The following is a 288358-nucleotide window of genomic DNA, read 5'->3' on the forward strand; positions in this document are numbered from 1 at the left end:
ATGTCAGCTTAAGTATAATGCCGGGATCCATTGTGGATTTAAAAGCTCTATAATGCAGTTCTACCTCCGACAACATCAAAACATCAGCTATGCGGATCTGATTGAACCGGGCCCTAAATTGCCTCCATTCATCATGGACCAGGCAAAGCTACTTCAGGGAGGGAGGGAGGGAGGGAGGGAGGGAGGGAAGGAGAGAGAGAGAGAGGGGGAGAGGGAGAGAGGGAGAGAGATAATGATAAGGCCAGCAGTTCTCTGTGCTGAGGCAGAGGTGGGTCATAAAATGCTAATGCCTGCCTGCCTGTCTGGATGTCTGGCTGGCTGCCTATCTGTCTGTTTGCATGTCTGCTGACTGAGCACACACATCCCTAGACCCAGACAAAGGCAGGACTAGGGTTGTTAAGGAGGAGGAAGGAAGACTGTGGTTATTGTGGACAGGTGTAAGCAGCGCTGATGATGGCACTGATGCCTGTCTGTTCCGGGGGATCATTGGGTAATGGGATGTGAGTATATCTCACCACTGTAGAGAAACAGGAGAAGCAGAGACAGGTGTGTTGATGATAGGCTAACCCACCACTGGGAAAGGGGCCATATCCAGAGATATCTTGATTTAACTCAAAAATATATACTGTAGATATCATATGGTAATTTAATTTGTCCCGATATCGACTCATTCAATATCCGACTCATTCAACATAGGTTATTGAGATATTTGACATTATTTGTGTTAAAGAGAAACCCCTGCTATTTGTTGAGTATCTGATCATTTCTGCTGTCATTTGGGAGACGAGGTACACTATGATCTTAACCAACGATGGTGTAAAGGTCCCTTTCTCCCTGATTGTCACGTGAGTGTGTGATGAGTGAGCCGCTTCATGTCTGACAGGAAACATTAGCATCAATGTTTGTAGCGTGTGATCCAAGGGAACTGGTACCAACTGCAGGCCCCTGTACCTGCACCCCCAGCTGTGTGGAGCATTGGAGGCTGCTAAGGGGAAGACGGCTCATAATAATGGCTGGAACGGAGAAAATGGAATGGCATCATGGGAAACAATTTGTTCGATGTATTTAATACCAATATCATTTATTACGCTCCAGCCATTACCACGAGCCCATCCTCCCCGATGAAGGTGCCACCAACCTCCTGTGGTGTGGAGGGAGGGTAGGAGGGTTGTGGATGAGAAGAGGGACAGGGGACAGGATGTTTTGGGGGGAGAGGGGCCTAGTTAGAAGGGGCCCGGGGAGGTTTGGTTGGGTAAGTGTGTAGGTGTGCAATCAGTGTCCTGGGGGCATGATGGGGAATGTTTACAGTAATCAGGAGGAGATGTGACTGGCTGCACTGGGCTCCTGCTCAGCACCAGCTGTAAGTCAGAGCTTGTCCTCTCCCTCTTTGTTTTATCTCTCTTTATGTCTTATCTCTCTTTGTCTTATCTCTCTCTCTCTCTACTTCGCCATCTCTCTCTGAATCTTAATTTGTTTATTTATTTAACCAGGCAAGTCAGTTAAGAACAAATTCTTATTTACAATGACGGCCTAGGAACAGTGGGTTAACTGCCTTGTTCAGGGGCAGAACGACAGATTTTTACCTTGTCAGCTAGGGGATTCGATCTAGCAACCTTTACGGTTACTGGCCCAACGCTCTAACCACTAGGCTACCTGCCGTCCCTCTCTCTGTCTCTCACTCCTTTCTCCTCTGTCTTTTATCCTCTCACATCAGGTTTTATGTTTATCTGTCTAGACTGTTATTGATTGAGGTTTTAATGTCTCCTCGTTGAATTTATATTGGGTTTGCATGTCGGGCAATGAGATGAGTGTGTCTGTGTATAGGTACTAACACTGGCGCGTCGCTTCGCTTGGGTCCGTCTCTGGTTTAGTGATCCTCTGAAGTAAGCCAAGCTCCGCTAGGCTCATATCGCAGTTAAGAGTGATGCTTGGACACACACACACACACACACACACACACACACACACACACACACACACACACACACACACACACACACACACACACACACACACACACACACACACACACACACACACACACACACACACACAGGCACATACAAGTGTGCATGCACAAACACATATTTGCACATGCACATGCACATGCACATGCACACACACACAATCTCCACACACACATGTCCCGCCCCCATTCCCCCCACATATACACACTCCCTAGCAGATGCTTAGTAGTTTTGATCTGATAAAAAAAGTCCATATCTCTATTGAAGCAGACAGTTTGTGTTGAGCGGCCTGCACAGACAGCAGGATGCCTGGGCAGCCCAGGCTCTGGACATCTGCTCCTGGCGCACAGCACACTGACTCGGACTCAGACTCACACACTGATCCTCAGTAGCAGGTAGAGCACATGTTTAACACTGTTACACTGGAGCCCAGGGGCAGCAGCCGACAAGTAAGTATTTTCACTGAAGGACATCCTTTCACCTCTTCTCTCTCCTCTCTCCTCTCTCCTCTCTCTCTTTCTCTCTCTCTCTCTCTCTCTCTCTCTCTCTCTCTCTCTCTCTCTCTCTCTCTCTCTCTCTCTCTCTCTCTCTCTCTGTGTGTGTCTCTGTCTCTCTCGCTCTCTCACTCTTTCTGTATGTCTCTGTCAATTCAAGTTCAATTTAAGGGCTTTACTGGCATGGGAAACATATGTTTACATTGCCAAAGCAAGTGAAATAGATAATAAACAAAAGTGGAATAAATTATAAAAAATGAACAGTAAGCATTACACTCACAAAAGTTCCAAAAGAATAAAGACATTTCAAATGTAATATTATGTCTATATACAGTGTTGTATCTGTCTCTCTCTCCCTTCTCTCTCAAGTTACAGAGATAAACACTCAGTCCCAAGAACATTATTAGAATTTGAATTCATAATAAATGTGTGCCTCTGAGAGTTTGCATTTAGCCAACTTACTCCCTTGCTGAGAAAAGAGAATTCGCTATGTATTTACAGTAAGGCACTGAGACGTGGACAATACACATTACTAGACCCATAGAAGATGTCAACACAAACACACAATAGGAAGTGAACGTAAACAAAGCAAACAAAAGGAGGGTGGATGGAAAACGTAACTCTTTAGAGGACAGAACAGGGCCACGTCGGACAGATGTTCCCTTCAGATTAATATTCTCACTCCCTGTGTGTGTGTGTGTGTGTGTGTGTGTGTGTGTGTGTGTGTGTGTGTGTGTGTGTGTGTGTGTGTGTGTGTGTGTGTGTGTGTGTGTGTGTGTGTGTGTGTGTGTGTGTGTGTGTGTGTGTGTGTGTTATCCAACCACAGACTCGCTGTGCTGTCTGATTTCATGCCTCCTGAGCAACGAGAATGGAAAGACCCCTTTCCTGTAGTCATGGCGCTGTCACAAGATTTTAATAAATGATACTAACAAACGGGAATATCAGTCTCTCACCGTACGACGCGATGCATGCGGCGGTAACTGGGGCTAAATTTAGCTCCACTCCCTCCCTCTCTCCTGCACGGTGAACAACGTCGATTACACTGTTTATGACCAGCGCCATTTTATGACTTTTCCATTTCTTTATGAATTTTTAATCTATGGAAGTCTTTAGTTCTATAATGTCTCTGTTGGGCTTTAATTCACCCCTTCTAGCTGTGCTGTTGTTTTGTACCATAATCAGCACGTGTCCAATGGAAAACAGCATTGAGACAGAATTTTTTTCCAGACATTCACCACCCGCACATTCACTGTGGCCTTAATTCATCACAATTTTGATAACAGGCAATTAATAATTGAGCAGTGTTTGCTAATTAAGTCTTGGAGAGGGCTAGTGGAATACTCTATCCTGTTTCCTAAGACACACCTGAGAAAAAAGGGATGGGCCTGCTTGTTTTCGATCTGCCTCAGATAGGCTAGAGTCATTTCCTCTCCTGAAAAATGCTTGATCAGATTTCAGGCTGGCGTGTGTGTGTGTGTGTGTGTGTGTGTGTGTGTGTGTGTGTGTGTGTGTGTGTGTGTGTGTGTGTGTGTGTGTGTGTGTGTGTGTGTGTGTGTGTGTGTGTGTGTGTGTGTGTGTGTTTGTGCGTGCACACAAATACAAACACACAAATAGACTGTGACCTCCAGCGACCTCCAGCACCATTCTTTAGCTCAGACTAATCTCTCACTATTGTCTTGTGAATGACTCTTCAGGCCTTTCAGAGCACTACAGCCTACTGGATGAGTTCTACTATCTGTAAAAGGAAACTAATTAATGTAACACATCTCAGGACTCTAAAATAAACCCTTATAATATCCAGACCCATTTTCAAAGCCTAATCCCACATTCTGGATAGTTTTCATGCTAGTGGTCCATGGTAGTGTATAGTGTCCGCGTCCAAAATGGCACCTATTCAATATACAGCAGTGCACTACTTGTGACCAGAGACGTAATAGGGAATATGACCATTTGGGACAGAGCCAAATCGCTCTCTGTCGATTGCTTAATTCTGTTTTGCCTTGTTGCCTGTAAAAAACTCAAAGTGGCCCTCCCATCCGACGGCACTTGACACCTCTAAGCTTTTTCTTTCTGGGCAGCATTCATATGGAACGCTCACTTTAGTCAGGGCAGAGCAACTACCACACACATGCACACAGAGACACATGCTCTCGCACGCACGCAGACACACACACACACACACACACACACACACACACACACACACACACACACACACACACACACACACACACCGGCTTTGTATACACCACCCTATTTCTCTCGGGGAGATTTTCGACAAAAACAAACCCTGTCTGTCCCACTAATCAGAGTAGAGGTGGGATCGATGGACAGTGAGCAGAGTGCCTCTGGTAGTGCTTTGGGCCTGCAGTTAGGCTGGCTGCTCAGCTCTCTGCCTCCCTTGGCTCCATGCCAGCCCCCCTGGCACTGCTTGTATGCTGCAGGTTGCAGAGAGACTGACCATTGGGAGACACACAGGGGAAGGGGGCGGGCGGGGGATCACGCAAGGGAGCGTTTAAGTAGTTGGAAGGTAGGAATGTGAGAATTTACCTACTGGAGGAGAAGGGGGATAGGGGATAGCTGCATTGGAGCAGTTGTAGGTGGGTTGTTGTGTGTGTGGGGGGGGGGGGGGGGGGGGGGTGCTCATGTCTGATGGCCATGTATACAAAGACATTTGGAAGAGGATGTGGATGACTTACAACAGTTTTCAAACAGAGGGAGACCGAGGTAGAAATCATCATGTCGTGCCATGTGGAATAAACAGGCAGGACACCCGTGATATAAGTCAGTATTCGAGGTCCATCCATGTCTGAGGACGACGGGAGATGACGTCGAAACCGGCCACTAGGGGCAACAGTGAGCGCTGTTACCTTCAAGTAGACTGGTTTTGCTAGGGCGTCGTGGATGGGCGTAAGCATGTGCTTCTGGTTCCAAAGGTTGCTTGTTCATGCCTAAACGTGACCTTGAAACGATACAGTGAAGTAACGAAACACTTCGAAATTTGACGTTTTGAGTGACTCAATTTTACATTTGAGAAACATTGAAGAACGTCTAATTCTGATGTGAGATTGTGAGAGCTTGTTGGGAATAAAACACCTGCTTGTAAACATGACTATTCCATTACTTTGTCATGTTTTAAATCTACTCTACCAGTGAGACTCGTCCTGTTGACTTTAAAGCAACCTGCTAATAAATATATAACTCCCTCAGAAACCTCTGTAAATGGGGCAACATTAAAGGTTTCTAAGGCGAGCACAGTGACTCACTCTATACTGTATTAACAACAGATACCAGGTCATGTCAGTCAGGTCACACACATATGTGTACACACGCGTACACACACACGCGCACACACACACACAAACTACACACGCGCACACATACACACACAAATCACATACATACACACGCACAGTTACACACACACACCGCCCGTGTATACTGGATATTACATCCATCTCCAAGGATGGGGTTTGGAGGCAGCAGCAGCACAAACATGTACTGATGAAGAAATAGTTCCTGATTAGATGAATGATAATAACGGGTGATCGGCTGGATGATAATAACGGGAGATCGGCTGTACCTCATCCCAGCTGCACTTCCTCTCTGGAACCGAAAGCTATTTTCTTCTTTCCAGAATGTGAACGGTCTGATATGCCATTGCAATTATGCACGTTAGTGTCACATTTCAGACATGTTTATTACCATGTGTTTTCGCTGTGCATTCAAAGACTACAGCCTAATTTGCTGTGTCCGTGCTACGTCTCAAATGCCTCCCTATTCCCTATGTGGTGCACTACTTTGAACAGAGCCCTATGCACCCTGGTCAAAAGTAGGGCACTATTACTATATAGGGAATAGGGTGCCATTTGGGACACTATATATTTTAGTGAGCTTGGTTAAAGGGAGCATTCCGTTTTCTCTTCATCATCCTTATTACTACACAGTCGGCAGCATAATGAAACCACGGGCTGCTCTTGGATAAGAGGAGGCAGCCTGTTAGAAAGACAATCATTTAATTGCGGAGTCAAAGCAACCTGCTATTCCATTTGGTTTCCGTGTTAATTCTAAACCTTAATTAAGTTCTGCGTGGCCGCCTAGCGTGTTTCCTCCTCAGCTTAGAAACTGATCGCTGAATGATTAGTTGATGAGGTTCTGAACTGCAGACTGAGCCCTGTTACGGCTTTATAGCCTCAAAGAACTTCTCACATATAACATGTTCAATGACAAAGAAGTGAGAAATTGACCGAAAGCCTGAATTTAAAATTGATTAAATAGATGTTTTTCTCTCACCCATCGACACACAATACCCCCTAATGATAAAGTGAAAATGTGTTTTTAGACATTTTAGCAAACGTATTGAAAATGAAATACATACATATCTCATTTACATAAGTATGAGTGCAGTGATGTGACTTATAAGGAGCATTGGTGGCAAATCTGATGGCCGAATGGTAAAGAACATCTAGCTGCTCGAGAGCACCCTTACCTGCCAATCTATAAATTACGTCTCCGTAATCTAGCATGGGTAGGATGGTCATCTGAATCAGGTTAGTTTGGCAGATGGGGTGAAAGAGGAGCAATTACAATAGAGGAAACCACGTCGAGATTTAACCTTAGCCTGCAACTTGAATATGTGCTGAGATAAGGACAGTGTACTGTTAGCCAAACTCCCAAGTACTTGTATGAGGTGGCTACTTCAAGCTCTAAACCCTCAGAGGTAGTAATCACACCTGTGGGGGGACCACATGAGCAAAGGTACCAGTCAAACGTTTGGACACACCTACTCATTCAAGGGTTTTTCTTTATTTTTACTATTTTATACATTGTAGAATAATAGTGAAGACATCAAAACTATGAAATAACACATATGGAATCATGTAGTAACCAAAGCTTAACCAAAACCAAAGCTGTCATCAAGGCAAAGGCTGGCTACTTTGAAGAATCTCAAATATAAAAAATATTTGTTTAACACTTTTTTGGTTACTACATGATTCCATATGTGTTATTTCATAGTTTTGATGTCTTCACTATTATTCTACAATAGTAAAAAATAAAGAAAAACCCTGGAATGAGTAGGTGTGTCCAAACCTTTGACTGGTACTGTATGTTTTGGAGGTGTTCATAATAAAACGGGCAGAGAAAGCTTGCTGGACTCTGAGAAAGCCTTGTTGTAGAGCATTTAACACAAAATCCATGGAAGGCCCAGCTGAGTATAAGACTGTACCATCTGCATTTAAATAGATGAGAGAGCTTCCTACTGCGTGAGATATGTTGCTGATGTAAATTCAGAAGACAGGTGACAGACAGTGGTTGAGACAGCAGATGTTCTGACTTTACACACCACTATTTGAGAGATGTAGTACGCAAACCAGATCAAAGACCCCTCAGAGACACCAATTCTCCACAATAATGGAATGGTCTACCGTATCAAAAGCTTTGGCCAAGTCAATAAAAATAGCATCACAACATCGCTTAGAGTCAAGGGCAGTGGTGACATCATTTCAGAGCTTTCAGGTTGAAGTGACACATCCACCTCCAATGAGATATTTCTCATTTCATTTTCAATAAATTTGCTAAGATTTCTAAAAACATGTTTTCACTTTGTCATTATGTGGTATTGTGTGTAAATGGGTGAGAAGAAAATAGCTTTTTAATCAATTTTGATATCAGGTTGTAACACAACAAAATGTGGAATAAGTCAAGGGGTGTGAATACTGTCTGAAGGCACTTCATAGTTTTGATGTCTTCACTATAATAATAATAATGTGCATACAGTGGTGTCTAGGATTAAGTAGACTAAAAGCTTCCTCCTTCGTTTCTCTGGCATCCTGGGAGGATTAAAGGGGACAGGCGATAATCAGTGCCCGAACAGAGAGAGAAAGAGAGAGAATGAGATATAGAGAGACAGAGTCAGAGTCAGAGAGACAGATAGAGAGAGAGGGATAGAGTGGGAGAGAGAGCTCTATGTCTTCTCCTCAGCTAACTCCTCCACTCTTCAAGAAAATCAATCAAACAAACTGCTGAGTCTCAAATTAGCAACGTAGCCTAGTGTTCTGTCGTACTAGTCCTGACTTGGCTTGACTCTGGGCTCTGACTGAGCTTGGCCACCGCCTAGGCTGTCACCAGCCACTACCGTAAGGCAACCTGCTTCCTTAACCATCCCCTATACCCACTGCCAAGACTCCAACCACCCACCCCTCTGACTGCCACTGTACTGCACACACTGTACATCTCATTCACTGTACTACTATTTACCCACCAACACTCCACAGCTCCTAATGTAACTCCACCATTTACAGTATCACCCCTTGCCACCTATACCCACCGCCAACACTCCCCACCTTCCAACCTCCTGTCCCACTGCCTCCCCAGACAGGCCATTGGATGAATGTCAAATATTGACCTGAGCTTGTGAAATCAAGTTGACCCTCCCACTGTGTTAACCTCTATGTACAATAGTGGCAACAATGTCAGCAGAGACCCCTCACCCAGACCCTCATTAACCTCTCCATATGATTCTAATAATAATAATTATCATCTCTGTTAATCACATCCTCTGCTCATTAGTCTACGTAAACAGGTGACAAGATGCAGAGGACCAATCATGTGAATGAGCAGGTATAACTGCAGAGAGGTAGCGTGATTAGACTGGTTAATGATGTCATCAGCCATAATTGCGGCTACGTCAATGAGCCCCTATGTGCCATTTATGTCATGCTGAAATGCACTGTTCCCTGCCACCGTGCGCACGTGCGTGTGTGTTTGATAGGTGTGAAATCGATAGAATGGCAATAATATGCTAAAGTCCATCTTTCGGGGAAGCTCCGATTTCATGCATCATTGAACTCTGCGTAGAATGGTTTTTCTCTCCTCCATGTACATCGTTCTCAGAGAAATCTGAGACCGAAGTGTGGCAGTCATTGGAATGTCAGTAATATCCATAACGGTCTTGCCTATCAGTGTAATCTTCCATCCAGGGTGCGTACACACACACACACACACACACGACACTCCATTGTAAAACTCTTATTAATAAAGTCTTCTTCTTGTCCTTTGATGAGGGGATACAAGCCAGATCACATCAACTGGAGAGATGTGATGGAAATAAAAGTCAGTTTAATACACTCCTGTTAGTCCAAGCAGTCACAAATCCTTTTCTAACAAGCAAGGCCACACACATACACACAGGTACGCGCACAGGCACTAATGCGGACACACACACATACATGTGTAAACATACACACAAATATGCAGGAAGATGCACGCGCGCACACACACACGCACTTGTGCAATTCTTTATTTATTGTTGTTTCCCATCCTTAAATTACATTATTTTTCACAAACAACCATTATCTGCCTACAAAACAATAACCAAATCAAACCATGTGTAGCCATCTACATATTCTGGTATTCCATCTTTCCTAACTGATGAAAGCTAAATATCATATAAAGGCCCGATGCAGTCAAAAACGTGATAACCCTGTGTCTTTTTGACCATTTTAATTGAAAACAATCACAGTAACATTTTTTTTTTTTTTTTATAAACAAAAATAGCTTCTTAGCAAAGAGCAATTTGTCAAACAAGAATTTAGCTAGGACTGTTTGGGTGTGGTCTGAGTGGGGAGGGGGAAACTAAAAACTAGCTATTGTTGGCAGAGGGGTTTAGAACTCTCTTTCTTATTGGTCTATTAACTAATTGACCGTCTGGTGATGACACCAGGCAGGCCAAAACTCCGTCCCACCAAAACAGGCTGAAATTTCATGTGGTCTATTCAAACAGCTGTTACTCTAAAAGGGCATTATCATAATTTTCACAACTTCACAATTGTTATCCAGAAATGATTTAATATTGAGATAAAAATCACTGCATTGGATCTTTAAATGTACAGCATTACTGTAAATTCCAATGCCATGAGAAGTCACTCACCACCCAGTAAAATATTTTTCTTAGCTGTGGGTGACGTAACCTCTCCTTTACTGTAGCATGTGTTGTGTGTCCTCTCGTCCCAGGGGTGAAGGGTCAAACCCTCACTATTCCTAATGTTCCATAAATATTTCTGTCTGTGTCACAACCACTCAGACTCATTCTGAAAGCACTGCAGTCTCTCTTTCTCTGTTTTTCTCTCTCTGCCTTTATCTCTCTCTCTGTTTCACTCTCTCTCTATGCCTTTATCTCTCTCTCTGTTTCATTCTCTCTCTATGCCTTTATCTCTCTCTGTTTCACTCTCTCTCTATGCCTTTATCTCTCTCTGTTTCACTCTCTCTCTATGCCTTTATCTCTCTCTGTTTCACTCTCTCTCTGCCTTTATCTCTCTCTGTTTCACTCTCTCCATATGCCTTTATCTCTCTCTGTTTCACTCTCTCTCTATGCCTTTATCTCTCTCTGTTTCACTCTCTCTCTATGCCTTTATCTCTCTTTGTTTCACACTCTCTCTATGCCTTTATCTCTCTCTGTTTCACTCTCTCTCTGCCTTTATCTCTCTGTGTTTCACTCTCTCTCTATGCCTTTATCTCTCTGTGTTTCATTCTCTCTCTATGCCTTTATCTCTCTGTGTTTCACTCTCTCTCTATGCCTTTATCTCTCTCTGTTTCACTCTCTCTCTATGCCTGTATCTCTCTCTGTTTCACTCTCTCTCTATGCCTTTATCTCTCTCTGTTTCATTCTCTCTCTATGCCTTTATCTCTCTCTGTTTCACTCTCTCTCTATGCCTTTATCTCTCTCTGTTTCACTCTCTCTATGCCTTTATCTCTCTCTGTTTCACTCTCTCTATGCCTTTATCTCTCTCTGTTTCACTCTCTCTCTATGCCTTTATCTCTCTCTGTTTCACTCTCTCTCTATGCCTTTATCTCTCTCTGTTTCACTCTCTCTCTATGCCTTTATCTCTCTCTGTTTCACTCTCTCTCTATGCCTTTATCTCTCTCTGTTTCACCCTCTCTCTATGCCTTTATCTCTCTCTGTTTCACTCTCTCTCTGCCTTTATCTCTCTCTGTTTCACTCTCTCTATGCCTTTATCTCTCTCTGTTTCACTCTCTCCATATGCCTTTATCTCTCTCTGTTTCACTCTCTCTCTATGCCTTTATCTCTCTCTGTTTCACTCTCTCTCTATGCCATTATCTCTCTTTGTTTCACTCTCTCTCTATGCCTTTATCTCTCTCTGTTTCACTCTCTCTCTGCCTTTATCTCTCTGTGTTTCACTCTCTCTCTATGCCTTTATCTCTCTGTGTTTCATTCTCTCTCTATGCCTTTATCTCTCTGTGTTTCATTCTCTCTCTATGCCTTTATCTCTCTCTGTTTCACTCTCTCTCTATGCCTTTATCTCTCTCTGTTTCACTCTCTCTCTATGCCTGTATCTCTCTCTGTTTCACTCTCTCTCTATGCCTTTATCTCTCTCTGTTTCATTCTCTCTCTATGCCTTTATCTCTCTCTGTTTCACTCTCTCTCTGCCTTTATCTCTCTCTGTTTCACTCTCTCTCTATGCCTTTATCTCTCTCTGTTTCTCTCTCTCTATGCCTTTATCTCTCTCTGTTTCACTCTCTCTATGCCTTTATCTCTCTCTGTTTCACTCTCTCTATGCCTTTATCTCTCTCTGTTTCACTCTCTCTCTATGCCTTTATCTCTCTCTGTTTCACTCTCTCTCTATGCCTTTATCTCTCTCTGTTTCACTCTCTCTCTATGCCTTTATCTCTCTCTGTTTCACTCTCTCTATGCCTTTATCTCTCTCTGTTTCACTCTCTCTCTATGCCTTTATCTCCCTCTCTGTTTCACTCTCTCTCTATGCCTTTATCTCTCTCTGTTTCACTCTCTCTCTACCTTTATCTCTCTCTGTTTCACTCTCTCTCTGCCTTTATCTCTCTGTTTCACTCTCTCTCTACCTTTATCTCTCTCTGTTTCACTCTCTCTCTGCCTTTATCTCTCTCTGTTTCACTCTCTCTCTGCCTTTAGCATCTTTCTCTCTCAACCTCTCTCTCGATATATATTTGTCTGTCTGCCTCTTCCCTCTCTGCGTCTTCCCTCCCTCTTTCTCTCGCTCTGCCTCTCTCTCTCTCCTTTTTGCATGTACACATATCTTTTCCAACCGCTACTCCAATCGTGCGTTCCTGTTTTGTAACCAGGCAAGCTTTAAAATAGCTCATCTGTGACAGGGCTTTGACAGTGAGAGCACTCTCTGGCTGGTTTCTTCTGATTTCCATGTTTTGCTCCTACTGGCTCACTCTGATGTGGTTCTGTGTTGATGATGGGGATGAGATGATTTGAGTGGTTGCTTTAATCTTTGCTGTTCCTTCTATCTTTTTTTAAAAGAAAAGACCTGATGGAATTGTTCCCTCTAAATGGCTGTGGGATTAGGAGACACAGAGAAACAAACAGAGGGAGGAAGGGATGGGGATGGAGAGAGAAAGAGAGAAAGGGAGAAAGAGGGAGAAGGATAGCGGTAAACAGAGGGGAAATATGGAGAGAAAGAGAGAGGGGGAAACATGGAGCGAGAGAAAGAGAAGAGAGAGAGAGAAAATACATGGTGTCCTGTCTACTCTGAGCCAGACCATCAGTACACCCTTAGAAAAAGGGTTATTCAGCAGTCCCCATATGTAATTTTAAGTTCCATGTAGAACCCTTTCCACAGAGGGTTCTACATGAAACCCAAAATAGTTCTACCTCGAACCAAAAAGGGTTCTCATATAAGGACAGCAGAAGGACCCTTTTGGAACCCTTTTTACTAAGAGGGTAGAAGTGTCAGTTGTGTTGGGTATGTACTGTATGAGTGGCTAGTGGGCATACTTGTGGCCTGGGTAATTCTAAAAGGCCTAGGTGAACACCCCAGTGTTCACACACACTCTGTCTGTCTGTCTGTCTGTCTGTCTGTCTGTCTGTCTGTCTGTCTGTCTGTCTGTCTGTCTGTCTGTCTGTCTGTCTGTCTGTCTGTCTGTCTGTCTGTCTGTCTGTCTGTCTGTCTGTCTGTCTGTCTGTATGACTGTCTGTCTGTCTGTATGACTGTCTGTCTGTCTGTATGACTGTCTGTCTGTCTGTATGACTGTCAGCCTGCAGGTGACCGCTGTCACTCATGGTCTAACACACACATAAACACACACACACAGAGCTGTCACTCACAACACTCACTGACTGATTTGAATGCGAGCGACAGCGCTAACTGCTAGCAAATGCAGTCTAATGATCTGACCACTCTGCCACTCTGTCTGTCTGTGAAGAGGACAACATGTCTGGTCTGACTGACAGACATCCCCGGCTAATGGCAGAGAGGACACAAAGCCTGTGAACAACAAGAAGTAGCAGTGTTTGAATACAAACGGCTATACTTACCAACAGGAAATGCCTGTGTCATGAATACTAACACCTGTCTGACTGAGAGAAAGGTGTTTGAGAGAGGTGTTTGTTTGGAGGGAAACATGACTGGAGAAAGCAGTAGGGATTGTGATAGACGTATGTGGCAGGGTCTACAGGCAATTACGGACTACAAAAAGAAAACCAGCCACGTCACGGACACCGATGTCTTGCTCCCAGACAAACTAAACACCTTATTTGCCCGCTTTGAGGATAATACAGTGCCACCGACATGGCCCGCTACCAAGGACTGTGGACCCCCCTCTCCTTCTCCGTGGCCGACGGGAGTAAGACATTTAAACGTGTTAACCCTCTCAAGAGCATGTCCAGACCAGCTGGCTGGTGTGTTTACGGACATATTCAATCGCTCCCTATCCCAGTCTGCTGTCCCCAAATGCTTCAAGATGGCCACCATTGTTCCTGTACCCAAGAAGCCAAAGATAACTGAACTAAATGACTATCGCCCCATAGCACTCACTTCTGTCATCATGAAGTGCTTTGAGAGGCTAGTTAAGGATCATATCACCTCCATCTTACCTGCAACCCTAGACCCACTTCAATTTGCATACCGCCCCAACAGGTCCACAGACGATGCAATCACCATCACACTGCACACTGCCCTATCCCATCTAGACAAGAGAAATACCTATGTAAGAATGCTGTTCATCAATTACAGCTCAGCATTCGGGTCCTGGACTTTCTGACAGGCCACCCTTAGGTGGTGAAGGTAGGAAACAACATCTCCACTTTGCTGATCCTCAACACTGGGGCCCCACAAGGGTGTGTGCTCAGCCCCCTCCTGTACTCCCTGTTCACCCATGACTGCGTGGCCATGCACGCCTCCAACTCAATCATCAAGTTTGCAGACGACACAACAGTAGTGGGCTTGATTACCAACAACGATGAGACAGCCTACAGGGAGGAGGTGAGGGCACTCGGAGCGTGGTGTCAGGAAAACAACCTCTCACTCAACGTCAACAAAACAAAGGAGATGATCGTGGACTTCAGGAAACAGCAGAGGGAGCACCCCCTATCCACATCGACTGGACAGTAGTGGAGAAGGTGGAAAGTTTTAAGTTCCTCAGCGTACACATCACGGACAAACTGAAATGGTCCACCCACACAGAGTGTGGTGAAGAAGACGCAACAGCGCCTCTTCAACCTCAGGAGGCTGAAGACGCCTACAGCAGCCGATGTCACAGGAAGGCCAAAAAGATCATCAAGGGCAACAACCACCCGAGCCACTGCCTGTTCACCCCGCTACCATCCAGAAGGCGAGGTCAGTACAGGTGCATCAAAGCTGGGACCGAGAGACTGAAAAACAGCTTCTATCTCAAGGCCATCAGACTGTTAAACAGCCATCACTAACACAGAGAGGCTGCTGCCTACATACAGACTCAAATCATTAGCCACTTTAATAAATGGATCACTAGTCACTTTAAATAATGCCACTTTAATAATGTTTACATATCTTACATTACTCATTCATATGTATATACTGTATTTTAAACCATCTATTGCATTTTGCCTATGCCGCTCGGTCATCGCTCATCAATATATTTATATGTACATATTCATATTCCATCCCTTTAGATTTGTGTGTATTAGCTAGTTGTTGTGGAATTGTTAAATTACTTGTAAGATATTACTGCACTGTCGGAACCAGAAGCACAAGCATTTCGCTACACTCGCATTAACATCTACTAACCATGTCTATGTGACCAATAAAATGTGATTTGATAGAGAGGTAGTAGTCATAGGGAATGATGGAGAATGTATTGCCTTGAATCACAAGGAATTATTCGGCATGGTGGAAGCGGTGTCGCAGTGCACTGTGAGTGTGTGTGTGTTTGCGTGCCTGTGTATGTTTGGTCACAATGGTGCTTGTGTAGCAGAGTGTGTAGCACTAGTCCAGTCCTCTGCAGGTGAAAGAGAAGGGAGACTGAGGGCTACATGAACTTGTAGTTTACAATAACTTCTCTGTCTACTGCAGTTGGACCACTTGTCTTTGGTAATAAGGGGAGGGAGGGAGGGAGGGAGGGAGGGAGAGAGAGAGAGAGAGAGAGAGAGAGAGAGAGAGAGAGAGAGAGAGAGAGAGAGAGAGAGAGAGAGAGAGAGAGAGAGAGAGAGAGAGAGAGAGAGAGAGAGAGAGAGAGAGAGAGAGAGAGAGAGAGAGAGAGAGAGAGAGAGAGAGAGAGAGAGAGTTTTTATAAAACCTTTATTTTATACTCAAGTGTTAACATAAATAATGACACACTGCCTTTTCAGAAATGAAACAACAAATGTAATTCCTAAACAAAATAAATAAAATAAAAATACAAAAGAACATATACATTCAACTTATTTCATCAACAAAAAATAATTTCCCCTCCTCTACAAAACAAAGCGCTCCTTCGTAGGCCCACTTCTCCTCAAACAATGGGAGATCTTTTACAGCTGAGAAGAACTCAAAATCCACTTTTATTCTTGCTTTCACTAATCCTTTAAAAACACATCTTACATCCTGCCCATATCCCGTTTCTATCTTATGTTTCCTACTCAGAAAAATTGACATCTTAGCTTGTCCCAAAATAAAATTTAACAGTTGACATTTTCTTTTCTGTTGCTTACTATATTGAAACCCCAAAATAAAAACAGTGTTATTGAAAATCTCCCCTACAGCTTTAAACAAAGATTCCAGCATTTCCAATAGAGGTTTTATCCTCTCACACTCCATAAAACAGTGAAAAATGGTTTCTCTTATATTACAAAAAGGACATCCATCTCTAACATCTGAGTTAATAACAGATACAAAAGCATTAACTGCAATGATGCCATGTAAAACCCTCCATTGCATATCACCAGTACCCTTTTGTAACGGTGGCTTGTACAGTGCTCTCCATGCTGGCTTTACCTTGTCATCAATGCCCAATTTTACCCTCCATGGAGTGTCTTTTCTATTTTTCAATTTATCTTTATTCAACACCTTGACACACCCCCTATACAAGTCCTTCCCATTCACCTCATCCAAACCCACCTCCTCCAACCCTCTCAAATCCAGCAATAACGCCTTTCTTTCTGACTCTGGGATATTTGGTGTAATCCCTAGTCTTGGAAATTAGACGTCTTCATCTTGTACCTTCTTCTTGTGGCTATTAAGCATACCCCACTCTTCCGCTGACAGAGCCTTCCTGCAGCTTCCCAGCAGTTGTCCGACAATCCTTTCCGACCTCACCCCCAAATGTTCAGCCACCCGTCTTCCATCCATTAAGGCGGGCCCAGCCATGGCCATTAACTGTTTTAAGGTGATGATTTTGCCCTTCACCAGAATCTTGGAGAAATGTGGAACAGCTGCAGTTGTACAATCCAGTCTTGCCCCATACACCAGAGGTTCCTCCAACAGCCAATGCACTGACTCCGCTGAAGTTCGTCTGGACACCTTCATTATGCTCCACACTCTGAGAAGGCCTCTGTAAAACGGAGGTACTCCCTCCCTAGAAATCTGGCTACTATCAACCAGAAATAAAGCCTTCTTTAAACCTAATCCTCCAACCCGCTGTAATACAAGACCTGCCACCCCTCTCCACAACACATTTTCCGGTCCATAAAGCAACCTTTGAATAAACTGAAACCGGAAAGCAGCAGCCCTACTAGCAAGATGTACAAGACCTTGTCCCCCCTCCTCTTTTGACAAATACAAAACACTTTGTGGAACCCAGTGATATTTATCCCAAAAGAAATCCACAATAATTGCCTGTATCTTAGCCAGAAGGCCAGATGGTGGTTCTAGAACTGACAACCGATGCCACAGTGCAGAGGCAATCACATTGTTAACTATAATAGTGCGCCCCCTATATGACATACGAGATAGCAACCAACGCCATCTCCTCATCCTCCCTTCCACCATTTCAACCACCCCAATCCAATTTTTTTCCATAGTCCCCTCATCTCCTAGGTACACTCCAAGATACTTAAAACCTCCCTTACACCATTCCAGCCCCCCTGGCAAAGCCATGATCCCTCCAGACCATTCTCCAATCTGTAAAGCACAACTCTTTTCCCAATTTACCTTTGCAGAGGATATTCCCCTAAAACGATCAACCATTAGACTCAAACTATCCACCTCCGCTTGATTTTTCACTAAAACAACTACATCATCAGCATAGGCTGAGAGACGAATAGGAGGAATATCCTCTGAAAGGTACACCCCTTCAATGCGACTTCTAATGCTATTTAGTAGTGGCTCTATAGCAATGGCATATAACATTCCTGACAAAGAACATCCCTGCCTAATACCTCTACACACTTTCAAAGGAGCACTCAAACCACCGTTGACTTTCAATACACTTTCAATGTCACCATATATCACCTTTATCATGGCAATAAAACCAGAGCTGAACCCAAACGCCTCAAACGTGTGCCATAAATATTGATGTTCAACTCGGTCAAATGCCTTTTCCTGATCAATTGAAATTAGACCAGCATCCAACCCAATAGCCCTAGAGACGTCCAAAAAATCACGAATCAGAGAAATGTTATCCCCTATCTGCCTGCCAGGAACACAGTAGGACTGGTCCGTATGTATGATTTGCCCCATCACCTCCCTCAGCCTGTTGGACAAAGCCTTTGACAGGATCTTATAATCAGTGCACAATAAAGCCACCGGCCTCCAGTTCTTCACCTCCCTAGGGTCACCCTTTTTGGGCAGTAGGGTGAGGACAGCCCTTCTGCAGCTCATTGGTAGTAACCCTCCGGTTAAACTATCATTAACTACTGCTAGCCAATCCTCTCCCAACATAGCCCAAAAAGACTTAAAAAAGTCAACGGGAAGCCCATCAATGCCTGGTGCCCTTCCATTTTCCATGCCTTTTAATGCAGTGTATAACTCCTGCAAAGACAATGGTTGCTCAAGCTCAACCTGAGCTTCTGCAGCCACCTGTGGGAGCCCATCAAGGAACTGCTGTGTCACTGTTTTATCCTCTTTGTACTCACACTTGTAGAGCTCAGCATAGAACTCTACTGCCCTCTTTCTAATTTCACTAGGGCTAGTGAGCTCTTGTCCAACAGCTGATTTGAGACAATGAATAATTTTTCTTTGTCCATTCTTTTTCTCTAAACCAAAGAAAAATTTGGATGAGGCATCCATTTCAGAGATTCCCTGAAACTTACTTCTCACCAATGCCCCCTGTGCTCTGATACCCAGCAGGTCTGCCAATGCAGCTTTTTTCCTCTTGAGGGCCTGCGTATGGCCTCGATCTCCTGTGGTCTCAACCAACGTCATGAGTTCCACTATTTCAAACTCTAGTGCTTTCATTGATCTGGTGATATCCTTGGTGACATTCCTCGTGTATTGATTACAGAATTGTTGAATCTGGATTTCCCTATATCCCACCACTGTTGAAGGGATACAAAACTGGCCTTTTGAGACCTCCACCTCTCCCAGAAAAAACTAAAACATTTCCTGAAGTGAGCATCACTCAATAAAGTTATATTAAAATGCCAGTATGCGCTTTTGGGTTTTACATTGTTAATTAACACCACCTCTGTTATTAAACAATGATCAGAAAATCCCACTGGGGTTATCACACTTGATTTACAGACCTGAGATTGATGCTCAAAACAATAAAACCTATCTAACCTGGCCATAGAGATGGTGTTCTCTCTCACATGCGCCCAGGTGTACTGCCTTGTGCCTCCATGTTGACTCCGCCAAATATCACACAGTTCATGTGTTACAATGAGGCGTTTTAAAAAAGTCCTTGAGGCTATATGAGGTTCTTGGTGATTTCTATCTAAATCGCTGACTGTGCAGTTAAAATCCCCAGCAATAAATAAATAATCTTCATTGTTACATTTCTCAATGGTATTTGATAATGTCTCTAAAAAACATACCCTCTCAACTGCCACCACTTGGGCATATACATTTATCAGACACATAGTGATGTTTTCATACCTTGCTCTAACTTTTAATAACCTCCCCTCAACTACCTCTTCAACCTCATATGACAAAGGCAAACACCCTTTTGAGAACAAGATAGCCACACCCCCACTTTTTGAGTTTTTATGACTACACACCACTGTCCCCCCCCACTCCTGTTGCCACATAACTTCATTTTCTAAATTACTATGCGTTTCTTGTAGAAAATTTATGTCACTTCCCTTTCCCCTAATTAACTCATACACTATGGCTCTTTTTTTACCATCTCTTGCCCCATTTACGTTTAAAGAAGAAATCTTAAAACTGCTCATGGATGAAAAAAATATACAGAGGAAGATACAGACACCACATCTCTTTACAGAGTTAAAGCTGCAACTGAACTCTTTCATTTTCTTTAGAATTTACATCACTTATCACTCTCGTGACCACTTTCTTGAGTCTAGCAATTTCAGGGCTTGTCAAACCTCCCCCTGTAATTTTTGACATCATAAACTTTGCTGATTCAATAAACAATTCACTTTCAGGGAAAAAATCAGTTACATTGTAATCCTGCATATATTTCTTCCCTTTTGTCAACTTCAGAAATTGACGTACCTTCTCAATCCCATACCTCCCTTCCACCCCATTTATCTCGCTATTTTGTTGTGACGCGTCATCACTTTCAGGGAAAAAATCAGTTACATTGTAATCCTGCATATATTTCTTCCCTTTTGTCAACTTCAGAAATTGACGTACCTTCTTAATCCCATACCTCCCTTCCACCCCATTTATCTCGCTATTTTGTTGTGACGCGTCAGATGACTCACTCTCGCTATCCTCTCCAGAAGAAAACTCCACCATCTCTACAACCTGTTCATCCTCAACTGATTTATCAATCTCTACCTTCCTCTTAGAATTAGACCCTTCACCACCCCTTAAATTCTTCCTCTTACTCCTCGGTACTTTGAAAACAGCTGCTTCCTTTTCCGTTATTTCAATCTCCTCTTGACCTCCAATTTCATTTTCCAGCACCACCTCAGCGACGGCAGTCGCAATCTCACCGACTGTTTCCCCTCCCTCTTTGTTCTGATCTACCACAATTGCCCCCGTATCCACAATGCCTTCCTCTCCTACTTTTCCAACCACATCTGCCCACCTTCTCCCTTCCCCTGCACCCTTAGCATGTTCATCCCTTCGCGGTGGTGCGTTAGCTGCACCAGCACTAGAGCTACTACCGGGCTCTGCGCGCTCATTCTCGGGACAACTACGCACCAAATGCCCCTCTCTTCCACAGCCAAAGCATTTCATTGATTCAGTAGAAGCGTAGAAGACATAATCAAATCCATCAATCTTAAAACTGAACGCTAAATTCAGTTCATCAACGTCCTTTTTTAAGATCATATGCACTTGTCTCCTATGAGACACGACATGTTTCAGCAACGGAGATTTGCATCCAAAAAGAACCTTCTTTATTGTAGATACGATTTGACCATGTCATGTTTTGTCTTTCATCATGTCTTGTCCCTGTGCTTCCCTCTGCTGGTCTTATTAGGTTCTTTCCCTCTTTCTCTCTCTCTATCGTTCCGTTCCTGCTCCCAGCTGTTTCTCATTCTCCTAACGACCTCATTTACTCTTTCACACCTGTCCCCTATTTTGCCCTCTGATTAGAGTCCCTATTTCTCCCTCTGTTTTCCGCTTCTGTCCTTGTCGGATTCTTGTTTGATGTTTGCTGTTCCTGTGTCCTTGTTCCGCCCTGTCGTGTTCTTTGCCTTCTTCAGATGCTGCGTGTGAGCAGGTGTCTATGTCAGCTACGGCCAGTGCCTTCCTGAAGCGACCTGCAGTCTGTGGTCGCGTCTCCAGTCGTTCCTCTCTATTGACGAGAGGATTTCAGTTCCTGTTTTGGATTGACCATTGATAATATCCAGGAGAATCATTATTTGTTTATTACTGGAATAAAGACTCTGTTACTATTACGTCGCTTTTGGGTCCTCATTCACCAGCATAACAGAAGAATCCGACCAAGATGGACCCAGCGACTATGGTTTCTCTCAACGCCGGTACCGTGGTGCCTTCTTCCTCTCCCGCCGGAGCGGGATTTTTCTTTGTTAAGAAGAAGGACGGTACTCTGCGCCCCTGCGTGGATTATCGAGGGCTGAATGACATAACGGTTAAGAATCGTTATCCGCTTCCCCTTATGTCGTCGGCCTTCGAGATTTTGCAGGGAGCCAGGTTCTTTACTAAGTTGGACCTTCGTAACGCTTACCATCTCGTACGCATCAGAGAGGGGGACGAGTGGAAAACGGCGTTTAATACTCCGTTAGGGCATTTTGAATACCGGGTTCTGCCGTTCGGTCTCGCTAATGCTCCAGCTGTCTTTCAGGCATTAGTTAATGATGTACTGAGAGACATGCTGAACATTTTTGTTTTCGTTTACCTTGACGATATCCTGATTTTTTCACCGTCACTCGAGATTCATGTTCAGCACGTTCGACGTGTACTCCAGCGCCTTTTAGAGAATTGTCTCTACGTGAAGGCTGAGAAGTGCGCCTTTCATGTCTCCTCTGTCACATTTCTCGGTTCTGTTATTTCCGCTGAAGGCATTCAGATGGATCCCGCTAAGGTCCAGGCTGTCAGCGATTGGCCCGTTCCTAAGTCACGTGTCGAGTTGCAGCGCTTTCTCGGTTTCGCTAATTTCTATCGGCGTTTCATTCGTAATTTCGGTCAAGTGGCTGCCCCTCTCACAGCTCTGACTTCTGTCAAGACTTGCTTTAAGTGGTCCGGTTCCGCCCAGGGAGCTTTTGATCTCCTCAAGAAGCGTTTTACATCCGCCCCTATCCTTGTTACTCCTGACGTCACTAAACAATTCATTGTCGAGGTTGACGCTTCAGAGGTGGGCGTGGGAGCCATTCTGTCTCAGCGCTTCCAGTCTGACGATAAGGTCCATCCTTGCGCTTACTTTTCTCATCGCCTGTCGCCATCGGAACGCAACTATGATGTGGGTAACCGCGAACTGCTCGCCATCCGCTTAGCCATAGGCGAATGGCGACAGTGGTTGGAGGGGGCGACCGTTCCTTTTGTCGTTTGGACTGACCATAAGAACCTTGAGTACATCCGTTCTGCCAAACGACTTAATGCACGTCAGGCTCGTTGGGCGTTGTTTTTCGCTCGTTTCGAGTTCGTGATTTCCTATCGTCCGGGAAATAAGAACACCAAGCCTGATGCCTTATCCCGTCTCTTTAGTTCTTCTGTGGCTTCTACCGACCCCGAGGGGATTCTCCCTGAAGGGCGTGTTGTCGGGTTGACTGTCTGGGGAATTGAGAGACAGGTAAAGCAAGCACTCACTCACACTGCGTCGCCGCGCGCTTGTCCTAGTAACCTTCTGTTCGTTCCTGTCTCTACTCGTCTGGCTGTTCTTCAGTGGGCTCACTCTGCCAAGTTAGCTGGCCATCCCGGCGTTCGGGGTACGCTTGCTTCTATTCGCCAGCGGTTTTGGTGGCCTACTCAGGAGCGGGACACGCGCCGTTTCGTGGCTGCTTGTTCGGACTGCGCGCAGACTAAGTCAGGTAACTCTCCTCCTGCCGGTCGTCTCAGACCGCTTCCCATTCCTTCTCGACCATGGTCTCACATCGCCTTAGACTTTATTACCGGTCTGCCTTCGTCTGCGGGGAAGACTGTGATTCTTACGGTTATCGATAGGTTCTCTAAGGCGGCACATTTCATTCCCCTCGCTAAGCTTCCTTCCGCTAAGGAGACGGCACAAATCATCATTGAGAATGTGTTCAGAATTCATGGCCTCCCGTTAGACGCCGTTTCAGACAGAGGTCCGCAATTCACGTCACAGTTTTGGAGGGAGTTCTGTCGTTTGATTGGTGCTTCTGTCAGTCTCTCTTCCGGGTTTCATCCCCAGTCTAACGGTCAAGCAGAAAGGGCCAATCAGTCGATTGGTCGCATATTACGCAGCCTTTCGTTTCGAAACCCTGCGTCTTGGGCAGAACAGCTCCCCTGGGCTGAGTACGCTCACAACTCGCTTCCTTCGTCTGCTACCGGGCTATCTCCGTTTCAGAGTAGTCTTGGGTACCAGCCTCCTCTGTTCTCGTCCCAGCTCGCCGAGTCCAGCGTTCCCTCCGCTCAGGCTTTTGTCCAACGTTGTGAGCGCACCTGGAGGAGGGTCAGGTCTGCACTTTGCCGTTACAGGGCGCAGACTGTGAGAGCCGCCAATAGACGTAGGATTAGGAGTCCTAGGTATTGTCGCGGTCAGAGAGTGTGGCTTTCCACTCGTAACCTTCCCCTTACGACAGCTTCTCGCAAGTTGACTCCGCGGTTCATTGGTCCGTTCCGTGTCTCTCAGGTCGTCAATCCTGTCGCTGTGCGACTGCTTCTTCCGCGACATCTTCGTCGCGTCCACCCTGTCTTCCATGTCTCTTGTGTCAAGCCTTTTCTTCGCGCCCCCGTTCGTCTTCCCCCCCCCCCCCCCGTCCTTGTCGAGGGCGCTCCTATTTACAAGGTACGAAAGATCATGGACATGCGTTCTCGGGGACGTGGTCACCAGTACTTAGTGGATTGGGAGGGTTACGGTCCTGAGGAGAGGAGTTGGGTTCCATCTCGGGACGTGCTGGACCGTTCGTTGATTGATGATTTCCTTCGTTGCCGCCAGGGTTCCTCCTCGAGTGCGCCAGGAGGCGCTCGGTGAGTGGGGGGGTACTGTCATGTTTTGTCTTTCATCATGTCTTGTCCCTGTGCTTCCCTCTGCTGGTCTTATTAGGTTCTTTCCCTCTTTCTCTCTCTCTATCGTTCCGTTCCTGCTCCCAGCTGTTTCTCATTCTCCTAACGACCTCATTTACTCTTTCACACCTGTCCCCTATTTTGCCCTCTGATTAGAGTCCCTATTTCTCCCTCTGTTTTCCGCTTCTGTCCTTGTCGGATTCTTGTTTGATGTTTGCTGTTCCTGTGTCCTTGTTCCGCCCTGTCGTGTTCTTTGCCTTCTTCAGATGCTGCGTGTGAGCAGGTGTCTATGTCAGCTACGGCCAGTGCCTTCCTGAAGCGACCTGCAGTCTGTGGTCGCGTCTCCAGTCGTTCCTCTCTATTGACGAGAGGATTTCAGTTCCTGTTTTGGATTGACCATTGATAATATCCAGGAGAATCATTATTTGTTTATTACTGGAATAAAGACTCTGTTACTATTACGTCGCTTTTGGGTCCTCATTCACCAGCATAACAGACCATGACGAGATAACTCTCGCTCCAACACTTCATCTCTAACAAATGGTGGCACGTTAGAAAGTATAACTTTCTTCGCCAGATTCATAAGCGGAAATACCGGCGTCTGTGTCTCCCGCAACACAACACCCCTCTCAACTATCTTATTCACCTTTTCAATGGAATCTAAGAATATCACTACAGCGCTATTCATCCTTGAGGCTGATTTGATGCTATCATACCCAATGATAGCACCCACAGCCAAACTACATTCTTCCACTGAACACCCGGCCGCAGCAGGAATCTTTACTCCATGCCGCCGACTAAGTTTTTCAAACTCCAAACTTCCGCGAGTGGCCATTGCAACCAGCCCCACCCGCTGGTTGTGCCCTCGCGAAAACCAACCTCAACGATCCCACCACCCCTATACGTGCTTAGTGATAGTTAGAAAAGATACCCTTAAAACAACTAAACTAATCAATATATATATATATACACACCAAAACCCAAATGAGTGAAAAGAATTCCAGTCGCTCTCACAATCACTCCTGCTTGACGACTCACTCCCAGCATGCACTCCGACGAGAGAGAGAGAGAGAAAGAGAGAGAGAGAGAGAGAGAGAGAGAGAGAGAGAGAGAGAGAGAGAGAGAGTCCAGTATGACTTACCCAGAGGGGAACAGCAAGGTGAGCCACTTCACACTGCTTGTCCTCTATGCAGCCTGAGGACTATGGAAGTTCAACATACAGCTGGGACAGTGATGAATTTAGGGACTCACAATTAATCTTTCTGGATTTACCTGTGGCACTGTGGCAGCCTACATTGAACATCCATTCACAGTACAATATTTGGCAATATAACTTATATGTCACAACTTACAATTCTACTTTTTATGTGCAGTATGTGACACATTTACAGTACCCCCACTACTCTAACACATACACAGTAAAACAAGCTGCAGCCTGTCAGGATCCTAGGCCCTGCTCTCTACATCATAATCAACACACACACACACACACACACACACACACACACACACACACACACACACACACACACACACACACACACACACACACACACACACACACACACACACACACACACACACACACACACACACACACACACACACACACACACACACACATATATATACATGCACACACATACACCCCTCCCTCTGCAGACTAATGGTCCTATTACCCTGAAAGTTCGGTTAGATCTCCTAATGCAGGGAGGAGAGGGGGGCCATATTGCAGTGGCCATCGGGTAAAGAGAGCAATATTTCATATCACTATGGCTGCCCTGCCTGCGCTGTTGGGGTGACTGAAGTACCAATTGGTATTCATGAAGAATCCTGAAGATGTCGTTTTCTCAGAATTCCTCTACTGATCATTATATCAAGGTAATGGGTCTGTGTGATGGGAAAAAATAGGGGGAGGATTTTTTTAGACATCTAAACAGGGGTAAAATTGCAGTCACCCTGACAAATAGACACCCTAGCTCCGCAGGCGCCATTATCGTCTTTATAAAGTGAATGATATGAGAACATCAGGGAAAGACAGGAGGGAAGGTTCGCTTGTTATTAGGATTCATCTATGTATGAAAATCAAGTTGCCACGTGTCCACGTACAATCCTTAGGCCGTGTTACACAGCTAAGGCGAGGTGACGCAACAACCAATGGTTGCGTGTCACGTCATCGACTGACAAATGGCTATAACATATGATGCAGTTAGCTGATACTTAAAATACCTATCCAGGCGTTGTAAGATCTGTCAGGTATCAGCAAGGTCTCAGCTCTGGAAGGCAGCCTTAATTCATCTTCTATCTACATTGAGTGACATCAAGCAATGAGATATTGTCTAACATGGATAGGCTATTCTGATATTCTAGGCCTTCTGAAGCTGCTTTTCCATCAGAGCTATTGGCGTCAGGTCTAGGTCAGGACTTGTTGTGGTATAGGGCATATCCTGGTCGACAAAACTGATCAATACCCTGTGTGACCCATTGGTCTGTCTGACCTTGTTGTGCCTGTTGTGGTTCAGGAGCCGACAACTATACTGACACCAGTGGGTTAATGAAACTGTCCTTTGTTCAACTTTTTTTTAAAGAAAAATACCCTTGAGGTTAGACACCTCTTTTGAGTGTGACCTTGTCTTAACACTGTTTCATGTGAAATAATATTAGAACTGTAAAGCAATCTAATATTGTTAGGGGATGGTGAAAAATGTTTTTAAAATTGGATAAACTGCCTTAATTTCGCTGGACCCCAGGAATATTGGCAGCAGCTAATGTGGATCCATAATAAATACAAATACGAATAATGAGCAAAACATAGTTCAGCCTCCAACCAATAGCTTAATAAGATAAAGTGGATATATTTTGTGCCAATTATGAAAATGTAGAGAATGCTTATTTTATCTACAGCAGCTCGTTTCCTTTAAAGGGGAATATGTAGAGTGTGTGTCTGAGTGTCTTTGCGCGCGTGTGTGTTTTGATATATATGCTGGGAAATGCTCCCGCTCCTCTTCAAGCGGACTGTCATTTTGCGCCTGGCTGCACGCTGTTAACGACCGTAGTACAGACACTCGCCCGAAGTCACGGTAACGTCACGGTAGCACTGGAATTTATCCTCTCCTCCGTCGGGGATGTGCATTTGGACAGGAGAGTGTCCTCCGGGCAGCGACGCGCCGCATTGCTACGCTCCTCTCCTACCTAGGACATACAAACTCCGGCTCCGGTAGCTTATCTTGGACGGGATGGCCGGTGCTAAGTGCCTTCTGAAGACGCCGAGGTATGTTAACGGAGCGTGTTAATTAATAGGTTACGGCGACTGTTGTGAGAGTTTTATCAAATTGCAGATTACCCTTCAATTGAATGGTCCCGTATTGACTGCAAATAAATGTTAGCCTATCTTACATGTTTTATTTTCTTTCGTTGCAATGCAATTGGTTGCTTATGTGTAAATTGCAATACTGCAATAATGTAACCAAAATACGCCAACAATGTTTTGTGCAAATCCAGTATTTTTAGTACAGTAGCCTGTATCAGCACAGCTTGCACAGAGCAGTAGCCTAAACAAGTGCTGTGCTCAAGCTCTTGAGCGGTAGACTCAGAGGACCTTAGGAAAAATGAATAACTGAAACAGGAAAACATAAGATTGACAGTAATCTAACCAAATACATGGAATTACATTTTGCCAAAGATTATGCATTTCATCTGCCTACGTAGTTTGCGTAACAGTTGATTTTAATAGCCTATACTACTCTTGAAATGTGTTATGGTTATTTGAATGATGAAAAAATTGTGTAAACATTGTGTCGTGCAGCTAACCAAAAATGCCCACTTTGCGTGTGCGGTGCCATGCATTTGGAGACACAGCCTAACCATCTCGGTTCACTTCAGTGCGCAATACAGAGTAGCCTAAAGACAAATGTCAATCAATGCATTAGCCTAATACTTCATGCATTCATTTTATCGGTTTGCGAGGGGCAGACTGTGTCAAGAAATGCCTTGGCATTTTATCCACACCAGCCCACATCACTGAGCATGCAGCCAACTCAACCCCCTTCTCTGTGTTCTTCTTGTTCTCTGTCTGTCGGTCTGTCTGTCGGCTTAAGCCATAATACATACGGGCACTAATTTATAATATAGCCTAAGTCATTAGCTTGGCTTTTATATTGTAGGCCTACATTATAAAAGCCAAGCTAAAAATGTGTTCCCCAGAATCTAACCTAAATGTTAATTACTTTTACAGGAGCCCTGTAAGACGTCATTCATTGTCAGGGTTCTTATTTTTTTTTTATAACTAGTAGCACTGGTGCTCCCAACTTTAAAAAGTTAGGAGCACAACATAAAATGTAGGAGCACCAGAAAATACGAGTTTTAACAGCGATTCAGATATAGCCTATATGAAATCGAACATTTGGTACATCACATCGGGCATTTGCAGTTTGCCACGAGCTGAACCTGCTTATCTGCTTATCTCTTCATGATTAAGTGTCGATATTACTGTATCGCCCACCTTTGCCTCCGCCGCCGTGACCGGGCTCATCTACAAACCGGAGGCAATGAGCCTATCATAATGATGAGACATTATAGAGTACCGCTTGTATCAGAAGATGAAATGTGTGTCGGCTTCAACATGGATCGGATGAGACCCGAGCGCTCAGCAGCGCGCAAAATGTGCATACTGATTTTCCAACCGTCAAGCTAACCATCTTCATATGGAAAGGTCATTCTCAGGAATCAGTTAGCCTACGGAGCCGCGGATGTGAGTGAAACTAAAGATTTAGCATATTCTGACTTCAATTGTCTCTATTTTGTGGGGATTCATTTCTGTTTTCTTTGTGTGTGGCATATAATAGCCATACAATTTATGGGTCACATATGTGAATTGAGTTACAGCAGGGTGTTGTTTGTGATTGTGGCACAAGGCTAAGCTGCATGTCCAGAAGAGCACGTTACCTTTGGGATCAGTTCCAGATTTGCACCTGGTGAATGACAGAGTATCTTGGGATTGTGTGCTGAGCTCTTGCATTGACCATTGTAAATACATTACTGTGATGTAGAGGACAAATGCACTTGGTCCTGGGAGTGATTTCATATAGTACCAGTCAAAAGTTTGGACACACCTACTCATTCAAAGGTTTTTCTTTATTTTTATTATTTTCTACATTGTAGAATAATAGTGAAGGTATCAAAACTATGAAATAACACATATGGAATCATGTAGTAACCAAAAAAGTGTTAAGAAAATCCAAATATATTTTAGATTTTAGATTCTTCAAAGTAGCCACCCTTTGCCTTGATGACAGCTTTGCACACTCTTGGCATTCTCTCAACCAGCTTCATGAGGATGCATTTCAATTAACAGGTGTGCCTTGTTAAAAGTTCATTTGTGGAATTTCTTTCCTTAATGCGTTTGAGCCAATTAGTTGTGTTGTGACAAGGTAGGAGTGGTATACAGAATATAGCCCTATTTGGTAAAAGACCAAGTTCATATTATATCAAGAACAGCTTAAATAAGCAAAGAGAAACAACAGTCCATCATTACTTTAAGACATGATGGTCAGTCAATTTGGAAAATGTCAAGAACTTGCAAAAACCATTAAGCGCTATAATGAAACTGGCCCTCATGAGGACCGCCATAGGAAAGGAAGACCCAGAGTTACCTCTGCTGCAGAGGATAAGTTCATTAGAGTTAACTGCACCTCAGATTGCAGCCCAAATAAATGCTTCACAGTGTTCAAGTAACAGACACATCTCAACATAAAAATGTTCAGAGGAGACTGTAAATCAGGCCTTCGTGGTCAAATTGCTGCAAAGAAACCATTACTAAAGGACACCAATAATAAGAAGAGACTTGCTTGGGCCAAGAAACATGAGCAATGAACATTAGACCAGTGGAAATCGGTCCAAATTTGAGATTTTTTCTTCCAACCGTCGCGTCTTTGTGAGATGCAGAGTAGGTGAACGGATGATCTCTGCATTTGTGGTTCCCACCGTGAAGCATGGAGCAGGTGGTGTGATGGTGTGGGGGTGCTTTGCTGGTGACACTGTCAGTGATTTATTTAGAATTCAAGGCCCACTTAACCAGCATGGGTACCAAAGCATTCTGTAGCGATACACCATCCCATCTGGTTTGCGCTTAGTGGGACTATCATTTGTTTATCAACAGGACAATGACCAAAAACACACCTCCAGGCTGTGTAAGGGCTATTCGACCAAGGAGAGTGATGGAGTACTGCATCAGTTGACCTGGCCTCCACAATCACTTGACCTCAACTCAGTTGAGATGGTTTGGAATGAGTTGGACCACATAATGAAGGAAAAGCAGCCAACAAGTGCTCAGCATATGTGGGAGCTCCTTCAAGACTGTCAGAAAAGCATTCCTCATGAAGCTGGTTGAGAGAATGTCAAGAGTGTGCAAAGCTGTCATCAAGGCAAAGGGTGGCTACTTTGAAGAATCTAAAATATATTTGGAATTGTTTAACACTTTTTTGGTTACTACATGATTCCATGTGTTATTTCATAGTTTTGATGTCTTCACTATTACTCTACAATGTAGAAAAAAGTCAAAATAAAGAAAACCCTTGAATGAGTAGGTTGTCAAAACTTTTGACTGGTACTGTACATGATGCCATGTGTGAAAATGGCCATCCAGTGTTTTTGTTGGTCACCACTGAACTAACTGTGCTGGCACTCAACAGTGTATGTGACCTTGGTATAGCTGTGTTATAACAATATTACAATTTGGTATAATAAAAATTTGACACTATTTCATAGAGGTTCAGTTATACAGATTGAGTATAACACTTTTGGTCCGTGGGTTGCACAGCAAACTTCCCCTCAAAGGAAGGGTCTTACTTACCTTGGGGAAGATACAATGTAGACACACATAAGTAGGTTAATCCCTAATTTAAACAAGTGCCAAAATTAAATACTTTTAATTTACCATGAAAGTAATGATCACAGAGCCAGCTGGCTCTCTGGTCTTCATGTCCCTCCCTTCTTTTTTATGTGCCAGTTTTATCCTAATTAATACAAACTTCTGATGATAAATCTGGCGCTTTTTTTCTCCAAGTTAACTTTAAGATTACAGATAATTATTCACAGATAAACTATTTATCACAGATAAACTATGTATTTAATCCATTCAATTTATTTAATCCATTCTATATTGGTTGATAACATACCCACGATCACCATAGATTGTGTGAAGCACCTCAAGTCAAATGTTATGGCTGAGTTTGCCTTTGTTTTTGGTAGAAGTTCAGAGTTGCTGTGTTACTCTCCTGCAACTCTATAATGGCTGGTGCTTTACGGCAGTGGGCATGTCAGGGAGCATGTCGCCAGGCCAGGGTGTTCACCCATAGGCTAATAGGTTCTCTAAAGCCCATACAGAGCCCTGGAGCATTGGGCTGTGTTCAGTTGGTCCTGACACAGACACACTTTGTTCTCCTCCTGCAGTAACTTCCAGTCGTCAGCCATGTTCGAGAGCTCTGAGTCGGGAGACGCCGAAGGAGTCAGCACAGACAGCACCCTGGGATCCTCCGTCACCGCCTGCAAGAAGGTAAATACAGGGGGACGGTGTGTGTAGGTGTGTATGTCCGGTAAATATTTGTGTGTGTGTGTGTGTGTGTGTGTGTGTGTGTGTGTGTGTGTGTGTGTGTGTGTGTGTGTGTGTGTGTGTGTGTGTGTGTGTGTGTGTGTGTGTGTGTGTGTGTGTGTGTCTCCCCCTCTCCCTGGTGAGGGAGAGTTTGTTCCATTGCAACAGGCAGTAATGATGGAAGGCCTGGACCTGGAGTTTTAGGTATTCTAGTTTGATTTATCATTTCACTGTGTCAGGGAGACAATGAGTGAAATGGCAGATAACACTGGTCTCAGGGGAGATGACAACCTCTTCAGTTCTGCTCCCCCTCCTTTCTCTAGAATAAGCAGCATTGTCAGTCAATATTGCTTTTTGTTCAGTTACTTCATTAGTAGACGGGTCGTCAAGTTAAATGACTTCCATTGAGACTCGCCGCTCTGTCCCTAACATACAAAAATAATACTATGTGTAGTATTTGTAATGGAAGTCTCTGCACAATGACACAAAACTGTATGGCTCCCAAGTGTATATTTATAAAGACAACATTTTAACCCTAACTGTAGGTCAGGTCGCCTGTCTTGACAAAGACATAAAAATAAAAATATTGTCTTAATAAGATACATGTGGTAGAATAATATTATTACACAGTCTTAATTTTTTTGCTGGTGAATATTTACGATGATATCAAGCACCTGCTCAAGCACCTGTATAGAGCTGTGTTATGTTCATTGGTGCACATCGTAGAAAAACTAAAGCATTTATTATTGGACAAGTTGAAATAGCACCTCCCCGTTTTGGGCCTAATGAAGACTACCCTGCCCTCACTCCAAGCTCTGCCAAATTGTGTGATGTCATGACCATGAGGCCACCTGAGTGCGAGTCACCTCTACCTGGCCATGGCCCAGAGCAGATGGACAACACCGGGGCGAGACTGGACAGGGGGCATGATGGCGTCAGCCTACAAATACACAATGGAAATGATTATATTCGCTATTGTTTTGTAGCCCCTACCCATCCACATCTCTCTGGCCAAACGCTAAGCTCACTAGCGTTTCTTTTCCCGGATTTGTTTTCCTCCCTGCTTTCAGGGGGATTGGGCTAAATGCGGAAGACACATTTCAGTTGAATGCATTCAGTTGTGCAACTGACTAGGTATCCCCTTCCCTTCTTATAGAATGGGAACACAATCAGACCGTTCTGATATGTCCCAGAAACCGATGGGTTGGGTCAGAGCCTAAAGTCATTGGCTTTGATACTCTGATTGGTTAGAGATGATTCAATCGCTGACGAATTAGGATGGCAGTTTCAGACTAAATGTATGTGAAATGTTACATATCAAAGTTATCTTACAGATTATGATTAGAATATCCTGTTGTATCTCCTGAGGGATTCCAGCACCATTTACCCAATACAAAAAGAATCAATAACTCTTAAGGAACTCTTGACTTTTTAGTGTCATTGAAAGTCACAGGTCAACAGGACGTGGCACTTAACCTATAGGGTCCATTGAAACAGCCCGCGGGGGAAGAGTAAAAACACAGTAAATATGTGGCGAGTAAATAGGCTAACTGACAGGCTATTGATCCCTCTTACAGAGCAAGGTCCCACAGAGCACCTCCTGAACAAAGGGCCTGTAGAGATCTTTATAGCCAGAGGGTAAACACTAAGATTGTCAGCTGAAGGTGAATGGGGGACTCGCGCGTGAGCGTGTATATGTGTATTTGTATGTACTTTCCTATATTATACATTCTGAGAAAGAGTTCAGTCGTGTCTGTGTGTAAGACTGTGTGTTATCTGGGTCTTCCAGGTGCTGTGCAGTAGCAGTGTGCTGGACTCGTCAGAGTACTGGCTGAGGAATGAGAAGGCTCTGTGCAGGCTGGGCCTCCTGGAGGATGACGCTGAGGGGAGAAGCAATACGGTGAGTAGTATGTGTGTGTTCATGTGTGCTTTTGTGCGTGTGTGTGCCATGTGTGTACAGTTTTTTATGCAAAACAGGCTACCCGGCACATCAGGATGATTTTAAAATCCTATTGAATTCTTTCATTTGTAACTATCTGACTGCCATCAAATCTATGGCAATTTATAGCACTTTGTAGCACAGGACTTCTCCCTTGGGGCTGGTGTTCTTACTAGAAAACAAAGGTATCACTCCGTCTGTCTGTCCTTTCCATCAGTCTCATTCCGAGCTCTGGATCGATTAAAAAGCTTTTTAATTTTCCCGTTGTGTGTGGAAATGAGCCAGTGACATTTTTACACAATGTGTCCAGATCCCATAAATCCCTGGTGTGTTTTATGCGAGCAACCATCTTCCTGTAGCATCGCCTCTCTGTGTGTGTGTGTGTGTGTGTGTGTGTGTGTGTGTGTGTGTGTGTGTGTGTGTGTGTGTGTGTGTGTGTGTGTGTGTGTGTGTGTGTGTGTGCGCGAGAGTGTGTGTGTCACCTCTCACCTCGGTGACAAATTGTTCAGCCTCTCAATTCGCAATTCAGCTCTTCCCGGGTTACACAACTAATCATTCAAATTTAAAAGAAGTGTGAGTGAGAGAGAGAGTTTGTGTGTGTGTGTGCGCTTGGGGGTGTGCTTGTGTGTTTGTTGATTCCCCTCACACCCTTCTGTTAACCAGGATTATCACAGTCATAGGCCTTTGGCCATATCAGCTTAGTTAATTACAGACCCTGGGCCAGGAGTAAACAGGGTCTGTGTTAGTGAGTGTTTGGAATGCAGATTTAATACGCGTGATGGGATATGGTTTTTGTTTACTCCGGGTTTCAGTTGGGGAGCGGGGGAAGGGTTGGTTTATTAGTGTATTCATTTGGTTCATTTATGGAATCATTGACGCAATGTGATTGTCATTGATTACACACTCAGCAGCAGCAGATGTATTTAAGTTAAGGTCAGAGGTCGTGTTGAGGATAGGATCAAGTTTATTGTCCCTGAAGGGAAATTGTCTTGGACACACAGTGCTAAGTTGATGACATTGATATGTCATCCTGGGTTTTTCAGTTTCACAAAGTGTGATATCTTTATTGTCCATTCATTTCATTCGATGGAGACAATATGGCCAAACCACCTGGTTGAGGATGTGACAATTACAGTGCTGTATATTCCTGAATAGGGACAGGAATGTGTGTGTGGAAGGCTCCGGAAGGAAAAGGGACTATGCACTCAGGAGCTCAAAGTGATAAGATAAAAGCTTGTAAGTTCTCTCTTGTCACTCTTCACCAAATCTAGGTCTTGTCACCTTTGATCACTCTCTCATGTTTTAATGCATGGAGTGAACAGAAATGTTACCTAGCTGAGATAGTCACAGTGAATTCTATCAAATCCCTGAACACATTGACGGAGGGTAAGCACTTTGGAACCAAAGTCTTCTGCACCTTTAGTTCTGCTCTGCTAGTTACAATGTAGTTACGGAGTTATGTTTCCGATCCTGTTCTAAACACTTGTAGAGATGAGATCTATATCATTGTTCATCTCAGACCCCAGAACCAAATACTGCATGCACTAATAATCTGTCACGAGAGTTTATCACTATTATTTACCTCATCCATCAACACCAAAAGTATTCCCAGTTTCACTCTCTCTCTCTCTACACACTACCAAACACACACACACACACACACACACACACACACACACACACACACACACACACACACACACACACACACACACACACACACACACACACACACACACAGACACCCCTCTTCTTGTTTTGAAACTCACAGCTCTCAGAGTCATCCATTCATCTTTAGGTTTAAACACTTCAGAGGGAGGGAGCATACACGTCAGCTTTGTCCCATACAGGCATCATAAAAAAGCCCCAGTGAGGAAGAATAGACTAAACATGCCATCTGCAGGCGAGGAACTGACTTACTGCAGGATGACACCTGGGTTGTGTTCGTTAGGCACCAAATGGAAGAAAACAGACTGAAACAGGGAAGAATGACCTGAACTTGCTTATTTTCCTTTGCCATTGCAAAATGTTTTGCTACGGTGTGCCATAATGAATATGACCCAAAGTGTCCTCACTGCTGTTTCTGCTGCCAGGTTCTATGATTAAACATCATGTCTTTAAACGTCTTTATTCTACTCTCTAAGGGCTCTAACAGCTGCATCTATGTAGATAATTGAACGGTATTCAATGAGATAGGGGAGGTGAAAAATACTGAATGTAAGCTGTATCTCACGGCTGATGGCTAGGACGGCGTTAGTTACAGTGATGAGATAAGATATTCCCAATTCGTATCATTCCTCACTGCTCTAATTGCCTGCTTGGTCCCACAGCAACTGTGTGCCTGCCTGCTTGTGTGTCTGCCTGCCTGCCTGCTTGTGTGCCTGGGTCTAGGATTGGGTATGACTGGCAATGGGACATCCTTACTAGTTAGTTAGATTATATAATATTATTCCAGAGTTGGAGGCTGAAGGCTGAATGGAGAGCTGAACAGGTGTAGACACTATACACATTAGTGCTGTGAATATTCAATGAGCTCCATAACCCTAATCTCCCGGAACTAAAATCTTGCGTAATTTTGTCAGCTAGGTCATTTTCTTCGGTTTACGTGCAATCTGTTCAAGAGAGACTATCACAACCCAGACCAGCATAGAGCCAGTGCACATGAATAATGGAAGTGCATGTAATGCCTCCTTGCTGGCGCTATTGCTTGGAGGTCAGGGGTCAGGAGCCACAGTAGAATACCAAGGATGTGTTCCAAACAGCACCGTATTCCCTATTTAGTGCACTACTGTAGTGCATGATATAGGGAACAGGGTACCATTTGAGAGACAACCAGAGACAGAGCATCCAAGTGGCTCACAGTCACAACATGGCCTGGCTGTGGCGGGCTTACATAACAACCACAGGGGAACACACAGCGGACACAGGAAGAATGACTGAGTGTGCTGAGATGAGAGCAATAGGGCGTAGAGAGAACAAGAGCGACAGAGGTTAGAGTTGAGAAGAAGGGTGGAAAGGAGGGTGAGATTGAGTGAGGGGAAGAGGATTTGTTGTTGAGGGGAGAGCTTAGGGTGGGTGGAGGATGATGTGGATGTGCGTGCGCGCATGTGTATTGTACTACATAGCCTGTGAATATTTGTAATCTTTATTGAAAATGAGTGAGAGCTTCTTAAGGAATTTCTGCGCCTGTGCTTGTGTGACCAAGCATGTGTGTGTGTTTTGCATTATATTACACTATAGCCTGTGAATGTTTGTAATCTTTATGGAAAATGAGTCAGAGCGTCTTAACGAGTGTCTACATTTGTGGGTGTGTTTGTGTGTGTTCCTGTCTTGACTATTTGTGTAACCAGTCCTGTAACCATTCAACCCCCAGTCCAGGGCTTTAACTACACACACACACAAGCACACCTGACTTCTGCAGTGCCCAAGGAACAGCAACACATCTGACCCACTCTTTTCAGAGCTATAGCGCTTTGTTCAAAACACTGCTGCCATAGCACCATTGTCATTAGGCACTGTGACTATTGTCCTATATCTTCAGTCACATAAGCTAGGGTCTTTCCTAATTATGTATGTCCAGACATTGATTAACACCTGTTTATTATGAGAAGCATTTTATCGACTGTAATTGATGTGGGGATATTTATCATGTGGAATATATTACCTGAATGTTTTTGTATACCTTTTTCCTACCTTTATTGAAGTTGATTGTCAATTAGGTGATTTAAAGAGTTTGTTGTGCATTCTGGGTAATGGGTATTTCTACAAGAAGCATGTCATTGCTTTGTTTGTGAGACAAGACAGACAGGTAACAGGTTGATATGCTGCTGGATTTTCTTTGGTTAGAGCTGTTTTGGATTCCGATAAGTTTATTAGGCCCACCTTTATTTCATCGTCCTATTTATTTTTGTCTGTAAATATTTGTACAGTTTTTGCCAGCTTATCTTCACATTTGCTAATAAAAGCTCACTCTAGGCAAGAAAAGTCTAGTTTTGCTGTTGCCTCCTCACTGTTAAAATCCTACTGCATGGTCAAACAGACAAAAACAGTCAGGCGGGGACTACCTAAAAAATGTCTGTTTGCTAAATGTTTTGCTACAGTGTTTTCTAATGAATATGACCCATCTCACCAGCATGTTAACTGAGAGAGGAGAGAGTTCGTTTTTTTGTTTGTTGTTGTTTTACTCCAAACTCATAACTGTCCACCACTGTTTTCCTCGTGACTACTCGCTGCAAAAACCTCTTGATTAGTTTCAAGTTTGAGTCATCCAGCTGTCCCTGATTGGTTATGGTATTTAGAGTAGAATCACCCTGAGGTTGTGATTGGTTGCTGGGCTGGGTTGACCTGGAGGCTGGAGCACAGCTGTAGATTTGCCCGCTTGTTGGGTGCCCGGTGAACCGCGAGACCCTGGGTCACACCCAGCGCTGTCCTCCAGCCGCCAGGCACCCATCCAAAGGACGCCACCTCAGCAGGGGCACAACACGAGAGGAAACGGGCACAACACGAGAGGAAACGGGCACATAGATCAATTATGAGCCAAAATCGCAGCATTTATCATTAGGGCCGGGATCAAATAAAATCGTAATTGTCACTTGCGCCGAAAACAACAGATGTAGACCTTACCATGAAATGGTTGCTTACAAGTCCTTTAACCAACAATTCATTTAAGAAAATATTGACTAAAACTAAAATAACAATAATGAGGCTATATACAGGGTTACCGGTACCGAGTCAATGTGCAGGAGTACAGGTTAGTCGAGGATGATACCAGTATCATGATATTCGTTAGTATCGTGGCAAGGAAACTAAACAAGAAGCAGATTTAACTTCTTTAGGAAAACAGCCCTAATGTTGGGAACAAACATTATGTTGTCATCCAGAGTCACATTTATTTATTTTTCAAGCTATAGCACACTATTTTACATATAGCAGGTTTTTAAAGGACCAAAGATTGTGGCCTGCTTCGTGTTTTCATTTTTGCCAAGGAAAAAATATTGTGAAACACTGGTATTGTCCCGTTCCTATTTATCATACATGCACGCGCACATCACACACACACACACGCACGCACTCGGGTGTGCGAACAATCAGAAGCCCTATTTTGATTTGTAATCTCTGTCCGTCAATTAGTTAGGCATAGATTAAACGTCTGTCTGCTCTGAAGAATTAGTGGTGGAGCCTCGTTCACATCTGTGGTCTCTGCCTCTCAGATGGGCCTCACTGACAGAGATAGCTAGATGGCACATACAGCTTTCACCCCAAAACCCATTTTTGGGACTGCAGGCGATTGCCACTCCCACCTAATTGTGATTTGGTTAAATGATTTTGTCCTTGGGAAGGGCACCATATCTCCTATTTTTTCATCTCCTCTCTCTACCTCGTTCCTCTTCCCTCCCTCTTCTTTTTTTCTCCCGTTTCGCCCTCGCTCTTTCTCATTCTCCAACAGTCATCTGCTTATTTTTCTCTGCAATTGCTTTGACCTGCATGCAAGACACAATAAGCCCAATCATTTGATAACCTTCACAACACCTCAGCATGCACGGGCTTGATAGAACCACCATTATAATAAGACAGCTTCTAAATGGGTTGTACAAGTACCAGAGTGGGCTTTCGTGAAAAAATGTAGGGAAAAGGCTGAATGTGATGCTGATAATGTAAACAGGGGTGAAATTGTTATGTTGTTTCACTCCGGTGGACATTTAACTCTACCGATAAAGAGCACCACTCCAGTTTCCAAGCTGCTTTCGCCGTTCTGTTTCCGCCGTTCAATTCTGTCCCCTTTTCAGCTTTAGGATGATTAGCTCAGTGTTTCACCCTATATGTTGCTGTTGATAACATACCAATGAAATAGGCAGAAAGTATGTGGAATAAAATGGGGTGCAAGACTAATTTGTAAAAGAGGAAAATGTCAATCAAATACACTCGTAACAGAGACTAACATCCATGATGTCACAGAGTAACACACTTCCAGATTTAGCCTGATTGGCAGATAGAACTGTTTTATCTCTAAACCGATTGGGCCATTCGTTCCAGTTTCAGTTGCTGCATCTGTTTGTATTTCTCCTTCTGATTCTCTTGATGATATATTGGTTTTGGAGAGATGAACCTGGTATATAAATTCATCTGGGATGAATAGAGAGAGAGCTGTAGAGAACGATGGATAGATAAGAAGAAGACCTGGTTATGGAGTGTGTGCCTGTGTGTTACAGATGGGGGAGGGGCTGTTTATTGGTCATTGAGAAGAAAATAAAGTTATGATCCTTCTGCAACCAAGGGCTATGCCTCACGCCCCTTTTCTAATTAACTCAATTATTGATTAATACTTTCCCAAAGCATTTGTAGCTGAACTTTTACATAATTTCTATCCACAATCCAGCCGCACTGCCGTGACAGAGTAACACTTATGAAAATCGATGTTTGATGGGGCGGCCAATGTTCTATGCATGAATGAACAACATTCATAGCACTTTGCTGTTCAACAGTCTGGGTTGGCAAGTGAAATAACATACCAATACATCTACGATTGCTTTGGAAAACCCACCCCTGAGTAAACAATGGGAAAGCAATCGATGAGATTATTCTGCATTTAAAATAGCACCTCATTCCCTATATAGTGCACTTCTTTGACCAGGGCAAATAGGGACTCTGGTCAAAAGTAATGCACTATATAGGGAATAGGGTGTAATTTGGGACCCATTCAGTGAAATTCTGTATGTAGGGACTGTCGCTCGCTCCCTGGGGACTGACTGACTGAGTGGGTGCCAATTAGCCCTGTTGTGTCCTGCTTAGTCTTACGTTGCCATACCTCCAAAATCACCTCCTGCTAGAGGCTTGTAAATGGCCAGTGAGGGCTAACACAGCATGTTTGCGTCCTCTGTCAGTTTTTATCTGAGTAAAGCCAATGTTCTGAAGCTTTTTCCCTCTCATTGCAGATGTGCTTTGTGAATCTGGACCAGCAGAAGGTGGATCGTCACAACGACAGCTGCATCAAGGTGTGCTGGCTTCTCTCTTCATCTCTCTTCCCTCTCCCCTACCCATGCTCTCCTCTCTTCCCTCTCCCCTACCCATGCTCTCCTCTCTTCCCTCTCCCCTACCCATGCTCTCCTCTCATATCCTCTCTTCCCCTACCCATTTATTTATTGATTTAACTAAGCAAGTCAGTTAAGAACAAATTCTCATTTACAATAATGGCCTACCGGGGGAACAGTGGGTTAACTGCCTTGTTCAGTGGCAGAACGACAGATTCTTACCTTGTCAGCTCAGGGATTCAATCCAGCAACCTTTCGGTTACTGGCCAAACGCTCTAACCACTAGGCTACCTGCCACCCCATGCTCTCCTCTCATATCCTCTCTTCCCTCTCCTTCCCCCTACCCATGCTCTCCTCTCATATCCTCTCTTCCCTTTTCTCCCCCCTACCCATGCTCTCCTCTCATATCCTCTCTTCCCTCTCCTCCCCCTACCCATGCTCTCCTCTCATATCCTCTCTTCCCCTTTCTCCCCCCTACCCATGCTCTCCTCTCATATCCTCTCTTCCCTCTCCTCTCCCCTACCCATGCTCTCCTCTCATACCCTCTCCTCTCCCCTACCCATGCTCTCCTCTCATACCCTCTCCTCCCCCCAACCATGCTCTCCTCTCATACCCTCTCCTCACCCCTACCCATGCTCTCCTCTTATACCCTCTCCTCCCCCCTACCCATGCTCTCCTCTCATACCCTCTCCTCCCCCCTACCCATGCTCTCCTCTCATATCCTCTCTTCCCTCTCCTTCCCCCTACCCATGCTCTCCTCCCTCCTCCCCTTTCCTCCCCCCTACCCATTAACTCCTCTACTCCCTCTCTCATCCTCTCGTCTCTTTCTTCTCCTCCTGTTCCCCCAGTCTTTCTTAACCATCGTAAACACTGGCTCTGTTGCCATGGATTCAGGATAATTAGCCTGGGTGAGGGGGGTTGATTTGTTTAGGTAATTATCAGGTTTTTGCTGCTGATGACTGCCTGTGTGACTATCACAGTGACTGTGGGTGACGTCTCTCTTTCCCCTAGAAACTGGCCTCAATCTCTCCAGACCTGCCCAAACTGGTTGGCTCTCTGAGCGTGCGACAGCCCAAGGTGAACGAGATCCTGCTGCTCGGTGGTTTGGAGACTCCGGACCCCTCTCACCTTCACCAGTACCCCACCCACACACAGGTGAGAACACACACACACAAACACTTCTTCCTTCTCATGTTATGGTTTGTTGAGATCCCTCCATCCCAATCCATCCACTCATTGACTGACTCGTCAGCTCTGAGTATTACACGAGGAGACAAGGTAGAACTTATCAATGATTGAATTCTTTCCTTCGTGTGTGTGTGTGTGTGTGTGTGTGTGTGTGTGTGTGTGTGTGTATGTGTGTGTGTATTGCCTCCAGGGCCAGAGGTGTACAGATGTGTGCCTGGTCCAGTGTGCTGGGGGCCGGCGGCCCACCTGCATCATCTATGAGATCAACAAGTTCCTGATCGGGCTACAGTGGGGTCAGGAGAGGCAGGGGTCCCAGGGGCGGATGATGGCAGGGCAGAGGCTGGATGACGACACCAACCGCTCCTTCTCATCCATAGAGGAGGACTTCCTCACTGCCTCAGAACACCTGGGGGATGACAGCGAGGATGACGGCTTACGAAATGGTGATTTTCTCTCATCCTTTTGAATACCCATGTACTGTATTTGAGTTGTATATATTTTACTGACATATGTGGTGAATATGAAAGTAGAGTAATGTAGTCCTATGTGGCTAAGTTTGTATAGCATGAGGATAGCAACGGCAGGTTTGTGGGTTTGATCCTTGCTTGGGGCACCAATATGAAAATGTCGATCTCAGTCACTGTTCTAGGTCACTTTCGACAAAAGTGGATGCTAAATGGGATAAATCATTTATTATTTACAAATCTACTAACGTGAAGCACTCATTTTGGGAGGAAAAATCTGACATTTTTGTAAGGTAATACATTATTCAGTAGCCTCCTCTCAAAACAGGTCAGTGTATAGGTGCTGAGAACCTCAATAAGAATCTAAGTTGTTATTGATGTAGTGTTTATTGTAGAGTCTTCAGTATGGAAATCACCAATAGTCTACATGTTCCTTGAAAGCTATTCTTACCACTGAAGATGTCCCTCGTCTCGTTTCAAAAGGGAACGACAGGCGCCCATCCGATTGTGCTGTTGTTCTCTTGTTCTCTCGTGCCTGTCACTCTTCATCTGTTAAAACACTTCTCTGTGGCTGGCTTCGTAGCTCCTTAGTGCGTGTATGATTGAGATTCATATACAGTATATGGCCCTGAGCTTGGCTGTGCTTTTCTGCAGTCTCCCCTTATCTATAATTCATCTCCTGTATGCAGAGATGGACAGTATTTATGTTACATGTATTTGAAATACGTATTTTAATTACTTCTGTGTATTTTGTCATTTTAATTACATTGGGATGAACTACACTCCAATGTATCTAAATACTGTAATTTATAGTGGTTCACATTTTGTGGCCCCCCTTTCATTGCATTGGTATCAGAAGTCTGATGGCACTATGGTGTGATAAATGCATCTGCTAAATGAACTAAATGTATATGTAAAAATGAACAATTGCAAAGCATAATGAGTATTATTCATGAGCTCCACCCAAAACAATACCCAGAGTGCTTTCTTTGCAGTTCATTTTGGTATGTTCATTTTCACATACTGTATACATTACATTTTTTGGTCATTTAGCAGACACGCTTATCCAGAGTGACTTGCTCAACTAAGGTAGTTAAACAACATATTATAGTCATTGCAAGTAAAAAAGAATTTGTAACTGATACTGAGAATTTTGTTTCTGTTCGGGCCGGCACATGCAAATGTATTTTGGTATTTTAAAATAGAAAATACATGTATTTTATATGTTTTGTAGTTTATTTGGATACACTGAGGTTTATAGTATTTTGTATCTGTATTGTTCTCAGCCCTGCCTGTATGAAATTAGAACCAACACTGTGTGAAGGTTAGCCTCTCCTTTGAGTCAATGTACCAGTAATATTTATAATCAAATAGGTTGCTCTTTTTTACTTTGCATGGGGGTAAGTTAGCCTTTACCCAGATCTGTTTGTGTTGTATTATAGCCTGTGTACCCAACTCTTATGGTCATTGGTAAGACAGCACAAACTTAACTGGGACCAGCTAGGGTTTGGTTGGTAGCTATAGTCAGGTTTGAGTGGGTAAATGCTGCTCAGTGAAAGTGTTATTGCTAGCTTGGTTAAACCAGAGCTGGGTTGTCATTGCTGTTGTTGTGGCACATTGGGAGTTTGATGGAACTATTCTCTAACAGGTCTGGACATGCCTCTCTCTCTCTCTCTCTCCCCAATGAGCCAGAGTGCAGTGATGTGGCAGTGGGCTTGGCAGACGCAGCACACAGCGACAGACCTGTGTGTCAGAGGGGACGCCTGGGCCAGAACCAGTGGCAGGACAGCGAGGACTCTGAGGAGACCATTTGCGCCCCCCCAGCCACCAAGAAACAAGGAGGAAGGGCACCGGCGAGAGCTAGCGGTCACCACAATAAGGAGTCGGCCGGCCACTACGCCACCAACCTGGCTGAATCGGTACTGCAGGACGCCTTCATCCACCTGTCTCAGGACGAACCGTCCTTCGCCACCGAGGCTGCTGTAAGCATGTCCCCTGGCAGCCACCGCCCCCCCGCCGGCCTTACCAGGACAGGAGCGGAGGAGCCCTCTCGTGCACGCGTCTGCTCTTTCGAGCTGCCTAAGATCGTCATAGTGCAGAGCCCGGATAATTGCGAGGGCCTGCCGGAGTGGCTGGGTACTCAGGCCTCTCACGTGGCTGTGGAGTATGGTGTTGGTGGTGCTGCCAGACAGGTAACGGCGGAACACGGACCAGAGGCCCATAGCTTCCACCCTACTACCACTACCATTGGACGCCACCCCAACAAACCCCTGCAGCGGGCCCTGACATGTGCTGCCAGCGTCATCGGCACCATCTCCAGCCCACAGGTAGCAGAGCAGCTAGCGATGGAGCCAACAGAGGAGGACATGGAGAGAGAGGGACAGAGAGACCCTGAGGGCACTGACTACTCCTTCTCCTCAGCCATGTGCGGTATGGCCCAGGTGGCAGGGGCAGTGGCCGTGGTGGAGCTAGCTGAAGAGGCCGAGGAGGGGGGCTGCGAGTCAGAAGACGACTCCACCACCGAGGTCTACTCAGCCGCCTCCGTGGGACTCCTATCTGCAGCGCAGGCCTCCACGGCCATCACTCTTCACTGCAGCGTTGCCGAGGGAACCAGCATCGAGGCCTTCCGCACCAGCATCGCTGAAGTTCTTCACAAGGAGGCAGCAGGGGTGCTGGCTCAGCCCCAGGACTACAAGAGTGTGGCCCACCTACTGGAGTCCACCCACAACAGGATCGTGGATGGCATCACGTCTCCCAAAAAGTCCTATCTGGACAAGATGGATGAGACTGAGGTGGACGATTTCATCAGCGAGGTGGCCAATGGCCTCTTCAAGCACGCATTTGAGAAAGCGAAAAAGAAAAGAGAACTAGAAGGCCCGGGCAAAGACGTCCCTGATATCCAGGGCTTTCTGCAGGAGAGCGTGAGCAATGTGCTCTTCGACGTCCTTTGTCTCACTTCAAAGCGGATCGGTGACATTTCCAAATGTGATATAGGGTCGTTTGACAGACAAGAGGGTGATGTCGGCTCCAGGGACTACGAGGTGGCCGCCACCACCAAGGAACCATTAAGTCAATTACAGTGCTTCGTCGGCTCCAGCCAGCCCGATAATTGTGAAGCCCACTGGGCAGAGAAGACGCCCATCTACTCCGCGATAAGGGAGGACAAATATGGACTCGAGGAGAGGGAGAGTGAACCTTATGGGTCTCACAGCTCGCCACATTTCAGAGAGCAGCAGCAGCTCAGACAAGCTCCGACTATAGTCTCGTCCTCTACTAAGGACTGCTATGACCTCCAGGGCCAGCAGGCCAGAGGAAACATCAGAGAGCCTTTTACAGAGAGCTTACCCCACCAGGTCTCTTCATCCCTGGGCACAGAGAAAAGATGGAGAGCCAGTACGGACAGCAGACAGTCTTCTCTGACCCCTCAGTCCTCTTTTAGTTCCTCCACCTGCCTAAAGATGGACTCAGAGTCCAGAACTACCCCCGTCAACTACTTCGCTGATGACCTGGCCACCACCGTGGTCTCCATGGCCACTGAGCTGGCCGCCATCTGCCTGGATAATTCCAGCGGGAAGCAGCCGTGGTTCTGTGCCCTGAAGGGCGCAGCCGGCTACTACCCCGAGGGGGGCTACCTGCTGCCCTCCTGTTGCACGGCCCTCCGCAGAAAGGAGGGCCAGAACGGCGGTGTGGTATCCAAAAAGCACCGGCCGCCACGCCTCAGTGAGATCAAGAGGAAGACGGAAGAGCAGCCTGAGTTGATGGAGTGCCTGGTCAACCGCGTGGTGGATGAGACCGTCAACCTAGACGACATGCCCCAGACTCTTGACCCATTCGCACTCTTTGCCTCCGAGGTCACCGCCCGCATCATGAACTGCCCCGAGCTCAACGTAGTTGACACCTCCAAGCCCGGCCAGCAGACCCGCAGTCGGCTGCAGTGCGAGCGGTGGAGCCGGGGCAAGGCCGCCAGCTACGAAAGCATCCCAGAGGAGGACGCAGGCCCCCCGGGTACCCCCAATACCCTGGGCCCTGGTAGCCGGCTGGGCCAGAACCTGAGCAGGGGAGGCTCCATCTCCAAGCAGTCTAGCTGCGAGAGCATTACGGACGAGTTCTCCCGCTTCATGGTGAACCAGATGGAGATGGAGGGCCGGGGTTTTGACCTGCTCCTGGACTACTACGCCGGGCAGAACGCCAGCAGCATCCTGGCGGCAGCCGTGCAGCAGGCAGCCACCAAGAAGAACGGCCACCTCAATGTGAGGGCCACCTCCTGTCTGTCCAAGCAGTCCAGTACGGAGAGCATCACGGAGGAGTTCTACAGGTTCATGCTCAAAGACATGGACATGGAGAGCAAAGACTACAGTATGGGAAGAACTAAAGAGTGGAGCAACAGCCTATTGCCTCCATCTCCCAGAACCCTCTTCTGTATCCGTCAGTCCTCCGTGCCGGACAGACGTTTCTCAGACTCCAGGCTGACCGTCAACTCGCCCATCAAGGCCAACTCCTTTGATGGCTTCGTCCGCAATGTGCACGGGGACACGCTCAACATCTACCCCACCAACTCGGTGCAGGTGTCTGCCACGGGCCTCTGCAAGTCTGACTCATGTCTGTACCAAAGGGGCCAGACTGACCAGATCACCGACATGCTGATCCATGAGACCTGGTCCAGCTCCATTGAGTCCCTGATGCGGAAGAACAAGATCATTGCGGACCCGGAGGATAGCATTGACCTGGTGGATGCAGAGTCCCAGACCCACATGCTGCAGTATGCCAACCGCCTGGCCGCAGACATCGTGGAAACCGGGAAGTCTGTCCTGCAGGAAGGGGATGGCGCCGGAGGAGGGGGCGTGGTGGGGCGACAACAACACATGCCCGTGGGGGAGAGGAGGAGAGGCTTCAAACAGTCCCGCCCTGGCTGCACCCGGAGCAGAGCCAGCCAGGAGCAACCAGGAGGGGGCGGAGACAGCACATGTACAGCAGCGGGTCCCCCCATCAGAGGCCCCAGGGAGGTCCCTGTACCGGTGATCCACATCGAGACAGATCAGAGGGACGATCCGGAGTCTGGGAACCCGGTGGAAAGGGCCTGGCATCACCCCTGGGACCCAGCGCCCCCTGAGGGGACAACCCAGTGGCGCCCTGAGAGGGCCTCTGTGAGCCGCAGCAGGTAAGCTCTCTCTCAGTGAGCGATTCCCCTGTGAGTCAATCGCACCCTCAAACAGAGAGAGATGGTAGTATCTTTCCAAAACACCAAAACACCTTGAATTGTGACCTAATTTGTTTATAAATCAAAAATCATCCATGAGTTGTTAAACTCTTTATAGTGTTGGGTATCAGAGACCCAGCCACATAATGGCTTCTACTGCATCCACAGAGAGAACGTAGTCTACTGTGAAAGTCTCTGGGGTTATACACACCCACAGCCAGGTTATGAGTCATGTTTCTGTGTTGGAGGCTACAGCTTTTATCTAAAGCTAACCTTGATCTTCAAGGTGGCATAGACATGCCTCTAGTCACGACATACTGCAGACACTCATAAACACTCATACAAACCCAAACACACACACATATATATACACTCCCCCATATGCTCCCGAGGGGCGCAGCAGTCTAAGGCACTGCATCTCAGTGCTAGAGGCATCACTACAGACACCCTGGTTCGAATTCATGCTGTATCACAACCGGCCGTGATTGGGAGTCCCAAAGGGCGGTGCAAAATTGGCCCAGCGTCATCCAGGTTTGGCCAGTGTAGGCCGTCATTGTAAATAAGAATTTGTTCTTAACTGACTTGCCTAGTTAAATAAAGGTTAAATAAATAAATATGTATTTGGACAGTAAAGCAACATTTTTTATTTTGCTCTATACTCCAGCATTTTAGATATTTCATATTAGGCGAGAGTACAGAATGTCAGCTTTTAGTTGAGGGTATTTTCATTCGTAATCTGTTTTACAGTTTAGTAATGAAAGCACTTTATATATCTAGTCCCCCATTTGAAGAATTCACAAGTATTTGTACACATTCACTTGTATTAAAGTAATCCACATGTTGGTATTTGGTCCCGTATTCCTTGCAGGCAATGACTACATGAAGCTTGTGACTACAAACTTGTTGGATGCATTTGCGGTTTGTTTTGGTTGTGTTCTGGATTTGGACAATTCCAAGCTAACAGAATGATGCTCAGATTTTTTTCTTTAAAATGTATTTCAAACAAAAAGCAATGGTTTGTGCTGTTATTCTGTTCTTCAAGTAAATATTTTATTTTAAACATTTTCTCTGGAAATTGTTAAGTCAACCTTGTGTTGTATGGTTTGTTTAACTTTGCAATAATAGTTTTTTTGTTTTTCTGTTACCATGGAATTGCCCGTTATGTTTTGCCCAATAGGAACTGAATGGTGAATAATATTTTGTGCCATTTTGGAGTCACTTTTATTGTAAGTAAGAATAGAAGATGTTTCTGAACACTTCTACATTCATGTGGATGCTACCATGATTATGGATAATCATGAATGAATCGTGAATAATGATGAATGAGAAGGTTACAGAGGCACAAAGATCATACCCCAAAAAAATTCTGACCTCCCCAGTTATTGGTAATGGTGAGAGGTTAGCATGTTTTGTTGTTGCCTCTTAACGGCATCTCCCTAATCATTATTCACGATGAAACATCTTATCTACTTAATTAGAAAGAAAAGTACTGCTGTCATCATTCAGGTACTGGCAAAACATAACCCAAAACAAACTGTAAATGCATCCAACGAGTTTGTTAAGTCACAAGATTGATTTAGTCATTGCGTGCAAGGAATATGGGACTAAACTTTTGACTAATTTATAGTGGAACTGACAGCGTTTGAATTACTTTGCAGATATGAAACCGACAATCATATCAGTAAAAAAAATATAAAATTCCCAGTTTATTCTTCAAAACCAACTTTATAAGAGTAAAAAAATATATATATATTTGACCAAAAATTCCATGACGTACAGTAAGCCATTGTTGGCAGATTATATGGATGCAGTACAATGCATGATTTTGGACTACCATTTCTTGTAAATCACAGCTTGCCTCATACATCGTTTGCTGCCTCCACCCATTTAGGACGCACTGTTTCAGTTTCAATTACTCAAAATCGGAAGGCTGTAACTAAAGCTGGAAATGTCAATATTGTAATGAAACAGGCAGGGAGCAGGTCTCGAACCCTCGACCTTGTAGCCCGAGTTCCGGCGCGCTATCGACTGTACCGCAAATGCATGCTCGTGCGGCAGAGTCGATTTCCGCGCTTATAAACCCAGGGTCGTTACACTATAATCAAACTCGCAAGGACAATGATCACTAGCCAGTTATAACTTGGCTAATAGGCTAGCACACGTGTCAAACACAAGGCCCGTGGGCCGAATAGGACACAAACTAGTATGAATTAGTCAACAGTTGAGTAATCTACTCTATGAAATTACTGCCTGATGCGCTGGCATCAGTAAATTCAACTTCACTGATTGCTTTCGTGTGTCCGGCTTACAGCGTGCAGCGGAGGGAAAGTGTAAAATGTGGCTGTCTAGCTTCGGTTAAGCTTGACAATGAATAACCAAAAAACTAAACCTGCAACAAAACACAATGCAAAGGAGAAACGTGTAGGCCTATTATAACAACATTTGAGCAGTAGCCTAGGCTGGCCACTCAACTACAATACATTTTGAGTACACCATACAGCAACGCTGCATTCAACCACACCGATGATCCACGCTGTGCAAAACAATGAAAAACATGTTTTAAGTTTAAATGTTACAACAACCTACAGCTATACATTTTTGTTATTTGGAGTTATTAAATACTTTTGATTAAGGTCACATTATATTATGCACATATACAAGCAGGGAAGCAAAAGCTGGAAAAATATGATTTCTATATACATCATCCTATGGACATAACGTTAAGTGGACATTATAAAGGGCCATATTTTTTCTAATAAAACAATGGCCAGTTTGGGTCGCAGTTGCACATCTGGCCTGCGAATTCATTGTGTTTTTCAATAAGGCCCGTGCACTGATTGAGTTTGACACCCCTGGGCTAGCGTATATATTTATTTAGCAAGCTAAATAGCTAGAGATGCAATTGGTTAGCTAGCAAGAAATGTGAATCGCTTTGCCAATATGAACTTGAACGACTGTTATCCACAGTTCGTTTTTTATTTATTTTTTCCTTTATTTAACTAGGCAAGTCAGTTAAGAACAAATTCGTATTTTCAATGACGGCCTAGCAACAGTGGGTTAACTGCCTTGTTCAGAACGCCAGATTTCTACCTTGTCAGCTCGGGGAATCGATCTGCAACCTTGCGGTTACTAGTCCAACGCTCCAAAATGACACAATACAATCTGAAACACAACCAAAAGAAACAGCAAATGTATCCAACAAATGTGTAGAGTCACAAACTTGATGTAGTCATTGTGTGCTATAAATATGGAACCAATACACACATGCAGTGCATTCATAAAGTTTTCAGACCCCTTGACCATTTCCACATTTTGTTATGTTACAGCATTATAAAAAAATATATATATTAAATTGTGTTTTTTTTCTCAACCTAGACACAATAACACATGACAAATCAAAACTGGTTTTTAGAAAATTGAGCAAATTTATAAAACATAAAAAACGGAAATATCACATTTACATAGGTATTCAGACCATTTACTCAGTACTTTGTTGAAGCACCTTTGGCAGCTATTACAGCCTCAAGTCTTTTTGGGAATGACGCTACAAGCTTGGCACACCTGTATTTGGTGAGTTTATCCCATTCTTCTCTGCAGATCCTCTCAAGCTCTGTCAGGTGTGATGGGGAGTGTTATTGCACAGCTATTTTCATGTCTCTCCAGAGATGTTTGATTGGGTTCAAGTCCGGGCTCTTGCTGGGCCACTCAAGGACATTCAGAGACTTGTCCCGAAGCCACTCCTGCGTTGTCTTGGCTGTGTGCTTAGGGCCGTTGTCCTGTTGGATGGTGAACCTTCGCCCCATTCTGAGGTCCTATGGAGCAGGTTTTCATCAAGAATCTCTTTGTACTTTGCTCTGTTCATCTTTGCCTCGATCCTTACTAGTCTCCAAGTCCCTGCCTCTGAAAAAAAATCCCCACAGCATGATGCTGCCACCACCATGCTTCACCGTAGGGATGGTGCCAGGTTTCCTCCAGAAGTGACTCTTGGCATTCAGACCAAAGAGTTCAATCTTGGTTTCATCAGAACAGAGAATCTTGTTTCTCATGGTCTGAGAGTCTTTAGGTGCCAGGGCTCCTCGACCCAGGGATGTGTGTGCATTGGGGACCTTTAACAGAATGTGACTGGCAGAACGGGTGTTGTATGAGGAGGATGAGGGTTGCATCAGGTATCTCAGATAGGAGAAGTGAGGCCTAAGAGGATTTTATAAATAAGCATCAACCAATCAACCAATGGGTCTTGCGCCAGGTATACAGAGATGGCCAGTTTACAGAGGAGTAATGAGTGCAGTGATGTGTCCTATAAGGAGAATTGGTGGCAATTCTGATGTACGAATGGTAAAGAACATTTAGCCGCTCGAGAGCACCCTTACCTGCCGATCTATAAATTACGTCTCCGTAATCTAACATGGGTAGGATGGTCATCTGAATCAGGTTAGTTTGGCAAATGAGGTGAAAGAGGATCAATTACGATAGAGGAAACCACGTAGAGATTTAACCTTAGCCTGCAACTTGAATATGTGCTGAGATAAGGACAGTGTACTGTTAGCCAAACTCCCAAGTACTTCTATGAGGTGGCTACTTCAAGCTCTAAACCCTCAGAGGTAGTATTCACACCTGTGGGGAGAGGGGCGTTCTTCTTACTAAACCACATGACCTTTGTTTTGGAGGTGTTCAGAACAAGGTTAAGGGCAGAGAAAGCTTGTTGGACACTAAGAAAGCTTTGTTGTAGAGCGTTTAACACAAAATCCGGGGAGGCGCCAGCTGAGTATAAGGCTGTATCATCTGCATATAAATGGATGAGAGAGCTTCCTACTGCCTGAGCTATGTTGTTGATGTAAATTGAGAAGAGCGTGGGGCCTAGGATCGAGCCTTGGGGTACACCCTTGGTGACAGGAAGTGGCTGAGACAACAGATGTCCTGACTTTATACACTGCCCTCTTTGAGAGAGGTAGTTAGCAAACCAGGCCGAAGACCGCTCAGAGACACCAATAATCTTTAGCCGGCCCACAACAATGGAATGGTCTACCGTTTCAAAAGCTTTGCCCAAGTCAATAAAAATGTCAGCACAACATTGCTTAGAATCAAGGGCAATGGTGACATCATTGAGGACCTTTAAGGTTGCAGTGACACATCCATAACCTGAGCAGAAACCAGATTGTATACCACAGAGAATACTATAGACATCAAGATCACTAAAGTCATTACAGAAAACACCAGACTGATACCTATCAGGATTATTTGTGAGGATAACATTGAGGAGAGTAGCCTTTTCTGGTTGTTTGGAGTCATACCTTGTGGGATTGGTAATAATCTGAGAAAGATTTAGGGAGTCCCATTGCTTTAGGACTTGGTCAGGTGGTTTAAGCATGTCCCAGTTTAGGTCACCTAGCAGGAAAAATTCAGACTTACTGTAAGGGGCCAGGAGAGAGTTTACGGCAGGTAGGGTACAGGCCGGTGCTGATGGAGGACGATAACACCCAGCAACAGTCAACAAAAACCAGCAAATCAAATTGTTTGGGGACAGCCTTGGTGGAGACAACTGAGCACTGAAGGTGATCCTTGGTAAAGATTGCCACTCCCCCACCTTTGGAAGATCAGTCTTGCCGAAAAAGGTTATAACCAGAAAGGTTAACATCAGTATTCAAAACACTCTTTCTTAACCACGTCTCAGTAATGACCAAAACATCCTGAATTGGAGCTGTGAACCCACACTTTCATTTGAGGTAATAAGCTTCTAGTGTTAATGTGCAGAAAACCCAGGCTTTTACGAGAGCAGAAATCTGTGCAACAGATATCAGAGCACAAGTCAGAATTGGGGTTAGCAACAGTAGATGGGCCAGGGTGTACATGCACATTTCCAGATATCATCAACAGTAATTCAATCAAGGCACAGCAGAGGACAGGGATAGCTCTGCAGTGTTGATTTATGACATTTGAATGCGCATTAATGGCAACAAGATCATATTATGCAGCAATTTCATCAGGTGACATGAATACAAAGCCATCGAGAGGGGGTTAGAATAGGATGGGAGGCCAAAAGTCTGTGTAACCAATAGAGTCAGAGTCCCGAGTGTGGGAACAAACATAGTCTGTCCCACGGTTGGGTAAACAAGAAAGTTCATAGTCAACAAAGCATGCAGGAGTCATGAGGCAAATAGCAAAAAAGCAAAATGCACAAGAAAAAATATATAACGACTTGGGTCTAGCCATTGTAAGTTCAGAGTCACTCGCCCCAACAGTGCCTGTGTGCTGGAGGCGAGCAAAAGCTCGGGAGTGAGGGGGGAGTGGGGTCGGGGTACCTGCCCCAGACGGGGAGACGACCAGGGCAGACGTTGAACAGATCGCCAGGTGAGTCTTTCCCTTGGAAATGTCTTTCCCTTGGAAATGTGAGGTTCATTGACATTGACAAACAACACATTAACCCACTATGGGAATCTGGCAGCTTTCAATCATCTAATCAGGATTTAAATTCATCAGTTGCTCTGTTGCATTAAAAAACCAGCCAACACTACAGCCTTTCATTTCATTATTTATTTATGGTTAATTTGGATAGGTACAAATACAAAAAATCCTTTACACACTAAAGGACCTGGGTTATATAAAAGGGGCACAGATTTGAAAAAGGCCAATACTTGGTGGTGGTGGTGGGGGGTTGTATGTAATATGTGATGAGCAAGTTTCATCGGCCCAACACAAATATCAAATGTGTAGAGTCACAGTACATAGCACACTTTAAAAAACTGCATTCTATAATCAATAATTTTACAATCTGTATCCCAAGAAAAAAATATGGAACCAAATCAACCAATGAGGGGGAAGATCAAATCAGAGGGGTTGAGCTCCTCCCAGTCTCCCAGCCTATCACACCATACAGTGCCTTGCAAAAGTATTCATCCCCCTTGGCGTTTTTCCTATTTTGTTGCATTACAACCTGTCATTTAAATTGATTTTTATTTGGATTTAATGTAATGGACATACATAAAATAGTCAAAATTGGTGACGTGAAATGAAAAAAATAACTTGTTTAAAAAAAAAATGAAATAAAATCGACGGAAAAGTGGTGCGTGCATATGTATTCACCCCCTTTGCTATGAAGCCCCTAAATAAGATCTGGTGCAACCAATTACCTTCAGAAGTCACATAATTAGTTAAATAAAGTCCACTTGTGTGCAATCTAAGTGTCACATGATCTGTCACATGATCTCAGTATATATACACCTGTACTGAAAGGCCCCAGAGTCTGCAACACCACTAAGCAAGGGACACCACCAAGCAACAAAGAGACCAAAGATAACCCTGAAGGAGCTGCAAAGCTCCACAGTGGAGATTGGAGTATCTGTCCATAGGACCACTTTAAGCCGTACACTCCACAGAGCTGGGCTTTACGGAAGTGGCCAGAAAAAAGTAATTTCTTAAAGAAAAAATACGCAAACACGTTTGGTGTTTGCCAAAAACCATGTGCGAGACACTCCAAACATATGGAAGAAGGTACTCTGGTCAGATGAGACTAAAATGGAGCTTTTTGGCCATCAAGGAAAACGCTATGTCTGGTGCAAACCCAACACCTCTCATCCCCCTGAGGAAGCCATCCCCACAGTGAAGCACAGTGTTGGCAGCATCATGCTGTGGGGATGTTTTTCATCGGCAGGGACTGGGAAACTGGTCAGAATTGAAGGAATGATGGATGGTGTTCAATACAGGGAAATTCTTGAGGGAAACCTGTTTCAGTCTCCCACAGATTTGAGACTGGGACGGAGGTTCACCTTCCAGCAGGACAATGGCCCTAAGCATACTGCTAAAGCAACATTCGAGTGGTTTAAGGGGAAACAATTAAATGTCTTGGAATGGCCTAGTCAAAGCCCAGACCTCAATCCAATTGAGAATCTGTGGTATGACTTAAAGATTGCTATACACCAGCGGAACCCATCCAACTTGAAGGAGCTGGAACAGTTTTGCCTTGAAGAATGGACAGAAATCCCAGTGGCTAGATGTACCAAGCTTATAGAGACATACCCCAAGAGACTTGCAGCTGTAATTGCTGCAAAAGGTGTCTCTAACAAAGTATTGACTTTGGGGGGGTGAATAGTTATGCATGCTCAAGTTCTGTTTTTTTGTCTTATTTCTTGGCATTTTTTCTATTTTGTTGCCTTACAACCTGGAATTAAAATAGATTTTTGGGGGGTTTGTATCATTTGATTTACACAACATACCTACCACTTTGAAGATGCAAAATATTTTTTCTTGTGAAACAAACAAGGGGGTGAATACTTTCGCAAGCCACTGTATGTACACTCTTAGAAAAAAATGGCTAACTAGAACCATAAAAGGTTCCTACAGGTACAGCCTGCTAGAACACTTTAAGGACAAATTTTTCTAAGAGTATACAGTGGTTGACCCTGCTGTTTGCTCTCCCCAGCTTTGAGAGAGACAAGACGGCAGTGCCCTCTGCGCCCGCTGCGGTACCCGCTGTAGATGAACGAAACAAGCGCTCTCTGAGTGCTAGCAGTGAGGACAGCTCAGAAAGCTGGTCCCAGATCGCCCCTGATGACGACCTCCACGAGGAGACCAGTAGTTTTATCCAGCTGAGCGAGGGGTCAGTAACCGTAGCAACCAACCGCTGCTCCGTACTATCATGCACCGCTCCTAGCACTCCTACCGCTACTACCGCCCTCGCCGTCCGTCGCCCTCTCATCAGCCCATTGCTGCTCACTCTTTGCTGTCCTGTGCCAGTCTTCAGCCTTTGCTGCTGCAGTGGAATAGCTGTCTGCCTGGGGGCTTTCCGCTCACTGGCAGAGAGCTCACCTAGTGCACTGAGCCCTACTCCTTAACAAGCGTGGTGTGGAGCTCTTGGGGCCTGCAGCCTGCGCTGAAATATAGTCAGAGAGAGTGGGGCTGCATCCGCGCTAGCATAGGTATGATGTCACACTGCTTTTCACATATCAAACGCCCACAGAACATTAGCTGTATCATTCCCTGCTTCAGCTAGTGCCATTTCTCAGTTCCTAGTCTCATACTGACACACAGCCAAGCCAAAAGACTGAGGTAGCAAGTCTATTACTGGCATTCCTCTAAGCCAGGAGAAATGAGATCAGGGTATAGATAACAAAGAGTGGGGTGGATACGTTTCTAGGCTCCAGAGGACTAGGAGGAGGGCTGTGTGGCTGGCAGGCTGGCTTCAGCTTGACAGTAGTGGGGATGAAATGTGAACTGCTTTAACCTGCCAGCTGTGGCAGAAACAAACACCTGGTCGCTGTTGCCTTCCTCTCCACCTGACCACCTCATCCCCGATTAACTCCACTGCTGACACTGGACATGGTCGCCCACTCCGCCCGACTTCTCAATCGTTCCACATCCCCCATCTCCACACGGAAGGGCCCATTGCCAGTCAGGTTCTCTCTGCCAGCCCAGCCACCCTGCTCAGCTGCAGCTGCTGTTTCTATGTTAATCACCAGCTAATGAACAACATTGCTCGCTTCACTGCAGCTCCTTATTGTTCCCTTCACAAGTCACTGATTGTGTCGCCTTTCAAGAGACAGGATATGAGTTTTGGTTCTGTTTGGATTTGCAGGAACGGGAACAGTAGCACATCTAGCCTGGGTCTGGCAGACTTGGAGGGCTTGTCTGACATCCCCAGTCAGAGCACAGTGAACAGGTAACTGATAACTCCTAACAACATGCAAACACTCCCACAACGTACAGGCTACACTCCTACAACACAGCGCTGAGGCTTTAAATAAGGCCCTTTGAACAGGAGAATGCAGTCTCATAAGCTCCAGTCTGATTCTCTCTAGTCTCTACCCTGTTTATGAAGTGTGTACTTGTTCACCACCTCATGAAGAGATCAACCGATGTAGGAAATGTGGTGGATGATCCATCCGGCTAGCTACCCCATGCTTACACTAATTAAATGTTTTTAAATCCATGACAGGGAGTAAGTAAATTCACGCCCACTGCTAGATTAAATAAGTGTTTGCACCCCCAAAAATGTTAAGGAAATTAAACATTCAGGACAGAACAAATAGGTAAGGAGAAGGATTAAGATTGACAGAAAGGTGAACAATATGATATTTTCCTTTTTCTTCCTTTGTTTTTAGAGTGTTATCCATTACTGAAAAAAAACTGATGCTTAGTAAATCTGGCCTAATGGTAGAACGTGAAAAAATCAGAACGCGACCTACTGTATTGTCTTAATGGTCATGTTCTCTGTCCTCAGTGAGGAGGCAGACAAGGGTCACCTAAGGGAGAGCAAGGAGAACGTAAATGGTGAGTAGTGTCACCTTGTCTTACACACACACACACTGTCTCATTTCCATATCATTACTGTCTATATCTGTCACACAGGAAACTCAACTCTCTCTGTCTCCCCTACTGTCTCATCTTTGTTCTCGTTTGTCTTCGCGATAACTTCTATTCAGCCTCTTCACAACCTCTTCACTGTAAGATCTCTACACACTCAGTGTTCTATGAATATTCTAACTCAAATGTCGAAATTGTAAATATATCACTGCTTTATCTCTGCTGTGGTGCCAGTTAAACATTTAGGTCAATATAGCGGCATTGTATCCAGTGTTGGGGAAGCTACACTGAAAATATAGTTTACCAAGCTACAAATGACTTCACACTGGAAGAAGTTAAACTTCACTAAAGTTACCCTTAATAAAAATATAGCTTACTTAACTAAAGTAATTCACTATATCCCATAACTACTTCGTGAGAAATTGCAGTACCCGTCAAAAGTTTGGACACACCTACTCATTCTCATTCACCTATTTTAGATTTTTCAATGTAGCCACCCTTTGCCTTGATGACAGCTTTGCATTCTCTCAACCAGCTAGCTTCATGAGGTAGTCACCTGGAATGCTTTTCCAACAGTCTTGAAGGAGTTCCCACATATGCTGAGCACTTGTTGGCTGTTTTTCATTCACTCTACAGTCCAACTCATCCCAAACCATCTCCATTGGGTTGAGGTCGGGTGATTGTGGAGGCCAGGTCATCTGATGCAGCACTCCATCACTCTCCTTCTTGGTCAAATAGCCCTTACACAGCCTGGAGGTGTTGGGTCATTGTCCTGTTGAAAACCAAATGATAGTCCCACTAAGCACAAACCAGATGGGATGGTGTATCGCTGCAGAATGCTGTGGTAGCCATGATGGTTAAGTGATACTTAAATTCTAATAAAATCACTGACAGTGTCACCAGCAAAGCACCCCCAAACCATCACACCTCCTCCTCCATGCTTCACGGTGCAAACCAATAAATGCCGAGATCATCCGTTCACCTTCTCTGCGTCTCACACACAGACACGGCGGTTGGAACCAAAAATCTCAAATTTGGACTCATCAGACCAAAGGACAGTTTTCCACCAGTCTAATGTCCATTGCCCATGTTTCTTAGCCCAAGCAAGTCTCTTCTTATTATTGGTGTCCTTTAGTAGTGGTTTCTTTGCAGCAATTTGACCATGAAGGCCTGATTCATGCAGTCTCCTCTGAACAGTTGATGTTGAAATGTCTGTTACTTGACCTCTGTGATGTGCAATCTGAGGTGCAGTTAATTGCCGATTTCTGAGGCTGGTAACTCTAATGAACTTATCCTCTGCAGCAGATGTAACTCTGGGTCTTCATTTCCTGTGGCGGTCTTCATGAGAGCCAGTTTCATCATAGTGCTTGATGGTTTTTGCGACTGCACTTGAAGAAGCGTTCAAAGTTCTTGACATTTTCCACATTGACTGACCTTCATGTCTTTAAAGTAATAATTCCACAAAATAACAAGTTAACAAGCCACACCTGTTAATTGAAATGCATTCCAGGTGACTACCTCATGAAGCTGGTTGAGAGAATGCTAAGAGTGTGTACACCTGTCATCAAGGCAAAGGGTGGCTACTTTGAAGAATCTCAAATCTAAAATATATTTGGATTTGTTTGACACTTTTTTGGTTACTACAAGATTCCATGTGTTATTTCATAGTTTTGATGTCTTCCCTATTATTCTACAATGTATAAAATAGTAAAAATTAAGAAAAACCCTTGAATGAGTAGGTGTTCTAAAACTTATGACCGGTACTATATATCTAAATCTGAAATGTTAAATTGCAAGAACAAATTGCAGAAAAATAACATAATGTGTAATTTAGCCTTTTAAACACAAAAAGTGAGAATGAGGCACACAAGAAGTGTTTCAAGTTAGAATTAGGCAGGTCTGATGCCGAAAAAGAAAGTCAATTCTTGCCTACTTCACCCATATTTTATTTGTGCAAAAAAAAGTAGTGTTTAGTTCCAGTAGTTAGCTACACCACTAAATGGCAAAGTAATTAACTACTAAAAACACTACCAAGATTTTAATTGAGTTTAACTACCACCAAGCTACTGAAAAATGTAATTAAAAAGTTGAACTAAATGTATTTCACTACTCCCCAACATTGATGGTATCAAGCCCTCTTTACCCAACCTAACTTCAACCTATTTAGTGCCAAATCCATCCAATGTGCCATCGGACCTCGGCGTAGCTTTGGCATTGAAACTACACGAAGTGAGCTTGATGTATACAGAAAGTGGGCGTGATGTATTTCCTGTGTGTGTTGCAGAGGGCAGCTCACTGTGGACAGTAGGCGGCAGTAGCAGCCACAGGGAGCTTCTGGTGGTCAACTGTGACTTGGATCCAGAGTGTGTGGACTCAGAGCTGCGCTTGGCCCTGCAGTGGATCGCTGCCTCCGAGCTGGGCCTGCATGCCGTCTACTTCAGGAAGTGTAAAGAGAGGACGTCCAAGGTGGGTGCAGCACAGCACATGCAGGTACACAGACTCTGATTATGCCCCTACGTGTGTGTGTGTGTGTGTGTATTGTACTCTGTTATGTGCATGTCTTGTGTAGTGCACAAGGAGCATGATAATCTGGCTGAGTGTGATGTCTCAGTTCCAGAGGGTGTTGCAGCTGGTGTCTCAGAAGGCATGGAGGATCAGAGATCTCTTCAGCGCTATCATCCAGTTCTGTAAGCTCCACCAGGAAGAGGAAAACGGAGGCAGCTCTCTGTCCAGTCTTTTCGACTGGCTACTGGAGACCCACTAGGCTCTGCCAACAACCCCCATCTACACAAACACACACACACACCAGCCAATGTCCCCAACTGTGTGTACCTCCCCCCATGCATCAAACCCCACCACCAAGCCTAGTGATTCCCAGCACACGGAGTGCGAATCATGAAAAACCCCTAGCCTGGTAGCCAGATCTGTTTGTGCTTTAGCCAATTCCTCTTTCGTTAATTGTGATGTAAGCCATGGCAAGGAACGCTAGAAGTGGGCTACTAGGATAGAAACCATTTACTGGTCCCAGATTAGTTTGTGCTGTCTTACCAACTGCTATGGTCAATGGACAACGAGGAGTAGAAGATCTGGCTGAAGCCCAAACAGGTCGGGCTTCCAGGCTAAATAAAACACCACACCCGTGACATTATACACACCTTATGGGACTGAGGACCTTCATTAGGCTGCAGTGAGCAGACATGTCTCCCTTTAATAAGATAAGCATGTTTCTCATTTTCTGATGCACGGTCCCTAGTTAGACGAACACATGGAAAACCCAGCTTGGGATGTAGGCCTTATTTATTTAGTGCAAACAAATCAGCCATCTGAGATTCTAGCCTGCAGAATTGTATTCCTTTAGTTGTTATATATCCTATACATTACATTTTCACAATCTGCTGTGTTAATTTATAAATGATGTATTTATTAAACATAAACACACCCACAACAAGGCACCAATAGAACACTGTACCCCATTCCCTCAACCAATCAAACTCAAAAAGACACCAGATGATGTTTTAATGTACAGTAGCTATCTTGAAGAGACTGTCAGACAGCAGCCATCATTCCAGTTGGGATTTGCTGACAGCAACATAGGTGTGCACGACTACGCTTGACAGTTGCCCAGAGCCTGTTTTCACAATGTGTCTCAGAGCAGGAATGCTGATCTAGGATCAGATCCCCCCCCCTGGTTCTGGTAATCATACCAAACGGATCCTATATCAGCCCTCCTAATCTGAGATGCTTTGTGAAAACGGACCCAGATGAACATAGTTGTCGTTTACATCGGCCAACGTTGTCTACTTCTGTTGTAACTTTGACCTCTGCTTAAGTTATCTGTCATTCTTCATGTTATCTGTCGTTCTTATGTAAGTAATCTGTCGTTCTTCATGTTCTTTGAGAATTGTTTATTCTGGATAGCTGTACATATTGTAGATTCTTGAACTGCTGCACCTTGGGGTAGAAAGACTGCTCTCTATCATTTCATTTGTACTACTTTCAGAAAGACAGAGAAGGTTTGTAGTGTCTAATTTGTACGTGAATCTGGTTTGTCAGGTTTTATCTGCGTAGTGGTACTCTAGTGTTAAATCGTCGGCATTAAAAAGCACACAATTCAACTCTGTTGCTGTAGAAACTGAATGTATCTTTATCTTTTGAGATCAATAAATCCATGTAATGTGAGCATGAATAGACTTTATTGAGCAAAAGAGGGGTAGAGAAAACATTCTTCCGTCCAGCCCATTCTACAATTAACACACAAATAAACACTGAACATGACAGAGGACCAAAGTGACCAGTCCAGGTCAAATCCTAACCGGTGAATGCAGGCCGCAAAGCCCTATAGGCCCTGCTCAAAAGTAGTGCACTTAATAGGGATTGGGTGCCATTGGGACGCATCCACAGCGCTAAACTGTCTGTCTAGACAGTGCTACATAGTAAAATGACAGTGGGACCAAATTCATTCACCAAAGCTATCTGTTCTACTGAATCTTACTCCACAGCAACTAGGAGATTAGAGGTCACATACGTTGGGTCAGTGATAACTTCCAGGAAGGGCATCTTCAATCGGGGCCATGTTGGAGTCATCTTCTTGTTGGGGGATGGACAGATGGCCTTCCCCTCCTCACACACCCTCCTGACCACTGACCATAGGATGGGTCAGCGCCAGATGCGACAGGTGTTGTCCTTGCTGCCTGCAGCAGAGAGAAGACAGGGACAGGTGGTGAAAAGGAGGTAGCTCACCGCACCCAGCTATGGCCTGTTCATTTGAACCTTGATAAAAGTGTTTGTGAGTGGAGAAAAAAATGATGTTTGTTTGGCTGTGAAGAGGTTGCAGTGGCATCTTTACATTTTAAATAGGTAAGATTATATTGAGGGCAGCGTTGGGCTCAATTCCATTTCAGACAATTCAGGAAGTAAACTGAAAATTCACATTTTTCTCAATGCTAACTTAATGCTGAATTGAAATGGAATTGACCCCAGCCCTGATAGAGGGTACATATTACCTGTGATGATGGTGTCACCCTCGTAGTTGAAGGCAGAGGAGAAGATTTCGTCTGTGTGTCCCTCGAGGACCTGCAGACAGACGCCAGACTGGACGTCCCACAGGCGAGCCGTCTTGTCAGCGCTGGCCGTCAGAACTCTACTGCCCTGAGCGTTAAAACAGATCTGCAAGGGTGACGAAGGGGAGGTTGAAATTGACACAAGGGTGTGTGTGTTATGAGAGTGAAAAGGAGTGATGGAGTGAATGGCTGGATGGAGTGTGCACTGATGAGGAAGTGTGCAAGAGTAGATAGGAACCACCAAATGAGCACAGCATGTGGAACGTTCAACATGTCAGCACTATATTCTTAAAAGGCTATTAACTGTAAATTGAGGTCTGTTAGGCATTTGGAAGTCTGCCAGGCATTTGATATGGAGGAATGGTTCCAATGGAACACATAGCCAGACTTCAGAGAGATCTACAAGCACAGTGAGGTGAAGAAATGAACATGGGGCTGGGATGATTAAATTATGCTGGCTCTACATTGTCTAAAAGTAAAGTGTGTTTTTATTAAAAGCCTCACGCTGCAGGGTGGTGAGCAGGCCTCAGACAGGAAATGGAAATAGAACTCTGGGAGAGGGTGACACTGACAGAATACAGAGGAGAGCGAGAGAGAAAGGAACGAGCACAAAGAGGAGAGCGAGAGGGCACTGAGGAGAGAGAGAAGGGGGGAGCATGGAGGAGACGGAGAGGAGAGCACTGAGGTATAACATTTTTAGAAAAGATGATACGAGGAAAGAGAGTGGTGAAAAGAGAGGAAAGGTGAAGAGAAATAGAAGGATGAGGCAGAAGAAGATGGAGTAAGGGAATGGTCATGAGTAGACTCACATGGATTCTGTTCAGATGATTCAATGCCATAACAATGACTATTTTACATTGTTTCCTGCATATTTAATCAACAAAACAATTAATTTATGTTTTTAGCAATATTTGGTTCTATGACATTCATTCTACAGATATTATTTTAATTTAATGGCCCAGTGCAGTAAAAAACATCTGAACTCAGCAAAAAAAGAAACATCCCCTTTTCAGGACCCTGTCTTTCAAAAATAATTTGTAAAAATCAAAATAACGTCACAGATATTCATTGTAAAGGGTTTAAACACTGTTGCTCATGCTTGTTCAATGAACCATAAACAATTAATGAACATGCACCTGTGGTCGTTAAGACACTAACAGCTTACAGACGGTAGGCAATTAAGGTCACAGTTATGAAAACTTAGGACACTAAAGAGGCCTTTCGACTGACTCTGAAAAACACCAAAAGAAAGATGCCCAGGGTCCCTGCTCATCTGCGTGAACATGCCTTATGCATGCTGCAGGGAGGCATGAGGACTGCAGATTTGGCCAGGGCAATAAATTGCAATGTCCGTACTGTGAGACGCCTAAGACAGCGCTACAGGGAGACAGGACAGACAGCTGATCGTCCTCGCAGTGGCAGACCACGTGTAACAACACCTGCACAGGGTCGGTACATCCGAACATCACACCTGCGGGACAGGTACAGGATGGCAACAACAACTGCCCGAGTTACAATCCCTCTATCAGTGCTCAGACTGTCCGCAATAGGCTGAGAGAGGCTGGACTGAGGGCTTGTAGGCCTGTTGTAAGGCAGGTCCTCACCAGACATCACCGGCAACAACGTCGCCTATGGGCACAAACCCACCGTCGCTGGACCAGACAGGACTGGCAAAAATGCTCTTCACTGACGAGTTGCAGTTTTGTCTCACTAGGGGTGATGGTCGGATTTGCATTTATCGTTGAAGGAATGAGCGTTACACCGAGGCCTGTACTCTGGAGCGGGATCGATTTGGAGGTGGAGGGTCCATCATGGTCTGGGGCGCTGTGTCACAGCATCATCGGACTGAGCTTGTTGTCATTGCAGGCAATCTCAACGCTGTGCGTTACAGGAAGACATCCTCCTCCCTCATGTGGTACCCTTCCTGCAGGCTCATCCTGACATGACCCTCCAGCATGACAATGCCACCAACCATACTGCTCGTTCTGTGCGTGATTTCCTGCAAGACAGGAATGTCAGTGTTCTGCTATGGCCAGCGAAGAGCCCGGATCTCAATCCCATTGAGCATGTCTGGGACCTGTTGGATCGGAGGGTGAGGACTAGGGCCATTCCCCCCAGAAATGTCTGGGAACTTGCAGGTGCCTTGGTGGAAGAGTGGGGTAACATCTCACAGCAAGAACTGGCAAATCTGGTGCAGGCCATGAGGAGGAGATGCACTGCAGTACTTAATGCAGTTGGTGGCCACACCAGATACTGACTGTTACTTTTGATTTTGACCCCCCCTTTGTTCAGGGACACTTTATTCCATTTCTGTTAGTCACATGTCTGTGGACCTTGTCCAGTTTATGTCTCAGTTGTTGAATCTTGTTATGTTCATACAAATATTTACACAAGTTAAGTTTACACAAGTTTATACAAGTTAAGGTCGCTGAAAATAAACGCAGTTGACAGTGAGAGGACGTTTCTTTTTTGCTGAGTTTATATATTTCCACACTATGAGGTTGGAATAACACTGTGAAGTTGTGAAAATTATGATAATGCCCTTTTAGTGTAAGAGCTGTTCGAATAGACTGCATGCAATTTCAGCCTGTTTTGGTGGGATGGAGTTTTGGCCTGCCTGGTGGCATCACCAGACGGTCAATTAGTTAATAGACCAATAAGAAAGAGAGTTCTAAACTTCTGTCAATAACAGCTAGTTTTCAGTTTCCCCCTCCCCACTCAGACCACCCCCAGTCAGTCCTAGCAAAATTCTTGCTTGAGAATTTTTTTAACAATTTTCTTTTTTTAAACAATTTTAATTGAAAACAATCACAGTAAGGTACTTAATTGTTACCCAGAAATTATTTGATATTAAGATAAAAACAGTTGCACTGGACCTTTAAGAAAAAGTCAGCTTCTGCCGATTAAATCTGACCCCTTGTAATGAGAGGAAGAAAGAAACAACAAAGAGTGGGGAGAGGGAGCTGGAGGGATGACAGTGGAAATTAGAATGAAAGTTAAAACAGGGACCGACAGAGACAGAAATAATGGGAGAGAGTGATGAAAAAAGAGATTGACACAGCGGTTAGGAGGCGGAGGGAGGGGAGAGAGGTGTCCTGTTAGGGGGAGATTAGTGTCATAATCCTGTGAAATCATCCTCCTTCCATCCTATTACCGAGGCTGGGACCTGATGGCTTTCAGTAAACACAAGACAGGCAGCCCAATGAGGCAGCTAGGGGGGGGATTGCGACCTGAGTTAAGTGCGCTAAATTGGAACATAATTCCCTTTTTATGCACTTTTCTCCCTATGCGTATTCTGACCTTGAATTTAAGCATGATAATAACATGCTATTCACCCCCTATTCATTAGGGCTGGAGATAAAATAAAGCAAATGTGGCAGAGGTGTCTACAGATACGTCGTATTCTTACCTTGACTCCCTCATAATTCCACCACCTTTATGCACAATGAAATGATGAATAAAGTTGAGCAACCTATCATTGTTTTAGATATATTTGACCTTATGATCGTTGGTGCCAAATGTAAAACCAGTCATATAGCAACAAACTAAAGTATATCAATATATAGGCAGGTAGCCGAGTGGTTAAGAGTGTTAGGCCAGTAGCCGAAAAGTCACTGGTTCAATTTCTCTAGCTGACTAGGTGAAAATCCTGCCGATGTGTTCTTGAGCAAGGCACTATCACTAATTGTTCCTGTAAGTCGCTCTGGATAAGTGTCTGCTAAACGACAAAAATGTATGTTAACTTTTCCACAGTGAAGTTTATGAAATGCTGGCCCTATAGCTGAAATTTGGAGACCATATGAGAATGTTTCAATCATACGCCCAGACTTTTCACTGTATTTTTTACAATTTGTTTCATGTTAAATATTAGCCACCATCGGTAGCCACCGTCAGTTATACCCACATACACTGACTTTAGTGTTAGTTTCCTTACATTTTGCATCATTCCATTCCGTCGTTGGTTGACCTTTCTTTCCTCTGTCACGTCTGTGTAGTTAGTTCCTGAGGGTCACTAGCATTACTGGATCATATTAGGCTAACACTGTACAGTAATTTAGGACATGTAGCCTATTAGAATCATTGTGGAACAGACCGCACGTAGCAGGTTAAACCTGGAGCACACTTCACAACAAATGGACTTGTCACAGTTCCATGATTAGTGAGGATTTTTTGCATAAAGGCTCTCCAAAGCTGTTATTTTATTATTCATAAATACTTTCCTAACCCTTAAAAATATACAATATCAGAATATTTTTCAATCTACCAATTGTTGCTGAAAAGGAAAACAAATTCTAGTTAAAGGTACAAATGCATGTATTTAGATAAATGTACTGAAAATCCTATTGAATGAAAACTCCACGAGAAAAACGGTTGGCCAGCAAGTGGGAGGGTTTCCAGCGATTTAATAAATGTTAACCACGCCTGTGAAGCCCATTACGCATCTGCATAAGGTAAGTCTGATATCCAACTATTGAAAAGTGCGTAGGAAAGGTGTGTGTAGGAAAGGAGTACATTTCCTAAGTCTGAATCGGGCGCCTAGTGGCTGTGGCTCAAAGCAAGAAACACACACAACATGCAGGCACGTACACACACACTAACAAATATGTACACACACGTACACTGGCAGAACTGTCAAATGGCAGAGGCTGATTAGATCACACACACATTTAGGTCACAGCTGGGTCACCTACAATACAGGCCCAGGTTACATGTGGCTCTATACAGCCGTGGCTAATGCAGTTACACAGTGAGCAGGGACAGACTATGTCATGGTGTTTTATTAATAAAACAACCAAGGTGTGACATTAAAGGGCTCAAGGTGTAACATTACAGGGAATCAAATGAGACTACAGGGGGGAAGGGGGAATCACAGTCGCTAGGCAGCAAAACTTGGGAAGTGAGACTTTAACAGGGCTGTTTTGAATAAGAGCACAGGTAGACCAGGAATCAGCCTATAGGTAGAGCAGGAATCAGCCTATAGGTAGAGCAGGAATCAGCCTATAGGTAGACCAGGAATCAGCCTATAGGTAGAGCAGGAATCAGCCTATAGGTAGACCAGGAATCAGCCTATAGGTAGAGCAGGAATCAGCCTATAGGTAGAGCAGGAATCAGCCTATAGGTAGAGCAGGAATCAGCCTATAGGTAGAGCAGGAATCAGCCTATAGGTAGACCAGGAATCAGCCTATAGGTAGACCAGGAATCAGCCTATAGGTAGAGCAGGAATCAGCCTATAGGTAGAGCAGGAATCAGCCTATAGGTAGACCAGGAATCAGCCTATAGGTAGAGCAGGAATCAGCCTATAGGTAGAGCAGGAATCAGCCTATAGGTAGACCAGGAATCAGCCTATAGGTAGACCAGGAATCAGCCTATAGGTAGAGCAGGAATCAGCCTATAGGTAGAGCAGGAATCAGCCTATAGGTAGAGCAGGAATCAGCCTATAGGTAGACCAGGAATCAGCCTATAGGTAGAGCAGGAATCAGCCTATAGGTAGAGCAGGAATCAGCCTATAGGTAGAGCAGGAATCAGCCTATAGGTAGAGCAGGAATCAGCCTATAGGTAGAGCAGGAATCAGCCTATAGGTAGACCAGGAATCAGCCTATAGGTAGAGCAGGAATCAGCCTATAGGTAGACCAGGAATCAGCCTATAGGTAGACCAGGAATCAGCCTATAGGTAGACCAGGAATCAGCCTATAGGTAGACCAGGAATCAGCCTATAGGTAGACCAGGAATCAGCCTATAGGTAGACCAGGAATCAGCCTATAGGTAGAGCCGGAATCAGCCTATAGGTAGACCAGGAATCAGCCTATAGGTAGACCAGGAATCAGCCTATAGGTAGACCAGGAATCAGCCTATAGGTAGACCAGGAATCAGCCTATAGGTAGACCAGGAATCAGCCTATAGGTAGAGCCGGAAACAGCCTATAGGTAGAGCAGGAATCAGCCTATAGGTAGACCAGGAATCAGCCTATAGGTAGAGCAGGAATCAGCCTATAGGTAGAGCCGGAATCAGCCTATAGGTAGAGCAGGAAAATATTTCTGGAACGTTCTGGCCTGAGGGACACACACCTTCAAGGTCATGTCTCTCTCCGTCATCGTCAAGACGTGGTTGACCTAGCAACTGACACAAGAAGCAGTAACAGGAGGTAGAAACATCCCCCCGGCAAGTGGACCGCCGTCCTCATCCCTCCTGTCCAGTCCTGTACCCTTGTGAGTCTGACGGATGCTCCGAGGCAGACAAAAGAGACAGAGAGAGAGGGGGCATTTTGGTTCCTGTTTGAACCATTACCTGTCTCAGTGACTCACCTTGGAGATCTCTCCCTCATGGCTCTCCAGTCTGGAGATGCACTGGTAGCTGGCAGCGCTGTACACTCTCGCTGTGCCTAAGAGTCAGAGGGAAATATTGATTTCTCAAATCATCCGGTGAGTGAAGTTGAACCTTAAAATAAAAGGAATTAAATTGAGCTGGCCTGGTTAGTCATACACCATAGTTGCTGGAACTGTGCTGGAAAGGACAATATGTGAAAAATAAATATTCAAGCCACCACAGTACGATTTGGGTTGGCATGACAGTGTAAAATAGGGGTGGTTGGGCTGGGTACAGTACGGATATAGTTGTTCAGTGCCTGGGACATTGTCAATACAAGGTACCTGGACTGAACAATCATGGAAACAGCAGAGAGGTCGAGGTACCCACGTAATTAAATAGAACACCATTAGTAAGATAAGCATCTCTGCGGTCGTACCGTCAGCCGAGGCGGTGGCTATGAGTTGACCGGTGTAGTCGAAACACACATCCAGCACCTCGTCTTCATGGCCTGCTAGTGTGGCCATACACTTCCCACTCACTGCCTCCCACACCTGGGGAGGCATAGACACACACACATTCCGGTACTTACACACACATAAGGACACAAACACACAATGTCAAAATGTCAAATGTAAATGAATCTATTTTTAAAAGCCTTTTAAAACAGACAACCAGCTTGGTAAGTGCTGTAACAACACAATGGTGGTGTTTTCCCCTCTCCACAATCTTCTCTTTAGGAATGCAACCACGTGAATAATTCACACAACTACCCAGCGAGCGTGACTCATCTTGGAATAATTAAAGGATTTAATTTTCCTTATTAAATGATGCAGAGCTTAAAAGAGATAGGAGTCTCTACCAGAGAGAGAGAGAGAGAGAGATGATAGGAAATGTGACATGATGTGAGAGAGGATGTGACATGATGTGAGAGAGATAATAGGGGATGTGACATGATGTGAGATGGGATGTGAGAGAGGATGTGAGAGGGATGATAGGAGATGTGACACGATGTGAGAGAGATGACAGGAGATGTCACATGATGTGAGAGAGATGATAAGAGATGTGACATGATGAGAGGTGGGATGTGAGAGAGATGAAAGGAGATGTGACACAATGTGAGATGGGATGTGAGAGAGATGACAGGAGATGTGACACGATGTGAGAGATGGTAGGAGATGTGACACGATGTGAGAGAGGGTGTGAGAGATGATATGAGATGTGACATGACGTGAGGTGGGATGTGAGAGGTGAAAGGAGATGTGACACAATGTGAGATGGGATGTGAGAGAGATGACAGGAGATGTGACATGATGTGAGAGAGATGGTAGGAGATGTGACACGATGTGAGAGAGGGTGTGAGAGAGATGATATGAGATGTGACATGACGTAAGGTGGGATGTGAAAGATGAAAGGAGATGTGACATGATGTGAGAGAGATGGTAGGAGATGTGACACGATGTGAGAGAGGGTGTGAGAGAGATGATAGGAGATGTGACATGACGTGAGGTGGGATGTGAGCGAGATGAAAGGAGATGTGACATGATGTGAGATGGGATGTGAGAGCTCACCCTACAACTTTTGTCCATGGAGCCCGTGATGATGAGGGAGCAGTCCCAGTTAAACTGAACACTGCTGATCTCCCCTCTGTGGCCTATCAGTGTGTGGACACGCCTGGTAGAATGATAGGAGGGTGTTAATGGTGGTTAGACTCGGACACAAACATGGATGGACACACACACACACACACACACACACACACACACACACACATACACATACACACACACACACACACACACACACACACACACACACACACACACACACACACACACACACTTGGGCTCTCACCTCCCAGATGGAACATCCCACAGAGAAACAGTGTGGTCAAAGGAGCCAGTGACTAGCTGGTCACCCACTGTGTTAAACGACAAGGAGATGATCTCTGCTGAGTGGCCCTGAGAGAGGAAGGAAAGAGAGGGAGGGGGGAGGGAGGGAGAGAGAGGGAGAGAGAAAGAGCGAGCGAGCGAACGAAAGCACAGTCAAGTAAACAAGCCATTCTTTCTTCTTTGAGAGAGCTAAATTGCATAATTTCATTCAATTCAGTTTGAGGAACACATTTGCCTTTTTGTGCTCGAGTCACAATATTCACCAGTATGACTAATGTAGGAATAATTGAAGAAGAAGGGGTAGAGAGGAGGGGTAGAGAGGAGGGATAGAGAGGAGGGGTAGAGAGGAGCACACAGAATCCCCTCTCTGGAACACCCAGCCAAACAGTTTGCCCACGTGCAGCAGAAAACTGCTGCCTGTCCTGTATCTGAGGATTTAGATAGATTACCTTATGAATGTATTACAGTCACAGCTGCATATACATATATGATGGGAAGATAGAACACAGTAAGCAGGGTGACTGCTGGACCAGCACATCATGAATAATCATATACAAAAATGAATGGATGAATGCATATAAGTGACTGAATTAAGTCATTAACGAATGGATGTGGACTTGGATGGTTGTGAGAGCGTGTGGAGAGAAGAGAGAGAGATATGAGAGAGAGAGAGAGAGAGAGAGCTAGCTCACTGTCAGTGTAGACACCTCCGATCCAGTCTGGATGTCCCATAGCTTGGCCGTAGTGTCCATGCTACCCGTGGCCACCAAGGTACTTTGAGGGTTAAACGCCAAACACACCTGTTCAGCACAGAAAACAGTGTTAGCTGCCATTCACATAGAAAATCTGATTTGAAGCTCACTGCAATCCTATTGATACTGAAGGACAAGTCCAATCTCTCAGAAAGTCCAATTTCTAGATTAGAAAGTCTCTCGTACTATTTCAGCAGTGTGTCCTCGGAAGGTGTGGAAACATTTGCCCGTCTCTACACTCCACAGCCTGCAGGTCTTATCAAAGGACCCAGTGGCAATCTTGTCCCTGGATTACAGAGGATAAATAAAGGTACGATTTGAGATAGGAAAAATACTTTATTTTAAACACCAAAAACTCTTTCCCTTGGCCTTAGGTGTAAGACAACGGAGGAACATAGAATAGGAATAAGGCTCTCTGGGACCTAAGAGTCTCAGAGTCGGAGTACTGATCTAGGATCAGTTTAGCCTTTTAGATCATAATGAAATCGAGATCCTAGATCAGCACTTCTACTCTGAGACACTTTATGAATACAGGTCCTGGTGTTTTTAAACCTGGGGTAGAGTGACAGAAAGGTGGTTACCCGTAAGGGTTGTTGAAGGCGATGGCGTACACCACGTTCCTGTGGCCCTCCAGTGTGTGCAGCTCCTCACCTGACGCCGTGTCCCATATTTTACATGTCCTGTCATAGCTCCCAGTTATAAATCTGCAGAGAGAGAGGGAGAGAGAGAGAGACAGAGGGAGAGACAGAGAGAGAAAGAGAGATTGCGGAGAGAGGGAGAAACAGAGAAAGAGACAGAGAGAGAAGGAGAGAGACAGAGAGAGAGGGAGAGAGAGAGAGAGGAGAGACAGAGAGAGGCTATACTAAAACTCTTTAACATCGTCCTTAGCTCTGGCATCTTCCCCAATATTTGGAACCAAGGACTGATCACCCCAATCCACAAAAGTGGAGACAAATTTGACCCCAATAACTACCGTGGAATATGCGTCAACAGTAACCTTGGGAAAATCCTCTGCATTATCATTAACAGCAGACTCGTACATTTCCTCAATGAAAACAATGTACTGAGCAAATGTCAAATTGGCTTTTTACCAAATTACCGTACAACAGACCATGTATTCACCCTACACACCCTAATTGACAACCAAACAAACCAAAACAAAGGCAAAGTCTTCTCATGCTTTGTTGATTTCAAAAAAGCCTTCGACTCAATTTGGCATGAGGGTCTGCTATACAAATTGATGGAAAGTGGTGTTGGGGGTAAAACATACGACATTATAAAATCCATGTACACAAACAACAAGTGTGCGGTTAAAATTGGCAAAAAACACACACATTTCTTCACACAGGGTCGTGGGGTGAGACAGGGATGCAGCTTAAGCCCCACCCTCTTCAACATATATATCAACGAATTGGCGCGGGCACTAGAACAGTCTGCAGCACCCGGTCTCACCCTACTAGAATCCGAAGTCAAATGTCTACTGTTTGCTGATGATCTGGTGCTTCTGTCACCAACCAAGGAGGGCCTACAGCAGCACCTAGATCTTCTGCACAGATTCTGTCAGACCTGGGCCCTGACAGTAAATCTCAGTAAGACCAAAATAATAGTGTTCCAAAAAAGGTCCAGTCACCAGGACCACAAATTCCATCTAGACACCGTTGCCCTAGAGCACACAAAAAACTATACATACCTCGGCCTAAACATCAGCACCACAGGTAACTTCCACAAAGCTGTGAACGATCTGAGAGACAAGGCAAGAAGGGCCTTCTATGCCATCAAAAGGAACATAAATTTCAACATACCAATTAGGATCTGGCTAAAAATACTTGAATCAGTCATAGAGCCCATTGCCCTTTATGGTTGTGAGGTCTGGGGTCCGCTCACCAACCAAGATTTCACAAAATGGGACAAACACCAAATTGAGACTCTGCATGCAGAATTCTGCAAAAATATCCTCCGTGTACAACGTAGAACACCAAATAATGCATGCAGAGCAGAATTAGGCCGATACCCACTAATTATCAAAATCCAGAAAAGAGCCGTTAAATTCTACAACCACCTAAAAGGAAGCGATTCCCAAACCTTCCATAACAAAGCCATCACCTACAGAGAGATGAACCTGGAGAAGAGTCCCCTAAGCAAGCTGGTCCTAGGGCTCTGTTCACAAACACAAACACACCCCACAGAGCCCCAGGACAACAGCACAATTAGACCCAACCAAATCATGAGAAAACAAAAAGATAATTACTTGACACATTGGAAAGAATTAACAAAAAAACAGAGCAAACTAGAATGCTATTTGGCCCTAAACAGAGAGTACACAGTGGCAGAATACCTGACCACTGTGACTGACCCAAACTTAAGGAAAGCTTTGACTATGTACAGACTCAGTGAGCATAGCCTTGCTATTGAGAAAGGCCGCCGTAGGCAGACATGGCTCTCAAGAGAAGACAGGCTATGTGCACACTGCCCACAAAATGAGGTGGAAACTGAGCTGCACTTCCTAACCTCCTGCCCAATGTATGACCATATTAGAGAGACATATTTCCCTCAGATTACACAGATCCACAAAGAATTTGAAAACAAATCCAATTTTGATAAACTCCCATATCTACTGGGAGAAATTCCACAGTGTGCCATCACAGCAGCAAGATTTGTGACCTGTTGCCACAAGAAAAGGGCAACCAGTGAAGAACAAACACCATTGTAAATACAACCCATATTTATGCTTATTTATTTTAACTTGTGTGCTTTAACCATTTGTACATTGTTACAACACTGTATATATATAATATAACATTTGTAATGTCTTTATTGTTTTGAAACTTCTGTATGTGTAATGTTTACTGTTAATTTGTATTGTTTATTTCACTTTTGTATAATATCTACCTCACTTGCTTTGGCAATGTTAACACATGTTTCCCATGCCAATAAAGCCCCTTGAATTGAATTGAATTGAGAGAAGGAGAGAGATTGGGGAGAGAGGGAGAAACAGAGAGAGAGGGAGAGACAGAGAGAGAAGGAGAGAGATTGGGGAGAGAGGGAGAAACAGAGAGAGGGAGAGACAGAGAGAGAAGGAGAGAGATTGGGGAGAGAGGGAGAAACAGAGAGAGAGGGAGAGAGAGAGAGAAGGAGAGAGATTGGGGAGAGAGGGAGAAACAGAGAGAGAGGGAGAGACAGAGAAAAGGATAAAGAAAGAAAGAGAGAGGGAGAAACAGAGAGAGAAGGAGAGAGATTGGGGAGAGAGGGAGAAACAGAGAGAGAAGGAGAGAGATTTGGGAGAGAGGGAGAAACAGAGAGAATGAGAGAGATTGGGGAGAGAGGGCGAGACAGAGAGAGAAGGAGAGAGATCGGGGAGAGAGGGAGAAACAGAGAGAGAAGGAGAGAGATCGGGGAGAGAGAGAGAAGGAGAGAGATTGGGGAGAGAGGGAGAGACAGAGAGAGATTGGGGAGAGAGGGAGAGACAGAGAGAGATTGGGGAGAGAGGGAGAAACAGAGAGAGAGACAGAGAAAAGGATAAAGAAAGAAAGAGACAGAGAGTGTAAAAAGAGAGATATTTACTTCTCCTGCACACCAGAAAGACAAGCGCCAGGGGTTCTCTGCACATCTCCATGCAGTGCAGATAAACTTACCTCGAGCCTGATTTATTGAAGGCAACATTTGTCAGTGGCAGTATGTGCGCCTGCAGCGCCTGCAAGGGAGAAGGATTTTTTTTTAAATCTACTCTGTGGCAGTTTACTTGACTGAATTAAATAAATGTACATCTATACGTTTGACCGTGTAATACCTATACATAATACATCTGGCTTTGATGTGCTGAGGAAGAGTCCTGTTATTCTAGAAGAAATCTACAATTCCCACCCCCTGCTGCCATCTATGGATCAAATGAGGAATTACAGGATGGCTGTACTGTTTACACAAGGCACTGGCAGTGTGGTCGTGCCTGTTAATGGCTGCCTATGGCTGCATAAACAGTGTGCACTGGCACACAAGAGTGGACAATCAGGAGGCAGACAATGACATTATCAATTAGAAGAGAGCCTAATGAAAATAAATAGGTAGCTCAGAAATATGGAAGCTGTATTTGACCTTGAAGAGGTAGAATCTGCGGTTGTCCTGCTGACCCAGTTTCTCCTGCAGTCTGAGGATCAAGAGTTTGACTTGGTCGACGCGTGATGCTGTGATCAGTGGCTCCGATTTCCTGATCTCTGATATTAACTCCTCGGTGTCTGTCCTATATGGATAGAGACGTGTCAGAGCAATGCATCATGGTCATTGAAAAAAGGAGAATAGACGTCATACTGTATTGCAGGATCAGTGACAAATTGTAAAGAATTAGTGGGTGTGTTTACCTACCTGTATCATCATCCTCATACTCATACTACACTAGCACCAGTATAATCCACTGCATACCATACAGGGCTGCCAACTCTCACGCATTTGACCCTCTTCTTATATCTCACACATTGAAAACTACTGCTTTTATTTTTCTAATTAGTCCATGTCATGAACTTTTCAACTGTGCTCCAAATCGTTTCGAAATCAGAGCATCTGTGCCTACAATTTAACATCACGAGCAAAACCTCTATCATTGCCCTGCCTTGCCGCAGCACTGTGAACCGCATCACATCGCAGCATATGATTGGTCTAGTTATGTGAGGGATCAGGGGGGATAGGATGCATGTTTTAAAGAAATGCCCCTCGAGATTAGAGTGGAGCTGAATGGAGAGAGAGAATATTCTCTGCTGATTTTATAAAACTGTTAAAAGAGCAGCATGGTAGCGCTGTTTTATGTCAAATGCTGTTACTACCGTCCATGAATCTATTGCAGAATGCAGCTTTTTGACAGCATGTACTAAAGTCGATTTAATCCACACTTGCTTTAGTCCTCTCATTTGGTGATTGGCATTTAGGATGTGACAACAAAAAGGCAGCAGACAGACCTACAGTATGTTTTAGCAGGGAAGTTTGGTCGGGTGATCTTTAGTAACTATAAAAAATAATTTTGTCAAACAAATTGTGAAACCAAAAGTGAATGTTTGATTCTAGAGTGGGAAAATAAATAGAAAAATCATTTGGTTAGGGTGTAGGGGAAGATTGATGTCATCTTGTCTTCAGATTTTATTATCTATTTACTTTATTTGGTCTGATCAGTGGAACAATGCTCATTCTTAATAATGGGCTAAAATATAGAGTTATTACTGTGCTTGTCAGCAACAACATTACTGTTATTCCCAAAACGTATTTTATTATTCCACTTCCTCCCAATTATGCCAGTATCATCACATATTTGAAATCTGATATGCCTACTTGTGTCTTTGATAAATGAATGATATGAGGCAATGCATTTTTGCAGCCATTCATGGACAGTTTAAGCATGGGATATTAAATACTCCAGGAATCAAATATAATTGTATATATTTTAGTACATGCTACACAGAGATGGTAGGGGGACTCACAACTCATAAAGGCATAATATGTTGTCTATGTAGAGTAAGATGATGGCAAGGATCTTCAACTAGTAGACATAAACCGCCTGAATATTGATATTCATTAGACTTTGTTTGAAGGTTGGGTGATTGTGAGAAATTAATTGTTATAACAAGTACATTATCAAACACCCAGCACTTGGGAAACATAGATCAGGGGTGGTCAACCCTCCTGAAGAGCAAGCTGGATTTTCTCAGAGCCCTATTTTAAAGGGATGGATCAACCAAATTACAAAATGTTTGTGTATTTTCCTTGAAAGCAGTCTATGGACAAGAAGACTGCAATCTATGATTTGGTTACCCTCTGCCATCAACAGTTAATATAACAATTTCCTGTGCAGAGCCTTGGTGAATTGGTAACACTCCCCGGCATGTGTCGCATACAAATCCAACCTTCCCAATGTTCCCCCCCCCCCCATCTCATTTCATTACTGTCTGAATGAAGTGTCAAACCACCTAAAAAAAAAATGCATACTTTAAACGCCCCCCCCCCCCCCCTTTTTTTTTATCAAAGTAACAAAGGCGCCGAATGTTGAGTGTTCATTTAATGTTCAAAACATCCTGAATACACCTGAGCTGTGTTTTTGTGTGTGTTTTTTTTACACCCTGGTCATAGGTCTAAACCATTTCAAAATACGTAGACTTGCAGGAAATTAGCCTCTAGGCCTTGAGGTTGTGCCAGGCAGTAATGAAATTCAGTTAGCAAATCTCATTCGAAGCTTTCTTCAAAAGTTGGCAACCCTGCACATATGAACACTAAACACATCATCTCATTCATAAACATGAATTGTACTATTGTCTACCCACTCCGGAGACAAATCCAACAGATCAATGGATTTAGTCTTCAGAGCTCCTCCTTTCTCATATTCCAGGATGATACCTGTGAACAAAAAGCATCAATTCAATATTCGAAACCAGACCAAGTGTGAGATACGAGTTACTTTAGGCCTACTTGTAACTTCAACTTGCATCAATTTGTGCATCATGCAAAAAAAATCCTGTTACAGCTAACGTTAACTGGTCTGTCTAGCACAGAGACCTAGCTCTGCTCTGGGCTAGCAAAGCCAGCTAGCTCAGTAGGTCAGAACAGCACTGAAGTTGCAGTGTAGTTGCACAAAATGGTACAAATAATTAGCTACCTACTTGTCCAAACATTCATTAGTATCTTAATTCTAATGCATATTAGCATCATCAACAACATGTTCATTACCTGGTGGATAATATCTGAGAAGGAATCGTTTGAGTTTCATTTCGCTTCTCCAGCAGGTATCACTTGTCAACAAAGCGTTGTTATGGCGACAGACTATCGCGGCCAAGACGCATGCGCAGATGGACTGAAACGCATTCGCCTACAACTAACCTGTTCAAAAAAGACAGAACTTGTTCCATAACTGTGCACAAAAAAATTAATAACATGTACATAAAGAATAGAGACTAGAAACAATAGAGACTAGAAAACTCTGTTCTCATGATAACAGAGGCTGACGTAAACTTTTCCAGTGGGACTATTTCCCAAGAGCTCAAAGTCTCCCTCATATAAACTTGCATTCTCAGTTATGCACATGTAGTTCATAGACAAAGACTAAATTCATAAATTTCCCCGACAAGGACTTAGCCCAGTGATCTACAGCTGCCTACTGCCAACAGACACTAGTGGTACACAGGACTCAGACCCAGAGGTCGGGCACCTGAGGGGTGCAGAAGGCGTAGGCGACCAGGATGTGTTGCTGGGCCAAGCTAAAGTCCACTGGCTGGGTGTTTCCCACATCCGTTCTGTAGCTCAATGTGTTCTTCGCTAACTGCAGACCAGCTGAGCCCTTCCTAACAACATACCTTATTGGACCATACAAGAACATCTCTGAGGAGGTGGTAAAGTAACCAGCAGCAGAGAGCTGTATGCTACACATGATCAGTTTTAATGGGATGGGAAAGTAAATGATACCCACTATAATGATAGAATGAAATACACTACATGACCAAAAGTATGTGGACACCTGCTCGTCGAACATCTCATTCCAAAATCAGGGGCATTAATATGGAGTTGGTCCCCCCTTTGCTGCTACAACAGTCTCCACTCTTCTGGGAAGGCTTTCCATTAGATGTTGGAACATTGCTGCAGGGACTTCCATTTAGCCACAAAAGCATTAGTGAGGTCGGGCACTGATGTTGGGCAATTAGGCCTGGCTCGCAGTCGGTGTTCCAATTCATCCCAAAGGTGTTCGATGGGGTTGAGGTCAGGACTCTGTGCAGGCCAGTCAAGTTCTTCCACACTCGCCAAACCATTTCTGTATGGACCTCGCTTTGTGCAAGGGGGCATTGTCATGCTGAAACAGGAAAGGGCCTTCCCCAAACTGTTGCCACAAATATGGAAGCACAGAATTGTCTAGAATGTCATTGTATGCTGTTGCGTTAAGATTTTTCTTCACTGGAATTAAGGGGCCTAGCCCGAACCATGAAAAACAGCCCAAGACCATTGTTCCTCCTCCACCAAACTTTACAGTTGGCACTATGTAAAAAATAAAAGTAATGTTCCTCGGGTACAAACCACTGACAATCTGAAATGGTCCACCCACACAGACAGCGTGGTATAGAAGGCGCAACAGTGCCTTTTCAACCTCAAGAGGCGGAAGAAATTTGGCTTGGGACCAAAGACCTTCATAAAGTTCTACAGATGCACCATTGAGAGCATCCTGTCGGGCTGTATCCCCGCCTGGTACGCTAACTGCACCGTTCGCTACCGCAGGGCTCTCCAAAGGTCCTCTAGGACATCTATAGCACCCGGTGTCACAGGAAGGCCAAGAAGATCATCAAGGACCTCAGCCACCCGAGCCACGGCCTGTTCACCCGCTTCCATCCAGAAGGCGAGGTCAGTAGAGGTATGTGCATCAAAGCTGGGACCAAGAGCCTGAAAAACATTTTATAATCTCAAGGCCATCAGACTGTTAAATAGTCACCACTAGCCAGCCTCTGCCCAGTACCCTGCCCTGAACTTTAGTCACTAATTGATCACACACATTTTTGTGAAGTAGAAACAACATTTATTCAAGCAGTTTTGTCCAGTGGGTACGTGTTGCATAAGCATGATTTAGCCTACTCCAACTACTCTATAAGTAAACTAAAAAAGATAAGGTGTACAGCTGATGTGCAGGTATGATTTATTTATTGAGCTCATGTCTCAGTTCCAGAAGGAACATGTGTGAGTGGACCAGAAGCAGTGCCCTTTGAGCAAGTTGTTGATTGACAGACAGAGCTCATTGATTACACACACAACCTGAGACTAGTACGCTACTACTACAGTATTATGGTAGGGAGCCGATTAGCCTGGACAGGTAACACAGTTAAATCTGAGCAGGTAAACTGAGCAGGTAAAGCAGCAAAACCTCAGCACGTGAAAGTCATGAAGTTGTGTGGTGACACTGGTGACTATCTCTTTGGATCTGTGAGAATGGAGGCTTTGAAGAGGTGGAGGGCAGGATGGGGCTATCCCACCACTCTGCTGTGCATCTATGGGTTTTTCAGTACTGTGAAACCTATAGAACCTTTCCTCATACCTTACCTGACAGGTCCAGACAAAAACCTGACAGTGGAAAAGGTAAGCTACTACAGTACTAAAATGTCAATAAAATGTTGTCATTCCCACACTTTGAGATTTTGAACAGCACTATATCTATGAGTAGACCATGGAACAAAGTATCACAGGTTCAGTTGTAACAGCCTGATAATGGAATGTTATTCAATATACTAATGCTTGGTTAGTGTCTCTACATGCCTAAGAAGTTTGTTTAAATTCATCAATTATCTTTGGTTTTATTGACACAAAAATTGGTTTTGAGACTCTAAAGTAAATATCCTGGCAGCCTCACTTTTTTCATGTTTGACCTATGGAATGTTCTCCATTTTTAATTTGTATAGTTGATGACAAGAATTATCGTTGTATTTTCTCACAAGATTTAGATAACTATAGGCTCCTATGCGGGGTTAGTTGTAACTCAGTACTTAAAACCTTATATGGTGTTTAGACATATTCACATAATTATATAAAATGTCACTTCTTTACATCAAGTTTAGCAGTACAACTAAGAGAATACCTTAGAAAAATGAAAAGAAAAGTCAAACTCATACTTTTGAGTATTAATATAAATAGCCTACAGTGCCGTGAAAAGTACTTTCCCCCTTTCTGATTTTCACTAATTTTGCATATTTTTGATACTGAATGTTGTCAGATCTTCAACCAAAACCTAATATTAGATAAAGGGAACCTGAGTTTACAAATAAAAAAATGTATACTTATTTTATTTATTTAATTAACAAAGTTATGCAACACCCAATTCCCCTGTGTGAAAAATGAATTGCCCTCTTATACTCAGTAACGGGTTGTGCCACCTTTAGCTGCAATGACTGCAAATAAATGCTTCCTGTAGTTGTTGATCAGTCTCTCACATCGCTGTGGAGGAATTCTTGCATGCAGAACTGCGTTAACTCAGCGACTGCTTGTTTGAAGTCCTGACACAACATCTCAATTGGTATTAGGTCTGGACATGACTAGGCCATTACAAAACTTCAAATGTGTTACTTTTTAACCATTTTAACCATGTACACTTGATTGTGTGTTTAGGATCATTGTCTTGCTGCATGACCCAGCAGCGCTTCAGCTTCAGCTCACAGACAGATGGCCTGACATTATCCTGTAGAATTTTCTGATGCAGAGCAGAATTCATGGTTCCTTCTATTAAGGCAATATGTCTGGGTCCTGAGGCAGAAAAGCATCCCCAAACTATCACACTACCATCACCATGCTTGACCGTTGGTATGAGGTTCGTACTGTGGAATGCAGTGTTTCGCTTTTGCCAGACATAATGGGACCCATCTCATCTAAAAAGTTGATTTAAGTGTTTGCCAAAAAGTACCTGTAAGCACCTGGACGATCATCAAGACTCTTGGAAGAATGTTCCATGGACAGATGAGGCCAAGGTATAACTTGTGATGACATGGTTCCCATTATGCCCACTGTGTTTGGAACAACATATCGATTCTTTGAGAATAGTGAAGAAATGCATGCTGAGGGAAGCCACTCTACAGAGGGTAACAATGGGCCTTCTACGCCTTCAGAAAAGGCTGAGGATTTATAAAATAATGATTAGAATATAAAAATAATGATTATATTATTATTATTTTCAATGATGTTCTGATTTAATCTCAAATCAAATGAAATTGTATTTCTCAAATGCGCCGGATACTTGCAAGCCCTTCATCAACAATGCAGTTTTAAGAAAAAGAAAAATAACAAATATTTAAAGAGCCGCAGTAAAATAACAGTAGCGAGGCTATATACAGGGGGTACCAGTATAGAGTCAATGTGGAGGCTATATACAGGGGGTACCAGTATAGAGTCAATGTGGAGGCTATATACAGGGGGTACCAGTATAGAGTCAATGTGGAGGCTATATACAGGGGGTACCGGTACAGAGTCAATGTGGAGGCTATATACAGGGGGTACCGGTACAGAGTCAATGTGGAGGCTATATACAGGGGGTACCGGTATAGAGTCAATGTGGAGGCTATATACAGGGGGTACCGGTACAGAGTCAATGTGAAGGCTATATACAGGGGGTACCGGTATAGAGTCAATGTGGAGGCTATATACAGGGGGTACCGGTACAGAGTCAATGTGAAGGCTATATACAGGGGGTACCGGTATAGAGTCAATGTGGAGGCTATATACAGGGGGTACCGGTACAGAGTCAATGTGGAGGCTATATACAGGGGGTACCGGTACAGAGTCAATGTGGAGGCTATATACAGGGGGTACCGGTACAGAGTCAATGTGGAGGCTATATACAGGGGGTACCGGTACAGAGTCAATGTGGAGGCTATATACAGGGGGTACCGGTACAGAGTCAATGTGAAGGCTATATACAGGTGGTACCGGTACAGAGTCAATGTGAAGGCTATATACAGGGGGTACCGGTACAGAGTCAATGTGGAGGCTATATACAGGGGGTACCGGTACAGAGTCAATGTGAAGGCTATATACAGGTGGTACCGGTACAGAGTCAATGTGAAGGCTATATACAGGGGGTACCGGTACAGAGTCAATGTGAAGGCTATATACAGGTGGTACCGGTACAGAGTCAATGTGGAGGCTATATACAGGGGGTACCGGTACAGAGTCAATGTGGAGGCTATATACAGGGGGTACCGGTACAGAGTCAATGTGGAGGCTATATACAGGGGGTACCGGTACAGAGTCAATGTGGAGGCTATATACAGGGGGTACCGGTACAGAGTCAATGTGGAGGCTATATACAGGGGGTACCGGTACAGAGTCAATGTGGAGGCTATATACAGGGGGTACCGGTACAGAGTCAATGTGGAGGCTATATACAGGGGGTACCGGTACAGAGTCAATGTGGAGGCTATATACAGGTGGTACCGGTACAGAGTCAATGTGAAGGCTATATACAGGGGGTACCGGTACAGAGTCAATGTGAAGGCTATATACAGGGGGTACCGGTACAGAGTCAATGTGAAGGCTATATACAGGTGGTACCGGTACAGAGTCAATGTGGAGGCTATATACAGGGGGTACCGGTACAGATTCAATGTGGAGGCTATATACAGGGGGTACCGGTACAGAGTCAATGTGGAGGCTATATACAGGGGGTACCGGTACAGAGTCAATGTGGAGGCTATATACAGGGGGTACCGGTACAGAGTCAATGTGGAGGCTATATACAGGTGGTACCGGTACAGAGTCAATGTGAAGGCTATATACAGGGGGTACCGGTACAGAGTCAATGTGAAGGCTATATACAGGGGGTACCGGTACAGAGTCAATGTGGAGGCTATATACAGGGGGTACCGGTACAGAGTCAATGTGAAGGCTATATACAGGTGGTACCGGTACAGAGTCAATGTGAAGGCTATATACAGGGGGTACCGGTACAGAGTCAATGTGGAGGCTATATACAGGGGGTACCGGTACAGAGTCAATGTGAAGGCTATATACAGGTGGTACCGGTACAGAGTCAATGTGAAGGCTATATACAGGGGGTACCGGTACAGAGTCAATGTGGAGGCTATATACAGGGGTACCGGTACAGAGTCAATGTGAAGGCTATATACAGGGGGTACCGGTACAGAGTCAATGTGAAGGCTATATACAGGTGGTACCGGTACAGAGTCAATGTGAAGGCTATATACAGGGGGTACCGGTACAGAGTCAATGTGGAGGCTATATACAGGGGGTACCGGTACAGAGTCAATGTGAAGGCTATATACAGGTGGTACCGGTACAGAGTCAATGTGGAGGCTATATACAGGGGGGTACCGGTACAGAGTCAATGTGGAGGCTATATACAGGGGGTACCGGTACAGAGTCAATGTGGAGGCTATATACAGGGGATACCGGTACAGAGTCAATGTGAAGGCTATATACAGGGGGTACCGGTACAGAGTCAATGTGAAGGCTATATACAGGGGGTACCGGTACAGAGTCAATGTGAAGGCTATATACAGGGGGTACCGGTACAGAGTCAATGTGAAGGCTATATACAGGGGGTACCGGTACAGAGTCAATGTGAAGGCTATATACAGGGGGTACCGGTACAGAGTCAATGTGAAGGCTATATACAGGGGGTACCGGTACAGAGTCAATGTGAAGGCTATATACAGGGGGTACCGGTACAGAGTCAATGTGAAGGCTATATACAGGGGGTACCGGTACAGAGTCAATGTGAAGGCTATATACAGGGGGTACCGGTACAGAGTCAATGTGAAGGCTATATACAGGGGGTACCGGTACAGAGTCAATGTGAAGGCTATATACAGGGGGTACCGGTACAGAGTCAATGTGAAGGCTATATACAGGGGGTACCGGTACAGAGTCAATGTGAAGGCTATATACAGGGGGTACCGGTACAGAGTCAATGTGAAGGCTATATACAGGGGGTACCGGTACAGAGTCAATGTGGAGGCTATATACAGGGGGTACCGGTACAGAGTCAATGTGGAGGCTATATACAGGGGGTACCGGTACAGAGTCAATGTGGAGGCTATATACAGGGGGTACCGGTACAGAGTCAATGTGCAGGCTATATACAGGGGGTACCGGTACAGAGTCAATGTGCAGGCTATATACAGGGGGTACCGGTACAGAGTCAATGTGAAGGCTATATACAGGGGGTACCGGTACAGAGTCAATGTGGAGGCTATATACAGGAGGTACCGGTACAGAGTCAATGTGGAGGCTATATACAGGGGGTACCGGTACAGAGTCAATGTGGAGGCTATATACAGGGGGTACCGGTACAGAGTCAATGTGAAGGCTATATACAGGGGGTACCGGTACAGAGTCAATGTGGAGGCTATATACAGGGGATACCGGTACAGAGTCAATGTGGAGGCTATATACAGGGGATACCGGTACAGAGTCAATGTGGAGGCTATATACAGGGGGTACCGGTACAGAGTCAATGTGAAGGCTATATACAGGGGGTACCGGTACAGAGTCAATGTGGAGGCTATATACAGGGGGTACCGGTACAGAGTCAATGTGGAGGCTATATACAGGGGGTACCGGTACAGAGTCAATGTGAAGGCTATATACAGGGGGTACCGGTACAGAGTCAATGTGGAGGCTATATACAGGGGGTACCGGTACAGAGTCAATGTGAAGGCTATATACAGGGGGTACCGGTACAGAGTCAATGTGGAGGCTATATACAGGGGGTACCGGTACAGAGTCAATGTGAAGGCTATATACAGGGGGTACCGGTACAGAGTCAATGTGGAGGCTATATACAGGGGGTACCGGTACAGAGTCAATGTGAAGGCTATATACAGGGGGTACCGGTACAGAGTCAATGTGAAGGCTATATACAGGGGGTACCGGTACAGAGTCAATGTGAAGGCTATATACAGGGGGTACCGGTACAGAGTCAATGTGAAGGCTATATACAGGGGGTACCGGTACAGAGTCAATGTGAAGGCTATATACAGGGGGTACCGGTACAGAGTCAATGTGGAGGCTATATACAGGGGGTACCGGTACAGAGTCAATGTGAAGGCTATATACAGGGGGTACCGGTACAGAGTCAATGTGGAGGCTATATACAGGGGGTACCGGTACAGAGTCAATGTGAAGGCTATATACAGGGGGTACCGGTACAGAGTCAATGTGAAGGCTATATACAGGGGGTACCGGTACAGAGTCAATGTGGAGGCTATATACAGGGGGTACCGGTACAGAGTCAATGTGAAGGCTATATACAGGGGGTACCGGTACAGAGTCAATGTGGAGGGTATATACAGGGGGTACCGGTACAGAGTCAATGTGAAGGCTATATACAGGGGGTACCGGTACAGAGTCAATGTGGAGGCTATATACAGGGGGTACCGGTACAGAGTCAATGTGAAGGCTATATACAGGGGGTACCGGTACAGAGTCAATGTGGAGGCTATATACAGGGGGTACCGGTACAGAGTCAATGTGGAGGCTATATACAGGGGGTACCGGTACAGAGTCAATGTGAAGGCTATATACAGGGGGTACCGGTACAGAGTCAATGTGGAGGCTATATACAGGGGGTACCGGTACAGAGTCAATGTGAAGGCTATATACAGGGGGTACCGGTACAGAGTCAATGTGAAGGCTATATACAGGGGGTACCGGTACAGAGTCAATGTGAAGGCTATATACAGGGGGTACCGGTACAGAGTCAATGTGGAGGCTATATACAGGGGGTACCGGTACAGAGTCAATGTGAAGGCTATATACAGGGGGTACCGGTACAGAGTCAATGTGAAGGCTATATACAGGGGGTACCGGTACAGAGTCAATGTGGAGGCTATATACAGGGGGTACCGGTACAGAGTCAATGTGAAGGCTATATACAGGGGGTACCGGTACAGAGTCAATGTGGAGGCTATATACAGGGGGTACCGGTACAGAGTCAATGTGAAGGCTATATACAGGGGGTACCGGTACAGAGTCAATGTGAAGGCTATATACAGGGGGTACCGGTACAGAGTCAATGTGAAGGCTATATACAGGGGGTACCGGTACAGAGTCAATGTGAAGGCTATATACAGGGGGTACCGGTACAGAGTCAATGTGGAGGCTATATACAGGGGGTACCGGTACAGAGTCAATGTGAAGGCTATATACAGGGGGTACCGGTACAGAGTCAATGTGAAGGCTATATACAGGGGGTACCGGTACAGAGTCAATGTGAAGGCTATATACAGGGGGTACCGGTACAGAGTCAATGTGAAGGCTATATACAGGGGGTACCAGTACAGAGTCAATGTGGAGGCTATATACAGGGGGTACCGGTACAGAGTCAATGTGAAGGCTATATACAGGGGGTACCGGTACAGAGTCAATGTGGAGGCTATATACAGGGGGTACCGGTACAGAGTCAATGTGGAGGCTATATACAGGGGGTACCGGTACAGAGTCAATGTGAAGGCTATATACAGGGGGTACCGGTACAGAGTCAATGTGAAGGCTATATACAGGGGGTACCGGTACAGAGTCAATGTGAAGGCTATATACAGGGGGTACCGGTACAGAGTCAATGTGAAGGCTATATACAGGGGGTACCGGTACAGAGTCAATGTGAAGGCTATATACAGGGGGTACCGGTACAGAGTCAATGTGAAGGCTATATACAGGGGGTACCGGTACAGAGTCAATGTGAAGGCTATATACAGGGGGTACCGGTACAGAGTCAATGTGCGGGGGCACAGGTTAGTCGAAATAATTGAGGTAATATGTATATGTAGGTAGAGTTAAAGTGAGTATGCATAGATAATAAACAATGAGTAGCAGCAGCTTAAAAGAGGGGGTGGGGGGACAATACAAATAGTCTGGGTAGCCATTTGATTAGCTGTTCAGGAGTCTATTGGCTTGGGGTTAGAAGCTGTTAACTTCTTGACGCTAGGAGGCAGAATTTTTATGTTTGGAAAAATAATGTTCCCAATGTAAACGGCCTATTTTTCAAGCCCAGATGCTAGAATATGCATATATTGACAGATTATGATAGAAAACACTCTAAAGTTTCCAAAACGGTCAAAATATTGTCTGTGAGTATAACAGAACTGATTTTGCAGGAGAAAACCTGAGGAAATCCAACCTAGAAGTGCCTCTTATTTTGAAAAATCCCTGTTCCATTGCCTGCCTTTCCTCCATTTAAAGGGATATCAACCAGATTCCTTTTCCTATGGCTTCCTCAGGGTGTGAACAGTCTTTAGACATAGTTTCAAGCTTTTATTCTGAAAAATGAGTCAGTGGACTGCCAGATGTCCTTGATTAGTTCATGCGCGCGAAAGTGGTAGCTCGACATTTTCTTTGTCTTGAATTAAATAGTTTACCCTCCGGTTGAAATATTATCGATTATTTATGTTAAAAACAACCTGAGGAGTGATTATAAAAAACGTTTGACATGTTTCTATGAACTTTACGGATAATATTTGGAATTTGTCTGCCCTTCATGACATGCACGAGCCTGTGGATTACTGACCATAACGCGCCACCCAAATGGAGGTTTTTGGATATAAAAATAATCTTTATCGAACAAAAGGAACATTTGTTGTGTAACTGGGAGTCTCGTGAGTGCAAACATCAGAAGTTCATCAAAGGTAAGCGATTAATGTTATTGCTTTTCTGACTTTCGTGACCAAGATACTATGCTGCTAGGTGTTTGTAATGTTTTGTCTACTGATCGATAAACTCACACTAACGCTTGGATTGCTTTCGCTGTAAAGCATATTTTCAAAATCTGACACAACCGGTGGATTAACAACAAGCTAAACTGTGTTTTGCTATATTGCACTTGTGATTTCATGAATATAAATATTTTTGCCTTTTTTAAATTTTATTTGGCGCTCTGCAATTTAGCGGTTGTTGATGAAAATGATCCCGCTAAAGGGATCCGTGCGCCAAGATTAAGAAGCCTTTTGGACCTAGACTTGGCGCTCCGGTATCGCTTGCCGTGCGGTAGCAGAGAGAACAGTCTATGACTGGGTGGCTGGAATCTTTGACAATTTTTAGGGCCTTCCTCTGACACCGCCTGGTATAGAGGTCCTGGATGGTAGGAAGCTTGGCCCCAGTGATGTACTGGGCTGTACGCACTACCCTCTGTAGTACCTTACGGTCGGAGGCCGAGCAGTTGCCATACCAGGCAGTGATGCAACCAGTCAGGATGCTCTCGATGGTGCAGCTGTAGAACTTTTTGAGGATCTGAGGACCCATGCCAAATGTTTTCAGTCTCCTGAGGGGGAACAAGCTTTGTTGTGCCTTCTTCATGACTGTCTTGTTGTGTTTGGACCATGATAGTTTGTTGGTGACGTGGACACCAAGGATCTTGAAGCTCTCAACCTGCTCCAATACAGCCCCGTTAATGAGAATGGAGGCGTGCTCGGTCCTCCTTTCTTATAGTCTTCAGGTTTTTTTGGAAAGGAAAGGAAAGAGTTAACACTGAAGGATTTTTCTTTGCTGGTCTCTGGGAAGATAAATCTAGCTAGTTAATTCAGCCACTGGCTAGGCCATCAGAAGCTAGATAAAGCATCTGCCATTCAACTGTTTTAGGGCAAAATTTTGTAGTGTACGTGGAATCAACCAATCACATTATGAGTTAATGAGTGGGATCGTTTTTACAAAAACGTATGGATACTTCTGCCTTCTTGAAGGTCTACAGGCCACTGAGCAATAGTGAACAGTACTTTTCCCACAGTCTGTCTAGCTTTTTTTGTCGGCTAGTTTGCAGGAGATGCAGCAGATGTTATCAAAGAGGATGTTGGTGCTAATTTGTTAGATTCTAACGTTCAACAAGTTACGTTTCAAATGATCATCATCTGGTGAGTGGAACTGTGTTTTTTGATGCAACACGCTTGCTGTTGTTAGCCATCTCTTCGAAAATAACTTGTGTGTGAAACATTGTTGCATCTAAAGTGGAACTGACAGCATTTTAGCAACATGAAATCTTATTCAAATCTTTTCATATACACCCCCAGGAATATGACATTTTTTTTTTTTTATTGTGACAATTGATCACTAAGAGATGGTCATTTTCACCTTTTCATAAATTCTTAGAATGTTTGGGAATTATGGAAATTAAGGCATTTTGAGGCTCCCGAGTGGCACAGCAGTCTGAGGCACTGCATCTCGGTGCTAGAGGCATCACTACAGACCCTGGTTTGATCCCGGGCTGTATCACAACTGGCCGTGATCGTGAGTCCTATGGGGCGGCACACAGTTAGCCCAGCATCGTGCGGATTAGGAGAGGGTTTGTCCGGGGTAGGCCGTCATTGTAAATAAGAATTTGTTCTTAAATGACTTGCCTAATTAAATAAATGTTAAATAAAAAATGTATACAATTTTTTGAAAATTCTATAGCAATATAGAGTGGGAAGGTGATTGTGCATTTGGACAATTAATAGACACTGCACAAAATAAAACCAAATAAAAACACCTCTTGTCCAGGACTGGAGTCTACACAGACCTGTGCGTTTAAGCCAATCAGAGCTACAGTAGACCTTCATACAAACAAGTAATTTGCCACACGGGCCTGCCATCATTCACTTTGAACTGGACTTTGCAACAGCATGACTTCAGATCATTAGAACGCATTTGCTAAATGCCACAAAATACACTTGAATGGATTTCTGCAAGTATGTAAACACCACGGGAGTCCTATTACAGTCCTATTGATCAAACAACCATGAAAAGGTACATTTGATTTGATTTGAATTGTAGCCTCGTCTTTCTGCAGCTTGCCTGCCAATGCATGCTTGTCCCAGACAAGCATCCAAGCTAACTGGTTAAAGTTGTCTAGCTTGCTAGCTACTTCCAGACACAAATGACAGAACACCTCACTCTGACCATTGTACTCGCCGTAGCAGAGCTGGTTAGGCTGTTTACTTGTTATCTAGAGCGTTCTTCACTAACTATAACTTTTTTTTTTCCTATGTTTACTGACATCAGCCACATTCATCAGTTGTTGCGCGTTTGTAAATTCATCAGTTGTTCTGCGCTCTGGCACACTCAGACTGAGGAGAGTGCTCTGAAATCGGAATAGATAGCCAGAGTGAATTTGCGAATGCAAGAGATATGCTAACTGTATAACAGTCATTCAAGTTCTTGCTAGCTAACCAAATGACACCTGCATCTCTAGCTGTGTATAACACTGAAAAATGTCTCAGTTACTGTGAACGCTGCGTGTAACACATCCGGTGTCAGGATAAATAAAAAGCAAGGTCTGCTAACTTTCTTTAATTATATTTAATTACCGCAAACAATGAATGGCAAATGCAATTTTCGTATATACGGGTTCGCTGTATCACCACGCAGGGTTAACAAGGAACTGCAGGAAGTACGTAAACAGCTGTTCTTATACCGTGATGACGTAGTTCCAACGCGTCTGTTGGCCTATCACAGTAGAGGCTGGGCGTGGTTTAGACTTTGCCCCGCCTTTGCTTTGCGTTCCTTTTGTCCACATCTGGTTGCTGGGTAGATTAGATCCGTCTTGTGTCTGTCGATTCTACACTGAAACAGTTCCTAATATGGTATTGTCCAGTATTCTAACCTCTTGGTTGGCCTAGAGAGATGCACCCCTCCCCTCTCCAGACTGTCCACAGCTTTTATGGCCTGTGTTGGTCAGTTCTTACACCTACACACACACCCCCCTCTGTATTGTTTGTGTGTGTGTGTAACAAAACAATATTCATCTTCAAACAATATGCTAACAGGCTACAGTGCATAAACATAAATCCTAACATTACCCCTCCAATGGCCTGACATTACATCCTCCTAGCAGCTAGCTAGCTTTCGACCTAACGTTAGGCTCCGTATTTTTAGCTTGCTACATAAATAGATACGCTAGCCTATTAGCCACATTATAATTGACTTGCCCTTGCTAGTTTGATTGTATTGACACTCCCAGCCTTAGTTCAGTGTTGCCAACTCCTCAGTAAGGAAAGTAGCTTTTGGCTGTCCTAAAAGTCACTAGAAATCACTAAAGATGTCATCACCTAATTTGCATATTTGGCCATGTGCATGTAATTGTGATGGACGCTGTAGGAGAGAGGAATAACATCGTGGGAGAGACAAAAAGTGAGTAAAAAACACCCTAAATATGTTTAGAACTACAAATGAGCAAGCTACAGAGTGGCACACACAGCGAATAAGAACCAGGTATTTGAGGCCATACTCCTCCTTCAGCACTTTATGGACCCCATTGTTAATCCCCGTCATAACAGAGGCATTGTCAGTCCCTATCCCCAGGAGTTTCTCTTTTTTAAGACAACACTTCTCGAGGAAAGCCACAACAGCACAGGCTATAGATTTGCCATCTCCTCCCTCCAACTCAACAAGCCCCAGAAATGTTGATACAATTGTCTGCTTGGTGTCACTAAAGTACCTCATCACAACCCCCAGGTACTTAGAAACACTTACATCCGTGGACTCATCGAGGAGGAGGCTGAAACGCTGGTCACCCACATCTGCGACCAACTTTTTCAGAAGTATGATGCTAGAACACCAGTTATCATTTCTGTGCACTTTGTCCTGTGCATTTTGAAGTGGGTAGCAGCAGTGGAGTCTGAGAAAGCCCACTCTACATGCTTCTCCAATGTGATCACATGCCAGCATGGAACAGTGTTCAGCGATAGCTAATGCCATGGTGGCCTCAGCCTTTTTTGCAGTCAATTTTTTTAACCATAAAAGGCAGCTTGTTTTGGGTGGAACTGTCGGTTATAAGGCTTTGCCTTTTGACTATGTTTTCCTGTAGATTTTTCATATTTCCACTCTAAAAACCACACTTTGTTAATTGAGAAAATACTAACATTTCATGGTCTAAGCGTCCACAGCAATGCTTAAACCACATCAATTTGATTGGGTGGGCCTATCAGGGCCTGGCTCCCCAGTGGATGGGCCTCTGTCCACCCAGGCTCATCCATGTCTACGCCCCTGATGCAAACAGTGCATGATGACAATTGCAAATAGCCTACTAACCAACACTTTGGACTAAACTTTTTCAATACCTGGTTTGCATACCCATTGTTGCCTTAGTTAGCATTTACGTATAAATATAAGTTGAAACGTCTTTCCTACCCTACCGGCTACCGATGTCATTCTTCTGTGAGCTGCTCCATGCCAAAACCATTTGGGAGCTGCACACTCTTGCTGCCTACAGATTATATTCCGTTGAAACTAGGCTGTGTGCGGCACGCATGTGAATATACTGTATTTCACGTACTTTGCGATTGTGTAGGCTACTTTGTGCATGATTTCTCTATTGTACTACATAATTGATAAATCGTATACCTCCACTATACTACTTTGACACGCATCGGTAAAGATTAAGAAGTGAGTATAAGCAATGCCCACAAACAAAAAGTGGGTATACGGCTTTTACCTGTGTATTCCCACCACTACACCACTGGCCCTTTGTGTTTTACAAAAAGTACACTCTCCTACATTGAATGGAAGCTGATAATTAAGTGTTTTACTCCAATTATGTGTCCTTACTGTCTGAGGCCAAGTCAAGACTGAGTACAAATGTATCCGAGACCGCACTTGAGACCGGTCTTGAGTTTAGTTTATGTTATTAATTCGACCATTTAAAAAAAAAAAAACAAGGACACATACATCTTGAAAAAGCCATACATGAACATGAATAAAATAATTGAGGATAACACACAAAGTTTGGGACTTATTTCAATTGTGGTCCTCTTGAAACAAGATGGCTAAGATCAAGCACGGTTGAACACAGTATGACAGCTAGATAATAAAACATAAAAACATCTAATCATTGCAGTTACATCGTAGGGTACATTCATATGAGCACAGAATACATCAAACAGCGTTTAACTTTACTTTTAAAGCTGCCCAGAGAGGACGTCGTTTTTAAATGGGAAAAGGCAACCAATTCCACTCCGAGGCTCCAGTATATAAGAAAGTACCTTTCCCAGCATTACTCCTCAACCTGCATAAGCACTGCACTATAACACCGCACTGGGGCATTGGGTGTTGCATAACTTTGTTTATGAAATAAATGAAATAAGTGTGCAATTGTGTTATTTGTTCAAACAGGTTCCCTTTATCTAATATTAGGTTTTGGTTGAAGATCTAATAAGATTCATTAGAAAGGGGGCAAATACTTTTTCCCAGCCCTGTATATTAATGTTGGTCAATTTAGAGTTTTTGGTCAATATGAAATTCATAAAAAAGATAAAATGGAAATATTTGTTGTAAATTTTAGTGAATTTTATCCAAATATCCGTTTCAAATCATAACATTTTGCAACTACCCTTATTTTTTTTTTACTATTGAAGACAGTGTCACATTAATCCACAGCTTGTCACATACGGTGCATTTAGAAAGTATTCAGACCCCTTGACTTTTTACACATTTTGTAACGTTAGCCTTATCCTAAAATTGATTAAATAAATGTTTTCCCTCGTCAATCTACAAACAATACTCCATAATGACAAAGCAAAAACAGTTTTTTAGAATTTTTTGCCAATGTATATAAAAAAAGAAGGAAATATCACATAAGTATTTAGACCCTTTACCCAGTACTTTGTTGAAGCACCTTTGGCAGTGATTACAGCCTTGAGTTTTCTTGGGTATGACGCTACAAGCTTGGCACAGGTGTACTTGGGGAGTTTCTCCCATTCTTCTCTGCAGATCCTCTCAAGCTCTGTCAGGTTGGATGGGGAGCGTGGCTGCATAGCTGTTTTCAGGTCTCTCCAGAGATGTTCGATTGGGTTCAAGTCCGGGCTCTGGCTACGCCACTCAAGGACATTCATAGCCTTGTCCCAAAGCCACTCCGGTGTTGTCTTGGCTGTGTGCTTAGGGTCATTGTCCTGTTGGAAGGTGAACATTCGCCACAGTCTGAGGTCCTGAGTGCTCTGGAGCAGGTTTTCATCAAGGATGTCTCTGTACTTTGCTCTGTTCATCTTTCCCTCGATCCTGCTGCCACCACCATGCTTCACCGTAGGGATGGTGCCAGGTTTCCTCCAGATGTGACGCTTGGCATTCAGGCCAAAGAGTTCCATCTTGATTTCGTTAGACCAGAGAATTTGTTTCTCGTGGTCAGAGTCTTCTAGGTACCTTTTGGCAAACTCCAAGCGGGCTGTCATGTGCCTTTTACTGAGGAGTGGCTTCCGTCTGGCCACTCTACCAAGAAGGCCTGATTGGTGGAGTGCTGCAGAGACGGTTGTCCTTCTGGAAGGTTCTCCCATCTCCACAGAGGAGCTCTGGAGCTCTGTCAGAGTGACCATCGGGTTCTTTGTCAAGCAATTGATTTATATTTATAATCTCAACCAATACCATACCAATCTGTATTTCTAATCATGGTAACACTTTAGTTGACACCCAGCGTCATAACACGTTATGATACAGTCATAACCATGTCTTAATATGTCATAACAGCTGACATAACTTGCAACAACCTGTCATAATATGGTCATAACACTGTCATAACCCATATAGTGTGACCAGTTGTGAATATATTGCGTTATTTTATGGCTGGTTTTGATAACTACATAAGAGTGTCAAAACAATATGTTTTTCCCAGCCAAGAAGTTTCCTTTCATTTGAACGTTTGTTTCTTAAGTCATTTGTTGTTGTTGTCGTAATGAATTCTGTTCACTGTCATGCTTTTTTCATCGATTTTAAATAACTAAAATACACTGTCAAGAAGCCTTTTGACCCTCCTGTGTCACTTTACTTGGACTAAGAAAATACACTTTGACACTGTCTAGAAGCATTATGACCAACATAATCATATAAGCCAGATAAGCCTATCACGTAAATGCCCTTATGTCACTCATCAATCAAAAAGAGTCATCAATAGTTCTCCTGAAATCTGCTCCTGCATTCATCCCAGTCATCAGCAACAGAGCATTGTGGTAGGTGCATGTCTGACATCAATTTGTGAGCAATTACAATGGTAATTTAATACGGTCAATTTCATAAAATATTTAACAAGGGGCATACCTTTGACAAGTTGGCTATGACAAAGAAATGCAATGTTTTGCCTTGTGTGGTAGGTTTTGACACTCTTATGTAGGTGTCATAACCAGCCATAAAATAACGCAATATATGTCACAACAGGTCTAAATATGCTGTATGTGTCATGACCATATTATGACAGGTTATAACATGGTTATGACTGTGTCAATGTGTTATGACGCTGCTGTCAGGTAAAGTGTTACCTTAATCATTGTGAGTCAATGTACCAGGGGTTATGATCCCTTTATTGCCTGCTTGATAAAAAAAAAGTGCAATGTATTGCATGAAGTGAAGAAATATAAATAAAGTATTCTTGGTAGGGTCCACTGATGGTGCGTTCCAATGCTTTTCGGGAACTCTGGATGTCATCATGAATGCATTTGAGTGCTTGAAATCTGAAAAGTTATTAAACTAATGAGAAACTAGATGGCTAAGCAAGATAAGGTTGCTAATAAATGAGTTAGCTTGCTTACGTTGACAATGTGTCAAGCCATAGACTATTGGACACATTATTAAGGTTGTAAATGGCTGTGTCTGCCATCTTTTGATCTGAAGGTGAAAGGTCAGGCATCATCATTCATTCTGGTCTGAGTTTCCCACTTGGAACTCCGATTTGGAGGGTCATTCTAGTGGGTCTTTCCGACTCGGGAATTATTAATTTATCAGACTTACCGATATGGACGCACCACTAGTCTTTGACATCATTATCATTTTCCTCAGGTGACCAATGAGATTTTCCCTGTGTGGACATACTCCTACCTGGCTGTGCTGGTGCCCGTCTTCCTGCTCACCGATTGGCTGCGCTACAAGCCCGTCGTGGTGTTCCAGTGCATCAACCTCTTTGTTACCACGGCAATGCTGCTCTGGCTGCAGGGAGTGGCAGCCATGCAGGCAATGCAGTTTGCCTACGCCGTGGTGACAGCCAGCGAGGTGGCCTACTTTTCATACATATACAGCATAGTGGAGCTGAAACACTACCGCAAAGCTACATCCTACTGCCGTAGTGTACAGCTGCTAGGCTACACAATGGGATCTGTGCTGGGACAATTGCTGGTCAGTTTCAACCTCATGTCCTACAACAACAACCTGGTACTTACCCTGGTGTTGATCTCCATCGCCCTGGTGACTTCCCTCTTCCTGCCAATGCCACAGAGAAGCATGTTCTTCCATCGGAGTCAGGAGAGGCATACAACTGGAAATGTAGAAGAAATGGACGCCCAAGAACTACCAGAGGCCCTAGGAAGAGAGGACATGTGTGCAGGTGATGGGGAAATGGCAGAGTCCCCTGAGGAGCCAGTGAGAACTAGGAGCTGCAGCCAGGTTCTTATCCAGCTGTGGAGAGACTTCCTCCAGTGTTACTCTACCAGGGAGCTGCTGTACTGGTCAGTGTGGTGGGCACTTGCCACCTGTGGCTATAACCAGACAATCAACTATGTTCAGGTGCTGTGGCAGCACGTAGAGCCATCCCAGAACTTCACAGTCTACAATGGAGGGGTGGAAGCTGTGTCCAACCTATTTGGTGAGTAGCCAACAACGCTATAGACCCATTTCCTGGCGCCGCCACGAAACATTGTGTGCGCAGTTCGAGTCGGTTCTGACTGCGACCCACGTCCTGTGCCAGGCCAGAACAACCCAGTGAGGCAAAGTTAGGTGCAAGTGGCACCTAGCGTCAATGTGCGGAGGGAGGCACCGGTTAGTCGAGGTAATTTAGGTAATATGTACATGTAGGTAGAGTTATTAAAGTGACTATACATAGATAACAGAGAGTAGCAGCAGTGTAGAAGAGAGGGGGGGGGGGGGGGGGGGGGGCAATGCAAATAGTCTGGGAAGCCATTTGATTAGATGTTCAGGAGTCTTATGGCTTGGAGGTAGAAGCTGTTTAGAAGCTTCTTGGACTTAGACTTAGCGCTCCGGTACCGCTTACTGTGCAGTAGCAGAGAGAACAGTCTGTGACTCAGTCCCAGCCATAGCTGGGCCTGATCTTTTCTTTATGTGGGAAGTGTTAGCACCGGCAGGGAGTACATTCCGGCTCGCTCTGCTCTGCCCTACCCTAAACCAACAGGTGCAAATCCCCCCCTAAGGGGCGGAGCTCCACGATATAGAACAATATTTACTTGGTATGTAACTACAGTTCTACGAGTGGAGCGGAGGTGGCTTCAGGCTCTGCCGGCCACCAGGGTCTCGCTGAAGACTTTAAGGGAGGCTGATGGATAGGGGGTGCTCCAATATATAGGGTCAGCTGGTCTCCTATTGGCTGGAGCGCGTATACGACTAAAGGATAAAGACAGCATGCATAACTCAAGAACGTCCCTTTATTCTCTCAAGTAAACCATCTCAAACAGGACACATGACCATCTGTTTTTTGTAGATGCTTGTCAGGCTTTAATAATCAATCATCAACAGTCTAACACCTTTTTAATTTTATTTAACTAGGCAAGTCAGTTAAGAACATATACTTATTTTCAATGACAGCCTAGGAACAGTGGGTTAACTGCCTTGTTCAGGGGCAGAGCGACAGTTTTTAACCTTGTCAGCTCTGGGACTCAATCTTGCAACCTTTCGGTTACAAGTCCAACGCTCTAACCACTAGGCTACCTGCCGCCCCCCTCACAAAGGTATATAGCAACGTAATGTAAAATGTTAGGGCTCAGCGCATTGTGTTTCTTGCAGGAGCAGCGACGGCCTATGGTATTGGTTTCACCCAGGTGGATTGGGCCCAGTGGGGAGAGTTGACTCTGGGTTCATTCTCTGGCCTGGGAGCTGCAGCCCTTTTCACAATGACTTTCACAGCCAACATCTGGGCCTGCTACGCTGGCTACATTGTCTTCAAGTGCCTCTACATGCTGCTTATCACCATAGCCATGTGAGTGCAAATACAGTAATGATAAATTGAGAATTACTGCCGTCTGAAGAACAATATGCCTTATTTCACATTTAGAAATTCCCTTTTCATGTTCAATTGTTACATGGACCTTACACTCCTAAATCAGATGTTTTCATACCTCCAAAGTTGTCTAACGTCAATATGAGTGCCCATCCCACACTATTGGTTATGTAGATCGAGCTAGTTAAACATCTCATGCCCAAATTAATGGAAAAGATCATTACATGGGGCCCGATTCAAACTACTACGCCTTTCCTACGCACTTCTCAATAGTTACTATTCAGACTTACCTTATGCTGGCTTTGCAGGCGTGGTTCCCTTGCATACGCTGAATACATTTCATTCAACCGCTGAAAACCCTCCTACTTGCAGGCCAAACATTTCCTCGTGGAGTTTTCATTCAATACAGTTTTCAGTACATTTATCTAATGCCATCCCTTTAAAATTTGGGGTAGCTTTAATTTCAATTCTCTCCACAGAGTCACTAGAGTATAATATGGAGAGAACGTTCAGAATATTAGGGATCAATGAAAGAAAGCCTTGTAAATACACTCGTATTCATCTCCTTTTCAGCACCAATTGGTAAATTTAAAAATACTCTGATCTTGTATCCTTAATAATCCCCAATAATCATGGAACTGTGATGACAAAGGTCCAGTCATGAACCATGCTCCAGGTTTAAACGGCTACATGTGGTCTGCGTTCCATAATGATTCAAATAGACTACATTACTATTTGTAATACGTTAGCCTAATATGGTCTACTATTCCTCAGGAACAACCACACAAATGTGACAGATGAATGGTAAATAAGCAATGGAATGATGCAAAATGTAAAGAAACTAACACTCAAGTGAGTTATAAATGTATTGGTATAACTGACGATGGCTACCGATTGTGGCAAATATTTAAACACAATACAAATTGTAAAGAAATACAGTGAAAAGTCAGGGCGTATAATTAAAACATTCTAGAAATCATAAATCAACTTGGTAGGTTTGGCGCTATACTGTCATTTGCGCATGTCTACAGATGCCGATAGTTTGAGTCTCCAAATTTCATCCCTGCAGGTTATAAGGCCAGCATTTCATAAGCCTCAGTGGGAAAATTGATATATCCTAGTTTTCTGCCATATGACTGGTTTTACATTTGTCTCCAGCAATCATAGGGCAAAATATATTTACAATCCCCTTATCCAAACAACTTACTAATTTACCTAGCACTTATCAATTTGTAAATTACAGTGCATGGAGAATGGTGTTATTTCTATTGGGGAAAAAAATAAAGTAGGCCTAGATGTTTCTCAGAACAGACAGGTTGCTCAACGCCATTCATCGTTTCATCATGCCTGAAGGTGGTGGTCAGAAGGATATCTGTAGACATACCGCTGTCAAACCAGAATTTCTGTCATCTCCACTCTGAACGAATACCTGGCTGAAAAATGTGGAGTAGAGAAATGTTCCATTTGCGTTCACATAACTTAGGTCTGAATCAGCCCCATGGTGTTTACCTATTTATTCTATTAATTTTAGATCGTGGGATATAGCTGGATCTTAAAAAAAAATTAAAAAAAAAATGGCCTGGGACGTGGACCCCTTTATAGATCTGAAATGTAAAAAAATGTACCTTTAATATTTGATAGAGGGAAAAACATGTGCCCTCTTTCCTCCCAGGTTCCAAATTGCTACTGAGCTCTCTATGGAGAGATATGCACTGATCTTCGGAGCAAACAACTTTGGGGCTTTGGTCCTTCAGACTATCATCACATCTGTTGTGGTGGATGGCAGGGGGCTTGGCTTGGGCATCATCCCACAGGTGAGTTAACAGTTCAAGTGTCACAGGACAAAAAGACCTGCTTGCTAGCCCTACAACTGAAGAATAAGGGGAAAAAACATACCTCTCTCCACTCTTTCTTGCAGTTCATCATTTATGGAAGCTACTTCTCAGCCATCGCTGTCATTTTCTTTCTGAGGGGTGTGTACACGATAATGAGAGTGCGGCAAAGCCACAGAGACTCCACCACTGCAGAGGAGCAGCCTCCAAGTCTGAAAGACAGTGACACTTGCCCTGAACAAAGACTCTGAGCAGAAGAAACTGACCACTGGGCCCTGGGTCGTGTTCGGTAGGCACAGAATGGGAGAAAACGTTTTGAAATGGGGAGTTTCTACCTGAATGTGTCCAAAAATAAAGCACATTTTTATTTTCTATTGCAAAACTTTTTGGTACATTGTGCCCTACTGAATTAGACACCGATGACATTCCAGTCTGTTTGGTTGATATTTTTTACACAGTCTATGGTTTATTCCAGAAGCCATACTCCTGAGCAAGATCTCCACATTCAGACTGCAACATCATCTATATATACACACACACAAAATATTTAAATATGAAAATGGAGATGTACAGTGCAGCAATACAAAGGCATGGTTTGGTCATTCTTTTTAGTTAAAATTAATTTTAATACATTTATATATATATACATACATATATATATACACATATATATATATACATACATACATATACATATATAAATACACACACATTAACTTAAATCTCTTTAACACCCAAAGTCAGTGGTCTTCAGTCTATATTGTGGTAAACCACCTGGACAGCAGGACAGGCCAGAGCATAGGTGAGAGCCAATTCCCTTCCAGGTGGAGCCTCTGCCCTTGGGGCCAATCACAGAAGAGGAGACTCCTCCCCCTTTTATTTAATAAATGATGAAATGCATGTTCTTTTTTTCTCTGTAAAAATAGTCCTACCGATATCACGCTGCACAAACCCCTTTTGGTTCCTCTTTACAAATAAAGCAACTCCAAGTAGTCTTCTCAGCTTTCCCAAATAACATTTCTGCCCTTAAACTTGTGTTAAATGTACAAATACTGATATGCACAGAGCTAATTTCCACTAAGAAAAAAATATTTACAAAATTCCAGCGTAATGAATGGGAATATTTTGCAATAACTTAGTATCAGCCAGTTTGAATATACATATGCCTCAGCTGAGTCCGGACCAGTTCACAGGTTAGATAGAGGATGAGAGGAGACCCCATCCCTTTAACACATTTACATTTAAGTAATTTAGCGTACACTCTTACCCAGAGCAACTTACAGGAGGAGCAATTAGGGTTAAGTGCCTTGCTCAAGGGCACATCGACAGATTTTTCACCGATTCAGCAACCTTTCGGTTACTGGCCCAACGCTCTTAACCGCTAGGCTTCCTGCCGCCCCTAACAACCCCTGCCTCCACACACCTTTACCTTGTTTTGATTTTTGTTGTCATGGACGGTGTCAGTTACGTCACTTTGTTGTTATCATTGTTCTTAAAACATAATACAAAATACCAGTTTTAGAAACAGTGTGTCTTTTTAAAGCGTCTTGTAAAACAAAAACAGTGCAAGAGGTGAGAGCGGAGCACGCCAGTTGACAACACCCTAGTGGTGGAAGTTTGGGTGGAGCAGCGCTATAAGAAAGGATTTGTTGAAGAGCTTCCTGAGGGGTAGTGTCCTGAAGGGGCGCCGGCCTGGAAGGACGACAGAGACAGAGAGACAGAGAGACAGAGAGACAGACAGAGACAGAGACAGAGACAGAGACAGAGAGAGAGACAGAGAGAGAGAGAGAGAGAGAGAGAGAGAGAGAGAGAGAGAGAGAGAGAGAGAGAGAGAGAGAGAGAGAGAGAGAGAGAGACATTAAATCACCACTAGTGAAACTGACAAGTCTGGACATTTGGTTGAAAACCACCTGATGGTCCCACTCACCAAGAAGGGGTTACTAGAGACCCCTGGTGCGGCCATCGCCTGTCCAAAGGGGGTCACCACAGCCTTGGCCTGTCCATAGGCTGAAAACCCCACTCCTGGTGGACCAGAGAAAGAGTTGAATAATCAAGGTTTAAATGAAAAGGGTACACTACACAAATTCATGCAAAGCACACATGCACCCATGCAAACACCCACACACACCGTTGGGTTGCTGGGGATATGCCAGAGGCTGGGGGAAGGGGGCCTGGCCTGGGAAGGGAGGTTGGAAGGTCCCACTGAAGCTGGTGGGGAGGTTGTAGGTAGCAGCGGTCCTGAATCCGGCTGGCATGCTCATGGACCCTGTGCCAAACGTGGCTGCAAGATAGGCGGGAGAGGAGAGGACACTCACAATCTACACAATATCACATCAGTTACACAGAGCTTGTGCTACACGATTACTGCTAAGTGCTAACGCAGACTACAAAACATCTGCGCGCGCACACACACACCCCCCCTACCTACCTCATCAAGCTATAAATCACACCTGACGCCAGGTTAACATTGGCACACAAGCTGAACTAAAACACCTTTACTGAGCAGTTTACAGTTAAACACAGAAACAAACACAGCAACAACAAAACACCTACAGAGACTAGCTCTATCCATAACATAACCAGCATTAAATTAGACAGTACTGTAGCTGTGTGGTAGATGCTAAAGCACTCAGGGTATAAGCACTCTTAGCAAAGGCAGTGTACAGAATCGGGGAGGTTGAAAAACAATAAGATTACAGTCAAGATGGTTGTGCAGTTAAAGGATACTCTTAAATGGTTCTGGCAGTTGGATGTCCTTTCAACACCAGTTTATAACCTCAGAGCTCAGCTGGAGGACATACACACTGCCAACAGCTATAGTCTGAAAAGCTATGACTGTTAGGCTATTTCTCTAGGCCAGCAAGGGGCGAGATGGGGTAATCAGCGATGCCACATTACTACAGTCTGGGAGCATCAGTGAGGGCAGAGGGGGGATTGGTGAGGGCAGCTGAGGCATCAGGACCCCCACACTCACAGATACAGTAGAAGCAGCACTGGGGTCAGGGCACACAACACATGCACAGTCGGCGAGACAGTCACAGGACGCTCTGGGGAGCTCTAGGAAGCACTGCCAGAGCCAAGACACAGGGAGGCAGAGAGGAGGAGGGGAAGGAAGGAGAAAAGGAGTGAGCTGGAAGAGGAGGAGGGGACCTACCAAAGTGGGCTGGAGGGTAACCCTGCCCATGCAGAGCCCCAAACAGGCCTGTCCAGCATCACGAGAGCAATCAGACAGAGCCATTATCATTTGCACTTACACACTCTCTTTACAGAAACACTCAGTCACCAATCAGTGTCTCTCCGATTTACTCTATGTAAGACTGTTACTACTTGGACTAAATCCTCATTTAGCTTCAGACAATTGTTAGTGAATAATGCCGCCATCTTGTAGCAGCCGAGCCACCGGTAATCGACTTAGAGATGAATACAATTAGCTGAGCGATGAAGTGACGGCATCTGGTTCATAACCTCATTATGACCTCTGATGACCATGACCACGAGTCCTCTCACAGGGTTTCAGGCGGTCACAGTCATCCTCTGTAAAAGTAATCTAAGAATATGGACTTGTGAGATTTCAGTTGATTACTAGGCTATTCCTTGAATTTTGCGACATAGAGAAGCTTTTACATGATCACCTGCCTCAGTTAATTTGGGAGATTTTAGCATGACTTTGTTCTGCACTACCTCAAAACGGCCACTAACCACTGATAGTTAGATCAGCTTTAGTCATAGAGATGTACGTCAGAGCTCATCTAGTATCTTTGCAATGGGGCTGCCCATGAGGCTTTGGGTGCGCCCTCTTATCTAACTCAGTGGCCACGTCCGAATACCCGTACTTGCGTTCTAAATAGTATGTTGATTGGGTATGAGCAAAATAAAATGTTTTAGAGTATGTGATATTTAGAACATTTTGAAAGCGTTCAATTCCAGGACGTCATACTCATTTCGGCTTTTCATCTAGTACGAACTCGCTGCATGCTATTGAGGAAGATACTTGTCTTTTCAGACTACCACGTGATCAGACGTGATGTACGAATGGCGGGGAACAACCCAATTGCGCATTACATGACGCCTTCTCAGTATGCGTGTCTCTAGTATGTTGATATTCGTTGCTTACTGCATACATTTTTAGTGAACAGTATGTTCTATCTAAACAGTATGTAGTATAGTTAGTACATAGTATAGAATTTTTTGTAAATAGTAGGAAAAATTATTTCGGACACAGCCTATGGCTTTAGTTTCAAGTACATTGGGTATGCAAGACTTCCGTGGCGTGTCCCCACCTGCTGCCGCCACGGCCGCTGCTCTCCCATTGCTCTGGAAGGGGTTGGTGGTGGCTGTCGCCGGGGCAACCGCTGCAGCAGCAAAAGGGTTTGTTGACAGACCTGGCAGAAGGGAAGAGAAGACATCTAACTCCTATTAGTTCATCTCTGAGTAGCTAAGTGTCTAGGGTCCCATTCTAATCCACCCCATTCTCCCCGAAGTGTGCACTCATTTACTCGCCCTCATGGACTGAAAAGTAATAGACGCAAGACAGTGAGTGAAATATGAAGAAAACTCCCATGCTTACACCTACCCAATGGTTTTTAAACCCAAGAGGCGAGTGAACTAGTGTAGCGCACACTGAGAGGGGAAAGGGTAGGGATTGAAACACACATGGAGTGATGTCACTCACCTCCAAAACCCTGGGGCATGCTGGACATGCATTGCTGTGCCTGGGCTGACGAGACTCCTGTCACAGGGCCAAACATCCCCCTGGGACACAACAACGGCATTAGAGTGACCCCATGGACTCAGCATGACAGAGGCTGTATCCCAAGTGACAGCCTATTACACCTACATGGTCCCTAGCAGTAGTGCTAAAAGTAGTGCATTTTTAGAGAAAAGGGTGCGATTTGAGGTGAGAGGGCTAAGTATCATTTTGAAAGACAGACCTACTTGTTGATAACAAGAAAGTTGATTTATATATTTACAAAGATGTCAATATGAGACAGACAGAAAGACCTCAAGGCATAGACTAGAGGGTAATGGAAAAAGGGTGAATTCATCTGATGGTGTGTTCTCGTACCCTTGTGAAGTGCTGACGGTGTTGTAGACGCTGGTGGCGGGGGCCGAAGAGCCGAACACATTGTCTAGCTCGGCCAGCGCGGCGTAGCGGTCTGCCGCCGACGTACCCGTCAGCTGACTCTGGGGGTGACGCAGTCCTGCCGACACCCCCGGGGGGAGAGAGCCCGGAACCCCGCTCGGGACACTACCTCCTGAAAACACACAGACTGGTTCACAACACAGGAGGCCAGGAGGGTACTGTAGAAGCTCCATCAGTCTCCTACACACGGCAGCGAGACCAACAACACATGCCCACACAAAGGAGACCTGACCCTCTACCAGTAGGCCTACATTGAGATAAATATCATAACTGACTCAAACTTTTCTGAGCCTTTCATCTTCAAAGCGCCATGAAGGTCTGCTTCACCGTATGCATATTAACAGTAGAATAGCCGGGACTCGATGAGTAGCCTACCAATAGCCGCCAGTCTAATAAATCTATGTAATATCCACAATCACAAATAAATATATTCATATTTTGTTTAGGGAGGTCATAAAAAAACATGCTACTAAGACAATTTCAAAAGAACAGAATAGTGTTTTAAGATGTATTTATCTGTGCTATAATAGTTGAGGCTATGGAGGCGCCATGTCAATTAAATTAACTTGGTCATTTAGCAAACATCACATGCTTATATTCCCCAGCCCTTTACAATATGAATATGATGAAATATAAGAGAATACAATAGAAAGGATATTTCTCCAAATGAGTATTTGCTGATTTTCATCAGCAGGCATGGAGCTGTGGTTATTCTAGATAAAACATTATATTTTGAAAGGGAGACCATCTGTAAAACATTGTGTTGTTTGGCAAAACTAGGTTAATTAAAAACCTTGGAATATGCTCTTTCGCATACGGTAAAGCAATCAAAATGTCTGGCCTGTATGGACCTCTGTAATATTATTTTTTCGAAAAGTAAGCAAGCACCAACAAACGTCAAAAAGATGCCCTCTGGTGGTCAATGTCAACATTGGCTGACAGTAAAATACTATGACGTCATGCAACCCATTCTGCAGCACCCCGCAAGCTGTGATGTGGTATGACGCAACCTTTAAATGAGGACCCACTGTCCCTGCTGGTTCAGAAACGATTGGACCCGGACTTTACCTATTCTACACCATACATGAGCTCATCGTCCCCAACCCGATAGCCATCTCACTCTACTCGACACATCTGCCAAACAGAGTGGGGGCTGGCTCGCAGCAGGGACAGGTTAACCTTGCTCCGTTTTGTCAGAGCTAAAGATGGTATCCAGGTCAGCCAGAGCTGCGTCTCTATCGGCGGGGACGCTAGTAGTGTCTCTGTCTACCGGCCCATTGGGTGTTCCTGCGGAGGAGGAGTTACTCTGGCTCTGGAGGGAGGAACTGAAGCATCCAAACTCGACACTACAGGAGTTGGGGAAGTGGTCAAAATTAGCTAAATAGCTAGCGTTAACTTGCTAGCGTTAACTAGGCCCCAAAGGCCGTGCTACCTGCGAGAGTGATGACAGAAAGTAGTCAAACAAGAGGGACCTGGGGGTGTGTGTGTGTGTGTGTTCCTGACTGTGCAGTGTAAATCTGGGAGGCTGAATTGAACACTGTGTTACTGGATGCAGGCAGCATCTACAGAGTACAGCAGTGTCATCTGTCATTTACAACAGCGCCGTGCTTCATCTGACCTGAAATCAATGGAGAGGATCTGCATTATACTGTTGAGTAGTATAACAGTCAGATCTAAATGGGGTCAACGGTGGCAGACTTGAAATGAGCCCAACGGCAGTCATGCGCCTTAGTCTGACTGTCGCAAGAGTCACACAGTGGCTTCAAGTGTGTTTGTAGGAAGATTGGTGTCTTTCTTACCAATCGTCTTACACTGAGGGTTAGTTTGGCACAGAGACTAAGGTTAGGTCACAGTCTGAGGAAACGGCGTGAGAGTTGAAGCATCATCACTTCACGGGGAGTGGTTTGAGGGTGGAACCTGACTGTTGCTATGGAATAAGAAATCCTGTCTACTCTCCTGTCTTAACAAATGAACACACCTACAGTGAATTTACTGAATCACCTACACTGTTACAAGATCTTAGTACAATACACAGGTGGAGAAATCTCTTTCGATTTTTTATTAATAATCTCAAATCATTCATAAAATGATTTTCTGCAGGATAAGAGTTCCAGATGCCGAGGTAAAAGTGACCCATATTTTCTTTCAATAGTTGGCTGCAGTTTAGACTGCATGACATCATGTTATTTTGCAGCAGTGGCCCTGTATTTCTGGATATGAACAGGTCAGCAAACAATGAAGAGCATACAACACATGCATCCACAGACAGGCACAGACACACTCATCAATAGGAACAACCATAGGCATTGATATGGGAAAACCCCTAGAGCCTACCAGACAGACAGAGTGTGGAGTAAGGCGTTATTTAGAGGCTGAGCACAGTGAGGGAGAGAACTTACTGTGAGCACCTGCACCCGGGTGAGGTAGAGCAGTGCCAGCGGTGGCAAACTCACCCACACTGCGGCTGGATGAGAGGGACATGAACGCTGGCAGCCAAAACAGGATGGGGGCGGGGGGGGGATGAGTACCAGAGAAACAGGGTGAAAAAAAATAAGAAAGAAATAAACCAAAAAGGGGGGGGGAAGTGTGAACGTCACCCAAAAGAAAAACCAAATCATAACAGAGCGAATGGAGTCAGTGTGAAAGCAGAAGCCAGGTAGTGTGGTGATCATTGTGAATGAGAGAAGGAGGAGCCTTTGAGAGAAAGGGGTGCATCTCCATAGTCTAAAGTGGTTTCCTCATCTGCTCTCTGCACAGATCTGAAAACATATAGGATAGGTGAAAGCAGATTCTTTCAGATCAGTGCGGATGATGGAAAGGAGACAAGGAGAGGACGCCACTGTAGAGTGCTGCGATGCACCCAGAGAGCAGTGCTTTCCCATCCACCACTGCATAGAAGTCAAGAGGTCATCTGCAGACAGTGTCCAGCAGAGGGCAGTGTGGTACATTCAAAACTAATTCCCTTGGGGAAACTAGCCAGTGAGTGTGTGTGCCTTGAGCAGCCAGCTAGCAAATACAGAGCCAATGAGAGTGAATTGTTGTCATTAATGCTAACTACAACACAGACAAAATGGACACAAACACATGACAAGTAGGAGTGAACTGATGTGAGTGTGTAACACAGAAACAGACACAGAGAGAGACACACAGCGACAGAAAGACAGAGCCTCTGGGAAAGGAGAAAGAGTGCCTAACAGTGACCTGTGTGAAAATGTGAGCGTGTGTGAGATAGACTGGCCATGAGAGGTGAATGGAGCATGCTCTACCTGTATGTGAGGTCTGGAAGGGGGCTTGGGGTGCCGAGGGGACAGCACCCGATGGACCCGCGCTCCCAAACGCATCAAAGTTAGCAAAGTCTGCGTTTTGAGCAGCTGGAGGTTTGTACCAGGGTCAGACACACATAAAATCAAAAAGGACAAACAAAACAGGACTCAATGAATGAGACGATTAATGATCACATGACACAGGTAGTAACCCAAATGGCACTCTATTGCTTTAGTGTACTAAATAGGGAATAGTGTGCCATTTGGACAGAAATGACACATTGAGAGATATGGAACTAAACTAGATGACTAAAGACAGACTAGCACCAGATGACAATGACCATCCAAAAATGGATGTGATGATGACAGGTTCACTTTCTCCTATAGCGCACTGCCCTGACCTAAGCTCATGTTCCCTTCTAGTGTGTGTGTGTGTGTGTGTGTCTGCCACTGTCCTGGTTCAATGTAAAACATATTTTAAATGAAGCACACAGTACATCCATTGATTCCACGCTCTCATCGTCATGGCAATTCTGAATATTACAAATAATAAATAAACCAAAGCAATGTTGGTAGAATGAATAGAATTAGTTATTTAATAGGGTCTCTATAGAATGCTTTAATGTAGAATGTTTGGTTGGTAAGAGTAACAGTGTTTATTTGAAACCCCATTTTATTTCTTTGCCATGGTGCTTCTATTCATGAGAATTCAATTACATTTCAATGTGATATCACAGTTGAAAAGAGCAACTTCAGTAGAATGGTGAATGCTAGGTTGACAGGCACCAATGTTGACTTGGAACTCAGCAACCACCTCAAGACTAGATGTCTGACTTGCCTCTGCTATCGAAGATTATAAATGGTTCACAATTTAACTTTAACACCCAGCAAGAACTGGGCACAGTTGGCACAGAGACATCAGTATCTTCCTGCAAGAACTTCAAATTCCATCAATGGTAAGCATCAAATACAGTATTCTTACCATGATTTGGTTCCTTTCTGTTTTTCCATTTGGCATATTATGGAGTATTTCTCAAATTCCATGTAGATACTTGGAATCGGTTTTATTGTTACTTTAGGTCAGGTCCTCCCGAGTGACTCATAGATCTGGCATTTTGAGTGTTTGTACATCCCAGTCCCTAAACATGGCCAGCTTCTGCTACCACAACCAGCACCTGCCTGAGCAGGAGAAACATCTGTTCTACAGAAACATGGGAGATGATACGCAAGGTGGAGATCTACAGGAAAGAGAGGATGAAGAGATGGGGAAACTGGAAGCCATTCTGGGGGTGTTGGGAGTTGGCTAGAGAGATGGGCTTCCTGTGAATCTCTGATTTATTTTGTTTAAGTAGTAGAAAATAGGATAGGAAAGGGTTGATAGGTATAGAACGTTTGATATGTGTGTAGGTTATTGTCCATTTTCTATTAAAAAAAGGAATCATATTTCAAGTACCAAATTGTGATGTGTTTTTAGAGGGCGTGCGTGTATCTTTAAGCCTCGTGTGGGTTGACTTGGGGCAGCCTCTCTGCACCAAGGTAGAACTTTATGGCTCTTTGAGGATGAGAAAACGTTATCCTCTAAGCAAACAGCTTTACTTTGGCCTCAGTAACCAAGGAGACTGACCGCCCATAGCTCTATGAGAATTCTAGTATCTGGCGATGCTTTACATAGATCAGTGTGATGGACAATGAGGGGGTTAAAAACGTATCCAGAAACTTGGAAATCAACCAATCCGCCATCATTAACAATGGAAAAATCTAATTATTTATTATTGAAATAGCCTGGGCAACCGAGAAAAACAGATTGGTACAATTTAAGGCCATGTGGCAAACAATAATGCAGGCACTAGGGATGGGGGTGTGAGCATGCGGGTCTGGGCAGAGGAGATGTAGTCATTGTTTGTGTGCAAGTTGTTGTTCGTATGTGTATGTTTGTATCGTGAGATGAAAAACAAAGTGTGGTAAGAAAAAGTGATGGTCAATACTCTTGAAATGAATGAAAATTGAAATGCCTCTAAAGTTTCTTCCACTACCATAAAACAGACTTTTGGAAAGCTGAAGCAAACACCCAAAATACTCTTCAGGAAATTGACCTTTTTCTAATTCCATAACTATGAGTGTATCATTGAGTAGAAGTATCATTGACCAACGAAGTCTAAGCACTAAGCAGTAGATGTAACCACTGTGCCGAGGGTTTTTCTGACAAGGTGTAGTGACCGCTCCAGGGACCGATGCAGCTCGTGCCACTCCTCCTTACCTGGCTGACTGTTGAAATGTGCAAAGTTGGCAAAGTTGGCCGCCGAGCCTGCTGCAGTCTGCGAGTGGGGCGGAGCGGCGAAGATGTCTCCGCCCAGGTCGCTGAGGAGGTCAAACTTCTTATCGTGGAACTGCTGCTGCTGGCTCAGCTGGAGGGCCTGGGCCGCACGACTCCCCACTGGAGACTAGAGAGACAACAGGGCTGTGTTCATTGGGGCATGCCGTAGCGAAACGCTTTGCAACAGAAATCAAAAATGGGCGTTTCTTATTGGACAGAAGTTTGGATGGAACCTCCCTGTTTCACTCCATTTCGTGCTAAATATGACCCAGTTAACTCAGAGACGGACACTTCAACCATGCAGAAGTAGTTCACCTGGATATCCGCACTTCACACAGGCCATCTTGTCGAAAGCAACTAAAAAAATAAATGTTTTGCCTACTAGAGCCAGGAGGGTTTCCTGAACACATGATCTTTCCAGGAAAAACTCCCTGGGCCCTACTTCAGGTCAGGGAAAACTCCCTGGGCCCTACTTCAGGTCAGGGAAAACTCCCTGGGCCCTACTTCAGGTCAGGGAAAACTCCCTGGGCCCTACTTCAGGTCAGGGAAAACTCCCTGGGCCCTACTTCAGGTCAGGGAAAACTCCCTGGGCCCTACTTCAGGTCAGGGAAAACTCCCTGGGCCCTACTTCAGGTCAGGGAAAACTCCCTGGGCCCTACTTCAGGTCAGGGAAAACTCCCTGGGCCCTACTTCAGGTCAGGGAAAACGTTGTACAGCTTGTTATCAGCCAGCTGAGTAACCAGTGTGTGTCTTACTTGACTGGGCGTGTGCTTGTTGAGGTGCAAGGTGGGGACCGAGTCCCCCAGCAGTGTTTTGAGGGGTCGGACCTCGGGGGTGCTGCTGGTGCTGCTGGCTGACGAGCCGGAGATGGAGGCATGGACAGAAGCCACCACTTTGGCCTGCTCCGGGGGAACAAACCTAAATCACAACAACAACCATGTTCAATTGGTTACACAGCAACACAGGCTTTAATTGAAATGGACTCCTATAACCCAGCATCTCAGAGCAAGTTTTCAATGATAGCATGACGGTAAATGCCGACAGCCGCCACGGTAAACGGGACTTGCCGTCAGAGTTAAAATAGTTCCAACTTTTGCCGTCGCGGTGTTTCCTACCGGATGTTGATTTGCACTGTTTGTTTACTGATATCACCATAGCAACGGATACCGTCGTTCTGGCTCGCTTTTTCCGCCACCCTCTTCCTTGCTTTCTTGTCCTGCTATGCTGACTGGTATGACGGTTATGTGTAAATATTAGACTTTCCTTTTGGATTCCAACTAACGCATACAGTGACCTAGATATCATCCACCAAATACATCTGGGTTGTTACTGCTCCAAAGTGCCTTGCTGCTCCTTCTGACCAGAGCTCTATGGACTCTACAGCAGCCTCTCACCATCTCTTCTTCTCGTATTTCTCCTGAAGGAACTCCTTGACTTTCTGGGGTTCCCTGAAGTCCGGTATGGAGGCAGTTCTGTCGTCGTAAAGCCCCAGCCATATCTGTTTGCATGACTAGAGAAGACAGACGAGAGAGGGGACGGACAGAGAGAGCAGAAAAACATGTTTGGTGAAAAATGAAAGGCGAATAAAAAGTCACATGCAAATCAGAAGATGTGGTTCATCACCTTTAGAGGAAAAAGACAAACATGAAAGAGAGAGAGAAAACCCTTCAACACCTCCAGGCCAAGACAGCAGCAGCAGAATGTAGCACACTCAGGGTCATTCCAGGGTGTCTCTTGGGAGCCCGGAAATGGAGCGATCTACAGCCAACTTGCCATGGGATAAGAGATGTTACAGTAGACATGGATATCTAGCATTTTACAATTAGACGCAGACAAACAACCGAATACATACTGAAACAGAGAGAGAGACCGAGAGAGAGACCGAGAAACACAAACTATTTATAAAAAGAGGACAGACCGCAGCAGAAAGTAAAGTCAAGGCTGAATATAATGCATGTCCTCCAAGGCTTGTGTCAATGTTTCCAATAGGCCTAGAACATTCTTCTCACATAAAGCACCTGACATACATAGCCTGCAGAACAGCAACAAGGACAAGCACAGGCTCAATTCACTACCACATCATCTAGCAGAAGCACAGGCTCAATTCACTACCACATCATCTAGCAGAAGCACAGGCTCAATTCACTACCACATCATCTAGCAGAAGCACAGGCTCAATTCACTACCACATCATCTAGCAGAAGCACAGGCTCAATTCACTACCACATCATCTAGCAGAAGCACAGGCTCAATTCACTACCACATCATCTAGCAGAAGCACAGGCTCAATTCACTACCACATCATCTAGCAGAAGCACAGGCTCAATTCACTACCACATCATCTAGCAGAAGCACAGGCTCAATTCACTACCACATCATCTAGCAGAAGCACAGGCTCAATTCACTACCACATCATCTAGCAGAAGCACAGGCTCAATTCACTACCACATCATCTAGCAGAAGCACAGGCTCAATTCACTACCACATCATCTAGCAGAAGCACAGGCTCAATTCACTACCACATCATCTAGCAGAAGCACAGGCTCAATTCACTACCACATCATCTAGCAGAAGCACAGGCTCAATTCACTACCACATCATCTAGCAGAAGCACAGGCTCAATTCACTACCACATCATCTAGCAGAAGCGCATTACTCCAATTCGGAATCCTTGGCAGATTAAAGTGTGTGTGTGTGTGTGTGTCAGGGCCAACTAAATAAATAACCAGACACATGGAATGCATGAGTGAGCATCAGAGCACCATCTCCTGAAAGAGCTGCTCTGTGTCTGTTGTGCCGTGGCCACCCGGTCGGCACGCCACCACGCTATTCTCAGCGAACACACAAATCACACTTTACAGGATTAGAGGAAATATCTGTGGAATGACACCCAAAACCAAAAGGGGGAAAGGGTGAGGCCGGCCATATAGGATTGTGGAACACAACGTATGGAATTCCATGATCTGGGGTTAGAGTAAGTCTCAGGGCATTGAGGACAAGGCGTCAGCTAGCCCTCCTTAGACTGATAGATTAAGAGCTCCCGAGTGGCGCAGCGGTCTAAGGCACTGCATCTCAGTGCAAGAGGCATCACTACAGTCCCTGGTTCAAATCCAGGCTGTATCACATCCGACCATGATTGGGAGTCCCATAGGGCGGCGCACAATTGGCCCAGCATCGTCCGGGTTTGGCCGTCATTGTAAATAAGAACTGACTTGCCAAGTCAAGTAAAGGTTAAATAAATAAATAAAAAGGAGGTGGGGACATACGAAAGGTGGCCTAGCTTGGAGGAGAATGGAAGTTGAATAGAAACATAGGCTACTAGGCGGGTCCCAGATCTGTTTGTGTGCCTGGCCATCACAATGAGCATAGAAGTCAGCAAGAGAGCATAAACAGATCTGGGACCAGGCTTAAAAAACACTTCTTTATCATTATAAACATATGCGTTTCTGCATTCTAGTCTCCATCGGGGTGCTAAGAACTGGAAGAGCTGGACAACAAAAACTAGCATTTCATTTTGGCCTGTTCCTAGTGAATATGACCCAGGCAGACATCAGCCATGTTGACAACAGCCCTGGGAGGTCTGTGGGGCCCGGTCACAATGTTTGGCCCTACCTCATTGCCGTGTTTCTGGAGGAACTCGATTTCCTGTTGCGTGAAGGTCGTCATGGAGATGGACTTCACTCTGTGGGGTGGGTTCAGCCCTCGCCTAAGGACAGGAGAGGGGGAGAGAAGAGAAGAATGAGGGGGGAAGATGGGAAAGGGGAGGAGAAATGAAAGAACAGGAAGATGGGAGAGGGGAGGGAGAGGAGGGAACAGCAGAGAGAGGGAAAGAGGGGAGAGAAAGCAGGAAGGGGGTTAATTCAATTGTAAAGCATCACAGATTAAGAGCACTCCCATTAGATAGGATCATAAGATTCAGATCCCTGTACTGACAGCTCCTCAGACTGGCGCGATTAATTAGGAACGTGCTGAGTTCTGCTGGGCTTATTACTGCAGAATCTGGGACAACAGAGACATCACTAGAGAGGAGGGGGAGAGATGCAATGCTCGTTGAGCCACCTAGCTCCGTTACACTTGAAGGCAGTTAGTGTTAGCCTAGGTGTGTGTGTGTGTGTGTGTGTGTGTGTGTGTGTGTGTGTGTGTGTGCGAGTGTTTGATGAAAGTGTGTGAGCTTTTAGAGTATGTGCTGGAGTCTCCTTGTGATGTGTGAGTGAGCCCGAGCCATCAGGCGGGCCGGTTTCCTGCCTCCATTTCCTGTGCACGGCTCTGCTCCGGTGTGCGTGCCATTTCAAGAAGGGGAGAAAAAAAAAGTCTGAGGAACAGGTGAAACTATACCCTGTGTCACTCAGGTCACCTGAGCCTCAGCACTTGTTAGTAAGATTTGTCTCGTTAACATTTGCTCTAGACCACTGGTTTTCAACCTGTGGTCCGGGGTACTGCAGGTGGTCCGCAATTTTTGTAATGTTTCATTCATTCATAAATATATATATTTTTATAAATAGTGACAGTTTGGAGTATTAATGATATAATACACAATTTGACATTACTTTCACAATGCAAATTGTTTATAATAATAGGCCTGTTTACATTCACTGCTAAAATGGACTAAATTTGACAGCCAAGATATTTTACGTTAAAAGAAAACTGCGAATGGTGGTCCTCACACACACTTTGCCTAAACAGTCTCCATGGAGACCTAAGAGATCTAAAAGCTATAGAGAACTGGGGAGGGAGAGAGCAACGCTGTGTAAGACTAGACTAGGGCTGTTCTTCAATTATTCACTGCTCTTGCCTTTAGCCCTCTGTTGAAATTAGGGATGAGTGCCACCCAAATGGTAGAGCAGCTCATTGTATGACTATGGATCACCCATCCATCACCTTCCATCTTCAGTTCTATACAACACTACTCAATCAACTGACTGACTGGAGCCGCAGTCAGAGTGCCCAATTACAGGGGTAGTTGTATATTCAGATCTACTATTGGGCTTTGGGGTGTATCCACTTTGTCACAAATAGAATGACTGACACATCAAGGTCTCACACTGAGATTACAGTCAACCTGTGTTACACACCACACACCAAACGAAAGATAACGGACCAAAACGGGGAGGAACTAGCTTGAACTTGAGAAATGCTTGTTTTCCGCTGCAAAGCATTTTGCTACGGTGTGAAGTGCACTAATGAATGCGACCCAGACCAATACATGCATTCTATTCAGCCTGTCAGAAGCATCATTCCGACCGTGTTCATGCTGGCAAAAAGTACAGCACACCCGACAATGCAGTTGTAGTTACAAGTGCAGGGAACATTTGACTTTTCAACCTCTCTAGTTAAGACTGGCCAGTTAGCCAACCATGAGGGTGAAGTGAGTGTTTGACTGTGTGTGTGTGTGTGTGTGTGTGTGTGTGGGGGGGGGGGGGGGGGGGCATGTGAATGATCAGTTCACAGTCTCATGAGGAGGAAAGTAGGTCATTTACATTTTACATTTTAGTCATTTAGCAGACGCTCTTATCCAGAGCGACTTACAGTAGAGTGCATACATTTTATTACATTTACATACTGAGACAAGGATATCCATACCGGCCAAACCCTCCCTAACCCAGACGACGCTATGCCAATTGTGCGTCGCCCCACGGACCTCCCGGTTGCGGCCGGCTGCGACAGAGCCTGGGCGTGAACCCAGAGACTCTGGTGGCGCAGCTAGCACTGCGATGCAGTGCCCTAGACCACTGCGCCACCCGGGAGACTGGGAGAGAGTTCCAAATCCCTCCAGCTCTGAAAAAGGATGGCATCACACCGCAATTGAACAATTCAGACACTTTGTAATCACTCTGAGTGTGTGTATACGGTTACAGTGAAACCCAGTTGATTTGCATACCCAGTGGTATTCAAACTTTCACACTATTCTCTCACTCTCACACAGTATGTGTAGAGAGAGCGGAAACACCCAGCAGGGAAGCGCCTAGCATACTGACTCCTCCAGGATGAGACAGACAGAGACACAGAGGGAGACAGAGAGAGAGAGCTGAATCCATATCCCAGCAGAGGCCATCTATGCCGCATCCTCACCAGCCAACGCCTCTGTAGTACTCAGACACACACACTTCTTAGCCAAAGCCAATAGATGACCCTGTAGATAATAACATGGTGTCCATCAGCACTGTTCAGCATTCATTCAATGCTTACAAGAACACAACGGTCAGTCATCTTGATTCAGGTCACCATAAACTATGGTTGGGCTCTGGAGTTTTTACTAATCAAATGAACCAGACCAGAAAAAAATTAAAATAGGTCTGAGGTTTTCCCTGTCAAGTCACGTGGTCAGAAAAGAACTATGGTCGCTGAACTATAGTCAATGTGTCACTATAATAACTTCCTACTGTAAGGAAACCTCTACAACAAACATTGTGTTCCTCCTGGGGTAAGACTCTCCACCTTCATATGGAATGTGTTTACACAGTAGATTCCAACCCCACCCATTAAACAAGCCAGAGGCGGGGGGGGGGGGGGGGGGGGGGGGGGGGGGGGGGGGGGGGGGGGGGGCAAGAAGTGCCCTGACAACCCCTGACAAGTAGGCAAGCTGTTAGCTAACTGGCTTAATTAATAACTACTCAAATCAGTTAGCCTAATTAACTGGCCTAGTTGCCAACTCAAATGAGTTAGCCTAACTAACTGGCCTAGTTAACGACTCAAATCGATGGCGAGAAGAAGAGACCAAAAACCAACTATTAATCTCAAACCAAATCAAAAGGCATTAGGATCAACAGAAGTAAAAGACTGCCACAATCAAGCAGCAGAGTCCTATGAATGAGCATTGAAATAGTGAGGGGGGTCTTTAAGGTAGGTTCCTGTAGAAGGGAAGGGGCGGGGGGGTCAATAAAGAGACAGAGCTCAGGAGGATGGGTGTGAAACTGGTCACATTTCCCTCACATTTCTCTTCAGCGTGTGGGAAGGACAGACATGCCAGCAGCACTAAGAGCTATCCTATCAAAAATACAAACACACACATCCTTAAATTATAGGCCTAAACCAGGAGCTTGTAACACTATGATTAGTTTATGTCGGTATAAGTCGCCAAGCACAAATGGGTCTCAAAGAACACAATGGGGCAGTTTCTTAGACCCAGAATAAGCCTACTCCTGGACTAAAATTCTTGCTCAATGCAGAGTCCCCACTGAAAGTGTTGTTCAAGAAAAAGACTAATCTGGGTCAGGGAAATTGTCCCGCATACAGTAATTTGATGTCTCTCAGTCAGTGCTAACCTCCTCTACCCTTTCTGGGAACCAAAGTGAGAGAGAAGAAGTCAATTCGCAACTTCCTGCATTTTTCCACTTCCTGTTTAACTACCCTGCATGCTGCTGATGTAGCGAAACAGGGCCAAAGGGCCATGCCACCACTTCCCCACACTAGAATCACACCAGGCTTCCTGCATACATACAGTACCAAGAGGCAGACAGCAAAACAGTCCTTTCCCCTGCGTCCCACACATCTCTCTAGCTCAGCAACATGGCAGTCGCTCAGTCCTGCCAAGAAAGATTTGCACAAGACTCAGATCCACCGCATAAGTAAAATGGATAGCCTGATCAGCAGAAAGGAGAATAGGTCAATGAGGTCATTGTTCTGCTGGAAAACCAAATATAATCCCGCCAGTACTAAAGAAGGACCACCTAGCTACTGTGTTATTACATTGGAACAAGGTATCGTCCACTAGCTACACAAGATATGAATAACATATCTGATATGGCTAGCCTATAGGCCTTTGTTTGGTAGGTAAGTCTAGGTAGCCTACATTTTACAGTTTTGGCTACCATCTTCTTTTTCACATTACACAGTCTGAGAGACAGTGTGAACCTCTTCAGAGGAGCCTGTGTGTCTGAGCTTAGAAAATAATTCCATTATCCCACATCAAAGTTTAATACTACAGCACCACAGGGAAATTCACAGTGGAATCCCTGCAGAACCATTACAGAGATGAGAGAGAAGGGCCAAACTCTGTCCATCTGAAATGATTCTCACACAGTGTTCTCACAGTTGAAGCGCACTCCCCCCCCCCCCCCCCCGCCAGAACTAAGACATGATAAACACTGCCCACCCAGATAGTAGCACTTAGGCTAGACCTCATGATGCAAGTACACACCTAAAACTGATCCAGTGTGTGTCATAAGAGAAAAGGGTTGAGGTGCAAGAGAACAATTCTGACGGGGCAAACCCAACACGGAGACAGGGGCACCTGAAAACCAGACGGGGAAGCTGCTGAGTCAGTCTCAGTTCCCCTACCTCTTTACGGAGCTATGAAGGACTTAATAGAGAGTCAGGGAGGGACACACACACTTCACCTTTTCGGACATTATTAAGCTAACCATTATCCGCTAATGGACCATGACAGGTTGACCTCAGGGAGGCATTGAGGGTAGGAAAGCTAAGCCCGGCGACTGGCGTCTCGCTGGGCAGCATTGACGAAGTAATCAGGACATTACAATGAACAACTTATTGAATTAACAGGCAATGTGGTTGTGTTTCTTTCTGAACAAAGTTACACAAGTGTCTCCACAAAGTGCTCGGCAAACAGTGGTGGTCTGGGAAGGAGGGGGAGGAATGGCTACAGCAAACCTCATAGACAAACTGATAATAATGAAAAATCGCTGAATGTACTGACTAGCACAACATGGGTGGTTTCAGGTCTAACTGTAAGAAAGAGTGAAAACTGAAATCCCCCAAAGACTTTAGAGTAAAGATGTTCTACAAGTGATAATGAAAAGATGAGCATAACTACATCATATAGATCTACTAAAGAATATTATAGGCTAGCAAACCAGGGAGGGCTGGGGTCATTTTCATCTCATTTGCATGTCTGCAGGAATTCCTTCAATGGCGAGAACAAGCATGCTGCTGTTGAAGACACCTGATGTTCTTCAACCTAGCTGCAAACCAGCAAATGATTAAAGGGAAAGGGGATACCTAGTCAGTTGTACAACTGAATGCATTCAACTGAAATGTGTCTTCTGCACTTAACCCAACCCCTCTGAATCAGAGAGGTGCTGGGGGCTGCCATAATCGACATCCACGTCTTCGGGGCCCGGGGAACTGCCTCGCTCAGGGGCAGGACGACAGATTTTTACCTTGTCACCAATGACGTCCTCTGTTTGAGATATGTAACAGGTCATTCTTTACCATGCATGCAATCACCAGGCATTGTCAGATTCTGAACAAACAAGGTCAGGTTGACATGAAATAGCTGAGTGGCACATAAAAATCTAGAAAATTCTCTTGTTTGTTTCTCTGCCTGTGGTGTTATTTTCCCCCCAGATCTTTTAAAATAAATTTCCTCAACAATATTTGACATTTCATTGAGATTGCATTATTTTGTTGCGAGTAGGAATGAGAAAAGCACAGCTTCAGCCCCACTAATCCTCAAATCCCAAACTATACAGATGCTTGGTTACACAACAGTACAAGCCAGAGGTACAGCATCAACCTTGCATCACAGAAATACTGTAATGTTAAATAGTCAAATGCCATTTTGCAATTGAGTTGCCCCTATGAACTGCATAGCTTGGTAGATGACACTTGTTTTAATATGGTCAACTTTGCCTGGCTTGATAGCTAACTGGGTGGTCGACAAAAAAAAAAGCTGTGTGAAAGACAAAAAAAAAAACTAGCTAGCCACCTGAGGAAAAAAGTTAGCTGGCTCATGTGCAGGCTGCTCTCAGACTAGACGTAACATAGTAAACTAAAATCTTGGACACTGAAATTAGTATGATATGTTACCGTTGTTATGGTTACATAAGATAGAAGGTTACTTAAAAGAAATCTCCAGCAAAAAAACTATATTTTGGTATTTGTTTCACTAGTCCATTGTTGATATAGTCCCAAAATGTTTTGCATGTCAGCAATCAAGTTTTCAAGATATATATCCTTCAAAATACAGCCAGTATTGATACATTTAGCCCCATATGATGCAAAACGCCTCATCCAGCTGTATTTCTGTGTGGGACTATATAAACAATGGACTAATGAAACAAATACCAAAGGATGGATTTCGGGTGGAATTTTTATTTAAGTAGACTCAGAGATATGACTTAGATGCAGGAAGTAAAAAGCATAGTGGACATTGGGCCAGTAACTGAAAGGTTGCTAGATCGAATCCTCGAGCTGACAAGGTAAAAATCTGTCGTTCTGCCCCTGAACAAGGCAGTTAACCCACTGTTCCTAGGCTGTCAATGTAAATAAGAATGTGTTCTTAACTGACTTGCCAAGTTAAATAAAAAAAATATATAACAACGCAAATAAGAGCGTTGAAGCACGAGGCTCAACTTCTCTGCTGTTTTGGTTCCCTGGCTACCTACATTTCTTTGTGTGCGTCTACATTTTTCAACTTAGGTGCACATGTGCTCCTTGTAAAAAAGGTCAGTGTGGCGAGCCCTGCATACGAAATGTAACATATACTAGTTAGGTCTCCCGGATTTTCGTTCACTATGTTACATCTACTCCTGAGTCCAGGTTGCAGTGTGAAAACTACTGCAGCAGGTGACAGGTTTTTTAATGATACTCATCTTGTCCACACATCTCAAACTCGCTAAACACACCCATCTCAGTCTGGCTTCTCGCTTAGATACCTTCACATGTAGCAGTTTACAATTGAGTTAGCTACAGTAGCTAACTAAACTGGTTAACGCGTTAATTGATTTGATCCAGCTAACGTTAGCTTCTGTAGCTAACTACTGTACTGGTAAATTGCCGTTACAGTATGTGGCTAGCTAGTTAGGCTAGTAAGCTCGCTGGTGGCTTAGATATGCTAACTATCTGGTTATTTAGCGAACTATCATATTCTTGTACTAGATAAAGTCAGATTAACGAAATATATCTAACGTTATTTAGCTAGCTATAGCTAGCACAGCAGACACCCAACCCACAAGACAATTTCAGCTCGAAGTGGAAAGAGACGGGGAGGAATGGATTATAGCTAACTACCTAGCTAACGGTTAGCTAGCAAGTAACTAGGTAGTTAGCATCCTGAATGCGGCCTGTCAACGCGGAATGAAAAGGTCACTCATCCAATCACATTTATACTTACAGTATGCCAGAACAGGAGGTGCAGACGAAAGACCCCACCGTCATGTTGGCATAGGTTGGGCCGCGCTGATCGCAGTCAAAGCACTTTCTGTTAGGAGGCAAACTCGTCATTTCTCTCAGCATCTTCAGGTGTTTCTCCTCCTGCTTTCTTTTCGCACTCGCCGCCATCACTGTGACAAATAGGGGAAGGAAACAAAACCAGGGAAGGATGGGGAATTGCAGGTAACGGGAAAAGCTTTTGCTGCTAAACGGGTACCGACTCTGAAAGGAAGAGTGGCTACTGTGACTGTCGGTTGAACTGGAGTCGAGGCGTTGTAGTCAAGAGAGGAGAGTCACGCACTACACGCTCCTGATTTCCATGGGTTTACCAGCGCCACCCAACGGGGACACTTATCATTTCATGTGGCCTAATTCCTGGCACTTTCCTTTTCATGATACCAAGAGGAAACACCCCTCTCATCTCAAACGTCTCTAGATGTAAATCTATTATTAGTCTATAATTAATTGGAACAAGAATGAGAGGAATATAATAGTTAGAATAGAACAGCGTTCCCAACTGGCGGCCCTCGTGCCGAATTTGGCACGGGGGTGGTTTTATTTTGCTCCGTAAGTCTTCTGAGCAAAAAAAATAATACATATATTTTTTTCATTTACATTGTTGGACATAAAAGACTGTAAAAACAGGAAATCAGCTCCAAGTGATTTTAATGTAAGAAATCTGTTCCCAAGTATTCCCACGCATAATAGAGAGACACGTGAGCATATACAAACGCAAGCAAGGTTTGAAGTGATTGTTTTAGTCAAACATTATATCTCTTTGGGCTTCTTGCGGTCAATTTGCAGTCTACAAATTATTTATAATTATGTTCCAGCCCCCGACCATCTGCTCAACAAAAGAATCAGCGGCTTAATCTAGTTGATTATCCCTGGAATAGAAGATGTCAGATATGTGTAGAAAATTTGTAGATGTCAGAGATGTGCAGAATATTTGTATGTCACCTACTGTACCTTAGGCGATGATGTGTTATAGATTTCAATGATCGTAAATTGCTTATTTATTAGTGGTGGAACACAATTTGAGAATGTGCTATTCTCACTGGTTTTCTTATCATTCAGAAAAAAATAGCACATAATGTTGGGGTACATACAGTGTGATGGGCTACTGCAATGACAGTAAATGAAAAGGCTGTTGTGCTTGCATGCCCCATGTGAGTGACTGTGCTTCACATTCATGGCTCCTACTGTGTAAAAACAAGTGCTGTTTCCTGGAACTCCTAGGGTGACTCGGTCCCACTGAGTAGCCTACATCTGAGAGAAGATCTGTTTTGACAACTTACCTTGGAGGACACTGGCTTAACATAGTTCAAGAGTACTGGGCCTGTACTCATAAAGCGTCTCACAATAGGTATGCTGATCTAGGATCAGGTTGCTCCTCTTATTCATTATGATTCAAAAAGCAAAACCTATCCTAGATTAGCACTCCTACATTGAGATGCTTTTTGAATATGGGTCAAGAAACATCAGTCTATCAATACAAATGTATCAGTGCAGAAGAAATGTGGAGAATGCAATGACAATTTTAAGACAAAATACAAATGGACATGAATGAGAAGGAGGATGTAACCCTTTCTACCCTGCTCTGTGATCCTAGTGATTAAAATAGTAAGATGTGGGCCTATTAGGGCTGGCCTACACTTTCTGCCTGCAGACATTCTCCCCCTAAAGGCAAAATGACAGCTTCAATAAAGAATTGATGAGAAAGAATGCAGCTAGGCCCAGCAGGTTCTGCTGCCAATGCTGAGGGACCAGGGAGGGAGGATAGCACAGTTGGCATGAAGTGGACCAGATGGAGAGTGAAACAAGTGCATATTTCACACCCACATATAACATCACTGTTCAGCCATGCTAAGTTTTGCCTGCAATCACTACAGATAAAATACTTAATTTGAAACAAAGATGAATTACAGAATACAAATACTCTCTGTAAAAGTAATTTGATGTACAAGACAAATTACCCAGTTCAGTTCTATAGCAATTATCCAGTTGTTCCCATACTGTGCAAATAAATGCACAAAAGTGCATTTGCAAAGTGCTAAAACGTCTGTCTACACTTTTTAAAGTAAAATACAGCTTTAATAAACCAGGCCAGACACTCAAGCCGAGTTCTCACCCCAAGTTCTGCCGATTGGTTGCAGTGGCATTTGCGGAGGATAAAGGAGGGAGCCACATCTCTCACTATGGATGTCAGAGACATTGTCCTGGCAACCAATCACAGCAGGTGATCCTGACTAGCCAAAAATGACCAGCCAACTTAGTGTCTTGGATTCTGCTCTTATGAAATCAATCCAGACACTTTACACATGGCTAAACCATGTTTTTTATTTTTTTAGAGCAGACTAATGTCATACATCAATAAATAACACCTAATAATAAGCAGACAAGGAGAAACCAAAGATGGTATGATAAACTTTCTTTGAAGAGACGTGCTCAGGGATACAGATTTATTATGGACATGAAACATCAATAATATATTACACAAATAAACACAATATTTTGCCCAAGGACAGTCCTCTAATTGCAAGGCTGAGGAGACCACATAGTTTGGAGGGTATTCCTATGTCTGTAGGTATGAGTCTGTCAGAGGTTGGTCCTGATAGGCTAAGGGAACCACTTGACTTTGACACTGGTGTGTCAAGAGCTGTCATCAACTGATGGAAGACATTGTAGTGCTTGGGGTGATGTCCTTTAGCTGCTGCTGAAGGATTGGAGGCCAGGAGCACGAGGCTGCTCCGCTGCAGAGAAGTCACAGGGTCTCCGGTTCTCAGTGTAGCCATAGAGTTTCCTCAGGGCCACGCGTGCCGCCTCCTCCTCCGCAGCCAGAATGGTCTCCCCTGGAGCCTCGGCAAGGAGCTTCTTATCACTGAGGACACACACACACTCACTCCCTCAGTAACATGATCAACAAACAAATAAGTACCGGCAGAACACTACCACATACCTCACACATACTCCATAAGTAATGCAAAGAGTTTGTCCTGACCAGAAAAAACACTTTATGCCCTGGGACACAGCGTATTCCTGGTCAGGAAAATCTACTGGCTTTATCAGGAGGTGTACTGATGGGAGTGACCAGTGAGGCCTACCTGTACAGCCCTACAAAGTAGAGTGGGAGCACAGTGCTGGCGCCGGCCGACCTGGTGAGGCGAGGCTCTGGGAGGGCCATGTTCCTCTTGGACAGCTCCTCCACCAGCAGCCCCATTGGGTTTACCACCGACCACATCTCAAACAGGTCTTTCCCTACCAGCTGAGTGACCAGGAAATCCTGAAAGGAGAGAAGAGAGCATGGGTGGTGTGATCATCTTCAGCTACACAAACAAACTAATGTAAATTTGAGATGATTAATTATGACTGTTGAGATGGGTGTGTGTTGAAAGTTGTAAGAATCTCTTACCCGAAGGAAAAGTCCTGCTCTCTCAGCTCCACTGCTCTCCTGGAGTGCTCCGATCACAGCGAGGAACGTACTGTGCAATATCTCGTCAGGGACCGGGAATTGAGCGCTCATAGTTAGGTCCTCGATGGCGAGGTTCCGCGCCACATGGCACACGACTGGATGACTGGTCAGGTGCGCGACAATGGCGACCACTCCCATGCTGGGCAGGCTAGGGAAGCTGGCCCTGCACCAGTCAGACAAGAAGCTCTTGGTGAACTCCAAGCCCTGTCTGTGTAGCTGAATGTTGTCCCCCAGGACCAGAGCAGCCATTTCAGAGTCCACACCGAGTGCCTGCCTCCTCTCTTGCTCTGACTGAATGTAACAGGGGTTCACGAAGGCTGTCTTCAGGAGCTCCGGGGAGAAACTTTCTTTAAGGCGGCTGCTGAATGCCTGGACTTCTGCATGGTAGTCCCAGTTAGGTTTTTGAGCACTAGGAGACAGAACATAAGGAAATTCATAACGATGATCACGGTGCATGCAATCAGTATGTAGCTAAGATACTGACAGGTGTATAAAATTTGGTGTATAAAATTGAGCACACAGCCATACAATCTCCATAGACAAACATTGGCAGTAAAATGGCTTTACTAAAGAGCTCAGAGACTTTCAACGTGGTACCGTCATAGTATGCTACTTTTCAAAATTTCTGCCCTGCTAGAGCTGCCTCGGTCAAATGTAAGTGTTGTTATTGTGAAGTGGCAATGACTAGGAGCAACAACGGCTCAGCCGCAAAGTGGTAGGCCACACAAGCTCACAGAACGGGATCGGCGAGTGCTGAAGCGCGTAAAAATCATCTGTCCTCGGTTGCAACACTCACTACCGAGTTCCAAACTGCCTCTGGAAACAACGTCAGCACAATAACTGTTCTTCGGGAGCTTAATGAAATGGGTTTCCATGGCCGAGCAGCCGCACACAAGCCTAAGATCACCATGCACAATGCAAAGCGTTGGTTGGAGTGGTGTAAAGTTCGCCGCCATTGGACTCTGGAGCAGTGGAAACGTGTTCCCTGGAGTGATAAATCACGCGGCACCTTTTATTTTTTAAACTTTATTTAACTAGGCAAGTCATATTAATGGACATGATGTTCGACGAGCAGGTGTCCATATACCTTTGTTCATGTAGTGTAGTCTGTTCTATATTGGCTAGCCAGCTAATTTCAGTATGCATTGTCAATTGCTCCAGATTCTATAGCCTATGTCCAATCGATTGTAAAATTGATCCTATTAAGATCATTTTTATTTAACCATTATTTAACTAGGCAAGTCAGTTAAGAACTCAAGAACAAATTCTTATTTACAATGACGGCCTACCATTAGGCCTCCTGCGGGGACGTATTGTATTGCATTAGATAACGAACAGGTGCACTGAATTTTACACAAAATGGTTGAATTCTGCATCCTATTTATGACAACTTTCTTATCAAGCTAACCATGAACACTAATGGCTTTGACCCCTATGATACCAAGATAACGTTACCTTACTAAGCTAGCATTTTACATACCGTGGCTTAGGTGGTGGAGGCCCTTCTATCTTCAACTTTCTTTCCATCAAAAGAGTATATGCTTTCATCCATCGCTTCTTCTCTCGGGTCTGTGTAAGGAGTACATTTCTACAAACATGTTGATAGTGAATTCCAAATGTTAGCACACCACGATTTACAATGTATCCAGACGCCATGACAGTTTTCTGATGGTGTGACTATGAAAACCTTCCGGAAAGCAACCATAAAGCGCCAAATTAGTTCCAGATTTAAAAAGATGAGAAGACGGTTCCAATTTTCTAGCATAGACGTGGTTCCATTTTACGTTGTAATAACATAGTAATAACAATATACTTAATACTAATTAATTAACAATGTTAGGCAGGGAGTAATGACCTACATTTAGTTCAACTAGTAATTTCATTACATGTAGCAGTAGCTTGGTGTTTAATAGGCTAATTTACACATTCTGTTTACATCTGATCACAGGGTGATCTGTTCATGCAATTTTTAGTCTATGACGTTTCAGATTTAGATGTGATAATCTTTCATGAAGTAGTTTGGACGTAGTGAACTACTTTTTCTAAGTCACTTTAGTTAAGTTATATTTTTCTCAAGGGTAACTTTAGTGTAGTTTAACTTCTTTCAGTGTGAAGTAATTGGTCAACTATATTTTCAGAGTAGCTTCCCCAACACTGCTAATTAATACCAGTAACAACTAATATAACTAAACTCAAACATCCAAATTAGCTATTTTGTCATTTATTCCAATAAAATTGCATGACTCTCAGCATAATATGCTGGTTCATTACAACTGAAAATTACAACCAATTTGATAACATTGTGCTCCAGCCAGAAAGTTCTTGGTAAAAAAAAGTAGTAACTGAAGATAAAATATGAGGAGAAAAAGCATATCATGCCTATGGCTTGGTGGATATGGGCCATACATAATGAATAAAATGGTGTAATAGCAACAGTGTGACTGTATATTTCCTTGCAGTACTATACATCAATTAAAACCATTAGTCAATTTTACATTAGGTATTATCTTACAATATAACAGCAGTACTTCACAATACATATATATATATTTAAAATCTTTTCACATCATTCCAATTCCCAATAAATATTTAACCCATTTCGATGCGTCTCCACCGTGGCTTATGTTTTCCTTTTCTTTAGACCTCTTATCTGTTGGAAATACCTCAGGAGCAATGATAACAACTGAGTAACATGAAGAAGTATTTACAGCGGAGTCATTCTTTGATTCTTAAGCAAAAAATAATAATTATATAGCATTGTAAAAATTAATTACAAGTACATGTATACAATAAAATTAAAGGAAAATAAACATCCCATTGCCCAAGAGCAAGGCTGTCCAGCACTGTGGCTAAATGCAGAGAGTACATTTTTCGAACATTTGACACATAGAAGGGGAGGGCAGAGGCTTTGTTCTCCACTCTCTGGAAGTGGTTCTGAGGAAAGGATTCTAGCGGCGGAACCAAACCCAGCTGTTGATAAGCCAGAAGGCTACGGTGACTGAGTACATGATCATTTCACGTTTGGTCCTCTCCTTGTTCTCCTCTTCTATGAGCTGGAGCCTCCGGTTCAGCTTGATGATCTACAGGCACACCAATGAAAATCACATCAACACCACCAACCAATATAGCCAACACAAAAACAGCTAAATGATATACCTTCCGTAGAAGTACAGTCAAGACGTATTAGGAGCAGACCTGACGTCGAAGTGTTGCTGCATCTACGACAGCCATGTCATCAGGAGCCATGGAGACATCCAGAGTAGTGTCTAGAGTGGCCAGGTTAAGCCTTGGGTGAAGAGAAATAGACCAAACACATCCTGGTTAACCATTTCTATCATGGATCAGGCAAGATGATATTTCTGATCGTTGATCATAATATGACATTGAAGTTCTCAGCTTAATGATCAATGATTGACAATAGTTCAATGTATTTCTATTATAAATTAATTCACAATACATTGACAATAGTTCAATAGACCGGCATTACTCATTGCCCAACTATCTTTTCAACTAATATTGGAAACTTGAAACATTGACAGCAACGACACTCATCCTCGGACAATAACTATAACCTATATCAGGGGTATTCAACTCTTACCCTACAAGGTCCGGAGCCTGCTGGTTCTGTTCTACCTGATAATTATTTGTACACAGGTGTAAATCAGTTCCTGATTAGGGGGCACAATGGAAAAAAATGGCGTGGAACTGGCTTGCTGAAGAGGTAGCCTAGTGGTTAGAGCGTTGGGCCAGTAACCGAAAGGTTGCTAGATTGAATATCCGAGCTAACAAGGTAAAAATCTGTTGTTCTGCCTCTGAACAAGGCAGTTAACCCACTGTTCCTCGGCCGTCATTGTAAATAAGAATTTGTTCTGAACTGACTTGCCTAGTTAAATAAAGGTTAAATAATAAATAAAAAAGGGTCCAGAGTTGAGTATGAGGGGCCTATATTATGAAAGGAAAGAGAGAGGAGGAAAAAGGAAGAAAGAGGAGTGAAGTCTAAGTGCCAGGTGGAGTTACCTGGATTCATGCAGGAGGTTAGAGGTCAAGGCAGACCCCCCTCGCAGCGACGGCTTGCTGAAGAGGGCAGAAACAGGGAAGGGAGAGAGGAAGCAATAGAAAGAGATGGAGTAGCACACCAAAGTACAGTCTCACACTTACAATCCCAAAGTCTCTCACATTCACTCTTGAACTTCATAGTTCCAAGGTCTCATGACTTCGATCATGCAGTGTAAAACAGACCTCCGTAAGACTGCCAATATATTAATCTCCAAAACACTAACTTCTCCTCAGAGTAGACAATAGACGTCACTATGTAGGTTGGCTGTTGACAATGCTTGATAATGGCCTTACAACACATGGATAGAGCAAGAAGAGGACTAATTTAAAACTCTGACTGTTTTCAATGAAAATATGACTGAGTTCTACACACTACTCTCCTGTCAACCAATTCAGTCAAGCACTGAGTGAGGCCACAGCTCGATAACAGCACATCAAGCAAAGTCAATCTTGATTTGCAATGATAAATATACATCATGACATATTAATAGTGTTACTGAATGTTTGAAATTACCAGGTGTTTCCTACCCATTGCCCCAAAATAAATGATCAAAATATGGTCAAGACAAATCATTTTGTTCATCGAGCAAATATCCAAATTCAATTATGATACATTTTTTAAATTGTCCAAACAACCGAGATTTGATGACCCTGTCCACACGAAAGAGACAACAGCAGGGACTTCATTGCCTCAGAGAGAATTAATACAATTGTACTGTATTGAATTTCGGGGTTAATCTCTGCACGGTGAGCAGAGTGGGAGAGGTCAGCCTAGAGATGACCTTAAGAGGGGTCATGGGATCACCTGCGGTGGTTCTCGTCCAGAACCTCCAAGACCTGCTGGTAGGCCCGGCGCGTGGTGGACTGGATGAAAGAGAGAACGCCGCTAGCGCTGTACAGGTTCTGTTCGTCCTCGGCCATGGCAAGAGGGGGGAAGGCGCGGAGAGGGGCTGGGGGGAACGGGGTCACACTGCCCCCACCAACATGAGTGGCCAAGCCAGAGAAAACAGAGCAGAGAGAGAGCGAGAGAGAGTGAATAAGAGGGAGGGGAGAAAGCCCATCTGCACTTTACTCACTGAGCAGAGATAACAGCCACCAAAGAGTGACAGAGATGGTACTGATGGGGTGATGCCAAACAGATCATACTAGTGCACCACTGAACTATACCTAACCCTCTACCAGGAAGGGAGTTGCGGACACAAAAGCATGGAAAGGTCCTAATTAAAGGTCCCAATGAATCATCCCCCACAAAGATGCTCTGAACAAAAGAGGATCCCCAAGGACTTTATATAGTGAAATAAGCTTTGAACAAATTAAATGGCTCTATGCCAAGTTTACTGTAAGGTGCCTCTCCCTGGTACAGTATAATATATTAATATGTTAATAGTGAAGAGAATTAAGAGCAAGTTTAAGTACCATGCTCAGGACAGGAGGAAACTACACTATCTTCACAATTACACAGCATTGCAACAGCACCGGGTGCAGACCCAAAGACAACTACCAACCAAACAGGCTACAGAGTGAGCAACAACACCATTGAGATGCAGATACCCAACTACAGCCAAGTCTTTATCACAACAAACAGAGAGTGAGAGATGGAAAAACAGGTCGGCAGACAGGGGAAAACCCCTGGACAGATGGGAGGAAAAGGACAGGCTTCCAGAAGAGGAGAGGGGTGTGGTGGTGGTGGACCACAGTTGATAGGCTACTTACGTTGAATCGTTTCTGGCAATCTGGCCATTGTGACGGACAGTGGTGTTCTCGCTGGCTGAACGATCACGCCGCAACCGCCCTTGCGAACGCACCTATGAGAAGGGGAGAACAGTTAAATAATAATATCTTCTTCCTGTAAAATACTGACTTTGCCTTCACATTCAAATAAACTCCACATTCAGTGTAGAGGAAGTGGTTCTGTGAACTAAGATCACAAGACAAATGGCCATGCCAGAGATCTGAACATTTGTGTAAGCTCAAATAACTAATGTCTAGGCTTTAGCTCAAAGGGCTAGCACAGCCTTGAGTTGCTTGGGTGACCAGGGTTTGATACCGCTTGTTCACACATGCCTGCCCTGGTCCATCACATCAACCCATCAGTACTTTCTCTGTTCATCTCTAGACTCTCCAGCCTCCACTACCTCCTCACTGGGCTGGGCTGGGGCTGCACTGCGCTCCATTTCCATGAAGTCCAGCGGCCGCTCGTTGAGGGTGAGGACCCGAGGAGGGGTCTTCAGGGACAGGCTCTCTAGCGGGGTGGACTGGATCAAGTCCAGGTCTCTGGGCCTGGGGAACTGAGAGTCCTCACTGTCTCCTGAGAAGAGCAGTCAGAAGGGGTGTCACATAAGGGCCAATACAGGGTTATGTTTAGTAAGACTTGAAACCTAAAACAGTTTGCAATGGAAAATGAAACTCGTGTCTGGGAGAACATCATCGATTTTGAGCCTAATGAACATAGCCCACGAGTATCAACACTACAGAGACCCTGTGGAGGACCAACGTGGCTACCTGACATTACGATCCTCTCTGGGACCTGCATCATGATGTTGTGCAGGTCATGTGAGCCTGCCTCGGGGTTGTCATGACCATAGGGGCCAATTTTGAGCATCTCTGGAATCCTCATGCGCTGGCTGATGCCCTCTGTGTACTCCAGCTCGTAGTGGATGCGGTTCATCTCCGCCATCTCTGCAGTGGGAGAGGGGAATGCTGCTCCGTTCATTCGGCTGGAAAATATACAAAAAGCGTCTTTCACTTTCAATATCTGCAAACCCAACTAACTAGTTACACAACATAGTTTGGGATTCCCCTTCACAACAATAATACAATGACAAGCAAGTTTTACTTTATGTATTAAGAGAAGAGGTCCTAAAATAACATGTTTGTCCATGTAGCCACATATAGACTTATTTTTAACTAACTGTACCCCAGGAAACCTTGATGGTGATGGTCTTCGTCGTTGGATTAAAATATAACGAATGTTCGCGATGCTATCATGTGATAAGGACAAAAGGAGCATCTGAATCAATGGCCTGAATGTATCTCCACTCTCCAAATGAGGACCACTTACTAATAGCTAGTATTTTCACCACTGAAACCAAAATAGACCTTGGATGGCTGGAATATCAGCAAAAAATAGCTGTCTAGGTATCAAGCTGGCTAGCTAGCTAAGTTAGCTATCTAGATATGTTGGTGCGCTTAGTGTCTGTAATGTTTACCCATATAAAGCCCCATAAATGCAATTCCAAATAGTATTTAGCGAGTAGAAAGCTAACTACTGACTGCGGCCTGACCAGATACTTTGAAATGTCGGTATGACAGACAGTTATCTAGCACGTCACTAGCACGCTAGCTAGCTTTTTGAAACGCAATTTCTAGCTGTTGGTGGTAGCTACCTAGCTGGCCTTACCCTTTGGTTTGTTCTTCTCCCATCAATTAAATATACGTGCAAAAATGGATATGGTCCAGCTGAAGATTCAAGGGTGCATTACAAATGGTGTAGCATCCTTATATGTTGATTCCAGGAGGCTGAAAGGGACAACAACGTACACTGCAGCCCTGAACGAATGTAATGGATGGGGACCCAAACAGGAAGTTGTTTTACGTCACATGAAAATGATTGTTCTTGGTACAGTATAAGACCTGTTATAATATCTGTTGTAATGATTTCTGCAGTGTGGGAAAAAGTACCGAATTGTCATATTTGAGTAAAAGTAAAGATACACTACATGGCCAAAAGTATGTGGACACATGCTCATCGAACATCTCATTTCAAAATCATGGGCATTAATATGGAGTTGGTCCTCCCTTTGGTGCTATAACAGCCTCCACTGTTCTGGGAAGGCTTTCCACTAGATGTTGGAATATTGCTGCAGGGACTTGCTTCCATTCAGCCACAAGAGCATTAGTGAGGTTGGGCATTGATGTTGGGCTATTAGGCCTGGCTTGCAGTCGGCGTTCCCATTCATCCCAAAGGTGTTCCATGGGGTTGAGGTCAGGTCTCTGTGCAGGCCAGTCAATTTCTTCCATACCGATCTGTATGGACCTCGCTTTGTGCATGGGGCATTGTCATGATGAAACAGGGAAGGGCTTTCCCCAAACTGTTGTCACAAAGCTGGAAGCCCAGAATCATCTACAATGTCATTTTATGCTGTAGAATTAAGATTTCCCTTCTTTGGAACTAATGGGCCTAGCCCGAACCATGAAAAACAGCCCCAAACCATTATTCCTCCTCCACCTAACTTTACAGTTGGCACTATGCATTGGGGCAGGTAGCGTTCTCCTGGCATCTGCCAAACCCAGATCGTCTGTCGGACTGCCAGATGGTGAAGCGTGATTCATCACTCAGAGAACCTGTTTCCACTGTTTCAGAGTCCAATGGCAACGAGCTTTACACCACTCCAGCAGACGCTTGGTATTGAACATTGTGATCGTAGGCTTGTGTGCAGCTGCTCAGCCATGGAAACCCATTTCATGAAGCTCCCGACAAACAGTTCTTGTGCTGACGTTGCTTCCAGAGGAAAGACGATTTGTACGCGCTTTGCGCTTCAGCACTCGGTGGTCCTGTTCTGTGAGCTTATGTGGCCTACCACTTTGCAGACTGAGCTGTTGTTGCTCCTAGATGTTTCCACTTCACAATAACAGCACTTACAGTTGAAAGTCACTGAGCTCTTCAGTACAGGCCATTCTACTGCTAAAGTTTGTCTATGGAAATTGCATGGCTGTTTGATTTTGTGCACCTGTCAGCAACGGGTGTGGCTGAAATAGCCGAATCCACTAATTTGAAGGGAGTCCACATGCTTTTGGCCATGTAGTGTACCTTAATAGAAAATGACTCAAGTAAAAGTAAAAGTGACCCCGTAAAATACTACTTGAGTCAAAGTCTATGGTTTTGATTGAAGTATCAAAAGTAAATGTAATTGCTAAAATATACTAAAGTATCGAAATTAAAAGTATAAATTATTTCTAATTCCTTATATTAAGCAAACCAGACCGCACCAAATTCTTGCTTTTTAAATTTACGGATAGCCAGGGGCACACTCGAACATTCAGACATAATTTACAAACGAAGCATGTGTGTTTAGAGAGTCTGCCAGATGAGAGTCAGTAGGGATGACCGTGGATGTTGTCATGTGCATGAATCTGAGTATTTTCCTGTCCTGCTAAGCATTCAAAATGTTTTTGGTGTCTGGGGAAATGTATGGAGTAAAAAGTACATTCTTTTCTTTAGGAATGTAGTGAAGTAAAAAATAAATGTTGTCTCACATGGTAGGTACCTATTAACCATTGGTCAAAACATATTTGAGCTACTTTCTTTATTGTTTGATCATAAGAATGAATCGATTTTCCTAAAATGTTGCCTGGTGTTTTATTAACTGATCCAAAGGATTAAGCCTACTTATTCAGCAGTTGTATCACAGTTTTTTGAAGGTTGGAGCAAAAACATGTGCAGAGATTGAGAGGGAGATCCAGAGAGTTAAAGAGAGTGTGGATGCAGAGATTATAGAAGACACTGTGAAAACGCTCTACAAACTGCTGGAGAAGATCCATAAGGAGGGAGGAGGAAATAAAGGAGAATGTGTTGGAGAAGGTAGGGAATGGAGAACGCAAAGGAGGAAATTAAGAAGAGTAAGGAGGGGGTAGAGCGGAAGGAGAAGGTGGCAAGGCAGAGACAGGTGGTGGAGAAGGAGAATCAGAGGATGGAGAAGAAGTGGGAGTAGGTAGAGGTGAAAGACAAGGGGCTGGATAGGTAGAAAGAGAAACTTGAGAAGAAGAGCAAGAAACTGGAAATATTGTTGAAAGTTGGAAAGTTGGAGTTGGAAAAGGAGAAAGAGAAGTTAGATAGGATGAATAAGACAGTGGAAAGGTTGAAAGTGGATGTGAATAAGAGAAGGTATACTATTACAGGAACAGGAGAGAGGATGAAAAAAGACAAAGAATGAGATGTTAATCTTATTCTTCCTCTACAAAATAAAAGTAGATGTCGAAGAGAAGGCAGAGGAGATGCAGAAAGTGAAAGTGGGGTGGAAGTGATTGAAGGAGAAGATGAAAGAGAGAAAGAGGGAGAAAAACAGAGAGAAAGAAGTGGAGAGAGAGGGAGAAGTTTGAGAAGGGAAAGAGCAGGATGGAGAGAGAAACACACACACACACAGCCATTAATGTACCACTCTGCACTCAGTACTGTGAGCCTTTGAACACATTTGAATTAACATATGAGAGAACGGCAAATTTGCGTTGTAGGTCAGTCTCCTGTAATACATAGCTATTAATAAATTCACGACAACAACACTGGAGGTCGCTGTTTCTAACTCAACGAGTTCTAATACACACGTTAATAAACTCCAACAAACCCCTATAAAATAGGCCTACAGGTTCCAGAAAGAAAAAAATAATAAAGCAGGAAGATGTCAAAAAGTCTTAGGGTTGGTACACTTTTTTGATCTCGTAAAAAAAGGCCGTGAATGGATCAATAATCAAACCAGTCAAAAGGCTACACTTTTCATTGATCAAAATACACCGTTGAAAAGCTCTAGGTAGCGGAGAGCTAAGTAGAGATCGATCTCATTAGTAATGATAGGGACCCTCTAGTGGTCGTGGGTGGTACTCCGGCACTCTTGTGAATGGAGCCCATACGGTGAAGGGGGATGCAAACTGAGGGACAACAAGACCCTCTCTCAAGCTCTCTAGATACGGTACAATCTTGTGGCTGGAGACGAAGCATTGTAGTCTTGTTTCGAAGCGTTTTCAGTCGGAGACAGGATACACATAATTATTTGACGGGACTATAGGAGATATTTACTTTTCACCACATCATTGTGGTCTTCTCTGTGTGAATTAATAATGTTCTTGGACATTTTAATTTGGTGTATGATAGCACTGGACACCACGCGCATCGCATCATCTCTGGAGTTACAACCTGACATGTGAGTGACTTTAGAGTTGCACGACTATTTTATGTTGAATCATCTAATACATGAGCACACTATAGCCTTCATGTGACACTTGAACAGTTGAGTCTGTAAATAGTTAAATGAATAAAGGCTTCGTTTGGTATTTGCGGCTCTTCAATGGAAATGTGTTATTGCAGCATGTTTCAATAGGCCGGCCTACTTTTGGTTAAAGGGATCAACCACAACCTCTAATCATGGTTATTAGGCTTTGTTGTCACTGTTTTCTACTGTTGGATACTAACGTTATATCTGTATCATTTACTCTTTCTTTTTTGACTGCACAACAGTCAACTGGATGCATTTGTCCTCTAGGCGTCGCTCTTTGTGCACCTCACGTAAAATAAACCATATCATACTTTACCCTGCAAACATGACCACTATTATACTGAGGATGTAAAGGAATGTGCATTTCTCAAGAGACTTCCCGAAAAGAATGAGCGTGTGCAGGACGCGCATGTAGGAGTGTTTTTTCATGTAGGAGCCTTATACTTCTCTCAGCTAATTAACCTAGCCTGCTGTCTATTGAACCCAGATGGTGTGTTCAGATGAAGAAATACACCTTTGGACAAAAGTGTGTTATAAATCCCTGTTCTGACAACATTTTTGATATATTTATGACGGTATGTAGATATTCAGATATTCAGCTGCTTAGCATTTTCATTGGCGGACAGCCAGACATGCACCAAGTAATGCACGCACGCCACGCACGCACACACACACACACACACACACACACACACACACACATACAAGCACACACACATTCTGACATGTTTTCTCTTATGAGATTGTAAACTGGTATTGCCTGCAGGGTTTCATTGGTTGTTTATTGGGTATCTGGAACACTGTCCAAGTCTGGCAGAGTACTTGAGAACATGAGTCTAGGGAATTCTAAAGGAGAACAGACCAAAACCCAGACTACAGATGCAGATAGAATGATTTTACTTTACATTATGGAGCCACAGCAGGTAACGCACAAGCTGTATAGTGTGCCTTGAGCTAAACAATGAGATACTCCTAACAATGGCCAATTGTCATTGCTGAACTCAATCCAATTGCTAATTTCCCAGGTCTATCTGGTGCTGTGAATAGACATAAGATAGCACATCTAGGTAATGTATGTTACTGTGTCTGTTGGAATGTGTGCATCTGCTTCCTCTTGGATTGTGTCAGTGTTTCCCCTGTGTCGGCGTGCTCCCTGGTGACACACACACACACCTCATCTGGGGGGAACACGCTGGGCACCTGTCAAGACACTGGAGGGTCTGGTGCTGCTGGGTGGTTCGTGATGAGGGTCAGCAACTCTGGTGTGTCAGAAGGGGGAGAGTAACAACTCTCTCTCCTGAGCCTCAACCCTGACCCTCTCCTGTCCTGTGTCTCACTAATCACTTGAAGGATATCTAAACCGCTCATCTCCATTTTTACTCCGTTGTAAATCAATGATTAAATTGATGACAACAACATGGTATATACCAATGTAGCCCTCGTACCCAGAGTAATTATAGAGTTACTACACAGGTATACAAGCTACTTAATGTCAAGTGTTACAGACTGAACCATCCTCTCTGTGTCGCTGCAGGCCTAATGTGTGTGCGGAGCAGGAGTTGTCCATGCTGGGTGCACGCCAGCCTTGTGTCCAGGCCTTCACTCGGATGGTGAAGGTCTGGAAGCAAGGCTGCACCGGCCACCGCTGGTGTGTTGGCTACGAAAGGAGGTGAGTGGCACATCTTCTCCAATACCCTGTTGTTGTTTTACATTTACATTTACATTTAAGTCATTTAGCAGACGCTCTTATCCAGAGCGACTTACAAGTACATACATTCATACTTTTTTGTACTGGCCCCCCGTGGGAATCGAACCCACAACCCTGGCGTTGCAAGCGCCATGCTCTACCAACTGAGCTACACGGGACCGTTGTTGTTGTTGGATAGTTGTACTGAGTCTCTCCTATCATAACTGGGCTCATACAGATGTAGGATCTTAATTTGAGCCAGTTTCATACAGCAGGAAAATAGTCCTGCAGCAACAGGACATTTGAATTGTTATGTGGATTATAAATAATGGAATTTTTTTTATGGTTTGAGGGAAAATCAAGCCTGACATTTCAAAGTGGAAATTACAAGAAGCACTACAGATACACTACAAGTTTAACATTTCCTGCATTGCAGGAAAGTTCTCCTCCAGCAGGGTGATCATATTAAGATCCTTCACCTGTATGTCATTTCCTTTCTGCAGAACAGGCTACTACACAGCCTACAGGCAGGTGTACAGTATGGATGTGCACAGGGTGTACAGGTGCTGCCCTGGGTGGACACAGAGGGGCAAGGAGAGGGGCTGTTTGCACCGTGAGTTCAAAGAGAAACACTGAATATTATTTTCATATTAACACATGTACCTATGGAATAATGTAGCGCTATCGATACATATGAAATGAATTGATCATGTGTTGTGATGCCCATGATGTGTCTGAGCATTTGCAGGTGCTACTGAAATGACTGATGTGCGTTGTGTTCTACAGGGGTGTGTGCTGCTACTACCTGCTTCAATGGGGGCAGGTGTGATGAGGGAGGTGACCAGATCTGTCAGTGTCCTGTAGGCTTCCAAGGAACACGCTGCATGTATGGTGAGTGAGTCATCATGGAGTCAGAGAAAGAGAACATGTTCTAGACACCTTGCCATGGTTGGGGGGGGGGGGGGGGGGGAGGCGGAGTGAGAGAATTGTAAAGAGAGAGAGAGACAGAGAGGGAGAGAGAGAGAGAGGGAATGAGCGAGAGAGTGAGAAAGAGGGAATGAGAGGCCAGAGAGAAACACAGATGCCTTTTCTCGACTAAACACTTCAACAATATTGTAAAGGTCAACGTTTTTTAACCTTCAGTGTCCACCCTGTACCCACTAGCCACCCCTTTGCGTTGTATTCTAGAGACTGACCTACATGTATATCCTTAAAGGAGAGCATACTGTTAATGTCCTAATGGACACAGTGCAGACCTTGTGCTTTCACTTTGAACAACATCAATTTGCCTTTCCTGTGGCTGCGATCGGCAGTGGCCGCTCGATGGGGGTTGCTGGGTGGCAGAAGTGCACTCTGGGAGAAAAGGGGTCCTTTGAAGGCTGGTGCCCCAGGCGCTAGGGGGCTAACTTAACCCTGCCTCGGTCCTCTGTCCTCCAGTCTGCAAGCTGGATCCTAGCCACCGTGCTTCTACACGTGCATTGCTTGCTGTTTGGGGTTTTAGGCTGGGTTTCTGTACAGTACTTTGTGACATCAGCTGATGTAGGAAGGGCTTTATAAATACATTTGATTGGTTGATTGATTGATAATGAGGGCATGTGCAGTTTGAGGTTCTCACAGATGGAGCAGACACTGCCTGTCTGGACACCAGGGCCCGTATCCACATAAAGTCTTCCCATAGAGTAGGAGTGCTGAAATAGGATCTTTGACCTTTTAGATCATAATGAATTAGATTATATGGACAGGTGGGAACCTGATCCTAGACCAGCTCCAACTCTGAAACACTTTGTGAATATGGGCCAATGACTGGTATTCTGTCAACATTCAATGGTCCATCCTTCATAGTTCATGTTTATTCAAGCCAATCAGCAAGCAATCACTATTGAACCCCCTCTAGCACCTTGTTTTCCAACTATGAAGCAAGTACAGTTCTATTGTCCAGGCCCAAAGAATATTTACCTTAGGTGAAAGCATACTAGTGGAATGTGGACTGTAACATGATCTGTAACAAGTAACATGATCCAGAATTATTTTTCCTGTCTTTAACATTCTCATGAACATCTCTTGGTCTGCTCTCCTTTCTCCCTGACCCTCTGACCCCTAACACTCTGTCATCAGGCCAAAAGCGAGAGGACAACGCTTGTTAGTTGATGTTCTTAGGAAGACTCCCGCCAAGAGAGAACAGAGAACAATTAGTTACAACCCCTTCCCATGCTCATGCATGCACACACGCACGCATGCACACTAACACACACACACACACACACAAACACACACGCGCGCACGCACTCAGGGAAGCACACACTCAGGCACAACACACACACACACACACACGCACTCAGGCACGCACACATACACTCACTGTGACACAGTCACACACACACACACACACACACACACACACACACACACACACACACACACACACACACACACACACACACACACACACACACACACACACACACACACACACACACACACACAACCCTACCCCTCACACACCCAGCAGAAGGTCCTACCAGGGGCTCTCTTTGTTGCTCTTCCTCCGGCTGTGACATTTCACAGGGACACATCAGTGTTTGTTTCTGGTGGCTGTCCCGCTCGTTTGTTTGGAAAGAGCTGCTTGGGTTTTCAGGGAAGGGTGAACAACAGAGGGACACACACAATAATCAGGTGACAGGGAAGGGGGACACAGATAAGCCTGACTCTTTCCCGTCAAGGTTTTTAGCATCCTGTGATTCGGTTCCCTCTGTGAACACAGCAGCTTTGACCTCTTATTCCTCCTCTCTCCCTTAACATCTTTCCTTCCTCCACCTCTCAGAGTATATTTATCCTATTTTCCTGCCAGAAGGATTAAAAAAGAGCAGCAGCTCAGGCCAAGCCAGTTGTCACTGAGAGGGACACTGTTTCTCTGTGTGGAGTCAAATGCATAAAAAAGGATTCGATTTAGAAGTTGTGTAATTAGTGTAATTTTATATTCAAGAATATTCTTAAGTGATAATGTCAGAGAGACCGGTGTTTGGAGGATATATTGGCACAGGTGTTGTTAAGCCCAAGACGAAGTTGAAAAAATTACACTAATTACACAACTTCTAAACTTAATCCTTGACCTTTTTATGCATTTGACTCCATACAGAGGTACAGTGTCCCTCTCAGTGAGAACTGGCTGAACATGGCTGCTTGGCCTGAGCTGCTGCCCTCCTTTAATCCTTCTGGCTGGAGAGGTTATCACTTTAATCCTTCTGGCTAGAGAGGACGTTATCACTTTAATCCTTCTGGCTGGAGAGGACATTATCACTTTAATCCTTCTGGCTGGAGAGGACATTATCACTTTAATCCTTCTGGCTGGAGAGGACGTTATCACTTTAATCCTTCTGGCTGGAGAGGACATTATCACTTTAATCCTTCTGGCTGGAGAGGACGTTATCACTTTAATCCTTCTGGCTGGAGAGGACATTATCACTTTAATCCTTCTGGCTGGAGAGGACGTTATCACTTTAATCCTTCTAGCTGGAGAGGACGTTATCACTTTAATCCTTCTGGCTGGAGAGGACATTATCACTTTAATCCTTCTGGCTGGAGAGGACGTTATCACTTTAATCCTTCTGGCTGGAGAGGACATTATCACTTTAATCCTTCTGGCTGGAGAGGACGTTATCACTTTAATCCTTCTGGCTGGAGAGGTTATCACTTGAATCCTTCTGGCTGGAGAGGACATTATCACTTGAATCCTACTGGCTGGAGAGGACGTTATCACTTTAATCCTTCTGGCTGGAGAGGTTATCACTTTAATCCTTCTGGCCTGAGAGGTTATCACTTTAATCCTTCTGGCTGGAGAGGACATTATCACTTTAATCCTTCTGGCTGGAGAGGACGTTATCACTTTAATCCTTCTGGCTGGAGAGGTTATCACTTTAATCCTTCTGGCTGGAGAGGACATTATCACTTTAATCCTTCTGGCTGGAGAGGACATTATCACTTTAATCCTTCTGGCTGGAGAGAACATTATCACTTTAATCCTTCTGGCTGGAGAGGACATTATCACTTTAATCCTTCTGGCTGGAGAGGACGTTATCACTTTAATCCTTCTGGCTGGAGAGGACATTATTACTTTAATCCTTCTGGCTGGAGAGGACGTTATCACTTTAAACCTTCTGGCTGGAGAGGACATTATCACTTTAATCCTTCTGGCTGGAGAGGACGGTATCACTTTAATCCTTCTGGCTGGAGAGGACATTATTACTTTAATCCTTCTGGCTGGAGAGGACGTTATCACTTTAAACCTTCTGGCTGGAGAGGACATTATCACTTTAATCCTTCTGGCTGGAGAGGACGGTATCACTTTAATCCTTCTGGCTGGAGAGGACATTATCACTTTAATACAACGGCTTACGAACTGTACTTCATTACCAACATATTCAAATAAGAATTGACATATTTTTTTTTATTTTTTTATTTTTATTTTTTAAATTATTTATAGTTTTTTACATTCACTTTGGCACTAATTTCAGAACCTTGTGTTCATTTTTCAAAACTCTAGACACAACTCAAAACGGTCATCACTTGCATTCATATCTTTAAAGAAACCTTGCACTTGCAGAATCATTGGTTCAAATAACTAATTTACCATGAAAAACCATAGGAACATTAATTTATATCACCCACACACAAGATACCGATAGTTTCACTGTGTAGTTGTTCGTACAATCATTAAATATTATAGTACAAAATATGTGATACATGTTTCATTATGGCGCTACACATAAATACATCACTGTAAAAGGACTAGTAGAGAGAATACTACAGACACAGTGGAATCATTGTACAAAATCTGACATTTTTTGATGAAAACAATAAAATCACAACATAGGTTTCTTTGAATCAAAGCAAAAATAATTAGCTACAAAAAAGAAAAAAACTTCAGTAAAACGTAAACTGCAGTGTTCCTCACCTGGCTTACTGTAAAAAGCAAAACAAAGGATTGATTACTGTACTTCTATATTTCCATCAACTCTGTCTTGTGGATTTGGCCACAGGTTCTCATCCACATCACAATGGATGTTTTCATTAGCCAAACATCTTAGGAAGAATATTCGGGCATGGCGAATCCAGGCCTGACACTGGTCTGTTGTGATGTCATTGCATTCCTCAAACGGGTTAAGGAAAGGAGAGTATGGGGGTAAGTACATGGTGGGAAATTGTGGATGGGCCTGAAACCATGCTTGCACCATTTGAGCATGGTGGAACCTAACATCATCCCACACAATGACATAGGTCACGCCATCAGCTCTACAGACCAGATTTAGCTCATCAAGGAAGGTTACAAGGAGAGCTGCATTATATGATCCAATACGAGGTCTGCGTCCCACCACACCATCTTCCGATATAGCCGCACACATGGTGAGGTTGGCCCCGTGTTATCCAGGTACTTGGATGGTTGCCCGCTGGCCAATGAAATTCTGACCTCTCCTCCTTGTCTTGGCCAGGTTGAAGCCTGCCTCATCCAAAAGAGGAATTTGTGATGGTTTTCGTCAGCATTCATCTCCATCACCCTCTAAAAATACATTTTGGAAAGACAATGACTGATTACAATGATGTAGAATTTTTGGCATCAAGAAACTAACATCAAGAAACTGAACTTACCTGAACTTACCTGAACTTACTCTGTCTGCATTTCTTTCAGAAGGCACACGGTATAGCTGTTTTAGAGACACCTGGTGCCTTTTCAGCATGAGTACAATAGTCGGCAAACTTATGGCTTTCACATTGTTGAACATGTCGTCATTGTCCAAGATGTGCTGCCGAATTTCTGTAAGGTGAATATGACCCGAACCAAATTGACCACAGCCCGCTCTTGTTGATCAGTCAGAATTTTGACTCTGTCTCCCCTATTTGGCCTAGTCTCAATTCTGCAGGGAAAATTATAGTAAGAACACATTTAGTCACATCACCTACTCTGTGGTAGACATTGGCATGCAGTATACAGTAATTTGACAATTGAGAGTAGCCTAATGTTTAGTGCATGCTGAAGACTTATCGGTTCTCATTGAGGGAAGTTCTGATGATTAAGGCCATGGTTGATCTTCTGAGGTTTGGTTGAATCATTGTAACTGCCTCAGTCATTGTCATGCCATGATTTACAACATGATCTACAACTATTGCTCGGATTTCATTGGACACTCTTTGCTGTTGCTGCCGCTGTCTTGGGCCGTGGCCTTGTCCTCTAGAATGTTCCCCCACACCTCTCAAACGAGGCACACGAACACCTCTCAGAAGAGGTGCTTGTCTCCTGCCATTCCTTTGACCCTTTGACCACCTCGTCTTCCTCCTCTCACTGCTTGACCTCTATTGTGACCTGGATCACCTGCCAGCTCCATGATATCGCTAGGTTGTTGTAGGTGGATACCACTCATTTCACTATATACTCGTACTACAATGTGAAATCAATCATCAGTAATGAGTTGGCAGTATTGTAAAAGCAATTACAAGGGCCTGCATACATACTCTCACCAGCCACTTTATTAGGTACACCTTCGTGTTAATGCAAATAGCCTGCTCCCTCGAACAGCGAATCATGTGGCAGCCTGCAACTCAATATATAGAGTATATAGAGTAGGGAGCTTTAGTTGTTGTTCGACCAAACATTAAAACGGGCAAGATGTGTAATTTAAGCAACTTTGACCGTGGTATGATTGTTGGTGCCACACATGGTGGTTCCAACATCTCAAAAACAGCTTCCCTCCTGGGATTTTTACGCACTACAGTCTCTAGAGTTTACAGAGAATGGTGCGATAAACAAACCACATTCTGTGGGCAAAAATACCTTGTTAATGAGAGAGGTCAGAGGAGATGTCCAGACTCATTCAAGCTAACAGAAGGGCCACAAATAACAGCCGTTTAAAACAGTGGTATGCAGAAGGGCATCTCTTAACGTACAACACCGTGAATAATTCAGGCTGTTGTGGAAGCAAAAGGGGGTCCTACCCAGTACTAGTACTAGATAGGTGTACTAGATAGGTGTACCTACCTACATTTGAGAAATGTGCATTTTGATCATCGGTTGTGAGTTTTGTGTCTAGAGTTTTGAAAAATGACATCAAGGTTCTGAAATTAGTGCCAAAGTGATTGTAAAAAACCATAACCTTTATTTAACTAGGCAAGTCAGTTAAGAACAAATTCTTATTTACAATGACGGCCTATCCCGGACGACGCTGGGCCAATTGTGCACAACGCTATCGGACTCCCAATCACGGCCGGATGTGATGCAGCCTGGATTCGAACCAGGGTCTGCAATGACGCAACTTGCACTGAGATGCAGTGCCTTAGACCGCTGCACCACTCAGCTATTTCATCCTTCCACAATATATAGCCCCGACACAAGTCTAGGGTTGCTACCCAAGCCAGCTGGTCGTTCTTTCTACTGGTTCGGATGCTAGAGACGCAACCCAGTCGTTAAGTATATTTGTTCTGTATCTATGGACGCAACCCAGTCGTTCAGTATTTTTGTTCTGTATCTATGGACGCGACCCAATTGTTCATTCTAAACGGTCCATTGCCATCCAGGTTGGCAATGTTTTTATCCCTTGCTTGCTCACTAGCCAACAACGGCTAACTTACAGTCACGTCAAAAAGTGCAGCCAGAATAACAGCAAAGTAGCTGCATTTGCATTTGTTTAAGCTGTTTTCTAGTGACATTTATTTTAATACATCCATAACAATGAGCTAATGAGGCGCGATTTCTCCTGGCATAGAAAATGTTCTCTCTCGTCAGGACACTGTTGTTCAGAGAAGCTAGCCAACAACACAGCTAACAAAATCACTTCAAACTGAAGCTGGAAAGACTGCGAACTAGCTGCACTTCGTTTCGTTTTACCTTTTTTCAATTTACATTTTTTTGTATATATACAGTTGAAGTCGGAAGTTTACATACACTTAGGTAGGAGTCATTAAAACTTGTTTTTCAACCACTCCACAAATGTCTTGTTAACAAACTATAGTTTTGGCAAGTCGGTTAGGACACCTACTTTGTGCATGACACAAGTAATTTTTCCAACAATTGTTTACAGACAGATTATTTCACTTATAATTCACTGTATCACAATTCCAGTGGGTCAGAAGTTTACATACACTAAGTTGACTGTGCCTTTAAACAGCTTGGAAAATTCCTGAAAATTATGTAATGGCTTTAGAAGCTTCTGATAGGCTAATTGACGTCATTCGAGTCAATTGGAGGTGTACCTGTGAATGTATTTCAAGGCCTACCTTCAAACTCAGTGCCTCTTTGTTTGACATCATGGGAAAATCAAAAGAAATCAGCCAAGACCTCATAAAAAAAATTGTAGACCTCCACAAGTCTGGTTCATCCTTGGGAGCAATTTCCAAAAACCTGAAGGTACCACGTTCATCTGTACAAACAATAATACGCAAGTATAAACACCATGGGACCACGTAGCCGTCATACCGCTCAGGAAGGAGACGCATTCTGTCTCCTAGAGATTAACTTACTTGGGTGTGAACAGTGCAAATCATTCCCGGAACAACAGCAAAGGACCGTGTGAAGATGCTGGAGGAAACAGGTACAGAAGTATCTATATCCACATTAAAACGAGTCCTATATCGACATAACCTGAAAGGCCGCTCAGCAAGGAAGAAGCCACTGCTCCAAAACCGCCATAAAAAAGCCAGACTACGGTTTGCAACTGTACATGGGGACACAGATCATACTTTTTGGTGAAATGTCCTCTGGTCTGATGAAACAAAAATATAACTGTTTGGCCATAATGACCATCGTTATGTTTGGAGGAAAAAGGGGGAGGCTTGCAAGCCGAAGAACACCATCCCAACCGTGAAGCATGGGGGTGGCAGCATCATGTTGTGGGGGGGGGGGGGGGGGGCTTTGCTGCAGGAGGGACTGGTGCATTTCACAAAATAGATGGCATCATGAGGAAAGAAAATTATGTGAATATATTGAAGCAACATCTCAAGACCTCAGTCAGGAAGTTAAAGCTTGGTCGCAAATTGGTCTTCCAAATGGACAATGACCCCAAGCATACTTCCAAAGTTGTGGCAAAATGGCTTAAGGACATCAAAGTCAAGGTATTGGAGTGGCCATCACAAAGCCCTGACCTCAATCCTATAGAAAATTTGTGGGCTGAACTGAAAAAGCGTGTGCGAGCAAGGAGGCCTACAAACCTGACTCAGTTACACCAGCTCTGTCAGGAGGAATGGGACAAAATTCACCAAACTTATTGTGGGATTCTTGTGGGAGGCTACCTGAAATGTTTGACCCAAGTTAAACCATTTAAAGGCAATGCTACCAAATACTAATTGAGTGTATGTAAACTTCTGACCCACTGGGAATGTGATGAAAGAAATGAAAGCTGAAATAAATAATTCTCTCTACTATTATTCTGACATTTCACATTCTTAAAATAAAGTGGTGATCCTAACTGACCTAAAACAGGGAATTTTACTAGGATTAAATGTCAGGAATTGTGAAAACTGAGTTTAAATGTATTTGGCTAAGGTGCATGTAAACTTCCGACTTCAACTGTACATAAAAAGGATGCCAGCTGATTCATGATTTCGACTGGCTGAGAAACGCTGTCTGCCTGTCATTACTATGGGAGAGCTGGAGATGGAATTTTAATATTGAAGCAATGTTGCAAATGTTGGTGAGAAAGACAGCAAGGTTGATACAAATCTCCACTGTTGAAAACTAAATGTTAGTCTAAAAGAAATGTCAGATAATGTCTAGATGCTTTTTATAGTGGAGATCAAGATTATAAATTGCTTGGCTGGGTGATGAGACAGTGGATTGAGCAGTCAGATGGAACAGAGTAAGTAGGGATTTTAACGTCATAGATTTAGCAGGTGGTAACTTATGGAATAGACATCGGCTGGAATGCGCTTTTAACCAATCAGCATTCAGGATTAGACCCACCTGTTGTATAAATATAGATACAATGTGTGATTGTGATTAAAGGTGTGATCGAAGTGAGCTGCTTTTTGAGTTGGTGGATGTGGTTGAATGCAGCTCACTGCTGGAAAGACTTTTCCCCCTTTTTTGTATATTTTATAAAAGCAATGCCCATTCATATGCACATGCTCCAATGTTCCAAGCCTTTTCCAAGGTTATTCCCATGTAGTTTCAGAATATCTCCCACTCCATCAGTGGAGCATTGATTATCAGAGCTGAAACCATATTCCCATGTCCACCAGATGAACTATGCCACAGGCTTTAAGATTATCCACACCTTCGTAGACCCAGTCCAGGTTTGTGTTCATTAGATCACACCGTAGATATTGCATTAGAAATGTGAACATTTCTTTAAAAACTATTTCTGCGTCACTCTGCTTCTGAACATTTCCCTTGGTTTTGTGTACCAGGTCAGCAGAGAGGCTTCAACCTGCCAAAAGCTCTGTCAACTCATTCAGAGTAATGAAGCTGTGCTGTGTTGCTCAGAGCTCCTGTCCTACCTGTCTCTGCTTTGCTGCAGTAGAGTTAGCCCTGCAGAACCATGCCTTGGCTTTCTGACTGCTAAACCTATTAAGGACAAGAAGACTGGGGAGGGGGATGCTGTACAATGTTCTCCATGCTTTTTTGGTTCACTCCAGCATAGCGTTCAGGTTTGGTTTGACCTAGAAAGGTTGCAAGATCGAATCCCCGAGCTGACAAGGTAAAGATCTGTCGTTCTGCCCCTGAATAAGGCAGTTAACCCACTGTTCCTAGGCCGTCATTGAAAATAAGAATTTGTTCTTAAACCTTCTCTAGTATAGGGGGCAGCATTTTCACGTTTGGATGAAAAGCATAAATTCAACTGCCAGCTACTCATCCCCAGAAGATAAGATATGCATATTGTTAGTGGATTTGGATAGAAAACACTCTGAAGTTTCTAAAACTGTTTGAATCATGTCTGTGAGTATAACAGAATTTATTTAGCAGGCGAAACCCCGAGGACAAACCATTTATTTTTAGGTCACTCTCTTTTCAATGGATTTTCATTGGGAATACAGATTTCTAATTGACCTTCTTGCAGTTCCTACCGCTTCCACTGGATGTCAACAGTCTTTAGAAATTGGTTGAGGGTTTTTCCTTTGTGTAATGAAGAAGTACGGCCATTTTGAATCAGGGTCACTTGTTGTGTCCTGTTTGTTAGAGGCGACCAGAAGGCTAGCTACAGTTTGTTTTAATCCTGTATTGAACACAGATCATCCCGTCTTTAATTTTATCGATTATTTACGTAAAAAAATACCTAAAGTTGTATTACAAAAGTAGTTTGAAATGTTTTGGCAAAGTTTACAGGTAACTTTTGAGATATTTTGTAGTCACGTTTCACAATTTGGAACCAGTGTTTTTCTGGATGAAACGCGCCAAATAAATTGACATTTTGGATATATATCGACGGAATTAATCGAACAAAAGGACCATTTGTGATGTTTATGGGACATATTGGAGTGCCAACAACAGAAGCTCGTCAAAGGTAAGGCATGAATTATATTTTTATTTCTGCGTTTTATTTCTGGATATAAACTCCGATTTCTGGATATAAATATGAACTTTACCGAACAAAACATACATGTATTGTGTAACATGAAGTCCTATGAGTGTCATCTGATGAAGATTATCAAAGGTTAGTGATTCATTTTATCTCTATTTCTGCTTTTTGTTACTCCTCTCTTTGGCTGGAAAAATGGCTGTGTTTTTCTGTGGCTATGTACTGACCTAACATAATCTCAAGGTGTGCTTTCGCCGTAAATCCTTTTTGAAATCAGAATTTGGCGCTCTGCATTTTTACTGGCTTTTGGCCAAGTGGGACGTTAGCGTCCCACATATCCCAGAGAAGTTTTAACTGACTTGCCTAGTAAAATAAAGGTAAAATAAATAAAAATATGTGAGTGTGGTGGTTGTAATACTATGGTGATTCTCCCTTGATTAGAGAAGTGCAGTCTTTGTGTTGTCTCAATGACCAGCACAGCTTGAGCAGATAGGTTTTTTATTCTGTTTAGTTTATATGATGTGGAAAGTATACCTAAGCCAGTTACCAGTATCTGGGTTAAAGCATGAGGTAGTTGATGCATCTCTGTCAACTCAGTGAAATGCTGATGCCACGAGCAGCACCACAGATATTGTGATGAGCAAGATGCAAGACTTTGCTCTCTCACAGTCACACACAGTATCTTCGCATGTTACGGTGTGGTAGCCAGGGGACCAAAACCGTGGAGAAGTTGAGCCTCACGCTTCAACGCTCTTAGTTGTTGCAGAAATTGACCCACTATGCTGTTTACTTTCTGCATCTATGTTATATCGCTGAGTCTACCTTTTAGTAATGATAATATAATTAATTTCATTTATAGCACTTTCCACCAAGTGCTCAAAGCGTTTTACATAAAGTTTTACACACTGTAGTCAGAGCTTGGAGCCACCCCACAGTACTAATACAAACCAGGTTTGGTGGGTGAATGGGACGTTTATTTAGATCTGGACCTCTGTTCCATACCTGGAGCCATGAACCCAGCAGTTGTAGTGACTCAGGGAGAGCCACGCCCCGCTAGTCGGAAAAACTGTTGTATGGTGGAGATGGAGAGGAGTGTTGAGTGAAGGGGCACACGATGGTGGCAGAATGTAGGGTAGACTTCAGACCATATCATTAGAAATATGTCAGAATGTTGACATACTGTATATAACCATAGTATTTCAAGTTGCAAGTTTTTAATGTCACGTGCACAGGTACACTGAAATGCCTTCCTTGCAAGCTCCAAACCCAACAATGCCATAATCAATATCGATGTAGCACAAGAAAATAACATAAGGCAGAACAAAAACACAAGAAAATAAATAATAAATAAGAAGAACAGGAGAAAGTAAGAAGCTATATACAGGGTCAGTTCCAGTACCATATTTACAATGCGCAGGATACAGAGTGACAGAGATAGATATGTGTAGGGGTACCAACCACCATATTGTGACGTATTCTAATGAGACCACATTGTCAGACCATGAGAGAGATGGCACAATTATTTGATAATGTTGAGACTTTTATATTCTGTTGTGGATTTTTTATTTGTCAATGGTTGAGGGAACAGGGAAAGGGGAAGAAAGAGATAGACAGAGGGGAGAGAGCTAACCTCTCCAATGTAGATTTATGATGTTTGCTTTCCTCCATGTTCCCTAATCCTGGTCTGTGTTGTATAGAACACATGTCTGGATAACATCCTCACACAGCAAGGAGGCACGCGATCCTTTCTCTGGATCTCAGACTGGCTTTATCCACGCTTTACCCAGTCCTGAGTCACCTGGAACCCCCGGAGAACCATTAGATAACCACCAGGGAACCCCCTGGATATAAAGTATGAATTACTGACCTCATGCCAGTGTGCCACAGGTAAATCAGTCAGCCTTTATGGGCCCTTAGGGGCCACAGCCTATGTACTTAAGGGCCTCACCCGCAATGGTATATTATGGTCCGTATATTCATGTGGATGTTGTGGAACAGAAACAGTTAGCGATACAGATAGGTATGTACACTACAGCACCTGTTGACTGTCTGTTCCTCAGGCCCATATGTTTGGGTCTGAACCGATCTGTAGAGGGTTGATCCTAGTCTATTACAGTGCCTTGAGAAAGTATTCATACCCCTTTACTTTTTTTCACATTTTGTTGTGTTACAGCCTGAATTTCAAATTGATTACATTTAGATTTGTGTCACTGGCCTACACACAATATCCGATAATGTCAAAGTGGAATTATGTTTTTTGATTTTTTTAAAACAAATTAATAAAAAATAAAAGATGAAATAATAACTTGAGTCAATAAGTATTCAACCTCTTTGTTATGGCAAGCCTAAATAAGTTCAGGAGTAAAAACTTGCTTAACAAGTCACATAATAAGTTGCATGGACTCACTCTACTGTGCAATAAATGTGTTTAACATGATTTTTTTATGACTACCTCATCTCTGTACCCCAGACATTCAATTAGTTGTAAGGTCCCTCAGTCGAGCAATGAATTTCAACCACAAAGACCAGGGAGGTTTTCCAATGCCTTGCAAAGAAGGGCACCTATTAGTATATCTTTTGTTTTTAATCAGGCATTGAATACCTCTTTGAGCATGGTGAAGTTATTAATTACACTTTGGATGGTGTGTCAATACACTCAGTCACTACAAAGATACAGGCATCCTTCCTAACTCAGTTGCCGGGGAGGAAGGAAACCGCTAGTGGATTTCCCCATGAGGCCAATGGTGACTTTAAAACAGTTACAGAGTTTAATGGCTGTGATAGGAGAAAACTGAGGATGGATCAACAACAGTGTAGTTACTCCACAATACTAACCTAATTGATAGAGTGAAAATAAGGAAGCCTGAACAGAATAAAAATATTCCAAAACATGCATCCTGTTTTCAAGAAGGCACTAAAGTAATACTGCAAAAAATGTGGCAAAGCAATTAACTTTGTCCTGAATACAAAGTGTTATGTTTGGGGCAAATTCAATACAACACTCTCCATTTTTCAAACATAGTGGTGGCTGCCTCATGTTATGGGTATGGTTGTAATCGTTAAGGACTGGGGAGTTTTCAGGATACAAAATAAATGGAATGGAGCTAAGCACAGGCAAAATCCTAGAGGAAAATCTGCATCAGTCTGCTTTCCACCAGACACTAGGAGATTAATTCCCCTTTCAAGCAGGACAATAACCTAAAACACAAGACCAAATCTACACTGGAGTTGCTTACCAAGAAGACAGTGAATGTTCCTGAGTGGCCGAGTTTGAAAATCTATGGCAAGACTTGAAAATGGTTTAGCAATGATCAACGACCAATTGAAGCATTTTGAAAAGAATAATGGGTAAATATTGTACAATCCAGGTGTGCAAAGTTCTTAGAGACTTACTCAGACAGACTCACAGCCGTAATCACTGCCAAACGTGATTGTAAAATGTATTGACTCAGAGGTGTGAATATTTATGTTAATGAGATATTTCTGTATTTCATTTTCAAGAAATTTGCAAACAGTTCTAAAAACATGTTTTGACTTTGTCATGATGGTGTATTGTGGGTAGATGGGTGAGAGAAAAATACATTTTGAATTCAGGCTGTAACACAACAAAATGTGGAATAAGTATATCCGTTAACCCTTAGACAGACAGACAGACATACAGACATTCAACGCATTCAAGAGGATTGGCCTGAGCAAGGTGCTGTGCAGGTTCACTGATCTTGATATCATCATAAGTAGCTATTTTGGATGTAAGAACATTCATAGATAAGTGATTCTGCACAGCATTTAGCAGGCCAATTCCCTCAAACATGCAAAGTGTGATGTTCACAGAGTACTTTCACATCGGGAAACAGTGAGCACACCCGTGCGTGTGGAAGGACCATTAAAACCAATGTCTGTTACTCATACTGAGATCACCTTTGCTCCTGAGAAAGAGGCAGACAGTAAGGGAGTGTGAAAAGAAAGAGAAAGGCTATTGGGTTACACCACAACTCACGCTCTCTAGGCCCGGACCCAAGGAGAATGCACACTGACAGAAGCCTGTAAGTGAAGCCTGGCTCTGCCAGCACGTTAGGGAGACTCAGTACAAACTGCCGATTCGCTCCCTCCTCCTTCTTTTCAACACTCATCATAAGTTTGACTTCTTGAACGGAGCCCTCTTTGGTGCGAGCGCCAAGCTGTGGTGGTACACTGCGACACTGCCTCCTTCGCCGCTGTGGGGGCCAATCGTCCACCTGCTTTTAATCACTGATGTCAGAGGGCACTATTCTAATGTTATCCTTCAGATTGTGACACGCGGTTTGTAGCGTTGATGCTATGTGTTGTGGGTCGATGCTCCCGCCACAGCCTCAGTGCTCTCCACAACATGTTAAACACATGATAGGTCTGAGACATCCGAGGCCGGTCTTATTGGCTCCGTTTACGGCGCTTGTGAACACTACTCTGTCTCACTTCGTTACGCTTTAGAACGGCCGGGCTTTGGTGAAACGACATGTCGGTCTGCAGGAAGTAAGGAAACAGGAAACGAGCAGGGACGATGAAATGCTGGGGACAGGTCACATCTGGTTTCAGCCAGAAAAGGCAGATTTTGTTCAGTGTGTTTTTGTGAAAAGACTTTCATGGACAGTGCCTGGGGAATTTGCTGCTCTCGCTGTTGGTGGATTATGCAGCGAAATGATTGAGCTGTTGAAGTCATAGTATGTCTGGCATTTAGTGTAGTCAGAAGGAGTCACATTCGTGTGTGTATGTGTGTGTGTGTGTGCTTATGTGAATGTGTGCGTGTGTGGATATGTGTGTATGTGGATAGCTCTGTGTGTGTCTGGGTGAGAGTGGTTAGGGGCTAAGACAATAATGCAAACTCGCGTGACTGCAATCATGTCTCTCACACATATGTTCCTTCCAAGTCAGCTGATAGCTGCACCCCATCTGAGTTTGATCAGATTAGTTTTATCTGTTAGAAACAGAAACATTTCTGGTGTCGCAGCATTACATTTATCACGTTCAAGTAAGAGACTGGGGTTCCAGGTGTTAGTCTGGCTGACTGAGATTCTGTTTTTATCACTCTGTAAAGATTCTGATACTGCTCATCTAATGTCCTCAATTGTCCCCTAGATCTGTCAGTTATACATTGAGAAACAGGTCACCCTTCCTCCTTTCCCAGAGGTTCTGTCCCTCCCTCGCTCGCTCTCTTTGTCTCTCTCAGTAGGAGTCTCTTCCTAATGACATGCTAGTTAGCAGACAGAAAAAATGGCTTTTAAAAATTTGCTGACTCACTGCATTTAAATTTCCCAGGGAATTCTTTCTGTGGTACCTTGCTTGAATAATGTTCCTCTGGCTATGAGCTGGAGGAAATTAACCCTCTCAGCCACGTTTATTTCTCCCAGAGGCAAACATCCTGCTACATTGACTTTTACTTTCCAGGATTCCCTCATTTTTCTCTCTGTGTGTGAATGTGTGCATATGTGGTTGTGTGTGTGTCTGCGTGTGTATGTGTGTGTGTGTCCACATCTGTACATGTTTGTGTGCATTTACAAGCGTGTGTGTGTGTGTGTGTGTGTGTGTGTGTGTGTGTGTGTGTGTGTGTGTGTGTGTGTGTGTGTGTGTGTGTGTGTGTGTGTGTGTGTGTGTGTGTGTGTGTGTGTGTGGAAGCTTCCTGACCATAGTCAAGTAGCACTGTCTGGGGTCTGAGACGTGCTGTTCATCAGCAACCACTGAGGACAACTGCTAGTGGTGTCCTGACTCTCCTCACTTCTCAGACTGTGATGATGTGTGATCGTGTGTATGTTTGGATAGCTCTGGACAGAATCATACTGTGTAGACTAGAGAGTGTATATAATATGGCTCTGGAGTGTATTGGTCAGACTATGCTCCCGAACATTCCAATCTTAATCAGACCTTGAGGAAATGAACCCTTGTAGACTGTATCTAGGTAGTCTTGGGTCATTTTGTAATGTGCCCTAAGACCCATTTATACCCATTCTTATTTAACCATACATGCTAATAGTTAGTCTCACAGCTGTAAAGCTTGGATTGAAAACCTTGCATTATGAGTAGAGGGAATACCAGAGTGGACATGATGAGAAGATTCCCCTGGATTCCTCTATTGATTTCAATAAAGAGAGAGAGCCTGTGACTGTCTGTGAGAGAGTTTGTTTCACTTCAGCAGGTGTGTGTGGGAGTGTTGGTTGACTGATTGGACAGTCTCTCATCTCGGAGTCTTTTGCCTGCTATGGATTTTCTCTCTGGTTAGTCCCACTCCCACAGGAGTCTCTGAAGGAAACTGAGTGTTTTGTTTGGGCTCCTGGGTAACAGGAGCATTTATTGGTCTGATAATGTTGTGACTGTGAGACAAAAGACCAGACTTATTTGCCTTTAAACTCAAAGGGCTTGGAAATTGGTTTGCAGTTGCTCGCTGTCAGCTGACAAAGGGATGACATAATCTCATCCGTAACCAACATTTACGCTCCAAATTGCTCCGGTCTTAGCTCTGTTACATTCCTTGATCAGTCTGACTGCTAAATGGAAGTTGGAGCACCTAGTTAACAGATTAAAGTGCTTGAAGTGATTCTAATTCTCCCGCCTGTGTTTGGGATCAAGATTAATACCCTGCATCTGGTTGTAATGAGTACAGGTTTCATTGTTTGTTCTGGGCCAATTCAAGAATGTCTTTCAGGTTCCTTGAACAGAAATGTGTTCCATGGCCCTGTGCTGATAAAGTTTCAGGAGACATGATGTGCTTTGTTTATGTAGCGAGCTTTAGCAGGAACCGTTGGATGACCATTGACAGGTTGGTCTGTGGGTTGGCTGGCGGGCACCCTTGTTCTTGTTCAAATCAGCTCTGAGGTCTGGTCACAACTCCTGAACACATACGTCAACCCTCTCACCCCTCCACCGCTAGACACAGCCCCCAACCCCCCAAAAACTTGACAGCTTGATTAGCTGCAATTAACAAGGCAGGTATAACCGTCATGAACTTCCCTCTGGAAGTTTGCTTCCTAGTTTTCTTAATAACATCTTGGTTTTGTAACCACTGGATAACATTCTTATTAGTCTCTCCTATTTAGTACATCAGACAAGTTAATATTTCTATGAGTTTCTATGGTTTCACAATTACTGTTTACCTGGCTTATATCTGGATCTGCATTTATAGCCTATCTATTTTATTTATAAACATAATTGGTGCGACTTAGACCCTATTGTCCTTGTACCATTTGGGGTCAGTCAGAAACATCCCAAAATCTTAAGGCACTTGCCTTCCCACTATATCTTTCAAGTAATGCACAACATTGAATTTGGAAATGGTCAGTTATATTTCGAAACACTTGCTGTAAATGTGGAGTAATCAAACATGTCCAACCTACTCACTTTAACTGTACACAGATTATTTCCAGCTCTGTAGGAACAAATTGCCTGATGCTGAGTTGTATAACTTCTGGGGGTGCTGCCTGACAGGCTTTACCAAACACATCAGAGACGGAGCCAGCAATAGGGCCGGATTATTGAACCACTAAACATGAGCAAATAAACAAGAATCCTCGTAAGCGTATATATTTAAAGCTGCAAAAACATTGAATGGTTACAATGGTGCCAAAGAATCTTTGAGAGAAGTTTGAGTCTGGACTGAGTTTTCTTTTGCTGTAATGAATATCTGCTTTTGTGAGAAAAGGCTTGCTCAGCAGTGTAAGAGCTGGACCACTGGAGGCCCTAAGGCAGGCAAGGTGGCTTGGCTTTTCAATTGAAGCTGCTGTGTTAAAATTAGAATAACATCGTCGTTTTTTTCCCCACACGCGATGTCACAGATGTTGCCGGCGAAGAGTGTTTTTCTGACCGACAGGATGTGGAAGGTGTAGAGGTCTGTCACGTTCCTGACCTGTTTTCTCTTGTTTTTTTATGTGTTTAGTTGGTCAGGGCGTGAGTTGGGGTGGGCATTCTATGTTTTGTGTTTCTATGTTTAGGTCAGGTGTAATTAGCCTTATATGGTTCTCAATCAGGGACAGGTGTTTGACGTTTCCTCTGATTGAGAACCATATAAAGGTAGGCTGTTCACACTGTTTGTTTGGGGGTGATTGTCTTCCGTGTCTGTGTATGTTGCACCACACGGGACTGTTTCGGTTTGTTCGTTCGTTTGTTGTAGTCTGTACCTGTTCGTGCGTTCTTCGTGTTATATGTAAGTTCTCATAGTTCAGGTCTGTCTACGTTCGTTTGTTATTTTGTAGTTTGTTGAAGTGTTTTCGGTTTTCGTCTTTACTTTAATAAACTTCATTATGTCCACATTCCACGCTGCGCTTTGGTCCAATCCCTACTCCTCCTCTTCGTCTGAAGAGGAGGAGGACACCCGTTACAAGGTCTTATGTCTTTGACTAGTGTGAAGCCGCCAGCTTCCCACCGCAAGATAGTGTACCTTCTCCTGCACCTCCGTAGGACCATCATGCACCAGGAGAGAGACTCCATTATCATTAATGTTTGAGGTCTGGCGTTAATAGTGGAAAACACGCTACATCTCTGCTAATCTTTCATTTGCTCATTGGATAAGTGCTGCAGTCTGCCATGTATGTCTTCATCCGGAGCCTGAGAGTTAGTTGTTACGCAAAAAAAAAAAAAATCTGTAGGTTACGAACAGTCAAGAGATCAGTTCTTGCTCAAAAGCAAAGCAGGTGCAGAGTTGGCTTTGTGAGGACCAGGCTGAAACAGAGGGTTTGGGTCACTTGGCCAGGCCAAGATCTCACTTATTGCCAAGCTGATAGAGATAGATCAAGTCTGCTGGCATCAGGGGACCCAAATCAACCCTCCAGTGAACTGACCCTGCTTAGATATAGATCTCATAATTCCATCATATGACTGATAAAATTCAACATTTTTATTTATATTTTTCCTGTTGTAAGAGCTGCAAGCGATTCTGCTGTAAATGTGGGATGTGTGTGGACTGTGGAACCATGTGTCTGAGTGTAGATAGAAGCCTCTAGCTAGAATTGACAGGCATACCCTGAGTGTCCAGTGCGCTACGTGCTTAGCATTAGCATCATTAGGGCCATAATGGCTGCTATATGGCATTGAACTTGCCTGAACGCTAAACAAAAGATTCCTCGTTGCTCTCTGTCCATTAAGGTGTTGTGTTTACTACGTTAGTGGCGAGGATCCTGGGTAATCGTCTGTGAGATTCACCATATGCCCATCGATCTGTTCTGCGCTGAGATTCCCTCAGTAGAGGTGGAACACCAGATCAAATTGATCGTTCAATTTGATTGATGGTTCTTATCCTGGAGGACCTGATTGAAACCAGTCCTAGCCTCACCTGGTGCCAGCCTACGGGCTTAATGAATGGATTCTCTGTCTAATTACAATACAGGTAGTTTAAACATGGTAAAATAAAAGTGCCATTCTATTATTAGTTTTCCTTTACCTTTCACAACCTGTGTGTGAAACTAAAGAGGACCATGTTTAGATGCAGTCATGAGAGAGAAAAATCTCCAAAACATGCCTCCAATACGCCTCATAAATCAACAACATGTAGCAAAAACAGAAGAAATCTACCGGTTCTTTCTGTCTAAGCCATTAACAATCCGTCACCTTGAGCCGATTCTCCATTCCTAAGCCCTCAGCACATTACCAGTGAATTGGCAGGTGGATTGGTAGGGCCGGAATGGCCTTTCCATGTGTACTGGGCCTGTGTTAGAGCCGAGGATAGAAGGATAGAGGCTCTTAGGGAGTGAGAAGAAGAGTCAAAGCCCCCTCGGTCAACTGCCTTAATGGAAGACACAGTGGAAGGCTGATCCGATCCAAATAAGAGATACAGTACTGTATGTTCAGAGTTGTCCCAGCTGGAGCTAGAGAGGCCATTTGAACAGGCAGCAGATGTTTGTTTGCTTCCTTTGTAATGGACAGCCAACCTGCCAAGGGGAGAACTGGAAGCTCAAGTTGTTATGCTCTTGGTGTTCCATTGTAGGTGTTCCATGTGTAACAGTTTAACTTTAGTCCGTCCCCTCGCGCCCCATCAACAACAGTCACCCACGAAGCATCGTTACCCATCGCTCCACAAAAGCCGCGGCCCTTGCAGAGCAAGGGGAACCACTACTTCAAGGTCTCAGAGCAAGTGACGTCACCGATTGAAAGGCTATTAGCGCGCACCACCGCTAACTAGCTAGCCATTTCACATCCGTTACACATGCTAACGTTAAGGTGTGCATTAAGGTCTGTATGTTCAGACTTGTTTTGTCGCCTCCATATTTAGGTGTGACAAACAAAATGCTTGGCTGTTCAATCTTGAACATTAATACTGTACATTCTTCAAACATGATTGATCAGGTCGCGTCAAATACACTGCACACAGACGGGCTGCCGTCACAATGCCCGTCATTATTTATTGGATTCTGATTGCACATTTCAACCATCCCATGTTTTATTATGACCAACCGCCCACACAAGGGAATACTCAAACTGTGTAGGGACACTAGTATTATTCATATCATGACCGGGCCTGGGAAAATCTACTGGTGTTTGTCAAGCTTCGGTCCATAACTCTTCACATAGATCTGCTGCATATGCTTCAGTTTATTTGATGAGTGAGTGCTTCATCTCCCAGGGGCGACAGTTGTGTGATGTTGCTTATGTATACAAAGGCAAGCCCAGACCCCAGTTTTCATCCTTCAGCTCATTTGTCCAGCACTCAGAGAAAACAAATACAGTTTTATGAACTCCATTAAAAAAAATGAAAGAGGGAAATATGTGCACAGTAAGGAGCCCGGCACACAACCAGCGTCCTGTAAATCTTATTCAAACATATGCTCTGTATAAATATAAAATCCTTATTATATTAGGTCCTAAATCCATGTCCTACGCTACAGCACAGAGAGAGACTATGGAGACAATGCCTATACAGAGAAGCAGGCCACATTTACAAACTTAACAGTCGTCTTTAACGCCACAATCCTTGATCCGTTTTTCAGTCAAACCGCTGCAGCCCTGACAGCACTGACAGTCCATGAGGAAAACATGAACAGTAGTAAATATTGCATATTGCCCCTTTAAGGCAATGCTTCACAGCTGTGTCCTCCACCCTCCATTTGATGTGTTTTTATTTCTCAAAGTTATTTCATTTCACGGCGCAGCTAGAGGAGTACTCATATAAAATGGATTGATTCTGTATGAGTGACGACATATGTTCTACACCAGATTTAAGTGCACCAATAATTCAAGGCTTCTTGAGCGCAACACATTCCGTCGTCTTCTCATTTTCAATAGTGCATTTTCATTGACGACATCACCTCCTTGCTAGTCTCTCGTGATAGACTAAATTGTTACGACAGTCGGAACAGAATTCACCACAACTTCCTGATATGGCATTCTTCGCTTCTACTGACTGAAACTTCTACATTCTACTTCTGTCTCCCCTTGAACTGGCGATTGATTGGTGGTGCTCTCAGTGCATTTCTCCCTGGTGGCAGGCTCTTGGAAAGCTCCTCAGCTCCTCCAAGAATATTTTAACATTGCACTTTGACCTATGGTCTTGTTCATTAGGTTGTTGCGCCATGCCTAACAAGACATGATGTGCCCGTTCAGCCATTCGGGAGCTCAGTGAGAGTGTTGAGGAATGCAATGTGTGGCCGCCACCACGTGTGACCCTAATTCAAGTTATCCCAACAGCGAGAAATTAATTTGTCTTTCTCGCTTCATATAGTTTTAAAAACACAATTAATATTGATAACAGACATTAAAATATCTACACTGAACAAAAATATAAACAAAACATGTAAAGTGTTGGTCCCATGTTTCATAAGCTGAAATAAAAAATCACAGACATTTTCCATATGCACAAAAAGCTTATTTCTCTCAAATTTTGTGCACAAATTTGTTTAAATCCCTGTTAGTGAGCATTTGTCATTTGCCGAGATAATCCATCCATCTAACAGGTGTGGCATATCAAGAAGCTAATTAAACAGCATGATAATTACACAGGTGGATCTTGTGCTGGGGACAATAAAAGGCCATTTTAAAATATGCAGTTTTGTCACACAACACAATGCCACCGATGTCTAAAGTTTTGAGGGAGCGTGCAATTGGCATGCTGACTGAGTTGTTGCCAGAGAATTCATTTTTGTTTTGTTTTAAAAACAAAAATCTGAAATATTACATTTACATAAGTATTCAGACCCTTTACTCAGTACTTTGTTGAAGCACTTTTGGCAGCGATTACAGCCTCGAGTCTTCTTGGGTATGACACTACAAGCTTGGCACACCTGTATTTGTGGAGTTTCTCAGATCCTCTCAAGCTCTGTCAGGTTGGATGGGGAGTGTCGTTGCACAGCTATTTTCCGGTCTCTCCAGAGATGTTCGATCGGGTTCAAGTCTGGACTCTGGCTGGGCCACTCAATGACATTCAGAGACTTGTCCTGAAGCCACTCCTGCATTGTCTTGGCTGTGTGCTTAGGGTCGTTGTCCTGTTGGAAGGTGAACTATCGTCCCAGTCTGAGGTCCTGAGTGCTCTGGAGCAGGTTTTCATCAAGGATCTCTCTGTACTTTGCTCCGTTCATCTTTCCCTCGATCCTGACTAGTCTCCCAGTCCGGGCCGCTAAAAACATCTCCACAGCGTGATGCTGCCACCACCATGCTTCACCGTAGGGATGGTGCCAGGTTTCCTCCAGACGTGATGCTTGGCATTCAGGCCAAAGAGTTCCATCTTGATTTCATTAGACCAGAGAATTTGTTTCTCTTGGTCTGAGAGTCCTTTAGGTGCCTTTTGGCAAACTGTCATGTACCTTTTACTGAGGAGTGGCTTCTGTCTGGTCACTCTACCATAAAGGCCTGATTGGTGGAGTGCTGCAGAGATGGTTGTCCTTCTGGAAGGTTCTCCCATCTCCACAGAGGAACTCTGGAGCTATGTCAGAGTGACCATCGGGTTCTTGGTCACCTCCCTGACCAAGGCCCTTCTTCCCCGATTGCTCTGTTTGGCCGGGCAGCCAGCTCTAGGAAGTGTCTTTGTGGTTCCAAACTTCTTCCATTTAAGAATGATATATAATGACCTTATATAGACAGGTGTGTGCTTTTCCAAATCATGTTCAATCAATTTAAATTACAACAGGTGGACTCTAATCAAGTTGTTGAAACATCTCAAGGATGATAAATGGGAACAGGATGCACCTGAGCTACATTTCAAGTCTCATAGAAAAGGGTCTGAATACTTATGTAAATAAGGTATTTCTGTTTTTTTATATACATTTGCAAAAATCTCTAAAACCTGTTTTCGCTTTGTCATTATAGGGATTGTGTGTAGATTGATGAGGATTCTTATTTATTTAATCCATTTTAGAATAAGGCTGTAACGTAAGAAAACATGGAAAAAGTCAAGGGGTCTGAATACGTTCCGAATGCACTGTATTTTCTGTATGCAAACTTTCTAAATGTTGTTTACCAAGCGGATATTTGAGTTATGAAATGTCGGATTGCTATGCTTGCATATTTCATAATTTATCATTACAACTGAACAAACAAGCTGTCAAAAATGGTGTTTGTTTTTGATGAGTAGTTCTCGGGGGAAATAACGACGCCTTGACCAAATCATATCAGAATACTTATTTCACTTTGTATTTCCCTTTTCTACTTTCTCGAGAAATAAAGCTGGATCTAAAGGATGTGTTAGAAATCAGATATTGCCATGACAACTGATCAATATTTCCCCCTTAATCTCCAGACTATGTTTTTCCAGCAAACTGTTACAAAAGAAATGTGGGAACTCAAGACATACAGTGTGCTTGAAATCCTATTCATTCCTCTCTGAGGTTCAAATTCCAGCTATTCAGAGGAGTTGAATAATAAATGAAAGTATGGCTATCGGTTCTGTCCTCTGAGTTTTGAGACCTACAGGTTTCCATAGAGCTGCACAGCAGTGGTCCACTGCGTGAAGAGAGACTTAACAGGCTAGGATTCAGCAGCACAGGACCTGATTTATCTGGTGCTCTTTCACTTCAAACAGGTCAGTCTTCTGGGGGAAGGAAGAGAGACGTTCCTGGGTGGAGAGGGGAAGGATTTAGGGGGAGGCCCGGGCCGGCAATGCCAATAACACTTAATGAGGTTAGCAGGAGGGCCTGTGGTCTATGTAAGAGCATTGGAGCACCGGAGTGTTGTTCCACCGGCTGTCTGTTCTGTTCCAGGACCTGATGGGAAGCGGTAATCACCATTTGTCAGAGAACGGTCAGGGGAGAAACATTTTCCATTTATTACAGGTTTATACATGGACTTGTTCCACCGATGTGAAAGCACAAGTGTATCCAAATTGTATAGTGGTGTCCCTGAGGTATGGCTAGCTTAACCCTTTATCCTAAGGGACGTGAGAGAGAGGAGATGGCTTGTGTGTTTCCTCAGCAAGTGGAGTTACCTCTGTTATCTTGTCAGAAGACACTGTGGCTACAACCAGGCTCATACTGTAGTTAGAAACAGCCATTGCATCAGGGAGACAGTCTTGTGTGTTTCTTTAGCTGTCTCCATATAGAACTGTTGTAGAAACCCCATCACCTCCTCAAATGGCCCTAACCAGTGTGGGTCAGTCAGTCTGTCTTTCAGTTCTTCAGTTAGCGGATGATTAATGTCCCAGGGCAGGGATGGGCAACTGGCGGTCCGTGGGTTTTGGGATCACGCGGATCAACCCAGTGCAGTGGAGGCCAGGGAGGTGGACAGTGAGCTGGGAGGGGAGGTCAAGGTTAACGCAGAGGAAGGTGTAAGAGACCCAGGAGAGTTGAGGGGTTCAGAGAGTGGGTTTATTGTAGGCCCACCGGGTCACTGGGTGCTTTATGGCTGGTGGATGTCAAGGATGATAAATGGGATGTTGTTGATTTTCAAGCTGGACTGAAGCGTGTGTGGTATGTGTTATAGCATCCAAATCTGTAGTCCTCTAGACCCTGGATGTACTGTATTGTCTCAATGGAGACCAACTTATCTTCACAGTATATATGTAAACACACACACACACACAGTATGACCTCAGCATGGTCTAAGGGAGCTTCAGAGGGAGAGTGTGTCACTTGTATAGTGTTAGCAGAGGTGTAGCACATTAGGCTGGGCAGAATTGATGGGCTGAGTGCCAAAAGGAATGGTGCCTTTATGTTGCCTTGATGTTTCCCTCTGACTCCAACCTAGGCTGCATGGCATCCCTCCACATTCTGATGCCATACGACTCGTGGTTACCTGGCCTGGATGGTCATCGTCAGGGGATGCAGGTACTGATGTGACACCCAGCTCCATGATGCATTGCAGCCTGCTGTTGCATTATGGCTTCCTCTGCCCACCCACTGTGACTACGCCATCTCATCAACTGACTGAAAATGTAGAACCCAGATGTAGGACCTGTATCATGGGCATCTTATCATGAATATGTTCAACAACCCAACTGGATATTAACTTGACTCACGCCACTCTGCCTCATACATGTAATAACGCAACACCTCAGCCCTTATACGCTAACACTTCACACCTTACACCTCACTCATAATATTAACCATATCCTCAGCTATCATTGTAATTCTCGAATTTTCTGTCATTGTGTCTTTGATTGACGCTTTTAACCTTGACATCCGTCTTGCATAAACAGTATCTTATACAGCCATTCCCGTCATGTGATTTTAACTGAACAGCTACCGTCTGTACTCTTGTGTAGTTTTGGATCAGCTTGTTCAGATCCAAATACTTCACCACACTAATAGACTGCCTCAAAGCTCCACACTAATAGACTGCCTCAAAGCTCCACACTAATAGATTGCCTCAAAGCTCCACACTAATAGACTGCCTCAAAGCTCCACACTAATAGACTGCCTCAAAGCTCCACACTAATAGACTGCCTCAAAGCCCCACACTAATAGACTGCCTCAAAGCCCCACACTAATAGACTGCCTCAAAGCCCCACACTAACAGACTGCCTCAAAGCCCCACACTAATAGACTGCCTCAAAGCCCCACACTAACAGACTGCCTCAAAGCCCCACACTAACAGACTGCCTCAAAGCTCCACACTAATAGACTGCCTCAAAGCTCCACACTAATAGACTGCCTCAAAGCTCCACACTAATAGACTGCCTCAAAGCGCCCCACACTAATAGACTGCCTCAAAGCCCCACACTAATAGACTGCCTCAAAGCCCCACACTAATAGACTGCCTCAAAGCCCCACACTAATAGACTGCCTCAAAGCTCCACACTAATAGACTGCCTCAAAGCCCCACACTAATAGACTGCCTCAAAGCACCTCACTAACAGACTGCCTCAAAGACCCACACTAATAGACTGCCTCAAAGCACCTCACTAATAGACTGCCTCAAAGCCCCACACTAATAGACTTCCTCAAAGCTCCACACTAATAGACTGCCTCAAAGCCCCACACTAATAGACTGCCTCAAAGCCCCACACTAATAGACTGCCTCAAAGCCCCACACTAATAGACTCCCTCAAAGCACCACACTAACAGACTGCCTCAAAGCCCCACACTAATAGACTGCCTCAAAGCGCCCCACACTAATAGACTGCCTCAAAGCCCCACACTAATAGACTGCCTCAAAGCCCCACACTAATAGACTGCCTCAAAGCTCCACACTAATAGACTGCCTCAAAGCCCCACACTAATAGACTGCCTCAAAGCACCTCACTAATAGACTGCCTCAAAGACCCACACTAATAGAATGCCTCAAAGCCCCACACTAATAGACTGCCTCAAAGCCCCACACTAATAGACTGCCTCAAAGCCCCACACTAATAGACTGCCTCAAAGCCCCACACTAATAGACTGCCTCAAAGCCCCACACTAATAGACTGCCTCAAAGCCCCACACTAATAGACTGCCTCAAAGCCCCACACTAATAGACGGCCTCAAAGCCCCACACTAATAGACGGCCTCAAAGCCCCACACTAATAGATGGCCTCAAAGCCCCACACTAATAGACTGCCTCAAAGCCCCACACTAATAGACTGCCTCAAAGCCCCACACTAATAGACGGCCTCAAAGCCCCACACTAATAGACTGCCTCAAAGCCCCACACTAATAGACTGCCTCCAATATGCCTCAAAGAAAATTGTTTCACGTGTACTCTATGGAGTCATTCATAATACAATTTATGAATGGGAATATATTTTTCTTAGCACTTAATATGGGTGCTTTTTTAAGCATTGGCCCACCTGAGTATCATTCAGTCCAACTCTATTTGAAAATGATACCATGCATTATGAGGCCTCGTGGCACATAGCCCTGATTACATTAACCAATGTGTTGATATTGGACTTAAACTAACAGCTGCTTGTTTTACTGAACTCTTTCAAAAACTCACTTTCTGGTCCAGAGGAATCAGACTGATTGTTACTGTACTATAAATCTGAGGTAGACTTAAATAAAAGCCACTCGTCACCACACTTAAAATAGCAACATAGTAGACTACAGACATTTTTGGCTGCACACTTCTTTGAATTCTTCAAATTGATCTATAGATGCTCAACATATCAAGAAACTGTCAACTGCAGCTGTTGATATGCAACAGCTTGCTAACGTCTTTATGTGGGTCATTGTTGGGTCATTATTTGGGTCATTGTTGGGTCATTATTTGGGTCATTATTGGATCATTATTTGGGTCATTATTGGGTCATTATTTGGGTCATTATTTGGGTCATTATTTGGGTCATTATTGGGTCATTATTTGGGTCATTATTTGGGTCATTGTTGGGTCATTATTTGGGTCATTATTTGGGTCATTATTTGGGTCATTGTTGGGTCATTATTTGGGTCATTTTTGGGTCATTCTTGTGTCATTATTTGGGTCATTGTTGGGTCATTATTGGGTCATTATTTGGGTCATTATTGGGTCATTATTTGGGTCATTGTTGGGTCATTATTGTGTCCTCTTCATCATGCATGGAAAATGCTAACGCTCTAAATCAAATTAAATCACATTTTATTTGTCACATGCTTTGTAAACAACAGGTGTAGACAGGTGTAGTGAAATGCTTACTTACAGGCCCTTCCCAACAATACAGAGAGAAATAACAGAAATATAACACAAGGAATAAATACACAATGAGTAACGATAACTTAGCTATATACACAGGGTACCAGTACTGAGTCAATGAGTAATGATAACTTAGCTATATACACAGGGTACCAGTACTGAGTCAATGAGTAATGATAATTTAGCTATATACACAGGGTACCAGTACTGAGTCAATGAGTAACGTTAACTTAGCTATATACACAGGGTACCAGTACTGAGTCAATGAGTAATGATAACTTAGCTATATACACAGGGTACCAGTACTGAGTCAATGAGTAATGATAACGTAGCTATATACACAAGGTACCAGTACTGAGTCAATGAGAAATGATAACTTAGCTATATACACAGGGTACCAGTACTGAGTCAATGAGTAACGATAACTTAGCAATATACATAGGGTATCAGTACTGAGTCAATGAGTAATGATAACTTAGCTATATACACAAGGTACCAGTACTGAGTCAATGAGTAATGATAACTTAGCTATATACACATGGTACCAGTACTGAGTCAATGAGTAATGATAACTTAGCTATATACACACGTTACCAGTACTGAGTCAATGAGTAATGATAACGTAGCTATATACACAGTGTACCAGTACTGAGTCAATGAGTAATGATAACTTAGCTATATACACAGGGTACCAGTACTGAGTCAATGAGTAATGATAACTTAGCTATATACACAGGGTACCAGTACTGAGTCAATGAGTAATGATAACTTAGCTATATACACAGGGTACCAGTACTGAGTCAATGAGTAATGATAACTTAGCTATATACACAGGGTACCAGTGTAACTGTATAGCTTCCGTCCCTCTCCTCGCCCCGAACCAGGGACCCTCTGCACACATTGACAACTGACACCCACGAAGCGTCATTACCACAAAAGCCGCGGCCCTTGCAGAGCAAGGGGAACAACTACTTCAAGGTCTCAGAGCAAGTGACGTCACCAATTGAACCGCTATTAGCGCGCACCACCGCTAACTAGCTAGCCATTTCACATCGGTTACACTCACCCCCCTTTTGACCTCCTCCTTTTCCGCAGCAACCAGTGATCCGGGTCAACAGCATCAATGTAACCGTATAGCTTCCGTCCCTCTCCTCGCCCCTACCTGGGCTCAAACCAGGGACCCTCTGCACACATCGACAACTGACACCCACGAAGCATCGTTACCCATCGCGCCACAAAAGCCGCGGCCCTTGCGGAGCAAGGGGAACAACTACTTCAAGGTCTCAGAGCGAGTGACGTCACCGATTGAAACGCTATTAGCGCGCACCACCGCTAACTAGCTAGCCATTTCACATCGGTTACACCAGTACTGAGTCAATGAGTAATGATAGCTATATACACAGGGTACCAGTACCGAGACGATGTGCAGGGGTATGAGGTAATTGAAGTAGATATGTACATAAAGGTAGGGATAAAATGACTAGGCAACAGGATAGATAATAGTATGTGATGAGTCAAAAGGGTCAGTGCATATAGTCCATCAACACATGTCTGCTGGCTATTACCAAAGATGGTAGATAAATGAAGATAATTCACTCAGTAAATGAAGATAGTTCACTCAGTTTACCATTGAAATAAAATAGTCAGTTCCAGTCTACTTAACTGGGTGTGTCTCGCATAGACACCAATGCAACAGTAGTAGCTGGGTCTGGTCTACTTTTATTGAACCAGAAAAAAACAGTGAATGGGGTGTCCTCTTCCGTCTCTGCTATTACTAGTAATCTCTTCCTGCTTGAGACAATGGATAACTTCCTGACTTCTTGCCTATCACCACTCCTAAGGTCCTCTCCCCCAGCAGCAGCACATGCTAATTAAGCGTGCATGACATCTGTCAACTAGATTATTCCTGCTCCTGGCTCTTGGAGAATAATGATTAACGATGGGGACCTGTTATTGAGAGCTCATCAGGGTCTGCACAATGGGAACAAAGTGGGCATCTGTACTCTATACCATCTGTACTGTACTCTATACCATCTACTGCATCTTGCCTATGCCGTTCTGTACCATCACTCATTCATATATCTTTATGTACATATTCTTTATCCCTTTACACTTGTGTGTATAAGGTAGTAGTTGTGGAATTGTTAGGTTAGATTACTTGTTGGTTATTACTGCATTGTCGGAACTAGAAGCACAAGCATTTCGCTACACTCGCATTAACATCTGCTAACCATGTGTATGTGACAAATAAAATTTGATTTGATTTGATCTCTGGAGGATGGGGTCACGGGGTCAGGGGCTGATATGACCTCCCAATGAGTTAATGAAAAGAGCAGGGAAGTGGGGGGGCACTAGGCGGAAGGCCTCCTTACATAACGCTTGCTGAGGAAGAATGTGCTGAACCAATGTTGGGTTGAGCAGTGTGTGTTGAGGTAGTGTGTGTTGAGGTGGTGTGTAGGGCAGCGTTGGGGTGGGAGGTCCTACTACTACTACTTTCACTCTCAAATGTTGAGCTCCAAATCAACCACTAGCCACCCCTATCCCTTGACAATTCAAGTACTGTATATCTGAATAGATCGCCTAGTTTGAAGGAATAGCTCCACCTTTCCTCTTACCTCTTGGATTCACCAATCCAATCCTCTCAGATCTAGTGCCAAGGGGGTAGAGGCTAGGGGTCGATCAGGTGCTGGTGAGGTGGTGTAGGGCATGGTTGAAGTAGGAGGGGTAACAAGGGTACCTTTTATTTTCGTTCTCTCTCTCCCAGGTGACCCTGCTTGTCCTTAGAAACCAAGTGTGGGTGTGGCCTGGAATGACAATATGGCGACCCATCCTTGGTTTCTGAGGCCGTGCGGACATACACATTTTAAACCTGTCCAAGAGCTGTTGGGTATTATTTATGTGTTATGCAATAGAGCAGGGTTTCCCAACCCAGGACCGAGTTTGGGAAACCCTGAAGTAGAGTATCATGTTACACCAAAAACACATCAAATCAAAATCAAATCACATTTTATTTGTCACATGAGTCGAATGCAACAGGTGTAGTACACCTTACAGTGAAATGCTTACTTAACCAACAATGCAGTTAGATTTTTTATTTTTATTAATTAAAATAGAAATATAACAAACAATAGCAATAGTGAGGCTATATACAGGGGGTTCTGGTACAGAGTCAATGTGCGAGGGCACTGGTTAGTCGAGGTAATTGAGGTAATATGTACATGTAGGTAGAGGTAAAGTGACTATGCATGGATAACAAACAGAAAATAGCAGCAGTGTAAAAATGGGGGGGGGGGGACAATGCAAATAGTCCAGGTAGCCATTTGATAAACTATTCAAGAGTCTTATGACTTGGGGGTAGAAGCTGTTAAGAAGCCTTTTTGACCTATACTTGGCGCTCCGGTACCGCTTGCCGTGCGGTAGCAGAGAAAACAGTCTATGACTAGGGTGGCTGGAGTCCTTGACAATTATTTGGGCCTTTCTCTGACACCGCCTGGTATAGAGGTCCTGGATGGCGGGAAGCTTGTCCCCAGTGATGTACTGGGCTGTACGCTACCCTCTGTAGTGCCTTGCGGTCAGAGGCCATGCAGTTGCCATACCAGGCAGGGATGCAACCAGTCAGGATGTTCTCGATGGTGCAGCTGTATAACTTTTTGAGGATCTGAGTACCCATGCCAAATCTTTTCTGTCTCCTGAGGGGGAATAGGCGTTGTCGTGCCCTCTTCACGACTGTCTTGGTGTGTTTGGACCATGATAGTTTGTTGGTGATGTGGACACCAAGGAACTTGAAGCTCTCAACCTGCTCCACTTCAGCCCTGTTGATGAGAATGGGGGTGTGCTCAGTCCTCCTTTTTCTGTAGTCCACAATCATCTCCTTTGTCTTGCTCACGTTGAGGGAGAGGTTGCTGTCCTGGCACCACATGGCCAGGTCTCTGACCTCCTCCCTATAGGCTGTCTCATCGTTGTCAGTTGTCAGGCCTACCACTGTTGTGTTATCGGCAAACTTAATGATGGTGTTGGAGTCGTGCCTGGCCGTGCAGTCATGGGTGAACAGGGAGTACAAGAGGGAACTGAACACGCACCCCTGAGGGGCCCCTTTGTTGAGGATCAGCGTGGCAGATGTGTTGTTACCTACCTTTATCATCATAAACACAGTTTGGTAGCTGGCCATGTCGTTTGCATTGCACAAATAATTATTCTCAATGGAGTCAATGTTTATTTGCATGTAGACAAATGCAAGTGAAAGCATTTATCAAATGAGATCGATCCACCAACAGGGATACAACATTCCAGTCATAGTCAGTACTACCCAGTCAAACACACTTCATCCATTACGTGTTTGTAAGCAATGTTTCTCAGGTGAGGCTCAGGGATGACCTAATCCCAGCATTGGAAAATAGTCCTGATGAGTCTCACATGGCTAACCACACTCTTTGGCAAAAGGCATAAACGATTTCATTCATTTTTAGGAGCTGAGATGAACAGACGTGTTTTAGCAACAACCTTAATCAGTTTAAGTTAGTTTTAGGTTATATTATGAACTTCTAACCTTGCAGCCAAAGAGACTGCTTCTATGCAAAGATATCAGAGTTGAGCACACCAGTCCTTAATTCTTTGCAGTAAGGGCACTCTCAACCCATAAGGGATTGCTACATATGGTCTCTGCTGGGTCAGTCCAGAAACATATTTTGGACCTTCTTTCCCTCTGCCCCCATCTCTCTCACGGCTGTTTTCTGTCCATCCATATGTCTCCCTCCCTCTATTTCTTTAACTGTCTTGTTTCTTCTTCTTTCCTGTCCTCCTCTCCCCCTCTGCCTGTAGCGGTGACTCACTTCCATTATCTGTCTCTGTCTGTCTATGTCTAGCTACAGTCTGTCTGTCTCTGTCTGTCTATGTCTAGCTACAGTCTGTCTGTCTGTCTATGTCTAGCTACAGTCTGTCTGTCTCTGTCTGTCTATGTCTAGCTACAGTCTGTCTGTCTGTCTATGTCTAGCTACAGTCTGTCTGTCTCTGTCTGTCTATGTCTAGCTACAGTCTGTCTGTCTGTCTATGTCTAGCTACAGTCTGTCTGTCTCTGTCTGTCTATGTCTAGCTACAGTCTGTCTGTCTCTGTCTGTCTATGTCTAGCTACAGTCTGTCTGTCTGTCTATGTCTAGCTACAGTCTGTCTGTCTCTGTCTGTCTATGTCTAGCTACAGTCGGTCTGCTGTTCTCGCCTGCTACTGATTACAGTTAACGGCTGGGCTGCTATGTATCTTCTGTATGGCAGCCTATAATATTTGTGCAATGATAATGACATGGCCAGCTACCAAACTCTGACATGACCAACAACACTTCGTAGAGACATAAAACATCATTTGCTGTCTGATAGATAGTGTTTCTGATGGCTGTGTGTGTGTGTGTGTGTGTGTGTGTGTGTGTGTGTGTGTGTGTGTGTGTGTGTGTGTGTGTGTGTGTGTGTGTGTGTGTGTGTGTGTGTGTGTGTGTGTGTGTGTGTGTGTGTGTGTGTGTGTGCGTGTGTTCTATCGGAGTTGGAGGAATGGTCATTCTGATGTCTGTTTGGAATTCCTGTACAGTTTCTCTTGTTGGATGGATGTCTTCCCTCCGCGCTAGGCCACAGAGGCTCATGGACAGTGTGTGTGTGTGTGTGTGTGTGTGTGTGTGTGTGTGTGTGTGTGTGTGTGTGTGTGTGTGTGTGTGTGTGTGTGTGTGTGTGTGTGTGTGTGTGTGGTCATGCACGCGTGTGTGAAAGCTCACTGAGGACTCCAACAGGAGCAGATTAGCAAGCTCTCAGCCTGCTTATCTTTTATTGCCAAAGCATCTGCGTGTCTTTCAGTGCTCTCTGTTGTATTACTCTCCTCCTTTGCTGTGCGTTCTTTAGATTTCCCGTTGCATAAGCTTTAGAAGTTCAAAAGGGGATTAAAAGGAGACTTCCTTATTGTCAACGTCTCAGCTGCAAGGCCTAAACAAACATTAATGACCATAATTATTATACGGTTAAGGTAATAATGTGGTGTGCTTCCTGCTTCCCTCGGATAGGAACGAGAAGAGCCACGGGCAGCGATGTGGTTAGGGAGTTAAGACTGCGCTCAGTAATTATCTGGGCTCCAACATACACAGTTTTGCTATGGGGAGACCCTGATTTGTCATGTGGTCTCAATCTACACAAACAAAAAAGAGCCAAATGGTTGTAAAAGACTGCTAACTCACAGAGCTGACTCCACTTCTTATACCCCCTTCTCTCTCTCTGCCTCTTTCTCTGCCTCTTTCTCTCTCTCTCTCTCTCTGCCCCTCTCTCTGCCTCTCTCTGCCTCTCTCTCTCTCTCTCTGCCTCTTTCTCTCTCTCTCTCTGCCTCTCTCTCTGCCCCTCTCTCTGCCTCTCTCTCTCTCTCTCTCTCTGCCTCTCTCTCGCTCTCTCTCTCTCTCTCTCTCTCTGCCTCTCTCTCTCTCTCTGCCTCTCTCTCTCTCTGCCTCTCTCTCTCTCTGCCTCTCTCTCTCTCTGTCTCTCTCTCCCTCTCTGTCTCTCTCTCTGTCTCTGTCTCTCTGTCCCTGTCTCTCTCTCTCTCCCTCTCTCTCTCTCTCTCTCTCTCTCTCTCTCTCTCTCTCTCTCACTCTCTCTCTTTCACTCTTGTGAAATGTTTGGTAATTTAAGGGCCAATGGCACCATTCGTTTATTTATAGCCACGAGTTCACAGTAAATCATTAGCAAACATACAGGGACAGAATGTCAAACGTCTTCCTCCACCATAAGATATGACCCACCAGGGGAACACTTCTCATAGGAGGCTGTCAGGATGGAGGATTGGCCAGTGTGTGTGTGTGTGTGTGTGTGTGTGTGTGTGTGTGTGTGTGTGTGTGTGTGTGTGTGTGTGTGTGTGTGTGTGTGTGTGTGTGTGTGTGTGTGTGTGTGTGTGTGTGTGTGTGTGTGTGTGAGATTCCCTTGACAGGCATTAGAGAATTCTCACACCTCTGTCCACACATTCCCGTACTGACTGACAATAAGCTGTTGTCCCAATACATCTCAACTACAGGAACTTCAAACCACACAATCGTTTGATCAGCACACAGAAGACCAATGAACTCTAGTCAGGGACCTCTTGTCTGTCCCCATAGTGAGCCATGGTGGAACTCAGAACCATCTAACAACGGCTGTACTGATTCAGCTAGAAAGCTCAAATGCTACTCCATGTGCACGTAAAGAAACAAACTATGACATTGTGCAAACATTTACCGCTACTCTATGCACATTTGGGTTTGAAATGGAGCACACTCAAATAATATCTGAATGAGAAACTCTCACACATGTTGAGTGTGGTTGATTGACACAGCTTGATTGTATTAGCAGTATATTGTGTTGAATGATATCTCCTTTGAAGACATTCCACTCTCCATGCACAAGATCTCTGTAAAAAGGAGCTGATCGAAGTCATTATACCAGCACCACAGAGCCTGTAGTATTAATGTAAGAGAACAAGGGGTAAACAACCAGGCAGCAACAAGCTGGAAACCATTTCAGAGGAGAAAAAAAAGAAAGCGAGAAAATGTGAAGAGCATGAAAACAGTTCTCATGCCCGACTGACTCTGTCAGCATCGTCATTTAATTGGAAGTACCTGTTTACATTCTCATGCAAAGTAATGACTGCAATTTAAGTCCAAGCATCTGTCTGTGGAGTGATGAAAAGAGTGTGCTTTAGCTTTAACCTGTTTTACACTGACTCTGAACCTCAAAACAAGAGTTTGCCGGGCTCTTCCTTATCAATGTGTATGGCATATGTAAGCTATATTATGTAGCTAGCTTCCCCTGTTCCTTATGCTTTGCTTCCAGCTACATTGGCCCCAGCAGATGAACAACAGGACTGAGGTTAGGACATGGTTTAGTTTTTCTCTCTGGAAACAGAGTCATCAAAGCACTACTGGGTCAGTCTTAAAGCTGGGTCTGTCTTAAAGCTGGGTCTGTCTTAAAGCTGGGTTTGTCTTAAAGCCGGGTCTGTCTTAAAGCCGGGTCTGTTTTAAAGCCGGGTCTGTCTTAAAGCCGGGTCTGTCTTAAAGCCGGGTCTGTCTTAAAGCCGGGTCTGTCTTAAAGCCGGGTCTGTCTTAAAGCCGGGTCTGTCTTAAAGATGGCCCTTTGTTGGACCGCTGGGACATCTACAAAGTCAGGGAGAGAACATGAACTCACTGAAAGTTTTGAGAGACTTCCTTTATGGTTGAGAGAGAAAAACGTCTTACAAAACAGAGGGGGAATGATTCAACCAAAGAAGGGAGAAGCTCCAAAGCTCCACAGTTTACAATGGATTTGGGTTCAGTTTTGCTTACATTGCAGTTTGTAGGCTATAAAAACTGAGGTTCTGGCTTTCCTTCCTTCCCCAGATGTCAACGAGTGCTCGACAGCTAACGGCGGCTGTGAGGGACATTGCTGCAACACCATTGGAAGCTTCTACTGCAAGTGCCCCGAGGGCAGTCGACTGGGCCCGGATGGCAAGGCCTGTCAGGGTGAGAAAGAGGGCGAACTGGGCCTCCTGGGTGGGTGTGGTGGTCAGGAGGGCAGAGAAGGACTTAAACCTTAAAACCTTAAACCTTAAAATGCTCCTCTAGGATTGGGCGTAGGTCATCCACAAATGTCCTCTTGCAGGCTCTGTGTTGTGCTGTTTTCTCCACTTCAGACAGAGACACAGGAAGAGTCAGAGACACAAAAGAGCTTAGCAGACCACCCTCTAGTGAGGGTTTGATCACTGTAGTGACACTAGTGAAGAGATAAACTGAAGACATCTCAGAAATGGTGTAGGAGTCTGTAGGAGCCATGTTCCAGGGCTAGTGTGCTCTGTAACAGCTTTCAAGGGCAAATAACAAACCCTTTTTGATTTTGGAACAGACCATTCCAGGGTTAAATGTTTCTGTCTGCAACCCTCCACATAGGATGGTGTTAATCCTAGGAGAGTGGAGTTTTGGAGTTGAGATGCGGGGGATGGGCGGACACCTCCCCAAATAGCTGTCAGCCTCTCACGCAGACCCAGCCTCTTCTGCTCAGGTCAAGACTGCCACACAATAACATTCAGACGACATTCAACCCCCAACCCAACTCCCAGAGTCTCAGCCTTACGTTTGAATGAAAGATGTCCTTTGTATCCTGCTGAAATCCTCTCACACGACGAACCTTAAATATGTTACCTTCCAAACTTTCGCTGCATCTATTACCGTTCAGGTATCTTCACTCAGCGAGGCAGCGGATTGGTCTAAATGGAATGGCATGTGACTTTTCAGTCCTTGAACCTGATCACAATCTATGCGCCGGTTATGAAAAGGCTCCTTACACGGCGGACAGCCCTCCTCTTTGACCCGCTCTTAGCCTCTTCTAGTGGAGGTTACCTAATTAAAGTAGCATTTAGTTCGTTATGAGGACATTCCCACGAGCTGAGACTGCTGTGTTGAATAGAGAATGCCCTTAACCCCAGATCTGGTATCAGATTACCTTAGCCCCAATCATAAGATAAACCATTAGGGGGAGTGAAAATCCGTCTGACTCTGTATCAGTGCTACTGTCATCACCAGTAGTAGCCTGCAGTGCAAATCCCACTAGGGATTAGCAGGAACCAGAAAGTAGTTGAAACAGCTCGACTCGTTTGTGTTCTCCAAATGGGTGGTAAACGTTGACTGTCCTTGGAGGAGCACGCAGGTATGTTGTCTCCTCATCATGCATCTGCTCCCTAGAACATGGAACAACATGGAACATGTGTTTAGATGTACCAGAATGGTTCTGGAATGGTCCTAAACACTCAGGTCTGCTGCATAGTGGACAACCTGTGTTGAAAGAGTGTCAGTGGTGAATCATCAATACTAGGGCTAGAGGAATTCCTGACCACATGACCTGACCAGGAAGAACTCTGCACTCCAATTCAGAGGGCTATAAGTAGGGTCCATGAGTTTTTCCTAATTGGGTCATGTGGTCAGAACATACTCCTGGAACTAGTCATTACAGTTAACAGCAAAGCGCTGTACGCAAACTTCCACTGATGAAGAGAATGTGTGTCCAATTGGTGATTCAATATTAATGGTTGATTTAATTGTATCAAAGTGGTGAGTTAGTCTATAAAGGGGTCATAAACATTGTGTTCCTGAAACGGTCTCTTGTGAAGTCATCACTTCCGTCATCAAGCCAACCTTCTTATTGCGTCAGCGTCCAACTATGCTTCACAGAGATTGTTGTCAAACAAAAAATAACTTCAGTGCCGGAACATTTTTACTGCATTCCTAAGTGTGACACGGTCGTGGGTCATGACAAGCATCCCATCATAACACAGGCCCCATAGAGCTCTGGTCAAAAGTAGTGCACTATATAGGGAATAGGCTGCCATTTGGGACACATAACTGTAACACACATATTAGTCTCCTTATGAATGTGGCCCTTTTTTGGTTCATGTCTTTTAGAGTGCTCAAGTCACAAATGTTGTCTAAAGGTTTGTGTATTATTCAATCATAAAAAAGCATTCCTTCAAACTTCCTTCATCAATGCCCATAGAGGGAATTCACTGGCGCAACCTCCTATTAAAATGAACTTGTTCTGCAGCACACTTGCTTTGAGAGTGTCTGAGAATGTTGTCTGCAGACCTGGGATCAAACAGTATGTGAAATCATTAGAATACCTTTTTCAGCTTGCCTGGCTCAAAGGAACCAATGAAATACGACCAAACGTAGAAACTCCGCCCATATGGCACTCCATGCAGGCTCAAAGTTTAAACAATTTCAAATACTTTTTGAACCCAGGTTTGATTGTCTGTCCATCTGTCTCCTCCGTAGACGCGAATGAGTGTGAGGAGCTGAATGGCGGCTGCCAGCAGACCTGTGTGAACACGGCAGGCTCCTACCACTGTGAGTGCAGCCAGGGCTTCCGCATGCACACTGATGGAAGGACCTGCATTGGTGAGTAATGACCATGTGAGACCAGATTCGATCCCGGTCGTCAGCACAACTCAAGATTATGTTAGCCCTCTGAGTTAAAGTCAGCCCTCTGAGTTAAAGTTAGCCCTCTGAGTTAAAGTCAGCCCTCTGAGTTAAAGTCAGCCCTCTGAGTTAAAGTTAGCCCTCTGAGTTAAAGTCAGCCATCTGAGTTAAAGTCAGCCCTCTGAGTTAAAGTCAGCCCTCTGAGTTAAAGGCATTGGTTTAGGCATTGAGAGCTAATACTCCAATATTCAGGTCTCAGTCAAGGTTACTCATTACACAAGCACAGTTCACCAAACAATCTCCTCCACACATTTTCCATCATCTGTTCCGTAGGTTACTACCTAATTCATTTTATTAGGTTTTGCTTCTTGCCATTTCGAATGACGCTACTTTTTGGTTTGCGCCTGCGTAGCTAACAAAGCTAACATCTGGTGCTGCCTTTGAAACTCCAGGAGACTGGACTGCGATTCACACTTCCACCAACGGAGAAAGTGTCTCTGTTTTGTGTCTCCAGCACACAGTTCCAACGTGAGAGAACACAGATACTCTACCACACGACTACCAGTTGGTCTATATTGATGGGAAACTACATCAAGTACTTGAGGCTCCATAAGGAGGACAAGAAAAGGTTTTAGATTCCCAACGTTGGAAATTAGAGTGTTTATGTAGGTCCAACCTATTGGCACAGGAGCTGGACAAAAAAAAAACTTAGAAAAAAAGCAATGCCCACTCACTATTTGCTGCTCCCTATAATCAATAAAACCTGATCAAATATCACTTGTGTGGGAGCATTAGTGTTAGTGAAGACAAAGTTCACTGTTGTCTCCAGCCCTGTGTGTAGACTCAGGATTGGTGGGTGGTGGTTGAGGGATGAGGGGGATGAGAGGGGAGGTGTCTCTGCTTGGCTTCCTAATTGCGTCTGCTGAAGTCATCACAGTTAAAGCAAACCTATCCCCCTCTGGTTTTACAGGCCGTCTGTGTAATCTGGTCTGTCTTTAAGGCACCCTGAAGGCCCAGCACTGACTTCCTTATTCAGCACAGGAGTAAATCATAAGAGGGATACTCACGGATGGAAAGATCATTAGAACCCCACCAGGGGCACCCTCTGGAGAAGCTGGAACCTGGAACCATCATTTTCCAATTTCCAGTCTTTAGAGCTTTCTGTAATCACAAGTTCCCATTATGGCGTCGTGAAAAGATGGAGCTGGTCCAACATTGTTGTAGCCCACAATATGGTTCTTCCTTCTTTGGATTCACACTTTAGTGACAGGTCTCTAGGAAGGGTTACTCCTTTACTCACCAAATGGTGATCAAAGACAACATTAGCCAAAGTACAGATGTAGGATCTTAATTTGAGTTAGTTTGCTACAGCATGAAAATAATCCTGCAGCAACAGAAAATGTGATTATAATTCATGTTAATTTTTGTAGGGGTTGATAAATTTTTTGTTAGGGCAAATCAAGTCTGAAATTTCAAAGTGGAAATTGCAAACTTTAGAAGCCTTTTTAAAACTCAAATACAATACAAGTTTGCTTTTCCTGCCGTGCATAAAATGCTCAGCAACAAAATAGTGATTACATTAAGATCCTACATTTCTAACTACCTCACCATGCTGTCGAATACCTCTCTCCTGACAGTTGCCACATCATTTCATTTGCACACAGAAATATTTTTCTCTAGTCTGTCATATGTGAAGTTGTTCATTTCTTGTGTCTGTCCTTCTGTCTGTCCCAACTATGAAGCTGTGAACTCCTGCTTGGTGAAGAATGGCGGCTGTGAGCAGAAGTGTGTGGACATGGGCAACGACCACTACAAGTGCGAGTGTCGTATGAACTACCAGCTGAAGAGGGATGGGAAGCACTGCGAGTGTGAGTCTTGACTACATTGGATATGGTGCTCTGACTTCCCTACAGTTACAACAATAGTATCTTTATGTTAGAATGGAGAGCAAAGAGTTACATATAAAGAACAGGAGGCAGGTTTTGGTTTTGGCATGACCAGGACATGACCAGGACATGACTAAGTAAAACCTTCTCAGCAAATTGACACTGAGTTACATGAAGGTCATAAAGTCACATGCTGTGCTGACTGTGGCCTGGTCTGTCTGCCCTCTGTGGTTGTCTGTCTGTCTGTATGTCTGTCTGTCTGTCTGTCTGTCTGTCTGTCTGTCTGTCTGTCTGTCTGTCTGTCTGTCTGTCTGTCTGTCTGTCTCTGTCTGTCTGCCCTCTGTGGTTGTCTGTCTGTCTGTCTGTCTGTCTGTCTGTCTGTCTGTCTGTCTGTCTCTGTCTGTCTGCCCTCTGTGTCTGTCTGTCTGTCTGTCTGTCTGTCTGTCTGTCTGTCTGTCTGTCTGTCTGTCTGTCTGTCTGTCTGTCTGTCTGTCTGTCTGTCTGTCTGTCTGTCTGTCTCAGTGAGGGACCCCTGTGTGGACAGGAATGGAGGCTGTGCTCAGCTGTGTCATTCTGTGGACGGTCAAGCAGAGTGCAGCTGCAGACCTGGGTACACACTGGCCAGAGACAGCCAGGGCTGTGAGGGTAAGAGCACACACGTGTACAGTATGTCTGGAAATGCGCTGATATGCACACACACACACACAAACTATGGTTCTCATATTTCAATATGCTGTTACATGCAGACAACCTTCCCAGAAATGTCCTAGAGTGAAAGAGACTTTTACGAACTTGTCTATAAATCTCCACCACCTGAACCCTCTTAAGAAAGCAAGCCTAGTCCATTAAAGCCCTCATTGAGAACTGGCCACTGAAAAATCATCACCTCTATCCATCTCATGAACTTTGTGAACATTGGGTTTTAATGGTGGTTTAACTGACACTCCGTTAATGTAAACGTTTGTTATTCTTCAAATCAGTGCTGCTGGACAAAACAAAGGTGTCATTCATCAGAGAGTTGCCATTGTCTCGGGGCCAATAGAGCTGAGACTTTATGACCCAGCCCTCCGGGGCCGTATGTACCATGACTGGGGCTGTGCTGTCTGTGTGTGTGGGGCCTAAAGCTGATTAATGCTATGGCTAGAAGTTACTACTATAACATGGGGTGGCTAGAAGTTACTACTATAACATGGGGTGGCTAGAAGTTACTACTATAACATGGGGTGGCTAGAAGTTACTACTATAACATGGGGTGGCTAGAAGTTACTACTATAACATGGGGTGGCTAGAAGTTACTACTATAACATGGGGTGGCTAGAAGTTACTACTATAACATGGGGTGGCTAGAAGTTACTACTATAACATGGGGTGGCTAGAAGTTACTACTATAACATGGGGTGGCTAGAAGTTACTACTATAACATGGGGTGGCTAGAAGTTACTACTATAACATGGGGTGGCTAGAAGTTACTACTATAACATGGGGTGGCTAGAAGTTACTACTATAACATGGGGTGGCTAGAAGTTACTACTATAACATGGGGTGGCTAGAAGTTACTACTATAACATGGGGTGGCTAGAAGTTACTACTATAACATGGGGTGGCTAGAAGTTACTACTATAACATGGGGTGGCTAGAAGTTACTACTATAACATGGGGTGGCTAGAAGGCTATAGGGTTTAGGCAAGTTCATTAAATACAACACTCTGTGTGTGTGTGTGTGTGTGTGTGTGTGTGTGTGTGTGTGTGTGTGTGTGTGTGTGTGTGTGTGTGTGTGTGTGTGTGTGTGTGCATGCCTTTGTGTGTGTGTGTTTGCAGTATGCTTCATAATCACCCAGAGCAGCCCACCACCAGGCTTGTGCTTTAGCATTACTGTGATGAAAGGTCAAGAGCAGATCACTGACCCACAAGTCAATTTCTTAACCAGAAGCATTTTCCCCGCCTCGAAAACAGAGGAAGTGGTCATGTTGTACCTAGCTTATATTCCTAGCCTCATTCATAGCCTCATATCAATAAAAATGGGATCCCTGTAATATAATATCTGCTTGTGCTTTGTGACTGTGCCCTATTGACTTACAGTATATCATGCTATCCTTTGTAGACATAGATGAGTGCAGCTCGGGCCAGGCCATGTGTGCCCATCGCTGTGTCAACACCCTGGGCTCCTTCAGCTGTGTGTGTAACCCTGGCTTTGAGCTGGGCGCTGACGGCAAACAGTGCTACCGTGAGTACACATGATCATTTACATTAGAGTCATTTAGCAGATGCTCTTCTTACCCAAAGCGACTTACATTCAGTAAATTCAACTAAAGCAGGCAAAATCACAGTTGTGTAATATCATAGTTAGGGCCAAAAAGAAGCCTGGGTCCCTCGTCGTAGGCTTATAACTAAGGACAGGAGTTTGTCCTAGTCAGGTGACATGATCGGGAAAATCTCCCTGACCCTAATTGTAGTATGTTCTTGTGACGCTAATGTGTGGAAGATGGCTAATGTGTGAAAGATGGCTAATGTGTGAAAGATGGCTAATGTCTTGGTTTATTGCAAACGGATACTGTTGTTGGGTGCCAGCCTTCACTACACTGGTTGTATCCTCCTATTTGCAGGTATTGAGATGGAGATCGTGAACAGCTGTGAGAAGAACAACGGAGGATGCTCCCACCACTGTGAACACACCACCAACGGACCTCTCTGCTCCTGTAACCAAGCATACCAACTGGCTGAGGACAGGAAGACCTGTGTGGGTAAGTACTCTTTGTTGGGTCATCATTGTCAGAGCTTGTCAGAGTTGTACCTGGTCAGGTCAAAAGGTAAGGAAAAACTCCTGGTTTAGTCATTCTCATTTAGTCAATTTCAGTCTTTAGTCTACGGCGAGTATAGATGGAACATATCAAATATGGGTCTTGTTCATTAAGCACCAAATATATACAGTACCAGTCAAAAGTTTGGACACACCTACTCATTCAAAGGTTTTAATTTATTTTTACTATTTTCTACATTGTAGAATAATAGTGAAGACATCAAAACTATAAAATAACACATATGGAATCATGTAGTAACCAAAAAAGTGTTAAACAAATGTAAATATATTTGAGATTTGAGATTTTTCAAAGTAACCACCTTTTGCCTTGATGACACCTTTGCACACTCTTGGCATTATCTCAATCAACAGGTGTGCCTTGTTAATTTGTGGAATTTATTTCCTTCTTATGCGTTTGAGCTGTGTTGTGTTGTGACAAGGTAGGGTTGGTATACAGAAGACAGCTCTATTTGGTAAAAGACCAAGTCCATATTATGTCAAGAACAGCTCAAATAAGCAAAGAGAAACGTCAGTCCATCATCCTCTAAGGCAGGTATTCCCAAAGTGGGGTACGCGCAATGCCGTCAATGACTCACCCAAATGTGATTCACATTTTTTTTTTAAATTATTATTATACAATTATAAATGTATGTTTTCTTCACATTTTCAAACAGTACATTTATATTTTCCAACAGGGCTATACCTTTGGGTGAGTTTTTTTCTCTCGCCTGAGTAGCCTCGTTTCGCTGCCAAAAAATTAAATGAAACCATCTAGTGTTCAGCGAAATAACAACACAATGTTAAATACAGATAGCCTGTATTTGACAAATAAGCCACGTGAGTTTTTTGAGCGAGAATAATGACAACTTTCAAGTAGTAAGACATGTATAAAAGCAACAGATACCATTAATAAGAAGGGGCTAGAAGCACCTTATATGGTGAGCTACCGAGTAGCTAGGACAGGCAAGCCCCCACTATTGTGGAGGACTTAATTCTTCCTGCTGCCGCGGGTATGGCTGGGACGGACAATGCTGGGGGAAAAGGCCCAAAAAACTATTGTCACGGTGCTGACTTTTGCCCGTCGCCTGCAGCAAAAGCCTCTATCCCGTCCTCTGGCTAGGCAGAGTACTTTAGGATTTTAGTTACCTCGGTGTAACAAGGGCCTAGCCGTGCGGCCCTACCAACCCTTCTATTTATTCGTACTGGCCCTTCGCGTGAGTTGGGTTTGTTCCTTCGTTCACGTTGTCACTCCCTTATTTCCCCGGTCTAGTGTGGGGCCTTGGATAGATGAGTACTTTATTACTTTATGTTTATAGATTCTTCCTATACTCCCTTACCTTGTGTCTTCTTCTCTTATATATCAATACCTAATAACTAATCTTCCGTTAGTTATTATGCTCGTCAGCTAGTAGTCACTTGGAAACTAGTATTGTTATATGTTTGACTTTTCCAAAGATATATTATTGTCCACACAATGAAATATTCTTTAGTGCTATCACTTCAACCTATAACCAGGGTTTCCGTTTAGCGAGAGTGTCAAAGGCGTTTGCTCTCCAGATAGGTTCTCTGGCCTAGTTGTCAAAGTTTCAAGCTTTTATTTAAGTCACTCTGTTTTTTGTCTTATACACGTTATTACAGTTAAATGGTTATACAGTCCTAATACATCAATAATGCTCAATCAATCCTTAATGCGTTATGCTATGCCAGATACTATTGCAAATACAATCAGCTTAAACACTTCTTATAACTCTTAAACAAAGCAAATAACAATATATTTACCTTAAGCTCTATTCCCTTGGTCCTTCCCGAAACTGGTGTCTATAAGAGTAATATTGGCAGCCTCTGCTGTGTATAATATTTCAATCTCTTATTGTCTCCAAATTTCTTATGGTTACACTTTTCACTGCCTACTGCCTAGATACTGACTCCTTTTTTGGTGACCCTTGACTCTCTACGAGGCTTACTTATATCTGGGCTTTTTCAATCTTTCAAACTGAAGTTGTCTCTGGTACTCCAAAAGATGGAACTTGTTGCTCTCCAGGAGATTTCTCTCCAACACAACTGCGTCCTTTTACTTTTTTAAATGGAGTGACTTTCCAGGATACAACACAATTCTCAAGATATACCAGTCTATATATTGCTCGTGCCTTAATGTCAAAGTAGTCAATACAAGCAGAGTATAGTGAAAAGTAATTTACCTTGTCTGATGATTCTCTATGATGTCCAAATCATATGTGTTGAGGATCATCAGACAAGGAATACAACGAATAAATAGAAGGGTTGGTAGGGCCGCACGGCTAGGCCCTTGTTACACCGAGGTAACTAAAATCCTCAAGTACTCTGCCTAGCCAGAGGACGGGATAGAGGCTTTTGCTGCAGGCGACGGGCAAAAGTCAGCACCGTGACACTTGGCGCACAACGTGGGGCTCGATAGAAGAGTTAAAAAGCGATTAAGTAACAGAACCTATACGACCTAGAAACTAGAGCATTATGGCAACAGCACTTGACCTAGGACAGGCAACGCTGGATCAACTAACTGCCCAGGCAGGTAGTCTGGAGCAGGAAAGGGAACTCAGGACACAGGTTAATTTACCAGACTGTAGATTTGCCGTATGTGTACCAGGTTATCCATGGAAAGATCTAACACGAAATGAGCAGTCAGCAGTAAAAGAAATGGTCGGGTGGAAAGGCAGACAGACCTTCTGGGAGGATAAAAACTTTGTAAAAAGAAATATTGCCCCCAGCGACCTAATGGTAGGCCAAGTAAATGACTGGGCCGTAATAAAAGTACTGCCGATTGAGGGAGAAAGTAAGGGAAACTTTAACCTCAGAATGGGGTGTGTAACACACTATATGAGAAATAAGAAAGTACTATAGAGTTTATAACTAAATAGGAAATCTAAATAAAATCTCAAGGTGGAGAGCAATGGCGGGTTAAGAGTCTACTCTTTGAGAAAAAATCCCTGAGGAAACTAGAAAATACTATAGAGTTTATAACTAAATAGGAAATCTATACAAACCTCAAGGTAAAGGAAGAAATAAGAAAAGTACTATAGAGTTTATAACTAAATAGGAAATCTTATACAAAACCTCAAGGTGAAGATATGGCAACAGGAGTGAATTATTTTCAACACCGTAAAGGCAGGCAGAACTCGTAGTAATACGAAACTGGGTCTAATAAAAGTCATCCCAGAAAAAGAAGGGGGGCCAGAGGATGTATGTGTGTATTGTGGCACAGTGGCCTTCTATGCACAGCCCTGGTACCCCATGGCAATGGCTCTGCTACAGGATGGGACTCCAACGAGTCTAGGAGACACTAGTGTAATGTTGAGAGCCATGCAGGTAGACTCATGTTAAGTATTTAGGACATATTTTAAGCCAACAGGGCAGAAAAAGATGAAGGTAGAAAAATAGTGATTTTATAAGCATTACATTTAAATATGAAAATAAATATGTTGCAGTTCTTAGGGATAATAAATTACTGTAGATAATGGGTCCCATATTATGCAACTCATATAAAATTATTGATGAGACTGAGTTAAGATTAACCCAGGTTATTGTTAGATAAAATACAGTGGACTCCCGAAGGAGAGATTTCATTAGTACAGAAAACATATGCTATGTTTAGCAGTGTTTTGGCCTTAGCTAATCATTTGAAGGTTTGTCTTTAAATAGTGGAAAGATGACAAGAATATATGGCATCTTTTGTGACCCAGGATCATTGAGAGTATCGGGTTAATTAATTTGAACTATATAATTATCTTATAGGTTACTACATAGAAATGTTGAGTTCTTTAAAATTCATTAGTGCAAACAGGGAGACATTGAGACAGTCAGTCAATATTTGGGAACAGAAACCATATCTGGTACTGACAGTATTACTGACACAGGAACGGGGGAATTAAACTTTGTATGGAAACAAATAGTACAAAGAGAGGCCAGTGTAGCCAAGAGGGCTCCACCAAAGAAGAGAAGACCAAATGGACATGTCTCATAAACAGTTCGGAAGAGAGCCATTAATTTGGAATAATGAAATGGTGACTGCATGGGAAGGATTAAAAACCATGGCAGCAAAAGCACAAACTAATGAACCAAGAAACCCAGACGTGCCCTTATGGATCTTTATTAAATTAGAGGGAGAAGACATAGACAGAGATGGGTACCTGTGGGTATCCAATGAAGGGTCAGAAAGGACTGTGAAATGTTACAGTAAATAGCTAAAAGGCCCAGTAATGAAATACTCCTCAGAAGGGGCAAAAATGGCCCTACTAGAAATATACTGGAATAAGATAGTGGCATTAGCACAAGGGCAGTTAATTATCATTAAAGATAATGAGCTAAACAAACTATGGGCAGCTAACCACACAAAGAAAATACTGGGCGTGACAACTACCACGTGGGATAAATGGAGAAATGTGGTAGGAACAAAAGATATTAAATTTATCTACGATCAAGCTGCTCATGGTCAGCCATGGACAAAGGTGGAGTGCCGCAGCCCTAAGGCCGCAATGAACCCCACGGCCTGGCCTCCGAAATGAGCAACTCTGTCTATTACCATGACACCCCAGAGCCCAACTGCCTTGTGCTTCAAGACACAGTAGCACAAGAAACAGGCCTAGTGTGAATACCTCAACTGACACATCGGCTGAGACACAAAAACAAACGCAGGAAATCACAGAGACATTGAACGTGTTATGTGTTAAAGGCAGCGGGACCAAAGCAAAATATAGAATACGAAGAAATATGAACCATAAGGCACGGAACTCAGGAAACCCTGAGACTAAATGGCTAACAGATATAGTCCTGTATTTGCACCCAGGTAATACCTCTTCGTGGGACAACAGAATATTAGGAGGGAGCAATGGCATTATTTTACCATATGCGAAAAACAGAACTTATAACTACCCAGGATTCATTAGCGGCCCTATGGATAGGTTCCACAGAATGAAGTATGGAGTGTGGGGATATGATATCCCCCACTCCGCAAAAGCCGGAGAAAAACCAATAAAATATGCCACCACAGGGTGGGTATGTCTTACGACCCATAATAGTTCAAACCCGGGAATGGCCTACCCGAGGTCAACCCCATGGACCACTCTAGACCTTCGAAGTTTGCAGGACAATTATCAACCTAGTCTAGAGATGGCGCAGAAAATGTGTGCTGAAGCTCCCCTATGGAACTGGGGACAAGAACCAAACAATATGTTCCATAGAAAAAAAGGAAAAACAGCTCAACAATATTATGACCAATGGGTTAAACCCCCCCGCAAATAAGACAGAGGCCTGGGCGAGATATCATTGTATTTCAGCCCATGGCAATCTAAAAGAGTCAGTGATCCCCCACTTTCATAGATGGTCAGGAGGGCATTATCCCTCACCCGGAATGTTGGGAGCAGCTCCAGCATTCGCAGGGAGAGACGAGGAAGCGAACCAACGACTGATAGATTGGGCAAACATGAGGGGTGCGTGCCCCTCTAGAAAGTTAGTTGGGGGAGCCATTATTAGGGAAATCAGAGCACAAGATAGAATGGAACATGTGCATCAGTTTGGGTACAGTTTCCCACCCATAGGCAAAGTGAACGAGGATTCGTTCATTTGGATGTATGGTTTAACCCTTCAAAAATGGAATATCACTAAAGGTAAAATGAGAAGAAAGGCCATAGAAGTGAATGAAACCGTAATTAGAGAAAATGAAGCTAGCAATACAGGAACCACCAGGGGAATATCATAAACTTCGGATCCAATAGCATTGGGATGGGCAAAAAGGCCTCTAGACCCAACACCTCTTACTGGGGGTTATGTGCAATTAGCATGCTATGGAGGACTTAAGTTCCATGTAAACCCGGGAGATATACCGGGAACCAGAGATCAAACACTTTCAAACACCTGGCGGGCTGGGCTAGATACACCATGGACCCTCCAGCAGGGAGATGGTTTATGGAAGGATATAAGGAATGGGCTCTGAAACTAATGTGGCCCAAGGAGCAGCAACAATTGCAGGACTTATGGGGATTAGGCTCCGCGTGGGATAACAACCTAACCCAAGTATGGAATGCATCCACCTGTGGAAAACTAATGGATGACTCGACCAATTCCACAGGGTGTAGAATAATTGAAAGAACAATAACCTTGCTGAGAACGTTGGGACAGGAGAATTACTGTAATATCCTACAGCCAAGCTTCTGGGAAGAAGGAGCAGATGGGATAATGTGGTACAGAGATAAAGATACTACAATCAAAGGAGGTACAGGGGGAAATTGGTTAGTTATGGCCTGGGGAGGATTTACTACGGGCATAACAAAAGCAGCAAGGGATTTAGTGGTAGAACCAGTCAAAAAGGTGATGAGAGCTATTGCAGGCAAATGGGAAGCCGTAACCATTTGGTGGAATAAAGTTAAAGCTAAATTTTGGATGGGTTTGACCATAACCATAGGCATCCTAGTATTTATTGGTTTAATGATGGCCATCAGCTATGCAAAAAAATTGGGCCTACCAGTAGATCAGGGTTTGAGGGCGCTCTGGTTAGGGATACTTAAGGGAGTAATACTACTAGGGAAACTGGTGAAAAAAAGAATAAAGTTAATTCTAAAACTGTTCTGGAAGCTACTGAAGGGTTTAGTTATATGGAGCATGGTGAGTGCACCAGCACAGCCCAAAAACTGCAACAGCAGAAAGAAATACTCAGGGTAATTACAAGACACGTGAGATGCTCCTTGAAGAGGCAAGCCTCTAAAAATACTGTCAGCATTATTAGAAGTGAGACTCAGTTTGAACAAGGGGAGGTGACAACTAGTGGTTGGAAGAGTATATAAGGCAGGGTTAGACTAGAGAAAAGTATCTTGAGAACTACCGGACCAAGAACTTGCAGAGATCGAACCATGGCCGCTAACTACTCCAGCCAATCTGACTCTGATGACCGGGCTCCTGGGCAACATGAGGAAATGGTAACTAAAATCTGCTGTCAAATATTACAAATAATTATATGGTCAGGGGTAGCGTGGAAAGATAGACAAGGACAAGGTGTAGTCACCACCCTTGCAATGATATTAACCTGTACAGTAGCAGTGGTTAAATTCGGACTTACTAAAGGAACCGAAGTTATGTTATCCATGGTACCCATAGTAGCAATACAAAGAATGTTTAAAATATGTGGAAAACATAATGGACTAGTAATCATGGGAGAAACCATGTCAATTGTGTTTAGACTGATGGGGCAAATTGGAGAGTTTGAAGAGTGGAATGACACCACAAATCAAACGCAACCCCTCTGCCAGTCCATAACAGGATATAAGTACGCAGGCTGGGGGATGGAGATGTTAATGATGATAATAGTGATGGCTCAGATAATCAAAAGCCTAAGGCGCCTCAAAAAAAGGGAGAGTCAAGGGCAGGAAGGGCAATAGGAGAAAGTAATTGCTAACCCCATTGTCTCCTGATTTTAGGGAAGAGATGAAAAAGATGCGAGAGACGAATCAGATGGAGACCGAAGTAGTGACGAACAATTAATTATAGGAGAATGGAGCATGGCACAAATGGGAGAATTTGTAAAACATTGTCAGTGTTTTGACAGACCAGATCTAGAAGATTGTTGTGAAGGGCATATGTTATGTTGGAAATCAACCGACATGCTAGATGTGTGTGGGAGCTGTGCTGGAGATGTGCGTGGGAAAATGGCAGGAAGGTTAGTCTGGAGAGGCAGGGACTGAGTGTATGTTTGAACTGCCTGGACACAGGGAGAGATTGGCCAAAAATGAGATTGATGGTAAAGAGGGGAAACCAATGGGAAGTAACCCATGATAGGGAAGAAGCAAGCCTGAGGATAGTAGACTCAGGAAAGGAGATAGAGTGGGACAGAGATACTGGAAAAATGAATATATCAGGAGTAAATAATTAAATATATTACACAGGGTGGACCCATGAGAACGGACACATGGAACCTTCCATGTACCGGGTGTAAGAGGACCACCCAAAGAGAATTGACTAGGCGGTCACCTTCAGGAAGTAAAGTAACAAGTCCTCTTTGTAAGCATTGCTTTTGCGACATGACCTGTCATAGAGATAAAAAGATATGGTATCGGGAGGACAAGGAGGAACCTTGGCCTTTTGAATGCACATTTGCGCAGCTTATGCTAGGAGGAAGAATAGTGGCTAAGGGGCTTACCAGAGATTGGAAGTTTATAAAGAGTAGACACATAATGGATATAGAGGATAAGAAACAAGACCTATACGGGATGGTGCAGGCACAGAATGGGAGGACTTTAGCAATTAAGTATTTAGACCCAGTAAAAAGGAAGAGTAGGAAAAGAGTTGTGGGAGGGTCAGATCTTGGAGAGGGTGTAACAAAAAGTAAAATAAATCAGACCCCTCCCCTAAAAATCAGGCCAGATCCAGAGCTACCCCCGTAGGCCCTAGGACCAATTATAGACTGGGGAATGACTGCCACAACGGAAATCAACCAGCAGAGGGAGCCAAATGAACAAGACCTAAAAGAACTGGACATAAAACAAGAACCCCTCGACATGCAGACTGAGGGAGAATGGTATGAGGAGACAAATTAACAGGTTCAAAAAGAGCTAAACATAAAACAAGAACCAATCAGCATGAAGGCTGAGGGAGAGTGGTATGAACCGCTCGAGCAAACTGACGCCCCAGCGGAAGAAGATATATGGGCATCATAGAGAATCATCCGACAAGGTAAATTACTTTTCACTATACTCTGCTTGTATTGACTACTTTGACATTAAGGCAGGAGCAATATATAGACTGGTATATCTTGAGAATTGTGTTGTATCCTGGAAAGTCACTCCATTTAAAAAAGTAAAAGGACGCAGTTGTGTTGGAGAGAAATCTCCTGGAGAGCAACAAGTTCCATCTTTTGGAGTACCAGAGACAACTTCAGTTTGAAAGATTGAAAAAGCCCAGATATAAGTAAGCCTCGTAGAGAGTCAAGGGTCACCAAAAAAGGAGTCAGTATCTAGGCAGTAGGCAGTGAAAAGTGTAAACATAAGAAATTTGGAGACAATAAGAGATTGAAATATTATACACAGCAGAGGCTGCCAATATTACTCTTATAGACTCCAGTTTCGGGAAGGACCAAGGGAATAGAGCTTAAGGTAAATCTATTGTTATTTGCTTTGTTTAAGAGTTATAAGAAGTGTTTAAGCTGATTGTATTTGCAATAGTATCTGGCATAGCATAACGCATTAAGGATTGATTGAGCATTATTGATGTATTAGGACTGTATAACCATTTAACTGTAATAACGTGTATAAGACAAAAAACAGAGTGACTTAAATAAAAGCTTGAAACTTTGACAACTAGGCCAGAGAACCTATCTGGAGAGCAAACGCCTTTGACACTCTCGCTAAACGGAAACCCTGGTTATAGGTTGAAGTGATAGCACTAAAGAATATTTCATTGTGTGGACAATAATATATCTTTGGAAAAGTCAAACATATAACAATACTAGTTTCCAAGTGACTACTAGCTGACGAGCATAATAACTAACGGAAGATTAGTTATTAGGTATTGATATATAAGAGAGGAAGACACAAGGTAAGGGAGTATAGGAAGAATCTATAAACATAAAGTAGTAAAGTACTCATCTATCCAAGGCCCCACACTAGACCGGGGAAATAAGGGAGTGACAACGTGAACGAAGGAACAAACCCAACTCACGCGAAGGGCCAGTACGAATAAATAGAAGGGTTGGTAGGGCCGCACGGCTAGGCCCTTGTTACACCGAGGTAACTAAAATCCTAAAGTACTCTGCCTAGCCAGAGGACGGGATAGAGGCTTTTGCTGCAGGCGACGGGCAAAAGTCAGCACCGTGACACTATACAGACAATGCCTTCATCAAACAACACTGTTTCACGACACATCAGTGACATGGCAGAAGATGTTTTGAAACAATTACTGCTTTGCACACAAGCCAGTGAATTATATGCGTTACAGCTGGATGAGTCAACAGACGTGGCGGACCTGGCAACGCTCCTGGTATATGTCCGTTACGTTTATGGAGGGTCAATTAAGGAAGACATCCTCTTCTGCAAACCACTGGAAACCAGGACAACATGAGAGGATATTTTTTAGAGGTCGACCAATTATGATTTTTCAACGCTGATACCGATACCGATTTATTGGAGGACCAAAAAAAGCTGATACCGATTAATTGGCCGAATTTTATTTATTTGTAATAATGACAATTACAACAATACTGAATTAACACTTTTATTTCAACTTAATATACTACATCAATAAAATCAATTTAGCCTCAAATAAATAATGAAACATGTTCAATTTGGTTTAAATAATGCAAAAACAAAGTGTTGGAGAAGAAAGTAAAAGTGCAATATGTGCCATGTAAAAAAGCTAACGTTTAAGTTCCTTGCTCAGAACATGAGAACATATGAAAGCTGGTGCTGCTGCCTACCACCGCTCAGTCAGACTGCTCTATCAAATATCAAATCATAGACTTAATTATAATATAATAACACACAGAAATACGAGCCTTAGGTCATTAATATGGTCAAATCCGAAACTATCATTTCGAAAATAAAAAGTTTATTCTTTCAGTGAAATACGGAACCGTTCCGTATTTTATCTAACGGGTGGCATCCATAAGTCTAAATATTCCTGTTACATTGCACAACCTTTAATGTTATGTCATAATTACGTAAAATTCTGGCAAATTAGTTTGCAATGAGCCAGGCGGCCCAAACTGTTGCATATACCCTGACTCTGCGTGCAATGAACGCAAGAGAAGTGACACAATTTCCCTAGTTTGTCACGGTCGTTTGTAGAATTAACGGACCAAAGCGCAGCGTGCGTAGAGTTCCACATGTTTAATTAAAGAAACTCACCAAAACAATACAGAACAAAATGAAACGTGAAGTCAGATGCAGTGCACACTGGCAACTACACACAAACAAACAAGATCCCACAAAAACCCAGTGGGAAAAGGCTGCCTAAATATGATTCCCAATCAGAGACAACGATAAACAGCTGCCTCTGATTGGGAACCATACCAGGCCAACATAGACAAATAATAACCTAGATACCCCACCCTAATCACACCCTGACCTAACCAACATAGAGAATAAAAGGATCTCTATGGTCAGGGCGTGACAAGTTTAATATTGCCTGCTAACCTGGATTTCTGTTAACTAAATATACAGGTTTCAAAAAATATACTTCTGTGTATTGATTTTAAGAAAGGCATTGATGTTTATGGTTAGGTACATTTGTGCAACGATTGTGCTTTTTTTGCAAATGCCCTTTTTTTTAAGTCATCCCCCGTTTGGCGAAGTTGGCTGTCTTTGTTAGGAAGAAATGGTTTTCACACAGTTCGCAACGAGCCAGGCAGCCCAAACTGCTGCATATACCCTGACTCTGAACGCAAGAGAAGTGGCACAATTTCCCTAGTTAAAATAAATTAATGTTAGCAGGCAATATTAACTAAATATGCAGGTTTAAAAATATATACTTGTGTATTGATTTTAAGAAAGGCGTTGATGTTCATGGTGCACATTGGTGCAACGACAGTGCTTTTTTCACGAATGGGCTTGTTATATCACCCGTTTGGCGAAGTAGGCTGTGATTCAATGATAAATGAACAGGCACCGCATCGATTATATGCAACGCAGGACAAGCTAGATAAACTAGTAATATCATCAACCATGTGTAGTTAACTAGTGATTGTGTGAAGATTGATTGTTTTTTATAAGATACGTTAAATGCTAGCTAGCACCTTACCATGGCTCCTTGCTGCACTCGCATAACAGGTAGTCAGCCTGCCACGCAGTCTCCTCGTGGAGTGCAATGTAATCGGCCATGATCCGTGTCCAAAAATGACGATTACCGATTGTTATGAAAACTTGAAATCGGCACTAATTAATCGGCCATTCCGATTAATCGGTCGACCTCTAATATGTTTAATGTACTGGACAGCTTTGTGACATCAAATGTACTTTGGTGGTCAAGATGTGTTGATATCTGTACTGATGGCACAAAAGCCATGACAGGGAGACATAGTGGAGTGGTAACGCGTGTACAAGCAGTTGCTCCCGACGCCACTTGTGTACATTGCAGCATCCACCGAGAGGCTGTTGCTGCCAAGAGAATGCCTGACAGCTTGAAAGTAGTTTTGGACACTACAGTGAAAATGGTTAACTTTGTTAAAGCAAGGCCCCTGAACTCTCGTGTATTTTCTGCATTATGCATTGATATGGGCAGCGACCATGTGACGCTTTTACAACATACAGAAGTGCGCTGGTTATCAATGGGCAAAGTATTGACACACTCTTTTAAATTGGGAGACGAGCTTAAAGTTTTCTTTACTGACCATAATTTTCACTTGTCTGACCACTTGCATGATGACAAGTTTCTCACAGGACTGCCCTATCTGGGTGATGTTTTTTCTCTCGCCTGAATGATCTGAATCTAGGATTACAGGGACTCTCCGCAAGTATATTCAATGTGCGGGACAAAATTGAGGCTATGATTAAGAAGTTGGAGCTCCTTTCTGTGTGCATTAGCAAGGACAACACACAGGTCTTTCCATCATTGTATGATTTTTGTGTGCAAATGAACTCAAGCTTACGAACAATGTTAAATGTGGTATAGCGAAGCACCTGAGTGAGCTGAGTGCGTAATTATGCAGGTACTTTCCCGAAACGGACGACACAAACAACTAGATTCGTTATCCCTTTCATGCCCTGCCTCCAGTCCACTTACCGATATCTGAACAAGAGACCCTCATCAAAATTTCAGGAAGAGGTTCTGTGAAAATTTAATTTAATCAGAAGCCACTGCCAGATTTCTGGATAGGGCTGTGCTCAGTTTCTTGCCTTGGCAAATCGCGCTGTTAAGGCACTGATGCCCTTTGCAACCACGTACCTATGTGAGAGTGGATTCTCCGCCCTCACTAGCATGAAAACTAAATACAGGCACACACTGTGTGTGGAAAATGATTTAAGACTGAGACTCTCTCCAATACAACCCAACATTGCAGCGTTATGTGCATCCTTTCAAGCACACCCTTCTCATTAACCTGTGGTGATTTATTCACAATTTTTGATGAGCAATTAAGGTTGTAAGATGGCTAAATAAAGAGCAAAATTATTGATTGTTATTATATTTTTTATTTATGCCCTGGTCCTATAAGAGCTCTTTGTTATTTCCCACGAGCCGGGATGTGTTCAACAACTCACACTCATTCTTATGTTTAATGAATGTATCGTATAGTGTGTGTGTGGCAGGCTTACAATGATGGCAAAAAACAACATTTGAGAGTGCGCTGACCCTGGTGCTAGAGGGGGTACCCAGCTGGAGGTTGAATGTTTGAAGGGGTACGGGACTATAAAAAGTTTGGGAACCACTGCTCTACGGGATCGTCTTTGTAAAACGCAGAGTAGTTGAATGGATGATCTCCGCATAGGTGTGATGGTGTGGGGGTGCTTTGCTGGTGACACTGTCTTATTTATTTAGAATTCAAGGCACACTTAACCAGCATGGCTACCACAGCATTCTGCAGCGATACGCCATCACATTGTGTTTGCGCTTAGTGGGACAATCATTTGTTTTTCAACAGGACAATGACCCAAAACACACCTCCAGGCTGTGTAAGGGCTATTTGACCAAGAAGGAGAGTGATGGGTTGCTGCATAAGATGACCTGGCCTCCACAATCACCCGACCTCAACCCAATTGAGATGATTTGGGATGAGTTGGACCACGGAGAGAAGGAAAAGCAGAATCTAAAATATATTTTGAATTGTTTAAAACTTTTTGGGTTACTATATGATTCCATATGTGCTATTTCATAGTTTTGATGTCTTCACTATTATTCTACAATGTAGAAAATAGTAAAAATAAAGAAAAACCCTTGAATAAGTAGGTGTGTCCAAACTTTTGACTGGTATTGTATATTTCTTCTGAAACAGGTAGGGACTACCTGGACTTGAAGTGCTCCTTTTCAATTTCCGTTGCAAAATGTCTTGAAATGTTTTCCGTTGCGTGCCCAAATGAACAATCATCTTTTGCTGTACCTCCCCAGACAGTGATGAGTGTGAGAGTGGGGAGGCGTGCTGCAGTCAGTTCTGTAAGAACAACCCAGGGGGCTATGAGTGCAGCTGCAAGGCTGGCTACAGGCTCCACGTGGATGGCTGTGGCTGCAATGGTAAGAGGATAATACGTTGACCAGCATCCACTCATTATCTTTGTCCAAATTGACTCTGGATGGAGTTTACGTTATTGTATAAGACAGAGGTGACTGAATGTTAAGTATGGTTAGTATGAAATTCAACACAGTGATCTAGAGACTCTTGACAGCATCTACCCCCAAGCCATAAGACTGCTGAACAATTCATCAAATGCCCCCTCCCCTTTGTTTTTTACACTGCTGCTACTCACTGGTTATTATCTATGCATAGTCTCTTTACCCCTACCTACATGTACAAATTACCTCAACTAACCTGTACACCCGCACATTGACTCGGTACTGGCACCCCCTGTATATAGCCTCGTTACTGTTATTTTATTTTATTACTTTATTTTATTTTGTAAATATTTTCTTAACTCCATTTCTTGTCAGAATTTCACTGTAAGGTGTTGTATTCGGAGCATGTGACAAATAACATTTAATTTGATTTGATAGACTTGAAGGGGCATGTTTAGGCACCCATTTGACCAGTCAAGATTGATGATCGATCACAGAGAAGATGATTATGCATTGAGAGTGTCTAATAACTCATTGTACTAGTTTTGATAATGCAAATAGAACACTTGTATAGTACCTTCTAAATATTGAAAGTACTTCCTATTGTTCTTTGGTCTTTTCAGATATTGATGAGTGCCTGGCAGAGAGTTCTGTCTGTGAACACTACTGTGTGAACACACTGGGGACCTACGAGTGTTTCTGCAGAATGGGCTTCCGTTTGGACTACGACCAGAGAGCCTGCATCTGTGAGTGATATTTGATCATCATACTATACTGTGCTATACTATGCTAAGCTATACTATACGATACTATACTATGCTCTACTATGCTATACTCTGCTGTACTGCATACTCTGCTGTACTCTGCTATACTGCATACTCTGCTGTACTCTGCTGTACTGCTATACTATACTATAGGAAAGGGAAAGGGGAGACCTTTCCAGTTGTACAACTGAATGTCTTCAACTGAAATGTGTCTTCCGCATTTAACCCAACCCCTCTGATGCTTTGCTATGCTATAATATACTATGATGTACTATACTCTACTTTACTATACTATGCTAAACTATGCTGTAATTTCACAGTGAATATCTGTACATTGTTTTTAAACATGTGAAAGTAACTCTGAGAGACATTTGTGATGTTTTCCAACAGCAGGCTATAGTAATGATAAAATCACCTTGAGCATTCAAATGAATCTAATGTAAATGATAGTATAGTACAGTATAATACAGTATAGTTTAGTATAGTATATAATAGTATAGTACAGTATAATACAGTATAGTTTAGTATAGTATAGTATAATACAGTATATTACAGTATAATATAATATAGTAGAGTATAGTATAATATATTGTAGTATAGCATAGTATAGTATAATACAGTTTTGTATAGTATAATACAGTATAGTATAGTATAATATACTAGAGTATATTATAATATATTATAGTATAGCATAAACTAGTATAGTATAATATAGTACAGTATAATATAGTTTCGCATAGTATAGTATACTACAGTATATTACAGTATAATATAATATAGTAGAGTATAGTATAATATATTATAGTATAGCATATTATAATACAGTTTAGTATAGTATAATACAGTATAGTATAGTATAATATACTAGAGTATATTATACTATATTATAGTATAAAATAGTATAATATAGTATAATACAGTATAGTATAATACAGTATAGGATAGTATATAATAGTATAGTATAATATATTATAGTATCGTATAATACAGTATATTTTCATATAAAATAGTATAATATAGTAGAGTATAGTATAATACAGTATAGTATAATATAGAATAGTATAGTATAAAACAGTACAGTATAGTATACTATAGTATAGTGTAATACAGTATAGAATAATATAGTATAATACAGTATAGTATAATACAGTATAGTATAATATAGTATAATATAGTATAGTTAGATGTAATGTAAATGTGCTGAATGTGAAAGTGTTCTGAATGTCTCCTCTCCACCTGTCTGTCTGTCTGTCTGTCTGTCTGTCTGTCTGTCTGTCTGTCTGTCTGTCTGTCTGTCTGTCTGTCCCAATGCAGCGCTGTACGACAGTGACCTGGATGACGATGAAGAGGAGGATGACCCAGAGGAGGATCTGGAAGTGCACAGGTTGCCAGATCTGCTATTCAGACGCCCCCCTCAGCTCCTGCAGTACACTGCAGCCCTGCACTCACCCTATGGTGAAGACCAGGAGGAAGAGGCACAGAGAGGGGAACTCACCCTGGTCAGCCACATAGGTAGCGAATCAGTGCTTACATACATGCCTGATTGTTGATCAACGTTATCACACATATACTCTGTCTCAGACATTGGACCTACCTTATGTGGCAAAAACTGTAAATCATGCCATGGTGTTACAGGACTATGTGTGTGTGTGTCTCAGTGTGTCTAGATGATTCCTTTGGGTATGACTGTGGTGTGAGCTGTGCTGACTGTGAGAACGGAGCAGTGTGTGGTGCAGAGAGAGACCGCTGTGAATGTACACCTGGATGGACTGGCGTCATCTGCAACGAGAGTAAGTCGCTGTCCTCTCCTCTCCCCAGCGTCTCTTATTATCACTGTAACCCTTGGAAATCATCAATCACCTGATAGAGTTTCAGTGTTATTCAGTGCATATTATTGAGCAGGCAGTTATTTGATTGGTTAGTCCTCAGGGTTAGGTATTTGAACCCAGATCTGGCCTGGAGAGTGGCCAAGTGCCCCATAGACAGAATACAGCCCCCAGGCCAGGGATGTCCACTGTCAAACACTGTGTTAGAAAGAGACCAGAAGCCATTGTTTCACAACCAAGCATGATTAATGAGTGTCTTTGGGCTGGAACTGAACCAGGGATATAATTATGTTTGGAATTATGGAGCCACGTGGGGATAAATCCATTACAATCAGTCATTGTTATACATTTAAACATGCTCCTTTGGGCTAGTGTTCAAATTAACACCAAGAAGAGTTAGGTTATGATGAGGCCATTTTCCCTGACCAGTGGGGAAGATTGAAAACATAGCAGAGAACGGCCATTTTTGTCATCTCATTAGGTTTTAATCGTTAGCTTGGGAAGAAGACAACTACCATGTGGAGAAGAGAATATTATTATACACTGAGTGTGCAACATATAAAGAACACCTTCCTGCTATTGAGTTGCACCCAGAACAGCCTCAAGGGATTACTGCGTTCAGTTTTGCAGCTGACTAGGTATCCCCTTCGCTATGTCATGGAAAGAGCTGTTGTTCATAATGTACACTCATGTAGACATGCTATTGCATTTTGCCCGACAGCATGTGTTAGATATGGAAGGCAGTGCTGTGTTTGCCTGGATACAGTGTAACCAGAGAGGAATAGAAGTCAAGTAAAAATCTTTATACCAAAAATATTCAGTTTTCTCAGAATGTGTTATGTACTGATTTTGCACTAGCCTAGCTTGCCACATTGCCACGTGGCTACAAACATGACTAATTGCTAACTGACACATTTTCCCTCAGAAGTTCATAAAGTAGTTGTGCACAAGAAGTGTGACATGGAATGTTGACTGGCTTTTACTGAACCCATTTAAAAGGTCCAGCTGGGCTGTGTGGTAATTTCTATATAAACCATGTGGGATTAATGTGGGAAACGCAAAAAGCTAAGAAAGACCCTCATGTTGAGAAGATAATATGAAAGACAAGTGATAGAATGTCTCTCTCTCTCCTCTCCTCTCTTTCCCTCACTCTCTCTCCCTCACTCTCTCTCTCTCCTCTCCTCTCTCTCTCTCCCTCACTCTCTCTCTCTCCTCTCTCTCCCTCACTTTCTCTCTCTCTCTCTCTCTCTCCCTCACTTTCTCTCTCTCTCTCTCTCTCTCTCTCTCTCTCTCTCTCTCCCCCCCCCCCTCCCAGCTTGTCCTGTAGGGACCTATGGACAGGCCTGTAACAGCCTGTGTCGGTGCCAGAATGGGGGCTCCTGTGAACCAGTGACCGGGAGGTGTGTTTGCCCACCAGGGGTGCAGGGCCAGCTCTGTGAGGACGGTAGGGACTGACACACACACACACACAGACACACACACAAACACATGCACTCCCCAGCACTCAGCCGACTGCTCCCCCCAGGGGTCCACACACAGCCATTTTCTTCCCTTATTACTGGCACTCCAGTAGCCCACCACTTCTCTCCCCTCCTCCCCACTGCATGTTTTTATGTCACTCCATGTCACAGCTCCACCACGTACAAGTCCAGACACAGACCAATCACCTTGCCTTAAGTGGCTAATCCTATTTAGCTGACCCTGTTGATTTCACCACCCACAAGATTAGGCACTGGCTCTGCCCTGTAGACATAGCCTGGTGCCAGATCCGTTTGTGCTGTCTCGTCAATGTGACAATAACCATAGGAGTTTGTAAGACAGCACAAACAGATTGGGGACCAGGCTACATGCTGGAAGGGCAAAATCTGGTCTAACCACATGTGCAACTCTTCTGTGTCTTGTTGACAGGTTGCCCACAAGGATACTTTGGGAAACACTGTAGGCGGAAGTGTAACTGCCCCAACAACGGGCGCTGCCACCTTCTCTATGGAGCCTGTCTGTGTGCCCCTGGGCTGTACGGGCGCTTCTGCCACCTGCGTGAGTACCCATATCCTCTAGATTACAGTACCCAGCAGCCACCACGACTGACATCTTAATGTAGTACAGGAGTGTTCTTCTGCCCTCTGGAGCTTTTGTTCCAGCCTGATTCAACTAATAAACTAAACAGTTCAGTTGAATCAGGTGTCTTAGTACTGGTCTGGAACAAAAGCATGCACTGCCTGTGTCTCTTGCACCAGATTGTAGGAACACTGCAGTAGTGACGGATGAAGAAAATTATGTCAATTCCCTTTCTGTAGCTTGGTCCCTGATCCTACAGATCTACTGACAGTACCTTCCTTTCTCCAGCTTGTCCCAGGTGGACCTATGGTGTCGGCTGCTCTGAGGAGTGTGACTGTGTTCTGGAACATTCCCTGGGCTGCCATCCCAAGAACGGGACCTGTCTGTGCAAACCTGGCCACCACGGCTCTCAGTGTCAGCAAGGTTAGCTGTTCTGGCTCAGACAATACAGTACACAGATATTGAGGTTATTGAAAAAGAAAAATGACATTGTTTCATGGTTGTCTGGATGATAGTGAAGCTCCTCTCTTGTGTTTATGTATGTGTGTACGTGTGTGTCTGTGTGTGTGTTTGTGTGCGTGTGTGTGTTTCTCTCCAGAGTGTGATCCAGGGTTCTATGGTAGTGGCTGTGGGCAGCAGTGTGACTGTCCAGGTGGGGCGACCTGTGACCCTAGGAGTGGAGAGTGCACCCGGAGGTGTCCTGCAGGTCTCCATGGGAACCTGTGTCAGCTGGGTGAGCCTACCCCCTTGTGGAGGAGACTCCCTAATCACAATGCATGTAGCTAGGGACAGGAGTGTTTCCTGGTCCGTTCAGGAACAACTCCTGACCTTACATTCAGAGAGAGCGATGTTGTACTGTTCCCTCATGAATGTGGAAATATGAATGGGAGTGTGTGAGTGCCTGCGTGCGTATGCGTACATGTGTGTGTGTTAGTTTGCTCAATAGGCTTCAATAGTGTTCCCCTTCTGGCAGCTTGCTCTACAGACCAGTGGAACGTTTCAGTAGCGTTAGTCTCTCCTATGGTCCAGAGATATTAAAGAACGTTCAGGAGCTCTGTTTAAATCATAACTCTGTCTCCCTATAGACCGGACAAGATAACATGGAGGGGTTATTTTAGAGCTAATGCATTGTCCAGACCTCCATGAGGTTCCCTTTTACTAAAGCAAACAAATCATCCATCTCTTTATGGTTTTGTTTAGCTTTGAATTGACGTGAGGTTGTGAAAGCAGGCCATGCAACATCAGTCCACTTTGAGATCGCCTTGCTACTGCACATGATCCCAGTGAGGGAGATATACAGGAAATGAAAAAAGGTTTGTGTAACCCTTTCTCTCTGTCTCTCTCTCCCTCCATCATTCCGTCCTCTGTGTATCTGTCTGTAGCCTGCAGTGCTGGTCAGTTCGGGGAGAACTGCCTCCGGACGTGTGTGTGTGGAGGGGAACCCTGTGACCCCATGACAGGAGAGTGTATCTGCCCTGTTGGGAAGACAGGAAAGGCCTGTCAACAAGGTAGTTATAATGCTTCATAACTCAGTATTTAATACCTGTATTACTGTTAAATGTATTATTACTCATTATTATACTGTATTTATCTTTCACTTAAATAGCGTGCCATTTCTTCCATATTGTCCCTCACTGTTTTTCAAATCTGGGGTGAGGATCTAAATTCAAACAGTACAGTAGTATTGGAAGACATCAGTCCACCAATCAGACCTGCTCTTCATCTGCTCTTAAACCAATGACCTGAAGTCAGTTAAACCATGTGGTGTTGATGGTCATACATCTCAATTAGGGCTTATCCTGACCAAATGAACTGACCACCAAAACTGGTCTATAACTGGTCAATAGCTATAGCCCTGAGTTTTCCCTCCCCCCGTAGACTGCCCAGAGGGATTATGGGGGTTGAAGTGCCAGTTCCCATGTAGAGCGTGTGAGAACGGCGCTTCCTGCAACACGCAGACAGGAGTCTGTGACTGCAACCCTGGGTACACAGAACAACTCTGCCAGACTGGTGAGTGAAATAAATAAACGGCAGCAGCCTACAGTCTTGCTAAAGTGATGGGAAAGGAAAGAGAGAGACTGTGAGAGAGACCTTATGATACACTGTGTTATATTTCACCCTGACTATTTCTCTGCTTCACAGTGTGTCCAACAGGGTCCTATGGGCCAGGCTGTGTGAGTGCCTGTGTCTGTCATCCTGATGCCAGCTGTGACCCTGTCACCGGACACTGTACATGTCCCCCGGGCCGAACAGGACACGACTGCACTACGTGTAAGCACCACTATCACACATACACACAGGCAGGTGCGCGCCCACACACACACATACACACACAGGTTGGTAAAGAAAACGACATGTTGTGCGTGTGTGTGTGCGTGTCTCCACAGCCTGTGAGGAGGGGTCCTGGGGCTCTGGGTGCTCCAACAGGTGCCATTGTGCAGACCGAGCCCTGAGTTGTGATGCTGTGACTGGACGCTGTGTGTGTGAGGCTGGTTTCATTGGAGACCACTGTGAACAGAGTAAGACATTTCTTTGGAAATTCTGCCATCTTTAGGTAATACACTGTAGCACATCTTTGGACCAGATCTGGCTCAAGCAAGTGTTGTGCAGATGAAGAATCTTAATTTGATCACTCTTTTGTTGATGAGAATTTTCCTGCACCACAGGAAATGCAGATGAGCTTTGTGATTTACATAAATTCACTGAAAACTTACGCTAACACACGGTTATATTAATAGTACTGCACTTTTCTTGTAGACTACTTTCGGCCAGCTAATAGCCTAACCATCGAACAATCAAAATGATGGACTACACCTTACAATCCTTCGTATATATTTTGGCTGGTAATATCTCTGTCTGATGTTGACCATTTGTCTCTCCCCTGTTCCCACAGTGTGTGTGGAGGGCAGCTATGGTTGGGGCTGTGCCCTGGACTGTCAGTGTCAGCATGGGGCTCTGTGTGACCATGTGAGTGGAGCCTGCACCTGCTCCTCTGGATGGACCGGAAGCTTCTGTGAGAAAAGTAAGACTTGTGAATAAATTGTACTACATTTAAGCACATATTACTAATACTCTATGGGTAACCTTTTATTTTACGTCCTGGTATTTAGCAGGTAGTTACTTTGAAATTGTTAAAATGGTAATTAACTCATAATAGCATATTCATTACATTTGAGTTTCTTTGAGATTCATTGAGACAAGCGTAGGTTTGTACACTTGAATTATTTGAGGTAAGTACCAGAAACTATCTGTTGTCACCAAATAGCTCAGTAGACTAGGGGTTAAGAGTGTTGGGCCAGTACCGAAAAGTCGGTCAGTAACCACATTTTATCTCTCTAAAATAAAATGACCTTGCAATATATTTAGAACAAAATCAAGTCTGTCTTTTCACTAGCCCATGTCATGGTAAGATACCAAATCATGTCTGTCTTTTCACTTGCCCATGTCATGGTAAGATACCAAACCATGTCTGTCTTTTCACTTGCCCATGTCATGGTAAGATACCAAATCATGTCTGTTTTTTCACTAGCCCATGTCATGGTAAGATACCAAATCATGTCTGTCTTTTCACTAGCCCATGTCATGGTAAGATACCAAATCATGTCTGTCTTTTCACTTGCCCATGTCATGGTAAGATACCAAATCATGTCTGTTTTTTCACTAGCCCATGTCATGGTAAGATACCAAACCATGTCTGTCTTTTCACTTGCCCATGTCATGGTAAGATACCAAACCATGTCTGTCTTTTCACTTGCCCATGTCATGGTAAGATACCAAATCATGTCTGTTTTTTCACTAGCCCATGTCATGGTAAGATACCAAACCATGTCTGTCTTTTCACTTGCCCATGTCATGGTAAGATACCAAATCATGTCTGTTTTTTCACTAGCCCATGTCATGGTAAGATACCAAATCATGTCTGTCTTTCACTAACCCATGTCATGGTAAGATACCAAATCATGTCTATCTTTTCACTAGCCCATGTCATGGTAAGATACCAAATCATGTCTGTTTTTTCACTAGCCCATGTCATGGTAAGATACCAAATCATGTCTGTTTTTTCACTAGCCCATGTCATGGTAAGATACCAAATCATGTCTGTCTTTCACTAGCCCATGTCATGGTAAGATACCAAATCATGTCTGTCTTTTCACTAGCCCATGTCATGGTAAGATACCAAATCATGTCTGTTTTTTCACTTGCCCATGTCATGGTAAGATACCAAACCATGTCTGTCTTTTCACTTGCCCATGTCATGGTAAGATACCAAACCATGTCTGTCTTTTCACTTGCCCATGTCATGGTAAGATACCAAATCATGTCTGTTTTTTCACTTGCCCATGTCATGGTAAGATACCAAATCATGTCTGTCTTTTCACTAGCCCATTACATGGTAAGATACAAAAACAACAGCTCTATCTCTTTCACAATATGCATTTATAATTAAAGTTGATTCACCAAATTTCAGAAAATTTAAAATCGCATTTTGGAATCAAACCCTTCATTTATAGGGCGGCAGGTTGCCTAACGGTTAAGAACATTGGGCCAGTAATCGAAAGGTTGCAAGTTTGAATCCCGATTAGACTAGATGAAAAATCTTCCAATGTACCCTTGAGCAAGGCACTTAACCCTAAATGCTCCTGTAAGTCGCTATGGATAAGCGCGCCAGTTAAATGATTTTAGGCCAGGCGGTAACCCCTCTCTTATGGTCTCTTCTATTGGTCTAGTAATGAAAGGTCTAGTACAGAAGTCACTCAGAATTACAGTTCTGTGACTAGCGTAACAATATACAGCTATATAACAGACAGGGGCGCCGCCAGGGATTTTGGGCCCCATGAAAAGATATCACATTGGGCCTCACCACCACAGGCCATACCAACCCTGCGCAATTGTTGTAACCACACACCTCCAGAACCCAATAGACCCATTCAAAGCTTTAAATAACGCTACCTTTGCAGGCTTGCAACTCTCTTGTAGTCCAATATTTACAGTACGATATTTTCTGACAGTGAGCTGTGAAAATATAACACTGTGCAGACATGCATGCAACATTCTGCATACAGTGGAATTCACTATTTGATGCAAGACTGATACCCTCTATAAGAAATGTGCTAAAGGCCATCTTTTACAGTCTAAATGGAATGTTAATGGTAAAATTCTTGAATGGAAAATTCCCTTTAACATTAATGAATAACTTAAAATACATATAACTTAAATATACATTAACCTCTTCAATTAAAATAAATTAACATTATCATCTATAGAATTATATAACAAACAAAATAATAAAATCAGCAGCAAATTTTTAAGTATGCATACCAACTAGAAAATAAGCAGCTGTAAAAGTGGAAATGGAAAATGGAGGAAAAAAATGATATGGAAATGCGCTAGAGGAAAGGTCAAGAGGTCACCAAATCACTAGGTTTCTTCCACTTGGGGTCTTGATTGTGTACAACAAATTGTATAGCAATCCAGCCATTACTTTGAGACATATCTTGTTCTCAGTCTGTTCTCAGTCTTGTTCTCAGCCTGTGGGCATCATGTGTGTAGTGATCCAATATCCATAGCCATGCCATTTAACAGTTATCACTGGCCCTTGCTCAGCCTTACTCACCAAGAACCCAGTGCTGAGCCTTCTTGCTAGCAAAGTCACTGATCAGCTTGTTTTTCAACATCCTCACTTTGTCTATCTCTTTCTGTGCACCTTCTCTCATTTGCTCCATCCTCATCATCTGCGTTGGTACTGCCTGCACTGTCTTTCACCTCTTCCTCCACTTCCACAAACCTCCCTGACAAAACTATCACTTGAAGAGGGTCCTGGCTCTGTAGAGTGTACATGACGCATATGATAATATATCCTTTAATATAATGCCATTTGTAATAACATCATAACCAACATTTCAGTTACTACCATTTTGATGACTTAAATTAACTGCATGCACCACGGAAACAAATGTAAGAGCACTGAATCCTGCAGAATATTGACCCAAATTACCTGAAGTTGCGTATCAACACCACTAGGTGTCAGAAAATGACCACATTTCAGTCTGCATCAAAGCCATGGAGACATACCTTGGCCATATGACTTGAAGGTATTATTTTAACATTGGCTGTCACTTATACAGACTGAGTCGCTCAATGCTTCGAACTGTCCAGCATCCAATATAGACTATAGGCTGTTTTTGTTTCATATAATGATCATTATGTGGGAAAATTATTAAAAAAATTGAATTCTTGTCATTGAAAAGAATTTCATAATAAAAAAATAAAAACATAATAATAAAATAAAAAATTCCCACGGACCCCTGCAATTATGTCAACTGACATGTCATTCAACACAATGCTGCTCACCTCCTTCAGTTGGGAGTATGGCTGGTTCAGGGGTATGGGGATGGGGAGAGAGGGCTGCTGAGCCTGAAGCTGCATCTGTTGGGCCTGGCACCAGGCAGGGGCAGGGACAACTGATTTAGTATGAATAGCTTGCTAAAAGTTTGTCTGCATTGATTAAATGTTGGCTAAAAGAGGAGCGAAATGTAAACACTCAGAATTTTATGTGAAGATATTAAGTAACCAATGGTAGGGGAGCAAAATAAGCCTATTTCACTATGGACTAAGCTATCAGGTTAATTTCCACCACTCACGGACTACACCCACCTTCCTTTGTGAAAAATTGGGTGACATAATTTTTTCTCTCCTGGCTTTCTTTTCTTTCTTTTTGTTTTTGGAAACTAGATTTTTCTTTAGGAAGCTGAGACATGATGTTCCACCGGCACTCCTCACTCGCAATTCACTGCTAGCAAGTACCGTTCGCCCCTGGGTTGGGGGCAGGACCGAACCATTTCATGTAAATGGGGGGGGGGGGGGCAATACAGAGGCTCTCTGGGTGTTTACTTTTTGCCAGGGGGGGGGCAATACAGAGGCTCTCTGGATGTTTACTTTTTGCCAAAAACAAGGAAAGAAAAATAAACCGTTAGTTTTATTAGTACATTTTAAATAAAATATTCTATTGGTGATGATAGGTGAATAATTTAATATTGAACAATTTTTACCTAATGTTCTAATAGCTTTTTAGGGCCCCTGACAGTCACAGGCCCTTAGAATCGTCCTAACTTTTCCCCCCCATAAGGCGCCCCTGATAACATATCTCTACACCGAGAATAAATTGACAATGAATCTGGTGTCAAGCTGTCCAAGGCCCTTTGATTAAATATCAGTAAGTTATAAACTCCTGTTGTGGGACTATTGTATTGGTCTAGTTTTTTGCTATTCTAGCTGCTAAAAGTACTCTTTAATGATTAAGATTTGACTGGGTTTTTTGAGATCATCAAACTCTCTTCTCTAGAATCTGTGTAGCTGCTCACTGAGGTTTAGTTTTTCAGTTAAAACTTTTCCAGTGAAAAGTCCTATGTTAGACTCTGGAGGGCGCTGGTAGATGTCTGATGGTCCCTGTGCAGTCTCACACACATAGTCCAATTACAGTAAAACAAGGCCAACTATATGTGAATATCCCAGAGTAGCTGGTCTCAAGCTCGACTAGCTAATTGATTTGATTTTGATTAGGCTTTGACTGAAACGGTCTAAAGTAAATTTGTGGTGTAAGATTAAGTTACCTGTGCTGTAAAATATAGCCTGTTTCATGCGTGAATCACAGTCATGTCACATTATATCATAAGATACATTAACACACACCCTTCTGACCTGCAGGATTTAAAATTCCAAGCCATAACAAGCCAATGGTTTCCAACATAGACATCATAGACATCAGCCTCAATGGAAATGACCATGGAAACTCAAATATATATTTTCTCTCTCTCTCTCTCTCTCTCTCTCTCTCTCTCTCTCTCTCTCTCTCTCTCTCTCTCTCTCTCTCTCTCTCTCTCTCTCTGTCTCTGTCTGTCTCTGTCTCTGTCTCTGTCTCTGTCTCTGTCTCTGTCTCTGTCTCTCTGTCTCTCTCTCTCTCTCTCTGTCTCTGTCTCTCTCTCTCTGTCTCTCTCTCTCTCTCTCTCTCTCTCTCTCTCTCTCTCTCTCTCTCTCTCTCTCTCTCTCTCTGTCTCTCTCTGTCTCTCTCTCTGTCTCTCTCTGTCTCTCTCTCTGTCTCTCTCTCTGTCTCTCTCTCTGTCTCCCACTGTTCTGTTTCTAAAGTATCCCCCCCTTAAATAAGGTGTCTAGTTTCCCCATATTGTACAGGGGCCTCTTCCTTTAAGGGCAGTCAGGAAGTGATTTCTACTAGTCAGCGAGGGCCAGAGTTTCCCCTTCCATGTCTGTCTGGCTGTGTGGTCTCCTGCCTTGGTTTATAGGCTAACTAGGCTGACAGGACACAACGCTTTAACACACAGGCTGGGATCTGGAAATAATCCTCATTACTTCCTTAAAGGAGCAATCAGGGATTGGTACATCCATTTTTGAACATTCAAATGAATGACATATAGCCATTGATTCTTAAAGAATATAACGTATAAATGCCTCATGAGCTTAGTTCAACTCTCTTACCCCTGTCAATATGAGTTTGTTTCACTCCATTGTTTGTAAAACCACATATCAAAACATGATTAAAACTATAATTTTGATCTATGGATGACCAGTCCTTACATCCATGAATTTGCGAGTGGTTACATTTCTCCAACCCCATCCCTCAGCTGTTAACCAAAAGAAGTGGTTGGGCCAGTTTGTTGTTTTTCAAATCCCGGATTGCTCCTTTAAAGAGCTAATTTAATCAGCGATGTAGCTAGCAGCACACTGGTGGCTGGTGGAGTCTGAGGACTCCCAGTACTGACTATAAACAGAGGCACAGCAGACAATTTAAACCTTCCATCCACAGTTGAAATAGCAACCCAGCCCAGGCTAATCTCAATTGACACTTCACTCTGCGATTAAGTGGAACCGAATCGCTCTCTTCTTGTGGAAAGGATTGGCATTGGCGTTTGGTAACCTCAAACCAGCATCCAAAATCTATCTATGTATTTTAAATGTGTATGTAAAGGAAAATTCAGAAAATAGTTTTTTTCCCCCTTCAAATTAAGAATAGTAAATGAACCCATTTAGACCCATTTAGATAATTTGAAGATTTGGTTGATCTCCAATGTAAACTAAGTACATTTTGTAAATTGATAAAGATAATTGATAACCCTATAACTGTGTTGGTTGAAGATTACATAGGTTACTAAATTACTAGAAGTCTGCTGGTCAGAAAAAGTGGGCTGTGGTGAATGTCATGGTGAAATGTCCCTCTTCATCAACTCACACCCCGGCATCAAACATGGCATCAGTCTGGCATCTCTGCATCTCTGCCAGCAGCTCAAGGTCTAGAGACAATCAGAGCCATCTGACCAGATGTTGACTGAATACCACCAGTACTGTGCCACCATCACAGAATGAAAAAGTACACTGTATCTCTATGGCCACTACCACCACACACACACACACACAGCACCGCAGACACACAGCACCGCAGACACACAGCACCGGAGACACACAGCACCGCAGACACACAGCACCCCAGACACACAGCACCCCAGACACACAGCACCCCAGACACACAGCAACGCAGACACACAGCACCATAGACACACAGCACCCCAGACATAGAGCAACGCAGACACACAGCACCGTAGACACACAGCACCCCAGACACACAGCACCGTAGACACACAGCACTACAGACACACAGCACCCCAGACACACAGTACCACAGACACACAGCACCCCAGAAACACAGGGCCACAGACACACATCACCACAGACACACCGTACCCCAGACACACAGTACCACAGACACACAGTACCACAGACACACAGCACCCCAGAAACACAGGGCCACAGACACACATCACCACAGACACACCGTACCCCAGACACACAGTACCACAGACTCACAGCACCCCAGACACACAGCACCCCAGACCCACAGCACCCCAGACACACAGCACCCCAGACACACTGCACCGTAGACACACAGCACCGTAGACACACAGCACCCCAGACACACAGCACCCCAGACACACAGTACCACAGACACACAGCACCTCAGAAACACAGGGCCACAGACACACATCACCACAGACACACCGTACCCCAGACACACAGTACCACAGACTCACAGCACCCCAGACACACAACACCCCAGACCCACAGCACCCCAGACCCACTGCACCCCAGACACACAGCACCCCAGACACACTGCACCGTAGACACACAGCACCGTAGACACCCAGCACCCCAGACACACAGCACCCCAGACACACTGCACTGTAGACACACAGCACCATAGACACACAGCACCCCAGACACACAGCAACGCAGACACACAGCACCATAGACACACAGCACCCCAGACACACAGCAACGCAGACACACAGCACCGTAGACACACAGCACCGTAGACACACAGCACCGTAGACACACAGCACCCCAGACACACAGCACCGTAGACACACAGCACCGTAGACACACAGCACCGTAGACACACAGCACCGTAGACACACAGCACCGTAGACACACAGCATTGTAGACACACTGCACCGTAGACACACAGCACCCCAGACACACAGCACCCCAGACACACAGCACCGTAGACACACAGCACCACAGACACACAGCACCACAGACACACAGCACCGTAGACACACAGCACCGTAGACACACAGCATCGTAGACACACTGCACCGTAGACACACTGCACCGTAGACACACAGCACCGTAGACACACAGCACCACAGACACACAGCACCACAGACACACAGCACCACAGACACACAGCACCCCAGACACACAGCACCACAGAGACAGCACCACAGAAACACAGCACCAGAGAGACAGCTCCACAGAGACAGCACCACAGAAACACAGCACCCCAGACACACAGCTCTACAGAGACAGCACCACAGAAACACAGCACCCCAGACACACAGCTCCACAGAGACAGCACCACAGAAACACAGCACCCCAGACACACAGCTCCACAGAGACAGCACCACAGAAACACAGCACCCCAGACACACAGCTCCACAGAGACAGCACCACAGAAACACAGCACCCCAGACACACAGCTCCACAGAGACAGCACCACAGAAACACAGCACCCCAGACACACAGCTCCACAGAGACAGCACCACAGAAACACAGCACCCCAGACACACAGCTCCACAGAGACAGCACCACAGAAACACAGCACCCCAGACACACAGCTCCACAGAGACAGCACCACAGAAACACAGCACCCCAGACACACAGCTCCACAGAGACAGCACCAGGGTTGTAGTGCTGCCTCAGTAAAACAAACTCGCTTCAATTTCAGAATACACAGAGCTGGTCAAAATATTTCTGGAAAATTAATTCTGATAAATTCTAAATTAATTCTATTTAATTACCACAAAAATTCCATGGAAAACAATAGAATGACAAACCAAATAAATACAGCGCATTCGGAAAGTATTCAGACTCCTTGACTTTTCCACATTTTGTTACTTATGTAAATAAATACCTTATTTACAAAGGTATTCAGACTTTTGCTATGAGACTTGAAATCGAGCTAAGGTGAATCCTGTTTCCATTGATCATCCTTGAGATGTTTCTACAACTTGATTGGAGTTCACCTGTGGTAAAATCAATTGATTAGACATGATTTGGAAAGGCACACGCCTGTCTATATACGGTGCTACAGTTGACAGTGCATGTCAGAGCAGAAACCAAGCCATGAGGTTGAAGGAATTGTCAGTAGAGCGCCGAGACAGAACGTTTCTGCAGCATTGAAGGTCCCCAAGAACACAGTGGCCTCCATCATTCTTAAATGGAAGAAGTTTGTAACCACCAAGACTTTTCCTAGAGCTGGTCGCCCGGCCAAACTGAGCAATCGGGGGAGAAGGGCCTTGGTCAGGGAGGTGACCAAGAATTCGATGGTCACTCTGACAGAGCTCAAGAGTTCCTCTTTGGCGATGGGAGAACATTCCAGAAGGACAACCATCCCTGCAGCACTCCATCAATCAGGCCTTTATGGTAGAGTGGCCAGACGGAAGCCACTTCTCAGTAAAAGGCACATGACAGCCCGCTTGGAGTTTGAAGAACCTGAAGAACTCTCAGACCATGAGAAACAAGATTCTCTGGTCTGATGAAACATAGATTGAGCTCTTTGGCCTGAATGCCAAGCGCAACGTCTGGAGGAAACCAGGCACCATCCCTACGGTGAAGCACAGTGGTGGCAGCATCATGCTGTGGGAATGTTTTTCAATGGTAGGGACTGGGAGATTAGTCAGGATCAAGGGAAAGATGAACAGAGCAAAGTACAGCGAGATCCTTGATGAAAACCTGCTCCAGAGCGCTCAGGACCTCAGACTGGGGCGAAGGTTCACCTTCCAACAGGAGAATGACCCTAAGCACACAGCCAAGACAACGCAGGAGTGGCTTTGGGACAAGTCTCTGAATGTCCTTCAGTGGCCTAGCCAGAGCCCGGACTTGAGCTCGATCAAACATCTGTGGAGAGAACTGAAAATAGCTGTTCAGCGACGCTCCCCGTCCAATCTGACAGAGCTTGAGGGGATCTGCAGGGAAGAATGGGAGAAACTCCCCAAATACAGGTGTGCAAAGCTTGTAGCGTCATACCCAAGAAGACTCCAGGCTGTAATCACTGCCAAGGGTGCTTCATCAAAGTATTGAGTAAAGGGTCTGAATACTTATGTAAATGTGATATATCCGTTTTTTTATTTATAAATTTGCAAAAAATCTAAAAACCTGTTTTTGCTTTGTCATTATGGGTTATTATGTGTAGATTGATAAGGGGAAAAAACTGTTTAATCCATTTTAGAATAAGGCTGTAACGTAACAAAATGTGGATACAGTCAAGGGGTCTGAATACTTTCTGAAATGCACTGTATGTGTAGCAGCCTAGAGGTAACCAATTTGCTGAGTCCACTGCTGAACTGCAGCAACAAGTGGCAAAAGTAGGGTGAGTATTGGGAACGCGCTGGGTTGCGAGCTCTTTCCTGGTCCAACATGCTCTGTGCTCACTCGCTCACTTTGAGCGGGCCAAATCCGACTTAAGAGATGGATCTAAATTTATAGAATGGATACCTGGAGGAAAATAGGGGAGGGTGATGCTTTTTCAATTTCAGTCAAGGGGAGGGTTTAGTATTTGTTTTATCTAATCCATAGGAGGATTATGTACAGTGGCTTAGAGAAGTATTCACCCCATTGGCATTTTTCCTATTTTGTTTTGCCTTACAACCTGGAATTAAAATAGATTTTTGGGGTGTTTGTATCATTTGATTTGCACAACATGCCTACCACTTTGAAGATACAAAATATTTTTTATTGTGAAACAAACAAGAAATAAGACAAAAAAACTGAAAACTTGAGCATGCATAACTATTCACCCCCAAAGTCAACACTTTGTAGAGCCACCTTTTGCAGCAATTACAGCTGCAAGTCTCTTGGGGTATGTCTCTATAAGCTTGGCACATCTAGACATTGGGATTTTTGCACATTCTTCAAGGCAAAACTGCTCCAGCTCCTTAAAGTTGGATGGGTTCTGCTGGTGTACAGCAATCTTTAAGTCATACCACAGATTCTCAATTGGATTGAGGTCTGGGCTTTGACTAGGCCATTCCAAGACATTTAAATGTTTCCCCTTAAACCACTCGAGTGTTGCTTTAGCAGTATGCTTAGGGTCATTGTCCTGCTGGAAGGTGAACCTCCGTCCCAGTCTCAAATCTCTTGAAGACTGAAACAGGTTTCCCTCAAGAATTTCCCTGTATTTTGCACCATCCATCATTCCTTCAATTCTGACCAGTTTCCCAGTCCCTGCCGATGAAAAACATCCCCACAGCATGATGCTGCCACCACCATGCTTCACTCTGGGGATGGTGAACTCGGGGTGATGAGAGGTGTTGGGTTTGTGCCAGACAAAGCATTTTCCTTAATGGCCAAAAAGCTCAATTTTAGAATAATAACCAGAATAACCTCAATAACCAGAATACCTTCTTCCATTTGTTTGGGGAGTCTTCCACATGCCATATGGCGAACACCAAACGTGTTTGCTTATTTTATTCTTTAAGCAATGGCTTTTTTCTGGCCACTCTTCTGTAAAGCCCAGCTCTGTGGAGTGTACGGCTTCAAGTGGTCTGATGGACAGATACTCCCATCCCTGCTGTGGAGCTTTGCAGCTCCTTCAGGGATATCTTTGGTCTCTTTGGTCTTCATGGTTACGCTTGCTTGGTGGTGCCCCTTGCTTAGTGGTGTTGCAGACTCTGGGGCCTTTCAGAACAGGTGTATATATACTGAGATCATGTGACAGATCATGTGACACTTAGATTGCACTCAGGTGGACTTCATTTAACTAATTATGTGACTTCTGAAGGTAATTGGTTGCACCAGATCTTATTTAGGGGCTTCATAGCAGCGGGAGTGAATACATATGCACGCACCACTTTTCTGTTGTTTATTTTTCATTTCACTTCACCAATTTGGACTATTTTCTGTATGTCCGTTACATGAAATCCAAATAAAAATCTATTTAAATTACAGGTTGTAATGCAACAAAATAGGAAAAATGCCAAGGGGGGTGAATACTTTTGCAAGGCACTGTAATTTGTAATTGATGAAATTTCAGTATTTCTCAGTGTTTTAGAATTAGTTGCTTATTATGCTATAGATCGCCACTCATTTCTGATTCTCTGCTGGGCGCACAATATCAAAAATATAGGCTATTTAGTGTGGCTATAGGCTATGAAGTGCATGCTCGGGGGAAGCACAGAGCAAAGTTATATTTCAAGGAAAATGTACTTCCGTCCTGAGTCTTATGCAACAGTGGGATGGTGTAAATAAAACTAGGCTGCATTACACACTGTAATGGATATTCCAACCCTGAGCCCCAGCCTGCTCTGATCATGCTGATGCATAATTTCTTTTGTGCTGCCTAACCAACATTTTTATTTTATTAGGCCTATTCCAGAAAATGCAATGCATATTCTGTTCAGTTTTAGGAGAGCTCGAAGATGACCGGATGACCGGATGTCAACTTTAATAGCTTGCTACTACTGTAATTGATTTGAATGAAAACAATATGTTTCTTGCCCTTGATGTATTTATCAGAGTTATTAACCTCATAATAAGCCAGATTCAAGTAATTTACATTGTGGTGCTGAAACTTGAAGCAATCAATCAGAAATGGACAGCTCATGGTGCTGAAAGTAGACAAATTCGTGAAGGCAAAATTCATTTCAACCATCATTTTAATTAGACTTTACTAACAACAAAAGGCCTTTGTGTTGGAGCCTATTTCTTCCTATTTAAGAAATAAGAGGTAGGTCTACGTGTTTGACAGGCAGAATTAGGCTATAAGCTGCTATATCCATCGATTTGTCGGTCCATTCCACCACCCACCATGCACTCTTTAAATAGCCTACCTCTGTGTCAGTGAAGGGCTATTAAGTTAAAACCAAGACTCAAATTAATGAGAGAGTATGCCATAGGACTTCCTTTTATTAAAGAAAATTAGAAAAAGCATAGGCCTACCTCTTGTTAGCTTAAGAATTTGAAGAAAATAAAACAGATCTGATTATGTAAAGTGATCTATAACAGGACTTTGGTCCACAATACTAGAAACAAGCTGTAAAATATCCGGCAAAGACGTGACTCCAATGCATATGGGGATATCATTGTTTGCTTTCTTTGACATTCAGAGGCTGAGCTACAACCTTCTATAGCCGAGGAGATAAAGAATGGACTTTGCTTGTGAAGTAATCTAATTCTGTCTATGAATTGATTAAGCTATTTACTTTCTGTACAATAGAATGTTTAAACCCAGACAGCTTTTAGGGAAAAACGTGTGACCTCTCATTGGGTTAAGCCATGGAAGAGTAGCCAACAGTAAAAAATAAATGTCTGTGTCGGATAGGCCTACTCTGTCTGGGGTGGAAAGGTAGGCCTACTCTGTCTGGGTTGGAAAGGTAGAACTACTCTGTCTGGGTTGGAAAGGTAGGCCTACTCTGTCTGGAGTGGAAAGGTAGGCCTAATCTGTCTGGGTTGGAAAGGTAGAACTACTCTGTCTGGGTTGGAAAGGTAGAACTACTCTGTCTGGGTTGGAAAGGTAGAACTACTCTGTCTGGGTTGGAAAGGTAGGCCTTCTCTGTCTGGGGTGGAAAGGTAGAACTACTCTGTCTGGGTTGGAAAGGTAGGCCTAATCTGTCTGGGTTGGAAAGGTAGAACTACTCTGTCTGGGGTGGAAAGGTAGAACTACTCTGTCTGAGTTGGAAAGGTAGGCCTACTCTATCTGGGTTGGAAAGGTAGGCCTACTCTGTCTGGGGATCAAAGGTAGGCCTACTCTGTCTGGGTTTGAAAGGTAGGCCTACTCTGCTGGGTTGGAAAGGTAGGCCTTCTCTGTCTTGGTTGGAAAGGTAGGCCTATTCTGTCTGGGGTGGAAAGGTAGGCCTTCTCTGTCTGGGGTGGAAAGATAGGCCTACTCTGTCTGGGGTGGAAAGGTAGGCCTTCTCTGTCTGGGGTGGAAAGGTAGGCCTAACTTTTGAACATAGCATGCTCAGATACCTAATGATGTCTCAGATTTAATTATTTGCGAACAGGGACCGTTTGCAAACAAGACACACTGATTTGGCATTGGAGAAATATGATAAGATGAACACATAGGCATGTCTCTCTGTCCAATCTTAGCCTGTCATTTCGGTCATTTGTGTGATATTTAAAAAAATCTGGTAAAAATGTAATTGCATGAAATGTTTATAAAAGGCTATTTTTTTTCTCGGACCGGCAAATACGATAATAGATTCATGTAATGTTTATACTATAAAGGAGACATTTTAGCCATCTTCTCTGCTATTCACTGTATGTTTAAATTATTATTTTGGGTATAGGGGATGGTCACTTGTTTTTTTTAAAGTGTTCCGGGTTTAGGTAAAAATGTATTTTGCTGAAGGGAGGGCCATCCATTCTCATTTCAGAGAGGTTCGATTTTATTCATGTAACCCTTATTATGCATAAACTTCACTCCCTAACGAGAACAGCCAAAGACAGAAAACTCTATGAGGTGTTGCTAAAACGGTGTCACGATCGTCGTCCTCCTCATCTGAGGAGGAGTAGTAAGAAGGATCGGAGGACCAATGTGCAGCGTGATATGAATACATCGTTACTTTTATTAACGATGAACACTGAATAAACTTACAAAACAATAAAACGAACGTGAAGCTATATAATATTAGTGCAGACACAAGCAACTAACACATAGACATACAAACACCCCTAGACAAGACAAAACTAAACAAACCACCCCTTGTCACACCCTGACCTAACCAAAATAATAAAGAAAACAAAGAATACTAAGGTCAGGGCGTGACAAACGGCTGTCCTCAAAAGTTGTTATGGACTTGGGGCTCATGAGCTTCAAGGATGCTCGTTGTAGCTGAATAGTCACAGTTTTAGTTCTAATGCAGCCAAAAGTCAACAGCGCGCAACACTAGGTAGGATACAGCTTATGCTTTGATTGAAACAAAATACAAGAAAGGCCAATAGTTTAAAACACCATCGGCTCTAATTCACTTAGAAACAGTCATTCAAGATCTAAATTCATATTCCCATGAAACTGATTGGGATCAAATGATTGGCAACAAGCTGCAACAAACACTCAAACTGGACAGTTTTATCTCCATCCCTACATTCAAAGACTCAATCATAGACACTCTTACTGACACTTGTGGCTGCTTCACGTGATGCATTGTTGTATCTACCTTTTTGCCCTTTGTCCTTTGCCTAGCAATGTTTGTACCATGTTTATGCTGCTACTGTACCATGTTGTGTTGCTACCATGTTGTTGTCATGTTGTGTTACTGCCATTTTGTGTTGTTTTCTTAGATCTCTTTATGTAGTGTTGTGGTGTTTCTCTTGTCGTGATGTGTGTTTTGTCCTACATTTTATTGGTCATCCCATCCCCCGTCCCCATAGGAGGCCTTTTGCCTCTTGGTAAACCGTCATTGTAAATAACAATTTGTTCTTAATTGGCTTGCCTAGTTAAATAAAGTTTCAATAAAAAAATATCATAAAATATACAGTTTGGAGTTTGGACATTTCACTGGTAAATATTGAATAAGGTGTATCTGTTGGTACAAACTTTGATTGAGAAATAATGACATCATTGAAAAATGAATGTGCGCTCCAGCACCTTAAAAATAGCCCTACACCACTGATACAGCACCACAGATACACAGCACCACAGATACACAGCACCACAGACACACAGCACCACAGACACACAGCACCACAGACACACATCACCACAGATACACATCACCACAGGCACACATCACCACAGGCACACATCACCACAGGCACACATCACCACAGGCACACAGCACCACAGACACACAGCACCACAGACACACAGATGGATCCATGGCATTATCTTCCCTGCTCAGGCTGTAATGAGACAGTCTAACTTTATAGTAGAACCACCACATAGGCAGATTATATTGGCAGCTTGGGAAAAAGTATCCTGATCCCCCAGATGTATTTGTACTGTCTTGGCTACTCCTATGCTTTGCTCATGTTTGGCGTGACAATGGCCATAGGTGTTGGCAAGACAGCACAAACAGATCTGGGACCAGGCTAAGAGAAAAGGCACGGTCAGGCCAAAACTCTGTATGTACAGTATATGAGATGGGTTATTTGGCATAGGGTCAATTGGAACAAGAGATATGTTCTGACTGAGCAGCAGTCAGTGCCCAAACCAGTGCCAGCCTTCCCCACACACCACTAGGGCTAAAAGGAGGTGTGTCCTACTGCATCTGTTAATCAATCAGAAACACAGTCAAGCGAGCGCAGCTTTTCCCTAAACAAAGACATAAATGATGTGTTGTAGTAACTGCTCTTAACATACAAACTGATAGTAAGTGTTGTCATTAGAGCTGTTGCTCTGTGATCTTGCACTTTTCGGTGACAAATTGAGCAATCAACGAGAATCACTGAGTAAACACGGGCATTCCTGCCTGTTTCACGGTTTAGTCGAGCGTTTAGGCAATGTTTACAGCACAGTGGGAAAGCCCCCTCTTCATCCCTCCACATTTATACAAGGTTTTTCCATAACAGCACTGGTGGAACTGTTCTAGGCCATAGACAATATGTTTACTAAACTCCATGGTTGTCTACTGACTCCACAGACAGTTTCAACTATCAGCTCTTCAACTATCAGCTCCCCCTGGTCTCTATGAATGGAAAACAGGCCTGGGCCACTGGCATTACTGAACACCAGTGGTAGCAGGAGTGTGTGTATGTGTGCAAGTGTCTATATGCATTATATACTGTATGTGTCTATGCACTATCTACTGTGTGTGTGTGTGTGTGTGTGTGTGTGTGTGCACCCCGCATGCAGTAACCTGGCTTTGTTTTGGGCTGGGTTCCTAGACCCTGACGACGGGCCTGTGGACCCAGCAGGTGTTCTAATTACCAGTCCTTGGTGTGTGTGTGCCCCTCTCTCCCACCCCCTCAGGGGGAGGCCCGGCCCCCGTGTCTCTGCAGGCTTTGATGTGGCACGGATACTCCTCACATGTGGGACGTGAGCTCCCTTAACGAATGCAGACGCTCCACAAATGAACTGCTAGAGCAGGGTACTGCAATTTCATATGGTATTTTTGGTAGGTGGTAAGACAGAGATGAGAGAGAGAGAGATCAGACAGAGAGGGAGAGAGAAAGAGACCGAGAGAGACAAAGAAAGAGCGAGCAAGAGGGAGACAGAGAGAGACACAGAAAGAGACCGAGAGACACAGAACGAGAGAGAGAGGGAGACAGAGAGAGACACAGAAAGAGAGAGAGAGACACAGAAAGAGAGAGAGAAAGATAGAGAGAAAAAAGTTGGCATCCTTACCTCTGTGTGTGAAGCTGCCAGTCCCTAACCAGAGGATGTTTTATCTTGGCTTGCAGTGTGCCCGGACGGGTTTTACGGTCTTGACTGTGGCCAGATGTGCGAGTGCAGGAACGGTGCCCGCTGCCACCACATCACAGGAGCCTGCCTCTGCACCCCTGGCTGGTCGGGACCACACTGCATTCTGGGTAGGGTAGCCACATCATTAAAACGGGGTGTGAGGGAGCCTCTACCAGCTCATCACGGCATCCTCTCACCCTAAATACCATCTCCCATGTGTTTGAAAACAATTATCTTTTTAACGATACCCTGCCAATTCCTTTTTTAGGGATGCGTAAGGGGGGGAGGGGTGTAGGGGGGCTGGTAGGATGTCCCTCCAGCGTACATCGTTAATTGCGTCAGATTCTGGATAAATACATCCACGTTTTAGGACCATCAGTTTTACCCTCGGTACTGTCATGCAAAGTCTCTATTCACTGCTCTCTAAAGTCTTCATGCAGTTTTAATGGATCTAGTGAAATGCCCTCTTAAAGTTCAGATCATGTCATTCTCAATTCTTATTCGAGAGGGCCTGGTCTCCCCAAAGCATGTTTTGTGGTCCTGATTACCCGAAGCCAAGAGTCAGCCCAAACCCACTTGCGTGGCTTAATGACAAGTTGCTATGGTTAGTTTGTTTCCCATCTCTCTCTTGTTACTCAAATGTAATTTCATTTCAGACATCGATCATTAGCGACTAGTTCAGATAGGTCAAATGAATGTGCTCTATTCAGACGCGCAAACGTATGGATTTGGCCATATCTCAAGCAAGAAATACAAGACAAGTACGTTGAAGCCATATCTCTCCATAGATCAGATATGTTTCTGCTTTAGTCAACCACTCCATCGTGTCCCTTGTCAGTCTCGAATGACAAAAGGAATTGGCTAAACCACATACAGATGTAGGATCTTAATTTGAGCCAGTTTGCTACAGCAGAAAAATAAACCTGCAGCAAGAGGAAATGTGAATTATTATGTGGATTTTAATTAATGGACCTTTTTTGTAAGGGGTGATACATTTTTCTTAAGGGAATGTCAAGTCTGAAATTTCAAAAGTGGAAATTACAAACTTCAGAAGACTTTTTAAACCTCAAATACACAAAGTTTTAAATTTGATCACCCTGTTGCAGGATTACATTCCTGCAACGCAGGACATTTAAAACGTGTAGTGTGTTTGAGGTTTAAAATGGCTTCTGAACTTTGTATTTTCTACTTTTGAAATTTCAGACTTGAGATTCCATTAAGAAAAATGTATCACCCCTTACAAAAATGTTGATTAATTATAATCCACATAATAATTCACATTTCCTGTTGCTACTGGATTATTTTCCTGCTGTAGCAAACTGGCTCAAATTAAGATCCTACATCTGTATATCTGTGTCCAGACTTCCAGTAGAGCAGACCACTTCATGTTGAGTGCTACTGTATAAAATGCTGACTTTTATTTAAGTATATGACTGTGTATCCTGTCCTGTGTGGGAGGCAGCCTGCCCTGACGGTGGTTTTGGGAAGAACTGCAGTCGGAGCTGTGAGTGTCAGAACGGGGCCACCTGTGACCACGTCAGCGGCCGCTGCAGCTGTGGAGCCGGATGGACCGGAGCCAGCTGCCAAGAGGGTGAGTGGCTCATCGGTCAACCCAGTATAGGGCCCAGTCTGACCTTAAACTAACCTTAACCTAACCTTAAACTAACCCAGCACATCAGGAGCTCTGCATGGAACTGAAATCTCTCTTCTACCAGAATATCTTTAGGTAAAACATTCCCTAAAACAGCAAGTGATAGGTGATTAATATTAATTTATTCCAATTACGATGAAATATCACAACAGTTGGTGAGTGTATGACTACATTAATTGTACGTGTTTGGTCTGTGTAAGTTGTTTTCGAACATAAACTCAATGCAACCTAACTGAATCCTCATCCTCATTTCTATCTGTCTGTATTGTATTGAACAATGACTTCCTCTGATTACATTTATTTTGTGTGTGTTTGTGTTTGTGTTTGTGTGTGTACTACTGTGTTCAGCCTGTCCTGCTGGGAGGTATGGAGAGGACTGTTCCCAGCTGTGTCTGTGCCAGCATGGAGGCTTCTGTGACAGCGTGACTGGCCAGTGTTCCTGCCCCAGAGGGTGGACCGGAGCAGCCTGTGAGCTGGGTGAGTCCCCCCCTCTGTCCCTGGAGGTCAAATCAACCAGAGGATTTAGGGCATTCATAGCTGTACTCACCTTGGTCCAAATCTAACCTGGGATCGAATTCTTGTGCAAATCTCCCATTGACATCAATGCATGATTTACTAGAAAGCCCGAGTCAGTAACATGGATTCCTGGTTAGGATTCAGCTCATTGTGTGGTGGATATATTGTGTGATCTGAGGCCTCTGTTCTCTGCCTCTCCTAGACTGTGGGGAGGGGTCCTATGGAGAGGGGTGCACACAAACCTGCAGCTGTCAGAATGGAGGGGCGTGTGACAGAGTGACTGGGGGGTGTAGCTGTCCCCCTGGCTGGACTGGAGAGCACTGTCAGACAGGTGACCTGACATCACTGCTTCCAAATGCATGAGGTGCATCCCAATAGTTTAGACTGGCTTCCTCCCTCATCTCTTTGGATAGGTGAAAGCAGTCTCTCAGAAGCCAACGTAGAGACATGCATTCTGCTACCCTGTTCAGTGTTGATGAAGGACAGGAGTTGAGGAAAGAAAGCCACTAATGACTATTGAGATAAACCCAAATGCGTATTTCCTCCTCCTTTCCTGTTTCTGTCTTTAAAGGAGAGAGCAGTTGGGTCATGTTCTGAAGGGAGAAAACGTTTTGAAACATAATTAAATGGGAAAGTGCTACCTGTACTTTTCAAATAAGAACACAGATGTTCGTTTTCAGACCGTTTCTAAACCATCTTGCTACGTTGTGCCCTACTGAACACCACCCATGTGTCTGTGCTGCAGCCTGCCCAGACGGTCTCCATGGAAAAGGGTGTGAGCAGAGGTGTCAGTGCGACCACGGGACAAGCTGCCACCATGTGACAGGCAGGTGTGACTGTCACCCAGGATGGAGAGGGGCCCAGTGCGACAAACGTGAGTGTCGGAGCCGGAAAGGGCCCCTTTGGAAACAACACATTATCAAATCATACATACTTAAGTTATACTATGAGAGGTCAATTACCGTAGAAAACAATTGACATTCGTTTTTCAAATCCATCCATGTTTTATTTGAATGCATACCTGGGACTGAGATAGATACATTCAGTTTGAGGTTAAATCATGAATTGTCATTATAAGGAGTGTTCATCTTTATTTAAACAAGGCAGTTATACACACAACAACAATTGTCACTGTTTAAAGTGAATATACATTAGTTAGTGATGAATGTGTGTCTGATGTGCCCCAGCCTGCCTGCCTGGGGTCTATGGTGCTTCCTGTGCCCAGCGGTGCCAGTGTAAGTCTGGGGTGTCCTGCCACCACGTTGCTGGGACATGTGGCTGCCCTGCTGGTCTCACTGGGAACGGCTGTGAGGAGAGTAAGAGCACATCACTACCATCTCACCACCTCTCTTTAAACACACACACCCCACACTCCCACCCCCCTCCTCTCTCCTCTCCCCCTCTCCTCTCCCCCCACTCCCTCCTTTCTCTCACACACTCAGCAGACATCTGATAAACGTTACACTCGGGTTGCCAAGTAAAACAGGAGACATTGTTTTTGTCTCCTGGGTGGATAAGGGCTTTTGGAAGGCAGACTTGCATAATGACAGCGCTGTAATTGCCTCTTTAGTCTGGAGTCGTTTCTTATCTGTCCTACACGCTGCCTCAGTAAGTGCTGTGGTTTCAGGGAGAGAAAAAAACATGTTTGTTTCATAGATTTATCTTCCCTTGTGTGACTATGTGAGTGTCTGTGAACTACTGCATTGTCTGACTGTGAATGGGTATTTGAATGTGAGTGAGTACTTACATTATATTATGTCTGCATAGAGATTGGGTTTGGAAATGAATGTACAAGCATGCACCATGTTGCAATGTAAACCAGATCATATTGAGTGTTTTAGTGTGTGCGTGCGTGCGCGTGTGTGCGTGCCTCTATGTCCATCTCCTCCCGTCCTTATTGTACATGCTTGTGTCTCCTGCAGCGTGTCCATCAGGTGTGTTCGGGCTGAACTGTAGCCAGATGTGCCAGTGTTCTGGGGACCATGAGCAGTGTCACCCTGTCACTGGAAGGTGTACCTGTCTGCCTGGTTACTATGGAAACCACTGTGAACTCAGTAAGTAGTGACTAGTGTTGGGTAGTCTACTTCTGTGAAATTATTGTGTGGCTTCAACAATGGAATTGCAGTGCACTATACGAAGAATGAGTTTGAATAAGTGTACTGTCTGTCTTTGTCTGTCTCTGTCTCGCTCTTTCTGTCTCACTCTCTTTGTCTTTGTCTCTTTCTCGCTTTCTCTCTCTCTCTCTCGCTCTCTCTCTCTCTCTCTCTGTTTCTCCGTGCAGGACAGGCTAAACATGGCCCCGGGTTAATTTTGGTTGTGGTAACCGTAAACTCTGATTTCTGATTCTTTGGTATTCTGGTCCATTAATATTAGTATTTTCTAAATAAAAATATCAAAAAGTTCATACAAATGTATATTTTTGTTAGTTTATCATACTCACTATATTGAAACACACTTAATATAAAAGCCCATTTCGTAAAGAATGTTACAAACTGGAGTTTACTTACTTTGAAGAGATGGTGATTGGGTCTAAAATCGGTATTCAAAAGTCAGTGTCTTTGTCTTTAACTGCCATTTCCTGAAAGTCAGACAACACATTTTTCTTCGGTTCAGAAGCATCTTCATTCACCACATTTTTTGGGTTATCCTTAGACATAATCTCCAAACTTATACAGTGCCTTCAGAAAGTATTTACACCCCTTGACTTTTTCCACATTTTGTTGTGTTACAAGGTGGGATTAAAGCTAACAAAACTACCTAGCTAACTAGCTGGCTAGCTCACTTGCTCGCAAGACAAGCCAAGTTAGCTGCATTGTTGTTTGCATGTGATTGGCTGTGGTCTTGAGGGTGGCACACAGCCTGGGAGACAGTGTTGCCTGTCAGGCATTGTTCAGGGCTTAAATGCCCCACAAGGGCTTAGATGCCCCACAAGCTCTTAGCTCAAGGTAAGGGACATTTAGCTTGTTAACATTTAAACTTATAAACTGATAATGAGCTCCAAACACAAATGAAAGCATGAGGTTAGCATGAAATGTACCATCCCATAGTGTTTCAATCAATAATAATTTGACTTTTCCCACATTTTGTGGAGAAGGTGGGATTAAAATGGATTTAATTGTCATTTTTTGTCAACGATCTACACAAAATACTCTAAGTGGAAGAAAAATTCCTACATTTAAAAATGAATTATGAAAAATAAAACACTAATATATCTTGATTACATAAGTATTCAACATAAGTATTCAATACACCTTTGGCAGTAATTACAGCTGTGAGTCTTTCTGGGTAAGTCTTTAAGTGCTTTGCACACCTAGATTGTACAATATTTGCACATTATAATTTTTTTAATTCTTCAAGCTCTGTCAATTTGGTTGTTGATCATTGCCAGCCAACCATTTCCAAGTCTTGCAATAGATTTTCAAGCCGATTTAAGTCAAAACTGTAACTAGGACACTCAGGAACATTCAATGTCATCTTAGCAAGCAACTCCAGTGTATATTTGGCCTTGTGATTGAGGTTATTGTCCTGCTGAAAGGTGAATTTGTCTCCCAATGTCTGTTGGAAAGCAGACTGAACCAGGTTTTCCTCCAGGAATTTGTCTGTGCTTAGCTCTATTCCATTTATTTTTATCAACAAAAAAAACTCCCTAGTCCTTGTCAATGACAAGCATACCCATAACATGATGCAGCCACCACCATGCTTGAAAATATGAAGAGTGGTACCCAGTGATGAATTTTTTTTGCCACATTTTTTGCAGTTTGAATTTTAGTGCCTTATTGCAAACACAATGCATGTTTTGGAATATTGTTATTCTGTACAGGCTTCCGCTTTTCACTCTGTCATTTAGGTTAGTATTGTGGAGTAACTACAATGTTGTTGATCCATCCTCGGTTTTCTCCTGTCACAGTCATTCAACTCTGTAACTGTTTTAAAGTCACCATTGGCCTCATGGTGAAATCCCTGAGTGATTTCCTTCCTCTCCAGCAACTGAGTTAGGAAGGACACCTGTTTCTTTGTAGTGGCTGGGTGTATTTATATACTATCCAAAGTGTAATTAATAACTTCACCATGCTCAAAGGGTTAAGCAAATTTTTACTCCTGAACTTATTTAGGCTTGCCATAACAAAGGGGTTGAATACTTATTGACCAGTGACATTTTTTCTTTCTCAATTTAATCCATTTTAAATTCAAACTGAAACATAACAAAATGTGGAAAAAGTCAAGGGGAGTGAATACTTTCTGAAGGCACTGTCATGTCAAATGTTTATTCTAGATGACACATAAAAGATATGGTGGCGGGAATGGGCTTCCATAGTTTTACGTGGCTCAGTGCAGCCGGCAGCTACTGCGACAATTTCAGAATATAACAGGCTGTAAAAACTCAATAAAACTAGTCTCAAATATAAGGAAAATGTCTATACATTTCAGCTCTTTCAAAAACATTGCTCTGCTATTACCATATATAGTGTAGTGTGTTGAGCTCAACAAGAAAATTATATTTACACTGCCCTGCTCGGAGGACGGCAACTTTTGGGCTAATGACGTACGAGACCTCCGAGAACCTCTTGAGAACCTCTCGAAAATGTCCCTTTGCTATCCTCAATGTGAAAACGGCCTATGTCTTTCTTTCTCTCCTTACCCCAGAGTGTCGTGAGGGATCATATGGGCCAAACTGCAAGGCCAGATGTAAGTGCAACAATGGCGGTCGCTGTGACACTAAAACAGGGACCTGTGAGTGCACACCTGGCTTCCTAGGAGCTGACTGCAGCACTGGTGAGTCTGCAGCATACCTGTCATGGGTGAAAATGAACAGTCTTTGACAAGTCATCTTCTGACTATGAATCAGAGTCTTCTATATAGAATAAAGATATACACAGTGTTCTGCTAGGAATCAGTCCGAAGACTGTTGGGATTAGACATGATTAAACAGATGAACGCGAGGGCTCCGTCACACCGCTTTCACTTGTTGAGTCATTCCTAATCAGTGATTACTTTAAGGAAGGGAGGAAGAAAAGAAGCTGCACTTTTAAATCATTTGAATGGTGCCTTCATGTCTTTCTTCGTACTGACAGGTTGTCCGGCGGGGCGCTATGGGCAGGACTGTGCCCATCTGTGTTCCTGTGGGGAGGGAGGGCAGTGCCACCCTGTGACTGGGAGGTGTATCTGTGCCCCAGGTAATATCGGGCAGTCCTGCCAGCAAGGTAATAATGACTTTTACCTCACAACTAACCTTGTGTCTATGGGCCATTGAGTATGTGAAGAGCAGTTTTTGGGTCCCGGTCCTTCACTGTTTGTCATGCACCAGTAAATGTTTGTAGCAGGCTATGAACTCATCAAGAACACAGAGTCTGATTGGCAACTGGGAATCCACCACAGGAGGTTGGTGGCACCTTCATTGGGGAGGACGGGCTCGTGGTAATGGCTGGAGCGGAATGAGTGGAATGGTATCAAAAACAACAAACACCAGGAAACCATGCCATTCCATTGGCTCCGTTCCAGCCATTATTATGAGCCTTCCTCCCCTCAGCATCCTACTGTGGAATCCACCCAACCAACCAACCAAATTAGCTTTCAATGTGTATTTAGTTAACAAATTCTCCATATCAATGATCAGAGGCTCTTATTCTTCTGGAGAACAGAAGCAGGGTTATTGAGTTTCTCTAATCTCGCCTTTTATCAGTAGTTCCACTGGGGTGCAAACGGGAGTTTCCATCCATTCCAGATGATGGTGTTCGTAAGCGTTCTGCTCTCCTAGTGAGCACCATACGTCTGTGGACGTTCCACTGCTTATGTTCCTGTGTTGAATGTTTACAGAGACCTATAAGTAGCTCGTTTTCCATGTTCCGTGTCGATGGCGTTGGCAAAAAAACAAATAAATAAACAGGAGAATCAAAGTGATTCGCTTATTGTTTTCCCAATCTAAATTACCCAGAGAAACATGATTATTCTTTTATATCGCTGCCAAATGAGACCACTTTGCCATCTCGCTAATTAACTGCTGCTTAAATAAACGTGTGTGTGTGTGTTTGTATGTGTGTGTGTGTCAGTGTGTAGTTTGTGTGTTTAACTGTGTGGTGGGCTCACTGCTGGCTGGGTAGCTAAAGAACAGAACTCCACGTAATGCTGGCCTTGGTAGTGCTGTGATGATGATGATGATGATGATTACTATCGAAAGCCTTGCTGTTCCTCCAGCTTGCCCTAGGGGGCGCTATGGCCTGCAGTGCAGGAACACGTGTGTGTGTCGGAACGGAGCGCTGTGTGATCCCAGGGACGGGACTTGCAGGTGTGGACTGGGCTGGACGGGACCACGCTGTGAGACAGGTAACCTCAGGATGACATCAACACCACATCAGGATAACGTTAGTATAATGTCAGGCAGGGCAAAGGGTCAGCTGAGTTTAATTGTGTTTCAGTACTACATTAGTTTACCTGTCTGTTCTTGAAGTTGCTTAGTTTTTTTACTCTGTTTGTTACAACATTGAAACAATGTTAGATGACCCAACAGCCATGACAAAACAATGAAGACTTGTGTTATTTTGAATAGTAGCTACCAGCAGTCACTGTGAGAACAGTAACTTCCCATATCCCTGGCTTACAGTGTGTCTCTATGTTTATATTAGGTAATTCCACTGTTATGTGTGCAGTATCAGTTACAGGTCACAGGATGCTGCTGAGGGGAGGACGGCTCATAATAATGTCTGGAATGGAGTGAATGGAATGGTATCAAACACATGGAAACCACATACCATTCCATTGATTCCGTTCCAGCCATTACTCTGAGCCCATCCTCCCCAATTAAGGTGCCACCAGCCGCCTGTAGTAAAAGTACAGACAGATGGAATGTTTGTTGTGAGTGTTGTGTTGTTGTTACTGTATGTCTCTACCATATGTCTGTGTTTCCAGTGTGTGTCCAGGGGAAGTACGGACCAGACTGTGCACTGGATTGTCCCTGCCAGAACAACGGGACATGTGACCGCTTCACTGGCTGTTGCAGCTGCACTGCCGGACACTACGGACACTCTTGTGAACACCGTACGTTGTTTTTTTTAAATTATGGTTAGGGCAAGGAGTTTTTCCTCACCATGTGACCTGTCCAGGAAAAACTCCTGGCCCTATATTTCTAATGAAGGATGAGGTGGGTTGTGTTCATGTGGGCACACAATGTTTAACATTTCCAACAAAAAAGGAAAATGAGCATTTCATATTGTTAGTCCCTTCTTGTTTCAATCTGTTTTCTAACATTTGGTGCCAAATGAACATGATTGTGATGATTGGTTGCACTCTTGTATGAGAAACTAACAACAAAACTTTTTCCTGTGTTGTCATCCTGTCCCCAGGGTGTCCCTCTGGATTCTTCGGACAGAACTGTGCCCATCCGTGTGAGTGCCGGGCGGGACAGACATGTGATCATGTGACGGGCCGGTGTGTGTGTCCGCCTGGCTACCGTGGCTCCCTGTGTCAGAGACGTGAGTACTGGATGACAGAGGGGAAGATCACACAATCTGATTCACACTCTGTTCTCATATAGAGACAGGAGGGTCAGCACTTCAGTTCTCTTTAATAACAGGAAAGCCATACGTGTGGGTCTTACAAACATACTGTACATATGCATTTGTGATGGAATTTTTTTGTAGTGGGTGTGTGTGCGTGCATGTCTATGAAAACGATAGAGAGAGAGTACATACAGTATGAATACGAGCATCTGTTGGCACTTCTCTGTGAGCAGGCAGATAGGCAGGCAGACGTGGTTATTTGATGAGATACAGGTGTTTCCAGGCAGCCACAGCGGAGACAGACTGCTTAATGCATTCCTGTTGCATCTCTGTGGCCTCCTCCCTCCTGCCTCCTGTCTCCTGCCTGCTCTGGGCTCCTCAGCTCAGTGTGAGGGCCTACATGCCCACTTCAGCCCCAGCAGGAGAGCACTGAGCACTGCAGAGCAGCTGCAAGACAGCCAGATAGTTTACCCTCTATAATGAAGTAATAAAGACAGACCTGTGTGTGTGTGTGTGTGTGTGTGTGTGTGTGTGTGTGTGTGTGTGTGTGTGTGTGTGTGTGTGTGTGTGTGTGTGTGTGTGTGTGTGTGTGTGTGTGTGTGTGCGTTTGTGTCTCACTATGTCTATCTGTCCCAGGGTGCGAGGCTGGCCTGTTTGGGGAGGGCTGTCAGCAGTCATGTGACTGTGTTGGGGGGGCCCCCTGTCATCCAGCCATGGGACAGTGTCTCTGCCCCCCAGGGAAGACTGGACAGAGATGTGAAAAAGGTACGACCTCCTCTACACTGCAACAGCGCTCTGGATCTTAGGTAGCCTTTAAAACTGAGAGCCTTCACCGGCTGCTACATATTGATTTGTACTGTTTTGTGCATGTTAAATGTGCAACCAGACGGAAAAAAACTCTAGACCACCTTTACTCCACACACAGAGACGCAAACAAAGCTCTCCCTCGCCCTCCATTTGGCAAATCTGACCATAATTCTATCCTCCAGATTCCTGCTTACAAGCAAAAATTAAAGCAGGAAGCTCCAGTGACTCGGTCTATAAAAAAGTGGTCAGATGAAGCAGATGCTAAGCTACAGGACTGTTTTGCTAGCACAGAATGGAATATGTTCCGGGATTCTTCCGATGGCATTGAGGAGTACACCACATCAGTCACTGGCTTCATCAATAAGTGCATCGATGATGTCATCCCCACAGTTACTGTATGTACATACCTCAACCAGAAGCCATGGATTACAGGCAACATCCGCACTGAGCTAAAGGGTAGAGCTGCCGCTTTCAAGAAGTGGGACTCTAACCCGGAAGCTTATAAGAAATCCCGCTATGCCCTTCGACGAACCATCAAACAGGCAAAGCGTCAATACAAGACTAAGATCAAATCGTACTACACCGGCTCCGACGCTGGTCGGATGTGGCAGAGCTTGCAAACTATTACAGACTACAAAGGGAAGCAGAGCTGAGAGCTGCCCAGTGACACGAGCCTACCAGACGAGCTAAATAACTTCTATAATCGCTTCGAGGCAAGTAACACTGAAACATGAATGAAAGCATCAGCTTTTCCGGGCAACTGTGTGATCACGCTCTCCGCAGCCGATGTGAGTAAGACCTTTAACTTCTTATGGCTGCATCCCGCTACCGGGATTGATATGACAGCAGCCAGTGAAAGTGCAGGGCGCCAAATTCAAACAACAGAAATCTCATAATTAAAATTCCTCAAACATACATGTGTCTTATATAATTTTAAAGGTAATCTTGTTGTTAATCCCACCAAAGTGTTTGATTTCAAATATGCTTTTCAGCGAAAGCACTACAAACGATTATGTTAGGTCACCACCAAACCACAATAAGCACAGCCATTTTTCCAGCGAAAGATAGTTTTCACAAAAAGCAGAAATAGAGATAAAATTAATCACTAACCTTTGATTATCTTCATCAGATGACACTCATAGGACTTCATGTTACACAATACATGCATGTTTTGATTGATAAAGTTCATATTTATAATAAGAAATCTGAGTTTACATTGGCGCGTTACATTCACTAGTTCCAAAAACATCAAGTGATTTTGCATAGCCACATCGTTTCAACAGAAATACTCATCATAAATGTAGATGATAATACAAGTTATACACATGGACTTATAGATATACCTCTCCTTAATGCAACCGCTGTGCCAGATTTCAAAAAAACTTTACTGAAAAAGCAAATCATGCAATAATCTGAGACGGAGCTTCAGAACAATAGCCAAATTAGCCGCCATGTTGGGGTCAACAGAAACCAGAAAATACATGACAAATGTTTCCTTACCTTTGATGAACTTCATCAGAATGCAGTCCTAGGAATCCCAGGTCCACAATAAATGCTTGATTTGTTCTATAATGTCCGTTATTTATGTCCAATTAGCTACTTTGGTTAGCGCGTTAACGGTAAACAATTCCAAAGTCACAAAATGCATCAACTATAAGTTCCGTAACAGTCAGTAGAAACATGTCAAACGATGTACTGAATCAATCTTTAGAATGTTGTTAACATACATCTTGAATAACGTTCCAACCGGAGAATTAGATTGACTTCAGATGAGCGGTGGAACGGAGGTCCTCCTCATGTGAAGGCGCATGTGAAAGCATGGTCAGCTCGTGGCAGTGATTACTCATTCCTGTCTCCTTCGGCCGCCCTTCACATTAGTCATCAGACAACGTTCTATTGACTGTTGACATCTAGTGGAAGCCGTAGGAAGTGAAAACTCATCAATATCTCGCTGTAATTTCAATGAGAACTTGGTTGAAAATCTGCCACCTCAGAAACAATTCAAACAGGAAGTGGAACTTCTCAGGTATTTGCCTGCCATATGAGTTCTGTTATACTCACAGACATAATTCAAACAGTTTTAGAAACTTCAGAGTGTTTTCTATCCAATACGAATAATAATATGCATATATTAGCAACTGGGACTGAGGAGCAGGCAGTTTACTATGGGCACCTCTGTGCACCTTTCATCCAAGCTACTCAATACTGCCCCTGCAGCCATAAGAAGTTAAACAGGTTAACATTCACAGATGTCTAGTTTGGGGGCGGATTACCAGGACGTGTACTCTGAGCATGCGCTAACCAACTGGCAAGTGTGCACTGACATTTTCAATCTCTCCCTGTCTGAGACTGTAATATCAACATGTTTCAAGCAGACCACCATAGTCCCTGTGCTCAAGAACACTAAGGTAACCTGCCTAAATGACTACCGACCCGTAGCACTCACGTCTGTAGCCATGAAGTGCTTTGAAAGTCTGGTCATCGCTCACATCAACACCATTATCCCAGAAACCCTAGACCCACTCCAATTTGCATACCGCCCGAACAGATCCACAGATGATGCTATCTCTATTGCACTCCACACTGCCCTTTCACACATGGATAAAAGGAACACCTATGTGAGAATGCTATTCATTGACAACAGCTCAGCGTTCAACACCATAGTGCCATCAAAGTTCATCACGAAGCTAAGGATCCTGGGACTAAACTTCCTGACGGGCCGCCGCCAGGTGGTAAGGATAGGTAACAACACATCCGCCACGCTGATCTTCAACACGGGGGCCCCTCAGGGGTGCGTGCTTAGTCCCCTCTTGTACTCCCTGTTTCTCATGACTGCATGGCCAGGCACGAATCCAACACCATCATTAAGTTTGCCGATGACAAAACGGTAATAGGCCTGATCACCGACAACGATGAGACAACCTATAGGGAGGAAGTCAGAGACATCAACCTCTCCCTCAATGTGAGCAAGACAAAGGGGCTGATCGTGGACTACAGGAAAAGGAGGGCCGAACAGGCCCCCAATAACATCTACAGGGCTGAAGTGGAGCGGGTCGAGAGTTTCAAGTTCCTTGGTTTCCACATCACCAACAAACTAACATGATACAAGCACACCAAGACAGTTGTGAAGAGGGCACGACAAAACCTATTCCCCCTCTGGAGACTGAAAAGATTTGACATGGGTCCTCAGATCCTCAAAATGTTCTACAGCTGCACCATCGAGAGCATCTTGACTGGTTGCATCACCACCTGGTATGGAAACTGCATGGCCTCCGACCGCAAGGCACTACAGAGGGTAGTGCGTACAGCCCAGTACATCACTGGGGACAAGCTTCCTACCATCCAGGACCTCTATGCCAGGCGGTGTCAGACGAAGGCCCTAAAAATGGTCAAAGACTCCAGCCACCCCAGTTATAAACTGTTCTCTCTGCTACCGCACAGCAAGCGGTACCGTAGCGCCAAGTCTAGGTCCAAGAGACTTCTAAACAGCTTCTACCCCCAAGCCATACGACTCCTGAACATCTAATCAAATGGCTACCCAGACTACTTGCATTGCCCCTCCCCCTCTTCTACCCTGCTGCTACTCTCTGTTATTATCTATGCATAGTCACTTTAATAACATGTACATATTACCTCAATTACCTCGACTAACCGATGCCCCCGCACATTGACTCTATACCGGTATCCCCTGTATATAGCCTCGCTATTGTTATTTTACTGCTGCTCTTTCATTATTTCTTACTTTTATTTCTTACTTTTTTTAGGTATTTTCTTAAAACTGCATTGTTGGTTAAGGGCTTATAAGTAAACATTTCACTGTAAGGTCTACACCTGTTGTATTCGGCACATGTGACAAATACAATTTGATTTGATTTGATTATATGCCTATACCTAATAGAAAAATGACTTGTCATTTACTGTATTTAAATCTGCCATTTTATTTTTTGTGCGCTGTCTCCCTCCATCTTTTTCTCGTTGTGTCGGTCTTTCTTCTGGCACTCTTTCCACTCTTTTCTGTCATTCTTTCTCTCTCTCCATCTCGCCTGTCTGTCCGTCAGACTGTGGAAGAGATCGTTTTGGTCCGGACTGCTCCCTGCAGTGCCAGTGTTCCCATCAGGCCCAGTGTGACGCTCGTAATGGCCGCTGCCTGTGTCCTGTTACCTGGCTGGGCCCCACATGCACAGAAGGTGCTGTATACACGCACAAACACACATGCATGCAAACACAAACACACATGCATGCATGCAAACACAAACACATGCGTACACACACACACACAGCCACACACACACGCAAACACAAATGCAAACACACACAGACACACACCTCACACACACATCGCCCTGATGAGTGAATGATACCTACCGCCCATCACAGCAGACACCAAGGACCAGAGCTGTAAAGCTGAACCAGGTTTTCATGAAATAGTGCGTTGGTAAGTGTGTTAGCCTCAGGCCTTCAGCTCTGTGTGTCTCCCTGTCTCCCTCAATAGCCGCTCCGGCCTCTGACAGTTATTTTAATCCACACCCAGAGGGGTGTCTGGCTTGAAGCTGTCTCGGTTTCCCCCACAAGCCCAGTTTACGGGAGACCGTCCAGATCGACCAGAAAACACCCTAGCTCACCAGCAACTCCCCGAATGCCAAAGAACATTTGCTTTTGATTTCTAGAAGGTGCCAAATGTATTTTTGTCTGCCTCTTCCCTCTTTTCAGGACTACTAGAAACTGCAGAGGTCCCAGCGTTGGGCTTCTCTCCCTCCCTGAAGAAGCCGTCTGGTCTTTCCCACTCGTAGCGTGCTGGAGGCCCCACATCCCAAACTAGACGTCCCAAATACCCCCGCAAGACTTCTCAAACACTGAACACTCAGCAAGGTTCCCTAAATATGCAATCAGGGATCCTAGGGAGTCAAGGGAAGGCTGTGTACAGTTGGACAGATGGATAGATGGAGAGAGGTATACAGCCAGAAGGGGATTCAGGTCTGGACCAGACACACAAGGCAATGTATTCTTATGACTACACCTGTATTCTGCACATTTGGTTGAGACATGTGCGGTGGCTTTTTGGGAGCCTGCAGAATGGTGCAGAATGCCGGTTTAGTTAGAGAGAGAGAGCAGGCTACACAAGGACCTGGAACATTGATGTGCTTCTGGGTGGTGGACATTGGAAATGTCACCTGAGCTCTATTGTGCTCCCTGCCTGATTGTCTCAGGACTGGACCCCTGCCCCAAGTCAACTGTTCTAGCCTGTCATTAACCACAGGTCAAACACTTCCTGTACATTCACAACGTCTCTGTCCTCACCCCAATGCAGCTTTGGGCAGCCTAGTACAGGGGTGGGCACTACGGTGCTGGAGGGGCACAGTGTGTGCAGACCATCACTATCACACATGATTCATAAAGACCATGATTAGGTGATTAGTGGAATCAGGTGTGTTAGAGCTGGGCTGGAACAAAAGCCTGCAGCCTCCTATTGCTTACCCGTGGCCTAGCCTCAGAGTCATTGGTCAGACTGACATGGGAGCAACAGCCATCACTCCCAAAGTGTCCACTGGTACTGTCTCTCTGTTGAACGGCACTCTGTCATACTATCATATCATATACAGTGAGACTATTTTGTGTTGTATTTTACTGGTTTCTTTTGACAGTGTGTGCCTGATTGCTTGTCATAAAGTGTTAATATATTTAGAAATTGCTTTTGGTTGTTTGTTTGATTTGATAAGATCACTTACTGTACTGTCAGATCAGGAAAGTCACATATCAATTCATTACTGCTGTTACTGCCTGTTACTGTAAGTGTATCAGTTCAATGGCACTATGACCTATAGAAGTCTTAGCCAAGTAATCAGTATATTTTCATGTAGAAGGGTTTTTAGAATATTGCAAAGCATTTGAACTGTACATCAGGATGCTGCTTTTCATACCACTCATAACATTTACTGTACTATGTGCCTGATGGCAGGCTTTATGTAAATGGTGCTATTTTGATACATCTTGAATTTCTATCAAATTCTCTTTTTACTAAATGTGGTACATCTGTCTGTTATTTCTGTCCATAATATCACATCACCACATTTAGGAGAGAGGCCATTTTATTTGGGAGCAGTGTAGCATGGTATTGGGTCCTCTGCCTGGGAGCTTAGAGAAAGGCATGTCAGTGGGGTGTGGGGGTGGTAGGAATGGGGGGGAGTAGAGGGGGTCTGAGATGGCCTGTCACAGAGCAGTGATGGAGGATTGGAGACCAGGGAGCACAGGCTCTCCACAGATCAGCCAGGGAGGTCAAGAGGTGAGCAATGAGCCAGACCGTTACCTGGTACGAAACCTGTCAGAAAGTGTGTGGGGGGGGTGTGGGGGCACCTGAGCGTAGCAGAGGTGGAGGGGAGGAGGGGGTGGCTGGGACGTCCGTCTGTCCCCCAGGCATTTCTCAAGTGCAGTGGAGCGTCTCCAGCATCCACAGCCGGGCAGGTGTCTGGACCAGGCGTGGACCAGGCAGCCCACATCGGCCGCCTCCGTTCCCGGGTGAGTGATGTGCAAGCTGGGCCGCGAGCGCAAGACCGAGCCCCTGGCTGATGGATGGGGGGCTACTCGGCCTGGACCCGTGTTGTGACAAGCAACAGATGTTCTCCAATAATGTTTATCAGCCGGGCCTTCATCTTCAGATGACACACACCTGTTTCCAGTCAAACAGCCCCACAGAGGCCATCCATCCTCCCAGACCTGGGTGGCCACAGAGGGCTCTATTCCCAGCCCTTATCCACCTCCCCATCTTTAATACCCAACCCTTTCCATCACACAGCTCCCTCCTCATCTCTAATCCACCTCTCATCACCCAGTCCCCCCTGAGCAACCCTCCATCCCCAGCCCTAATCCCGTATTTTATCCATCCTCCTCAACCCTAATCCCATATTTTATCCACCTCTTCCTTCCCATCGCTAAAGGGCTCCTTACACATCATTGATCTACCTCTCACCCCCGCCCCCACCTCTACAGGCCTCCATCCCCTGCCCACCTCTCATCCCCCAACGCACCGTACTACTACCCCTTCACTTCAGATCTACTGTAATCTCTCTGGGCTAGACAGAGGCTGTGCTGAGCTGTGCCAGGCCTGAACACAACACAGCACTGTGGTCATGGTGGGAGCAGGCAGAGTTTTCAGGGCCAAGTGAGGGTGATCAGAGCAGGAGGGGGTTAGGAGGAGGGTAGGCAGGAAACCGGCGATGAAATAGCCCGTTGCAAGGTAAGATCACATCTGGGTAATTTTTCGCTGTAATTAAGCATACACTCCACTCTCTCGGCAAAGAGCGATTTCTATCACTTCGTTGTCTTACGTCGTGAAGATTACTAGCCTACTTCTCTCTCTCCCTCTGTGTTCAGTAAGATCTCACGAGGGCAAGTCATTTGAACTGGAACTGACAAAGCAAGCGGCTCTGATAAAACACCAGGGGGAAATCATTTTAACGCGTTGTCCTGCGCCATTTGTTTGGTTGTTGCGTAGGAAAATAAATGTGAAATGCCAAGCCTGCTAAAAGATGGGTATCTAGGAACTCTCCCACACTCTGACTGTTAACACCAAGCAAGGGATGCAAAGGCTTCCTTTTGTTTATTCATCTGTTCTAGTCTGACAATGTGTGCAGTTTACTTGAATTATTATCACAATCAACCCACAATATCTACTCCAACAACTGAATGTTCTCACTGTTGAATCAAGAAGGCCCTGTGATGATAATAAATCCTCATAAGTGTGAAAGTCTAGGGCACAATTCCGACTTAGAGAATGCTTTCTTACGCACGCCTTTCCTACGCACTTCTCAGTAGTTGTCTTCTTCGGTGGGGTTTATCTGCGGTTGGCATCCAATTGCTGCCAAGTACAGTACTGGAGATTGGGCCAGAGACAGGGGGAAACTAAATCCTACCTGCTCTCTTAAAAAAGATAACAAAATATTTGATATCTAATGAAGTTCTACACAATATATTCTTTAAACTAATTTCTTGTATGCCCTTCTCTTTTAAGGGGGGGGGGGGGGGGGGGGGTTAGAAGGATTACTTTATCCTATCCTAGGTATTCCTTAAAGAGGTGGGGTTTCAGGTGTCTCCGGAAGGTGGTGATTGACTCCGCTGACCTGGCGTCGTGAGGGAGTTTGTTCCACCATTGGGGTGCCAGAGCAGCGAACAGTTTTGACTGGGCTGATACAATTTGATTTGATTTGATACTAGGTCTCATCCTCTGTCTTTCCTTCTATACATACTCCCCGGTCTCTGTTTCCTGTCAATAATCACACTTTCCTGTTGGATGCTTTCTTACCACATTTAAGGACTTATTCAACTGACTGTGTCCCACCCTTAATCTTGTAAAAATAGCCTCCTCTCTTCTGTCCCTTCCTGCCCTCCCCTCCCTGACTTTCCTCTGTACTTGAAATAAATGCCTGCCCTTAGTATCTCTATTCCACTGCACCTGCCATCTCTGCACCATCACTGTCCTTATCAGGCTTTTTGCCTCTGCCTTGCTCATTGAGACTATAACGTCAACATCCCCACTACTAAGTGCTTCTCAGTAGTTGGTATTCAGACTTACCTTACACAGGTACATAACAGGCTTTGCAGGCGTGGTTCCCTTGCACGCTGAACATTTGTAATTCAACTGCTGAAAACCCTCCCACTTGCTAGCCAGTAGATTTTCTCATGGAGTTTTCATTCAATAGGATTTGCAGTACATTTATCTTAAACTATCACTTAAATACGGTGTACCATTAATTTGTATTTTGCCGACAGACTAGAATACATTGAGAGAAGGGTTCAGAAAGTAGGGATCAATGAAAGAATGCCATTAATGCATCTTCGTCTCCGTTTCAGCACCAACTGGTAGATAAAATAATACTCTGATCTTTCCTCGAATCATAGTCTCGAATCATAGAGCCTCAAATGCTCTCAGAAGCGTTTGTGATTTATCTGGTTTAGTAGATGTATGGAGAGAACTAAATCCTATTGTCAGAGACTATACTTTCTACTCTAGACCCCACAATTCATATTCTAGATTGGACCATTTTTTATGCCCTCTACTTCCAGTGGGGAGAACAAGTATTTGATACACTGCCGATTTTGCAGGTTTTCCTACTTACAAAGCATGCAAATTAATTACTTAAAAATCATATAATGTGATTTTCTGGATTTTTGTTTTAGATTCCGTCTCTCACAGTTGAAGTGTACCTATGATAAAAATTACAGACCTCTACATGCTTTGTAAGTAGGAAAACCTGCAAAATCGGCAGTGTATCAAATACTTGTTCTCCCCACTGTACATGTATGTTGTCCAGTCATGTGCTATTGGTTCTATAGTCATTTCTGACCATTCCCCAGTGTATATAGATATTGAAATTGGCAAAACAATCCCCATAACCAGATATTGTAGACTTAATACGTCTCTGCTTAACATTTCTGCTCTGTGATAATATATTAATTATCACATTACTGGCTGAACAATCAACTCTCTGCTGTCTCAGCTGCAACTATCTGGGATGCTGCTAAAGCAACCATAAGGGGTCATATCATTTCCCAAGCCCCTTTGATCAAGAAGCTCAGGATGGAAAATAGGGAAAGGTTGGAGGCTGGCTTTAGAACTTCTTCATAAACAACCACCAACCCAGGAGAACTGGAATTCACTAGCTTGTGCTGAGGCCAAACTCAATTTAGATCATACGAAACATGTAAAAAAAAAAATGGTTGTTTGTTACCAAGCAAAAATATTATGAGTTCGGTAACCGTCCTGGCCGTCTATTTGCACATCAATGAAAAAAGAACAGAATGAAAGATGTATTAAATCTATAAGGATGGCAGGTGGCTCCACTTCTTATTATCCATTGCTTATCAATAATACATTTGGCAACTTCTATAAATCTCTTTATACTTCACAATGTACAAGATCGAACGACGAAATTCCAAAATATCTGAATAAGATCTTCTTGCCCATTATATCAGATGAGCATAGAAATAGACTAAATGCTGAATTACTCCTGAAGAGGTTTGGGAAACTATTAAGGCAATGCCTTCTGGCAAGGAGGCTGAATCTGGATTAAGGGCTAGACGGCTTCTTGGCAGAGTTCTACAAGAAGTTCTGGCCTGAGATATGCCCTATCTTCATGCCTGCTCTAAATGATATGTTCGAAAGGGACATCATAAAAAAATAAAGGAGAGCCGCACACTCTAGGAGCTCAGATGCAAAAATATTTATGTCCAACGTTTCGACAAACAAGCTGTCTTCATCACCCTGATAACGTTTCGACAGACAAGCTGTCTTCATCACCCTGATAACGTTTCGACAGACAAGCTGTCTTCATCACCCTGATAACGTTTCGACAGACAAGCTGTCTTCATCACCCTGTTAACGTTTCGACAGACAAGCTGTCTTCATCACCCTGATAACGTTTCGACAGACAAGCTGTCTTCATCACCCTGATAACGTATCGTCAGACAAGCTGTCTTCATCACCCTGATAACGTTTCGACAGACAAGCTGTCTTCATCACCCTGATAACGTTTCGACAGACAAGCTGTCTTCATCACCCTGATAACGTTTCGACAGACAAGCTGTCTTCATCACCCTGATAACGTTTCGACAGACAAGCTGTCTTCATCACCCTGATAACGTTTCGACAGACAAGCTGTCTTCATCACCCTGATAACGTTTCGACAGACAAGCTGTCTTCATCAGGGTGATGTTCCACTCCGCTAGCCAACGCGTCGCCTAAATAGGTGTGCTTTTTTTTCGCCTCTCGAAAGAGACATCATACCAGAGTCCTGGGGCCTCATTTATAAAAAAAATATTAAATTTATACTTCAACTTAGTCGTAAGATCATTTCCGACGGTGTGCTTATGTTCGATTCATAAAAGATACTGAGCATATAAAAACTTGCATACGCAGGTTCTAAGAAGCCCATTTGTAACTTACGCACCTGTGATCTCTAAATCTCAAATTAACTTCAAATTGACAAATGAGGGTTTAGTCAGGAATAGCCACGGGCCAAAAGAGAAAAGCAAACTTTTTGGAAGACGAGATCACGGCGATGGTAGAGGAGATTGAAGACAGGCAACACATATTATTCTGTGGACTAAATAGTGGGTTGACAAACAAAGCCAAACAGGTAGCTTGGGAGTGTGTTGTCCCTGCAGTGAACGAGGTGGGGCAGCAAGACAGAACTGTGGCTGATGTGAAAAAGAAATGGTCTGACCTTAAACTGCAAGGGATAAAAAGAAAAGCCATACATAACCAGCAAGAAAATCACCCTACGTCAAGTCTAGACTTTGAGTAGAGATAAGATCCTTTCCACGTCAAAGTAAGGTTTTATAAATAACTACTTATACGTGGTTTTCTGTGTGAAGTCATACTTAAGATCAAAATTGATCGTAAGTTTATCGTTTTATAAATGAGGCCCCTGGAAAACTGCATCCATTAGATTAGCCTGATACTAAAAAGGACAAAAACCCACTAAACTGCTCTTCGTTTAGACCTATCAGTTTGCTAGGAGTTGATGTTAAAATAGTCGCTAAGACACTTGCTCGCAGGTTGGAGGTCCTATATCCAGACCTCATCAGGCTGGCTTTGTCAAATCCAGATTTGGAACGGACAATGTGAGACGTGCTTTGAATATCATAAACCACCTTGGCAGAATTAAAGAACCTGCACTCATTGTCTCTCTCGATGCCGAAAAGGCCTTCGATAGAGTTGAGTGGCCATTCTTGTTTGCTGTATTAGAAAAAGTTAATCTGGGTGACCATTTTATTAATTTAGTAAAATTACTCTATTCTGACCCATCATCGTCAGTTAACACAAATGGTAAATTATCAGAAAGATCTCCTATTGGTAGGGACTGTCGTCAAGGCTGTCCTTTATCTCCTGCTCTGTTCTCGTTAGTCATAGAACCACTGGCTGAGGCAATAAGGTCTAGTAATAACACCAGGGGCATCTCTATGGGTGACGAAGAGCATAGGATTTCATTTGCTGATTATGTGTTTTTATACATGTCTAAACCAGAGACCTCTGTCACTGCAGTAACGGACATCATATCTGAATATGGTAACCTGTCAGGGTACAAAATTAACGTGGACAAATCCATGGCTTTACCTTTGAATATCCCCTCTACAATCAACTTATAAATGATATCTCCATTCCAATTGACTGAAACGGCTTAAAATACTTGGGCATATATGTTACTCCAAATCTTAAAGACCTGTTCACTTCAAATGATATGCCTTTGCTCACAAAGATTAAACAGGACCTGATTAACTGGTCTACCCTACAAAACTCTCTTTTTGGCAGGATTAATGTCGTCAGGATGAATATCCTTCCTTGACTAAATTATCCCAAAATATCCCCTGCCATCTATCGCAGTCCTTTTTTCAGAAAATGAATGTCAATATATCTAAATATATCTAGGACAATAAGCCTAAGGATTTAGGAGGGGTCTCTTTGCCAAATCTGCATCTATATTACTGGTCTGCTCAGATCAAGCACATGATTAGTTGGCGCCTAGACAGATGCCACTCACTTTGGGTTGGGATGGAATCAGTAGCATGTCATTCAAGAGCATTAGCTTCCTTACCATTTATTAATAGCTTTGAAAAAATCCAGGCCTTATCTGACATTTTTACAGCACATAATACACTCTTAGCTTGGAAAGATAAGGAGTATTGGACTTCTGGACTGGAAAACGAAGGGTATTGCTGACCTTACGCCCTTATTTATTCAGGACACTATTAAATCATTCCAACAGATAAAACTGAGTTTGACGTACCCAACAAAGATTTTTAAAGTACCTACAATTTAAACACTTCATAGAGAGTCAGAAGGAAGTCGATAAACTACGTTTTCAAATGACTGAAGTTGAAAAACTATTTACGAATCCTACTGTTCGAAGAGGTTTAATCTCCGACATATATTATATTTTACTGAACAGAAGTGCCTCATCCTATGACGCGTTGAGACATGTTTGGGAGAGAGACATTGGACTTGCACTCGGTGAGGAAAAATGAGCTTCTATCTGTGAAAGGGTCTACCCCAAATGCACCTCCATAAGCATACAATAAGCATTCCATTTTTTTCATAGAACCTACTTTACACCTGTCCACCTTCACAGAATGTTTTCCAATGCATCACATTTATGTTTCAAATGTAAACAGGCACCTTCTTGCAAATTTTTTGGTACTGTAGCAGAATTCAGTCTTATTGGAATGCTATTCATTTACACATCCAAAAGATCTTGGGTAGACAATTAGCTTTTTCACAGAATTTATATTTGCTCTACTTTGTTTGTAATGTTGTGTTTGACCCTGACACTGAACCTTTGTTCAATACCCTTGTTCACTTACCCAAAGAATGCATATTGTTATTTTTGTCCACACCTGAAGTACCATCTGCGAGAATGTGGCTTTCTCAAGCTTCTGCTATTCTAACCCTAGAGAAATTTACCACTGATTTACACCTGCTACTTTTTAGAAAATCTGGTCTCCATTGAGGTCCTATTTAGAAAACCTCCCATAAATGACACGTTATAATTGGGATGTTTGTATATATTTTCTGACTGCCTTTTTGTGTAGTGTTTTTCTCTATTCTTATTCCTACTTAGTCTGTGTGGTGCACTTTGTTTGGTTGTCTATGTAACCTCTGTGAAAAGAAAATAACATTCTAATAAAAATATAATTTCAACAACAAAAAATACTCTCATCTTGTAGATTATTTAGGCCATTTTAGGGTTAGGAAAGTATGTATGAATCATAAAAAAACAGGTTTGGAGAGCCTTTATGCACAAAATATATTGATGAGTAAAAAATACAGTGGTTTGATTCATCCTGAAGTTGTCATATTCAAGTTCAATCCATGAAATATTGGAAGGTGGAAGAAAGTGTACAATAGGGGTTGAACAATAGTCCTATAAATCTACCCTAATTCTGACTAATCATGGAACTGTACGAACCATACGCCAGGCTCCAGGTTTAACCTGCTAGGTGTGGTCTGTTCCATAATGATTCTAATAGGCTACATGTCCTAAATGACTGTACAGCGTTAGCCTAATATGATTCAGTAATGCTAGTGACCCTCAGGAACAACTACACAGCCTAATATGATCCAGTAATGCTAGTGACCCTCAGGAACAACTACACAGCCTAATATGATCCAGTAATGCTAGTGACCCTCAGGAACAACTACACAGCCTAATATGATCCAGTAATGCAAGTGACCCTCAGGAACAACTACACAGCCTAATATGATCCAGTAATGCTAGTGACCCTCAGGAACAACTACACAGCCTAATATGATCCAGTAATGCTAGTGACCCTCAGGAACAACTACACAGCCTAATATGATCCAGTAATGCTAGTGACCCTCAGGAACAACTACACAGCCTAATATGATCCAGTAATGCTAGTGACCCTCAGGAGCAACTACACAGCCTAATATGATCCAGTAATGCTAGTGACCCTCAGGAACAACTACACAGACGTGACAGAGGAAAGAAAGGTACATGGAATGGAATGATGTGAAATGGAAGATACAAATTGAAGAAAACGAACACTAAAGTGACAGTTAAAAATATATGTGGGTATTACTGATGGTGGCTAATATTGAACATGATACAAATTGTAAAAGGAGAAAAGCCGGACATAGGCTATAATTAAAGCAACTCTGCAGGTTCAGCTCTACAGAAGCCTATATCTTGCGTTTCCAAATTTCATCCACGCAAATTATGGGCACACTATTACAATTCTGAATAATGGCACATCTATTTATAGCCTACTTAACTGTGGAAAAGGGGCCCAATACATGTCATGTTGATATGATTCTCAGTTTGTGTCCATGTGGCTGGTTTCACATTAATCTCCAGGGATCATAATGGAAAATGATCTAAAACAATGACTATGTGTGTATATACAATCCCCTTCTCCAAACGGATTACTCCTTTACCTAGCTCTTATCACTAGCTCTTATCCATGTATAAATTATAATGCATGGAGAATGCTGTGTATTTCTATTGGAAAAAAGAAATAAGAAAAAATAAATTCCTGTGGACAACTCCGCCACACCTTCATTTCGTACATCTCCACCCTGATGAATAGCGGGTGAATAGCATGCTGTTCTCATGCTTAAGTTCAAGGTCAGAATAAGTATAGAGAGAGAAGTGCATAAAAAGGGAATAGCTTTCCCTTTATGTGTGCTTAACTCAGGTGGGAATTGGGGCCCTAGTGAATTGATCTCATCTAGAAACACAGTTTGGTGCACTTGTTCTATGTCCACCACTGGATGGCGCTGAGCATGGTGCAAAAAAACAAGACTTTATATGAATAAACTTGACTCTCCCTACCTGACCAAGAGACAACTGTGTGTGTGTGTGTGTGTGCGTGTGTGTGTGTGTGCGTGTGTGCGTGTGTGCGCGTGCGTGCGTGCGTGCGTGCGTGCGTGCGTGCGTGCGCGTGTGTGTGAGATAGGGATGTGTGAAGGGGATATCTGAATGTATTTATTCGGAATCATCGTCTCTGTCCCAGATGACACCGTAATTCCTAAATAGTGCACTACTTTTGAGCAGGGCTCTAGTCAAAGGTAGTGTGCTATGTAGGGAAAAGGGTGCCATTTGGGACGTACTTAAACTGGTAGTCCTAGTCTTTTTTCCGGTATTCAACAACAAACTCAAAGTGGTTCGGCTGACACGCCTGCCCTGATTAAGACTTGTCATATTAAAATCATGTGCATGGCAGTTCCCTTGACCTGTTCCCCTAGCCTGTTTCCTTGGCCTGTTCCCCTAGCCTGTTCCCTTGGCGTGTTCCCCTAGCCTGTTCCCTTGGTCTGTTCCCTTGGCCTGTTCCCCTAGCCTGTTCCCTTGGCTTATTCCCCTAGCCTGTTCCCTTGGCCTGTTCCCCTAGCCTGTTCCCTTGGCTTGTTCCCCTAGCCTGTTCCCTTGGCCTGTTCCTCTAGTCTGTTCCCTTGGCCTGTTCCCCTAGCCTGTTCCCTTGGCCTGTTCCCTTAGCCTGTTCCCTTGGCCTGTTCCCCTAGCCTGTTCCCTTGGCCTGTTCCCCTAGCCTGTTCCCTTGGCCTGTTCCCCTAGCTGATTCCTCTAGCTGTCCTGTGCTGAGCCCCCATCAATAACATTAATGACCCATAGCCCCTGGGGAGAAAAACAAGTAGTGTAATGAAACCACCAGGAGTCTTAAGGAGCTCAGCAGCTCTCTGTTCCCAGAGAGGAAAGGAGCTGCCTGGGTAGGCTGTCCTGTCTGTAGCCTGACCAGGCTGGATGGCTGGCTTATCCCTTCACTACACAAGTACCCAGGGATGTAGTGAAACACTGGGGGTGTTGCCACTATTGAACAACCAGACAAAAACTCAGTGTGATGATTTGTTGGAGTTCCCCCCTTTTTGGCTGTCGCTTGGTGCCAACTGTAAGCAAGCACATTCCTTTCCATACCTCCACGCCCCTTGTACTGTACACACCCATGCCTTCCTCTTCAACGATGTTTCCCCTGGCATCTGAGTCAGCAGGGGTGCCAAGTTAATCAGTATGAGAGCCAGCTGCCTCTCTCTCTCTCTCTCTGGGGTGTGATGTATGTTCCAGTGAACGGGCGACAGTGTGCCACACAAGGGCCCACTGGGCGGGTGGCCGTGGCAGCAGAGAGAGGAGGGAGGGGGGCCTAGGCCATAATGAGTCCTGATGGATTCTGAGCCTCTGCCAGCTTCCCCATTAGCTGAGTGGCTCCCAGCCCTACTGAGGAGAGGACCGCCACAGCCCACTACTACGCCCACGCACACACACACACTTGACACGCACACACACACCCCACGGGGGCACCACACACCCCGCCTCTTTTTTTTAATTTTTTTATATATTTTTTTATTTTCCTTTTCTCCCCAATTTTCGTGGTATCCAATCGCTAGTAATTACTATCTTGTCTCATCGCTACAACTCCCGTACGGGCTCGGGAGAGACGAAGGTCGAAAGCCATGCGTCCTCCGAAGCACAACTCAACCAAGCCGCACTGCTTCTTTAACACAGCGCGCCTCCAACCCGGAAGCCAGCCGCACCAATGTGTCGGAGGAAACACCGTGCACTTGGCCCCCTTGGCTAGCGCGCACTGCGCCCGGCCCGCCACAGGAGTCGCTGGAGCGCGATGAGACAAGGATATCCCTACCGGCCAAACCCTCCCTAACCCGGACGACGCTAGCCCAATTGTGCGTCGCCCCACGGACCTCCCGGTCGCGGCCGGCTGCGACAGAGCCTGGGCGCGAACCCAGAGACTCTGGTGGCGCAGTTAGCACTGCGATGCAGTGCCCTAGACCACTGCGCCACCCGGGAGGCCACACCCCGCCTCTTTGACACACACCTCAATTAAATAAACCAGATCACATTAACTAATCCACACTGCTGTTCTGTGTTACCCCAGCCTGGGAAATGCATGCATGCACGCACACACACGCGCACACGCACACGCACACACACACACACACACACACACACACACACACACACACACACACACACACACACACACACACACACACACACACACACACACACACACACACACACACACACACAGAGGTCTTTATGTGGAGCTGTGGGTTAATGGTGGTAATAACGGGTCTCAGTGTGTGGATTAAGTGTGAGCCGAGACATGGGCGACACTGGCATGTGCTAATCCACCATGATCAAATTAGCAATGCTGAGGAGCCCAACAGGGTACACTGCCAAACCAGGACCCATGCCCCCTTCACCCCCCGCCCACACACACTTAATCACATTCATACACACACTACCCTAGTTTCAATTCATAATTTGGAATTATTTCAAGAGGCCCCTCTTTGGTCTATGGATTCGACTTTGGTGATGTAATTGCCTGGCTAGTATTCTTTACAATGACAAGTATCTTAGTTTAGCCTTTGAGCATGACATTGAAAACACTTAAAGAGATTCTCCTTAAGATTTGCATACCTTTTAGCCAGTAGTTCTGAAAGTAGCACTCAAGAGACAAAACGGGTCCCCGGAAATGTTGTACTGCGTCATATCTGTGCAGATATATGCAGCACGTCATTGCTCTCATCTCTGTATCTCTCTCTTTCTCTCTCTCTCTCTCTGCTCTGTGTGCATCTTGCTAGCTGTCAATCAAATGACAAGGGGCTGAAGCTCATTGGCTGTAACTCGAATTGCTAGGGGGCTGGCTCACGGGTGGGAAATGTAGGGAAAATGGCGCTGCACAGCTGCACAGCTTCCAGAAAACAGTCACTTTCAAACTAGGGATTTTGTGGCTGTTTGAGGTAAAACAGTAATTCTGCTCATAGATTATGCATGTATGAACTACACATTAACACATCCAGTTGCCAAAGTTCCAGAGCATGTCTTCTCCAGCAGAGGGCGTAGTGCAGGTTGTGTTATGACCCTGTGGTGAGGCAGGTCAGTAATGGTCCATACATACATACTGTCCCCTCTGGTCCATTCAGCCTATAGCCTCCTATACTCTAGGCTATTATCACCTCCACTCCATTACGACCCTGCACCGTTCGCACAGGCTGACCTCATCAATGCTGGACGACCCACACTGACCTCATCAACACTGCCTGACCCGCCGTGACCTCATCAAAGCTGGACACCCCGCAGAGCTGCTCGGAGGAGGACTGACGGAACGGCGGTGCTGATCGACGAGGCCCGCTTAAAAAAACATCCCATCCATTAGGCTTATTGAGAGCCACTGTACGTGCATTGGAGAGTCTGGGCTTGGGATAGCCACTGTCAGTCCCCCAAACACCCCCCTCCTCACCCCCCACACACCCCACTCTAACCCCCCACACATGACTGGACAATGGAAGTGAGTGGGGCTTCTCAGCCACAATGTCCGCCCACATATGCGAGCCGTGACAGAGGGGGTGTGGGAGGGATGAGGAGGGGCAAGGGGGGTTCTGACAGGGACGCCTGCAGGATGGGAAGTCTTATTGAGCGTTTGAGCGATGAGCCAGGTCATCACATCTCCCCACCTCATCCATCATGGCCCACAACATGGCCCCAAATAAAAAGGACACATTCCTGCCTCCGCTTCCACTACACTACCACATTCAGCTCCTCAATCCCTCTCTCCCTCAGCCTCTCTTTCTCTCTCTTTCTTTCTCTCCCTCTGTGTCTGGCTCAATCTCACTTTCTTTCTCTCCCTCTGTGTCTGGCTCAATCTCTCTTTCCCTATGTCTCTCTCGCTCTCTGTGCCAGGATCTGGGAAGAAAGGGGGGACCAGAGTTCAGTCTCGCGCTTTGAGGCCCTGAGAGAGCCAGGAGAAAGGGCCAGGTGTCTCTCTGACTCCCAGTTCTTATTTTAACACACTGTCTGGACATGAGGGAGGGAGGGAAGTGGAAGGGGGCAGGGAGAGAGAGAGGGAGAGAGAGTCAGAGAGAGGAAGAGAAAGCGGGAGACAGAGAGAAAGCAAGAGCACATACTTAATCCACATTGTAGTCCTTTATTTTTGAGTTGCTCCTCCCACAGTATTGTATTGAAATGCATTACAGTTACATTGTAGAAAGCATTAAAACAAAGTACCTCCACTTGCTGATTACTTTTTAAAATGGATTATAAACAAAAACAACAACGACAAAAAAACAAACAAAAAACAATCTGGTCCCTCAAATGGGAGGATAAATGAATATAATCTGTTATTTATTATAGGTTTGGCACAAGGGATTAACATTGACTGAACGTCACACAAGCTTGCAGACAACCGTAGAAAACTGTCAGATACAGATCTATGGAGACCAATCATGCGATTATGAAGAAATTATACCTGGCATCTTTTTATTTGTTCATGTCTTTATAATGTTTGTTTTTTTCCATTTACAATTGAATCAATAAATTGTCGTACAAAAAAACCCCAAAGTAATATCTATTCATCATCAACCAGTTTCATTAGAAGAATAAAGAGTGAATGGTATGTTTAATATTATCCGGCACTCAAACATCATCTACAAACCCCATTGAGTTCTGGAGTAGGCCCCAGCGAGGAATCTCCCCTTCGCTATGGGTAAGAGCAGTGCTATTCAGTAAACAAACTACAGTTTGCCAAGAAATAAATACAATTCTCAACATACAACAGCAATAACATCAACAACAACAATAAAAATGTAGAAAAAAAAACAACAAAAACATGATTGTCTAAAAAATGAAAGACACGAGGATGGGGGTAGCTAACGACTAGCATTTAGGCTAATTAGTGGTATCGTTGGCCGACTACGATGAGTTTGGGGTTTCGAGAAAGGGGGAGAGATGCCCTTTTTACTGTTTAATAACGATAAACTTCAGCACTTGCTACTTTTTCAGAGTAAAAAAAAAAGATTGTGGTTTCTTCTTTTCTTCCGCTAAAACGACAAACTACTTAGATCCTTTCACAGAGAGCGCAGCAGGGTGGGACCGAGTGCAGCAGGGTGGGACCGAGTGCAGCTTCGGAGCCGCAGTTTGCAGACACTCGTGTACAGTTCTGTGATTGTGCAGACACACGCAGCTATGCAAACTCCTTCTTAGGTGGTAAAACCAGTCCGATTTTTCTCCATTTTCAATGTGTCTTTATCTTTTGTTCTTCGTTTATCAACAATCTTGTCGTAATGCGTTTGTAGCACCATCTTTCTTGGAGAGGTGTGGTTCATCTGGACCCGAGTTGTTACTCAGCACCACCCTTCCAAGTATCCTAGCATTTATATAAGTACATGTTGATGGAAAACACCTGTTTATATCCAGGGACTAAAGGGAATCATTCTCGTAACATATTTCACTGAGATGGTCTGAAGGCTAGGTGTGGCCAGGTATAGGTCTAGGTTGGGCAATGTGGGGTTAGGTAGCTGTATTGTGGCATGGTAGGTCTAGGTAGGATTATGTGATTCTAGATGGAGCTAGGGGTGGTTAGGTGAGGCCTGGTAAGAATAGGTTGGGCTATGTGCGGCTAGGTAGGGCTATGTGGGGCTAGGCAGGGTCTGTACTCTGTACACATATCAAACCGTGGTTGGACCGCGGTCCCGAAAGGGTTCTCCAAATACAAACGACATCACACAGAGGAAGAATGTTCTCAGCTGAGTGGACACATGACATTGAGTGGACACGTGACACAGTTCCACTGAGTGGACACACGAAATGCTCTAGCAATGTAACATCTAACAAAACCATTTCCATCATCCCTCCTACCAGCCGCCGCTGCTGTGCAAAACATAGAAACTCACCAGAATAAATACCACTATTATTATTTATAATTTTTATTTTCATCACCATAATCAATAATCACTATAATCATCATTGTCGTCAACATAATGACTCAATTTAAGGTCGCAGGAGGGATGTTTTGTTGGATCTCTTGGAGGGCTGGGCTGGGCGGTTCTCTGTGGACGGTGACCCTGCTCGTGTGTAAGGCATTCTGCTCAGCAGTCAGATGGGCCATGGTTCTGCTCGGCAGTCTGTGACGGGCCAAGGGCCAGGGGCACTGCTGACGGCCCCCAAAGGCTCCCAGTGCGATAGGTCGGGGTCGGGGGGGTTAGAGGTCAGGGATCGGGGTATCACACATGGCTGAGGGACTGGATGGCACTGGACTCAGCAGCGGCCCGTGCCAGGCTGTGCCACATGGTGGCTGGTGTGTGGTTGGCTGGGTGGAGTGCGTCCTTATCAGCCAGAGACAGCATCATGGCGTACGCCTGGGGAGAGGGAGAGGGAGAAGGACAGGTTAACTCCAATACACACCTAAAGTCTAAATTTACACACAAATGCACAGCACATGCATGAGCACACAAACACGGTTACATATCTACGCATGCCCCCCCCCCCCCCCCCCCACGCACGCGCACACACACACACACACACACACGTGTATTTACATTTTAGTCATTTAGCAGACGCTCTTATTCAGAGAGACTTACAGTAGTGAGTGCATATATTTTCAGACTTTTTTGTACATTATTATGTTATATCTCATACACACATCAAACACACACACCCACCTGGGACTTGGATTTCCTGTACAGGGGCTGTTTGACGGCCTCAGGCAGGCTGGGGGAGCCGAAGGCGGTGCCGTCCCCGTCACTGAACTCACTGTCCTCCATCTTATGCATGTCAGAGAAGTGTCGGATGTGATCCAGCGCAGAGTAGCTACTCTGATCCTCTTCCTCCTCGTAGCTGGAATCCCTGTCAACATTCAATTCAACTTCTCAACTCAAGTCAACTTAAATTAATTCAATTCAACTCAATTCAACTCAACTCAATTTCATCCAATGATCCCTTCGGGGGGTTTAAAGAATGCTAATATACTGTCACAATGTCTCAGCTTGGTACATATATGTATATGTCCATATATTTTAGTCTACATGATTGTGTGAGTGGATATTTATGCTGGAGGCATATCCTCACTACTATTACCTCCTTGGGGAGGTCTTGCAGTTGAGGTCCAAATCGCTAGGTCCGTCAAATTCTATTTCATTGTGTATGATGTCATCATCTAGGTTGCTGGGGGGAGCTTCGTCTCTAGGTTTCCCAGCAGCGGAGTCGCTCTGCTCCCCTTCCTCCTCCTCGGCGCCAAGCTCCTCCCCCTCCCCCTCCTCCAGGTCACGTGACCCATGGCTGGCCATCAGGGGCTTCTCCTCCTCGAAAGGACCCCCGTTCAACCTAGGAGCGGAGACCAGGAAATACATGTGTAAAACCTAGCACATCACTAGCACAGTACTGCACAAACTTTACATAAGCAATATACACACTCACACTTAGCCACATTGTATCCATACTGTACGTTCTGAAGCCAATTCTAACCTTCTATCATTCCCATGCACCATACAGTTATGGATACAAGGCTAACTCACACTCATTCTTACATCAAACTTCATAATGAAATGTGGTCTTGTGGTCTTGTATATTTTGGCCAGTCAGTCCCTGTAAGAGTCCCTCCTTCCTGAATGAACAATGGGAGTATAGAGAGGATAGAGAGCGAGTGGGTAGAGCAGCGTAGGGCGGAGCGGAGCGAGCCATGGCAGCTGAGCTGGGGCAGAGACAGGCAGAGCCGGAATCCCGTTTGTCATCACGTCTCGAGGGCCCCTCTGGGCACGGGCTCTATGAGCGTCTCGCTGATCGCTGCAGCACTTAACAGCACCGCTCGGCCTCTCCCGTTGTTTATTTTCCTACTATCTCAGATTCATCTAATAGGCAAAATATTTAGCTGACAGACCCATTTGGTGGAAGAGTTATGAGGGCCTTGCCAAGCAGCCCATTTCCCTGGTCCCCACGGAGAGAAAAGGCCCAGCTATCAAAACCTGACTGGGGTTGTATCTGCCCACTGTCTCTGCAGACTCAGGAAACCACCATTTGGTAAATCATCTTGAAACACATTAAGACTGATTCACTAATTACACTCCGGGACGTCTCTCGTCAGCTCCCAACTATGTCTGTTTCTAGACGAGGCTAGCAAACAAAGTCTGGCTGTGGACCCTACTTATACACCCACCAAATTCGCTCGTAGATTAGAGGACCCTGAAGAGTCCAGGAAATGATCTATTTGAAGAAGAAGAAAAGCTGAGTTTGCAATGAGTCGAGAAGAGAAGGAGTGGGAGAACAATTGCGGTAGATATTTTAGAGAATCTGCTATCCATCTCTAGGTTTATCAGAGTGGGACGATTATAGCGGGAATTGGACAGAGTTGAAAAGCAACGCGCCCCCCTGGGTGGGACTGGGAGAGGGCCAGGACTGCCAAGGCGGTAGTTGCCATGTCGTGTCGACATCGCCGCGCACCGCATAGCGAGACCAGCAGCACCGGCCGAGATGAGAGCCTCTGTGATTAAGAAAACAGATTCGTTAATTACGCTTTCAAACGCGGTAATTTGCTGGGGATAAAGTATCTATCAGAAGTACTCAGGAGCGCCGCACTTTGAAAGGAAACACGGGCCGACCCCCTGACCCCACCTTCTCCGACTTTCTTCCTGTAGGCGGACATGTTGCTTCCAGATGTGGGAGCTAGTCGCTCCCGGGTCCTCCTGCCTCACCCCCTCCTCTCCCCTCTCTCCCCATGTCTCTGTGACGCTGCACCCTTTTTTACACAATCAAAAGAAAGACAGAGATCTCTATCTCTACCTCCCTGATCAAACCCAAGGCACGTAAAAACAAACCCGCGACCTGTAGCCGACCCCTATCCCGAAGCTGATCATAGTTTTACAAGAATTGATTAGCATAATCATCAGACATAATTGTATGCAAGGCCGGTACCGGTGCACATGCATGGCCCAAAGTCAACAGTTGTGAAAAGCTCCAGCACGTTTCCAAATGTGGTAATTATCCCAGATGTCGTCAGTGATTGTTTGTTGGTCTGAGACTCCCTGGGCGACATTAATACATGAATACACACATGCTTACACACACACACACAACACACACACACACACACACACACACACACACACACACACACACACACACACACACACACACACACACACACACACACACACACACACACACACACACACACACACACACACAGAAATGAATAAAGGCTGAAGTGCATCAGAATGCCCTAGCAGGCCAGCAGAGAGAGGCCGTGTCCACCCATGTTTGTCTATAATCACCTCAATGTTTAGCCTCAAGCACTGAATATGTGCTGCAGAAAAGCAGGCCTCTCGTTTGTGCGTGTGTGTGTGTGTGCTGCAGAGGATAAGATGAATGATGAACGTGTGTACTGTTTGTCCAAGCATTTTTTGGGGACACACACATACATATAGTATATGCACATTCAGACATAACATAGGGCTTACCCTTCCTCAGAATGGTCAGGGGACGGCTGGTTCTGGCCTGTGTTGCCGATAAAGTTTCGTATTTCGTTGAAGTAGGAGTCCTCTTTGTCGTCCAGGATGGCGCTGCTGCTGTCCAGCTCTGACCGAGGGGAGGACGCAGCCGTGCCTACAGAAAGACAACATTATAATCAGTCACTTTTAATATTAATATTAAAATAATACAATTAAGACCACAGTGACAGCCCCATTGGATTCTCCCTTTGGATGACAAGAAACTATTTGGAATCAGATACTTGACGAGAAACCAATCCCCCACTGGCCCGGTGTACCAGTATGTACTGAATCTCCTGTTGGTGTTGGACCAAGGCCTGCACAAATAGCACACTTCCACTGGCCTTATTACCTGGAAGTATTTAAGTGAACCAATATTATATTGACTCTAATAAGTGACGGGACCATGTGTATGAGTCTCTAGGTTTCCAGAGAATGCCAATGTTTGCTTAAATAAGTGACTGTATCTGATCAACTGGACTAGCTTTACAACGGGCGTCTGGCCAGGTGTCACCTGCTTGCCTCCACGTTTCTGATGTGATTCAGTGAGTCGCTGCAACGCAGAGCAACCTATCAAACTCAACCAGCGATGATTTGTACCGCCGAAAGCAGCAGAGTCGGTGAACATTCAGAACGCAATTGTGTTGTCGCAGAGACGGACGACAGATTCATTTAATCAAATTTCTTAGCTTCCCCAAATTCTTTCTTTAACCGTAAGTAAATTACATTTCACATTATATACAGCTGGAGAATTTACGGAGGCAATTGAGGGTGAGTGAGTGAGTGAGTGAGTGAGTGAGTGAGTGAGTGAGTGAGTGAGTGAGTGAGTGAGTGAGTGAGTGAGTGAGTGAGTGAGTGAGTGAGTGAGTGAGTGAGTGCTCACGCAGTATATAAATATATCTGATGTGATTCATCAGCAGTTTTGTTCATTTCAAGACAGAAAGACACACTGAATGCTCCCGCAGTTTTATTGCGCAACGCTTGGACCCAAAGGAGTTCGTAAGGGTCGAAACATTTCACAATAAAACTGCGGGAGCATTAAAATGTGTAGCTGTCTTTCTTTCATTACGCTATTTTTTGTATTTACCTATACAAACAAGCTAAAACTGGACACCTCTGAGAACAAGCCATCTCCACCGGCTAGCTAGCTAAAGCAAGGGTGAGCAAGGGTGAGAGAGAGACATCCGCACGAGGTCAGCCCTCCACATAAAGAGCTGGGAACATTTTCACGCTACGAGAAATTTTACAACATGACGTCACAATCAGAACGATTGGGAACTATTTCACGCTGGGTATATTTTTACATGACACCCTGCACCTGCAAGTTACTGGATGTAAGTACACTACGACTACACAGGTTCATTTCCTAGGTTTCTGTAAAGCACCACTCATGTAACAAGGGCTCTCTCACCTGAGAGGTTACCGTTCTCGTGCTTCTTGAGGTGACGGTCCAGGTTGGTCTGCTGGCCGAAGCAGCGGTCACACAGGTGACACTTGAAGGGCTTCTCCTTGTTGTGGATGTTGCGGATGTGGCGCTGCAGGTTGGAGGAGATGCTGAACGAGCGGTCACAGTACTTACACCTGAGGAGACAGATAGGTAGGGGTCACTCCTAGAGGTCAAAGGTCAAAACAGGTGGGACTCATGGGGAACAGTACAAATACACTACACACATGCTGGAGTAGATACAGTAAAAGCAAACACACAAAGAAAGACATAGGCCTTAAAGGGGCTTTGGCAATGAAGCCCTTTATCTACTAGTCATATGAACTCGTAGATACCATTTCTATGTCTCTGCGTGCAGTTTGAAGGAAGCTGCTAATGTAAATTCTGACTGGTGTTAGCGCAATTACTGGAAGTCTATGGTAACTGCTAGCATGCAAAACTACCTCTAACCTCCTTCTTACTGGATGCAGAGACATACAAATGGCATCCATGAGTTCATCTGACTCTGAAGTATCCCTTTAACAATGAATGATTTGAATGATACTGTACACATTCCCGGTGGAACACACACACACACACGTATTCATGGACAGCTCCCATCATCCCCCACTCTTTCAGACATGACGGAGGAGCTCGTTCAAGGTGAAACCAGCTCTGTCTCTTATCTACCGCCAGCGCAATACAAATCACATTCTTCTCTCACAAAACAGGCATGCAACAAATCTGTTAGAGCCTAGCCCCCCCCCATGCAAAATTATACAAGATGATTACATCTTTTCTTCTAGCTGGAATTAGCTCGCCCGATTGGCCGTCCCTCAGGAGCGCCCAGTTATCTTCGCAAAAAGTGCAATAAACAGCAGAGATCTTTAATGATGTGCCAGCGGGTAAAGGCTCAATCTATCAGGCTGCTGCAGAGGCCTGAGGTTCTCCCCTGTGGTCAACTGGCCTTCCCTGGACTGTGTACTGTATGTGTGTGTCTGTGTGTGTGTCCGTGTCCGTGTCTGTGTGTGTGTGTGTGTCCGTGTGTGTGTGTGTGTGTGTGTGTCCGTGTGTGTGTGTGTGTGTGTGTGTGTGTCCGTGTGTGTGTGTGTGTGTGTGTGTGTGTGTGTGTGTGTGTGTGTGTGTGTGTGTGTGTGTGTGTGTGTGTGTGTGTGTGTGTGTGTGTGTGTGTGTGCGCGCTCCGAGTCGCCCCCTCCGACATCACAGTCATTATTCCAGCTGCTACCCCCGGACATCTGCCCGTGGTCCTCATCACCCCCATTTTTCACCAAACTTCCTTCTTACCCCCCGTTCCCCTCCCCCCCCCCCCCCCCCCTTTACTCTCCCTGCAACCCTTCCCCCATCTTTAAGTTCAAACCCCCCTCCTGTCACCCAGGCGTCAGCCACCATTTTTCATAAGGCAAAACATTTAGCAGAATGATAATTGTCCCAGTCTTTTAACGGCGTAGGAAAACATACAAGAATGCTGCCCGTAACTATGGACAGGAATTCTCTGGGAAAACATCCGTGTAGCAGCGGACTGGGTCTGATAGATGAACGATGGCTGTCTGGGAGGACTCAGACACTGTGTGTAGGTTATCTGACAGACATTAACAGATGACTTATACTGTGATGAAAAGCTGTCTTGTCTTCGTTCAGTATTGTCTGTGCTCGCAGGGTGAGACGAACTGACGTTGGAGGAGGGTTAGAGGGATGTTATTCTGTCAGCACGGAATGATCACCTCCTTTTCCCACATCCCTCATTCCATAGCTGACCCTCCTTTAATGCTGGTGTGTGTGTGTGTGTGTGTGTGTGTGTGTGTGTGTGTGTGTGTGTGTGTGTGTGTGTGTGTGTGTGTGTGTGTGTGTGTGTGTGTGTGTGTGTGTGTGTGTGTGTGTGTGTGTGTGTGTGTGAGTCTTACCTGTACGGTTGCTCTCCCGTGTGTGTCCTTAAGTGGCGGGTAAGGTTGGCAGACCGTGGGAATAGTTTACCGCAGTATCTGTGGGGTAGAGAACACCTCGTGTCACCATACATCTTAGAGTAAAATTACCATCAGAAAATGTATTCAAATGTATGTGGCATATCTTAGAACATGCAGTATTGACAACACACAACTCACAATAGGAAAAACACCTTTTCACAATAAATCCCAAAAGATTCAAAAGATCACTTATATCTCTATCAAATAACTGATAAAACCTCCTGGAGTGCAACATAATTTATGCATTGTCTTATGGTTGCATAATTCCACTAACAAATAGCTATTTGAATATTAATTTCACTCCCACACTCAGCACTTGAAGCTAATGGAATGTGTGTGAGTAAGTTTATGTGTATAACGTAGCAATGGGGAGGTGCAGAGAGTGGGTGTGTCCACACACACAGCAAAGCGTTAGATCAAAGCGCCGCCGGGGCCCCAAAACCTCTCGTATTAATCTGCTAATCAGGGCCAACTCCCTGGGTAAACAGTGGGAGAGAGAGGGAGCCAAGCACGGACCCTCACGGAGCAACAGCACACACAGTCACCTCAAAGGGTTGACACTGGCCAGCCATGGAAATTAAGTAGAAATGTGTCTCAAGGACATGGAATGGAAATAGGACATACACTCAAGGACATGTTAACTTTTCAGGTTTAGGGTCTATTCCAATTCAATTCAATCAAATTCAATTCAATCCAACTCAATTCATGAATTTAGAAGTACAGAAAGAGGAATTTACCAAAACCGTGGGACTTTCAATCAGAAAGTCACGAGGCCAAAATCAGAGATGAAGTAGTGTGAAGACAAAATAAAACTGATTTTATACAGTTGTATAAAATCTCCAAAACAACCTCTGGTACTATTTGCGGTAAACGGTTTCCGTGGTTACCTGCAGGTGTAGCGCTCCTTGCCCTTGCGCAGTAGCGTCTCGGGGAGGGCAGTGGGCGGGGCTCGGAAGTCAAACATGGAGGGGACGGAGCGCATCAGGTCACCTGACTCGGGGTTAAGCGAACCAAACGTCTCCAGCTTCTCCGCCATGTTCTCAATGGCCGACATCTGAGGAGAGACATGTCACATGAATGGTCAGGGAAAACCTTTATTGAACCTTCATTTAACCAAGTAAGTCAGTTAGTAACACACCTTATTTAAATTGACCACCTGGCAGGTTTCAGCATAACTTCAGGGGCAACTTCTGGAGTCTTCTGGGACATAGGGCTGTATTACTGACTGCCTTGCCTGCGCATCATTCTCTAACCTAATGTCTGCGACTTAACAAAAACTATTTTTTCCCCATCAACAAAGGCATATCTATGATCTCTAGAACACTACTGTCACGTTCTGACCCTAGTTATTGTGTTAATCCTTTGTTTTGTTGGTCAGGACGTGAGCTGGGTGGGCATTCTATGTGTTGTGTTTCTATGTTGGGTTTAATGTGCCTGATATGGTTCTCAATTAGAGGCAGGTGTTTGACGTTCCTCTGATTGAGAACCATATTTAAGGTAGGCTGTTCTCATTGTTTGTTTGTGGGTGATTGTCGCTGTGTCTGTGTTTATTGCACCACACGGTACTGTCTCGTCTCATTCGTTCGTTCGTTCTTTCCTGTTCGTGCGTTCTTCATTTTATGTAGTTTGCATGTTCAGGTCAGTCTACGTTGTCTGTTTGTTATTTTGTATTTATCAAGTATAGTTCGGTTCAGTGTTCGTCTTGTCTAATAAATTCATGATGTCTACATACCTCGCTGCACATTGGTCTTCCGATCCCTCTCTCCTCTCCTCGTCCGAGGAGGAGGAATATGACGACTATCGTTACAGAATCACCCACCAAACTAGGATCAAGCAGCAGGGAAAAGGGCAGCGACAGCAGCAGCAGAAATCCCAGGACTCCTGGACATGGGAGGAGATTTTGAACGGAGAAGGACCCTGGGCACAGGCTGGGGAGTATCGCCGCCCCAAAGCTGAGCTGGAGGAAGCGAAAGCTGAGCGGCGGCGATATGAGGAGGCAGCACGGCAGCGCGACAGGTACGAGAGGCAACCCCAGAATTTTTTTTGGGGGGGGCTGGAGAGGAGTGTGGCTAAGCCAGGTAGCAGACCTGAGCGCACTCCTCGTGCTTATTATAAGCAACGCGTCACTGGTCAGGCACCGTGTTATGCGGTTAAGCGCACGGTGTCGCCAGTGCGTGCCCATAGCCCGGTGCGCTATAGGGCAGCCCCCCGAAAGTGTCATGTGAGTGTGGGCATCCAGCCGGGGCGTATTGTGCCTGCTCAGCGCGTCTGGTCTCCGGTACGCAGTTTCGGTCCAGGGTATCCTGCGCCGGCTCTGCGTGCTGTGTCTCCGGGGCGCTGGGAGGGTGCAGTGCGTCCTATGCCTACGCTCCGCTCGTACCGGGCAAATGTGGGAGTGGAGCCTAAGGGAGAGGTGCGCGTAGTAGGCACTAGATCTCCAGTGCTCATCCACAGCCCGGTTCAACCTGTGCCTGCACTCTGGAGGGTACGGGCTGGAGTAGTATTCCAGCCTGGGGGAGTGGTGCCAAGGCTGCGCACCAGAGCTCCAGTGCTCCCCCACAGCCCGGTCCTTCAGGTGCCTCTTAACATCAAGCCTCCTGTAGGTCTCTCCAGCCTGGTGGGTCCTGTGGCAGCCCCACGCACCAGGCTGTCTCTCCGTCTCCTCCCTACAGGTGTGCCCGTCTGTCCCGAGCCGTCAGAGCTGCCCGTCTGTCCCGAGCCGTCTAGCCAGGACCAGCCAGAGCCGTCCAGCCAGGACCAGCCAGAGCCGTCCAGCCAGGACCAGCCAGAGCCGTCCAGCCAGGACCAGCCAGAGCCGTCCAGCCAGGACCAGCCAGAGCCTTCCGCCAGAGCCTTCCGCCAGCCAGGATCCGCCAGAGCCTTCCGCCAGCCAGGATCCGCCAGAGCCTTCCGCCAGCCAGGATCCGCCAGAGCCTTCCGCCAGCCAGGATCCGCCAGAGCCTTCCGCCAGCCAGGATCCGCCAGAGCCTTCCGCCAGCCAGGATCCGCCAGAGCCTTCCGCCAGCCAGGATCCGCCAGAGCCAGCCAGCCAGGATCCGCCAGAGCCAGCCAGTCCGGAGCGGTCCCTCAGTCCGGGGCTGCCCCTAAGTCCAGCGGGACCCATGTCTAGGGTTCCCAGTCCAAGGTCGGTGGCGAGGGTCGCCACTTTGAGGAGGCCACAGAAGCGGACAAAGACAAGGGTGAAGTGTGGTCCACGTCCTGCGCCAGAGCCGCCGCCGCGGACAGATGCCCACCCAAACCCTCCCCTATAGGTTTAGGTGGTGCGGTCGCAGTCCGCACCTTGGGGGGGGGTTCTGTCACGTTCTGACCCTAGTTATTGTGTTAATCCTTTGTTTTGTTGGTCAGGACGTGAGCTGGGTGGGCATTCTATGTGTTGTGTTTCTATGTTGGGTTTAATGTGCCTGATATGGTTCTCAATTAGAGGCAGGTGTTTGACGTTCCTCTGATTGAGAACCATATTTAAGGTAGGCTGTTCTCACTGTTTGTTTGTGGGTGATTGTCGCTGTGTCTGTGTTTATTGCACCACACGGTACTGTCTCGTCTCATTCGTTCGTTCGTTCTTTCCTGTTCGTGCGTTCTTCATTTTATGTAGTTTGCATGTTCAGGTCAGTCTACGTTGTCTGTTTGTTATTTTGTATTTATCAAGTATAGTTCGGTTCAGTGTTCGTCTTGTCTAATAAATTCATGATGTCTACATACCTCGCTGCACATTGGTCTTCCGATCCCTCTCTCCTCTCCTCGTCCGAGGAGGAGGAATATGACGACTATCGTTACAACTACTTACCAGTTGTAAGGTTAAATGTGTCCCTCGCTATCAAATAAAGCTCTGTATCACACTTTGTCCGAACCGCACCACATTGCTGCTGTACAGACAGTGGTAGATTACGTGGTAGGAAGTGTTTTGCTTGAAGTGTGTGGTCTAACTAGGCAGTTGGATTTATTTGATAGCGAGGGACACATTTAACCTTACAACTGATAAGTAGTGTTCCTAGAGATGACGGATATGCCTTTGGTGGTGGGAAAAGTTATTTTGGTGGAGCCCGACACATTAGATTAGGGATATTTTCCGTCGCCACCCACCAGAATGATGCACAACCAAGGGAGTGAATAATCCAGCCCAATGTCTCTAAAGATTCCCCAAGTTGCCCCCGAAGCTAGTGGCAGCAGTGTATATGAGCAGAGAAAAGGGGGCATGATGTTACAACACAAGTATAGTCCTTCAGAGAGGCTCTTCAGAGAGAGGCTCTTCAGAGAGAGGCTCTTCAGAGAGAGGCTCTTGAGAGAGAGGCTCTCCAGAGAGAGGCTCTTCAGAGAGAGGCTCTTCAGAGAGAGGCTCTTCAGAGAGAGGCTCTTCAGAGAGAGGCTCTGCCTGGCATTGAGTTGAGAGACACCACAAATCAAGGCTGTATTCAAACTAGGCAATATTGAAGATAGAAACCAATACTGTACTTTACACAGATCAGAGTGTTACTGACTGTCATTTCCAGGGCTGGTATTAGGGTATTGTATATGGGAATATTATGCAGCTTTATTCCACGACTAGTGGCCAGTGGAAGTCAGGTCAGGTGGTGTATGAATGTAATCAACTGTGTTTTACACACACACACACACACACGCACACACACACACACACACACGCACACACACAGAAGGACTGTATGCAATTTACTAATGAAGGCTAACATTTGCTTTCATCAAATATGCATAAAATCCTTGGAGGAAAGTGGAAATATATGTACATGTCAGATGGTGTGTACGTCTGTGTGTGTGTTCGTGTTTGTGTGTTTGTGTGTGTATTAGTGTTTGTGTGTGTGCTGCATGGTGGTCATAATTGATTAACTGCCAACAATGTCTGCGAGAGAATGTGTGTGTGTGTGTGTGTGTGTGTGTGTGTGTGTGTGTGTGTGTGTGTGTGTGTGTGTGTGTGTGTGTGTGTTTGTGTGTGTGTGTGTGAGAGAGAGAGAGAGAAAGAAAGGAAGAGTGTGTTAATGTGTGAGAATGTGTGTCTGTGTGCTTGTTTGCTCTGTGTGTGTGCTTGCATGCTCTACGTCTGTTTGTGTGTGTGTGTGCACACTGTGCGCACGCTGTGTGTGTGCAGGGGCAAAGGAGTGATTCATATCCACTGCTGGGCTCTAAACCATTCGGTGCACAATGCAGGCAGACAGCACATTCGTCAATATGAAAGATGTTGACATTACTGATCAAGGGCCAGACACGGGCAATAATGATATCGCTGTGCTGAGAGGGGGCGGGATGGAGGGATGGGGGAGGAGAAGAGGAAGGAGGGGGGGATGATGTCCCAGCATGCTGCGGGACCTGTCAGCCTATCAGCCTATCTAGCACTGAACAGCTTTTTTTAAGGTGCTACAAATTTGCATTATTTTGTGTGTATTGAATTTTGATTGTGTTCCTTATTCTTATTTCAATAAGGTAACAAATCAGTAGTGATTGGGGGCCTCCGGCAGCGCCATGGGCCCTGTTCACTGCCTGACATTCCATCTCACTGTTCCAGCCCCATGTTACTCTGAGACTTTACCGAGACGGAGAGCGAGAGAGAGAGAGAGAGAGAGAGGAAGAAAGAAAGATTGAGAGGGAGCGGTAGAGAGAGGGAGTGAAAGGAAGAATGAGAGAGCAAGAGACAGACAGACAGACAGACAGACAGACAGACAGACAGACAGACAGACAGACAGACAGACAGACAGACAGACAGACAGACAGAAAAAGAGCAGAGAGAACACAGAGATGGAGAAACTGATCGATGATGAATGACCAAAGACGTTATAGGCCAGGGCTGATTAAGAGTGACGGTTGGGTATAAAGTTCCGACTGCGGGAGGATGTGGGGTGTCAGGTCCGTTTGATTATGAATATGCCAATGCTCCGTGCCGTGAATCAAAGGCTCCCTCGTGAGGAGGGGAACGGGAGGGAAAGGTGGGGGTGAAATGCTTCCATATTTCTTGTGAATGTGCAATATGTATTTCATAGGGGCTAAAGCTCAGTTTGTTTCCCTCCTTGCTCAATGAGAGGCCATAACTCGCCCGCGCATTAGGAGCCCTAAAACTGTCCGCCATATTGAGCCTTCGTGCAAGATAAGACACTTTAGTTTGAGAGCGAGAGGCTGAGGCTGAAACGGCTAGGCGCACCCTGGCTGTTTTTCTGTCTACTGAGGCAACCCTCCCTCTGATACACACTCGTTCTCCTTCCTCTCTGGCTGTTCAGTTCAGCTGTGTTACTCTCTCTGTGAGAACACTCTGTATCGTCTCTAAAGGCTCTAAAGCCTTTGACATTTTATAGATTTGTATAGATTTTAAGTCAGGTTCTCTAGATCTCATTTGATATAATACAGATTGTGAGAAGTCTAATTGTGGGAACAAGGAGGATAAATACCTACACATTTACTTAAATGTGATTCCCCCAAAATCCCCTTTTGATGTAACCCCCCTCCTGTCTGAACTTGCTTGTTGCCGTAGTGTCTCTGTGGGGCCAGCTGTTGATTAGTTATCTTCAGATGTCAGTGATGCTGAGAGCGCCTTAATTAGCGAGATGCATTCTCAATTGTTGATCTTATCTGGAAACAGATGTCAGAGGGAGGAACTCCCCCTCCCTCCCTGGGTCCCTAAGAGACTGTTACCCTCGCACTGATGCAAAGCAGTCCCCCCTGCCCCCCCCCCCCCCCCCCCCCCCCCCCTCATCTCACCCGCTCTGTGCCCATTCCAACAGCACTGCCTCACTCTCCAAATAAGCAAATATATATAGAACCCTCAGTGTCATTAACAGTACAGGGTGGAACCCTGCTAGAAATCCCAGGCCTGTCATGTGGACAAATTAGTGATTAGAAATTAATCTCAACGTTTACATGAATTTTTCACCAAAATGAGTGAAAAAGCAGATCGCTTGCAAGCTGAGAAAACCATGTTTTTTTAATGTGATCAAAAAACAGGTCTAAAATCCATCGATAAGAATTGATGGCTTGTGATTGGATGATGCCTGGTCAGTAGTTGCTGGAGATTGGCCAGAGCAATGCGCAGGCTGAGTGACATGGAGGGTGTTATGATGAGGACCCATGCACACACAGGGGGAGTCTGGGGGTCTAGGGGAGGCAGAAGCACAGAGACATATAGGTATAGAGGAAACTTACCCAGGATCTCTGATCTGGCATACGAAACTGAGGGGCGGGACAGAAGGAAAAGAGCAGTCAGAACCAGGAAGTAGACCACGGATCAACAGCTTTTTATTGGAAGCACATGGGCATTGGTTGGGGGATGAGGATGTCACAAGGGGTCAGGTGACTTGGTAACAAACCCCTAACCCAAAAATGTACAACTGCAAAATAAAGAGCCCCTGTGGTCAGAGTGTTTCTGGGACTGATTTGTGTGTCCAAACATCGTAAAGTAATAAAAATGGCCTAAACGCTGTTACTGTTTCTACTGATAGGACACCTCATTAAGCCACGTGCCACGGCCATGTGGCGTTACAGAGTTAGAGACTGGTTCACAGAGTGTGGAGAGGGGACATAAATCAGACGACTCAAACAGCCAGTAAAAACTAGGCCTGAAACGGTCAGTAAAAACCAGGCCTGAAACGGTCAGTAAAAACCAGGCCTGAAACGGTCAGTAAAAAACAGCAGACCCTGAGAAAATGTTTTCACTCTTCCTACGGGCCAATTTTCACTGCTGGGAAGAGCGAACGCATGAATGTCAACGCATGTCAACACACACACACACACACACATACACACACACACACACACACACACACACACACACACACACACACACACACACTGAGTCACATTACACACGATAGAGAAATCACAGGCAGCGTAGAGTTCGGGGGCGAAATTCTGCAACTTTAAAAGGGTATCATTTTTTATATTTTAGTCAAAGACACATATATGTGAGGACGTGTCACTTTGTGCCCTTTTCAGTCTTCCACATTCTCCCACATCTGGTTCAAATAGCTGAGAACAGGACAGACCAGACCCAAACATGCTTTAGCATGGATCAGACTAAACACTGGCTCTGGTCCCCATCACAACCAGACCACCTCGGACCACCCCCAGACCAACCCCAGATTGCCTCACCGTGCCTGGGCCTCAAAACCAAAAAGGTCCCCTGGTCTGGCTGTCCCTGTGAAGCAACAGTAACACTGAGATAGAACAGGACAGGACCTACCTGTGGATGGAAGAGGAAGCCGGGGGCGGGCCGCATGTACTTGTCTTTCAGAGCCTCAAACGGATCGGTCATCTTCCTCTTCTCAACCCTGCTAATATTACAACTCTATCAGTTCTTAGACACCGCCACTCTCAAAGACATTCACATCCAACAATATAGGGAAAAGTACCTATAGGAAGTTAAAGACACATATTGCTAACACAGAATATAACAACCCACAGCGGGTCTAAATGAGTCTGATAGTGAGTGATATTTGAACTGGGGAGGTTTAGTTCTAGAGATTCACAGTACCTGTAGATGGGGTCCATGAAGAAGGGGGTGGGCCTAGCGTGCTGCAGAGAGGTGTCGGCTTTAGGAAGCTCCACCCCTGCCTTGTCTTCTCCAAACACGTGGATCTTCTTCGACTCCTCCCTCCGGGAGGTGCGGCTACTGCTGCGGTGCCTTGTGCCGCCCATGCTCAAATCCAGCGGCTGGTCCTGATTGGTGGAACGTGAGGAGGCCTCCGCTTTGGAATTGGAGACGGGGGTAAAGGGGGCGGGGACCTTCTCCTCCTGCTTGCGCTTGGTGGTAAGGTCAAAGGGCGACTCAGAGGTCCTGCTCTGGCCTTTCTTGGTGGGTTCGTCAGGTGGGGACTGGGGCTCCCCCTTGAGGCCTGGAGGTCTGAGCTCTCTCTCTGGGAAGGGGTAGACGGGTGGGGAGAAGGTTGGGAAGAAGGGCAGGGGGAACATGGAGGGGTAGGGCAGGGCGCCTACCTTCTTGTCCTGCAGGCCCGCCAGCCCCGTGGAACCAAAGTACCTCTCAGCGATGGAGGCGATGGCCTTGATGGAGTCATTGACCGCCCCTGAGACAGCCGTGTGCTCGTCCAGCGAGGGAGGGAACAAGGCGGGGCTGCCTTGGAACTCCTTAGTATGATTACTGGTCAGGATGGTGGGGCTCTGGGGGCCTCCACCCGCATTCCTCTTGAGCCCCTTCCCGTTCTCCCGGGGTGCCCTTTCCCGCAGGCCTTCGCTCTCCATGTCGCTCTCCAGCTCCGAGCCTGACGTGGTATCCAGGTCACTCCCACTGGGCGTGCTAACGTCATCCAGGTCACTGCTCTCTGATTGGCTGCTCATCTTGCCGCCACCGTGCCTCTGCTTGGAGGAGGAGCCCTGGGCCTGTCGCTGCTCTGTCCCCTGTGGCTGCTCATTGCCGGGCGATGCCTCCTTGCGGAGGGTCTTGAGCAGCTCTCTGGCCTCCTGGGCCCTGGGGCTGGACGACAGGAGGGGGCCCTTGCTGTGCTCCGTACCTGGACCTGGGGGCCGTCTGACTGGGGAGATGGCCGGGATGAGAGGGGGTCGGTGGTACAGTCCAGAAGAGAACAGGCCCGGGAAGCTGAAGGGGAAGCCAGGGGCGGACGGAAACGTCAGGCCGCTGTGGTGCCGGTTCCCAAAGTAGTCTGCCAGGCTGGCGCTGCTGTGCCCCATCCCGCCCATAGCGGCCTTGTCCATGGCACCAGGGACACCGGGGAGGGACATGCCCTGGGCATGAGCGAACAACCCCCCTGCCGTGAAATGGTTCTTGCCCTCACAGAAGCGCCGGTGCTTGTTGAGGGAGGAGGTGGTGCTGAACATCTGGCCACAGTCTTTACACTTGATCTGGGTACGGCAGTCAGCGTGCATGCGCTTGTGGCGGCACAGGTTGGAGAACTGCGTGTAGGACTTGTGGCACACCTCGCCTGCAGGGAGAGGGAGACAGACACGGGGCACTCAGAGACATGTCCAACACCACATACACCCACACATACACAGAGTACATCTCCGACCATAAGGGCCAAGAGTTTTCCCTTAGATCCAGTAGTAAGGAAAACCTCCAGGCTTTAGTCGTGACACTACACATGCATTTCAGGATGGTGGACTACAGTACATGAGAGACAAGATGTCCTAGTCTGAGAATGTTATTTCAGTGAGGTGAAGGGGGGGGGATGAGATGAGTCGCCAGATCCTAGCATTGTCAGGGGGCTTTGTTCCTCGGGCTGAGACCGAGTCAGTGGAAGGCATCACCTGCACATGAAACACGGTGCACCTCTAGGCATTGTGCTCCCAGGGTCAGACTCCCAAGGAGACTGTAAACAAACACACACGTACACGTACATACACACGCGTGTGCACACGGACATGCATACACATTCATAGATATTCACATAACTCACAATAGACAAGAACACACATATGAGTGCACACACACACACACACACACACACATAGATTTATGCAGACACATTCACAGATATTAAAATATCACATACCACATGACACACACACACAGACTCACTTGCAGACACAAGGCACAATGGCTCTATTTTGAGCCCGTGAAGGAAGCAGAGTTGAATGAATCCTATCCTGCAGGTCCGGGTTCCCAGGGACAGGGCTCACGTCCTCCGCTGCCCGCCTCCCCTCTCACCCCCCACTCCCCCCTGTCCCTGTCATCTAGCTCACTGTAACCTTCCCACAGTCCCACAGTCCCTTCCCTGTCTGACCCCATGGACGCCAACCCTGCTATGTGGCAGACCACATTGTTGAACAGAACATAGTGGCTAGACCAGGGGTCTCCAACAGGTTGACCCCAAGTAGCTCACAGCCCACATATGAGTAGCTCGCTTAACAATTCTTAAAGTGCCTGCTATTTTTCATGTTTTCCACTGAAAACTGTCACAAACAAATCTCACAAGAATCAGATACTTCAAGCTCTCAGCTACTATCTAATCAACGCAACTCTGACATTATACCACCCCTGGTCAGCCACTATTGGCTTAAAAAGCCAAAGTCTGTCAATTGATTTACAGCAATATTGCCCTGTCTGTCTGCGGGCGTCGAACGTTTGTCTATCACTCCGTCTGTAGCAGGTTTATAACCATATTGTGGGTTGACAGAAATACTTTCCCCAAAACCTTCTCAATTAAATGATAACTGCAAAGTAGCCTTACTTGCCAGAAGTATATCATTTGTATCTATTATTTGCAAACTTTGCCATGAAATGAGCAGCAGCAGTACAGAACCATCATTCCTCACTCGCTCGATGAGCAATCTAAGGGCCAGACGCACAATTAAAGGGGAATTACACCAAATAATCAACATTTTCTTCTTCTTCCAGACCACAAAAAAGGTATTTTGAGTAGCTTGTGACATGTTTTTTTTAAGTAGCTCTCAAGCTAGAAAAGGTTGGAGATCCCTGGGCTAGATGATAGCTAGATAAAAAATTAACAGTATAGAGATCATATCTGTACATACAGTAGCTTCTGGATAATAGTAATTCTGTTTCATATTCTGTATTGGAATTCTCTATTTTATATATTCTTTATTTTACATTGGCATCCGTAAAAATGGAAAGTGGATGACAATTTCATATCAAAACATACTCTTAAAAAATATGTATGATATTGAATAATATTGTAGTTTATAGGAATGTGATTGATTCAAATATTTACTCATCACAATATACAGTATGGAGTCTAACGGTGTTTGTTTTTTCATATGGTGGTATGGAAATGTACCGGGAAACTTGTGAAAGACAATGACGTGCATACCGTGCTTGTAATAATGAATGTTCTTTAAATCTAGGGCAAAGGTCTCAGAGTGAATGATTATGTCTTCGAAGGAGTCAACGTCGTAATTGATCAAGAGATGTTGAGTCTAGGCGTAAATATTTGATGCGCCTGAGGCTTGTTGGCTAACGTGGGTGTTGTTATCAGTTTCCTCTCTGTTGTAGAACGAGTAGAAGCCCATGGCTGTAAATCACACACTGCTGACATTTACAGACTTACAACAGACACACATGACACACAGGGTGTGAGGGACCTGATCCACTCCACACGTGTGTTTTGTCAGGTCTCCATAAACTGTAACTAAATATTATAAACACATTCCTGTGAAGAGCAGCTTTGAGTAAGACAGACCCATGTGTCTGAATGAAAGATCAGGGCCGGAATGTTCCTCAGACAGACACAGCCACAGGATTTCTACCTTGGTACAAACACACACATGCATGTACACTCACGTGCATGTACACACACCCAAACACAGGCATGGACACACACACACATGCATGTACATACACACACACACACACACAGGCATGGACACACGCAGGCACGTACGCTGGCACACACACACACACACACACACACACACACACACACACACACACACACACACACACACACACACACACACACACACACACACACGTACACACGGACACACACATGGACACACACACACACGCATATACAATACAGTACGCTGACCGACATACTGTTCACACAGACAAACCAAGGCGGAAGACGGACACACACATGGTCTCTAACACATCTGTCAGGGCAGAGGGTGTTCTGTCTTTTTACACAGGCATTAGCTTTTTTCAAACCTGCATATTTTCAACTGATTACTGCAAATGGACTCCCATTCGGAGCACAGTGGAGGGGACATGTGGTTGCTATTTGCGTGGAATGGTGCATTTAGAGGGGGAGGGAGGGGAAGGGGGAGATGGGGGTCCGCAGGCGGACCAAGCCCCTCTGCCCTGTGTGTGGGGTCACGGAGCTGGGGTCAAAGGGTGAAGATCATTGTGCTTTGTGTGTGAGGTGAAAGTGTGAGAAATCATTATTGGGGCCAGAAGATTTTCCTGACTACCTCACCTAACAAGGAAAAACTCTGAAAATGTGTTTTCTCTGAAAAGCAAAACTGGGGTCTGGTCATTAAGTGTTGTGGTTGTGGCTGTAATGTTTGACCACAGGGTTGGCATTTACAGGGAGTGTGAAAGAGAGTGGGATCAAATGTATGAGCTCTGGGGTCAACGGGGGGGGGGGGGGGGGGGGGGATTCACGGATGGTTGAACAGGTCAATGTGTGGGACAACAGTAGGGTTAAAACGTGAGGTCATAGTGTGAGGTCATTGCTAGGGGTCATTGGGTCAACAAGGTGTGCGGTTGCTGAGATGGGGGCATGGGACACGTACTGCTGTTGTTCAGCTAATAACAGAAATGCCATTCTCCTTCAAAATAGCACTCCCCTGTGACTACAATTCCTGTGGAATGAAACATTTTATGTTCTCCTTATGCAATCTTATAGATTATAGATATGTACATATTACCAAAATCAACATGCCATTTTCAAAATGTCACAATTCAGTACCATTCAACATTCCCTACATTAAATGTATAGAATTAATCCTACAATCACAACATATTATATTCAATGATATTCAAAATTGATAGATAATAAATAATACCAAATAATATAAATTAATATTAAAGTTTCTTTAAGTACTTAAAGGACTGATATTTAAAGGGGCATTTGACCCTAAAACCACCTTTTCACATAGTTCTCATCAGTGTACTGTTAATATGGTTAACATTTTATTTTGCACATATATGTACAAGCATCATAGCTATTATAATAGAAGATCTGTGTTTACTTCCTGGAAAATTCTCATGAATATGCTAAATGAATCCTAAAGAGATGTTTTGCTCTTGCTTGATTTAGGGCTTCAGGAGACTGGAAGCAACATATCTTCAAAAGTTGAATGTCGACATGCACAATTTTCTGGGACTGTATCAAAAGTGGACTAATGAAGAATATATGAAGAAATGGTTTTCAAGTAAAATTCCCCTTTAAAACAATGAGAGGGTCAAAATAGGTATGGGACTGCGTTAAAATCTATCATGTAGTAACTCACATGTCAACTAGTATTATGACCAGGTCAGAACATAAGAGACGGGGCGTTTTAGCGATTTTTCTAAATGAGTTCTAACAAGCTAGTAGAATATGTGGAAAAAGCGTGCAGACTTACATATGAAGGGTCTGAGTGACTTACATATGAAGGGCTTGACACTGCTGTGGATGTGCTTGTGCTGTTTCAGGCCAGAGGACGTGGCAAAGGTCTTCCCGCAATCGGGACAGGCGTGAGCCCGCGCCCCCACGTGCTGCGAGCGGATGTGCCTCTGCAGGTTACTGGGGTCTGTGAACACCTGCTGGGGGGGGACGACGAGGGGGACACACGGGGGGGTCACCCATCTGCGACTATGGATACAGTACATGTAGAAGATGCATGCATGTACATGCACACACACTTGTTCACACATTCAACTAAACACAAAATATACTCAAATACAGGGCTCTCCAACCCTGTTCCTGTAGGTTTTCGCTCCAAACCCAGTTGTACCTAATCTAAGATTAGGTACAACTGATTCAGTTTATCAACCAGCTAATATGGTTGAGTTTATCAACCAGCTAATTATTAGAATCAGGTACGCTAGATGAGGGTTAGAGTGAAAACGTACTGGATGGTAGCTTTCCAGGAACAGCGTTGGAGAGCCCTGCTCTAGTAACATACACCCACCTACCCACCCAAACACAACTGTACCTTTGAGCAGGTACATGACTGTACCTTTGTGCAGTTTTCACATTCGTAGTGCTTGCCACTGTCATGTGACATCTGATGACGAATCAGGTTGGATTTCCAGTTGAAGGCCTTGGGGCACTGGTCACACTTGTATTCCCTCTCCTCCGAGTGAGACAGAGAGTGAGCTTCCAGACTGTAGGAGAGACGCACAGACAGACAGACAGAGGAACATTATTCCAACCCTCTGCCTCACTAGCCTCTCAACTAAAAACAACCCAATAAAGTAACATGAACAAAGTGTGCAAACAAGGACCTTACCCAGGATCAATAACAGTTCAAAAGACAACTATAGATTCAGGTTGATATGCAGCCGTCATCAGGCATGTGAGGGGGGTGCAGGTTGAGTGACATAGAGGGGTTCTGAGCTGAGGGGCACTGAGTTTTCCCGGTCCTATCAACAAGGGGGAAAGAGGACGCCTTCTCACCTCTGGAGGTCGGGGAACACCTGGTCACACTCCTTACACTCCTGGGGGCCGTCGTGGTCGTGGCTGAGGCTGTGGGACAGGTGCAGGTCGTGGGGCTCCAGGCCTTCGGGGCCCTCCAGGTCACTACTGTCCCCTCCAGGGTTCCCCAGGAAGGCTGAGGTGGGTGTCCCACATGGAACCTTCTGGTGGTCCAGCAGCTCAGAGACAGACTCAAAGAGCTGGTCACAATCCTCACAGCGATACTGTCTCTCCTCTGGACAGGGGGAAGTAAGGGGAAGAATATCTTAGGTGTGTGTGTGTCTGTATGTGTGTTGTTTATGTGTGTGTGTGTATGTGTGTATATTTGTGTGTGTATGTGTGTGCGTGTGCGTGTGCGTGTGCGTGTGTGTGTGTGTGTGTGTGTGTGTGTGTGTGTGTGTGTGTGTGTGTGTGTGTGAACTGACCGTGCATATCAGGAGCCATGCTGTCACATGAATAATCCTCTGCCTTCATGTACAGAAGCAGCTCCTCTCCTGGTTGAATCTCTCGAGTCACTCTGTAGAAGATCTGCAAAACCCACACACACACAGATTTAAACATACGAAATTACAGTATATACATACATGAGTACATACGCACACACTCAAAACCTTGTCAACCAACACCATATAACACACCCACCTCCACTTTACTGAAACAAAAACACTCTGATGCAGAAAGCAAACAAATGTTGACTCAACACACACACACACACACACACACACACGGTTTAGAAAACAGGGAGGATATTGGGGGCTGAGCGTGAAGCAGAGAGGGCCATATAATTTGTCAGTAGTAGAATGCTCTCAACACGGCGGGACCTCAGAGGAAGAGGCAGTAAAAGGTGTTGGGAGATGTGGTACTGCTGCAGTGCATGGTGACATATTTGTGATGCTGTGTGTGTGTGTGTGTGTGTGTGTGTGTGTGTGTGTGTGTGTGTGTGTGTGTGTGTGTGTGTGTGTGTGTGTGTGTGTGTGTGTGTGTGTGTGTGTGTGTGTGTGTGTGTGTGTGTGTGTGTGCGTGTGTGTGTATTTATAGAGTAGCCAAAACTCCACCTGCTCACTCTATACCAGTATCATGCTATGCTTTATCAAAAATAACTGTTATATGCTCATGGTCCTAGTGCACGGTGACAGAAACATGTAGAGATGTACAGTACTGACTACCTGTGGAGCTACATGTATACAGTACACATTGAAAGGCAAACACTTACATGCACAGCATATACACTACGCCACACACAAACACACATTCACAGACACTACTACACACTACACACACAATCCACACACTCCAAGGTGTGTGTGTGTGGGGGGGGGGGGCTATAGTGAATGGGTCATCTGAGAGACCCTGAGATCTCTGGGACTTCCCATACGAACACAATACATGCTCTCCCAAACAATCACAGATGGCGTTATTTTTGGCACGCCTTGAAGGTTTAACTTACTAACTTCCCTTACAGCACCGTGGTGACATTTGGACGGGAAGGGGGGGGGGGGGGGGGGGGGGGGGTTATTAGAAATATGACAGGGGAGTCACAGGGACACTGGCCCTGGGAGATAACGTACCCGGCTCGCCATGACATCAGTGTGGCGTGGCGGCAGCGAGGGCCAAGCGGCCTGGTCAGAGGGGAGCCAGCCTCAACCCCATTGTTCAGGAGGAGAATGCAGGGAACTGAGAGGGTCCCGATAGCCGAGCGGCTAGCTCTCTCAGCTGCCCCCCTCGTCTGTATAGACCCCTCTCTCACCCCCTCCCAGCTCCTTCTTGCCGGTCTAGAGGCGGTCAACAGCTCTCGGTCCAGGACTTTAGCCCTCAGACCAACAGGCCACAATAATATCGATGGTTGGGAACAATAAAAGAGCAGTTCAGACAGCCGTCTAGGGCTGCAGGGATTCCTCCCTCAGAAACTGATAGAGTCTTTGAAAAGCTATCAGGGGTACAGCTAGCCTGATCCCAGATCTGTTTGTGATGTCTTGCGTGACAATGAGTGACAAAGAGTTGGCAAGACAGCACAAATTGATCTGGGTTTAGGGTACAGCCGCTAGTGGACCGTGGCACAGAGGGGGCAGAATGTGGCCGCGGGGAGCGAGTTACTGCAGCTAGTATCTCTGCTCTTGTGCAGATGGTGTACAATCTGGCACACAGGCACTGCAGTGAGTACCAACATGGGGGAATTCCCCTCAGCAACACCCCTTTCCTGTGGGCCGCCATGGACAAACACTCAAACAAACACAAACAAACATACCGTACACACCCCGAAACACACATACACGCAAGCACGCACACACACACACACACACACACACACACACACACACACACACACACACACACACACACACACACACACACACACACACACACACACACAAACACACAAACTGGTTGTACGTTTCTGCACTGTACAGATCTCCAACTCCTCTCAAAAAGCCTTATGAGTTGCCCCTATAAGGGCAGGCTGACACAGAGTGAGAGAAGCCTAGTCGGGGGCTGTAAACGGACAGTAGCTAGAAATAACAGAGAGCAAGATAAGAACAGTGTCTGAGTTTATACTGTGAGGGCCAGCCAGCCACACCTTTGGACTAGACGGGAACCACTGAGGAGAGAGAGCCCCAAGCCTTGACCTCTGTAGGACTAAGCCTTGACCTCTAGAGCCCCAAGCCTTGACCTCTACAGCCCCAAGCCTTGACCTCTAGAGCCCCAAGCCTTCACCTCCAGAGCCCCAAGCCTTGACCTCTAGAGCCCCAAGCCTAGACCTCCAGAGCCCCAAGCCTTGACCTCTACAGCCCCAAGCCTTGACCTCTACAGCCCCAAGCCTTGACCTCTAGAGCCCCAAGCCTTGACCTCTACAGCCCCAAGCCTTGACCTCCAGAGCCCCAAGCCTTGACCTCTACAGCCCCAAGCCTTGACCTCTAGAGACCCAAGCCTTGACCTCTACAGCCCCAAGCCTTGACCTCCAGAGCTCCAAGCCTTGACCTCTAGAGCCCCAAGCCTTGACCTCCAGAGCCCCAAGCCTTGACCTCTAGAGCCCCAAGCCTTGACCTCCAGAGCCAGCCAGGAGTCACAGGATACACAATCATTATTAGACTTTATTACCTTGCATTATCAACGGGGGATTGAGCTAACATAAAACACAAGGAGGCACTGAGGATAGGTACCTAGACAAACACACATACTCACACGCACACACACACACATACATAGACAAACACATGAGCAGACACACATGCACAAACATGCACACACACACACAATCCACTCTCCCTCTCTCTCTCTCTCTCTCTCTCTCTCTCTGTTTCTTGTAGAGGTCATAACTACAGACGTATCAGAGGCTGTTATCTTGGAGAAGTTGGTTACCTTGACATCATTAGTCACTAGTGCAAACAAAGAGTCCGGTTTTCCTCGGGACACTGGCACGCCCTCTGTTCCTCCAACGTCCTTCCTCTCAGATAGGTCATCTATCAGGTATGCCAGCCACCAGCTAGAGTGCCGATCTAGGATCAGGTCCTCCCTGTCTATATAATTGTATTCATTATGATCCAAAAGACAAAACTGACCCTAGGTCAGCACTCTTACTCTGAGACTCTTAATGAATACGGGCCCTGATCTAGGAACAGTTCCTCCCTGTCCATATAATCATAATCATTATGATCCAAAAGACAAAACAGATCCCAGATCAGCACTTCCACACTGAGACACTCAGCTCTCCAGTCTATTTCTATGATCACAGAACCTTTCACACATTAAAACAGTCAATTCATCCACTTCATGTCTCTTTGTGCTGCGTGGGAGAATCAATATGGCTAATGAGATTAGCCCTCATATCCATCCACAGTCTTATGAAAGAGTCTTTAGTCGCTCGTCAGATCATGAGAATTACACCGCTAATCCATTTACCCTTCAGCCTGTCCCATGTAGGCTACTGTACGTGTGAGACATTTCCATACTAAATATACTTCAAATATGTCCTCTGTACAATGCTCAGTGATGATCACAGGTGAATCTGACCAGAGAGCAGTTTTAGTCACCGCTACGGTGCTGAAAAAAACAACCGTTTTTACTCCCAACAGATCTGATCTCAGATCATTGATTGAATGAGACCCAATAGTCACCGACTGCATTGCAGAGCGTTAAAGAATAGTTATTGTTATCGGTAATAACACTGTTTAAAATAACATGTTACACATGTTCATACTTAGCTAACTCTGACCAGCTCTTAAACCCTACAGCTAAGACATGATCACACGCCATACTGCTGCAGCACTACGCAAGCCTTGCTATGCTCTACGTCGAACACGCACGCACGCACGCACGCACGCACGCACGCACGCACGCACGCACGCACGCACGCACGCACGCACGCACGCACGCACACACACACACACACACACACACACACACACACACACACACACACACACACACACACACACACACACACGAGTAGGAACCCCTGACAGTTCTTCTAGCTCTCTTTCTTCTCTCTCCTCCCTTCCTCCACTCCCCTCTTCCTCTCCTTTACTTTCCTCACCCTCTTGAGATTGGACATAAAGTTTTATTATAAACAGGACTAGGTCAGAAATAAGAGGATTGAAGCCAGGTTAGTCCACAATGTGGGACTGATTGTGTAAGAGGGTGTAATATGTGGTTTCAGGCTGACTTCACAGTCAGCACTTCCCAGCAGCTGTAAAACCTGTTGGAAGGAGGTAAGGGACTACATTCCTCACTTCCAGCTTTAGGATGAGGAGCACGGGGAGCCATCAGAACCGCAATGAACATTCACATAGTCCTGCTAAAGGGCCCGATCCTGCACAGCGTGTGGATAAAGAGGCATATAAAAGACAAACAAACACACACATTCATACTCTGATAGAAACAGGCATAACTGACAGACTTTCCTGACATCCAACCAGACCACTCCACTTTACACACGTAACTTACGCCTAGACAGGCTTTGTGGGCCATTACTGTGCTATGAAAAACATGAGGGTTGTCCGGAAGACGTGAAGCAGTGCTGTGACAGTGTGTGGTACCTAACAATAATCTCATCACAGCCTTGTCCATGATCCAGGCCAGACTTAGACAGCTACCCGAGCAGAACCACAGTGAAAACAGTCAGTCACACCTCAGAGAGGGCCAATCAGAAGGCTACATCAAACACTGCATCCCATTGGTTGCGTCTCAAATGGCACCCTATTCCCTACATAATGCACTACTTTGGACCAGAGCTCTTATAGGGGGCATACATAGTGCACTATAGCAAATAGGGTGACAACTGGGACACACCCATTGGGATTCATTATACTACCGTGTCAAATACAAATCTGAAGTAGTCTTCCTCTCAAAATACACTTTTTCTAAATAATTTGGAGTGTTAAATAACCGTTTGTATAGTGACGTTATGATCATGTTAATGATGAGTATAATCATGATCACAATGTTTCTAGTTACAAATTACATCCAGTCATCAATATTACATTTGAAACCGATTCCTTATCTGTTATCTGCAACATATACAAGTTTTTAGAAACTATTTATGAAGAAGTAATGAAAAGTGATGCAAACTTTTCTATCAATTTATCTTCCATCAAGACATGGAATGCACTGTCCATGTCAAATAAAGTCTCCCTTACTATAGGTGTGTGTGTGTGTAGTCTGAGTCCATAAAATACGATTTAACCAGTGAATGAGTGAAGTGAAAATGCCCCTATGTGTCAGATAGGCCTTCCTGTCCTGTCTTTCCCAGGTGAGGAGAGAAAGAGCCATGGGGCATTCCACACATATCTGGAAGTTTACAGTGCAAGCGTGTGTGAAGTGTCTGTGACTATCAGCACGGCAGCCGTGTGTGGTGTGTGTGATCTGGCCCTGTGGTCCTCGACACACCGAAGCCAAGACACAATTACACAGAAACACAACACACAGATGGGCCCTCGGAGGCAGGGTGTGTGTGTGTGTGTGCGTGTGCGTGTGCGTGTGCGTGTGCGTGTGTGTGTGTGTGTGTGTGTGTGTGTGCGTGTGCGTGTGCGTGTGTGTGTGTGTGTGTGTGTGTGTGTGTGCGTGTGTGTGTGAGGAGAGGGGGGCTGATACTGAACGCAGGGTGGGCCGCACAGGGGCTATCTGAACTAGATCACAATAACACCTTCTAACATAACAACAGGCAGGCAGGACATGGGGGTTCACTAAGGCCCTGTGGCAGGCAGGAGGGCGGTCTCCTCTTCACATACCTGATCATCTATCTGGCACGGCGTCAGGTTGTGCTGGTGGGCCGTGGGGGAGAACTGGATGTGCTTCAGCCAGCTCCCGATATCAGGCTCGCTGGCATCCACACAGAACTTTACATGGCCCGACCCGTCCAAGATCTGGAGAGAGGTAGAGAGGGGAGGGGGGAGGGTTAACACTTTGATCTCTATCTGATTCTGCACAGGTTACTGTGTCCACATGGACGAACCACATACCTCCCACCGAGAAACAAGGCCACACTGTTGTGAGGCTGCAGTATTACACACGCAGGGCAGGAACACACACACACACACACACACACACCTTGAACTGTGTCCTGCTCTCTCTCACACACACACAAATGAAAAGCCCACTCAAACTCATACACACAAACAGTCACACTCTCTAGGACAGCAGTGAAACGCAATAGAGAATATCACTGTGCTAAATGTGCACAACTAAAAGGCATGTCTTTCAATTACTTGACGTGTAAAACAATGTTTTTAAGACATCAAAACGAATGTATTTCTTTATTGCTGAATATTTACAATTATCCCATGAATATGGTAATAAAAACGAACATATTGGAGCCATTTCACTGTGTGCAACATGTTTCATAACAATGCTTATTATCAAGTTTACCTAAAAATGAAATACTGAGTTGTGCTGAATAAATTAAAGCACAAAAGCAACCCCAAAATCAGTGTTGGTGTTTTGTCGAAACAAAAAAACGGTGTAATGAAATTATTATTACACATATATATTCGTATTAACATTTGTTGAAACATTTACTCTATTCCACAATTCCTGATATCAACTGGTTTTCTTTTTAAATAAAACGTAATATTATTATAAAGCTGAAGTTGATTGAAAAGTCTCTCAGAGGGTTGATGATGAGGATATATTGAACAATAGCGCCTAATATTTAGGAGTGAAAAGGGCCAAAACACGTTCACCCAAGCGGGCTGCGACATACAAATAACCTTTAATGCACGCCATTCACTCAAAAGAAACAACCCGTTTTATAAAGAACTCCCTAATTTCTACTTTATTATAAGCTATGTAGGCATAATTAACTACCCTATCATATTCAGTAAATTAACTATATTACCATAAAGCAGGCCTATACGTACAATAAAACGTAATTCTACTTAGATAGACGCTAGGAATAGATAAATGATAGGCCTGATAATTATTCCGAAATATTTTTTTACAACGAATTAAGGAGAGATATAAATTGTGTGCAAAGGCCACTGTGAATGTCAGCCAGGACAGGAGTTCGTTGCAGCCTACACAATTTATAACATACAGACAAAATAACAAAATAACAAAATAGCCTAAAGCTCGGTTTTTATCTGGCCTACCTTGAAAATGTGATAAGCACACGTGTCAAACATGCACATAATCTTTATCTATTTGCTAAATTCACTTTGCATTATGAATTAAATTATGCATCTTACTTATTGCCTATAATTTAAACACAAATAATGTTTTAATCAATAAAAACGAACCAATAATATGCCTATAACATGTTTGCCTATAAACACGATTTAAAAAAGAAAGCATATAGGATATAGCCTATTACTGACATAGAAAATAAACTTTATTCGGAAACAAATCAATGGCAGGAAATGACAAGTGATAACAGTTACGTGAAGAAGAAGCAAGACATCTTGTTCTGATCCATAACTGAATATCGGTTAAGAACACCAATCGATGTTTATGTTGCCTAAAATATTTAATAATATCTGATGAAAACGTATTGACTCACTCTGTACAAATACTTGTCAATAGTTTTGACAATTAATTTATATTGAGAGCTCATACGATTAATTATAACCGTAATTATATCACTGAGAAAGAACACATTAGAATGTTCGTTTGGTAATAAAAAAGGTTATAAAATAGATCGCTGCTTACCGTGGTAAATCCTCTGCACAATTGGTGCAACAATACAATATCTGCAAATACGACGTGCGCAGAAATAATTTAAAAATAAAAGGTTGATGAAAACTGAAATGTCTTGTTTGGAAATAAGCACAAAAATGTGAAAATGTATCGGTCGTTTAGTTTTGCTCCATTTGTGTAATGCCCTGTGTTCTTGAAAGCGCCAAGGGATTTGGCAGTGTGTTTCTCTTTCTCCGACCCACAAGACGTTTGCTCCTCTCTCTCTCTCTCTCGCTCACTTATTGTCATGTAGACACCGGCATAATCCCTAGGCACATTAACTTGGTCCAAGTTGAGCCCGTCTCGTCCGCTCCTCTCTTTCTGAACCTCCACTGTTCCCAGGTGTCAGCGCGGCGGAGCGAGCGACGATTCAACTTTTCCTTTCTCTCTCCCCCCGGCGCGTGATAGTGAGATGGAAGGATCGCCCACCTACTTGCGCGTCCCGTACTGTGTGATGTGTGTGTTTCTGTTTCACGGACTGTCTCTTAAAGAGGATCTTGCTCGCCCATCCATAGAGAGCAATGCAAAACGGGCTATCTTGCCTGTCCGCAGTCGGAAGTTGAGCGACGCTACCCGCAGTAAATTTTAAAGTGACAGGGAACCGGTGGAGAGGCGAGGTCAGAGAGAGGTCGGGATGAGCTTCTATGGGATTGACTACATACACACACCAGCCCAATTTGCCTTTGATGAAACCACCGAATAATTATGCAATCATTCGCATTTCACTCGTTTTTCCCTGAGCAATGAGGGGTGGGTCGCGGCTCACTCCTAGCCCAGTTCAAGCACAAAATGCTATTAGCTTAGACTACTGAATGATGACAGTGACTCTCATCTAAGAATATTGTACATTTAAAAAATAATTGTGTTACTCATAAAATACGTAATGGAATGTAAAAAGTATTGTTTTAATGAAATAAAGCCTCATTAATAGTCCAAGTGAAAACAACAACTTTTATTGTTAGGCCTAAGTGACGCTTTTCTTGTTTGCTTGGAGCACCTGCTTTACGAGACAGACAAGGCATGCGCACCAATGACCTGTCTCGCCCTAGCCGCTCTGAGAGACATAGGACGCAGGTGACCAACATGCCATCATTCTGCATGGTGTTGTTACACACATTTCTAAACATGCCAATACAATTTATAGCTTTCTAAATATGATTCTGCTAAACTTGATCTGTAATGAATGGTAACAGCTTGCATATACAGCAGGGCCAACATGCATACAATTAAGACTTTTTCTGCTTTTATTGTTGTTGTTGCTTGTTTGTATGTTTCAACTTTTTTTTTAAATACTAATGTTATTGTATTGTCCATTTTCACTATTTTTTCTTAACCTTTATGTCCAACTCTAAACTCTTTTGGATAATCAAATCGGGTAAAAAAATAGACCACTTAAAAAAATACAAAAGTAGGCTATAGCCTACTTGGTTATTCAGGGCAAGCATGAACAGTTTATAATGTTCTGGGAAAGGGTGAGGGGAGTGGGGTGGGGGGGTGGGGGGGGGGGTGCGAAGAGATTATTAATATGTCTCAGTGGCCGCTATCTGTGACATTGACCTTCTATCCCAGATAATGCCCATTGTTTGATGAAATTGCAGAGCAAATGTGCAGGAAGGACAGGAAAAATCATGTGTAAATAAGGTGGACCTCGCCAGAGATTCCCATAGTCCGCGCTGCTTGAGAACCCAAAAGAGCCCCCGGTCCGCAGCTCATTGATTTCCTGCCTTTCCTCGACTTGTCCATTGTTGGAAGCCTTTTTAATTTAGCCATAAATTGGGAAAGCTCAAGCTATGAGCTGTTCTATTTTCTTCCTGTCAGGATGAGGGATTTGTTTTATGATGCATTGTGTATTAAATACAAGTAATCTGGGAAAGTGATTGCCCGGCCTCTCCGGGTCTGATCGAGGATTCTGATAGAGACCAGAGCTCTTTCTGAAAGGGAGGAAACGTTTGTGGATAAACAAGGGTTTTGTGGTATCACTAGCAGGTCCGAGTGACCAGGGTAAATTGGGGTAAATGTAGATTGGACCAGAGGCCGCTCACGGTTTCTCAGCCTGTATTTCTCTCCCGAGTCAGGAGATGGCGTTCTCAACTGAACAAACTTTTACAAGGCATTAGTTGCCTTTCAATACGTTCTTTAATGCCATGCAGACCAATTTTGATAGGTGTTTTCTTTAGTGGAGAATTTAACAGGGTTTAGATTCATGGATCGCCTAAATTTGAGTTGTAAGCCTTCCATACTGAACGAAGTTCCCAGCCTGTGTGCCTATATCTCCTGAGAAAAGCGCATCAGTCAAGCGCGGAGACGCTGAGTTATTGCGATGGGGGTCATTGCTTTCTCGTCCGCAGAATTGCAGCACACAACATCGTCTACATTAAGGCGTTAAATTGCTAGATGAGACATGAAAGATTCAGTTGCATGGGCCTGAATATATAATCACCTGAACGACCTACAATACATTTCTTGGATCCACAATAAGAGGAGCTGTGGAAGTGAATTTTAAAACATTTGTTCATTTGTTAAAGCCCCCATGTATAGTGTTTTAAACCATAGCCTAATTTATGTTTATTTGAAAAACTCACCATATAGTCTAGTCCATTATATTACGTAAGTATATTAAACAGTTCGGCTTTATCAAAAGAACCCAAGCCTTTGTTATTATGATTATAGCACATAAAGTGTGTAATAGCTGTTTAATAACAGATTACAAACCAAAAAGCCTGCTCGAGGCTTTTTTTATTTCTCCTATTTTACGCCACTTACCGTTTCATTCTGATTTGGGTGACAATTCACATCTGTGGCATCCGGATAATGTTTTTGTACATCGACTTAAAAGTGCTGTGAAATTTCTCAAGGGTTTTCATGCTGATTTGTTTGTATTAGTTGTTTGTTTTAGCAACTCAATTACTTGGGAAAATGTTCTCAGCTTAAGTATTGGACAAATCCATCACTACATTTTCAAAGCATTTCCCAATATATATTGCAGTGTAGGAAACATGAGGCTACTTTGGTATAACAAATTATTTACGCTTGAGTTTCACAGGATATCAGTGAGCTATTTACAGTGCCTTCAGAAAGTATTCACACCCCCTTGACTTTTTACACATTTTCTGGTGTTACAGACTGAATTTTAAATTGATTAAATTCATATTTTGTGTCACTGGCATACATACAATATATCATAATGTTAAAGTGGAATTATGTTTTT

General features: G+C 44.3%; 8 protein-coding genes across 12 annotated transcripts; 3 read left to right on the forward strand and 5 right to left on the reverse strand.

The window, feature by feature from the left end:
• The first annotated feature begins 27653 nt into the window (after nucleotides 1-27653).
• On the forward strand, nucleotides 27654-62265 carry LOC120029183 (A-kinase anchor protein SPHKAP-like). Its single transcript, XM_038974479.1, has 12 exons — nucleotides 27654-27688; nucleotides 31867-31969; nucleotides 33795-33905; nucleotides 40877-40936; nucleotides 41984-42127; nucleotides 42351-42603; nucleotides 44347-47782; nucleotides 56238-56414; nucleotides 57390-57473; nucleotides 58035-58084; nucleotides 60402-60583; nucleotides 60729-62265. Exons 1-12 carry the CDS (start codon nucleotides 27654-27656, stop codon nucleotides 60879-60881), a joined length of 4788 nt encoding a protein of 1595 aa, XP_038830407.1. The 3' UTR covers nucleotides 60882-62265.
• Nucleotides 62266-62330: 65 nt separating this feature from the next.
• On the reverse strand, nucleotides 62331-78863 carry LOC120029033 (dynein assembly factor with WDR repeat domains 1). The gene is made up of 13 exons (XM_038974326.1): nucleotides 78824-78863; nucleotides 78421-78493; nucleotides 76214-76358; nucleotides 75757-75815; nucleotides 72706-72828; nucleotides 72311-72410; nucleotides 72065-72172; nucleotides 71335-71441; nucleotides 71052-71154; nucleotides 69920-70034; nucleotides 69480-69556; nucleotides 63121-63283; nucleotides 62331-62808 (listed from the first exon to the last, which is right to left on the reverse strand). The coding sequence occupies exons 1-13, from the start codon at nucleotides 78861-78863 to the stop codon at nucleotides 62774-62776; spliced, it is 1248 nt and encodes a 415-aa protein (XP_038830254.1). The 3' UTR covers nucleotides 62331-62773.
• Nucleotides 78864-80879: 2016 nt separating this feature from the next.
• Nucleotides 80880-102630, forward strand: slc19a3a (solute carrier family 19 member 3a). The gene is made up of 5 exons (XM_038973780.1): nucleotides 80880-81205; nucleotides 97355-98153; nucleotides 99305-99497; nucleotides 101191-101332; nucleotides 101437-102630. Exons 1-5 carry the CDS (start codon nucleotides 81011-81013, stop codon nucleotides 101599-101601), a joined length of 1494 nt encoding a protein of 497 aa, XP_038829708.1. The 5' UTR covers nucleotides 80880-81010; the 3' UTR covers nucleotides 101602-102630.
• A 17-nt stretch (nucleotides 102631-102647) lies between these two features.
• On the reverse strand, nucleotides 102648-123477 carry LOC120028579 (arf-GAP domain and FG repeat-containing protein 1-like). 3 transcript variants are annotated; one of them, XM_038973777.1, is made up of 13 exons: nucleotides 123145-123477; nucleotides 115683-115776; nucleotides 113465-113580; nucleotides 112826-112988; nucleotides 112014-112197; nucleotides 109760-109864; nucleotides 108893-108979; nucleotides 106416-106605; nucleotides 106023-106102; nucleotides 105631-105732; nucleotides 103479-103631; nucleotides 103278-103372; nucleotides 102648-103042 (listed from the first exon to the last, which is right to left on the reverse strand). In XM_038973777.1, exons 1-13 carry the CDS (start codon nucleotides 123309-123311, stop codon nucleotides 102983-102985), a joined length of 1596 nt encoding a protein of 531 aa, XP_038829705.1. In that variant the 5' UTR covers nucleotides 123312-123477; the 3' UTR covers nucleotides 102648-102982. The 3 variants fall into 3 exon arrangements, with proteins under 3 accessions (XP_038829705.1, XP_038829706.1, XP_038829707.1); XM_038973778.1 differs by lacking the exon at nucleotides 108893-108979; XM_038973779.1 differs by lacking the exons at nucleotides 108893-108979; nucleotides 109760-109864.
• A 2153-nt stretch (nucleotides 123478-125630) lies between these two features.
• Nucleotides 125631-128330, reverse strand: LOC120028663 (39S ribosomal protein L44, mitochondrial-like). The gene is made up of 4 exons (XM_038973874.1): nucleotides 128135-128330; nucleotides 126595-127063; nucleotides 126287-126465; nucleotides 125631-126063 (listed from the first exon to the last, which is right to left on the reverse strand). The coding sequence occupies exons 1-4, from the start codon at nucleotides 128308-128310 to the stop codon at nucleotides 125889-125891; spliced, it is 999 nt and encodes a 332-aa protein (XP_038829802.1). The 5' UTR covers nucleotides 128311-128330; the 3' UTR covers nucleotides 125631-125888.
• A 529-nt stretch (nucleotides 128331-128859) lies between these two features.
• Nucleotides 128860-134279, reverse strand: LOC120028887 (mitochondrial fission factor homolog B-like). Of its 3 annotated transcripts, XM_038974152.1 has the most exons (8): nucleotides 134111-134279; nucleotides 133213-133427; nucleotides 132846-133018; nucleotides 132424-132515; nucleotides 131516-131680; nucleotides 130672-130728; nucleotides 129850-129940; nucleotides 128860-129734 (listed from the first exon to the last, which is right to left on the reverse strand). In XM_038974152.1, exons 1-8 carry the CDS (start codon nucleotides 134131-134133, stop codon nucleotides 129603-129605), a joined length of 948 nt encoding a protein of 315 aa, XP_038830080.1. In that variant the 5' UTR covers nucleotides 134134-134279; the 3' UTR covers nucleotides 128860-129602. The 3 variants fall into 3 exon arrangements, with proteins under 3 accessions (XP_038830080.1, XP_038830081.1, XP_038830082.1); XM_038974153.1 differs by lacking the exon at nucleotides 130672-130728; XM_038974154.1 differs by lacking the exons at nucleotides 130672-130728; nucleotides 131516-131680.
• Nucleotides 134280-136298: 2019 nt separating this feature from the next.
• LOC120029185 (multiple epidermal growth factor-like domains protein 6) lies at nucleotides 136299-239724 on the forward strand. The gene is made up of 38 exons (XM_038974481.1): nucleotides 136299-136417; nucleotides 139231-139365; nucleotides 139887-139996; nucleotides 140170-140274; nucleotides 177215-177337; nucleotides 179639-179761; nucleotides 181525-181650; nucleotides 182191-182313; nucleotides 183770-183892; nucleotides 184272-184409; nucleotides 198521-198643; nucleotides 199306-199428; nucleotides 200761-200958; nucleotides 201105-201236; nucleotides 202588-202716; nucleotides 203181-203309; nucleotides 203619-203753; nucleotides 203929-204063; nucleotides 204713-204838; nucleotides 205209-205340; nucleotides 205473-205601; nucleotides 205718-205849; nucleotides 206224-206352; nucleotides 223242-223370; nucleotides 224705-224833; nucleotides 225242-225370; nucleotides 225612-225740; nucleotides 226155-226283; nucleotides 226597-226725; nucleotides 227332-227463; nucleotides 230054-230182; nucleotides 230482-230610; nucleotides 231602-231730; nucleotides 232313-232441; nucleotides 232747-232875; nucleotides 233539-233667; nucleotides 237768-237896; nucleotides 238420-239724. The coding sequence occupies exons 1-38, from the start codon at nucleotides 136299-136301 to the stop codon at nucleotides 238497-238499; spliced, it is 4866 nt and encodes a 1621-aa protein (XP_038830409.1). The 3' UTR covers nucleotides 238500-239724.
• Nucleotides 239725-253160: 13436 nt separating this feature from the next.
• Nucleotides 253161-277512, reverse strand: LOC120028738 (MDS1 and EVI1 complex locus protein EVI1-A-like). Its single transcript, XM_038973967.1, has 14 exons — nucleotides 277410-277512; nucleotides 276967-277219; nucleotides 276527-276674; nucleotides 275954-276110; nucleotides 270399-271821; nucleotides 270108-270195; nucleotides 269072-269098; nucleotides 262801-262967; nucleotides 261854-261931; nucleotides 259920-260089; nucleotides 258479-258623; nucleotides 256104-256349; nucleotides 255689-255872; nucleotides 253161-255385 (listed from the first exon to the last, which is right to left on the reverse strand). The coding sequence occupies exons 1-14, from the start codon at nucleotides 277456-277458 to the stop codon at nucleotides 255251-255253; spliced, it is 3270 nt and encodes a 1089-aa protein (XP_038829895.1). The 5' UTR covers nucleotides 277459-277512; the 3' UTR covers nucleotides 253161-255250.
• Between the last annotated feature and the right edge of the window lie 10846 nt (nucleotides 277513-288358).

This window comes from Salvelinus namaycush, chromosome 34 (assembly GCF_016432855.1).
Source record: "Salvelinus namaycush isolate Seneca chromosome 34, SaNama_1.0, whole genome shotgun sequence".
NCBI lineage: Eukaryota > Metazoa > Chordata > Actinopteri > Salmoniformes > Salmonidae > Salvelinus > Salvelinus namaycush.

Bases quoted from the DNA above. Each gene is read 5' to 3' on its own strand.
- LOC120029185 (XM_038974481.1), top strand. From the start codon at position 136,299: ATGGAGAACGCAAAGGAGGAAATTAAGAAGAGTAAGGAGGGGGTAGAG. The intron at 204,839-205,208 runs GTAGTTATAATG...CTCCCCCCGTAG, and splicing joins AGGAAAGGCCTGTCAACAAG to ACTGCCCAGAGGGATTATGG. The intron at 223,371-224,704 runs GTAGGGTAGCCA...TGTGGGAGGCAG, and splicing joins GGGACCACACTGCATTCTGG to CCTGCCCTGACGGTGGTTTT.
- LOC120028579 (XM_038973777.1), bottom strand. From the start codon at position 123,311: ATGGCGGCGAGTGCGAAAAGAAAGCAGGAGGAGAAACACCTGAAGATG. The intron at 109,865-112,013 runs GTAAGGAGGAGT...ACAAACCTCCAG, and splicing joins ACATTTCAACAGTCAGCCAG to CTGCTCAAAACGCAGACTTT. The intron at 106,606-108,892 runs GTAAGTTCTCTC...GTGTGTTTTCAG, and splicing joins CCCGGGTGCAGGTGCTCACA to GAGGTAGTGTCCCGAGCGGG.
- LOC120029183 (XM_038974479.1), top strand. From the start codon at position 27,654: ATGGCCGGTGCTAAGTGCCTTCTGAAGACGCCGAG. The intron at 27,689-31,866 runs GTATGTTAACGG...CTCCTCCTGCAG, and splicing joins TGCCTTCTGAAGACGCCGAG to TAACTTCCAGTCGTCAGCCA. The intron at 42,128-42,350 runs GTGAGAACACAC...TATTGCCTCCAG, and splicing joins AGTACCCCACCCACACACAG to GGCCAGAGGTGTACAGATGT.
- LOC120028887 (XM_038974152.1), bottom strand. From the start codon at position 134,133: ATGGGAGAAGAACAAACCAAAGG. The intron at 133,428-134,110 runs GTAAGGCCAGCT...TATATTTTCCAG, and splicing joins GGAGAAGAACAAACCAAAGG to CCGAATGAACGGAGCAGCAT. The intron at 131,681-132,423 runs GTAAGTAGCCTA...TGGTGGGGGCAG, and splicing joins ATTGCCAGAAACGATTCAAC to TGTGACCCCGTTCCCCCCAG.
- LOC120028663 (XM_038973874.1), bottom strand. From the start codon at position 128,310: ATGGCGTCTGGATACATTGTAAATCGTGGTGTGCTAACATTTGGAATT. The intron at 127,064-128,134 runs GTATGTAAAATG...TCTGTCTCCTAG, and splicing joins CCTCCACCACCTAAGCCACG to TGCTCAAAAACCTAACTGGG. The intron at 126,064-126,286 runs GTAGGCCTCACT...GTGTGTCCTCAG, and splicing joins TACTTTGTAGGGCTGTACAG to TGATAAGAAGCTCCTTGCCG.
- slc19a3a (XM_038973780.1), top strand. From the start codon at position 81,011: ATGAAGTTGTGTGGTGACACTGGTGACTATCTCTTTGGATCTGTGAGA. The intron at 98,154-99,304 runs GTGAGTAGCCAA...TGTTTCTTGCAG, and splicing joins AGCTGTGTCCAACCTATTTG to GAGCAGCGACGGCCTATGGT. The intron at 101,333-101,436 runs GTGAGTTAACAG...TCTTTCTTGCAG, and splicing joins GCTTGGGCATCATCCCACAG to TTCATCATTTATGGAAGCTA.
- LOC120029033 (XM_038974326.1), bottom strand. From the start codon at position 78,863: ATGAAACTCAAACGATTCCTTCTCAGATATTATCCACCAG. The intron at 78,494-78,823 runs GTAATGAACATG...TTTTGTTCACAG, and splicing joins TCTCAGATATTATCCACCAG to GTATCATCCTGGAATATGAG. The intron at 72,411-72,705 runs GTAACCACCTTT...TCTGTAATCCAG, and splicing joins GCCTTCAACAACCCTTACGG to GGACAAGATTGCCACTGGGT.
- LOC120028738 (XM_038973967.1), bottom strand. From the start codon at position 277,458: ATGAAGGCAGAGGATTATTCATGTGACAGCATGGCTCCTGATATGCAC. The intron at 271,822-275,953 runs GTAAGTCACTCA...CTCTCCCTGCAG, and splicing joins CAGTGTCAAGCCCTTCATAT to GCGAGGTGTGCCACAAGTCC. The intron at 262,968-269,071 runs GTAAGTTTCCTC...GTCTCTCCTCAG, and splicing joins TGCCAGATCAGAGATCCTGG to ATGTCGGCCATTGAGAACAT.